The 269,737-nt window shown below is 35.7% G+C and overlaps 13 protein-coding genes across 41 annotated transcripts in view; 3 read left to right on the plus strand and 10 right to left on the minus strand.

Annotated features, from left to right (window-relative positions):
* LOC125663680 (MAM and LDL-receptor class A domain-containing protein 1-like) overlaps window positions 1-451 on the minus strand; it is a 7,587-nt gene extending 7,136 nt beyond the window's left edge. Inside the window, exons 1-2 of the mRNA XM_048896005.2 lie at window positions 301-451; window positions 57-179 (exon numbers count right to left, since the gene is read on the minus strand). Of these exons, the coding sequence (XP_048751962.2) occupies window positions 57-179; window positions 301-373 (196 nt within the window). The 5' untranslated portion in view covers window positions 374-451. The remainder of the gene's footprint in view (window positions 1-56; window positions 180-300) is intronic.
* A 1,759-nt stretch (window positions 452-2,210) lies between these two features.
* LOC125663672 (A disintegrin and metalloproteinase with thrombospondin motifs 7-like) lies at window positions 2,211-19,119 on the minus strand. Of its 3 annotated transcripts, XM_056153039.1 has the most exons (30): window positions 18,845-19,119; window positions 18,401-18,510; window positions 16,129-16,378; window positions 15,877-16,000; window positions 15,131-15,300; window positions 14,879-14,965; window positions 13,777-13,880; window positions 11,683-11,811; window positions 11,434-11,550; window positions 11,013-11,107; window positions 10,833-10,912; window positions 10,415-10,522; window positions 10,159-10,316; window positions 8,944-9,004; window positions 8,363-8,498; window positions 7,665-7,843; window positions 7,340-7,457; window positions 7,147-7,236; window positions 6,883-7,052; window positions 6,719-6,782; window positions 6,507-6,623; window positions 6,187-6,419; window positions 5,962-6,061; window positions 5,796-5,876; window positions 5,391-5,493; window positions 5,038-5,351; window positions 4,386-4,484; window positions 4,195-4,290; window positions 3,757-3,865; window positions 2,211-2,539 (listed from the first exon to the last, which is right to left on the minus strand). In XM_056153039.1, exons 1-30 carry the CDS (start codon window positions 18,899-18,901, stop codon window positions 2,383-2,385), a joined length of 3,816 nt encoding a protein of 1,271 aa, XP_056009014.1. In that variant the 5' UTR covers window positions 18,902-19,119; the 3' UTR covers window positions 2,211-2,382. The 3 variants fall into 3 exon arrangements, with proteins under 3 accessions (XP_056009014.1, XP_048751942.2, XP_048751941.2); XM_048895985.2 differs by having other exon boundaries at window positions 5,038-5,493; window positions 15,131-15,288; window positions 18,845-19,117; XM_048895984.2 differs by having other exon boundaries at window positions 5,038-5,493; window positions 18,845-19,115.
* Window positions 19,120-28,052: 8,933 nt separating this feature from the next.
* Window positions 28,053-75,886, minus strand: LOC125663673 (A disintegrin and metalloproteinase with thrombospondin motifs 5-like). 16 transcript variants are annotated; one of them, XM_056153042.1, is made up of 29 exons: window positions 75,411-75,886; window positions 51,147-51,262; window positions 50,631-50,740; window positions 50,258-50,504; window positions 50,027-50,153; window positions 49,741-49,904; window positions 49,444-49,530; window positions 49,042-49,145; window positions 48,228-48,356; window positions 44,207-44,323; window positions 43,900-43,994; window positions 43,738-43,817; window positions 43,526-43,633; window positions 43,251-43,408; window positions 43,061-43,121; window positions 38,735-38,870; window positions 38,427-38,605; window positions 38,143-38,260; window positions 37,970-38,059; window positions 37,660-37,829; window positions 37,472-37,535; window positions 36,937-37,056; window positions 36,594-36,835; window positions 36,190-36,289; window positions 35,998-36,096; window positions 34,904-35,044; window positions 33,630-33,770; window positions 29,331-29,424; window positions 28,053-28,884 (listed from the first exon to the last, which is right to left on the minus strand). In XM_056153042.1, exons 2-29 carry the CDS (start codon window positions 51,207-51,209, stop codon window positions 28,719-28,721), a joined length of 3,510 nt encoding a protein of 1,169 aa, XP_056009017.1. In that variant the 5' UTR covers window positions 51,210-51,262; window positions 75,411-75,886; the 3' UTR covers window positions 28,053-28,718. The 16 variants fall into 16 exon arrangements, with proteins under 16 accessions (XP_056009017.1, XP_056009016.1, XP_056009021.1 ...); XM_056153041.1 differs by having other exon boundaries at window positions 75,406-75,881; XM_056153046.1 differs by having other exon boundaries at window positions 50,258-50,501; window positions 75,406-75,880.
* A 146-nt stretch (window positions 75,887-76,032) lies between these two features.
* On the plus strand, window positions 76,033-84,964 carry LOC125663676 (uncharacterized). 2 transcript variants are annotated; one of them, XM_048895998.2, is made up of 12 exons: window positions 76,033-76,150; window positions 76,374-76,506; window positions 76,636-76,766; window positions 76,855-76,942; window positions 77,128-77,261; window positions 77,434-77,518; window positions 77,986-78,278; window positions 81,626-81,701; window positions 82,541-82,659; window positions 83,278-83,766; window positions 83,875-83,943; window positions 84,026-84,964. In XM_048895998.2, the coding sequence occupies exons 1-12, from the start codon at window positions 76,123-76,125 to the stop codon at window positions 84,100-84,102; spliced, it is 1,722 nt and encodes a 573-aa protein (XP_048751955.2). In that variant the 5' UTR covers window positions 76,033-76,122; the 3' UTR covers window positions 84,103-84,964. The 2 variants fall into 2 exon arrangements, with proteins under 2 accessions (XP_048751955.2, XP_048751956.1); XM_048895999.2 differs by lacking the exon at window positions 83,278-83,766.
* On the minus strand, window positions 78,425-81,213 carry LOC125663675 (tripartite motif-containing protein 5-like). Its single transcript, XM_048895997.2, has one exon. It carries the CDS (start codon window positions 80,755-80,757, stop codon window positions 78,607-78,609), a length of 2,151 nt encoding a protein of 716 aa, XP_048751954.1. The 5' UTR covers window positions 80,758-81,213; the 3' UTR covers window positions 78,425-78,606.
* A 1,964-nt stretch (window positions 84,965-86,928) lies between the features above and the next one.
* LOC125663678 (paternally-expressed gene 3 protein-like) lies at window positions 86,929-99,496 on the minus strand. Of its 3 annotated transcripts, XM_056153054.1 has the most exons (11): window positions 96,125-99,496; window positions 93,607-93,760; window positions 92,918-93,045; window positions 91,426-91,513; window positions 91,201-91,325; window positions 91,007-91,100; window positions 89,989-90,300; window positions 89,864-89,946; window positions 89,562-89,646; window positions 87,866-88,134; window positions 86,929-87,752 (listed from the first exon to the last, which is right to left on the minus strand). In XM_056153054.1, exons 1-11 carry the CDS (start codon window positions 96,150-96,152, stop codon window positions 87,658-87,660), a joined length of 1,461 nt encoding a protein of 486 aa, XP_056009029.1. In that variant the 5' UTR covers window positions 96,153-99,496; the 3' UTR covers window positions 86,929-87,657. The 3 variants fall into 3 exon arrangements, with proteins under 3 accessions (XP_056009029.1, XP_048751959.2, XP_048751958.2); XM_048896002.2 differs by having other exon boundaries at window positions 87,866-87,941; window positions 89,864-90,300; XM_048896001.2 differs by having other exon boundaries at window positions 89,864-90,300.
* A 3,179-nt stretch (window positions 99,497-102,675) lies between these two features.
* On the minus strand, window positions 102,676-119,902 carry LOC125663682 (macrophage migration inhibitory factor homolog). Its single transcript, XM_048896008.2, has 3 exons — window positions 119,744-119,902; window positions 104,475-104,641; window positions 102,676-103,220 (listed from the first exon to the last, which is right to left on the minus strand). Exons 1-3 carry the CDS (start codon window positions 119,849-119,851, stop codon window positions 103,154-103,156), a joined length of 342 nt encoding a protein of 113 aa, XP_048751965.1. The 5' UTR covers window positions 119,852-119,902; the 3' UTR covers window positions 102,676-103,153.
* A 59-nt stretch (window positions 119,903-119,961) lies between these two features.
* On the plus strand, window positions 119,962-139,068 carry LOC125663681 (transmembrane protein 134-like). Of its 2 annotated transcripts, XM_048896006.2 has the most exons (7): window positions 119,962-120,251; window positions 123,793-123,848; window positions 126,144-126,233; window positions 132,738-132,814; window positions 133,143-133,187; window positions 135,137-135,190; window positions 135,392-139,068. In XM_048896006.2, the coding sequence occupies exons 1-7, from the start codon at window positions 120,093-120,095 to the stop codon at window positions 135,472-135,474; spliced, it is 564 nt and encodes a 187-aa protein (XP_048751963.1). In that variant the 5' UTR covers window positions 119,962-120,092; the 3' UTR covers window positions 135,475-139,068. The 2 variants fall into 2 exon arrangements, with proteins under 2 accessions (XP_048751963.1, XP_048751964.1); XM_048896007.2 differs by lacking the exon at window positions 126,144-126,233.
* A 4,144-nt stretch (window positions 139,069-143,212) lies between these two features.
* LOC125663684 (neural-cadherin-like) lies at window positions 143,213-168,108 on the minus strand. The gene is made up of 21 exons (XM_048896011.2): window positions 166,670-168,108; window positions 162,113-162,292; window positions 161,590-161,830; window positions 161,062-161,308; window positions 160,765-160,867; window positions 160,573-160,678; window positions 159,000-159,247; window positions 158,624-158,904; window positions 158,427-158,538; window positions 157,934-158,307; window positions 157,446-157,802; window positions 156,256-156,453; window positions 155,460-155,637; window positions 152,144-152,284; window positions 148,464-148,579; window positions 148,175-148,336; window positions 147,822-148,069; window positions 147,005-147,267; window positions 146,065-146,205; window positions 144,399-144,506; window positions 143,213-144,300 (listed from the first exon to the last, which is right to left on the minus strand). Exons 1-21 carry the CDS (start codon window positions 167,619-167,621, stop codon window positions 144,044-144,046), a joined length of 5,013 nt encoding a protein of 1,670 aa, XP_048751968.2. The 5' UTR covers window positions 167,622-168,108; the 3' UTR covers window positions 143,213-144,043.
* LOC125663699 (potassium voltage-gated channel protein Shaw-like) lies at window positions 162,766-209,944 on the plus strand. Of its 5 annotated transcripts, XM_056153057.1 has the most exons (4): window positions 162,766-162,880; window positions 164,861-165,905; window positions 192,296-192,576; window positions 197,740-199,485. In XM_056153057.1, exons 3-4 carry the CDS (start codon window positions 192,436-192,438, stop codon window positions 198,562-198,564), a joined length of 966 nt encoding a protein of 321 aa, XP_056009032.1. In that variant the 5' UTR covers window positions 162,766-162,880; window positions 164,861-165,905; window positions 192,296-192,435; the 3' UTR covers window positions 198,565-199,485. The 5 variants fall into 5 exon arrangements, with proteins under 5 accessions (XP_056009032.1, XP_056009031.1, XP_056009030.1 ...); XM_056153056.1 differs by lacking the exons at window positions 162,766-162,880; window positions 164,861-165,905 and adding an exon at window positions 167,213-167,309; XM_056153058.1 differs by lacking the exons at window positions 162,766-162,880; window positions 164,861-165,905 and adding an exon at window positions 200,096-200,402 and having other exon boundaries at window positions 191,997-192,576; window positions 197,740-197,933.
* Window positions 209,945-228,109: 18,165 nt separating this feature from the next.
* LOC125663685 (protein moonraker-like) lies at window positions 228,110-243,534 on the minus strand. Of its 2 annotated transcripts, none has more exons than XM_056153060.1 (19): window positions 243,055-243,534; window positions 241,228-241,554; window positions 240,889-241,050; window positions 240,200-240,405; window positions 239,817-240,041; window positions 239,323-239,491; window positions 238,935-238,970; window positions 238,446-238,645; window positions 237,863-238,014; window positions 237,578-237,724; window positions 235,132-235,168; window positions 234,839-234,885; window positions 234,636-234,726; window positions 234,363-234,446; window positions 233,846-234,016; window positions 232,589-232,673; window positions 232,251-232,338; window positions 231,584-231,841; window positions 228,110-229,356 (listed from the first exon to the last, which is right to left on the minus strand). In XM_056153060.1, exons 1-19 carry the CDS (start codon window positions 243,218-243,220, stop codon window positions 228,918-228,920), a joined length of 3,090 nt encoding a protein of 1,029 aa, XP_056009035.1. In that variant the 5' UTR covers window positions 243,221-243,534; the 3' UTR covers window positions 228,110-228,917. The 2 variants fall into 2 exon arrangements, with proteins under 2 accessions (XP_056009035.1, XP_048751969.2); XM_048896012.2 differs by having other exon boundaries at window positions 238,920-238,970.
* A 10,905-nt stretch (window positions 243,535-254,439) lies between these two features.
* Window positions 254,440-259,019, minus strand: LOC125663692 (TWiK family of potassium channels protein 18-like). The gene is made up of 3 exons (XM_048896022.2): window positions 258,416-259,019; window positions 257,534-257,657; window positions 254,440-256,076 (listed from the first exon to the last, which is right to left on the minus strand). Exons 1-3 carry the CDS (start codon window positions 258,734-258,736, stop codon window positions 255,460-255,462), a joined length of 1,062 nt encoding a protein of 353 aa, XP_048751979.1. The 5' UTR covers window positions 258,737-259,019; the 3' UTR covers window positions 254,440-255,459.
* A 6,918-nt stretch (window positions 259,020-265,937) lies between these two features.
* LOC125663687 (tripartite motif-containing protein 45-like) overlaps window positions 265,938-269,737 on the minus strand; it is a 13,263-nt gene continuing 9,463 nt past the window's right edge. For all 3 annotated transcript variants that reach the window (XM_048896013.2, XM_048896014.2, XM_048896015.2), the window contains exon 2: window positions 265,938-268,571. In XM_048896013.2, coding sequence (XP_048751970.1) covers window positions 266,843-268,571 — 1,729 coding nt within the window. In that variant the 3' untranslated portion in view covers window positions 265,938-266,842. The remainder of the gene's footprint in view (window positions 268,572-269,737) is intronic.

A 269,737-nucleotide genomic window follows, 5' to 3' on the forward strand; every position in this document is an offset into this window, starting at 1 on the left:
GGACATTTTCTTGAGCCTTATTCAGAAAAATGCGCATATGGTAAGTTAGCACTTACGTCCAGAAATAGCTTTTTCAGGTCCGGTATTCTCCAGTGGTGACTTGAACCCCACTCTAGTCCATCCCTGATATGTCCAGTCACAAAACCCGAACTCAAAGTCGCAACTCTTGTAGATACTTCCTAAGAAAAGAGTCACATATAATTTAAGAACGCAATCCAGTCAGATTTGCAATCCATTGTCAAAGTAGAAAATATAATTCAACTTTCCAGTGACTTTAAGAGGAAATAAATGAACCGTTACCCTTTGTCAGCAGAATCAAGGAGAAGATACTTAACGATCCAATGCAACCGTCATACACCATGTTTAAGTACATTGTTTTATTTTCCAACAAGGAAGTGAATTATCCAGTGTCATGGTTCTGTGGTTTGTAGACTGTACGCGAAGTTTGTATACACACTTTAAAACCCATTGAACCTATCAATACAAAACGTCTTTATGGGTAAAATGGTCTTTGAATAGGCATACATAGATCTAAATACATAGTCGATGTAGATTAGTGATAGGGTAATACTACCAAGACTTAGTGTCGACAAAAAAGAAGTCGAAAGGCGTGTATTTCTATTTCATGTACTATCATAAATCCATACTTTTGCAGACAAAAGATTTTAAAGAAGGAGAGTTCAGGCGATATTCTATTTGTTTTCATTAATTTCCCTGGGCATAAAAATCGTGGTTTAGCCGATTTCATTGGTATGTAACATTGTAGACAGCTATTCTTCATTCTTTCCTCTTTGATTTAAACGTTTCTTACAGATGTAGTTAAGTTTGGCTTCATGATCATGTTCAACCATGAAAAAACCGAAATTTTGTATTCAACGAAAAATAATTAAACCATGGTGTCCCACATACAGATTCATAATATGTTTATTGTTTATTCAGCAATAATATGATGATGATAGACTTTCACGAGTAAAAAGTATGAGCCCTTTTCCTCCAGTGTTATATCCTTTACAGAAATCGAAGGCCTCAAGGGCCTCAGAGTCGAGTCGTCCACGATTTCCACCAAGGGGTGGGGGTATATACAGCATCGTCTTATAAGCTTTAATTCTGAATCTTTAAAGTATGGTAAAACAAAATGTACATGCATGAGTATTACGCTTAACTAGATATCTATGGAATTTCAACGTCAAATACTGGGAACGTGACACATTGGCTTGAGAAATGTACCCATAAAATATTAAAAATTGTGTAAACATAAAAGTTCAAAGATCAAAGGTCACTATCCATGGTACCCAGCACACCTTCATGAGATGATCACTTATCGGTACTTGTCAAATATCAAAAGCCTACCGCAAAATATAAGAAAACAAGCCCGGAAACAATTTGTAGCGGGTATTGATGCAAATTATTCTCTTGAAGTTTTCAAATATCTTGATCGCCTCTTCCTTCGTTCTATTTACATGAAGTATTCCCACAAAAATGTACCACGTGCGTATGTAAATACTAAATGATGTTAACTCGATTGTTGTTTATTTATTTAAATAAAGCAGAATTCGTTGATTCAATTCAGATATATTTTCGTCAGAATTCTGTTGGAATCGCCAAAGCATTTATTTTCACGAAAATTTTAATTCAATATATCGAAGTCCTTATTCATATATCCCGAATTCTAACCCTCGATCTCCGTCCTTATATTCGTGCGCGATTAAAAATATCATTTCGATAGACTTTAAAATAAGTCTTTCACCATTATTGTTTGTCTAAAATTTGAATATATCATACATAACTTTATTAACCATGTTTACAAATTTTAAACTCGATGAAAGGCATGCAGTGTCTGCTTTCATATCCACAGTCTCATCTTCTCCAAACTGCTTTCATTTGCAGACCTGCTAGGTCGATGCCAGATTCTAAAATACTTTCACCAACAATGTCTGCGTTCCATTGGCATTATTAAGAATTTTGTGTACACGGCAATGATTTCATTTAACAGAATATACACTGCCAGTCAAACTATCTTTAGTTGCGCATGAGCTAAGTTGGATCCGCAGGACAGGTCTGATGACAAGGAGTACAAATGTAGCTCGCTACGCGAGTCGACTCAAAAGCAAAACATTACACGATGTCAAGGATGATACATAAAGAATAAACAGAAATGAGAAGGAATGAAAAAATCTACATGTTTCCATGATTAAACACAAAAACCAAGAATGTTTTTTGGATATTTTATTGCAGAACTTGTATATTCTATAGTATAAAAATAAATAAATATTATATAAAACAACATGGGAAACAGGTATAACTTATAATACTCATTATGAATATTGTGCATGAAAAAGAAACACATTTGACAGATATCCTAAAATGTGCATTGTGCTTGGGTCACGCTTTTGTTTCAATTCTTGAATTATTGTCAGTGTGGAAATATATCTTGATATCGCTGGTGTCTATATTTGATCCAGTACTGAGAGGTTTGGAAGCACCATCAAAAAGCCCGGAGACTCTGTAAATGTCCCTGTGCTTAGCCTTTGCTTTACACCTAAGGAAAACAATAAACAACATTTATAGAGACCATTCACATACCCAAACTCTTCTGACCCTTTTATTGGTTTTGTACATGCACACAAAGCTAAAAATAACTTATCCATCTGTAAAATCAATACTTTCAACGGAATTTAATTGATTTTCGTGGTCTGATTAGGTAACTTTATACCCCCCCCCCCCCAAAAAAAAAACCCCCAACACACTGACTCCAAAGAACCTATGCAATTTTCTCCCAACCACAACAAAAACCCGTGCAATTTTCTTCCAAACCACGACGATCTAACAATAGTGATGGGCAATCGGGAAAATAAATTTAATCGATGATCGGATTAATCGGATGTACCTTTTCGATTGATTAATCGAAAAATAATCGAATTTTAGTGATTTCAAATTTATGGCATAAATATATTAAATTTACTTTATGTTTTACCCTAGATATTAAGTTAATTAGAATAAAATCATTAGATTGATTGTATCTTGTTTCACCCATATGGAGGCGTCCAAAATCATAATTAGAAATTTGAAGTTAATCCCATACTTTCGATTTTATTTTAACGGGATAGAGATTGATCTCTTGACTTTTGTTGTTCTTATGGGATCCGGGTTAGAATAGAGCCTCATTACCCCTTGCTTGTTGTTAAAGGCAAAATCCGAGGCCCCGTGTCACAACAGGTGTGGCACGATAAAGATCCCCCCTGTTGAAAGACTGTAAGCACCGTGCATAGGCCTAAATTTTGAAGGCCTTTACCGGCAATGGTGTCGTCTCCATATGAGTGAGAGATTCTCAAGAGAAACGTTAAACAATATTCAATCATTCAATCTTATCGGATGATGCAGCTTCGTCAGCCATTTTTGATTTTAGATAAGTCGCGGTAGGAATATTCGTATTATAAAAAAAAAAAAATACCGACGTCGGCGATTTTCAATTTTCAAAATGACAATCGATTATTCACATCATTTCAGTTATAGCGACCGACAATCGAAAGTCGGCGACAATCGGTACATCACTATCTAGCACCACGCAAAATGTGTAATTTTACAGTACATATATTTTGAACTCTTCATACTAAATTGTAATAAAGTCTCTTTTATCTTCATTTTAATTAAGTATTGGATTTACAAGTATTAATTTCGGGAAAAAATACTTGATAGAGATAAACATAAATCCTTGTAAATAATAACTTAATTATCTTTGTACACATCATAACGTACCACGAGCAATTGCAATAGCAGGCAACTATCACAACAACCAATATGATAACACATAGTCCGACAGCAATTCCAGTGACTGCTCCAACGAATTTCCATTCAAAGGCTGCATCTGTAATAGTTATCAAAACAGCTGCATATGCCTCCACTTTAAAAGATGTAACAATATGATACATCAGGATGTATTGAAACTTAAATGAAAATAACTTTAAAAAACCCAATCGAGAAGAAATGGAAAAGTTTCGAGGAGACTGGTTTAAGAAGCAGACCAGGAGTATTTTGAAAACGTTTCTAGATATGGATGACTCTCGGGAAAATTTTATTTTTGAACGCCCTCGTTTGTTAATTCCGTGAAAATTATTCTCACACAGATCCTCTTGACATTTACTCTCTGTGTAGAAATTCCATTACTATTGTATATTTTTTTTTATTAAAACAAACCCGTTGTGATGACCGTCGTCATGTCTGTAATTGTGGATGACCACACTGGCGTGATATCTACTGTAGACATTGGTGTAGTTGTTTCACTGCTTACGTCTATAAAGAGGTAAAAAGTATATACTGAAATTATCCAAAAACAAACTCTACGTCGACAATTATTCTCAATCAGATGAGATGGATTGATACAAGACCTGTTTTGTCCTGAGTTTTGTCAGTGGATGGAGCTCCCGAGGTAGACAGCTCTGCTAATGGGGTTGTCTTTGCTGTAGATACTAGCGGACTACTGGAATCTATTTATAGAACGTTAATGAAAGATAGTAAATGTCATGTACTTTGTTATAATGTTTGTTGTTGATGAATGCGATATCATAAATTATGCATCTGGGTCACAGGGCGTGATTTGACATAACCCTGCAGTTATGTCTGTGATTCGGCCTCCCGTGGTTGACGTTGTCTGTTGATAGAATGGATACAATTGTTGATGTTATAATTGTAGATGTTGTATTATTTGAATCTGAATACGGAAAGTTATCATGAATGAAAATACCATTTCAGCATTTATGACGCCATATGGAATACATTTAAAAAAAAATATCCGTATTGCCAAAGCGATAAACGCCAAATACGAGTCCTTTATTTGAATAAATCGACAAATTTACAACCACCGAAATTGAGAAGCCCTTGATCCCCGTGATTTTACTAAATTTTACAAGTATATGTCAAAACAATAGAGTATTTAAAGTCAATATTTTACAGTTTGTGAGATCAAATTAAAATGAATTATGTATTTGTGAAATAGGGTCAGAGGGCATGTTACTAAACCCGTACTGTCCTCCATTATACCTTTAGTTGGGGCTCCGTGAGTCGACGTATCTAACGACTGGATGGGTGATGATGTTGACAGGATGGGTGATGATGTTGACTGGATGGATGATGTTGTTGACTGGATGGTTGATGATGTTGACTGAGAGGATGATGTTGTTGAGGGGATGGATGGTGTTGTTGACTGGATGGATGATGTTGTTGAGGGGATGGATGATGTTGACTGGATGGATGATGTTGTTGACGGGATGAATGTTGTTGACTGGCTGGGTGTTGTTAATGGCATAGGAGTTGCTGTTGTCTTGATTGGAGTGATTGACTGGATGGGTGTTGTAGACGGGATGGGAGTTTTAGTTGACTGGATGGGTGTTGTTGACGGGATGGGAGTTTTAGTTGACTGGATGGGTGTTGTAGACGGGATGGGAGTTTTAGTTGACTGGATGGGTGTTGTTGAAGATGTTCCTGTGCTACTTGAATCTAATAAAGAAACATGGGTGTCATTATAATGGTATTTTACACAATCATTATCATAACTACAGGGTTCTTGTATCAAACACTTTCTTTCTTTCCAGTAAAGTTCATTTTGACATTTGGAATCTATCTGTAGTAGGGAATGTGACTGATGTTGTTTTTTTACGACATCTTTTTAATGATACAATGTCCTGTAGTACTTATGTATGTGGGAAACAGGGTGACACTTTGAAATACATTTGATATTGAGATTTCATTATGCATCTAATAAAATATTATGAATGTTATATAAAAAAGAGAGGACATACCCTCTATTTCCCCTCTGGTTGCATCAGTCGCCGATTGTGACGTCACTATTGGCAAATCAGTGGTTTGTCCGTCACATCCATCTTGTGTAAACAAAACACCCAATTATTATCCGATGCAAACTTACTGATTTTTAAATGTTTTCATGAGTAAAATATTTTTACTTACTTTTCTGATCACAGTACGGTTTTGGATCAGAGGACAGTTTGAGGTTGTCCAGTGATATTTCACCGCTATCCTGAACTTTCGTTGTACAGGTAATCTTTATCTTCAATCAATCGTAAAAAAAGAGAAACACCTATATTTGTTAATCAATCTCCATCAATTGTTAAAATTCTAAAATAAAACATGTGCATTCTAGGTATGTTCTTGTCTTGAATTAACAATACTTACCTGATATATTTCAAGAGAAGATATAGTAAGTGTTGCAAATCCCCACAAGTTGAGTTGTGAATTGTTTAATGCCCATATGACATCTTCATTCCACGATACCGTAATATTGGAACCCATTCCAGTGACATAATAATTAAACGTGAGATATTGGTCGTTACTGGATCCTAGAATACCGTGTTTAGTTATTGTCGCAGACACGTCATCAGTTTGACTGGTGGAGTGAATGAAGTACTCTACAAAAGAGTTTAAAGGACGTGAGTAAGGGTCTCTGAAATAAACTTATGCAAAAATTATCATGATGCAAAATAAGAGTTATTTGCCTCCAAAGTATATTTCAGGGACTGGAATGGCGGTCTCATTGGAACCATACTCCATTCTAAAGAACCGTGTGAGCGACCACCCGCAGAAGTCTGACTCAAATCCACATTCCAAAGTCACTGGAAAACAATACAGATTTGTTAGGATCGTGAGTAGCATACACAAGCATCTTCTGAAATAACTTCTCATATTTTACTGTATGCTATAATATTACCTGCATTAGATTCCGAATAAGAATAGTAAACACCGGTATTGCTGTATATATCGTGCTGATACAACTGAAAGGATTAATCAGTAGAAAAAAAGTTAAGCAATATCATGTTTTATATATTATGCGAATATGGTTTCGTTGATATTTCAATAGTCTATACGGAATACCTTTATTTCACAAGGTTCTGTCAGCGGTCCCTTAACATGGAGAAACTGGTAATAGAAGAAATAATACCACTTGGTTCCAGCAAAGATAATAGGGTTGGACCTCGTATCCCACTGCCAGGAACTGGGGATTCGGCTGGCTAAGATGACGTCTCCATGTTTGTCATATACTTCTGAAAGATGGCAACATATAGGTACATTATACTTACATCCATCAATATCAAGAAGATATATATGGAAAACTTTGTAATTAAGATATATACATGCCTATAAAGTTCTGTCTCATATCTCCATATGTAAACCAGAACTGGATATTATAAGATCCAGCGGGTATTCTTGCAAGAGTGCGACGCTCACCTTCACGTGTAACACAAAAGAAAACCGTGATTAACCAAGACCTTCTATTGAAATATTACTTGGCCAATTTTTGATAAATATAATCAAAAAATTAATAATTCACCTTGGTTTTGTTGTTTTGTGTCAGTTCTGGATATCACAACACAGGAAGAGTTATCTCCCCCACAAACTCCACATTCATCCAAATATTTTCCATTCATCCGATTGTCACAACCAAATCTCTAATTAATTTAGAAAATTCCATTTCAACTTACAATGAATATAGCATTTTGATAAAAGTTAAGAAAATTTAAAAATGATTGATTTATTACATATCCATTCTTTCGAGAATGCTTCCCTTTAGATAAAACAAAATTATCTATACATTTTATTCAAAGTATATATACATTTTACCATTTATGACATTGTCAAATGTGACCGATCCTTACTTGACAAAAACCGTCTAGGCACATATAGTACGATCCAGAATTCCGAGGCCAGTTATTCAAGTCCCAAGTGTTGGATCCGCCAATGCAACTAACTCCATCCGGCATAAATCCAAACCTGGTGAATGTTGGGATAGTGTACCCAGAAACGGGCTCACAGGTTACTTCACACTGGCCGTCAGCTATTATATTATGCAGAAATGGAATTTGAAACAATGCCATGATTTACTCAGAATTTTTTGCTTTGTCTAGAAAAGAGCTTTGAATGGAAACCGTTTGATTTCTTTTTTCATGTTTATTATTCTTATATTCATTAATTTTCTAGAAGTGGTTCCTACTTCTTTTACATCAGTCTGTTCTTACCGGTCGTGGTAACCTAGTGGTCTCGGCGTTCGTCTCAAGTCCAGAAGGTCCCGCGTTTTGATCGCGTCACCACGTCAAACCTATGACGTTTAACACAAGTAGTGACTATTCCTTCACTAAGGGCCCGACGTTAGAAGAAAAAGTCACGGGTTATTCGGATATAACCTTAAGAACGTCTTACGGTAGGCGTTGGCACGATACAGAACCTTCACTGTTACAGCCTTGAGCGCCATGCTCAATTCACCTAGCGACGTCTCTACATGAGTGAAAGGTTCTCGAATAGGACTTCAAACAATTACAAACAAAGCAAAAGAGAAATATTGTAGATATCGTCTTACCTGTATCTGAGTACCTGGAGCCCGTCTCGTTGTACAGTTCAGGGCTGATTACATCGTGGTCCCTCAATCGTTTACACGTCTCTCCAGCTCGCTGGTTCCACAGAATCGTCTGATCGGAGCTATCACCAGGACAAGGCTAGTAATATGAAGCAACCAGTTTAAAACACACCATATTGAAATAATAGATGACAGAATTTGAGCATTTAGAGAATACAAACGATGAAGTTAAAAGGAAACCTTCATGAACTGCTAACTTATCAAATTGATTGATTTTATGTTGTTTAATGTCCCTCTCGAGAATTTTTTTTACACCATTGCCGGTGAAGAAATGCAAAATTTAGGCATTTGCTTGGCGCTTACGGTCTTTGAGCAGGAGGAATCTTTATCCTGCCACATCTGCTGTGACACGGGGCTTCGGTTTTAGCGATCTCATCCGTAGGACCACCCCTTTCATTCGCCTCTTATGACAAGTAAGGGTTACTGAAGACCTATTCTAACCTAGATCTCGACGGGAGAGCATCAAATAGAATCCCCATGGGAGAGTTTCAGTTAAAACACTGGGATTAAATTCTGTATATTACCTCTGCATTGCATGTTTCCGCTTCATATCCATCTTCAGGGCAACCCTCAGTGTTAATAGGACTAAAAAAGCAGTATATCATAAATCCAACAAAGCAATAATATTCCAGAAACCGTACGTAATTGATGTATTGCAATCCACAGGCAATTGTATCGCTTGGGTTCGAATTTACTATTAAAGAGTAAAGGTATTGAATTCTAAATATAGGGTACCCAAGGTTGCCGATAAAAACCCCAACAATAAACCAAATAGTGTGAAAGGTGAAGATAACGAACAGTGATCAATCTCATAACTCCCATTAAGCAATACAAAATAGATAGTTGGGCAAACACGGACCCTTAGACACACCAGTGGTGGGATCAGGTGCCTAGGAGGAGTAAGCATCCCCTGTCGACCGGTCACACCCGCTGTGAGCCCTATATCTTGATCAGGTAAACGGAGTTATCCGCAGTCAAAATCAGTGTACCAAGAACGGCCTAACAATCGGTATGAAACATGTCAGACAGCATATGGCCCAATGATATGTTGTATAGACGAATTAAAATTCTACTTTGTATTCTGATTTAATTACCCATAATCTACATTAATACCCAAGTTCATCCCGAAATTCCATATACTTCCCAAGATATACAGGAACGAATTCAGAAAAATGCTCGTTAGTTTTGGTCGACTTTTAGCTTTTACCATTTTGGTTTATTGTTTTTCCACCGGCAAACTTGGGTACCCTATATTTAGAATTCTATGCATGTATCTTTAATAGTAAATTGAAACCCAGGCGATATAATTGCCTGTGTTGCAGTCAAAATGGATTTATCATTTGAATATGGTCAGGCTACTGTCAATTACATGCAAGTTGATATTTCGGGGTTTTCAACAGTCACGTTTAAAGTCAGCATTTTGCAAATCCATGCTCGTTATAATGATATTATTTGCAATCACCGTATGTCGTTAGGTCGAATGCTGTCTGACGTGTTTCATGCCTATGGTTAAGTCATTCTATTCATACTGATTTTGACTACGGATTGCTCCTGAACGGAAGACTGATCAAAGAAGGGGACTCATGGAGGCGGATGCTACTCCTCCACACACCTCTGGAGTTTCCAAGGGTCCTTGTTCGTCTTTTTCTCGATTTCGTATTCTTTATAGGATTCAAATTTTCTACAGAATGCATAGAAAAACAGAATTGCCATGCAATTTTGATGACAGGAATACATACGGTGGGTTGTCACACTTCCGGCTTCTGGAGTTTATCCCACGTCCACACGTTCTGGTACACCCCGTCCAGGGCCCCCACTGGCTCCACCCTCCCTGCCGTTCTACCAGGCTGTCCAGCTTGGCAGTTGCAGCAGCAACACATTCCAATTTAAAGCAAATCTACGATAAATAATTGAATATTTCAGTAGCATGTATTCATTACTAGTATTTGATGTACTTCGCGTGAATATTTAAATTAGTACTGGTTTCCAACATACCTTATTTGTGCCACAGTGCATACCAAATATAGAAGTATATTGTTTGAACATCTGTCCATAATTAACTTGAAGATAGTTGTGATTTGCACAGCTGAACAAAACACAAACCTATGAAGAAAAAATATTAAAAGTGAAGCCGAATCAATACATGTATTTACATTTAATGAAAGGTGAAGATAAAGAACAGTGATCAATCTAATAACTCCTATAAGTAATACAAAATAGAGAGATGGGCAAACACGGATCCCTGGATATACCAGAGGTGGGATCAGGTGCCCAGGAGGAGTAAGCATCCCCTGTCGACCGGTCACACCCGCCGTGAGCCCTATATCTTGATCAGGTAAACGGAGTTATCCGTATCAATCTACATACAAGTATAATTATGCAATAAGATTAAGAAATCGAACTAAGATTGTACCCCAAGTTTCGGATATTTCCGGAAACGGTATCCAGCACCGTACTTCAGCTCACATACTTCGTCAGGTGAATACATCTGCCCTGGTAATTAAACCACAATTGCCAGTCTTTATCATCATTAATAATTTACAAAAGAAAAAGCCCCCGAAGCTTTGACTAAATAAAAGTTTGAATAAGATACCTGGTATCTCTGGAATGAGACGCTGGTTTAGAATGTCCCGCGGAACGTCGTCTAACGGAATGTTTTCTTCCCATAGGCAATGTTTATTTCCTGAACTTAAATAAAGAGATTACATAATGATTTTACTACATACTCGCCACCCCACGCCAAATACATGTACATCTAATTTATCGTATATTTGTTCTTTTTCTTAATTTGCTTACACGAGTATTACAGAAATTAGATATGATTGTAAAACATACACTCTAGGGACAGCTTTCTTGGTATAAACGTTAAGGTAAAAGTCCCAATATTCTCAGAGTGTACATGCCATATATTTTACAATTAAAATATGATAATCAAGTTTAAGATACGACCAGAGAAACAGGGAAGCAATTCTATCGATCCGTGGGTATAAGCGGATTACACGCATATGACGTACTTTAATAAATTTGTCATGTCGGTTTTACTACAAGTGCTCCATCCGGTACCATATCCTCCCATCAAACCTATGTCACTTCCGGTGCACCCACGATCGGCGTCATGATACATACCCATTCTGTAATATATATCAAATATCATAGATGATCAACCAAGCGTACTTGAAATGTTCCTTGCTTTATGAATTCAACAAAAATATTTCTTGCACAAAATGTTAATTCAGCCATTGAAATTCTCTCATCAAAATTACAGGTGTCCAAGCTCGTGCGCCGTAGCCGCAAAACTGGCCGCATCTGTAGAACTATCTACTGCGCAGCTGTACCGCTGGTCACACACGGAGTTCTGATAGGCGCGGCCCCGGACATCCAAGTTTGTCAGTCTGTGAACAGGGTATATTGAAAAATGTATAGTTTCCATCTAACATCAAAGTCACTAGTAGTATATCCACAAAACTGTCAGCAATATACCACGTAACCCAGCAACATACTTTCTTACCCAATAACATACTATCTTATCCAAACAACATACTATCTTACCCAGTAACATATTATCTTACCCAACAACATACTATCTTACCCAGCAACATACTATATTACCGAACAACATAATATCTTACACAACAACATACTATCTTACCGAACAACATGCTATCTTACCCAGCGACATTCTATCTTACCCAACAACATACTACCTTACCACGCAACATACTATCTTACTCAACAACATACTATATTACCCAACAACATACTATCTTACCCAACAACATACTATCTTACCCAACAACATAATATCTTACACAACATACTATCTTACCCAGCAACATACTATCTTGCCCAGCAACATATTATCTTACCCAACAACATACTATCTTACCCAACAACATACAATATTACCCAACAACATACTATCTTACCCAACAACATAATATCTTACACAACATACTATCTTACCCAGCAACATACTATCTTACCCAGCAACATATTATCTTACCCAACAACATATTATCTTACCCAGCAATAAACTTTCTTACACAACAACATACTTTCTTACCCAACAACATACAATCTTAGCCATTAACATACTACCTTACCCAACAACATACTATCGTACCCAACAACATATTATCTTACCCAACAACATACTATCTTACCCAACAATATACTATCTTACCCAACAATATACTATCTTACACAACAACATACTATCTTACCCAACAACATACTATCTTACCCAGCAACATACTATCTTACCCAACAACATACTATCTTACCCAACATGTTATCTTATCCAACAACATAATATCTTGCCCAACAACATACTATCTTACCGAGCAACATACTATCTTACACAACAACATACTACCTTACCCAACAACATACTATCTTACCCAGAAACATAATATCTTACCCAGCAACATACTATCTTACCCAGCAACATACTATATTACCCAACAACAAACTATCTTACCCAACAACATAATATCTTACCCAGCAACATACTATCTTACCCAACAACATACTATCTTACCCAACAACATACTATCTTACCTAAGAACATACCATCTTACCCAACAACATACTATCTTACCCAGCAACATACTATCTTACCCAACAACATACTATCTTACCCAACATGTTATCTTATCCAACAACATAACATCTTGCCCAACAACATACTATCTTACCGAGCAACATACTATCTTACACAACAACATACTATCTTACCCAGCAACATACTATCTTACCCAGAAACATAATATCTTACCTAGCAACATACTATCTTACCCAGCAACATACTATATTACCCAACAACATACTAGCTTACCCAACAACATAATATCTTACCCAGCAACATACTATCTTACCCAACAACATACTATCTTACCCAACAACATACTATCTTACCTAAGAACATACTATCTTACCCAACAACATACTACCTTACCCAGCAACATACTATCTTACCCAAGAACATAATATCTTACCCAGCAACATACTATCTTACCCAAGAACATACTATCTTACCCAACAACACACTATCTTACCCAACAACATACTATCTTACCCAACAACATACTATCTTACCCAACAACATACTATCTTACCCAGCAACATACTATCTTACCCAACAACATACTATCTTACCCAGCAACATACTATCTTACCCAACAACATGCTATCTTACCCAACAACATACTATCTTACCCAACAACATACTATCTTACACAACAACATACTATCTTACACAACATACTATCTTACACAACATACTATCTTACCCAGCAACATACTATCTTACCTAGCAACATAATACATGTATTTTACCCAGAAACATACTATCTTACCCAACATGCAAATAACGGGCATCGTATGGTCCATCGTTTACTGTTCCCAAGCAGAACTCGCTCAGAGCATTACCTAGCAGATTTGTGGACGAATTATACCATATCTGTTCATAAAAGATATGGTGTTATATAACTAATGTCATTGTGTGTTTATCTAAAGGAATTCACCGGCAATGGTGAAGTCCCCTTATGTGTGAAAAATTCTCGAGCGGTGCGTTAAACAATATACAATCAATCTAAGAGAAATATAATTGTTATCGCCCACAGGCTCTTCAAACGTCTAGATGCATTTTAAAAAGGTTACACGTTATTTATTTTACAACGATTTACAAACAAGTTCAACAACTTCTCATCGGCTCGGATATTTGTCTTGGTATAATAGATAGCTGCTTGTAACTCATATTACAGGGTACCCTATTTCGGCAATTAGAAAAATGATTAAATAAAGGCATTTTATACTGCATTCTATCTTTCGAATTCCCTATAACTCGTTTAGATTGTCACCAAATTTCGTTTAAAATACCAAGTGCTTCTGTGTGATCCATTGATACCGCTCTTATACGAATGTTTACAACAGACCGCCGATGGCGAAATACAACTGAGATTTTTCTACATTGGAAGTATTTGACACATGTATTTTCGAACTGCTCAAAGTGAGCTCTTCAACTTCAAAATGTTATTAGATGAAAGTTCTAGGATTCATTTAACTATTGTATTGCAAATATGGTCTGTTTACATGTGAAATAACGGAGTGCTAAGCGAATCCAAACTAACTTTAAAATGAATAGATAGTTTTCGAATATCTCATGAAATACTTAAATATTTTTGACGGAATTTGGTGAATATATTAAAGTCGAAAGCTATAGAATATGCAGTAGAAAATACCTTTATATACTTTTTTTTCTTTAATCGCCTTGGGAACTCAGTAATAGGACTCTATAATACATATCCAAGGGCAGTCAGACGCTCAGAGGGCCAGTATTTCCTCCCGAATATACAATTTCTTTCAGATTATATCTTTGATTTTAATATTAGAAAATTGTAGACATATCAAATCAATCTAAGCACAATAAAACTGTCATTGACAAGAGTTAGAACATACCGGGTTTGTTTCAAAGAACTGGACTCTTTTCAAGACTATTCGAACGTTGAAACCCAGCATTTCTGCTCTCGACCACTCCATCTGAACCTATCAATTAAATATTTATAAACTTTATTGAACTTTACCTTAATTTGCATCTGTTTAATAGGAAAAATAACTGTATCATCAATATATGAATTTAATGTTTCTCCCTTTCAAGGTGAAAGTTAATAATACGAAATAAATGGAATATGTTGAGTAAAAACTTCATACAGCGTGGTACTTGAGAAGGATATGCTGTAGTCTTTGAGAGAAGTCTGTAACCAGCATGGATCGCGTGTACGCCGCGTCAGTGTAAACCGCCAACTCGATCGTGATGTTATGTGACGTCACCGATCGTCTAGATCTCCCATAGTTATGATCGTTTTGTTCTGGTGAATAATCTGTTGAAATGAGTATGTCTACAGTGATATTACTATATTGAAATGACAGGTTAACCAATACGCCGGTTTCGAGATACGTCCGAGTTATTTCCTTTTGCAGAACTCTCGTACATAGTAAGGCGCGAAAGAATTTGTTTACACGCGGGAGTGGGACAGATATGCATCACTGTGTAAGTGAATGTACTCAGTAAGTTTCTCATACGCTGTTTGATAACCCGAATTCGACTGATACACAAACTAATTAAGTAATAAGTATTTAGGGAGTAATTAAATACATAGAATTCTTATCCTATCACGTTATTTCGCTGGTCATAAGTACCATATCCAAGATATTTCTTGCAAATATGACATTGTTTGTACGTTTCCACTTCGGTAAAACATTTCTTTCGATAGTATTTAGTATTTCCCACATTTACATATTTAAAGAAAAGCCGCTTTTAATACATTTCATCGTCTTCCTCGTTGGCTGTATATCCACTCTGTCCCACTTAGCCATTCAAAGTTCCACTAAATGCACCTCCTATACAAAAGACTTCGTATCTCGAAACTGGCGTATTAACTGCACTAGACGTTTACCTGTGAGAGATGTAGGAATAATATCTTCTCTATGACGCCCCACAACAACTGGAATATGGTTGGTACTACTTTCACGAACTGACTCCATATATAAGGTAAACTTTCCAGTTCTCACAATGCCCATCTGAAACATATTATTGAAGATCCCAGACTAGGAAACATTATGATATTGTTCTATTCCAAAATGTATCTTTCATATCAGATAAATAATCGGCAGTGTCGTAATCAAATTAATTAAATAACTATACCCACCACATTATCACAGATAGACAGCGTGGCCATGCCATTGTGTGATGTCACACTTCCGGTAAGAAAGCAATCTGGATGAGCACCTGTCCACTGAAGAGACGAACCATTAGTAAATGTCAGTATCTCAGCAGACGGATGTAAAATCTCTTCTGGGGAAGTCAGCTCCAGTCTATAACTTTCTTTGGCATATTCAAACTCCAACTGAATAGCATTCACTAGATGTGCAGAGGAGGCTTCTCGTTTGGACCGGTCCCTATTTTAAAATGATTTATTTTTGTTCTTTCTTTACGAAAAATTGTAATTATTGAACTCCTACAGTAAGCAAACAGAGACTCTGTTTATATGAGTGTCCGTAAGGTTCATGGACAAATCTGATTTTTTAAAAGAAGAAATGGTTATATACCGAAATTTCTAAGTCATACATGTATACACCTTCCTTCAACATTTTGTAAACCAATTTTCAAATATGACTGCTTCAATATAAAGGTAATGTTATTGATCCAATATCTAATATTTCAAGTTCAAAACTCAATGACAACACTGAAAATTACATTAATTCTTTTTATCTCGACAGTTCATTCTCGTAAAAATATATATATAAAATCGCGCGAAACATAAAATCATATCGCGAGGTTTACATTAATTAAAATCTGTTATATCAGCAATTTTGACATGCTAATATTCAGCTGCAACATTAATTAAGCCTCTCCCTTTTTTTGGACATATTAACATAGAAAGTGTCAGTAAATGTAGCAATATTAAGGCTACATTATTGCAGCTAGTCCCCGAAGATGTAGATTTACATATAAATTGACTTCATTTCTTATTGATTGATTAATTTGTTGTTTTCCGCCACACTCAGCAATTTTTCAGTTATCTGGTGGCGCCCAGTTTTTATTGGTGGAAGAGAGAACCCATATACAATGTACCTGGGAAACTTTCTCACTTATCGGCGCGAGCGGGATTCGAACCCGCGCCGAGCAGAGGTGAAAGGTCAAGGAGGCCCCTCTTAATGAAGAGTGTGACGGATGGAATCAGCGGAGTCGATCGCCTTAACTAGCATTAGACGTATCTAAATTTACATTTACAACGTTTTACCCTTGATACCTCTACAAATTTTAATGATAACCATTTCCTAATGAATGTGTTGCAGTTGTAACCATTACGCGTATGAATACAGATATAGTACGTCTGTTTTAACCATTACGCGTATGAATACAGATATAGTACGTCTGTTTTAACCATTGCGCGTATGAATACAGATATAGTACGTCTGTTTTAACCATTACGCGTATGAATACAGATATAGTACGTCTGTTTTAACCATTGCGCGTATGAATACAGATATAGTACGTCTGTTTTAACCATTACGCGTATGAATACAGATATAGTACGTCTGTTTTAACGGCGGTGAATTCCGACAGAAATGAAATAGAATGTAAATATGAAATAACTTTATTTTTGAAAAAAACAACAACATGTACATGGTGTTATGAACTACAACGCTCCACACCAACAGACTAGTACCTCATAAAGTAGGTCGGCGTGAAGCGTTGCATTGTATACTCTCATGTATTTTCAAAACTGAAATTCATTTCTTGAATATAGTACGTCTATTGTAACGCCTGGGAAGTCCGACTGAAAGGAAAGTAAGAAATAAACCCATTTACGGAAATACATGAGGGTATGAACTGCATCGCTTAACGCGGGAATAGTTTTCATGAATCGTTATAATCATACTGTTTCATGAAGTATGCCGGCGTAAAGGCTCATAGTTCACACCCTAATGAATTTTCAAAAATAAAATTCATTTCACAAATGACGTCGACTGTCAATGACTTTATATACAGCGAATGTAATTTTCTTTCGCTCTTGATATTTTCTCAAAATTTAATCTGTTGATGAAGGAATGCACGCAGTAAAATATCATAACCTTATTTTACCGAGGTTAGTTGATATATCAACGCTGAGAAAATGACGTTATCCACGAAATTTAAGGACAATTCCATAGGCACCTAATGCTATAATATCCTGAGTAGAGGTGAATGGATTATTAAGAAAATATTATTGTAATTTTTTTATTTAAATGCCTATGGACAATCCTTGTATATGGTAAAAGGCATTCGTACGTTTATCATTATAATATTACATCTTTAACAAAATATTGATCCATTCATACGTAAAATGTTTACCTGTAAATTATATTAAGGACATTTTCATCTGTATATATATGACTTCATACTAAAACTGATCGGGGTTTTGTCTAGGGTGTTACCTGAGTAAATCAGAATCATGCTGCAAATGTGTGTACTCCAGGTCAAGGAGTCCGCGATCTTTCAGATTGGCATATAAAGTACCATCATCATGAGCTTTGGATGTCAAAACCTACAACGAATGGATTGATATTTTGGTAGTAAATGAAATACACATGTAGTAAGAACCGGTTTGGCTGCTTGGTACATTCTGAAGTGCCTGCTTTTGTTATAAACAGATATCGTCGTGACAAACTTGTCTATTTAGACTCGGTGCTAAACCGTTCGCCTCATTTGTATTTAAACTGATTGATGACAAATGGCAAATATAATTTGCACGAAAAACTTCAATACAAACAGAGGACCTACGTAGAGGAGAGCTATTATTAGATAATGTTGCAACATACTTCTGACAATTATATAGTTTATAAAACAATATGAATAAGAGAAAGTGTGTGTATACTTACATGTATTCCTGTGATAAGGAATATAAAGAAAATCCTGACTTCAATAGAAAAGTACATTTCATCATTAATGTAATATCTCCAATCTGGGAATTGCAAACATTTCGTCTATACAGAATTCACACATCATGGGAATCTGACGCCTTAGTAGCCGACAAACGATTCGATAACTCACGCTTTCTACGTTGATTTTTAAATATGAATTTGCATACGGGTATTTACTACTTAAAGCATACCTTTTCATGGTTTCAAGTTTCATCGACCGTTTAAACCCATTTCCTTGTAAACACCTCAAAGTGGTATGAGGTAATGTGCAAACTTGGACTATTGTTAAAAACTCGGGCAATCTCATTACAGTCATGAATACATGCACCGTCCTCCTCCAGATATTAAATCTAAACAGGTATAAAAGATCTTGGATACATGGATTGATAACTAGATTTATAAAGCTGTCATCTATGTTCGTTATTTGGCAATCAAATTTAAAAATAAAATTAAATCCCTATAAAGTTTAGGTACGTATGGAAGTAATTTCTTTCATCTATATTAAAACCACTACATAACCTTGTCAAAAAGGAAAAATTAATTGAGATATGTCAGCATAAATACATTTTTTGGGATATTTGTGTTAAAATCGTATAACTACGAAGTATCTAGTGTTACAAGACATTTCATTTATAGGGGAGCCGAGTATCAGGACGGATTTTAATCACCCACAAGAGATTGAATAGTTGTATCTGATTGAGAGGTTGAATGGTTATACCTGATAACTGAATCTCTGGGAATAAGAGACATTTCAATGCAAACGCCTGGAAAAAAATCAATACGGGAAATTCATGAAATTAAACACATTGAACACCTATGGATTCACCGACGTTATACTACAGGGGATTTAAATTTATTTAAAAAAGATAAGTTTGAAATAACTGAGAGAGAAAAAAGAAACATCGGTGTTAACGAAGGAGGGTCTCTTTGACGTATGCATGGCTCTCCATTAGCATAAGGGCGGCGACTTTTTGTTGAGGTGTACATATATAAGATTCATTTGTAAGACACTCTAATTTTGGCAATATCATCAGCTATCATAACTTAACTACGTGCATTGTCTATTTATCAGTTATTTATTAGCACTTGTATTTTAAGGTCTTGTAATGTTGGGGTGGGGGGATACAAAGCGCTGTCTTGGGTGTATTGTTTGGTCTTTTAAAAAAATTATAAATGCATGAGGACCCTAAATCACTCAAACATCCGAAATTGTTCCCTTTATGTACCTCGTGAGTTGCTGCCATTTTTACATGGGATCAGAACAATTAAATATTGTACGTCAAACCCTGCAACAACTTCATGGGCTACTTAGGCAGTTGTTGGTTCGAATATTGGCTTCCAGTGGCACCCATGTTTTTCATCGATTGAAGTCATGAGCAACAAACCTATATCGATTTTCTTCCTTCTGTTTTCGACCGGTCGCAGTAGCTCAGTAGCTACGTCAAACCTAAGACGTAAACATAGGCAGTGATTGCTCCTTCACCAAACGCTCGGTATTTAGAAGGGAGTCACGGGTCTTTCGGATCGAAAATCACGTGTCGCGGCAGGCGTTTTGGCACGTTAAAACCCCTCACTGTTACGGACTTGAGCGCTGACCATAGGTCTAAATCTGTGGTACTTCACCTACAGCTGGTGACGTCTCAATATGAGTGACAGTTTTGACGGGACGTAAAACAATCGATGAATCTTTTGCTTTCTATTTGGGAACGTAATCATGAGTTTCTAACACTTAGTTATTGTTTATTTATCAAAATGCATACCAATAATTAGAAAATAGATATCCTTTAATTAATCATATCTACTGACTGATTTCAATATTGGTGATGCTTGGGGTCCTCTGTCAAAATTCTGTGCTGCATCGATCTTTCAAGCTCTAAGTGGATACAACATTCCGTCAGTACACGTGCACGTGCTAGATACCCCTCCATCTTTTATCAATATGCTCTACTTGTATAGGGAAAAGAGTACCAATCCCCATAGACCTCAATGCTAACCTTTGGTCCTCTCACTAATTAACTATATCAATTTTAAACAAATGATCGCAAACATTTCAAAGTTCATTCCAAGTGTTGATAAAAAAGGACAAAAAATATATAGGGTCCCGTGCCTTTTATAGGCCATATTTGTACTTTTTTTTTTTTTTTTTTTTTACAACACATAGCAATTTGCAGTAAATTACACAGTTCATTTTAAGCACACCCCTACCATGGTAACTTCCTCAGTCATTTCTCGATTTTGTGCGATAATTTTTCATCCTGACAATTAATTTGAACCTCTATAATATTTCTTTCAATTCCAAATAATTTCACTCTTGATATTAGCCAATCATGCAACACCTAGACATTTATACCCCCTCTCAATCTTGGGTAAACTGCGTCTGGTTACGCATGCGGGGTTTGGTACTCTCATTCCTGTATGATATAGTCATCATATCGGTTGTTATTCTCAAAGTTTATAACAACACGTCACGTTTGGCTCGTAGTATCAGGAATAGTTCTGTAATTCTTTATTTTGGTGTAATAGTTGTAGCCGTGTACGTTTCATATCACTTTGGGCCAAAATGTGTCGAGGAAATTATACAACAATAAATATGCAATTTATCCCTTCTGATACTAGTACTGAATAGAGTCCACGTCATGTATGTTTCACACGGATTCACATTAACACATTTATGCCAATGTACTTATAGTTTGTGGACAAAACTACAAATTCTAATGCACAGGAGTACTGTTGTAAATTCTAATGCACAGGAGTACTGTTGTAAATTCTAATGCACAGGAGTACTGTTGTAAATTCTAATGCACAGGAGTACTGTTGTAAATTCTAATGCACAGGAGTACTGTTGTAAATTCTAATGCACAGGAGTATTGTTGTAAATTCTAATGCACAGGAGTACTGTTGTAAATTCTAATGCACAGGAGTACTGTTGTAAATTCTAATGCACAGGAGTACTGTTGTAAAAGTAAAGTTTTATTTCTTTGTATTAAAAAAATCATGCATGATATAAATATTTTCAATGATGTTCTTCAAATTATTTCAAGAAATAGGTGTTTGTTTAGCTTTTATTTACAGGTGCACAACATAATTCAGATATGATTAACGCTAACTAGGTATAGGCATCACTGGAGGATGACTGTGGTAATATTTGGAGTATCACAAGCACCATAAAATATCAAAAGCGCATTATTAAAAAAATAAAAATTCGATTCAAAATCAAGAGCGCGAAGAAATAAATCATTTAATTAACAAGGCGTAACGGTATCTTTTCATGTGAAAATATGATAACCACTGATTACCTGCGTAGGTAGAAAAATAAGATCTTTAGGCAAGATAAGATTGGCATCATTTTTAAACTATAATTTCTTACTTATTTAAAGTTTAAACGAATTTCAAGTTAATAGAATGAGCTTGTTTGTCATCTGCTTCACAAACTATATTACAAGGACAGTCCATGCTATATTACCAGCACTTTTATATAAATCTAGTGTATTTGATCCTCTCTCAAATAATGACGAGCAGGGCCCACGTGAAACAACAGAATATTACGTCACAGAACAACCACTAATTACACAAGGATATTTTTTCCAGAAACTGAACAAAAAAGTTCTGAACAACATCCATCTATCTTCTGTAACACAGCAAACAACTGAACAACCTTTTATACAACCTGTCACATTACCTGTGTCCCTTAGATCCAATGTACACCATGAAACTATCTCTCCATATCATGCGGAAATCAATGGTTCCCACGTGTACATAGGGAGAAAATCCACAATGCAACAACTTTCAACACAACCTTCATTGATGCAAGATTCGTGATCTTCTCTACTCAGAATGAGCAGAATCCCAACATACGAAAACCACGTTCTCAACCACACAGACATCAGTGTACTTAATCTCTCAACGTTCATGTGTACAATTCCCATCAGTGCAACCTAGTGTTAATGCTCATCAAATGTGCAACGCACCGAACTTTCAGCAACAATCATCACATATAGTTGTACCTCATTTATCTCTACAACCCAGCAGACATACACAAGCAAACTATCAACAACAACTGCTTGTGCAGCAACCCAACCGACACACGCAACCAAACTATCAACAGCAATCGCTTGTGCCGAAGCATTCTTATATACATGAATGAGATGACAAAATTCTTAGTAAGGAAAGACATTTTGACACCTCTGGAAGAACTAGACCTTTTACAGCAGTATGTAGAACCCGAATACTTCAGATATGCAGCAAGCAATTGTGCCACAAATTCACAAAATCCTAGCAGAGGGGAATTGGGAAGACATGGGAAAGACTTCATAATAAATATGGACATCCCGAAGTTGTAGTCACCATTATTAAAGGCAAAGCTTTCAGTTTTTCCTTTTCTAAATTAATTGTCAAAGGCTCTAAGAAACTTTTTGATCTAGGTGATCTGGTGAGCGAAATTGAGTCTGTAAAAGAGAACACAGTGTACAGCACATTACTATCTTGCTTTGGCACTTCTCGAAAAAAAAATCCAGCAATCGATAAACTCCCAACTAACCTTAAAGAAAAATGGGTAGCAGCAGTCGTGAAATACAATAAGTCATATAGTGCTGTGTTTCCTTCTTTCAGCCACCTTTTGTCCTAACCTATTCATGAACTAATCAAAAATGACCCGAGTTTTCACAGACCAACACATTCTCACAACGAGAACAAATAAAGGGAAACAACCTGTGCATAACACTGTGATCACAACCAATAAAACTGACATCACCCAGGGTGTTGCTGATGATGTAAAGCCATGTCCTCTTCATGGAGTTAACCATTCCCTAAATGTCTTCCAAATCCTCAGCAGATAGAAAACATTTTTTTGTTTGAAATGCTGTGCTACCGTGAGACACATTGCGAAAGCCTGTAGAATCATCCATGCGATCTGTGGTATATGTCGAAGCAATCATAATACGACAGGACTTCATGAGGAAACAAAACCCAAAACCAAGCAGTATGGTTTCTCAAGGATGGTAGAGGCATGGTGGGTAAAAATAGGTCATCCGAACAGTGTTCACATCAACAACCTGTAGTGGAGTTTCTGGAAAATCATGTGCAAAGATAGTGTAAGTTAATATATACCCCAATAATCAAACAGAAAAAAACCCAGTGAGAACATACTGTACCATCGATGATCAGAGAAATAACATCACTGGCAACATCCGAGATCGACATTTTTGGTTATCAGGGATCAGAAGTACAAACCACCTTGTCATGTTCTAGCACATGCTTAACTTCCGACAGACGAGCATCTAACTACACAGTGGAATCCGTAGATGGCAATACTACACTAAGACTGCCTATTCTGACTGAATGCAACAAAATTCCAGATGTAACAACAGGAGCGAAATACGTATACCAGAAGTTACCAGATTTTATTCACATCTTTTAGATATAGCATCCTTCCTACCCACAATGAATGACAGTGCACAGATACTTCCCTTGTTAGGACGAGATCTCATCAGCGTTCACCATGTGCATGACCAACGCATTGGTCATGATAGCTCTACATGATATGGACAAAACCTGAACCTCGAGTGGTTCATTCCCACCGGGATCCGGATTAGAATAGGTCCTCAGTACCTCTTGCTTGCTGTAAACGGCCATTAAATGGGGGCGGTCCTTCGGATGACATCGCAAAAACCGAGGCTCCGTGTCATACATGTAGCAGGTGTGGCACGATAAAGACACCTCCCTGCTCAAAGGCCCTAAGTGCCGAGCATAGGCCTAAATTTTACAGCCCTTCACCGGCAATGGTGACGTCTCCATATGAGTGAAATATTCTCGAGCGGGACATTAAAATCATCGAGTTTGTTCATGCCAGGGGGCGGTATGACTCCAGTGTATGCATCCAGAATGATTCTTTGCTCTTCCTCTCCGCATCGCCCCAGAGTGGTCAATAACCACTAGTGTAATGTGTTCCTATTTACGTCCACTTTCACCCAAGTATTGTATGTTACAAATCTCATTGCAGCTTAGATGTCGATGTCCGTGCTGCAAGATGTGTCCCCAAAAATTCGGCAAGATCGGGGGGTGAGTCTGAAAGGGCTCTAAAATTGTCTGTACTCGCGCCTTGTTTTCACATCAGGCATCTGCCATCAGAACAAGGTTTAAATTCTTAATAGGCGAATGGTTTTTCAATTTCAAAGAGTCTCCTATGGCTGCCTACAGACGTCCCAGAAATCTTAAGAATGTGGTGGTGCGAATCGAATTGGAAAATCTTTTGCCCATAGGGAGTTTAAAACTTGCTCTGATGGCAGATGCCTGATGTGCAAACAAGGCACGAGCGCAGACTGTTTTAGAGTCCTGTCACCGGCTGATGCTACCGAATTCTTGGAGACATATCTTGTCGCACGGACAACTGCATAGATCTACGGTATATCTTATAAGCTGCAAAGGTATGTGGCAATGTGAAACTGGGGCCCTACGTAGAGGGATCAATAACAACCAGTGTACCATTAAAACCAAATGAGTCAAAGAACCCGTGGCTCAGCATTTTAATATCGCAGGGTGCAAATAGGAAGACATGACGCTAGTGGTCATTGACCATAACACTCACTGGACCGATGTGGAAAGAAAGAGCAAAGGAAAATTCTGGATGCATAGACTGAAGTCATTCCACCCCACTAGTATTAACAAACTCAATGACAACATCAGACTGAATGTGGCTTAAATTACCGTACTGTTCTATCTGTTTTTCACGTTGAATTCACCGTTTAATTACCAGAACAACACCATCATCATCTACCTTTTTTTCCCCATATTTTCTTCCAATCAATTTTTTACTTTAACAATTTTCATAAATTCCATACTTAATCCCCTTATTATTTCTTTGAACTTTAGTACAATACTTCAACACCAGTACTTATTTATTTTTCTCGACAGTTTTACACTACCTGCAATGGCCCGTCATGGGAACGAGTTATTAATCCGCTTATCTATACTGATTAGTTAATCCGTTCTTTGTTTTTTACTTCATTCCGCGTAACAGCTAATTAGTCTAGTTCAGTCTTGACTCTCGTTGAGAATAGACGTTTCTTTTTCTTTTTATATAGCTCTATGGAAAAAAACAAACAAACCAAAAAACAAAAACCTGACGATTTTCATGTTATATATTTATAATGACCCATCACTGGAACGAGTTAACGATCCGTTTTTTTTTAAATACTGATTTGTTAACCCGTTCTTTGTTTCGCGTAACAGTTCAGTCTTGTCTCTCATTGAGAATAGATGTTTTCTAGCTTTGTGTAAAACCTGACAATCGCCTTGTTTTTAGACGGGACGTATTATATCTGTATCCTACCGTTCGGGGTTTTTAATTTTCATTTCTCTGTTACATATCAAGCTGAAACTTGCTAACGTATTTATTGCAAGTTGACAACATCGAACACGTGGTTACTATTTATAGTTTGTGAAAGATTTCAGGCGTGTCATACCAATAAGACCGGTTATGTAGAGCATGATTAACACGTTCTCGTTTTCAGTCAATCGAGCTTAAGACTTTGTGCTGTTCGCACGCTGTTCATCCTCTACATGTACATTGGTATGGCGTGGTAATATATGATTATCATACCCGTGTATGCTGTATATGATACAAATTTGTATTACATGAATAAATGGGAATGTCTTGGAGCAATTACCCAGTGTTGATTTTGAATCGGGTAGTAAATATTTTATGTTCGTTTGAGACTGGGTCGAATAAGAACATAAAGTAGCTTCTCTGTGATTCCCTCTATATATCATGTTGTGATTCTGATAGATTTAGACTTCTCTTGCAGGAGTTTAACCCCTTTATTTGAAAAATTAATGTAATATTGTGGGTACATAATTTGTCTGGCTAACTCCTTCCAGTATTCAAGTGAGGGTCTTCTTACTTCACAGTGTTTGTATGGGTATTGAAGATAAGCATGCAGCATGGATTTTAATTTTTATTCACGTTTTGAGAAAATTGCGTTGCTGAACTTAGTCAATTTTGAGGAAGTATTACACATCGAGTACATACTTTGTCCGACTAACTCCTTGACAGTTTTCAAGTTCGGACCTTATTATTTTACAGATTGTTTGCAGGGGTACTGAAGATGGGCACGTGGCAAGGATTTTGATTTACTTCAAATTTTGAGAAAATTACATGTTGAACAGTCTTGAGGAAATATAGAGTGCATGGTTTCTTTCACAGTTTGTTGTGCACGTGGGGAAGATTTTGATATACTATTCAATACATGTGGGCAAACCCCAAGACGAAAACATAGACTGTAGTGATTGCTCCTTCGCCAAATGCAATTAGGAGCGAGAATCACGGGTCTTTCGGATGTGGCCGTACAAACGGACGTCCCAAAAGGCGGCAGGCGTTGACACGTTAAAAATCCCACACTGCTACAGTGCTGAGCTCAAAGGAAACGTCTAAATCTGTGGTACTGCACCTACAGCTGATGACGTCTCAATGAATGAAAAATTCTCGAAGGAACGTAAAACAAAAATAGGAAACTTTCCGAATCACATGTAAGCAACATATATAAACTCAAAATGTATTTTCACTTTCAATCGGCGCATATTCTTTACGGTAAACACTGATTAAAGGGACAGGATAACGCTAATTCTTCACAATATTATATCTTCAGTATCATCTTACTTTCAATATACTGTGCATGCCAATTTAGAAAATCGATTGTGATCTTCAAGATGTTCGGGAGAGGGTGAATGTAGACCGATAATTTGTTATGCGGGAATGACCTACTGCGTATACAGCAATGAGTTTTGTGTCTTACCACACGCAAGAAAAAATCAATTGGAAACAGATATTGGGTTGTTTATTCTACATCCTATATTCGAGAATTGAGACGTCATCAGTTTGAGGTGAAGTGCCACAAATTTTGATCTATGCTTAGCGCTTATGGCCGAAATAGTGAAGATTTTTTGAAGTGCCAACGCCTGCCGTGACTTTGCAGGTCCCGTGATTCCCTGGCGTTTGGTGAAGGCATCTCGGAATTGCGTATTACATGTATAATACTAAATAATGATTTATTGCGGTTTAACGCCGTTTTGGCAATATTTAGCCATTTTACGGCGTTTAACTAATTGAATGAGTATGGTTGTGTTCAAGTTTCCCTAACGGCCCCCAGTGAAGTGAAAATACTGAAACTGATATTAATCAAAAGTTTATTTCATCACCATACATCAGTTATAATGAATCTGTATACGTAAATACCTAGCGAATCATGTTTGAGATATGGCACAACGTCTAACAGCAGCTGTATATAACTTTTGCCGTTAGCTAAACATTAAAATTGTTTCATCTAATATGGTCTTCATTCATTTTATTAAAATGAGAAATGATTATTGGACTTTCATCATTAAGTTGGTACAGACACCACAGGGTGATGGACATGGTCATATATGTATGAGGAAACATTTCGTAATTTCAAAAATAACAATGATATCAAAATACAATACTGCGCGAAGAAACATACATCAGAGGTACATTATTTTTGGTTTTACCTGATAAAAATCACAAAATGTTACTCACTGCTTATCAGTGATCAGGGATAAGTATCTTTTAAGTTTAGCGTATTAAAAATTTTGCTACATGTATGTGACTTTACTAGCAATTAATAGCTTCATAAAAACACGAAAACAACTTTTACTTCAGCAACAAGGCTGTACATACCAGTACATGGGTAACAAGCAGTGACGTAACACTACAACAAGTGTACAAACACACAAAACAACAATATGTTGATGCTCGCTCTCTATTGCTTCCTCAAACACGCAAGAATAGCTTTCATGAATTAAATGTTATAAATATGGAATATCAATCATAATCCGGATGATTTTCAATGTCATAATCCGGGTGATTCTCAATATAAACCTTGATATCTTCATGTTGAGTAAGATAGTTACAGCTGCTCTGTTTGGGAAAACCATTAAAATTTCGGGACACTCTGAATGATTTATCCCGTGTATCCTCGGGATTACACCTATAAACAAATAACTAAGGTTTACCACATACACATGGCGGACGAATGGTCACAGTACATGCAGCATCAAGAATAACAATTAATATTTCGTATAAATAAGTTTAAGTATATATATTGATAAAAATGAATGATATAGAGCATAGTTATTACACATAGATTGGGAAATTATTAGTTTGAAATACATATGGCTGGTTTCAAAGTTATTTGTTAAGACAATTACAAGATGGCATGCAAATTTGCGTTTAGTGTTAACATGTGTGTTTATTAAACAGGGAAAGATAATTATTGAAAAAGAAAACCAAAGAAATAAAGTTGATATAAAATTAATATTAACACTGAGTTTTCAATAAATCATAAAGATCAATCATAGGAAATTATCCATTACAGTAACATGCAACAATAACAAGAAAAATTAGTTGAGTTAAATGCAACTGAAAGTTACGTACCAATAACGATAACAGCATGCAAAGATAACAACCAACATTACCAATAGTAAACATCCCAAAGCGATCCCAACTAACAGCAGTATATTACGCTTGTCTGTAAATAAACACAAGAAACGTCTACACCTCAGAAGTTTAGATCTCCGGGGAGGGGAGTGGGTAGACTAAATTTTCACCTTTTCATAAATATTATTTCAGTCAGCAACTGTTCCGAAAAGTATTGCGAGAACGTATTCAGCAGAAGCAATTAAAACCTGTTCAGAAATCTGAATTTTATTAAAATTATTAAAAGAGACAGTCCATGCACATATCAGGCAGTAGTCTTGCTTTCCCCAGACTCTCGCTTTCGAGACGAGCGACAGTTGGAACAATTCCTAGTATATTTCTGTGATGTTTAGCAAGAAATCAGTATTGTTTCTGATTGGCTGAAAGAGGTATACCTGTATAAAATTCCTGAACAGAAAAATTCGAAGAAGCTGTACAAGTCTGTTTACAAAGATGAAAATTAAATTTGCAACTGAAAACCTTCAATTTCAGTTATATATTAAAGTCCATAGTTGAATAAAAAGTAAATTTGCTCATGTTCCATAGACTTCTGGTTACAGAAGTAGAAAATAGGAATCGTAACAAACTCTCGCGCAAAGTCTCGAGAGCGAGAATCTACGGAAAGCAACACTAATCAGACAGTGAATGGCACCATTCACAACTACTCTGGCATTTCCGTTGCATTTTTTTTTTTGGTTTTTTAAATTTTTGTTTTGTAAATTAGCGACGGAGTTCCCATTGTGAATGGCACATCCACATTTTGGTTGAATCTAACCTACACGGTTATAAGTCAAAATGAAATTTTATTGATTCCAGGATGCTTTACAAACATAGATACATTGTTGGATCCAGTAAATGTTCTACAAAGCCCCTATCTTTGCTCCTCGCGAAATTATTAACAGCTGTGTAGGAGAAACTTCCAAAAGTATTGCGCCTCAACATATGCCCGAAGTGATGTGAATCGAACGTGGATTCTAAAAAATTCTAAAGAACTTTTAGTATATTTGAAATCACAAAACATTCTCATATCAACATCAAAACGTACGACTTTTCCAACACTTTACACCATTCCTCATAATAAATTTAAGATTAGAACTTACGACAACATAGACAGTTGCTTCTTCAACAAAAATGGAAAAAGGAAATAACTTGTGACCAGTCTTTCAAAAACCACTCTAATTCTACACACAAGTTTTTCTGAATTTCTTTTTAAAAAGATGCTGGAATTCCTTATTGACAATATCTTGGTAGTCTTTGGTGATCAGGTCTTATATAGCAATATTCCATTATCGCCTGCATATGCTGTTTGCCAACTGATTAGATACACAAGAGCTTGTTTAACGTATGGTCAGTATTTAAATCAAGGCAGGCTACTGACAAACAAATTGATGTTTCAGGGGGTTCAACGGTGTTGTTTAAAGTCAACATTTCGCAAATTCTATGGTCGTTAAAACGATCTAGTTTGCAAATACAACCTACCATTGGGTCAAACGCTGTCTAACGTGTTTCATACCAATTGTTAGGCCGTTCTTTACATACTCATTTTGATTGCAGATTACTCCGTTTACCTGATCGATATATAGGGCTAACGGCAGGTGTTACCGAGCGACAGGGGATACTTACTCCTCCTCGGCACCTGATCCCACCTCTGGTATGTCCAGGGATCCGTGTTTGCTCAATCCTAAATTATGTATTCCTTGTGCGGATAACTCCTTTTACCTGATCAGGATATAGGGCTCACGGCGGGTGTGACCGGTCAACAGGGGATGCTTACTCCTCCTAGGCACCTGATCCCACCTCTGGTGTGTCCAGGGGTCCGTGTTTGCCCAACTATCTATTTTGTATTGCTTATAGGAGTTATGAGATTGACCACTGTTCGTTATCTTCACCTTGCAGTTATGAGATTGATCACTGTTCTTTATTTTCACCTTTATAAACTTATTAAGAAAAAGTATATTGCTCCCTGAGACTCGTGTACATGTATACGACCCGACCTGAAGCGAAGGGCAATATATGTTTTGCCTATTGCACTACATGCCAGTTTAAAAATCATCTCGGATCAAAACATTTAAAAGCCGTTTAAAACAAAATGCCATATATGTAATAGAGAATGATAGTTTTTACACGAGCGTCAACTTTATACATGGCAAATGAATAAAAATGAAAATGGATTAAAACACAGCTGAAAGCTACTACTTTTCACATTTATCTCATACGTGGGATGTATATTAACCACTAGATATATTTCCTGTCCGCAAAGCATGGCGTATACATCATTATCACTCGTTAGATAAGGTAGGGAATACTCTCTATATACAGCATTTCACTAAATCGGACAAGCTTGAATGAATTTGTTTCTTGTACATTACTTGAAATGTACAAATAATACCAATGAACATCAAAATTACATTCTTTAAAATTTACCCTTCGTATGCAAGTAAAACTTATTTGACATGGTCATTTCATCCGTGTGATAGGACTTGTTTACAAGTACAAACCATGATATTAGACTTGATAATCATACTAGCCGTGTTATTAAACTTTTTGTACGAGCTGTGTGTTTTAGACTAGTTTGTACATACCGCGGTAATAGACTGGATTGTACATGCCGTATCTTTAGACTTTTTGGCGGAGATTGCACAAGCCGTGCTATAAGACTTGTTTGTACAAGCCATGTTATCAGACTTTATTGGCTAGCATGTCATATCAGCCGTGTTATTATATGTATAGAGTCTCAGGCCTGTTTCTCACTGAGGTAAATTAAGCGAATAAAATTAATGTTTTGGCAGAGTATTGTATTATCAGTGTATTGTAGACTTGTTGTAATAGTGGATTGTATTGTCATTATATTACATTATCAGTGATCCCGTGGGGATCCGGGTTAGAATAGGTTCTTAACCCTTGCTTGTCGTAATAGGCGACTAAATGGAGTGGTTCTTCGCATCATGAGTGAAAAATTCTCGAGAGCAACGTTAAACAATATACGATCAATCATTATTGGTGTATTGTATTACCATGCATTGTAGTAATAGTGTATTGTTTTAACAGTGTATCGTAGTAATAGCATACTGTATTAACAGTGTATTGTATTAACAATGTGTCATATTAACAGTGTATTATATTACTTGTAATGTAATGCATCTCGGCGTAATCTAATTGATGTGTGTTTTAACAATGAAGTTTTCATGCCAAAAGTTTCCAGAGTTATGTCTGGGTCGTATTTTTCTTGTCATTGAATGAAGAAATGGGTCAAAAATTTTGAAACGGGGCATCTTATGTTCTTCATTATTTTTTTTCAAGATTGAAGTCTTAATTATTGTACAGTTATATAGCACTTTATCCGATTAAGACAATTACCCTAAAGCGCTTTACATGCAAAACAATGAAAACAAACTAACACAAAGAACAATGCATTGAAAAGGGCATAAAATAATGCCAAAACTGAGATGGTTTTCTTAACCTCAATAGGTTCTTAAGTTATGGTCCTGTCCAGATTCTGATGTAAAAGATTGACCTTGACTTTATAAATGGGTCATTGCTAAAAATGTCATCTGCTGTACACCTCTCCCTCCTAAACACCACCTTTTCATACGTCAAAGGGTTCTCAAGTTATGGCTTCTTTTGGTATTTTTATAATTTAACCTTGAAGAAATGTGTCAAGGTAAAAAATTGCAATGTAGTTCATGTCAGCTTATCTCATTGATGGGTGTTCAAACTTTTAAGTCATCATGTGAAAAGATTATAAAGTTATTGCTGGGTTGTATTTTTCCTACATGTAATTCAACCTTTAATGAAGAAATGGATCAAGATTAAACATTTTGGTACAGTATATCTGCACTTTATTTCCTCTTTTTAATTTTTTTAAGATTGAAATCCTAGTGTCAAAAGGTTCTCAAGTTATGACCTCTACTAAATTCTGATGTAAAAGATTGACTTTATAAATAGGTCAAGGTAGAAAATTTTGGTACAGTGCATCTTGTTTTAATGTCCTATTGCAATATCTAAATATTGAATTCCTTATGTCTAGAGGTTCTCAAGTTATGGTTTGGACCAGATCCTGATGTAAAAGATTGACCTCGACATTATAAATCGGTCAAGGTAAAAAAAATCTTGCTGTCAAACACCCCTACCCATATACCACCTCTTCATGTTCCAAGTTTGAAGTCTTAATCATAATGTCAAAGTTATGGCCCAAACAAAATTTGCTTTGAAGAAGAAAATTCACAAAAACAATCCTGAAATATCTAAAATCATAACCTGTTATTCCCTTGGTTATCTCTGTGATGGAGCCGGACCCCGAGGCCAAGACCCCAAAGCTTGGGGTAGTTGTAACAAACCCTGAGGTCGTGACCTCTAACTTTGGGGTAGTTGAAACAAATACATCTTTTGAATACGATTCTGTAATATACAATTGATGAGGAATTTACATGTACAGATATTTTTAGACTTTTTGGCTGAGATTGCACACGCCGTGCTAGAAGACTTGTTTGTACAAGCTATGTTATTAGACTTTATTGGTTAGCATGTCATATTATATTATTTTTTTCTGATGAAAAATATCATGAATAAATAATAATAAATTAACTATTGGGTATTGTTTTGTGGTTTGTCTTTCTTTCTTTCTTATCTACGAAAAAAATATGCCTCCCCTTCAAATTTGTTTTTATCCTCTCTGTCATTTTGTTATACTGTCATTCTGTCTGAAATTTTAACCTTGCTAATAACTTTTGAACAGTAAGTGCTAGAGCTTTAATATTCCATATGAGTATTCCTTGTGACAAGATCATTCCGTGGGTACCAACATTGCACAAGATCTTTCTAGTGGTACCAAGATATTTGTCCTTGTGACATTGGCCATCTTTGGAATTGGCCATTATCGGGGATATTTGTGTTTCACAAACACATCTTGTTAATCATTTGACTGCCTCATGGTATTTTTATGATTTGACCTTGAAGAAATGTGTCAACGTTTAAACTTGTAATGCAGTTCATCTGGCTTAATTTCATTGATGGATGTTCTAACTTTCAAATCTTCATGTCAAAAGATTCTATAGTTATGTCTTGGTCATATTTTTCTTAACTTGACCTTAAATGAAGAAATGGATCAAGGTAAACAACTTTGATACAGTGCATCTTGTCTTAATGTCTTTTAAGAATGGAGTCCTAGTGTCAAAATGTTCTTATGTTATGGCCTGGACCAAATTCTGATGTAAAAGATTGACTTCGACTAAATATGAATAGGTCATGGTAAAAAAAAAAAAAAATGGATAAATCTTGTTTTAATGTCCTTTTTCAATATTTCAAGATTTAATCCTAATGTCTAAAGGTTCTCAAAGACATGGGCTGGACCAGATTCTGATGTAAAAGATTGACTTTATAATGGGTCGAGGTCAAATATTTTGGTGTCAAGCAAGTCCTCATATACCATCTCTTTTTCATGTTCAAAGTTTACAGCCCAGACAAAATTTGGTTTGAAGAAAACTGTTTGTCAATGTTTGAAGGGGAGACATGATAAGATCTAAAATCATAACCTGTTATTCCCTTCGTTATCTCTGTGATGGAGCTGGACCCCGAGGTCATGACCTCTAACCTTGGGGTAGTTGTAACAAACCCTGAGGTCGTGACCTCTAACCTTGGGGTAGTTGTAACATACATGTCTTTTGAATACGATTCTGTAATATACAATTGATGAGAAATTTACATGTACATATATTTTAAAACTTTTTGGCCGAGATTGCACACGCCGTGTTAGAAGACTTGTTATTAGACTTTGTTGGCTAGCATGTCATATCAGCCGTGTTATGATATGTATTGAATCATTAGACGCAATTTCAGGCCCCTTTCTCACTGGCGTGAGTTAACCCAATCAAATTAATGTTTTAACAGTGTATTGATCGATTGATTGTATATTGTTTGATGCCCCTCTTGAGAATTTTTCAAGTTTGAAGTCTTACTGCCAAAGGGTTATTAAGTTATGGCTTTTTAAAAATAATTTTTGTAATTCAACCTTGAAGAAATGTGTCAAGGTCAGAAATTGCAATGCAGTGCATGTCAGCTTAATCTCATTGACGGATGTTCCAACTTTTAAGTCATTGCTGGGTTGTATTTTTCTTAATTCAGCCTTTAATGAAAAAATGGACAAGGTCAAACATTTTGGTACAGTGAATCTTCTCTTTATTTTTTCTTTCAATTTTTCAAGATTGAAGTCCTAGTGTCAAAAGGTTCTCAAGTTATGGCCTGGACCAAATTCTGATGTAAAAGATTGACTCTGACTTTATGAATAGGTCAAGGTAAAAAAAAATTCAGTACAATGCATTTTGTTTTAATGTCCTCTTTCAATATTTCAAGATTGATTTCCTAATGTCTAGACTACCTCAAATTATGGTCTTGACTGGATTCTGATGTAGAGGACTGACTATATAAACAAATCAAGGTAAAACAAATTTGGTGTCATTCACCCCTCCTCATATACCACCTCTTCATGTTCCAAGTTTGAAGTAATCAAGGATTCTCAAGTTACAGCCCAGATAAAAAGAAAACTGGCAAAAACAATGTATCTCCCCTTTGAAGGGGAGATATAATATCATAAATTCTATTTAACTATTGAAAGATGTAAAATTATAACCTGTTATTCCCTTGGTTATCTCTGTGGTGGAGCGGGACCCTGAGGTCGTGACCTCTAACTTTGGGGTAGTTGTAACGATCACGTCTTTTGAACATGATTCTGTAATATACAAATGATGGGGAATTTAGAGGTACAGATATTGTGCAACTATTTTGGCATTCAAGAAAACGTTGAAATTTTATTTCCACGTACCTTGTGAGTTGCAAAATGCTCCAGAGTTAGGGAAAAGCTTTATGTTATCAAGAAGAATGGAACCTTTATCGCTAGCTTTTGTCACTCCCTTGATTAAAATCTACAATAAACTGTATACATGTAGTTCTAATTCTCAGGGTTTTAATAACATGAATTCAAGCACACATTGTATCCCTATGAAGTGAACATCTTCCTTCATATCCTCTGTGGTTCCTAATTTATCAATAACCCTTACACAATTTTCATTGCTTGGTCTAACCCTTTCAATTTAAAAGCAGGTGATGCTAGAACTTTAAATTTGTATAACTATCTTAATTTATAAATATATATCTAATATAATTAACTATTCTTAACATTTTTGGTTAAAAAAAAAAAAACCCAGGTCTTATTTTTCCTGTCATTACTTTGTCTTCTTCTAAGGTTGATATGTTCAGGGATACACAGACGAAGGAGTTGAATTCGGGATTCGTTATCTCCCAAAAAGCGTCACTGGAGGAGCTATTCCATGACAACGTAATATTAGAGTTTGTTCCCGAAATGTAATAGTGAAATGCTAAGCACTGTGTTTGACTGGTTCCTGCAACAGTGCTTGTTAGAATTGTTCCTTCCTCGTCCACAGATTTACTGGCAATGTAAACGAAGGAATCTAAAGAAAATTTATTTTTAAAAGTCCATGAAATTATTTTATAGAGAAATTGATAAAAATGAATTCGTAATAAATATGAACTTGAAAAATAAAAGACTTGCTTCCAAATCCTTTTGTTGGCGGTGAAGAATCTATTATGTTAGTTGAACTGTAGGTATCCTGAGTAAAATTGGTCAATGTCAACCCACAAGTGCCTCCCTCAAAATCGCAATCAAAATGCACTGAAAAAATTGATTGAAAGGTTTATATTGTTGCATCTTGTTTGGTTTATTTCAGTTGTGACGTCAAAAAATAATTTTAAAAAACAAGGAAAAGAAAAGAATGGTGCACGAACACATGTTTAATGTTGACATTTTCCCAATGTATTCTATAAAATGAATCTAACAATAATTAGGAACGTCTATCCAGATACTAACAGTTACATAAGAATGAGAATAACTATGTCTCTGTCTTCAGATTTAATTTAATGGACGCAAATATCCCTAAAAGTCAGCATTATTGACTCCAAATCTGTAGACAAAGAAAAACTATTCCCTATTAACTTAAGTATAGTCAAGCACACTTCCTAACTCAAAATGCATTAAATTAAATATGAAAATGAAATGCTTATAAGTCTCATTCAATAACAAGATTTACCAGGTTTTGGTTCCGAAAACGCAAAGTTTACACCGACGTTGTTATTGACATCATTCTGAAATAACTGAATATTCATTTCAATTAGCAATTTCTCCAGTTATTATAAAAAGAAGTGAATCATATTGTCATTCTTTTAAGTAAATTTATCAGAAAGTTCATCAACAATATATCGTCTCTTCGCCCATTACCTTGATCTCGCACGATTCGTTCAGTGGTCCTTTAAAGTGAAGAAACTGGTCATGGAAGAAATAATACAACTGAGTACCCCCAAACAAAACTGGTTCTGTTCTTGTGTCCCATTTCCATGAACTGCCTATCATACTAGCAAGAATCACCTTTCCCTTCATGTCGTAAACCTCTAAAGAAAAAGATATCTAGTAATACTAAGAGTAACACGGGTATGAGGGACAATCATACATAAATGAACAATAGAACCCATTCCATGAACCTCCGTGTGATAAGATACCAAAATATCACCACTTTTTTCTGATAACACACCTAAAAAGTTCTTCTTCATCGCTGCATATGAAAACCAAAACTGAATATTGAAAGCTCCCTTGGGTAGCAAGGCAATAGTGCGACGTTCACCTGCCAAAAAATAAATGCAATGTTGTAATAAAGAAAAGAATGGCAAAGTGTTCAATCATAATATTCCTTTTTCAGCTCTTTACCATTATTTTGTAGCTGACTGTCGGTCTTTTCTATAACAGTGCAGGTAGAGTTATCGCCCCCACATACTCCGCATTCATCGAAAACTTTTCCATTATATTGGTTATCACAGCCAAATCTCTAATTTAAAAAAAATCAATACAGTAATTAATCGACATCTTAAATAAAACCCGCATTTCACCTATATAGCTGTATACCCTTTTAAAAACAAAAACTATCCTAAATAAATTATCACATGAATATAATTTTATTCAAATATGGTGCATGGCAATTCCAAATGATGTACCTGACAGAGACCGTCTAGGCACATGTAATACGACCCAGATTTCCGAGGCCAGTTATTCAAGTCCCAAGTGTTGGATCCGCCCACACAACTGACTCCATCCGGCATGAATCCAAACCTGGTGAATGTTGGGATAGTGTACCCAGAAACGGGATCACAGGTTACTTCACACTGACCATGAGCTGTGATTAGTAAAAAAAAAAAACCCGGATGTTCAATTAGTCTGCGTATGGTGTCTGGCATCTAGTGTACATGATTCGACCTGCTATTTGCTTTTAAATGAAGATAATAGCTATAGTAGTTCGCTTTACCTGTAGACGAGTATCTTGACCCTGTCTCTTTTAAGTTATCAGGGTTGATCACATTCGCATCCCTGAGCTTTTTGCATGTCTCTCCAGCACGCTGGTTTTGCAGGGTCGTTTGATCTGAACTGTCACTTGCACATGGCTGATATAGATAATAACAATCAGGGACCCGTTTAACAAAGTTTTCCTTAGATATGTCATAAAAGAACTTAAGATATGCTTAAATTCTAACATAGGAAGTATCATAAAAACATTCTCATCATCGTAAATCTATCCTTAGACATTTCGTTGTGTTGTGAACTATTGAAATAAATTCTGCACTCTACCTACAAAGCCTTCGTTAGAAGGATAAAATATAGTTTGAGTAAGGTTAAACTAATTAACAAAACATGAGCTTGAAAATCGGAGGGGCGGGGGTAGGGTTTACATGCCACTTATGATTTTCAAAGGCATTGGACAGAAGTATTCTTTAACTGCCCCTCTCAATCTTCTTTTTTTCATAATTGAAAAGTTTCCTGCTTGAACTAAGCACCCCTACACAAGTACTCCGAATCACGTTGAAAATAGTATTATAATTATTTCTATGAGCATGGTATATATATGTCAGTTCTGCTGATGGTTTACTATGACATACCCCATATAGCTTTTAAAAAAAAAAAAGTATTCCGAATGTCATTATGCCTTTGCTCCCTTCTATGCGCGATATACGGTATCTGAAGTTGTGTATTTCAACTTTAAAAGTTTGTACGCCCCTCTTAATTTTGTTTGTGTTCCCTCCCCTAACTTAAAACTCTGTAACCTTTACTTTTCTCTGCTACGTTTATACTAGTACATTTTCAATTAGTAATGGAATCAATTGGAAAAGATCGCTTCAAAGGGCTAACCAAATCGAACACAGCAGTCCTTAGTAGTTTTCCCCATTTCATTTCGTGTAACCTTTACTTTTCTCTGCTACGTTTATACTAGTACATTTTCAATTAGTAATGGAATCAATTGGAAAAGATCGCTTCAAAGGGCTAACCAAATCGAACACAGCAGTCCTTAGTAGTTTTCCCCATTTCATTTCGTGTAACCTTTACTTTTCTCTGCTACGTTTATACTAGTACATTTTCAATTAGTAATGGAATCAATTGGAAAAGATCGCTTCAAAGGGCTAACCAAATCGAACACAGCAGTCCTTAGTATTTTCCCCCATTTCATTTCGTATTGAATGGATGGTTTTCTTTGTTTGCTTAACGTCATTAGTCCGTGCTTAGGTGTATAAGTCTTTCTTAAAGTTTCTTTTTAATATAAAGCCGAACATACACACAACAATGACCTAGCTTTTTATCAATTTGCACGAATGTTTGATGTTAGGGAAGGAAACCGGAGTACCCGGAGGAAACCCACGCGTCCGAGCGGGTGATCACCATCCCCTCTCACACACAACCACAATCACAAGGATGAAGCCTGGGTCGTAGTGGTGAGAATCGAGTGCATTGACGACTATGCTATCCGGATACCCATAAATAAGAAATAAGAATGTCTAGACAGAAGAGGAATCCAAATTTCACAACTACAGAATTAACAATTCTAGTTGAAGTTGAAAAAAGTGGGACCTAATTTGTTCCAAGGAGAATTCCATTAAAACCACATAAACATTCGTTCAGCGGAGGAGTTAAAGAGGAAATGAAAACCATGCCATTTGCAGTGAAAGTATAAGGAAATTTGCAAAAAACTAAACGGGAGCAGAGGAAAACCGGTGGTGGTCTTTTGCCGACATGCAACATCCCAATCCCCCTAATAAGAGAAGATGCAATCAATCTAGGGGAAAACGGCAATATATCCGGAGTTGAAGGTGACATCGACACACCTAGAGCTAGTGAACAAGTTGCTGTCCTTTCAAAAGGACTGCAATACGTGTCCCGTATACACGTGTTTCTAACAGAAACCATTAATATGAATCCAGCAACAAAATACCTTAATCTATTGATATAAATCTGGCAACAAAACAGTGATGCTTACAACCTTGACTGTTATTTTTCATTTCAAAGTTCCGAGCTTCACAAATTATGTCCATTTTAAGATATGAAGAACAATATCACTTCCTTTGTTGAACGTTGCTGAGTTGAGTGAATTCGACTCCATACCATTAATCGTTTTTATCAAGAATATTCACAAACCTTACAGAACAAGTTTATCTTTTTTTATTCTCCTAATAATTGTTTATGAAACAATGTTGAATCCGATATGCATATGTACCCCCTCCACTTAACAGTGTGGACGGTGACGTGGTACCCCAAGAAAGGTTCCGGTGTAATCGGAATATCGACACCCCCCCCCCCCCCCCCCAAGTTGAGAAGAAACAGAAAAGGCCGAGCAATGTTCCTAATGGCTCCGGTGAAAACATACACTTGTGCATGCGCAAGATGACTTTTGCCCACCGTATCTTGTTTAGTCTCGCTTATATATTTTCTAATAAAGTTGGTGTCCACTAATGTCATCTAGTACATGTATAAACAATCGAATCATCTTTCAAATTTTAAGAATTGACTCAATAATATATTATATACTATAGATGAAACATATAAAGTATTTGTATTCTTATATTAATATTTGGTTCATTTTAGATGAATCGAAATATATGCAAGGAAAATGGGAATTCATCATCACCGAAGTTCCATCAACGACCCAGTCATTGGAATTGTCTACATGTACTGGTACTAGCAGAGAGATACATACATACACACACATATATGTGTGTATATATATATATATATATATATATATATATATATATATATGTAAGACTCCAAAGTGCGATGGTTTGCGCCAAAATGCGATGATTTGTTAACGTTACGAACGCCAAAGTGCGATGGTCACACCAAAGTCTGATGGTGCGGGGTTCAGCAACGTTTGTGACGTCACGTCACTAACGTCATTCTTAACGTCTTTCAAAATAAAACCGAAGAAATGCATCATTGACGACATTAACAGCAAGGTTTACACTTTTGAGGAACGGCAAAGTACATTTGTTGTCGAACTCTCTTACTTCGCCCAAACATTCTTTAATTCATGATCATTTATTACTTTGACGTACACGTATTTTCCTGGGGCTATGTTATGATACAAAACATTCTATACGATTTCGCGTCGGAAAATTTTGTGTTTAATAACACGACAGCTAAATTGTAATGAAATAAGTTCTTATTCTTATTTTTTTGTGCATGGACTTTGCACTGATATTTTGGTGAAACAACACACGGTTGGTTCAGTCTGTACCAAAACACTGTGTCGTTTACAAACCAATGGATTTCGACGTGTCAGACCATCGCACTTTGGCGCATGAGTGTGAACCATCGCATTTTGGCGTGTCACACCATCGGTGTTTGGCGCAGACCATCGCACTTTGGAGTCATATATATATATACACTTTGTAGAAATATTTCAACCCTGTTACTGGTCTTCAGTCGTGTTTATCTATCTATCTATCTATCTATCTATATATATATATATATATATATATATATATATAAATATGATAAATTCCTCTCTACATACGCTGCCATCTCTATATATGAATCATCAGCCTCTTTAAAACTGATCGATCATTGTGTTGCTGATATTAATGTATTATATAGGTTAAAAACATGATGTATCACCATTTACATGCAATGCAATCATATATTAGAAACGTTTCTTCGTTGATGACTTGAATACATGTGTAACGAATACTTTTACTTGTAAGAAATACATTTTCACAAATGCATAGTTTTTCCTTTGTAGCACCAAGGGAGTCTTTGTGATGGAGGAGAGGAATAATTAACACATTCCGACTTGATGTCAATAGCACATCCAAGAAACCCATTTCACAATAGAACAAAGACCAGTCTTCTGTCCTCTAAGGAACTCCTCTAGTAGGCTTGTCGCTTTTGGCATATTTCATTAGCAATATCTTTATGTAAATGGCAACAACATTTATGAAAAGGAATGAATTTATCAACTGCTCTGTTAAATGGGACCCAGGTACAATTTCATAGTGTATGCTTTGATTAATATTCTGTGTGTACAACATCACTGTCATTTATCAGTATTTCATAGATTTCGAATTTCTACAGTTATCTTTAAATAAGCATTTGTCATCAACGGCATAGGATATATTGTGCATTTAGTTTATTTTTTCTCTCTCTATTTTTTTCTTTATGGTACGCTGAGTAAACATGCTCAGTTATTTTTAGTTGTTTACTAATAGTAAACATAACCTTCTTTATAATGAAAACATGCACAGCTAATAGCAACAGGGCGCACATGAACACAGATAATATATCATAGACTGTAGTAAAACAAAATTACCTCTTTGTTACATGGCTCAGCTTCATATTCATCTCCTGGACACCCCTCTAAACTTATGGGCCTACATTGAAAATTCAGAAAAAGTGTATAATTTCTTTACCAATTATGTTCAGTATTCTATAATAATGTGAGTAATCACTGGTAGAATTAATCTGACTCCGGCCAATTGCTAATATCAGCCGACACATACGTTGGGTTGTCACACTTCCGGCTTCTGGAGTTTATCCCACGTCCACACGTTCTGGTACATCCCGTCCAGGCCCCCCACTGGCTCCACCCTCCCTGCCGTTCTACCAGGCTGTCCAGCTTGGCAGTTGCAGGAGCAACACAGTCCAATTTAAAACAAACCTTCAAAAATAAATATATAAAAATACAACCACTTTCATACCAGTAATTAAGCATTATAAAGCAAAAAATGTATCATGGCCAATTTAAGCAATTTCATTATGTAAAAAATTTGCTTACTTTCTGTGTATCACAGTACATGCCATATATAGATAAACTTTCTCTGAACATTTGTCCATAGTTGCTTTGATCTCGGTTATGATTGGCACAGGTATAATAAACGCATACCTACAAGAAATGTAATTGATTTCAAAACGTTGAAAGATATTCTGGAAGAATAAGGTAACAAATCATTTTACATAGATTTTGAAATAAAGGAAAAATAATCATACACCAAGTTTTGGATACTTTCGGAAGCGGTATCCAGCACCATATCTAAGCCCACATATCTCATCTGGTGAATACGCCTGTCCTGAAAAAAGACAAAATTTTACTTGGCTGTTCAACTTTCATAATAATCATACTCTACAGATATTAAATTGCATCAGCAGTACCAGGGATCTCGGGTTTAAGAGTAATGTCTATTAGGTTCTGTGGTACATCTTTAGAAGGAATATTTTCTTCCCACAGGCAGGCTTGGTTTCCAGACCTTTATGATAGAAATAATTCATACGTTATTCTATTGTATTCCTTAATAATGGAAACAATTTACATAATTATGTATAAATGCAGACTTATCTTCTGCGATTCTAATGCAATATATATGAATTGTTTATGATTATAAATATTTCAATACGACAACGTTAAGTGTATACGGTATCCATTCTAGTACAGTGTATATACACCACCAATACCACTTACTCCAGAAGCGTGTTCAAGGCGGTCTTACTACAGCTGCTCCACCCTGCACCGTACCCGCCCATCACACCCACGTCACTTCCGGTACAACCAAGATCTGCGTCATGTGGCATTCCCATACTATATGTCAATAAATCCAAATGCTTTTAAACTAACGAAAAATACTTGAGTACAATATAGTTTAGTATAGAGAAGAAATTCAATATTTTGTTAAAGTAAACTATTAATAGTAAATCTGATTCAAAAGAATTTTACACTCATACAGAAACGTCACCAGCTGTAGGTGAAGTACCACAAATTTTGATCTTTGCATTACGCTCAAAGCCGTAACAGTGAAGGTTCTTTATCGTGCCAACGCCCCCCATGATACGTGGCCTCCGGTTTTAAGGTCATATCTAAAGGACCTACTGCCGGACGCTTGACGAAGGAACAGTCACTTCTTGATATGTTAATTAGGTCTTACAAGGCGCCGGGTTGCAAAATCGACTCTCAGTTGCGAAACGAGTGCCCAAGCTAATCACTAGGCTGTAAAATTAATAGACTTTTATCTTCATCATCTCCAGAAGGATTTCAGGATGGGTCACCAATTAGTTCAAGTTCAATTATTTCGCTCACTCCATCAATCAGTGGCACGAGAGGTACAATAAATGGTAAAGAAAGTCGTCTAAATGAATCGTGAATAGAAAAAAAAAAAAAATTAAAAAAAACTACAAAAGACGCACATACTACAGTTACAAACAAAGGAAAATAAAAACAAGAGATATAAGTTATGGAGGGTAGACTGCATCATGCAAAGTGAAGATAACGAACAGTGATCAATCTCATAACTCCTATAAGCAATACAAAATAGATAGTTGGGCAAACACGGACCCCTGGACACACTAGAGGTGGGATCAGGTGCCTAGGAGGAGTAAGTATCCCCTGTTGACCGGTCACACCCGCCGTGAGCCCTTTTATTTAAGAAACAGAGATTTTAAAAACTCATTATCAATGATAAGTTACTAGCTTGGTTCCCACGTTAAAAATTTAAAATACTTTTTCCATAACAAAATGGCTTATTCTAATTATAAGATTTATTATGTTCTAATTTTGATTTGAATAAATCAACAAAGGAGCAATTGACCATTTCAGAGTTTTATTGTTCATGGTAGAAAACTATTCATGTATGAATTTGCAAGCAGATTGGGAACTGATATATTTGTGGTTTCCTAGATTGTAATTGTGATTAGACAATGTGTAACACTCCGTTATTTCATTCAAATAATCAGGAGTGCAACCATTAACTATCTTTTAATACGACATTGCGGCTTCTTACTGATTTCTTCTGACTCTATGCTTAATCCGGGTGTCAGCTTGACCAAGTGTGAAGTGTATATCGTCCCTAAAAATATTTTCTTTCTTCATCTCAAAATCTTTGTTTTAAACCATTTCTGATCCCGTTGATATCAAACTGAATGTTTTTTTTTGTTGTTTTTTTTTTTTGTTTTTTTATTTCTAGCAATAGTTCTATTTAAAGAAATTCCTGGCACTTGTAATTCAAATTTATGATGACCTCTACTATTAGGCCAAAAATATTTATTATTGTCTTTCCGCTAACAACCAAGAAAACATAAGGGTAGGTCGGTAGGAAATTAATTATAATCTTTTTCTTAAACTTTATTTTAAGAGTATTCTGATCACAATCTCCATTTAAAAAAAACATACTGAACAAGATGATGAAAGCCTCAGTTTTCACTATACCCTTAATACAACTTTAAAATATGCTTTCATATAAATTACCAACAAAGCAATTACACGTGTAAACTACCAAAACGCTTCTTCGATGATCTCTTGGACAATATATATATTTTTAAAATTCTAGGGTAGGGGTATAATTTAGGGTCGGTCGGGTTTACGGAAACACAGCAATTTTTATTCCAGGCCTTACACACATGGAATATGCATTACAAAAAACCTAGTCCTTGCCCTACAGGGTTTGAAAGTCTACTTATCTAATTATATGTTTATTGATCTAGATTACACCCACCAGTTCTAATGATTATACGTGCACTACTCGATGCGCAACATGTGGGAATAGAATATGTCGCACGATAAAGGTAGATATTCTCATAAAAATGTAATAAATCTTTAACATCAAGACTAGATGGTCAGATACGCCAATCTTGACTTTTCCCCTGAACAATTAGGGGGTTCAATCGTTCAGCTTTGCTGTGATATACAAACGGCATACCCTAAAACCTGGTCTCGCCTCATTGAAATGTTCAACCGGTATTAAGGTCTCAAATCTGGTATGACACCTATACTATAATATGTGTTTTGCCTATTACACATGTATAATATTTGTTTAGGGTTTTTGTGTGCAAACGATTAATTGGATTGAGTGTTTTAAGATCTATATTGCATAGCAACTTGAAGTGTTTGATGCTTAGCAAAACACATATTTGGCTCCGTAAGTACAGAATGTTGCGTAAAAATTGCATTCGCACAGCCTCCACTCCCTTTGAAAAATAAAAGCAACAAAAATATTTTTAAAAAATCAACAATAATAAAAAAAAACAACAAACAACCCAGTGCTTGACAAAGAATGCAACTTTTAAACACCGTACTGTTAAGGAAACCTTGCAACAACATGCCCGTTACTCTGACAACCGCGTGTCAACAGGTGTTATGGTTTCGTATCAAAATACCTGGGTGTATTAACGGGTTCACTTACACTGTAATTAGGTTTAGTGTCCATTTCAAACGTAAACTATGTTGCTAAATTTTGTTCAACGTTAATCAAAATGTTTTTGACCTATGCTTGGAAATGTTTCAGTCGAAACCTGCTGTTCAAAGTCGAAATCTGTTAAATGGCACGTCGAATATGTTTTGTAATATGGGATCAATCAATATATCAATAAATAAATAAAATTCAACCAAAATATTTTTTTCCAAAAAACTTCCCGGTAAAGGCATTGTTTCGACAGGGCAAACTACTGAAGCAGGAAAAACCGTATGTGGTCCTATGGTAAAAAGGACGAGACAACCGTATCCATGTTTATGTAATAGTAATATAGTCTTATATAAACCCGTAACCAACTAAGTTTATGTCTTTCCAACATGCATATATACATGTTTAATGAATACTGTCTCCTCATTGTCTGTGTAAATAGGGCACAGTACATACATTTTCCATACATCAAACAGACATGCCGTTGCTTTAAGAAACTAATATCAAACAAAACTTTAACTATGGCATTAATAGTTAAATGTGTAGCATTCGAGTTTTCAATTCTTAAGAGTACTTTATGTATTACGACAATAAAATTGCATATGCTCTTTGACAGGCTTTGTAAAACTAATCACTATCATCAATCTAAATTCTAAAGGAAAAAAAAATCAATTTAAGTTGATGAAAATTTAGGGCCAAAAACTTTAATTATAAACCATAAGTCAGTAGAGGTCATTCTAAAGTTTGAAACCATACCAAAATCTGGGATAATACTAAAATTCTGATCAGTAATTTGGCATGGAGAAATTTGGCGTCAGACCAAACTGAGACACCTTGGCGGTGCATATCAGATTTTAGAATACGCCCACAAATGTATTACCTGAAAGCTAAGCGATTGTGCAGAGAATATCCAATATCGACCAGAAATACATTAGCATAGGATAGTATTGTACATGTACCAATGTCAAAACAATAATATGGGAATTCTAATAATACTATATAAATCAAAATACCATATGAGTAATACTAATATTCCCCTACGGACATGCTCTATACACCCCTAAAAAACAAAGTCCAGCACCGAATTTTTGTGTTTATCTTACATACCTTTCCGCTCCTGGTAGAACAATTAGTTTGGTGTTTAAACTATCACTTTAGTAATCAAAATCTTTCGAAACAATTTTGTTTCTTTCTCCCTGTCATGGCTGTGAAAATGAATACTTTCAGACCAAATTTACATTTAAATTGATTGATCTACCAATAGTGCATACTGATAAATCCTTTAACATTAAAACAAAAAGTGTTCATATTTACAGATGTCCAATCTCGTGTGCCGTGGCGACAAAACTGGCGGCATATGTAGACGTGTCTACTGCGCAGTTGTACCGCTGGTTACACACGGAGCTCTGATAGGCGCGGCCCAGGACATCAAGGTTTGGCAATCTTGGAAGAGAGTAAAAATGATGCAATGTACTAGGGGGTGAAACGATGCATCGCGATGCGGCCGAATCGCGATGTAGTGGTCTCGATTCGATGTTCGATTTATTCGCGGTCTGTTTCGGTTCGATGCGGTTCTAAAAGCATAGCACACATTGCTCTTGATAACACGGTTTCTGATTAACCAATGTAATTGAAAATTGCCCAATTAACATACGAGTAAACTTTGCTGCATCAAAATGGACGCAGTTGAGTTGAAAAATGCACCCCCAATGTATAAATCCTGGGTATGGCGACATTTCGGCTATAGGACAAGTAATAAGAGTGTTGCTCTATGTTAAACGTTTTTACATTATGTAGAATTTATTTGCAGAGAACAATAAATACAACGAAACATAAGAAAATCTTAGCACTATAAAGAATTTGGTATATGCTATTGTATCGAATCGAGACTAAAGTATCGAAAATCGAATCGAATCGAGAAGGTACTGTATCGTTTCACCCCTACAATGTACCACACGATGTTTTTATTCTTTTTTTAAATATCTTTTTTTTTTTTTTTTTTTGGAATAACTAATAGATAAATGAAAGTCCATTTTGAATTTATTAATGTCGTTACAAGTTCCTTGATGAAAAGTTTACAATGAAAAAGATCTTAAAATCGATAATTTACAGTTACGTCTTTTCTTACCCCACATGCATATATCTTATGTCATACGTCCCTTCATTTGTTGTAGATTTACAGAAATCCGACATGACATCTCCAAGAAGTGTTCTGCTCGAAATATACCAAGACTGGAAACGTCAAAGTTGAAAAAAAAAAAAATTAAAAAAATGACGTAACAAGAGCAGAACTTAAACAAAATATGAAAGAGTGAAATGTATGTAGATTACTTTTTTCATAAAGCCCTATCTTTCTATCAAGTTTTTTCACAATATATATATATATATATATATATATATATATATATATATATATATACTTATATATATATATATATATACTTATTTCATAATGAAAGAATATACCATAGTAATCACATTTTTTATCATATATATTTAATCATCAGAAAATATCGTTTAAATGTCTTACAGGCTCCGTTTCGTAAAAATGAACTTTCTTCAAAACTAGTTTAACGTTGTATCCAAGCATATCGGATCTCGACCACTCCATCTGAACCTGTCATGAAATATTCAATACTGTTCCATGATACTGATGCAAATAAAAGTATCAGCATAAAAGGTGTGTTTTTTAATTACCCAGCAGGATCGTTTGAATATCATTAAACATTGCCGTAGGTAATAATTTCCAGGGAAACCTGATTCTATTTGAAAGAGTGTATTTCAAGTTTTTAACAATTTTAAAATGATTGATCAGGAGCATACGTACCGCGTGGTATTTCATCAGTATGTGTTGCAATCGTTTGGAGTAGTCTGTCACCAGCATGGACCGGGTGTAAGCAGCGTCCGTGAATACAGCTAACTCTATGGTTATGTTGCGTGACGGCACAGATCGTTTGTTTCTTACATTTAAATTATTTCCAGTTAAGTTTTCTGAAATTTTTTAAATGAAAATTATTTAATTTTGTAAAATAGTGAATTGAAAAAAAAAAAATTCTGTGAGCGAATACAATGACATTAATAACTTGATCAATATTAAAGTATCACATATATACCGGTGGGATTCGAGCATGTGCTTTTGTCTTTCTGTCGAGCTACCAAGACGGGGATGGGATGTGTATTAGATGTTCCAGGTAAGGATTGTAAATGTAAGGTTTGCTCCGCAGTTCTGATGATTCCGAACTATTTCAGAGAAATGAAAGAAATATACTTCAAAATATACCCTGGCTTGTAAATCATACAATACAACATTGTTGAATTTCAATAAAAAATTTAAATGTACGTACAACACCATCACACAAAGATAAACAGGCTTTGCCTTGATGCGACGTCACACTTCCGGTAAGAAAGCAGTCTGGGTGCGCACCTGTCCACGGAAGGGGCGAACCACTGGTAAATGTTAGGATCTCGGCAGAAGAGTGCAGAATTGGTTCGGGTGGACTGAGTTCCAAGCTAAACTTCTCCCCGGAATACTCAAACGTCATCTTTATTGGATTCATAAGATGATCTGATATTTCTTCACTCTTTGGTCTGCTTAAAATAGAAGACGACTCAATAAATGCGAGTGTATATTAGAGTGTATACATGTATATATATATATATATTATGTATATATATTATATATATATATATATATATATATATATATCGAACAGTTACCCGAGTACACTATTGTCGTCCCAAAGGGTTGTGTATTCGATACCCGTCATCCCGTTGTTCACCATTTCCTTTCGCAAGGACTCTCCATCTTCTGCAGAGCATCCCAAAATCTACAACACGACAAAATAAAATTTGGTCCTTCTTATGCATTTCCAACTAAACTTTATGTAACGATAACGTCACATTTCGTGAAATGTTCTGCCATATCATATCATATTTAAAATAAAACCAAAAAAAAATAAAAAAAATAAAAAACACATTCTAAAAAACTTTGCCTTAAATTATATCCTAATTTTGAAAGTTCAGAACAATTAAGAAATTAACTCATACTTCATGCATACATATTTTACAAACAAAATCTCAATTAAGCTTCACGTGACTTTGATCATACAACATGCTTAGCTTTGAAATCAGAAATAAAAAGGACAAGTGTTATTCATCCACTGCCGTAATCCTTGTGATCAAATAACTTTACAAAGTCAGAAAAGTAGTTAGAAGTGTTGTCAGATTACTTACAAGAATTGCTGTCCATAAGAATAACTTATTAAGTTCCGTATCCATTGAAATAAGTATAAACATTTCGCATCGCAGTCCCACAAATCAAAAACCTCTAAACGTCATGATCTCAGCACCTAAATTTGAATGTACAGATCATAAATATCGATGAATAAGCTATCGATCAAACGCAGTGATTATGCACCTCTACCGCATGCAGTAAATTTGTGCATGAATGTAGATGGTTTAAACTCACCTTTTCAGTATACATAATTAGAATCAACGGTTTCTCAATCCCAGATATAATAGATTCAGCAGACGAAAATCATGCCTAGCTCCCTTGGCCAAAGTTTTTGGTTTGACGATCAGTTTGTACAAATGTACATTACACACAATGGAGCAAGGTTTTGTATAGACTATTATGATCGGACAAAATAGTTTCCTGTTGCACATGTGTGTATTAAAGTGTCAACACCCTATCTAATGAATGTAGACGACATTTAATTAAACTTCAGGTTTGACAGCCACGTAAGTTTCCATCACTGCATCGCTTATAATTGTCACACCTGCCTAGTCTGTACGTCCCACCTACCTTCCGTGACAATCCTCCATAGAGCCTAATTAAGAATGTAAAAAACGTCCACTGTTACATATTGTACTTTAGCCACCTATATCATATTGGATCGCTCAAGTTTCAGGCATTCCAAATCTGTTTACAAATGTGAATGCTGACTCTTGATTGACCTTTACCCTATTGTACAACACCTAGTTAAGTGCATATTTTAGTTCTCAGGGACTTGTTATAGTGAAGTAATTGTACAGAAAAGTAGGATGTAAGTATCAGATAATATTCAAGGGGGAAGTCACTTCGCGGCCCATCCATCAGATACGACTACCGACGATTAGCGAAATCGCATTGTTTACGGTCTGATAGATATAAACATTGTTGATGAAAATCTAGCATTACATAGTGTTCAATAACCTTTCATTCTGCATAAATGATTTATGTTGTAAGAATGAATAGTATGTTGTGTGTTTTTTTTTTGGTTTTTTTTAAAAGTCATATAAGGCGCAATATATACCTTTGTAGGTATTGCACAAGAATAAAGTCAGTGATTCGGCCCCGGTATTATTTTCAAGAGGCTCGAGATACGAAGAACCCCGGTAGGATATTGTGAAGGAAAATGGCGTGTTATTGGTGTAGCAGCTCAGGCAGTTTCGTGATTAACACACGTAAAGCACACTAACAGGCGCTGTGTATAGATTATTTATGACTTTTTATATCGCAAGGCACCCTGTCTCAGTTCAAGGTTTTTTCTCTCTTTTAAATCGGTCTGATGGCATTGGTATTAAGTGACCTAACGCTGATACAAAGAGTGAGTCGGACAGATCACGGTATAGTTGAGAGAATATAGAATCATATGGTAATACCAGTAGTTTATTAAATTCCCGGGTATCAATAAGTGTGTGATTAATCACACACTTATTGGTACCCGGGAATTTAATAAACTACCAGTTTATACTTTACAAATCAAATAATTTAAAATATTTTTTGTTGTTGCCTTTATCGCATCCCTTTCGGCTTTCTGAAGGTTGTCGGCAGTTTCCGACTTCATATCACTTAATATCGTCCTTACATATTACGTCCCAATCGCCGATATTGCAGATTTGTAGCTCTATGGGGAAACATTGGGACAGACCAGATTGTGAAAGTTTCCTGTCCCAAAATTTCCTAGGGCGGCTTTAGTTTAAACAATATTTATTCTTAAATAATTAGATAATGTTTACAAACAATGTCTTATACATGAAATAGATTGAGAAACAAGCCAAAAGGCTTATATTAATCTCGCTTTAGGGCGGCTTTGGTTCATATCCGAGTTAGTAGGGTAAATATTCTTACTCCCATGTATAATATTTCAAATCTTTTAAAACTGACACATGCGCAGACTTTAGCGCAGTATCCTTGCAAGACAGACATGTTGTTACCACACTAATCCTCGTGAAAGCCTGAAAGGCAGAGTTCAAATGTCACAATACGTCATATAACAGTTAAAACTCTCTCCGTTTATCACGTGGGGATGCGGGTTAGAATAGGTCCTCAGTACCCCTTGCTTGTCGTAAGAAGCGAATAAATTGGGCGGTCCTTCGGATGAGACCGCAAAAACCGAGGCCCCATGTCACAGCAGGTGTGGCATGTAAAAGCTCCCTCCCTGCTCAATGGTAAGCGCCATTGCAGCCCTCGGCTTCTGCGGTCTCATCCGAAGGACCGTCCCATTAAGTCGCCTCTTATTACAAGCAAGGGGTACTGAGGACCTATTCTAATTCGGATCCCCACGGGATGGTATTCCTAAGAACAATTTGTTTTGGGCTGCATATTCCCTATTCCAGCCCGTTCGATGTTCAGCGGTGACACACTTTTATTCTACGTGTATGTTATCATGTAGATTACGTGTTTTGTTTTTATACTTCGAAAACGAAACAACTGATTGATTAAATATTGTTTAACGTCCCTCTCGAGAATATTTCACTCATTCACCGCCCCATTTAGTCGCCTCTTACGACAAGCAAGGGCTACTGAGGATCTATTCTAACCCGGATCCCCACGGGAATTTAACGTACATGCACACGGTGAAGGCGGTTAAATTAACAATACAGAATGGAATGTAAAACAAGTTACAAAACGAAAATAGAACCCAGCAGGGACAAGGAATTTTTCAGGAAAGTAGCGATGATAAAGATAGGGCTGAATTTCTTAGACGCGTGACAAATATGAACAAGATGTATTTGTGAAACACAAATGCCCCCAATAATGGCCAATTCCAAAGATGGCAAAGGTTACAAGGACAAATATCTTGGTACCAGTAGAAAGATCTTGTAACAAGAAATACTCATCTGCAATATGAAAGCTCTAATATTTACCATTAAGAAGTTATGGCCAATGTCAAATTCTTTAAAAGTAGGTCAAATGCCAAGGTCAAAAGATTAAGTACCCATGGAAAGGTCTTGTCACAAGGAATACTCATGTGAAATATCAAAGCTCTAGCACTCGCTGTTCAAAAGTTATTAGCAAGGTTAAAGTTTTTAAAAAGTATGCCAAACTCAAAGGTCAAGGTCACAGGGTAAAATTGTTTAGTACCCACGGAAAGGTCTTGTCAAAAGGAATGTACTCAAGTGAAATATCAAAGCTCTAGCACTAGCTGTTCAAATGTTTTGGCCAAGGTTAAAGTTTCAGACAGAATGACAGACAGGACAAAAACAATACACCCCCTCCCCCCGATCTTCGGTCTCGGGGGCATAAAAATAATCTTTAATTTAACAAGATATTAATATAATCTGCCGTTTATATAGTCTCCCAAACGAAGTACTGGCTGTATAAAATAGTACTAGTATTTTCCCCCACATTAGTAACTCCTTTGCACAAAACAAGATCTAGATCAATAATACATGTACCTTGATTTTGAATTTTTTTTCCAAAAAATCCCAGTTTCCTTCAGTGAAACCTGGTGTCATTTGACCTTGATCTTAGTTTGTAGGTCCCAACATCCTCTCATCATTTCTGAAGATCCAATGTCTCTTTCAGTCCCGGTTCAAAAGTTATACAAGTTTTTATGATCAAGGTCAAAGGTCAAGTTCACTGGAGTAACATGACCCATGATCCTCGCATCAATCTGAAGATTTCAGGTCCCTATCAGACCTGATTCTGAGGTTATATCAGTAAGTTTTATGTTCAAGGTAAAAGGAGAGGTCACAGGAGTCACTTGACCTTGATACTAGTCTGTAGGTCAAAATTCTGAAAATTTCATGTTTCCATCGGTTCCGGTTCTAAAGTAATACAAGCTATAATGATTAAGGTTAAATGTGAAGGTCACAGGAGTCATTTGACTTTGATACCAGTTTGTATCCTCTTATCATTTCTGAAGATCCTGTGTCTCTGTTAATTCCGGAGATAGTTATACCAGTTTTATGTTCAAGGTCAGAGGTCAAGGTCAATGGTATCACTTGACCTTAATGCTAATTAATTTTTAGACCCCATCATTCTTCCATAATTTCTAAAAGATCCTATGTCTCTATTGGACCTGGTTCTGAGGTAACACCAATTTTATGTTCCAAGGTCAGAGATCAAAGTTACTGAAGTAACTTGACATCGATTCTAGTGTGTAGGTCATATCATCCTCCTATCATTTCTGAAGGTCAGATGTCGCTGTTAGTCTATACCAGTTTTATCGTCGGAGGTCAATGTCACTGGCGTACCTTGACTTTAGGGCTGTCACGGTTCCAAAACTCTTTGGGGACGGTTCGGGATTTTTTAATTCGGGTTCGGGTATTTCGGTTCAGCTCTATATAATTATTTTAAAAATCCAATATACAGTTAAAATCAAAAACCTTCATTGCATTTTGTTACAATAATTATTCGCGGATGAGGACTGTGGTTTAGACTCGACACCCATGGTACAATGTACTAGAAACAGCATTGTCACTTCTACTCGTTTCCATTCCATGCTTTCAATGTTTTGTCATTGACGATGTTGATCCTGTGGCGTATTTTAAATGTGACATATCTTTCATACTGTCATTGTTTTGTCCACAATGCCACCATTTAACAATTGATCAAAATGCAGCCACATATAAGGATTTGACGCCATTTTGTTTCAAAGACTTCTAATATTGATCCTATCGTAACAAGAGATGTTTGTAAAACACATATGCCCCCATGGTGCAAAATTGAAAAGGGTTATACACACACATCATTTAATTGATAGTAGTATCATCAATTCAAAATAAAATTCAAAATAATGAGCAGACAATATCTTCCTATGTCAAGAGTGGATTGACCATGTGACCTAAAAATCAATAGGGGTCATCTACTCCTTATGCTGTACCAGTGTACCAAGTTTGGTGTCAATCAAGCAAATAATTCTCAAAATATAGGAGACAATATATTACTATGTCCAGTTCAACTATTGACCTTTGACCTCAAAATAGGAGTCATCTTCTCCTGAAGATGTACCAGTGTACTAAGTTTGTCAAGCAAAAGGGTGATCAAGATATTGAGTGGACAGTATATTACTATGTCCAGTTTGACCCTTGACCTCAAAATCGATAGGAGTCATTTTCTCCTGAAGATATACCAGTGTACTAAGTTTGATGTCTGTCAAGCAAATGGTTCTCAAGATATTGAGCGGACAGTATATTACTATGCCCAGTTTGACCCTTGACCACAAAAACAATAGGAGTCATTTTCTTCTGAAGACATACCAGTGTACCAAGCTTGATGTCAAGCAAAGGGTTCTCAAGATATTGAGCGGACAGTATATTCAAATGTCCAGTTTGACCCTTGACTTTTAAACATGTGCCCTCAAAATCAATAGGGGTCATCTTCTCCTGAATATGAACTAGATTTAGTGTACCAAGTTTGATGTATGTCAAGCAAAGTGTTCTCAAGATATTGAGCGGACAGTATATTCAAATGTCTAGTTTGACCGTTGACTTTTAAACATGTGACCTCAAAATCAATAGGGGTCATCTTCTCCTGAAGATGAACTAGATTTAGTGTACCAAGTTTGATGTATGTCAAGCAAAGGGTTCTCAAGATATTGAACGGACAGTATATGCCTATGTCCAGTTTGACCCTTGACCTTTGACCATGTGACCTCAAAATCGATAGGGGTCATCTTCTTCTGAAGATGTACTGGTGTACCAAGTTTGATGTCTGTCAAGCAAAGGGTTCTCTAGACATTGAATGGTCAGTATATTCATATGCCCAGTTTGACCCTTGACCATATGACCTCAAAATCAATAGGGGTCATCTACTCCTTAGGATGTACCAGTGTGCCAAGTTTGATGTCTGTCAAGCAAAGGGTTCTCAAGATATTGAGCGGACATTATATTCTTATGTCCAGAGTAGATTGACCTATGACCTTTTGACCTGAAAAACAATAGGGGTCCTCTTTTACTCATAATCAACCCACATATGAAATATCATTATCATCAAGTGAATGGTTCTCAAGATATTGAGCGGACATGTGATCTACCGACCGACAGGTGCAAACCAATATGCCCCTCTTCTTTGAGGGGGGGGGGGGGGGGGGGGGGGGGGGGGGGCATAAAAACGGGACCGGAACCGAAATACGAAAAAAATGGAACCGAACCCGACCTGAATAACACAACCCGCGGTTTTCGGGCCCATGATACTACTTTGCAGACCCTGTCATTCTCTTCTTATTTCCGAAGACCCCAGGACTCTATCATAATTGTCAAGTTATATTTGCTGAATTCTAGAGTTAATTCCCCCGTAGTTTCTACGGGCCATTGAACAGTGAGGGTTCTTTAGCGCGCCACACCTACTGTGATACCAGTGAAAGCGAAATGTCGTCGGACCGACGGACATGTCCGGTAAATTGACTCTCCTCGGTCCGGTAAACTTCGTTATATTTTCGGTCCGAATGTCCGGTGACTTTCCAGCAACGGTTTCGAAAACTACGCAGCATCCCCCCCCCCCCCTTATATAACTGGTACCGATAAACGGTACCATTCCCAATGCCAAAAAACCGTTGATTTTTCCCAATTTTGAGACTAAAACTTCCCAATTCACTTGCCGAAAAATAGACCGCTGAAATCGTAAATTTCTTAATCTGAAACGTTGTACGAGTTAACTAAAATGTTCACTTCCGGTATTTAATCGAAAGTACAGATCATGGCAGTGTGTTTTGTAGAGCTACGATGATTCCTTATGTTTCGCAACAACAAATATTACCGTAAATACGTTTGTAAAGAGATGAATACTTCTTGTTTTGTTGTATTTTTTTCTTTTCTTTTAGCTGAAATCATTTACCTATACATTGGTAGAAAATTCCCAATTTGTTCGATTTTGACGCTATTTTTCCCAATTGAATGGGTACCGGTACCAGTGGGTAGAAAAAAATCGCTGCTACGTTTCGCTTCCAGTTCCGTTTATATATATATATATATATATATATATATAAACCCATACAAAAACGACAACATGTTCCAATTAAAATGGAACAGTAATGCAGTCCACGGTAAACCTTTAAAACGAAAATTCAATGACCAGGAGGCTCAAAGTCTTTCATGTTATAATATAAAAATAATACTACTTTTTTTCGGTCTGGTAAAATGTGATTCGGTCTGGTGATGTTCCTGTGTTTACCAGACCGAATGTCCTGTAAAACATTTCAACATTTCGCGATCACTGTGATACGGGACATCCGTTTTTAAGGTCATCTCCGACGACCCGTGACATTCACACCTGATGCCGAGCATTGTTACTGCCTGTTTTAATGACTTGGGTCTGCCGCGGCCGAGATTCAAACCCGACTTTCCGCATGCGGGGCGAACGCTCTACCTCTAGACAACCATGGCGAAAAAGAAGTGGAAGAATAAGAACAAGCTATGACTGTGTTGGGATGCCAACAAAATATAAATGTCCCCGAACACCTCGGAGTCCTCCCCATGTCGGAAATGGGCTCAGTTCAAAATTTTGATACCAGAATATGAGATATGGACTCGGGATCCTCAATGAACCCTAAAAAATTAATATGGGCTGAAATCCGACAATCTTGATTTTTGCAGTCATTTTGAAACATTTGAAAATTTAATGGATAGAAAAGCTGATCCATGCTAGAAATGAACTGTGAACCCTCCAATGACCCCAGAACCCAAATTAACACTTTGAAATATCTGTTTATGGCGGCCATTTTAAAAGTGGCGGCACAATTTATTATTTTTTTTTATATGTTGGAAATGACTCGGGTCATCAAATCACCCTAGAATATTTTTTTTTATTTTGAAATCCGACAACCTTGATTTTTTGGCTGCCATATCGATTTGGCGGCTAATTTGAAAAGTTATTGCACTCCTCCTCACATCGTAGCTAGTACCTAAGTGTAAACGGAGACAATAGGCGTGGCTTGCGACAATGCCCTTCTTATGTCAATATGAACCCTGTCAGCCCACAAAATTTAAAATCAGATCTGTCGAAGCACTTTCATAAAATCGCGCGGGCAAATTTCTCACTAAAGATGAGGAATAATAAGAAAATGATAGTAACAACAATAAGAAACGGAGCAAAAACAATATGCCACCGTCAATATGTGTTCGGGAAAATAACAATGAGAACCGAGCAAAAGCAATAAGTCTCCAAACTTCGTCGTTTAGGGAGACTTAAAACAAATGTGTTCGTTTGTATGTCAAAATTTACAACAAATCGTGTGTACCGATTCGAATGGGATTAAATACATGCGATATTAGCTTTTCCAAGGGATATTAAAATTCAGTCGATTACATAAAAATTATGTAACGGTAATGAAATACTTAAAGGGAACGGCAACTCTAACCACATTGTTGCTTTTATGAATAGAGTATTACTTACTGATATTGTAAATGACAGTCTTTAACAACAGAAATCCTTGCTTAACGATTAAAAGTCTAATGACTCCTGTGACCTTCACATTTAACCTTAATCATTAATTAACAAGCGTATAGATTTGAGCCCGTTCTTTTGTAAGAGGGAATTGAGAAAAGACGTTCATTTGAGTCGCAGACCAGGCAGACGGTACACGTTTCTTCATACAAATGTCCCGAAACTCAACTTGTTATTACTCAGATGATGGATCCACAGTTTACATCTAGTCTTTTCTTTTCAAATTCAGATGACTTGGTTGGATCAAGAATTTCGGAAGAAAGAAAAAACAACAAAAAACCATTCTACACATCTCCCCTTCGCATTAATGCAATTAACAGCTTGACAGGAAGCATCAACCAATTTATTTGTAAAATCTACCATAGCACATGCACATCTTAGAATCTCATTAATACCTGAACAGACAGTGTGACGTCAAAATTATTGATTTTTGTGGTCTTGAAGACTTGAATACAAAAGAGTTCCACATCATGGCAGCCTCTAGAGATAGCGGGAGTTTCAATTTCTAACGTTTTCAAATTAGTACTGAAGCTTATTTAGGCCGTATATCAACAGAATAGTATGACAATTTTTTTATGAATATATAATTAATCCTATCATTTATCATAATTTTTTTTGGGGGGTGGGGGGGGGTGGAGGTGTTGCCTTCCCCTTTAAAAGTACCAACAATTTGCTTAGAAATTCTTTATACGTACAAAATTCAGTCGGAACGAGCACTTTGAAAAATGGCGCTCCGATATCAGATGTAAAAGTCCGAGGTACATAAAGCGTGTTGGGACGTTAACCAAGGCTCATACTTGTATGAGTACACAATCCCCAATCGGATCGCTCTCATCTTTTTCCAAAACAAATAAGATTATTTTATTATAATTATTTTGGCCTGTCATTTTCACATCCGCTGGTCCAAAGGATGAGTAAGTTTTCAATTGACCATGAAAGCTTTAAAGTCGGTACCCCAAGTGAGCAGTGAATAAAAATGATTATTTCTAGCCATGGGTTGGACTAACCCTTGTGTATGGTGACGTATTTCTGCCATTACTTGACAGATATTATGTTGATTTTCACGCGATTTTTTTCACTTGTCAAATAATAAAAAGTTGAAAAAGTAACCGTAAAAATGCTTTCATGCTGATGTACAAATTCGACAAATGATCTGACAAACCGGCAAAAAGGTCTGGCAAGTCGACATAATGCTCTGACTTAGAGTTAAGATTTAGGTAAAGGTTTTATGTTGGCTAGACAAATCTTTTGTCGACTTGTCAGACAATCTATTATGTCGACTTGTCATATATTTATTATCAAGTCGGAAACGAGATGTCAGCAAATGGCATTAGTATATCAGAATTAAAAGATGATGAAAAATAACAAGTCGACATAATCATCTGACAGTCGACATGATTAACTGACAATTCTACATAATCATCTGAGATGTTGACAAAATCTGACAAGTGATGGCAGAAATATGCCACCATACTAGAAGATCTCCGATCTTTTAATTATGGGGGGGGGGGGGGGGGGTCAACTTCCTGTCCGGAAAGGTTTAAGAGTGCTGTGAAAAAAGAGGTAAAAATACAAGGCAGGGAAGTGTAGATGAAATTAATTAACATTCGCCGATTCGGGTTATAAAATTCCTATGAAAAGCGTTGTAACACAAATCACCAGGACAGTAAATTTCAGGGTTCTCCTTAAGAGTCGGCACCCGGCCATTTCTCGCCCCCTACTCAAACTCCCTGTCGAGGTCTCGTCTACGTAAGTGAGCAAACGAACTCTGGCGGGAGTTTGGCCCCCTACTTTGAGTAAAATGACTGCCTACTTTCTATTCTAAAGACAATGAAAAGGTCGCGCTATATCATGATTAAATTTTATGAAACACTGAAGTCGCGGTTCGGTTGCGGTTTTCACAAAGACTATTTCCTGTTTTGTTTTCGGTAATTGCGATCACGATTTTCTTTTAGGTAAAACAAAAGTAGAGTGAAGCATGTTTTTAAAAAAAATTCACGGGTTATTTTGCAGAGAGACCAAGGCTAGGTAGCATTCATTGGGAGTTGACTCTTGATCTGACTTAAGATTCAACCTTACTACATGTCCAGTTTACGCTTTGATCAGATTTGATTCCCAGGGTTTCATGTTAAATCACAAACAGTTTGAGGCCTTTATTAAGTTCTTGCTAGATTGATATCACGCTAGAATACCCAGCATGCACATAAACATTTATAATTACAAACATGCAAATGAAACTAAGGATTTGAACATGGTTGCTCTACTACATAACACTCCACAGAAAGACGCATTCACGGGTCTAAAAACATGAACACATCGACCACAACCATGTCATGGCTTACTATAAAATATCCCTATTATTATATAAAAACAATAAATAAATTGTTACCAGTCACTTGCATGTAAATTACACATTTTGCTGATATTTTACAAATGATTTTAAATTAAGATTTGAGTGCTTATAGACTCAGGGAAATGCCTCCTACGGCCGTCTAACCTTCAAAATTTTCCCGGGGGAGCATGCCCCCGGACCTCCCTAGCACCTCTGATATTTCTCCTACTTTTCCAAATTTCACCTGTTACTTCTAAGTTTATTGAAAACCCTGCCAGGTACATGTACAATTTAAAATATTAAAACTACATGATATAAAATCATCCCATTCAAACAATATGAAAATCATAAAAGTTTAATTATTTGATCACCTAACTCGTACTTCGATCAATGTCCTTTAATAGTATCATAAAAAAAACAAAAAACACCTTACAAAAACATTTACCCACATTCTTCAATCCTGCTTCGAGCTATCTATGATAGCATCTTAACCTCGGCACAAAGTACGGTAAATAATGTAACAAGAGTAATATGTCGAACCCTATAACTCCCCCACGTTAAGTATCAATAATAACTGTATAATTATACTTTTTACGTACGTCTAGTGACTATTTCTTAAACATATCAAAGCCAGTGAACATAAGTTCAAACATTTAAAATGTTTAATATGTACCTGCAAGCTCAGATACCCTTTTTTATTTTCAAATGATAAACTTGATTAACTATTGTACATTTTAAAATATTTCAACTTAAAACTAAATAAAGTATACGTCAAAATGTCAAAACCATCTAAAGTATAAAACATTACCTGTGAAAATCTAAGGATAAAAGGGTCTCCGTTGAAAGTGACGCGGGTGTAGTGGACGCAAACTTATACCATGTACACGGAGACCCGCACTTTCCCGTCGTTGATTTTAACCAATCAAATTCTGAATCTTTTCCGAGATTTAAAAAACGTAATTTTATCTAATATAATCTGATTAACTAATTGATTACGTGACGTATCTACTCGTGGTAGATCTCTACTTTGGACCTGAGACTATATATGTACATGGGATGATCCCCTAACAAAGATCCGAACAAGTCTTTAGCGGAGCTAATGAATACTATCAACATACATGTAATATTGAGTCTCACTAATACGAATTAATTCTGTTACTCGAATCACATATAACTAACATAAAGTTGCCACGTTGCAAATTTTATTTGTAAAAATGAAATATGCCAGAAAGTATTATCATTGAAAGGCCAGTTGTATCTTGTCTAGTCAAAGTGAACCACCTTGTCATCTTACTACCATGTTTTATTTAAAGTCTTTCTATTGTTTTATCATTTTCTTTATAGCTCTTGCAGGTCTTTTATTAGTAATACTATATTGTCAATGATTATTAGCACAAACATTGCACAGCGCATAGAGACTATATGTAATTTTGCGCTTTATAAATGAATAAAATAATAATGATAATAAAGGTCTTATTATCATGAAATTTACAGGATTTGCAAACTCAAGTATCGAATTTCAACATTCCAATGTACATTGTAGATCTATATAGGCCTACAAGTAACGTTACGTAACCCTTTGAATACTTGGCAGGGTGGTGTTTTTACTGTTTTTACAGTTCTAACTATATTTTTGAAATCTTTATAATGACATTTCAGAAAAAATACAAAATATTAGAAACACACAAGGCAAATACATGCAGTACTATGTGGTTTTAAAAGTTTTTTTTATGTATTTAAAAATATTCCTTCTGTTGAGAAGATTATTTAGACGTTACAGGCACAGATAAATAACAAACATGTAATCGGTTCTTTTAATATTGGAATGATAGCTGTGCAATATATCTACTACATTTTGAATGTAACGTGATTTATGCAAGTTAGTTAGAACGAATGTATGTTTACTAAGTAGTTGTAACAAGACTAGTATGGTTGGATTTCTAGCTGGATAAAATATACAATCACTACTGAATACTGAATTAATATACATGTATACTATGGTGAAAGGGGGGAAAAAAGCTAACTCATTGCTAGCGCAAGTGTTTGTGTTTTTGCAACTAATAAATAGGCATGCTCATAGTGCGGCATTCCGTTGTATGTATATAGAACAATAGTCTCGATTTCTTTCTCTTTTTTTTTTAATTCCCTGATGGCTGATGCCTGATTAAAACTTTTTAAACGAGTAATAAAAATGTGTTAAAAACCAGAATTTACAGACCTGTAGCCATCTGATTGATTGTTTTACGTTCCGTCGAGAATTGAGAGGTCATTAGCTGTATGTGAAGTTCCACTTTAATCCTATGCTTTGTGCTCATGGCCGTAGCAGTGAGGGTTCTTCATCGTGCCAACGCCTGTTGCGACACGGGACCTCCGTTTTTAATGAAAATATCCGAAAGGCCCGTGATTCTCGCTACTAAATGCCGAGCGTTTGGCGAAGGAACAATCATTACCTATTTTATAGTCTTAGGTTTGACGCGGCCATGGCTCGAGCAGGGCTCGAACTCACAACCTCCCGGTTACGAAGCGTAAGCTCTACCACTGAGCTATCGCGACCAGTGTTTGTCATAAGTAGCCTAAAAATAACTATATTTGTTTTTAATATTGTAAGCCTTCGACCATCCTAACAGCCGTCAGTCTGATATAAATTAAGAAAATGATAGACTAGAGGGCTGATATACAATGCAACATGAGAGATCTAGGGATGATTAATATAATCATATTCTGTATGTATGATTTTGGAATGTCATAAGCCTGGTTAAAAATCTATGGTAAGCAAGGTGTGCAGAAGCGTAACTTTGATGCACAATCTGTATCTTGCCCTTCTCCATGAAATATAGACCTCCATTAACTTTTAAGTTATAATTCTATCCCAGGCCTCAAAATCATGTAACAAACTCAGACTTTGTCAAAATTTCTATCTTTACTTTTGAACTGAAGCTTTTAATTTTCATACACTAGAATTTTGATGAAGCAATATTAAATAACAATTTTATTTTGGAATGATTGAATGGTTTGAATCATTTCATCACAATATTCAGTTTCTGACTTGAAGCTTAAGATGTTTCATGATCCTGGGCCAGTATTTGGAATAAAAGGAAATTTATATGACCCAATATTGGCGCAAGATTATCTGATCTTGATTTTATCCCAAACAAATTCCTTTCTAACAATGGTTAATGAATTTTAAGGAATAAAAGAAACCTTACGCTTTATTGTTGTTTCGTGGATTATCAAAAAACCTTTGTCTTCATTGATAGACTTAACTTATGGCTTTAAAAAAAAATGAGTTCACCTTGTATTCAAGGGAGATTATTTTGCAATAAAAAGTCTTTGTATGATAATACAAAACCACTAAAAGTAAAATAAAAGGGGTTAGGAGTATTTCAAAATGGGTATGTTACAAGGAGAAATATTATTACTACTGTTATATTCTATGTGACTTTATAACAAATGACCGCCGCGGTGGTCTGGAGGTGGAGCGTTCGCCCCGCATGCGGAAGGCCGGGGTTCGAATCCCGGCCGCGACAGACCTAAGTCGTTAAAACAGGTAGTGCCAGTTCCATCGCCAAACGCTCGGTATCAGGTGTGAATGTCACGGGACCTCAGATATGACCTTAAAAACGGATGTCCCGTGTCACAGTAGGTGTCACTGTGGCACGCTAAAGAACCCTCACTACTCAATGGCCGTAAGCACCGAGCATAGGCCTAAATTTCAAGCCTTTCACCGGTCTTGGTGACGTCTCCCTATGAGATTGATTGATTTCATGTTGTTTAACGTCCCTCTCGAGAATATTTCACTCACATGGACGTCACCACTGCCGGTGAAGGGCTGCAAAATTTAGTCCTATGCTCGGCGCTTACGGCCTTTGAGCAGGGAGGGATCTTTATTGTGCCACACCTGCTGTGACACGGGACCTGTTTTTGTGGTCTCATCCGAAGGACAGCCCCATTTAGTCGCCTCTTACGACAAGCAAAGGGTACTGAGGATCTATTCTAACCCAGATCCCCACGGGATCTCCATATGAGTGAAAAATTCTCGATAGTGACGTTAAGCAAGATGAAATCATATATAACAGATGATTATCGGATGTCCAATGGAACGATGACAGATATATCTTTACTGATGTACGCATTGATACTGTTTTGATATAAGATTTTTCGTAATATAGTTTTATAAGTTTAAAGAAAGCACCAATATGAGTACATGTAACAATCCTGTATGAAAGGTGAAGATAACGAACAGTTATCAATCTCAAAATTTAATATATCCAAAAGACAAGACTGGACAACCTTGTGCTGATGAAGAAATTTAGAAAAAAAATTAATATAATATTAATCTGCAAAAACTTTCGTTTTCTTTCTACCTCATTTACCTTAACCTATATTGACCTCGGATAGTAATTATGTAGTTTTCAGGCTAAGGGTGACGGGTTCGATCGCCGGTGGCCAGATAGCTACAACGTTTTGCTCAAATACGTCAAAGTCACAATGAAGTTTGTAAACCATTACATGTAATTTAGCGAACTAACATGTAGGCCTAGAACTAGAGTGGCCTCCAAGTTTGTATAATTATAACAATGACATATTTAAAATCTAGGTGATTATGCACGATTTGTGAAATTTTTATAGTGATAGCTGTAGTAGAAATAGTTTTATCAGTGCTTTAAAAATTGTATCACCGGTATTCAATGAATTACATGCAAGGTGAAGATAACGAACAGTGATCAATCTCATAACTCCTACAAGCAATACAAAATAGATAGTTGGGCAAACACGGACCCCTGGACACACCAGAGGTGGGATCAGGTGCCTAGGAGGAGTAAGCATCCCCTGTTGACCGGTCACACCCGCCGTGAGCCCCATATCCTGATCAGGTAAACGGAGTTATCCGCAGTCAAATCAGTGTGCCAAGATGGGCTTAACAATCGGTATGAAACACGTCACACAGCATTTGACCCAATGCGAGGTTGTATTGACGAACTAGATCGTTATAACGACCATAGAATTTGCGAAATGCTGACTTCAATCGAGACTGTTGAAATCTCTGTACCATCAACTTGTTTGTCAGTAGCTTACCTCGCGAAAAATAGCAGTAAAAATATAACAACTACAATAACAAATTATTACAAACATATAGAATTAACAAACTTCATGTGAAAGTTGTAATGAATATATCTAGTGAAAATTATAATTAGGAGTGCGGAAATACTTGCGTGTACATGTACAAGACTGTGGACAAAAGTATTCGCACGATCGCATCATTTTTCAAACGAGTATCATACATTGCGGGTTATCTCTCTTTGCACAGACATGAGTTATCCTTTCACCGATGATGTATTTAAAAAGTTGAAGGTCAATTATTTGACGTAATGATGTTTGTGTTCGTCTGCAACTCTGTTTATACATGCAAGGTAGTGATTAGAAAACATGGGTTGTAAACAGCGGAACTCGGTATAGGCTGCTAAGAAAACATTGTAGCATTAGTTCAGGGCTGTAAAAGTTCCGGGGAAGTTGGAAAATTATTAAGAATTCCTATATCAACTGCTTGGGATAAGTATCGAGTGCGAGGTACAACAGAAAATTAACAAAGAAGTGGACGAAAGAAATTAATGAGTGCACGTGCACAGCGGAGACTTGTTAGATAGACACAGTTGGATAGAAAAAGACCACTGTCGGACGTTACAAAAATGTAATGAAAATAACAATGCAAATATTTCAAAGAAAACTATTTAGCGATGTTTAAGACAGAAATAGATACTAAATATGTGTTTGTATCAAGAAAATACTGTCCGAGTTGTCAATCGTGTAAAACGTGTGCAATGGTGTGCGGGTAAAATAAACTGGACCGTGGAAAATGGTAATTTCTCCTGACAATTGCCAGATTGTGTTTGGAAAATACTGTCGAGTATAAATATGGAGAAGAAGTGATTTAAATCTTGACTGTCGGACTGTATTTTCCCCCGAAACTGGTAAAATATTTGGGGATGCATTACGTGTCATGGCGTTATTACTCTTTGCAGAGTCAATACATATAGCAACATGAATGACTCTGAACAATACGTAGATAACTTGTGGCCTGTATAGCAAAACTCTTTCAAGATGACAATTATCTGTTTATGGATGGCCATGCACCTGTTCATTGATCTTGTCTTTCAACCAATTACAAAACTGACAAACAAATTCCTGCACTGAAGTTGCCCACACAATCACCTGATTTATGCCCCGTAGAAAACATATGGCTGGTAATTAAAAGAAAACTTCATATCACATTCGTACATTAAATTCTGGTGATGAACTGTATCACAAAATTCTGGAAATCTGGACTTCATTTAGAGTAAATTATACAAAATCTCCATGCACCCTTCCACAACGAGTGCGCCAAGTTCAAAGGGCCCGAGGGTATATCACGAAAGTATTAAGGTACTTGACATTCTTTTATTTATTTTTATTGATTATTGATAGAAACAAATTGTTTATTTACAATATTTTTGCATTTACAAGTTATTTGTCCTGTTCGGACACTCCAAAAATATGGTTGTTTACCGTCAAGCGTTTTCGATAAACAAAATGGCCGCCATCGCCCGTGCGAATACTTTTGTCCACAGTCTGTAGTTTGTTAGACCCCCCCCCCCCCTCCTCCCTTCCTATCCTTCTTACAACAATGTAAGTTGGTAAACTAAAGCACCTGACTAGAGATTCATGGGTCCGGGTCCCGGTCTGGTGCGTTGCATTTTCTCTTCCCTGTTAAACATCATCATCTGCCACTACCAGTACAGTGAAAGAGAAGTCAGTAATGTTCAATAACTTTTATAAAATTTCGTACTACACTACAGTCACTTATACTCTAGGAATACAGTTTTATTTAAACCTGAAAAATGTACACCCAGGGGTAAAAAATATGTCCGCACGGCACTGCTAATTTTCGCTGTATAATTCATTGAATAACACAATTTTTAAATCACTGATAAAACTATTTCTACTAGATCTACAGTTATCACTATAAAAATGTTTACAAATCATGCATAATCACCTAGATTTAAATATATGTTACACATTTCACATTGATTAATTAGAATTTTGCAAAAATCTACCTCGTATTCATAAATCGACTCACAAAAATATAGATCTACATATAGATCTATATGATATCACTAAAAGTAACATTTGTCATGAATCTTGAGTGAATTTAACAATCATGTATGCTGTATGCCCGAGAGGGCCCTAATTTGGAAATAAATCATATTCTGTTCTATTCTATTCAGACATCTAAAAATATATATTTTCCCTATGTGTATTTCTGACTGTTTTGCATTAGGATACACGGTGGTACTTACATATAGAATCTAATACAAATAAGTATTATCATGTTCAAATGTCTCATGTATGAACATTGCTCATACTAATAGTGCATATTTTACTCTTGTTTTTTCTTCTTCTTTTTATCGTCATTGCACATTGAAATGTTAACAATCATGTATGCTGTATGCCCGAGAGGGCCCTAATTTGGAAATAAATCATATTCTATTCTATTCTATTCGTAGGCATGATTTATTCTGAAAATTTCACAATGGTAAAATTAATTATCAAATTTTGGTAAAGTTCTTAAAATGTGAAAGTTGTATTTGAATATTAGCAGAGCGGATATACTTTTGACCGAGTGTAGTTTGTTAGATACCCCCCCCCCCCCTACCCTTCTTGCAACAAATTTCTCGGACACATTTTTAAACAGGTATTCAGACATGAATAATATAATAACATAGACATTGACGCGTTAAATCAATTCAAATATATATAGAGTCTAGATCTATCGTCAACTTATTCATAAAAAAGTTCTGTAACATCACTTACCTCTAAACTACTGTAGGTCTATATTTAATCGTTTCGTGAAGATATGACGTATTTGAGCAAAATATGACGTTGCAAAATATGTCTCTGGACGCGTTTGAGTGCAATGACCTACTAGGGGTAGCTAAAGGGATCGTGAGTCGGACACGATCTAAAACCGAACAACTTTGATGCTGATTTTAACAAATTTCATACAATAAATTCATCTTCCAAAATGATTGACTTCATATAAATCAATGATTAAACTTTAAAAAGAGTTGTTTCCCTGTATTCGATTACGGTATCATAGTTAAAGGGACTGGTTCACGATTTTTGATAAAAATATTTTTCATTTTTGATGTTAAACATTAGAAATATAACTCATTTAATGTTGACAGCCAACATTTTGACCTTCTGAATGCATGAATGAAAGCAATATTTTAGCCTTAAATATGTGTTATGTAAACAAAGACTCGAGTAATACAGTGCATCTTAATTTTGCATAGTCACAAATTTTAACTTTTAGATGACACATTTCACCCCAAAAATGCTTGAAAAATGAAAGATATAATAATACTTAGATCGATATCCATTTCTTTTGAAAATTCCGTAAACAATAACATATCGCAATCTTTGTTTACAAAACAATTAATAAACTCTCTAAAATTAGCTTCTGTGATGATGTATAACCTTAATTTTCATGTGAAATCTTTCAAACACATTAGACAGTAGATTTTGATCATTAAAAGTGAAAAACAAAATTTTGGGTAAAATCGTGAATCAGTCCCTTTAATTTTTACACCTGACCATAAAAAAAAGCAGCCCCCCCCCCCCCTAAATTTTCAAATTTGAGGTAAATCGTGGTATCTTGGTTAGAAAAGTGTTCTAAACGATAAAAGAAGCAATAATTTTTTACACTCCCGGAGAATTAAATGACAAATGTTTTGAATTCTTGAATTACTTTATTGGGAGAACTCAATTTTTTCCAAAAACCCTTAAAATTTGCGTCATTTTATTAATTTCACCTAATTAAAAAGCCCTGTAAAGTCCAGGTGCTTCCGGGGGCTTTTCCCCCTGGGCCCCGACCAGGGCGAAGCCCTGGACCCACCACATGGGCCTCAAGGCGACCCCCAGACACCCCCCCCGTAACCGCAATTCCTGGATCTGCCCCTGAAAAATATTGAAAACCAGACCAAGTAATATTTTGATCGATCAAAAGTGTAAAAGAAATTGATTTGAATGTGTTCACAAAAATTATGTATCCTATTTATAAAGGTTTTTAAATCATTGTCAGTAGCATACCTGCAATAATAGGGCCTAAATAGAAGTGTCCGACTTATGTCGATGTTGGGAGTTTATGCATGCATTAGGCCTACATATGATGAAGGCCTAAACTACCGGGGTGATCCGAGCCAAAATGGTAAATAATTTCGAGCTCTTTTGGATAACACCAAATACCAGAAGAGCAATCGGAATAAATCTGCATACGAAATGGAAAGAGAATGGTGTCCGACTCGCAATCACTTCAGTTACCCTAATGGTGTACGGCCTATAATACACCGGCGTACATACTTCTGCACCCAGGCATGTCGGAAACATGCAGCATGGCGGAAAAACTAAATGTTTGTTGTTGTTGTTTTTTTTTTTTTTAATCATTCGAGCGTTTGGCAAAGGAGAGCTCCAAAGGAGCAACCACCACCTTATATTCCGGTATGTTGAGCCCGAGCGGGATTACCAGTTACGAAGTGAAGCTCTGTCACTGAGCTACCGCAACCGGTCAAGTAAAGATAAGACAGTGATTAATCTCATAAAGCCTTTAAAAGATACAAAATTAAGAGAAAGGGGAACATGAATCTCTGGACTAGGCCCATGTGTTGTCTTAGCTCTTTGATATTAAATGATCAGTTTTATTCTTTATACAATGTAAAAGAGTCATGTCATATTAGTGACCGTGCATGGTACGAGTATACTTCATGATCAGGGAACCACCGCGGTGGTCTAGAGGTAGATCGTTTGTAGTCAGGTTCCCGAGACCCCTCTGCATTTACTATTGATATAATAAATGCAGAGGGGTCTCGGGAACCTGACTAGATCGTTTGCCCCGCATGCTGAAGGTCGGATACGCTCGGCATCGAGTGTGAATGTCGCGGGTCCTCGGAGATGACCTTAAGGTAATTCCCCATACCACATCTTGATATTGAAAAACCTACAGATTTCTATCAAAGTTTGCATGTATTTTGTCGAGGATGTATATTGACCAAATTCCCGAAGAAAAATATGTTTAGCGGCCTTTCCCAGAGTACAGCCACTTCTAAAAATAGAATACATCACTTTAAAACAAGCAGTGTTAATACATGTATACATACTTTTTAAGGCACTGTCTCTATTTAAACGATAGAAATATGTTTCTTTCATACAGTAGGTGTACGATGTGGCACGCTAAAGAACCCTCACTGCTCAATGGCCGTAAGCGCCGACCATAGGCCTTAATTTGAAGCCCTTCATCGGTATTGGAGACATCTCCATATGAGTGAAATATGCATGAGAGGGACGTTAAACAAGATGCAATGATCTGAGAGAATCTACGGTAAAGTTAAACAACCCTAGAGTAGCTGTTGATAATTTTATACTGCACCAACCTTCATCGCCTATGTATGTGAAGCATGTTTTCTAAAGTGGTTTTTTTTTTCCTGATTTGTTTATATATATGTCATATAAAAAGTCTGTACAGGACTTATCAGCGTCCTAATAGATTTGTCATGAAGGAGCTTTTACACCAACAGAACAAAGAGATTTATTTACCTTCTACAATGCCAAGATTTTAGTTGACAATGGCAATTTTAAAGTCTCAATGCCGAGAATAAATGCATGTATCCCAAACAAATACGCTTCTTCATGTTCAATGATTTATCTATTTTTTTTTTTTTTATTTTTTTTTTTTTTTTTTAGAAATGATGCTTCTGGGTTTGTTTTTCTTTCTTACTATCATTATTATTTGTACAGGAACGAAATAGCAGACATTGTATGTACAGTGTAAAATGTTGAGGGATATATATCTTACTTGTACATGTGTGTTGCTCAATCAAGCAGTTTTAATTAGAGAGAGAGAGAGAGAGAGAGAGAGAGAGAGAGAGAGAGAGAGAGCTTTGTCGTTAAGGATGTATGCTACAACAGAGAAATTTGATGTAGATGAAAAGTGGAAGATATGTACAACAATATTTTGAAGTTGAAAAATTTCAAATTTATTTTGTCAAAAAATGCAGTATAGTAGAAGGTAATCTGGGGGGGGGGGATTAAAACCCCTGCTGGACTCGAACCTGCGACCTACAGTTCAACAGTCTGTATTCTAACCTACTGAGCTACTCAGCTAGGTATTTAAATTGAAAAGGAAAAGTCAAATATTGCTGATATCGATTTTTTCATCCATGTTTTTAAAGGAAGTCAGCCATTATGACGATGTAGAGTAATACCTTAATACACCTATGTCTAAAATAACTGCAATATATAGTGCCGGTTTATGATTAAATTAGCAACTTGATGTCCATTCAATGATTTTTAAAGTCCTTTTTGAATTTCAAATCATTAACATCATTTCGAATATACATGTATCACTTTAATGTACATCATATTCAGTATGTGCATGTAGTAGACGGATTAGGATATTCTTTGTTAGCAGTAACATTTACCATATAATTATATACCAGTCGAAAACAACTAAATAAATGTAAAATCAATCCTAGTACACACGGTTGGCAAAATTAAAACACTTTAGAATATAATTTTGTGAATTCCTTTTATTTTGGAAATTGACAAGAAACCTTGTTTCTATGCACATAGGCTAAATAGTTGATTTCATTGGAAAAACCCATTAGCTTCTTGGGGCTTCGCCCCCTGTGTCCCCACCTGGGTTTTGCTCTAGACCCACTGGCGGGCCTCAAGGCGGCCCCTAGACAACTTGCCACACTTTGCGTATACTTCATTTTCTTTCTGGCTACACGCCTGACATTCATGCAAAAAGTCTTTTAGCAATCGTATGTAAACCTACGATAGGTATGGTGATCAAAACCAAACAAGTTCGACTGTACTCATTCAGGTAAATAGCAGATGATTGTGTGACTGAGGACTATCATAAAAACATGCAGTGTATACAGGACGACAAAGAAGAAAAAAGAAAAGATGAACTGAATACAGTGCTCATCGGGAAACTGACCAGACCAATTAGTAGACTGGATTTATGTGTGTACCTCTTCATTTCTTAAATGTATAATGGAACTTCGAGGCAGAGGTGCATTGCTTTTTAAGGAATGGAGAAATACGACGATATTGACCTACTTAAAATCCACCCAAGTTTTAAATATTCAACCATAATTTTCTCACATTACATAGATATTTTTTTATGAATTACAAAAATACAATTAAATATCATATATGTAATGCTATGTTATGGGTCAGAATAAACCCATCCCATGGGCATCCGGGTGAGAATAGGTCTTTGAACAGTACCCCTTGCTTGTCGTAAGAGGCGACTAAATGGGGCGATCCTTCGGATGAGATCGCAAAAACAGGTTCTGTGTCACAGCAGATGTGGTACGATAACGATCCTTCCCTGCTCAATGACCGTAAGCGCCGAGTATATAGGCGTAAATTTTGCAGCCCTTCGCGGCAATGGCAAAGTCTCCATATGAGTGAAAATTATCGAAAGGGACGTTAAACAATACACAACCAACCAACCAGAATAAACCCTGTGATCATCAGAAATCAATTACAAAGAATTCAAAAGATTTAACAATTTATTTGTGCCTTCATTTCTAGAACGCACATTGTTGTGGCAAAACACTTACCCGGTAGTGTAATGAACTAACAAACATCGTTCTAAAAATAGAAGGTCTAGAATCTTGTCTATGTATGGTGTCGATCAAATACAATACACAACAACTAGTACAGAGTTTTCTCTTATAAAACATCTACTGTTCAATTTTTCCTACAGTTGTCATCGTCCTCAAGATGGGTCAGTGGATAGAGCTACTGACTTCCATGCGAAAGGTTTGAAGTTCAAGTCAAGTTTATGCCTTTGGGTTTTAATATGAATTTATTAAAACATTTTGTTAAAAATCAAAAGCTCAATAGTGTCAGAGGGGTATTAAGGGAGAATCTGGACATTAAAAAATGATAAAATTGAAACCAGCAAAACACTAACTACGTGCTTGTCTGACTCATTCCAGCGCTTTTAACAATAGTGTGACATCACATGTGGAGTTTTAATACAAGTCCAATACAAGCAACACAAGACTTTGGATTCATCATAAAGTGCAATACAGACATCAGCTTTATATGAGAGTTTGGGTTAATATACAAGAGCAATTATACAAAACTTTGGATATATCTGAGAGTTCAATAGGAGAGTTTGGGTTTATATACAAATCCAATACAGGACTTGATTTATCTGAGAGTTCAATACAAGACGGTAGATAGATGAAATACAAAGATAAAAGAAAATACAGTCGGAGTTTATAATTGTCTATTTTAACACGAGTGGGTCATCAGACTACAATTCATGATCACGTGTCTTTCGTGACAAGTTGAGAAGAGGGCCAATAGAAAATACTTATCCTGTACAAATCTTTCTCTGCTGATTTTATTTAAAAGTACTTAAATAAATGTTATCATGTAAGACAATAACTTACCTTACCCTCAGACAACACCAAAGTTGTTTTTATACGAAACTGTGGTGCCGGCGAATAACATAGGCAGTAGGATTACGTCGGTCTGCAGACACAGCACGAGAGGGTTTTCCCTTATTGTTCCCCACTATGTAATTAATTTTCTCTCTAAGTGCGCTATATCAGCAACTATACTATAATTAACTGTCTCATGATTTGATTGGTACATTTTATAAAAATGTATCGAAAATCGACTTTAAAAGCCGGTACACCAGCAATGTCGCCTACCTCGCAGGTTTTCTGCGCAGACCTGACAAATTAATTATATACTGTGCCCCCCTGGGGACAGCAAAAGGAAGCCATTCAATGAAATCACCGATATAATCACTACATGACATGTATCAACACAAAGTGGTAAATTACATCTGAAGTCATGACATATTCGAACAATACATGTGTAATTATGATAAAACCATACATAACTTTTTAGACATGACAGAGAGTGCGCACAAACTGCATATATCTATTGAACACATACGTTAAGGCGCTGATTATTTTATCCTTTTTGAAATAAACCTTATTAAACACACTTGACAGTATGATTTTTATAACGTAGATGTACCGAGTGCTCACTTCCGCTTGATGCTCCAACTACAATTCATTCCGGAAATTAATTAATCATCGCTCTCCGTCACTTGGTTTTGTTTTTATGGTCCTAGACTCGGGAGTGTGACTTACAGGATGACACCATTACAACTGATTGCTTTCGGTGAGGCGTTTTTCTTTAATGCATATTTGTTAATTACCACGATATGTAGGTGTTGATGTTGGTCGTTTAGAATTCGCATTTTTTCCTTCTAAATCTTAATCTATGATGAGGAAGTTTTTCTGACAAAATCCATATTATTTTTAGTGTTTATATATGAATTTTCTTTTCAAACTCTCAACAAGAAATGACCTTTCTGACATGTTTTTCTGTTTGTTATTTAAAGGTGTGTTGTTTCTTCGGTCAGATGCCCAGCCGTGGAATTGTGCTGCGGCCGAACGATGTGCTTTATCATTAGAACGAGATTTTGAAGAAACAATCGCAAATAAAAACGATTCTTTTACAATAAACTTCTGTTTGTAAGTGATTTATATACTGTACATCTAACTAGCATCTATGTATTCTTTTAATTTTAGAATGATCCTAAAATAATTTAAGTTAAATTCTATTTGAAAGAATACATCATTTACTCAGTTTTATATGAACAGGAAGAAAACAAAGGAATTCCGAACTGTGTGTTTAACAAATGCCACCATTTCGTGTAAATGGGGCGGGAATGAAGATGAATATTATAGGTTGCAAGACTTGCAGAGAAAGTTCCAACAGAAGTGTTCCGAACGTGAGAGTTTTCTTTTTTTTAAAAATTAAAATAGGATAAAGTTAGCAAAACCATGGTTATGAACTGTACCCTGTATTCTTCTTTGCAGTATGTCCAGTGACAAAGGAAATTCAAGCGTGCTCCGGACTCGTGGACTACCCTGCATACATTAACAGGAAATTTCAAGATTTCTGCGAGTTCGTTCAGCATTCTTAATTAACACAATTTTGAAATTGCAAAAGTTGTAACTTAACTTTATCAAATAACCTGTATAACATTTGAAAACACCGCCACCGTATTTATCTTATCTATCATGCGTCAAACAGAACTATATCCAAATAATTCTCATCATTTCTCAAGCTTCACTTTTGTTTTTCCACAGCTCTTACAAGCGAAGTGTCAACTGTAAAGACCAGGCGTTGGCAGGGGACACAAATTGTTCATTTGGAGAAAAATTGTACTTGCTGGATTTTGACCAGAATACGCTCCACGTGTTCAACTATATATGTAACTCTGGTGAGAGAAGTCATTGTCAACGCTGAATTACTATTACAAAAATTTGTTTCTTTAAAAAAACAACCACGATTTCTCTTCTAACATATACCCTTATGAGGTAAGGTAAATGAGTTTTTTAAAAAAAAAATTATTACTCGGACGTGTTCTATATAATGGTACTTAATTGTTCCAGGATGTGAGGACATCGACACAGCTTGGGCCGTGTTGGAGCGGTGCACATCCACCCATAACCTGGACAATGCCGCTCCCGGGTGCAAGTACTGTGTCTGGATATTCACTCAATCTATTGTCCAGTTACTCTTTTCTGTAAAATTCTTACGACTATTTTTTTGTTTTGTTTTTTTTTGTTTGTCTCGGTGTTTCACTTAGATATAAGCGTCTAAATTCTGCAAGTAAATACAAAAGTTTAATCAACCATTTTAAAATACACCTTTGTACTCATTCTCTTACATTTACAATCGATGCATTGTAAAGAAATTTCACTGTTTAACAAAGTTTCATTTTGGGCGTAAGCTTTTATGAAAAGGGTCACTGCGTGATGATGCATCTTTTGTTTATTTACATGCATATGATATGATAAATCCTGTAAGCTAAAACGATCCACTCGTGCTGGATACTGTAATCCATGTATCATGTACTAATCTACAAGGCATATAAAGATTTTCGATGGTATTTCAATTTTATAAGTCTTGGTTACAAGAATTTTTTTTTCTTCTTTGCACAGAACATATCAAGACTTGGAGCTGTGTTTGTCAACCAGTAAATCCTGTCCTCAGATTCATATGATGGCACCTTATTTCGCGAGGAAGTATACGGAATATATGAGCATATGCCCCCTACCCATGCCTGTCAGAACATCTACTACGACTCCCACACCTGTCCAGACATCTACCGCTTCATTGGAGCAGGAAACAACATTGGATTCAGAGCCAGACGAATATTTAACCGTAAAAGACCTGATAACAACAGTCGTTTCGACAATACATTCCGCAATAATAATGTCATCCAGCACTAAGGGTAAGATTTATGAAGATCGAGTTCGGTCAAAGGATTATAACAGATTCACTTACAGTTCGTCTTTTTAAAGAAAAAGGGACAGAAAACGAGTGTATAGAATGTCAGGTGTGATTTAGCTGATAAACTGAACAAGCATGAAAACAACAGAGTAGATACTATTTATTGATAACCCCGCTAGTTTCCCGGTTAATTTGATTTCATTCATTCTTCTTTTGTCCTAAATCAATAGAAAGATCAATAGCCCTGAGTAGGTGATTGTGCTGATCAATTATCAGTTCATTGAAACGCATAAGTGCACATTTTTCCATTGCCGTTGTGGGTGTGAATTTCAAGGTGTAGTTTCGTTTTTTGGCATATCATATATATAGATGAAGTTCCCATACATTTGCTCCCAGACTTGTAAAAATTCTTCCCGATTTTGATTGATGGCAAGCAGCTGAGGCCCTGACATGACGTCACCACGTGTGACAATAATGGTCAACAGATGGCCATCAGGTGTAATTTGATGAACATTTTGAGATTTATACCCGGCAACGTAAACGAGGCGATCGCCGCGACCCAGTGCCACACCATAAGGGCAAACCAGATCTCCGTGACTATATTTAAAGAGTTCGTGACCAGTTGTTGATAGGCAGTGAAGAGAACTGTCACTCTGCACTGTGTAGTATAATCTGTCTTTGGCTGATAAACAAATACAAAGTATTTCAACACCTGAGATAGGAATTGTGCGGACGGACGTTCCATTAAACAATTTTACTTCTGTTTCACAAACGATGACCATCTTGTTGTTTGTATTGCATATTTGACGGCAATGCCCCCGAATTTTCATATCTTTGGCCATAGAAAAGTCTTTGTTGTCTATGAATTGAATAATTTGCTCCGCCGGGAAAGTAACTGCTGATTCCAGCTCGGAGAGCACGGCTATTCCGCCTGGCTGGCATCTTAAGCGTATCTCCTTTTCCAGTGAACCTTTACTTGTGTAAACATACAAGCGCCAATTCTGGTCGTTACTGGCAATCAACATAATTCTTCCATCTGGTAAAAACGTTGCATCGATGATCTTTAGCTTGTTGACATATATTGTTTTCGATAGATCCGCCTCTTTGACCCCGATGAGATCACTTGCTGAGAGAGACAACTGCAGAAGTTCTGATTCTAGACTTGATCTTCTGGATTCGTTTCGGTCCGAGTAACTTTCGTTAAGTTCGATTCTTCTGCTGCTTGATGATATGTCAAGGTCAATAGACTGGAATGACGTCATGGGAGATGAACGACGTGACGCACGTGGGGTGGACGTAACATACGTCGTATAGGGCGTTTCGATGTTAGGATAAGGCGATGTTTTGACCGTGATGTCAGCAATTGTCGTCAAATAATGCCTGAAATTGGTTGCGGGGGAGCTCAGACTAAAGCTGAACTCAATACGTTTTGTAGAATTTTTCTGTCTTTGTAAATGATCTTCATGTTCCCGAATCTGGCGTTTCAATTTGTTCATTTCCAAAAACAGTTTATAGTCCGTCCCATGTTTCACGCACGTTTGTAATACCTTCTGGCAATTGGTAATTGCTTTTTCGCGATTTTGTAACTGTTCCACCTGTGCGTTCATATCAGCGAGATTTTCATTATAAATAACGTTCATGTTCTTTTTGCAACGCTGCTCCAACTCATCAAGATGCCGATTGATATCTTGTCTTAATTTTGAAATATCGTTCTCCATACGTTGATGCTGTTGAGTAAAATCGCTGATATTTTCCTTCCGATCACGGATAATTTCTTGAATTTCACAGTTGGCATGTTTCAGTTGGTTGCCAAGGTGTGCTATTTCGCCGCTCTCGCGGATTCCATGGGCCATTTCCTCAATGGAAAGTACGGAATCACATTGTTTGTGACTCGATGTGACACATATGATACAACATAAAGCCTCGTGATACTTACACAACATCTCTACACGTTTATCTTGGTGATGGGCACAAAATTCCTCATCTGTGAAACGAAATAGTATTGGTTCTTCTTCGAGGTCCTTAACGTTGAACATGCGATGATGTTTCAAAGATTTGTTTGTCTTGTGGTAATTTGAACAAGTGTTACATAATGCTTCCTGGCATTCGCTACACCACGATTCGGCCTTGATGACATCTCCCCGAGATTTACATCCGTCGCAAGTCTCAGATTTCTTCTTTATCTTATGCTTTTCTATTAAATTATTGATCATTGTGTTATCTGGTAAATTTCTTGCCCATACTTTTGGGTCTTTGTCGGAACATGGCACAAACATTTTACAAACTGGACAGTTGAAACCACTTTCTGACCCCGAGTGTTGAGGATTGCGGCGGAACGCCTTTTGCATTGAATTCACGTAGATATCTATACATTGTTCACACACTGTATGCAAACAAGGGAGGTACTTCGGATGAGTAAAACTTTCCAAGCACACTGGGCAGTGGGTGACGCTCTTACTTTCGCTATCACTGCTGTCCATGTTAAGGTGTCTATCTCTCGAAATCGTAAGAGTAAATGAACAATGTTAAACGCGTCAACAAGTCAAAATTCGTTTTCTGTCCCTTTGTACTTTTTTTTTTCTTTGTGGTCATTGGTTTTCAATAACCATCAAATGTTTTTTAAAGAATTGAAATGACACAGTGAAATGATTAGCTAAACGAAACCTAAACAGGTCATATATATAGAGAGATACATAAAAGAATTGTTTATTTGATCGTATATGTGTATGTTATTTTAACTATGTGTTTTAAATGCCTCTTCTTGCAGCTTTCTTAACCTCTTCAAAGCTTTCAAAGTATATCTCCTTTCCTTTTAAATGAATTGTCTAACTGCATTGTGTGCACCTATTAACATTAATTGTATTTCTGTACGGTGGTTTTACTGGCTCTTTCCTGTTTCCGTCTTTCACGATTATAATCAATTACTACGTATAATTCTCCCATCATATGTTTGTGAGCTTTTTGTGGCACTTTCTTACAGTTATTATCAATTTTATTTCACACCAATAACCAATCTGCAAAATGAGTAGTCCGACACTAAATCAATCGCGTTTTTCTTCATGAACCTCGAATACCAAAGGTAAGTTGTTCCAATCTATCTATACACCATAGAAATAGTGGTTAAAGTGTTTTTCAAATAACATTTTAAATTCGAAAAAGAGTCTCTCAGAAGTGCATTTTGTCTGATCATCACAACATTCTACCTAAATCATTAAAACTTTAATTCATTACTTTTCTTGACGAGCTAAAGATTGTTCTTTACTTCTTCATAGTTTTTTCTTCATAACATTCAATCACCAAATGTACCTTGATTGCATTTCAAAAATAAGATGTCGTCTGCTGTTTCAGATATCAGTACCGGACTTGAATTTGGAGAATGTCTGACCTCTGTAGCGCCGTTAGGGCTGCTGTATGGTACAGTCAGGTAACGATGTTTGATATATACAACCCGTCATTAGGACGAATGCTGTTTCATGTCAATTGTTAGGTCATCCGTTGCATATCAATTTTGAGGACGGATTACTTCACTTATCTGATCAAGATATCGGGCTCACGGCGGATGTGACCCGTCAACAGGGGATGCTTATTCCTCTTAGGCACCTGATCATCAGGTATGCACAGGAATCCGTGTTTCCCGTACTCTTGAATTTGTATTCTTTGTAGGAATTATGAGATTGATCACCGTTCGTAATCTTCACATTTTCATTAGATATTTGGTACATTCCAAAAACCGCTAAAGATATACTAGATGAAACCCCGCGCAAGCGCAGGAAAACAATTAAATACATGCAATATTCATTTATCGCAGAGAGGAAGGACTTCCTTAATGCGTGTTTGAATTGTTGCGCACATGAATTGAATGAACGATATCTTTAATTCAAATGAATTTAAGAACAATCTTTTAACCATTGCGTGCATTAGTTATGTTATATTTATTGTTATCATTGGGGAAAAACTGACTTAGATCCGCCACTTCACTTTTGTTTTTGCTATTTCAGGGTAGTTTATCGAAAACGAAAGTAGGTTTTTCATTAACATTACGATATTTACTAATCAAGTAAGATTCAATTATAAAGCTAACGGACTTCACCTCACATATGAAACAATATTAAAGGTGCAAGCAGTAACTCTGGAGCAAGCGTTTCGAGGTTTATTGGCAAAAGTTGTTAATTCTTACTTATAGATTTTCCATCTGTGTATATGACTATTTTCCTATAAATAAAGATGTGTAACTAAACATTATACTTTTGCATGCAATTGCAGTGATTTGTGTGATAGTGTACGGTGTCTGAAAAGAAAAGGCATGGTTCCGGATGAGATATCTTCAGTGAATTTACAAAAAGATCTGAAAGAAAACTTGATAGCTGCTTGGGACTCCTGTGGTATAACAATTACAACTTCATTAATTTATTCGAGTATTAATTACCAGTTGCGGTAGCTCAGTGGTAGAGCGTTCACTTTGTAACTGGGAAGTCGTGAGTTTGAGCCCCGCTCGTGCCATGGCCGCGTCAAACCTACATGTGTAAGACGTAAATCTAGGTATAGTGATTGCTCCTTCACCAAACGCTCGGCATTTAGAAGTGAGAATCACGGGTCTTTCGGATATGACCTTAAAACTGAGGTCCCGTGTAGCGACAGGCGTTGGCATGTTAAAGATCCCTCACTGCTACGGCCCTGAGCGCTAAGCGTAGGTCTAAATGTGTGCTACTTCAGCTACAGTCTCAATATGAGTGAAAAATTCACGACGGGACGTAAAAAAAAACCCCAATCAATTAAATACTATATTTTAGTATTGTCCATACTTTTATAGCATTTATTGGCATGAAACCTCTCTGTTATTTCAGTATCTCAGGATTGTTTTATTTATTAATGAATGGTGAATTTGTAATGATTTCAACATCTGTGTTTGTTGAATAATGTATGTTCTCTAAAAACATTTAACAATCTTCCCTTGAAGTAATGTTCTTTTCATTAAATGTAACATTCTATAATCATACAAGTGGAAGACGGTTATAGAAGAAAAGAAACACCAACAGAAAACCCGATCCTCATTTCAAAAATAGTAGAAAGTGGAAATGCAACATCCGATATGACGTCATCTATTCTTGTCAACAAAAATATCGACGATGTGAAAGGTGTAAGCACTGCAAATGGCGTATATTTGTCATCAACTGTGACGTCTGCATCCACAGCAACTGTACCATCAGATGAAATCAGTAATGCGATGGGTAACACGATTGTGTTTCCCACTAAATCCCCAGCGACAGGTAACCCAGCATTGGTCGGACGAAAAAGCACAGACGAGATTATTCTGGAAATATCTGATGAAGAAAGTGAACTTCCCGTTGTCAGTTTCGACACACAACCCGAATCTTCCACATCTAATGGTAAAACCGGTAGACTAACAACTAACCCTTTCCTACACGTAAAGACTTCTCTGAGGCCTATCAATCCTACTCTTGGATATGAATCTACGACTCCTTCATTAGGTATGCGCATGAAATCCTAACTAGACATTTTTGTCGGAGCTGGCTTATAAGAATATATCTTATGATCAGATTAAATTTAAATCATAATAATGATGATGTATTTTCAAGAGATACAAAGTCGGTCAAAGACCACGATCACGACATCTGGACCTGAACTTAGCCAGGGACTACACAACGGTACGTTCATATTTGAAATAAGAGTTTTGATGATCTGTTATGTAATCTTCAATCAGTGTTGATGCGTTATTTTATTTTACAGGTTCTCCCAGTGTCAGTTCCTTGGACATTGTTTTGTACGTGACAGCATTGATCAGCGTCTGGTATGCTGTGTTATAGGATTTCAAAACAAGAAGACGATGATAAACTGTGATAATTGATAATTTACATTTGGTGCCAAATGAATTCTTCCTTCGTGAAATTTCACTTTGTTTATTTATTTTACATCCAGAAAGCGGTACTTTATACGATGTACATGATACATATGTTGATACGATGTTTATACAAGATGGTACACGTAATACCATGTTCATACAATGATAAAACGATGTTCATACTACATATGGTAATACGATATTATGTTCACATTGTTGTCTGTTCAACAAAACCATATTGTGTCATGACTAGAAAACTGACACGGTCAGCAAGGGCCCCGCTGAGGGTTATTAGAGGAAAGTGACATCTGTATTTGATATAGCAATGTTTGGGGCTGGTATATATGTTCGAATTAATAATATATAAAGATACATTGGAATGCCAATTTGTGAAAAAGAAATCATGAAGCATATTTTTGAGAGACTTATGCAATTTAAATTACTTTTGTTTGACACACACTCATCCACTCAAATACAACAGAGTGCAACAAAATCCCATTGTAATAGGGGATTCAAAATGGATAACTGGTACAAAATATGGTACATACTATTCGAAAAGGATTATGAATTTGAAATATTGATGTCTTGGAAAAGGAAATTCTGACATCGGGACTCTAAGCGTTTTCAAACACATTGCCATTTGATAAAAGTGTTCTACATTTTTAAAAATAGAGATTAATATGTCTTTACATGAACTTGTAAATTTTATTTTTCATCTATCTTTTGGATAATCACTCTTTTATGATTTATGTATATGAACTTTGTATTTTTTTATGCCCTCTGGGCCCAAAATTGGAAATAAATTACTTACTTACATAGGTGAGAAAGTTTCCATTATTCCTAGCCGAGAGATACCATGTATGCGCAAAAAATTTATAAGCAAATATCAAAATACTCACGTAGAAAATGTGGACCTCAGCGTGAACAAATGCAGTGAAACACGCCATTTCGAGATTTTCGCCGACGAAAGCTCGGTAACAGTAGTGAATAAGGTACACTCATTTTGTATCTATTTTGTGACTTTCTTTATTAAAAGGAACAGTTCTCTAATGTGTAACATGCAATTACTACATAATTCAATAACTTGAAGCATGAAGCAGTTTCACTTTGCAACCGGATATAAGAAATTTTATTTCGAATTCCGATCCCGATCGAAAGTTGTTGACTGGGAACGACGTGTTTTAATTCAATATACATGTAACATCAAGCATTTTTTATATCACATTAAAAAAAAACCACATACACAATGTTGTAGAGTTATTTCTTGTAAATTTTCTATATATCAATACAATGCATATCATAATTCAAATTGAATTATCTCCCTTAGACAGTGGTAAATAAATACGGTCATAATAAGAAAGATTATGACATTCAAACAGACAGACAAAGTGACATGACTCCAAAATCTATAGGTATCTTCCTCTTATTGTAAAGTATTTCGGTACAAAATTTGAAAACTGTACAATGAAAACTGTTTGAGTTATTGTGTCACAAAGAAAGTGTTCATAATAACAAAGATCATGCCATACAGACAGACAGACAAAGTGAAATGACCCCAAAATATATAGGCTTCTTCCTCTTATTGTACATTATTTCTGTACAAAATTTGAAAACTGTACGATAAAAACTGTTTGAGTTATCGTTTTACAAAGAAAGTGTTGACGGACGAACGGACAATGTGATTACTAGAGGGCTTCCCGCATTTCATGCAGGGTCATAATAATCTTAAATTTATTCTTCCTCAAGTTAGGACCTCATCATATATGAATAGCTTTGTACCTTCAACAGTTAAACTATGGAATGACCTACCTGCCCATATTAGAAACCTTCCTACTCTAACATAATTTAAAACTGCTATAAAAAATATGTACTACATTAAACCAAATAAACTGTTTAATCATGGTAAACGCAATGCAAACATCTGACATTGCCAATTGAGAAATAATGCTAGTAATCTAAATTTTGACTTACATAGTCAATTTCTACGAGATGATGCTACTTGTGATTTGTGTGGTCACCCTGCTGAAAATGCTTATCATTTTTTCTTTGAATGTGTTCAGTACTCAGTACAAAGAATTGCTCTTTTAGAGTCAATAAATGCAATGCAACTACAAGTTTCAATATCATTAAAGTTATTGCTGAATGGTGATGAGATTCTTGGGTTAAAAGATAACATAAAGATTTTTGAATATGTTCAGAAATATATTAAAGAAAGCCAAAGATTTTAAAAATGCATTTAATACATGTGTATTTGTTATGTCTGTTCTTATCCTGTTGAGTCGGTACTCTCTTCTCCCCCCCCCCCCCCCTCCCCCCCCCCCCTCTCCTGTTGTGCTTATTCGTTTTTCTTTCACTATTTTTATTTGATTTCATTTTCTCTCTTTTGTATATCATTTAGATTCCATTAACCACCCCACATTTCTATTTTGTTAGCCTATTATTCATATCGAGAAATCATAATACTTATATAATCATTATATTTGGAATGACTTATTATCCTTTTACTTCATATCTATATTGTAATTTCTTGTGTGTATAATTATGTGGACTTTACCTTATACCTTTAAAGGAGAAGTCTTATATAGGCATTGCCTGCTGCCCAATCCTTATTATGTTATTCATAATAAAATACTGTTTAAATAAATAACCAATAAAATTAATGGCATCGTATTCAAAACCGTTAACTAGAATACACTCCTCCCATTGGTCCAAGTAATTGACGCTATAGTTGTCTGTCCTTCTCGTATATCATGTTATATCACAGATTATAAACATAACATTGTACACATTATTATAGAACACTCGTCATTTATTCATTAACTGTACATATTTAAAAATCCAAAATGACAGACACTAGAATCAGTATGTTGAAAAAGCAAGAAATGAAATGAAGTAATTGTCAAGCACAAGTACATGATATGTGATTTTAAGACGTCCTTTTCCGTTTTTCTCTCGTTAGGTATGGGATAACTATGAAGTGTAGGTGATGAATTCACTCCATCAAGGTGGAAACCCTCAGAGTAGTGTCTATGTAAGCTAAAACTGTCTCGTTGTCTAAATACGTGAGATAAAGCAGACTCGTTGTCGAAATACGTGAGATAAAGCAGACTTGTTGTCTAAATACGTGAGATAAAGCAGACTCGTTGTCAAAATACGTGAGATAAAGCAGACTCGTTGTCTCAATACGTGAGCTAAAGCAGACTCGGTGCACAGTTCTTGGTAGATGTTGGTGTTAAGATGGATGAAACAAACTTTTGGCACTTGAAAACGCTATGAATTTCATAACAATTCGTTAGTTGGGTGTAATTGTATTTACAAAATGTGTGCTTATTCAACATGTGCTGACTTACGTTACTGTAAATCAATCTGACATGGCCGTAACATAGCTCTACATATTCCGCATAAATGTTGTCGTTCTCTTCACTTTCGAAACTTAATTATAAAGATTTCTATATCGCTATGAACTTATTTTCGGAAGACATCTTGAATTAAAATTCCATCTCTTATTGTCTCCTTTTTTTCAAATCGTTGAGCCGCCAAACAACAATACAACAACCACAGAAAATGACGTGAATAAATATTCTGGAATTTTGGAACGTAATGAAGAGGCGCCACCTACAATAGGAACAAAATTATATACAGTTATTACCGGTTTGGATAATAGATTAAGTGCGATTTTCAAAGATTTTTATTTTTTCAACATAACCATCTCTTGTATATATAATTACCTTTACTACACTTGATAAGTCCGTATCCGTGCCCTGTACAAAGCGGGTCCTTTTCTTCTTCAGTTTGTGTCTGAAGCTGTTGACAAGTGGAATTAAGAAGTTCTTGAATTAAAGCTCTTTCTCTTTGAACGTGGAAAGTACAGTTCCTTAAAACGCCACTTTTAAAGATCTTATTAACCATTTTTCCAACGATGGAATGCATTTTTTTAAAGTCCTCATAATTAGTTGTTTCCTTGTCGTATAAACAGGCTGTCATTGAAAGCAACCTCCTGCAAGGAAATACTACTTAAATGTAGACTTGTATAAAATTTGTTAGGTGTGCAGTGGTGTTAGATGCTTGCTAAAACACAATTGTTTATGGAATGGTGATTGCTTTAATTTATCTGATAAGATATGACCGTGATTTCTTCCGTTTCGTGAATCGATTAAGATAACATCATATCTATACGTATCATAATTCTTAATTGGTTGTACAGGGGAATTTTATCTATATTACTTAAGGAGGTACTCTACATCGTCGTAATGGTTGACTTCCTTTTAATACATGGATAAAAATATTTATATATCAGCAATATATGGCTATTCATTTCAAAACTCATCGCCTTGATGAGTAGCTCAGTAAATGTAGGTTAGCATTTCAACTGCTGAACTGTACATCGCGGGTTCGAATCCAGTGGGGGTTTTAAAATATATTTTCAGATTGGTTTCTACTAAAACTGCATTTTTTTTTTACTAAATAAAGTAAATATGAAACTTTTCAATTTCAAAATATTGCTGTACATATCCTCCACTTTTTGTCCATATGAAATTTCTCCGGTGTAGCATACCTACAATACTACATCGTCATAATGGCTGACTTCCTTTTAAATATAAATATCAGCAATAGTATGTCATTTATATTCCACCTAAATCTAATCGCTTAGTTAAGTAGAATAGTATGTTAAAGTGTCGACTGTAGATCGTGGGTTCAAGTCAGAAGGGGTTTTCCCCCCAGATAACCTTCTACTAAAACTGCATTTTTAACCTTTTTAACGAAGGTAATTTTGAAAGTCAATCTAATTAAAATCAGACTTCTTAGATCCGACCGCCGCGGTTGTCTAGAGGTAGAGGGTTCGCCCCTCATGCGCAAGGCCGGGGTTCGAATCCCGGCTGCGACAACCCAAGTCGTTAAAACAGGTAGTGACAGTTCCATCGCCAAACGCTCGGCATGAGGTCCTCGGATATCATCTTTAAAACGGATGTCCCGTGTCACAGTAGGTGTGACACGCTAAAGAACCCTCACTGCTCATTGGCCATAAGCGCCGAGCATAGGCCTAAAAAAAAAAATTGAAGCCCTTCACCGGTATTGGTGACGTCTCCATATGAGTGAAAATTTCTCGAGAGGGACGTTAAATAAGATACAATCAATCAATCTTAGATCCGTGCCGTATACTCTGTAGATCTAAGAAGTCTGCTTTTAATTAGATTGTTTTGAAAGTTTTCAATTTCAAAATATTATTGTACACAACCTTCACTTTCAATTCATATCAGCTTTCTCTGGTGTGCTGATCCTCCTTAACTGTGACACAATGTAAGTGGCTATATATGGAATTATAATACACTTTTATTGTACGTTGTAGCCGCCCAGTATATCTTTATCTACTACAGTATCTATTGTCAATGATAATGCTATGAGTCAACTTGATGAATTACTTACAAGCAAACTTCCGCGGATGGTTGACCGTAAGTTGACAGTGACAGGACTTCCGCTTCTATACATTCTAGGGCGGAGGATATTGAGGCTGTAAATAAAACAAACGGACGTCTCTTTCGGTGATATCAAACTAAAATTTTCATCTTCCTGTTGATGATTCATACATTCTTATTTCTTATAGAATACTTCGGTATGCACTGTAGCAACCACATACATGTCTATATCTCTTGCAGGACACACTTTTAGCACAATATGCAATGTAGCAACTATTAATTCCACAAAAAAATTCTATTATGTTGATTTACATGGTTTTGTTGTTTGTGTTGTCATCATTTGTTGAGTTGTTGTCGCCGGTTGAGTTGTTGTCGTTGGTTGAGTTGTTGTCGCCGGTTGAGTTGTTGTCGCCGTTGGTTGAGTTGTTGTCGCCGTTGGTTGAGTTGTTGTCGTTGGTTGAGTTGTTGTCGTTGGTTGAGTTGTTGTCGCCGGTTGAGTTGTTGTCGCCGGTTGAGTTGTTGTCGTTGGTTGAGTTGTTGTCGTTGGTTGAGTTGTTTTCGCCGTTTGAGTTGTTGTCGTTGGTTGAGTTGTTGTCGTTGGTTGAGTTGTTGTCGTAGTTGTTGTAGATGTTGTTGTCGAACATATATTCTCTAGCGTATTATAACTATATATACCTGCTAAGAGTTGGGTCACCTCGCGACAAACTTTATCTGGTGAAAATAGGCAGTTTTTAAAGTTGTTATGGGATCTGAAATATGATTGTGAAAGGTGTTTAGCTGACCTATGGTTAAAGCTTAAGTGAGCTTTTCTGCTCGCCCATTGTCCATCCGTCCGTCTATTTTTAAAACTTTGCACATTTTCGACTTCTCTAGAACCATTCAGCCAATTTTAACCAGACTTGATACAAAGCATTCTTGGGAATTCAAATTGTTCAACTGAAGGACAATGGCAGACAATCAGAAAAATGTAACAATAGGGTGGGTCATTTCAGAATCTTCTTAAGAACCTCTGGGCTAGAAAAGGTGAAATTCTTAACATAGTGTAGATTCTAAATTGTTGAAATCATAATCCCAGGGGATAGGATAGGGTCACAATAGGGATTACAAATTTTACATATGAATATATAGGAAAAGGGGCTAGGGTGAGGTCATAAATCTTCATCTCAAGAACAGCAAGGCTATGATAGTAATATTGAGGTTGTGAGAATTCAAGTTTGGTTTAAATATGACCCAGTGGGGCTAGGGTGAGTTCATAACATGGGGTCAACATTATTTTGGCAATAAAAGGGGTTGGATAATCTTTTAAAATCTTCTGATAGCAAGGCCAAGGTGACTCAGGTGAACGATGTGTTACTTAAGAGAGCAAAAGGCCCAAAGCCTTTTGCTCTCTTAAGGATGAATTAAATTACATACCTCTATATAAAATTATACATATAATATAACGCGAAACCTTACGTGCATTGGGTCATGGGGTCTTCATTCATAATTTTACTGATGAACGCATAGCAATTATCAATAATCTTCATTGTCTCATCAAGATTAACACAACCTGCAAGTCAGACAATACAACTAGACATATGATGGTGCGGCACAACAGCAATACATGTAGTTTATTCTAACCGATTTCATACAATGAGTTCAAGATTTACCTGTCTGACAAATTCGTTTGTAGAATATAGGGATCGGGTGTGCTATGATACTGGTGTAGAATGGCACGTCGAACTTGCAATTTTTCAAAATACCAGTGGCGCAAGAAAGACCCTCTTCATATGACCTACAAAAAAGTTTATATAAGATCGATGCTTAATCGAGAGTTCAGATGTTTCACCCTCATTACAATCAGAATGTTCTTTGATATAGATCTACATACTCACGTGCAGAAGAGTTGATATTTGGATTCCTGGTAGGCTGTATACTGCACCTTACTCGCACATGTCTGAAATTCCAGGTAGTTACTGCACGCTGCAGAAAAATGAAGGGATCACCAAGTTTCAAGAATGTTATCTCAAGACATTTTTATCTACAGTTTTTCAGCATTTGAGAGGTTTTTTGCATAAAGGCATGGCAACTCACTTCCCATACCGGTTGCAATTAAATAAATTAGACATGACCACAGAAAGTGTGGGTTGTGAAGTAAAAAGTGTTAGGGTTACCAGAAGGTCGAGGACACACCCCTCGAAGTGAGTTTAGAACACCCCCCCCCCCCCCGGTATGAAGGATTATACGTGTGTTTAAAGAGAAAGTATGAAGAAATATCTTAAGGGTACTTAATAAAACAAACAAGAGGCCCTCAGGCCTTATCGGTCACCTGAGTACTAGTGAAAAATTATCACTACTCCCAAGAGCTATGAAATCTAGAAAAAAAACATCCTGTTCTGAATATCTAAGCTAAATTCTAATGTTCAGCAACAGTATAAAACAAGATGTGTTCTTAAAACTTCAGTGCCCTAAAAAAATAATAGATATTAAAATTAAAAGATATAACTAATTTGGACCCATCCAAGAGTCAAAACCCTGGGTTAATTCACCATTTTTGCACATCCTTTTCTGCTATTCCTAAGTATGCATTTAGATTTTATACAGTATCAACAAACTTACACATAAACACTGTATAGTAAGTTTGGCCCTGCCCTGGAGTCAGAACCCCTACCCGGGGATCATGAAATTTACAATTTTGGTACAAACGTCCTTGCTCATCATTACTATATACTCACTTTCTCTGCTAGTAAAGAAAAATATTTTTAAAGAAATACATCAATTTTACAGTTTTATCCCAAAATTAAGGCCCCTTAGGGCGGGGGGGGGGGGATCATGAAATTTACAATTTCCGGTCTCCTTCACCTACAGATGGTACATACCAAATTTGGTCCAGTAGTTTCTGGGAAGTTGTTAATGGACGACGACGGACGCAGACCAATAGCAATAGGTCACCTGAGTGACTCAGGTGACCTAAAAATGGATATGCATGGCTTGATAAATATGTTTTGGCTTAGATTAGTTGTAATAAGTAAAAGTATAAAATTCCTACCAAAAAATACAGGACTTGTAAATTTTTTATGCCGTTCAAAAGTTGAAATACATCACCTTCCCTATATGATTCTGTGTAAATTTCCCCTACCGTTTTGAACTTAATTAAGGAATTATGGAAATAAATTGCATTCCATAAGGCAATTGTATTCATATTACTTTAAAGAAAAATAGATATAGTTTTCATTTTCATCATTTTTAAAACAACGTTTGATTGCAGAAAGCGTCGTAAGTTCCCCCCCCCCTCTCTCTCTCTCTCTCTCTCTCTCTCTCTCTCTCTCTCTCTCTCTCTCCTGACTTTGTTGCAGTAGTATGAACCCGTCATTGATGACAACTCACTTTCATTACATAAGGTGATGACATCGTCCATAGTTTCGTTCCATTGTAGTGCCAGATGGTCCTGATTTGTACAGGATTTAGAATTACCCATGTAGCATTTGGTAATATCATTACCAGTGATTGTAGATCTGAAATATAGATTGGGAATCTTTAATATATATAATTCATGGGGATGAAATGTAATTAAAATCCATAAGAAATTAAGGGAATATTGCTCATATCCATAACCTTTAGTAAAACCAGTTACACTTTCGACGGAACAATAAACTACAATAGTACATGATATTTTAAATGAATTCTCTCAGTTGAAGGAGGGCAATATGGGGGCTTATCAGCCTTGTTCCATAGAATTTAAACAATTTCTTCCTGCATACATGATTACTCCAGACAGTCTTAAAACTTCAGGACGCAATTGATAATTTTCAGATAATACAATATAAAGTTACGAAATTGTCTTTGAAAAGAGTCAATTTAACACCCTTTGCCACTGGAAAATAATTCTTGTTGCAGATAATATGGTTACAAATCAAACGGTTTGACGGAATCTAAAACAGAAAATTTCTTCAAGAACAATTATGATCGTGTATACAAAATACAGTCAAGATTATCTAAATGAATATCAAATAAATGGGGAAATATGTATTAAGATAACAAACATATGTTAGAATAAACATTTAGATGATACTTACAAGCAGAGAAGTTCTTTGGACTTGGTGACATTTTGATTGGATGATGTGATTTCCGCCAAAAGTTCTGAGTCATAAAGATCTTGGAACTGTGCTGCACATATTTCAGCTCTCGATATGTTGCACGACGTCCAGACCAATCCAAAGTTCACAAATACTACATATAGATATATACATTCATTGACTTAAAAAATCGGTAATCGAACTCATTCTAAAATTTCTTCTTTATTACTCGGAGCCCTATCATAATTGGCAGGTTACGAACATGGATCATTTTGGTGTGTTTTTATTTTATTTTTTCTTCATTATTCAGGTCACTCCATGGCACCCTCTCCAAATTCCACTGAAATTTGTTGACAACATTGAAATATTTTGCGGGCGAATGAATGAATAGAGGAACAATATAAACCCGTGTAATAGGATAAAATCACGTCCTCCCGGCAACACTGTCATGGCAGTTATACTTAAAAGCATCTCATAAAATAAAAATAAAAACAAACACTTCATATTTTCCGCAAACAACTTTTCAAAAGAGATTTTTGGAATAAAGGAAATACAGACTCGTGACCTTTTCGTGTGTACATGTGTATAGTTCATACATAAACTATGATGTAATATTATTCATTCTCATCTCGGTAAGAAACGGAGACTTTAAAGTTGATACACACACAAACTTAGTACATGTTTCACAACTCGTACCCTTGGGTACTAATTATCAAAACCAGCCAGTACAAAATTGCACCAATCAAGATAAATTCTCATGATTTTGATTAAAGGATAATTAATTCAGAAGGGTTATGATAAGTTAAACAGAAACCACAAAGAGTTTAAATACTCTTATAAAACATGTACTAAGTATGTTGTTGAATTTTCTCTTGCCACTTGATTTGGCCCCTTGCTCCCGGTACTCGAGAAAAGTTTACCAACATTATACTAATCACATGAAAAGATATGAATAATGGGAACAAATTATATGTTAATTGTACAGTACATTTGTAATGATTATACGCATATTGTGTACTACATCTAACATTTCATACCCCAGATGTATCCAATTTTGATTGCAAGAAAAACTAAATCATATATAATTGGGGGGGGGGGGGGGGGGGGTTACGACAAGTGTTAGAATATTCAGTTATCTTTTTATCTTAATCTTTAAATATCCATGTTGTCGTGTTTTAATTCTTTTTTTTTTTTACTTTAATTTTTTTTTTACGTGTGCTAATTGTATTAATTGACAATCTCACACCAGGACACAAGTTGTTATTTCGTAATTTATTCATTGCCACCCAGTATCAAACTTCACAGTAAGAATGGATTCAACCTGTGAATGATTTATTAGTTTCGTTGAAGTCTTTATCACCAGAGTTTACAATATCAAGATTTGGAACTACAAGAAATTGGCCAGAAGCGTCTCTCAAGAGTTACGCGTGTTGTAAGTGTTATTCTGAGCACTTTTGTGCTGTCACTGGTGTGTTCTGATAAGTCTATCGTGCCATGGCATTCACAGAACTATTGGTGAAAAGGTGAAAAGGTTGCACCATGTAGAATACAGGCCAGGGGAACTCTATGAAATGGTCTCTAAAGTACTTATAGTCAAAGAGTTTATGTAACAAATCAAAATTAGCATCAACTGCAGCGGAGTTTCTCGAGTGGACTCGTATGGCACCACTTGAAAATTGAAGACTTTATCTTTTCGATGCATCATATTGATAAGACTGACGATGTAGTGATTAATACGAGAAGAGGGACGGTTGCCGATATCTAGGTTTTTTGATGATGTAAGCTGTTCTGTTATAAAAAATCCTCGCGGTGAACCTTGTCTTCCAACCTTTGTTTTCTGTCACTGGTTACAAGATATTGTCAACTGAACGATTTATAGTCTGAAAACGGTTTCTTGTGCTATACAATACGCAGGTATTTTGAAAAGTACTTTGCTATTGAAAATATTGTAGATAAAATAAATCGTAACAAAATTCCATAGAAAATGATGCAGTAAATGGATTAGATCAAAACGAGAATATTTATTAATGTACACAAATTGGCACGTTCGTTTTCGTAACTTTACTAATAAAGACGACCGTATTCTGCTTTACTTGAAAGGGTAAAATAAAATCCGATTTGTGGTAAACGTTAAACATACAGGCAATAAACATGTGACAATTTCATGTAGCAAAACAAAAGTTTCTTATGACACAGAAGTAATCTTAACGTCACACAGTACATTTAATGTACTGTTTGCATGTCAAGATACTTATGTACCGTAAGAAACAGTTGCTGACTCACAAATGTAAACAATAGTTTTATTCAAGTACAAGCTAAAATCTTTCAAAATAATGATCACAGAAATTTTCATTTTAAAATAATCATCATAGGAAAAAAAAAAATCATCTCATGCGGTTTGTTACTAGAGTTATTACTCGAGTTTGTAAATAAGAAAATCAACACGTATCAAATCTTTCAAAAATTCATATTAAAAACCGCTCAGAAAACTTGTTTACTAACGAACATGAAAACCTACCCAATAGTAAGACAGCGCTGCCCCTCATTGTGTGTCTGTATGCTGCGATGGTCCACGAGTCCACAAAAAGACGTTTATTTTTCTCAATACGTTCAGGAAGAAGTTTGTCGCAATAAACAGGAAGACGCGTTTTCTCTAATGCAATCGCTTGAATCACGAATGCACTCACTTGTTACTATCCGTTCTAGAGCTGCAGATTTTTTGCTGGTGTTTCATTTTTTCGGAAATAATGCATTTCAGTTGTAAGTGATAAAAATTAATCATACTTAGTCAGATAAGGAATTATTGCCCCCAAATAATGCAAGTGGTAGAAAGTTTCCGATAACTTCGAATGAAAAATCTTTGGTTCTTTTCTCGCATCGCTTATGAGTAATGAGCACCGCAGATAGGATGGCCGCTATAAGAAATGTTTAAGATTGACGGCAAATTCCGAGTCCCCCCCCCCCCCCCCCCCCGACATCTATATACTGTACCGGTTATTTTCAGAGTCACATCGTTACTGATTTGCGCAATTTCACCGTTATTAAAAGACATACATTAACAAATGTTCAACCTCTCTGAGAGATATTTTTTTTCCATGGGATGTTTTTAATGTGGAAGAAATTATAAATCACAAGAAGTTGATTAGTTAGAATTGAGTACTGGGAACACTGCACTGTTTTAAAGAATTTTGAAGAGGATCGACCATTGTGTCCTTCGAGATAACTTTCAATTTCAAACAGTTTTCTCTACAGGTAGATCTATGACCAACCGCATTTAAACAACGTGCTTAGAATTAGGGGAAGGGGGCCAAATTTGCGATGAAATTTTAGTTAAGTTTCAAGCGTTGGAGATAAATTTGAGGAGGGGGGGGGTCCTATAAACCTGCATCTTGCGACAACCGATATACATGCAGCATATGGCATGGAATAACAACGTAGATTTGCCTATCTCACGGTAACTTATATTTTATTGGTGTTTTGCGATCTGGCATCGATACACCATTATTTCTTATCATACAGCTGTGCAAAGCGATAATTTTCACTTAAGATTATACGGTGGCGGTTTTCTTGTGTTAAAGTGACTAAACTGTATTTCATTACTTTCTAATGTTTCAATATAGATAAATTGTAACCACCCAAATTTCTTCCTGATAATTCAGATAAACGGTCCTTCAATTACAACATAACACAAGCCATCAGGTTCATACTTATTGGATGTGTTAGTAGATTGTTGGGTAGATAAATGGACAGCCGCATGGATTGGTATATAAATTAATTAGATGAAAGGATAGACAGTTTGATGGATGGAAAGATGATGGACAGTTTGTATATTATTTAAAGTCCCACTCGAGAATTTTTCACTCGATCATATGAAGATGTCACCATTGCCAGTGAAGGGCTGCAAAATTTAGTCCAATGCTCGGCGCTGCATTTGAGCAGGGAGGGATCTTAAAATATCGTGCCACACCTGCTGTAACACGGGACCTTGGTATTTGCGGTCTCATCCGAAGGACTGCCCCATTTAGTCGCCTCTTACAACAAGCAAGGGGTACTGAGATAGTTTGATGGTTGGCTGGATAAATACATGTCGATACATTTGTAGATACGAGGGCGAATCAATAAGTAAACAGCCAAACTTATTTCCGGTTGAGATCCACCTCTTCTTTTTCGATGTAATTGCCCTCTAGTGTGATGCACTTGGACCAACGGTGTTAAAGTGCCATCAGCCCATAATTGAAAAAGCCAGGGTCCTTTCCATTGATCCACTCCTCAACTGCCGTCACGACTTCTTTGTCAGACCCAAAATGTCCACAGATATCCTTTTTCAAGTTTGGGAATAGAAAGAATGCATAGTACACTTCAGTTACTATACTTCTCTTGAGTAAAAAGTCAAACATAATATAATAACGCCTTTTGCTACCCAAAATACTGTGGCCATCACCTTGCCAGCAGATGGTTGCATCTTGAACTTCTTTGGCCTCAGGGACCCAGGCCCTACCCACTGACGATTATGAGCTTTATTCTCTGGCTCACAATAACCAACCCAAGTTTCATCTACAGTCACCAGACGTAAAAGAAAATAATCTTTTGTCCTAAAACGCTTCAACAAGGCGCTGCATACTGATGCTCTGGTTGCCATTTGCTCATCGCTAAGGGATTTCGGGATCCAACGCAAGATTGTTGAAACGCTACCATGTGCAATGTCTAATGCCTGCGCTATATTTTTGGCCTGAATTCGCCTATCAGACATGCCTTAGCATCACTAGCCATGCTTGACATTCAATATCTTATCAAAGAATGACTCGATACGCGTGCAATTTTGTACCCTGGTATAATACATGTATTAAAACAAGGTATGAAAATCGTGACCGTCTTGGTCAATTGGAAATGGGATAGGCTAGTTACTTATTGACTCGCCCTCATATATTCACCATGTAACAGGAAATGAGAAAATACAACGGACCAGACTGGGGTTCGAACCTGGGGGCCCTGAATCTCCAGTCAGGTGCTCTACCAACTGAGCTGGCCACCAGCGATATAACCCGTCTGACCACTTCATTCCTCTCTCCTTAAATTGTCTTCGCCCTCGAGCACAAAACTATAGTATAGTAGATGAAGACAGATAGATACACTGTAGTTAGTTAGATAAATGGTTGGAGTTTTAGATGAAGCTCTACAAAGAACCAGCTGCACAGATGTTATTAAGGAGGTGAGAAATTCAAAAATAATTATAATTTTAGTAATGAATCGTGAATGAATTGACTAATGTCACAAATTGAACGTGTTTCTCTGATATTATCTTTTCAAATGGTGAAAATAGACATTCCTTTCCCCAAACTGTTTCAGTGTTTGGCTTTAGAAAGCATACCATAGGCGTAGCTTGGGTTCGAATACTACCGAGGCAGGGGGTCTGGGGGGGCGCAGCCCCCCCAGAAGCTATCGACATTTTAACAACGTAAAAAGTTTTGTTTGTTTTTTGTTTTTTTACCGAGGCAGCTGCCTCGGTTGCCTCAATGGAAGCTACGCCACTGATACGAGTTACAATTGTATCTACTACAATCCAAGAACAAGGGGATATGCGTGCCTATCGAGATTGATTAAGTATTGTTTAACGTCCCTCTCAAGAATCTTTCACTCATATATAGACGTCACCATTGTCGGTGAAGGGCTGCAAAATTTAGGCCTATGCTCGGCTCTTACGGCCATTGAGCAGGGAGGGATCTTTAAATATCGTGCCACACCTGCTGTGACACGGAGCCTCGGTTTTTGGGGTCTCATCCGAAGGACCGCCCCATTTAGTCGCCTCTTACGACAAGCAAGGGGTACTGAGGACCTATTCTAACCCGGACCCCAGGTGGGTTGGTGTAGAAATTTAAAGTCAATATACAATGAAAAGGTGAAGATAAAGCGCAGTGATCAATCTTAATATTCCTATAAGGAATACAAAATAGGGAGTTGGGCAAACACGGACCCTTGGACATACCAGAGGTGAGAAGAGTAAGCATCCCCTGTCGACAGGTTACATCCGCCGTGTATACTCCTAATGTTTTTGTTATTTCATGGACGTGAAACGCAAGTACATGTAAATGTTTCAATTTACTAAATAATCAATGTCTGTGTTTATACAAAATTCAGCAATTTGGATATTTTTATGCACTTTGATGCAGCATGCTATATGAGTGGACATTCCCCGTGTAGTTTTGTCTTTGTAAATTTTTGCAATCAAATTGTACATATTTCAATTAATAAAAATCTGGAGCCAACAACCACGATACATGTATATTAAAACACAACTTTAATTATTACACATTTTGTGAAAATAATAGAACTTCGAAAAGACGGTTATTTGAAAGTAGTACGTTAAAACGGGTACCTGTAAAGTGCGAAACGAAATCGAAACGAAACGAAATCTACCGAAACGAAACACCGAAACGAAACGAAACCTACCGAAACGAAACGAAACAGATTGTATAACCGAACTCTTTTAATTATAATAATTAAAATGGTATCTTAGGCCCCTGTGAAAGTTACCACATAAAAATAAAATTCGCCTCCCCTTTGATGTAGGCTTTCAGCTTGACTGTTACAAAGTTTTAAAAGTTGGAAAGGGGGGAGTAAGCACAAAGTACATATCCGTAGTTGATTAAATGCCATGTACAATTAGTTTCGGATCCATACATTTCAGAACCGAGGGTTACAGTCTCAGAGATCTGGGGAAACACACTATACGAGGGGTGGGGTCGCCGACGTTGGATCCGCCTTTGGGCATAGAAACATTGTTTGAAGAAGCTGGTGTTTGAGAAAATTGAAAGCAGGAAGAGCTCTTAACCTCTTATTTTATCTCTAACTGCTGAGGTGCGAGTACTTTCAATAATGGAAAAAATCTATACATTTGGGATGTTGCTAAGACGGGGAATTGAAAACGGGACGGAAAACGGAATTTTTTAAATGCAATAATATTAGGAGGAGGTCGGCATTTTGTAAACTGAAAAGGCTTATGAACAAGGGGATTTTAAGCAGAAATCACAAAGAGAACGGGAGGACATATTCAGAATCCACCGTTTGATATACTACATACAAATACACAATATCCACATGTATACATATATTTGTCTTTAGAGCAAAAATACTGAAACATGTATTTATGCCCAAAATCGGATTCAACGACGACGACCCCATCCCTCGTTTAGTGTGTTTCCCCAGACCTCTGACCTGTGAGACTGTAACCTTCCGTTCTGAAATTTATGGATCCGAAGCCAATTGGACATGGTATTTATGTACTTTGTGCTTACCCCCCCCCCCCCCCCCCCCCCCAACTCTTAAAACTTTGTATCAGTCAAGCCGAAAGCCTACATCAAAGGGGAGGCGAATTTTATTTATATGTGTAAACTTTAACAGGGGCCTAAGATACCATTTTCAATTATTATAATTAAAAGAGTTCGATCATACAATCTGTTTCGTTTCGTTTCGGTAGGTTTCGTTTCGTTTCGGTGTGTTTCGTTTCGGTAGATTTCGTTTCGTTTCGGTAGATTTCGTTTCGTTTCGCACTTTACAGGTACCCCGTTAAAACTATTGAATGACAGAGATTCTTGTGAATTACATGTGGGTGATCGAGTGATTAGAGAGGGCTGGAAACGATGGGTAAACAAAGAATATGGTTTTGAAGGTTGGTCACACCTCTGATATCATCAACCTTATTTCTTTTTTTTTAATTTTAAAATAAATAGGGTTTTTGAAGAAAAATACGAGTTTTAAAAAAAAAATCAAAGAAGCCCGTGGGCAGTAAGGGTCACCTGAATATGATGCAATAACTCAACAAACAACCTGATCAAACATTGTTTATTTTTTTATTATAGAAATGAAAATAAATTATCCGTAGCTTTCCAAACTCATGGGCCACATTGCTTACTTGAGTCACCTTGGTCCATATTTTAAGATTTTCACTATATATAATCGCATGTAAAACTTTGATCCCTTATTGTGGCCTTACCATATACCCCCGGGGGTCATGGTTTTAACAAACTTGAACCTGCACTATGTCAGGAAGTTTTCAGCTCTTCTGGCCCAGTGGTTCTTAAGAAGAATTTTAAATGACCCACTTCATTTTTGTGATTATTTCCCCTTTGAAGGGGGCATGGCCCTTCATTTGAACAAATTTGAAAGCCCTTCACCCAAGGATGCTTTTTGCCAAGTTTGGTTGAAATTGGCCCAGTGGTTCTGGAGAAGAAGTCGAAAATGTGGAAAGTTTACAGAGAAACCGACAGGCAGACAACAGGTGATCAGAAAATCTAACATGGCTTTCAGCTCAGGTGAGCTAAAAAGACCATTTTAAAAATCCATGTATAGCACTTGGTCTATACAATTGGTGCTCCCTATACCCTCAGTTACTAGTCATGGAGTAATGAATTCCACAATTTGGTAGAAGTCTTCATGCATATAATAATTGGTTACATTGTACCAAAGTAAAGAGGGTAATTCTACTACGCATACATAAAATGTAACAACCTTTTACCCATTTGTGCCCCGCCTCAGAGTATGAACCATTGACCTACATGTATGAGCATGGAATTTTACAATTTTCATAGAAAGACCAAATACATTTTATTTTGCATACAGTATTTCTACACAAAACATAGACGATATCAAATAATGTATTAGACTACTGCATAGTACATATCAATTTGGACCACATCCTGGAGCCTTCACCTCTGACCCACGGGTAATGGATTCCTCATTTTGGTAGAGGGTTCCATGTTCTTCATAACCATGCATACCATTTTTCTTCAAGATGTGTAGGGGTAAATAAGACTATTAAAGAATGCATTTTCACTATATACCCTGGGGCCATGAATTTCATGCAAGACGATTTTTAATGATTGCATAAAATTCTAAACTATTGATTTTGTATCATTTTCATGAAAAGAATCAGTTTGGAGGATATATTCTAACATGGAAGTTACATGTAAAGAATTCTAGAGAAATTGAAGAATGTTTAAAGTTGAAGTCACAGAATGGTCGTTGTCGAAGCTAGTCCTTTAGACTTATGCTTATCCTTTCGTAATAATTGTCATCAATGTGAAATTCTTTAATATTTGTGACCATTATTACAATAACAGCAAGTGCACCACACAATGGGCATTATTATACATACTACAACAGCCACTGTTACTACAGCTGAAGAGGCAAGATAGGCAGTTACACATACATGTATTACGTAAAACACCCTAAGACTAAAGTTTATAGAGTTCACTTGTTGTCCTCAACAATTCATTTCGTAATTAAATACATACAATCAAATCTCTACCCCACAGGAATATTAACACTTAAAACGTTTCCTGTATAATATTACTCAACACTATGTATTACATATAAGCTTTAAAGCACATTTATTGTCCGTCAACTTTGTTATTACAAGCTCAATCAGATTATCTCTCCAGTGTAATTATGCTGTAATTCAATGGCTAGTACAGATTGGAAGGCATGCATACACATGTAACAGTGAAAGGGACTGTCTGTGTTTGTGGTTGGGAAATACGATAAAATTCTGTCATGCAAATGTCTTTCCATCCAGTGCCACATCTCCTCTTTTCAAGTTGGTGAATGTTACATAAAATCTGCCATCAAACAAAATAAATGTAACATATTAAAATCATTACTATACAATAATGCTGACTGCAGCTGTGAAAAATTAAAAATTTCTTCATAATTCTATTCAGGTATAAATAATGTTTAGTACTAAAGGGACTGGTTCTTTTTGAAAAAAATATTTTGCATTTTTGATGTTAAACATTAAAAATATTTAACTCATTTAATGTTGACAACCAAAATTTTGACCTTCTGAAGGCAAGAATGAAAGCAATATTTTAGGCTTAAATCTGTGTTATGTAAACAAAGACTTGAGTCTTTTTATGTATACAAACAAAGCAGTGAAATATTAATTTTGTAATATAAGCATCTTAATTTTGCATAGTCGCAAATTTTAAATTTTAGATGACAGTCTACCCAAAGAATGCTTGAAATGTGAAAGATATAATAAAATATATCCATTCTTTTTTAAAAACTTTTGTAAACAATAATATACTGCAATCTTTGTTTACAAAACAAATAACAAACTCAGATTACTCTCTAAAATGAGCTTCTGTGATAATGTATAACCTTAATTTTTATGTGAAATCTTTTAAACACATTAAACAGCAGGTTTTGATCATTAAAAGTGAAAAACAAAATTTTGGGGAAAATCGTGAATCAGTCCCTTTAAAGACTTAGCAAACTCTATCCGCTAGTCAAAACAAATTCAGTCCAGGTAAAATCTCTGCCACAATAGCATGAAAGCACCTACTCATTTTCAAACAGACATACTGCAACAGATTGGTTAAATATTCGCCAGCCAATACACAAAATTTATAGTCAGAAGAGTTATTTGCCCTTATGTAATGCATTTGAACATACTATCCAACTGATGGACCATATGGAAGAGCACCAACTATTAGTAAGTTTTATTTCTAGGCATATGTCCGAATCAATTTCTAGTGGATGTAAAATTTAATTTTCTTTCAACCTCTTGATTTTACAAGCCATTAATCTAAAATCAAAGTACAGTAAAGCACTGCAGTAACAAACCTCCAGGGCCAATGGAAAGCATTCCTTATAACCTAACTTCGCTATTAATATCCGATAAAAAAAATTTCCTCAAGCAAGTAGTCTATGATCTAGCAAGCATTTCTGTGAAAAATTTAAGTATTTTCAGCAACATTTGATTATTCTGCCATGAAGTGCGAGTACAAAGTGTAGCAAAAGAGGATTAACACGCAGTCCTCTAGTACTCAAAATAGCATGTATTTAAATTGTGTGTGTGGCTCATCATATACCTGTTCTTTGGTATGGATAATTTGCTTTCCAAAAATTCTGCAATGGCTAAAGCATGTTCTTTATTTTTCGCCCCATCTGAAATGTTGTACAATTCCACAAAACCACAGAGATCCGACGACCCCCCGTGCATCATCATCTGGTCTGGGTGCAGCCGCACTGTTACATACTGAAAATAGACATACACACAGTAGATTTAAAGAGCTGTAACAATTTCAAACATCATCTTAACTGTTTTTGACAGCTTTTAGCATTTGCCTCTGAGAGTTTCACCTTTGATGAATAAAATTGTGATTTTGGATCTTCTATCTAGTCTGCTATTCTATTTCGAATTATCTATATAATCAAGAGTATAACTAAATTAAAATTAACATCAAAGCCCAAAAGTATGCATCTATGGCCAATATGCACTTCTTCCTGTCTGTCAGTGTGTTTATCTTATATCATGGAAAGAAGCCAAACAAATTATATATATAGAGAAATATACATTAAAATCAATTTATAAGGAAGTATATGTGCTACATATCTACTGTTCATACCAAAAAACTGGCAGCCATTACATCAAACTGATTGGATTCGCGAGTCTGACCAATACATACACATGCCACCTCCATGTTAATGGCATTTCAAAGTCCAAGCTATCACCTTATTTATCAGACCTCAGTTATCACCTAGACTACATTTATATGAATTGAAAACTTTCATACAAAGTGTAATGTGTGTTGAAAGTGGTTAGTTGAGCTGATACTAAAACATATAAATTTGTGTGATTATAGAATTACGGTTAGTTTGTGACAAGAAAATCATTTCTATAAAGTTTATGCTGATTGATTGATTTTTAACGTCATGTCGAGAATTTTTCACTCATATTGAGACGTCACCAGCTGTAGGTGAACTACCACAAATTTAGACCTGTGATTAGGCTCTCTGGGCCATAACAGAGAGGGTTCTTTAACATGTCAACGCCTGCCTTAACACAGGACCTTTGTTTTTGCTGTACTTCAAGTTTAACCCATATTATGACTCCACCTTAGCCAAACGGGGGTTATGACTAAACCCAACTTGAATCAACACAACATAAGGATGCCCTATATATACTCTGCTACATTCATATATCATGTAAAAATTTAATCTTGATTCTAGTCCCATCCAATGGTCCATATTAAAAAAAAAAAAAAAGATTTTCAAATTTTCCCCCATGCATACATTCTTATGTAAAACTTCAAATAGGTATTGTGGCCCAAACCCTCGAGGCATATTGATGTGAAAAAAAATCTGCACTGCCAGAGGGTGTTTGGAATTTGATATATTGTGACTAATTCTGGCTCTGCTGTTAAGAATGAGATTTTATATAAAGATTTATTCTTATGCAAAACTTTGATCACCTATTGAGTCCATCCTACCCCCGGGCCAGGATTTGGATAAACTTAAATCTGAACTGCCTAAGGATGCTTTCTTATTGATGACTAATCAAGTCTCTGACACTATTGACGAGAAGATTTTTAAGTTTTAAAGTAGACCTATACTCGGCCTATGCACAATCAAATGTAAATGCGGAACCACGCTTCCGTTTTCCGAAATGTGATATTTTAACGATATCCATTTGATGTTTACATGGCGATACGAGATATGAATATCCGATATCAATTCCTTCCTGGGTGTTCTTATTTTCCTATCAGTCAAATCTTAAGTTGAGACTTTGTGGTGTGTTTTTTTTTAAAAGGGGGAGATAGAGATTATAGCTTTAGAAAAAAATCGGTTGGAGAACAAACAACATGTTGGTGGATGAGGGTGTGTCAATTACATTGTACATGTCCGTGAGGCATTCAGTGTACATTGACTATTTATGTATGGAAAAGTTTTACTATGATCCATTAAATGTTCACTCAGCTGCCACATTGCTACATTCTTCTCCTCTAAAAAATTACATCCTCGTCATTCTCTGAGAAGAATATATATATGTATAAGTTATTTACAAAAGCATGTGGACAGTTTTCTGTCACACAATTCATGAAAATGGAAGCATCAAGTCTTCTTAACAATTTCAAGAAGAGTCTTCAAAATCTCATTTCTTTCAAAGCCTTGGCACTGTTTGTCTTGCAGAATGCTTTGAAGAAATCTCGCTTTCTCGGACCAATGCGGGTCAATAGTTCCCTGCTGAAGCCTTACAAAGTTTCCACTTCGTAACCATGCTGACTCCTTTCTGGGTCTGGTCGATCTGCGTGGAGCAGTAACAGGTGAACTTGTATCCGTATCATCTGTTTCTGGTTCAGCATCAGCTACTGGTTCAGTTTCAGATTCTGGATCTTCTGCTTGTGGCGCAGGTTCCATAGCAGTCTCCTCTTCTGCATGATCTTCAAAATGCTCTCCAACCTGATGTGCATCCTCATCTGTTGGGAAATCTGCATTCTCTAGTCCAGGTTCTCTCCTTTCAGTAACACAATACTAGGGGCATCAATGTGATGACGTTGTGTTCCTCTAGGAATTTCCCATAAGACTGCTTCCTCCTCATCTGTATCAAATTGAGTTTTTGCAGTTGACCGAGTGTCACTGTCTTCCCTTTTCCATTGTCTGGTTATAGGTTTTGGTTTTGGCTTCAGCGTTGGTGGAACTGAATACTCTGGTGTTGCATCCATCTTCGGTTGGAATTCTAAAAGATGTCCAATTGATAGCAGTAAGTTTCTGTGCAGAATCCTCACTCTTCAACACCATCCTCCCTCTGTACTTTGTAAACAGGGATGTCTTGATTGGGCTGACTAATCACTATGTATGGGTCTTCTTCCCACTTGTCCGACAATTTGTGGCGTCTGTCAAATGCTACCACTTTGACTAGCACTCTGTCTCCTGCTTCTACCACAACTCCTCTAGACTTGAGATCATAATTGTCTTTTTGTTGTTCCTGTGATTTGCGTGTAGCCTCTGATGCTAACTGGTAGGATTTCCTCAGTCGCTCCTTTAGGTTGTCTATATACTTGGTAAGAGATTTTGATCTTTCATTCCGTCTATCTAATCTGAATTCTATGTCTATTGGTAAGTTAGGTTCCCGTCCGAACATAAGGTGATAAGGTGAAAATTTGGTAGTTTCTTGTTTCATGCAGTTGTATGCATGTACAATGGGAGCTATGTAAGATTTCCAATCTGCTTTTCTTAATTGTTCTAAAGATCCTAACATGTTGTGTAGCATGATGGTGGTTTGTAATGTAGTAACAACCAACTCCTGTTGCAGTCATTTATTGCATGATAAAACGAATAAGGATGATGCTAACGATGATTATGGAATTGCGGGGCATCAGAAAGTGGGGGAGACAGATGGGAAAGGAGGTCAGACCAATTCAGATTTCCACGAACATCATGATAATATTTCTTTTGTGAGGATCCGGTGTTAGAATAGGTTTCAAATTATCATCAACAAATACATGGTACGCTTGTGTAAAAAAGAAAAGTTCACATTTCGCTGCTTCAGTGACCACAGATATCGTAGTTGTGTTCGCTGTTACAATGTTACTGATATAGAGACAAGCTTCAAAGATCAGCTGCAAATAATCTGTTTTATTTCACCGACCGTCATGAATTTGTCATTTTTTCCTCATCCTCTCTCCTTTTTCAAAATTATTGGGGCGGCATCTATTAGTTCCTTATTGAGATTGCATCTACTTAGAACGGCGTAAGTGGTGTACATGTGCAAATATCCAATTTATGTACATGTAATTGTAAATGATTTCATGACCTGTAGAGATTCAAATAAAACTTTGTCTCAGGACATAAGATATATCACACATTATACATATTCATTAATCATATAAGCAAAATCATCAAAATTCAGTTTGTTACTTTCGGTTTACATTTACATTGTGCAAATTAAACCTCTCTAGAATACTGTAGAATCATTTAAATTCATGAGGACATAATTTCGTGGATTTATATATTTGTAAGAAAGATGACTTGGAATGTCTTTATTCGTTGAGGATGTAAATTCGTGGGTGAGGGTTACCCACGTATTCCACGAAAATTGAGCCAACACGAATTCTAATGATTCCACAGTATTTTTTTTCAGATAAAATGTAAAATTTAATTGTAAACCACATGTATCTTATAATAGTTATAGTTTAGCATAGTTCAAATTATTATTCAAGGTTGTAAATATGCTCAAACTTCACATGTCTTACGAAAATATGATAATGTATAATTTTTCAAGATTTTAAGGGGGGTGTACTTGTTGTAGAGCTGATAGCTAGCTTCTAAATTAATACATCAACATATGATTTTCTTACTCAAATCCTTATTCTAAGATAATAATCTGTAAATCAAAAACAATTAATTCAAGGTTTAGTCCATAAAAATTAGGGAAAAGACTAATATTGACGTCAAATGGCATTTCCTACAGTATTTCCTTTAACATGTTTGGGCTCACAAAGTATACATTGTGAAAATATTTATTCCAATTCATTAGAACAAATGATTACATATACCATTAAATAAAGGGTATATAGTCTATGTTGCTTATTATACAGCCCATTTGTTTGGGAAAATAATAATTAATAAGAAAAATAAAGAAGGAGGAGTGCATTTTCCTTAATGTTGACAGGGTTCTTACTTTTGAGAAGCAATAACAATGAAAATAGCATGTCAACATACATGTATATATTTTTCAATGTTTATCTATTACTGGAATGTATATTTATCTTGTAAAGGCAATTTTTTCATGATTTGAGTGCATTTAAGGCCGAGTATAGATCTACCTTAATCTCTTACATGTTTTTATGTAAGACTTGGTGTACAATGTAACCCCTAATGTGCCCTCCTCCCCCATCCTTGGAGGGGCCAATGGTTTCAACCAATTTGAATCTGCACAACCTGAGGATGCCTGCCTAATAGCATCTATCAACATGACTAAACATGGCTTAGCTGTTCATAAGACGACAAGCTCACTAAAGCTTATATAGCTCAGGTTCATAAGACGACAAGCTCACTAAAGCTTATATAGCTCAGGTGAACTAAACACTGAGATGATATGTCAAAGCTGTTACTTCAAATATTCCCTACATCCCCCTCTGTCCAAATATCTAATTCCTCATTTCCAATTACCACACTAGCAGGCCTTCCATTCACCTACACTTCCTAAGTCCTTCTGAGTGCTTTGCTACCCTGACATGTTAACTTTTGATAGTGCTTCTCCACAAAATTTCTGTGATATATATTTTAGTTTACCACAAGATCCTTAAAACTAGATTACACGTCTGACACAAAATATTTCTTTATAATATCTAGCTTCAACCTGTCTTGAGCATTTTTTCAGACTAGTGTTGAAACTAATCATTAAAGATATCAAGTGACAGGCCCCTATACTGGGTTCAAACTGTGATGTCAAAGAGTCGTATTTGCAGTGTATCATTTTTAATGCGGGTTGATGCAACAATGTTATCTTAATTTATAAACGCTTTCAATCAAACTAATGTTTAGCATGTGTAGGTCAATGCCATGCGATATCTTTCCAGAGATCATATGTGTCTGATATTTGCCATTTTTATCAAGTTTTAAATATGAAAATTGCAATGTTCCTTAAGTCTAATCATTTAACAACAGACATGAAAGGGCACTAATTTTTTTCTGACTTTGATAAAGGAGCCTTTAACATTTTCTCATTAATCCAACCAGTCTCTTGTTGAAAAATTAGTGAAAAATCATATACACCGATTGGCTGGTTACATATGTACACATCTTGAACTTTAATTCACACATCTGTCATGGTGCCCTGGAGCAGTACAAATTTCATGGTGATTTGAATTAAGACTGCGGAACATTAAGTGGCAAGAAATGAAATATACAGCATTCATGATGTTCATCTCTTACATGTACAGTCAAAACAATTAATGCCACAATGCAATGGGTGGATGCTAACTCAACGCGGATTGAAAAGATCTAAGTTTATCGCCGCACATGGGTGGGAACATTTTTCAGCACAGACTCCCTTGAAAACGTTGCGATTGCATGAAATTCCAATTTCTAAATTGATTGTCAATCCACTTAGTTTTACTTTTATTGTATTAATGAATTATAATGTTAAACATTTGGTAAAACGTATTCAAAACAAAAGGATGAGGTCTAGAAGATTACCAAGGGTTAATAATCCATCTGGCTGATCATAAAATAATGATCGGGTAATAGGCCCGCGAAATCTGCAGTCAACATTTAATAGCTTCCACCTCAGGTGCAAAATATCTATGCGAGATCAACTTTTTACAATATAATTCAACCACGCATGACCTGTATACTCATTAAAGCATCTTTGTACAGTTAACATTTCAAGGAAATGGTATACATGTATATGTATATGGAACTCGATTTTTCTCATTTCTCATGCATATTTATACATACTTCATAGCTATAATGCAAAAAATCAAAAGAAACAAGAGGCCCAAGGGCCACATCACTCACCTGAGTTACTTTGGCCCATATCTGAAGACTTTCCATATATATTTGCATGTAAAACCTTAGTCCGTATTGTGACACCAACCTACCCCTGGAGGCCATGACTTGAACAAAATTGAATCTGCACTATGTCAGGAAGCTTTCATGTAAATCTCAGCTCTTCTGGCTCATTGGCTATTGAGAAGATGATTTTTAAAGATTTTCCCAATATATTTCTATGTAAAACTTTGATCCCCTATTGTGGCCCCAATCTACCCCTGGGGGCTATGATTTGAACAAACTTGAATCTGCACGATGTCTGGAAGCTTTAATGTAAACCTCAGCTCTTCTGGCTCATTGGTTCTTGAGAAGACGATTTTTAAAGATTTTTCCTATATATTTCTATGTAAAACTTTGATCCCCTATTGTGGCCACAATCTACCCCTGGGGGCCATGATTTGAACAAACTTGAATCTGCACTATGTCAGGAAGCTTTCATGAAAAATTTAAGCTCCTCTTGTCCAGTGGTTCTTGAGAAGAAGATTTTTAAACGCCCCCAACCTATTTTTGCATTTTTGTGATTATCTCCCCTTTGAAGGCTCTGAAAGTTAATATAACTCACCAAAACGTGATGGGTTACTGTCCAGAGCTATCTACTCGCGGCCTGCCAATATCAGAATCTCCTTCGCACCAAAGAGTTCCAATTCCGCTTCCTGTGGATACAACTAATAACCAAAACGAACTTATATACAGTGATGAACCACAACGGCCAATAATGTCAAATAGAAGGAACTTAACAAATTCCCCTTCTTTCTTTTTAAAGTAAAATAGTGTCATTCAAAATATACTGTACATATCTACACGATTCCTTTTTCTCTGTTTACATTTTCAAGCACTGATCCCGCCAAGCACCTGTCTCTAGTGCTTTAAATTATACTGTTGCTGAACATTAGAATTTAGCTTAGATATTTAGAACAGGAAATTTTTTTCTAGATTTCATAGCCCATGGAAGTAGTGATACTTTTTCACTAGTGGGCCTCTTGTTGAGCTACCCATGCTGTGGCGGGGGGGGGGGGGGGGGGGATTACATACGGAGGTGTAAAGTGCAGAAGGTCAATAGTGTGGGGGATGCAGTGTCTTAAATTCCCTCCAACATCAGGGTCCGCAAATATGAGGCTCTCTTTCTGCCTTTTAGTTGGTCAGTTAGATCACAGGCTTTAATGACAAATTCCCTCTAGACACAATCTTGGTAATTAACTCTGAGAATATAATCATGTCTTATGTAACAAAGGTGCAGGCATGTTTTCTCTCCCGATCTCATGGTTTTGAAACTATCTCCTGACTACAGCTACCCTGGCCTGGAGTAGGTACCTATCGGATATCTCACTGATGTGCTAGTTGTTGGTTTTTCCCCCCACACCTTTACCATAAGACCTGCGAATATTAAGTGGCAAAAAATGAAATATACAGCATTTGTTATGTTCATCTGTTACAGTCAAAACATTTGACGTCACAATGGGCGATTTAACAGGCGGGAACATTTTTCAGCATGGACTGAGGATTTTTAAATGAAAACGCTTGTGTTGAAATTTAATTTCATGTTGTATTTTTAACTCACCTGAGCCAAAGGCTCAATTGAGATTTTCTGATTAAAATTTGTCCGTTGTGTGTCGTCTTCGTCGGCGGCGTTGTAAACTTTTCACATTTTCATCTTCTTCTCAAGAACCACTGGGCCAATTATAACCAAACTTGGCCAAAAGCATCCTTGGGTAAAGAGCTTTCAAGTTTGTTCAAATGAAGGGCCATACCACTGCCTGATGCTGTGTTAGCGTTTAAATTGTTAGACAATGCTGGACTATCAACTAAGGACAAACAGTTGGCTCTTACGGCATCAAGTGATCTTAAATATGCCGCCATGAAATCTGCCCTGCAATGCATATTTGGAGAAAGTCCCAGTGCTTGTGCCACTGACACACCGAGCATTACCATCAAACAAGAACCAGTGTTTTATACACAGCAAAGGCGCTTCAACCGTAAACCCGACACTAAACTAACAGGCACCAACCCCATAAACAAATTTGGTAAAAGAACCAAGTGTGCTGTTTGTCAAAGTGTTTTCCACTGGGTGAAAGACTGTCCTGATAAAACCAGTTCAGCAAAAATCACTGAAAGTGAGTCAGATATCATTGAAAACTGCAATGTAACACTTTTTACGAAAGAGCGACCTTCATGAGCTAATGAAATCTTCGTACTAGAATCTGCAGGATCTGTGATTATAGACACAGCATGTACAAGAACTGTGTGTGGAGAGAAATGGTTTGAACACTTTGTAAAGGTAGCAAATGATAATGATATTCAAACTTTCCCTAGTAACCGGGCCTTCAAGTTTGGAGATGGAAAAGTTGTCAACTCATTTTGTAGAGCGATCATTCCTGCTGAATTTGGAAAAACACTGCAAAATAGTGATAGAAGTGGTAAAAGCTGACATTCCCCTTTTGCTGAGTAAATCTTCGCTTAAGAAAGCAGGTACTGTCTAGGACTTAAAAAACGATAAAGTTACAATGTTTGGCAGCCCAGTATGCTTAGAATGCATGTCAAGCGGTCATTATTGTGTAAATATTCTCAAAGCCAATGACAAAACTTGTGAAAATGAACTTGAGGAAATACTTGAGTTTACTGAAATGACACAAAAGGAGAAGATGAAAGCTCTTGACAAGCTACACAAGCAATTCGGACATGCGTCTGTTGATCGTCTGAGCAAACTTTTGATAAATGCAGGAACAATTAAGTGATCAAGAAACTATTGAGCTATTGCGTTCAGTGTGCGAAAAATGTGAAATCTGTATTGTCAATAAGAAACCAGTACCGAGACCAGCTGTAGGACTGCCATTAGCTACTCAATTTAATGAAACTGTAGCCGTTGATTTACATGAACTTGAACATGGCATTTATTACCTCCACATTATCGATGAGTTTACTAGATTCAGTGCAGGAAGCATTATGAGGTCAAAGCGTTCTTCTGAGTTTGTAAAAAAGTTCTTAGAATCATGGATTGCAGTTCATGGAGCCCCCAAGAGACTGTATAGCGATAATGGTGGGGAATTTAACAATGATGAAGTGCGTGATATGGCTGAAAATTTTGATATAGAAGTAAAAACGACAGCAGGATATAGCCCATGGAGCAATGGTTTACTTGAACGGCATAACCAAACACTCACTGAAATTTTGATGAAGATTTAAGCAGATAACCGATGTGACTGGGAAACTGCATTAAACTGGGCTTTAATGGCCAAGAATGCTTTGGACAATGTTCATGGATACAGTTCATATCAGTTGGTTTATGGCAGAAACCCTAATCTTCCGAGTGTACTAACAAGCAAACCTCCTGCGTTAGAGGGGACAACAATGAGTGCTGTTGTTGGACGACATATTGAGGCATTACACTCTGCTCGTTCTGCTTTCACTAAGAGTGAGTGCTCAGAAAGGATCAAGAGAGCTTTCAGAAAACAAACACGCCCAAGTGGTATACGATATCATACAGGAGACAAGGTATACTACAAGAGGAATGAAAGTAATGAATGGAAAGGCCCTGGGGTGGTTATTGGTCAAGATGGAGCTGTTATTTTTATTAGACATGGAGGAATATTAGTTAGAGTTCATCAATGTAGACTGAAAAAGACGTCGCAAATGGAAGATAAAATTGTCACAGTTACCAATAATAACAAGTTAGCGGCGAATACAACTACAAGTACATGTAGTGAAAAAGACCCTACTTACATATATAATAGTGATTCAGAGACTGAACCGATAGACAATAGGGACAATGATAATGAAAATATCAACGAAGAGGCAACTGGAAATGATGAGCCTGAAAGGTTTAAACTTAAGGACGTTAAAGTAGGTCAGACATTAGGATATCATAATGTGGAAAATGGAGAACATTGTGTTGCTAAGGTCACTGGTCGTGCAGGAAAATTGACAGGTAATAACAAGCACTGGTTTAACCTGGAATATATGGAACCAGAAAGTCTAAAAGGAGCAGAAATTTCAGTTGATTTGAGCAAAGTTGAACAGCTTCAAAACATAAGTGACAATTCAAAATCAGATCATGATAATGATACTGCCTTAGTATTGGAGAATATTTCCTTCAAGGATGCAAAAATGAAAGAGCTTGAGTCATGGAAGAGAAATGGTGTATATGTTGAACATAAAAACATTGAGCAGAAATGTATTTCGACAAGATGGATATGTAATCTTAAGGACACACCTGATGGTACAATACACAAGGCAAGATTGGTGGCTCGAGGATTTGAGGAAATTGACAAAGAAAATCTGCTGAAAGATTCACCAACATGTGGTTCAGACTCTCTCAGACTTGTGCTAGCAGTCTTGGCTCAGAGACAATGGCAAACACATACAATGGACATAAAAACTGCATTTTTACAAGGGGCTGAGATAGAAAGAGAAATTTTTGTAAAGCCACCTCCTGAGGCTAATTGTAAAGACGTTGTTTGGAAGCTTCGTAAATGTGTGTATGGTTTGTCAGATGCCTCCCTTAGCTGGTACAATAGAGTAAAAGAAGTACTTGAACAATGTAATGTACATGTATCAAAGGTTGACCCAGCTGTATTCTTTTGGAGAAATAAAACTGGATTAGTAGATGGGGTGCTTGCTTGTCACGTGGACGACTTTTTATGGGGTGGAACTCTAGAATTTGAGAGGGAAGTAATAAACAAAATTCATTCAACTTTTTATGTTGGAAGAGAGGACCAAGAAGAAAATGGTTCATTTCCGTTTGTTGGAATCGAAATTTCAAAGTGTGGAAAGAACATCATCTTACAACAAAAGTCGTATCAAAACAATATGCAGTCAATTCCTATTGAGAAATGTAGACAAGCTGATAAGTCAGCACCAATTAATACTATTGAGAAGGAACAACTTCAGTCAAAAATAGGACAAATATTGTGGATGGCAAGACAATCTCGTCCAGATGTAATATTTGAAGCATAATATCTAGCTTCTAGTTTAAAAACTGCAACTGTACAAACACTGATTGATGCTAACGAAGTAATCAACAACTTAAAGTCAGAAAATGTGTCACTTAAATTTCAATATTTAGGACCAAATGACAATGTAAAACTTTTGATGTTCAGTGACTCGTCTCTGGGAAATTTGCCTGATGGTGGCCGGGACCCAAGGAGGTCACTTTATAGCACTTGTCGGCGAAAATGGTATTATTTCACCACTCACATGGACATCAAAAAGAACAAGAAGAATAGTGTGTAGTACTTTAGCGGCAGAAACACTTGCAATGGTAGATGGAATTGATAATGCAATTTATCTGGCATCTTTATACACTGAACTTATGACCGAAAAAGCAAATCCGATCAGCCTACAAATTATTTGCATCACTGACTGTCATTCTTTATTAGATGCTATTATGTCCACCAAACAAACAAATGAAAAACGATTGAGGCTTGAAATAAGTGGCATCAAGGAACTGATAAACAACTGCCAAATTGTGGCCGTCAAATGGATTGAAACAAAAAGCCAACTTGCAGATTGCTTAACTAAAAAGGGAGCCTCACCCTTGAACCTGCTTAAAGATGTGTTCTTAAAACTTCACTGCCCTCAAAAGTGCATACACTGATGAAAGGCTTTAAATAATAGGTGTATTAACATAAAACATCTGCAATTATGCATTTAAATTTATACAGTATCAGCAAACTTACACATAAATACTATATACTAAGTTTGGCCCTACCATGGGGTCAGAACCCTTACTCTGGGGATCATCAAATTAACAATTTTGGTAAAAGACTACCTGCTCTATCCATTTAGTTTCAATTTAGTATAAATAGCACTAAAGAAGATGTTATTCAAGTGTTTTACACATAAACACTATATAACAAGTTTGGCCCCGCCCTGGGGTCAGAACCCCTACCCTGGGGATCATGAAATTTACAATTTTGGTAGAGGCTTCCTGCTCTACATCACTATGCATTTAGTTTTTCTTACACGTGTGCAGTTCTAGAGAAGAAGATTTTTGAAAATTGGTCAATTTTGGGCAGTTTTTACCCCGCCCCTAAGGCCCCAGGGGTGCAGGAGTCCTGAAATTTACAATTTATGTTCCCCTTGTTCCAAATATGTTTCATACCAGATTTGAAAAGAATTGGAATGATAGTTATCAAGAAGAAGTTAAAAATGTTCAATTGTTAACGCACGACGACGGACGAAAACCAATTGCAATAGGTCACCTGAGTTTAAAATGGGTAAGTATAACCACTGACATAAGGACATCATAAATCAACAGTATAATCATGTATCTCAGTAAAATACAGGCAGGGCAGTGAAGTACAGGTACATGCTACTTCTTAAATATTTCAGTAAAACTTGATAAAATAAAGATTACTTGCTAGAATAAAATTAATAGTTCACGATATACAACTGAAGGAGTTCAACTAAATAAAGTGCAAAAATATGATTTCTAAAGATGAACTGACTGTACATTATGTGAGTGGGCAGAGGACATCTTGTGTAAGATGCACCTTGAAATTATCCACTGTACGTGGTGATCGATACCATATGTTCTGCATCAATAGCATTAGCTGTGGGGAAAATTGAACGTTTGGATTTGGATTAGTCTGTATATCCAAGGGTAGAGTACGTCTCTGGTTCTGCTGTCAGCAGGAACAAGACAATCAGAAGGTATACTGCTCTTATACAATAGAGTAGGCTACTGTGCAGTATTGATCAGATCTGCAACATTAGCTAGATATGTTTTTAACAATTATATACATAACGAGTGCCTTGCCTTTGAGCCATTTTCAATTAAATTTTTATTGATTATCTGAATGATGGGGGCCCCACATACTGCAACAAAATTCCATTTTCATCATATGCTTTAACTTTTATGGTAAATTTTGCCAATTCTAAATTTCTCTTTAAAAATCCAAAATTGTTTTATTTGCATTTGCAACTATATAATTGTGTCTCTTGAATTTTAAATTTGACCAAAGGGTCGTTTTAATATACTTTGCTTATGATAAAGAATCCAATTTATGATTATGAAGAATGTAATGATGATTTAATTTTTCATAATACATCTAGACTAAGTAATGATCATTAACTAGTATTTATGCAATTTAATTAAAATTAGATGTTAGATCCACTCACATACTCTTTGTGTAGCGAGTATGTGAGCAGATCTAACATCCAATTTTAATAAGATTGGTATTTATGTGATATTTTTTCTTCCCAAGTACCCGTGTAATGTGCCGGCTCCTTATCGAGCATTATCGCACACATCTAATGTACATATGATGTAAATTATTTATCTTATATTTATAAATGTTATATTCGTATTGTAAATGTAAGATAATAAACAGCTGATAAGCTGTGCAGCTTGAGTCTGACTGTACCCTTAAGAAGTCGTCTTGAATTTGTACCAGGGCTTAGACTGAATTCCTCAAAAATCAGAGGAAAACAGGTCAAAAAGGGAGGAAAACACCTCACCTTACCAGGAAAAATATCAAATTTGGTCGAGCCCAGGTCTAGAGGTTATAAAACTTTTACCGTACTCATGAGATATACTCAAACATGTTTGTTTTGAGTACAGCTCTGGACTCGCTCCGAAACATGCTCGAAAATTCTTCAACATGTAGATGCTTCACTTGAGTGCGAGGATGATTTTATAAAAGTTTTATGACCTTCACGTTTGAGTATGATTTAGAGCACAGAGTTTGAGAATGTAAAAGTGCTCAAAAAAGTTTTATATCCTCCAGGTCAGAGTGTTTAAATTTTTTCCCCCCGACAATTGGGCAATCAGATGATTTTCTCTGAAAAGAGGAGAAATCACACCCCTGATATACCCAGTCTCACTCCCAAACACATTACATAGGCACAAGTGCTTGAATCTTAGCATATGAATACACATCCTACCTCTATAGCAGGGCTTGAAGCTAACTTTTTATGTCACCAGTCCAGCCGGACTGATGGGTTATAATTTTAACCAGTCTGCAGAAAAATTTACCAGTCCAACAGAGTTAAACATATTTCGTTTAATAATGTTATTAAAATGAAATTTAACTCAATATGCCTCAGACAATATTGTAACACTTAAATGTGGGATTTATATCATCTGATATCTACAGATTGAAGCATGCCAAATGTGTGTATAAAATTTCAAAAGTATATTTTCCAAAATGATGCTTTAGAAAATTAACCAGTCCCATCGAACGGACTAAAACAAATGTCAGTCAGTCCGCCAGACTTTTAACCAGTCACAGACTGACGGGCATATGTTAATTTCGAGCCCTGTATAGTACAGGTTGGGAACACTTCCCCTATAGCGAGATATTCTCGCTAAAACGCGATTATCCCTCTTTAGCGAGAAATAAACATTACCATAAACAGGTGTTTTGGCGTCTTTATTGAAAATAATGGCAAATCCCGTGCAACGCTGAATAAGTGCGACACGCACTCAACATGATGCGAATTGTTTGTATGAAATTGACAACATAGTCATGAAATTGCATATCAAAGTTGCTGCGTAAGAGGGGAGCAGTCTGAAATCCAATACACATCGTGAATGTTTTTGTTTTTGATTCATATATTTGCAGAAGTATCAGACATTTTAGTACTTTTTCTTCTTTTCACATGAATGACAAAAAGATGTACTCCGCGGGTGTTTTTCTCTGTTGTACGGGATATATTTATTCTCGCTAGAGAGGGATAATCGAGTTTTAGCGAGAATATCTCGCTATAGGGGAAGTGTTCCAAACCTGTAGTAGTGCAATATGTACTTGTAGGAAGTGATGTACAATGAATGATGTAAAAACAAATTAAACAAGTGACAACATACATGTTCTGGTTTGGCTAATTGGTTTCCCAAAAATACAGATGCCTGTTGGAGAAAATCCCCCGGAACTTTGTCTTTGGGTAAATTGGTGTAAACTGCAAGGCAAGGCATGGTAGTTGTTGTGAAAGTACTTTAAAGCGGCCGCTTATATCAATGTTTGCATTTTTTTAAAATACAAATGTATAGTGGAAAAAATAAAATAAAACAGTATTCATGCATAATTTATATATTTATAACTTTTATACGATGATAATATGACAATGATTCTTTTTTACTTGCTTGTTTACACTGTTTTTTCAATGATTTAAGAGGCAAGTATGGTTGGAGATGTCAATAATCTATTCACGTCACGATGAACAAAGATAATTTCAACATCGAGGACGCATTTGAATCAGATGAAGATGAAAAGATTCGAGTTTATGGTTCCACAAAACAGACACCGATTAAAGGTCCCAAACACAGAGAAAAAATTAGCTCTACTTCCGATGAGATACCCTTGACGGAATGCCAGGTAGGCCTAATGTTTGAGCTCTCCATTGAATAAATGCCCATTTGAATGTATGCAAAGTAAAAATTTTCATGAAGAATACAGGGACATGAAAAAAAGAAGATGTTTTTTATAAAAAGAAATCCACACCCAAGAGTTTACACATAGGGTATTATACAAACAATTGAAGCATGGAATGTCCTAAATATTTGTATCAAAGCAGAATACGTGTTCTAGTCTATCAAGGTAATTCTAGATTTTGTGGGTTGATTCACGTGATTGGCAGTGGTTAAATGCGAGGGTATGGTTGTTGCCCTCCTAAGCCTGGGGGGCTTTTCCAGGTACTTCATCTTCCTCCCTCACACCAACATATTTTAAGATAAAAGTGCTACATACATGTGCAAATTAAACCACACTTAAGAACTCCATTGGAATAAGATCTCAAGCTTTTATCGTTTAACCGCAGGGTGATTTTTACTACCTATAAGGTTAAAAAATTATTTTTGATATGAAAGACACTAGAAAACTGACTCCATCAGAAAGGGCCTAATTGTGAAAACTTTTATCCACGTATTACATGTACATTACTCCAGCATATTACTTGGGGCTGCTTAATATGGGTATATAAGGGATGTTGACCAAGGCTTTAAGTTGTTGGAGTAGTATTACATGTACTAGTGCTAATGACAAGAATTCTACCACTGTTATTGCAAAGATCAAATGATTGCCGCAGTCATTATTCTGCGACATACCCTGATTATGAGAAAATTCATACTATCTTGCTTACAATTCATGTTTTTGCTAAAACAACAATAAAGTGGATAACTGATAATTCAATTTCAAAATCATAAAAATTAGTATGTTAGAAAACAAATTTATAAATGACTGAAGAACATTTGTAATTCAATGTAAACGTATCATCCACGTTCAGAGATTGATACACATGTAAACATGTCAGTGCACAGAGAAGTGAATCCTCTTCCATGTATAATGTGTAGTTTACATGGACAGTGTATAATTCAAAACATCAAACTAAATACTTGAAATATTTTTAGAAATAAATCTAGTATACCCCTGTACCATCTCACCTTTTTTCATCAGCAAGAAACACGTAGGACTTAAGTCCATTTTGGAAAATTTATGTGTCTCGGGTGGTCAGGTGCCCTCTTATTTCAAACACTGAGTAAAGGCGATGCATGGATTTTTTTTAATGAAAGATCTTGTCCCCTTCCAAGTGGTGAGAAATTAAGGAAAAGTAAAAATATGGTAGGGTGTATAAAAATAATTTTCTCGATAAACCAAAGTAAAAAATTATATGACATGATAAAAACTTAAGTCATTCAAACTTTGAGTCTTGGCACCACTACAGGGTCACAGTTATATAGAACAAAGTTTTAATTATTCTCATATATTACAAAAGAAATTTTTTGTATATCTACTGAAGAACTACTAAGAGTATACATGTACAATACTTATTCAGTGTACTTTCAAAGGACAACATTTGGTACATTTCTAAATATTAATCCATGAAAGCATATTACAAATTTAAATTGGTTCAGATGCTTTGATTAATAAACTTATGGTACAATGTAATTTTTATATGTAAATTGATGCCTGTAGAAAAATTTAATACACATCTGGCAGTAAAATTGTTTTTGATAATTGTGTCTATATATCAGAAGGAGAGCAACTTCCTGTGATTTCTTATAGGCCTCCTGATTAAGCCAAACATTCAAGGTCGTCAGAAACAATAGAATGCAGAAGACTAATCAGACACCATTTTCAATATGTATTTCATAACTATTATCATTTCAGATATTATACCTGCACATTAATGTCTGATAACGTCTGCTGTCTATGTTTCCCAGTCAAAAATTTGCTTGAAATTACAAAAAAAAACCCCAGTATTTGCTGAAAATTGTAAAAATGATACAACATTACATATAATTGTCTAGCTTCTAATTCAGTATCAAATTGATGTCATTAAAAATTTACCAATTATACATAGCTAGACTTTCTCTCTTAAAATAAAACAGTCACTACTGCACATGGTCATTTGTTCACACTATGGTGGGTCCAGGATAATTAAGGGTTTCATGCAGCTAAGTTTTCATTCAGGAATAATATTGATAAAATTCTTAGAATATGTACCTCAAATCTTAGAACAGCAAAGGTACAGTGCTCTCATGTGCAATGAAGTTCTCAAAAAGCATTCTGAAAACAAACATGCACACAATGGGGAAGGGCCTTAAAGGGAATAGAAAATGCAAATATAAGTCCACGTTTCAAATTAATCTGTAACCTTTTTCAGTGAACATCAGGCCTCGTAAACTATATATATATAGCTGCTAACACACGTACATCATGTAGTATGCCAGCAGAGCATTTGCAATATGTCATGTTGATTGAAAAATGTTATTTGTTTCTTAAATATAGCAAAAATAATCATATACAGACATATATGCAATTTAGCACTTGGTTGTATCAAGGAAGGCATGAGTGAGGGACCAGCAATTGTGAATTCTTGTGAAATCCGGATATGTCAGGGAGCAATTGCAAGAATGACAGCAATAATTAATTAATGTAATTAATGTAGAGTATCGAATCAGCTGTATCTCCTCTATATTCTGCATGTATATGTGATGTAAGTGTTGTAAGATTAGCTTTATATACTACTTAATATATGTTTATATGATCTGATTCATGAGAATGCCATTTGGCATTTAATTTGTAAACATGTGAATTTTATCATATACCTGTAAACTTGCAGAAGGATGCATGCCTTTGATTATTATAGCTCGAATCTCAGTTTGATTTAAATTCCATATAATGCCAATTACTATAGTCACAGTACATTGATAATGTTGATAACATTAACTGTGACACAATTGGTATAATGAGTATAAATGTATATGATTGAGGACTATTATTGTAGTATTAGAATATCACTCCTGTTCCACTTTATCAGGCAATTCATCTGTATCCCATTCATAGGCGTTAATTCACAGTAATGTAGTGGTACAGGATTATACATTCTTTTTGAAGAATTTATCTATGTGTAATCTCTGAACATTTTACTCACAAACTGAATTAAAGTGCAAAGCATGTTTGATTCTTATAATTCCAATTAATTTCCTGTATTATCAATTTTTAAAAAAAAAATGCACATGTAATAGTTTTCCCGCACTATGTTATTTAATGTTTTCAGGTGCGTATGTATACATAGCATTTTGGGATTTATTGATGTGTAAATTGTCATTTAGTTTTATTTTTGTCCAATCAATGAACAATTGTAATAAATAACATTGGAATTATACAGTGGTAATTAACTTACAATAAGTACATTCATGTTAAACACCTATACACTAGCTGTAAGTGTGGTATTATGATTACCTTGGCTGATAACTACAGAGAGAGAGAGAGAGAGAGAGAGAGAGAGAGACTGGGTGCAAAACATGTTTAGATGTATCCCCTGCAGTACCTGGTAGCAGCCAAAATGTATTGATGGTGTACAAGGTGTGAAGGCAGTGGTGTTATATATGACTTAATTGATTTCTGTTTGTAGTATGATGGTCAGGGATACAGTGAACAGCAGCTGATGGGGAGCAGCCAGACGCAAGGGTAAGTCCAAATTTACTCCTTTATTTAATGGACTCTGCTGGTCAAGTTAGGAGGGATGGATTCAAAAGCAGATAATGGAAATGTCCGTGGTTGACAACCTTTGGTTAAGTGATCTAGCAATGTTTGCATCATGCATGATGTGTTGTGGTGTTATGTAATGGAAAATTAGAAAGAAATCGTTACTGACTTCTGCAGGTTCTATTTTAAGCAAAATCTAAGATCCTATATTTGCTTGTTATTTAGATATTTAAATAATTTAGGCCAGTATTGTAAAGTACAAATGTAAAGTATATAAATCCATGTATCTGATTATTCCAAGTAACAGTATTGATGTACTTAAGCAAGATCAGCAATATTGGATGTAGAAATGGCTCTTTTATGTTTCCCAAAACATTCATCAATATAGAGCAATGTAAACATATGGAGACAAATTACTAAAAAAAAAAAAAAAAAAGAGATGTAATTCTCTGTTATAACTAGCTTCTGGTTATGACAGTGAGGAAAGTGAATCTGTACAATGATTGGATGTAATGAGCTTTTGTTTTTATTATCACCCAATAATGAAGGAACGTGGAATATGAGCTAAAGGTTGTTAGATGTGGAGGTGTATGTTGCATTATGGGTATACTGCATACAAAACTGTTAATCACATGTATGTCATGTTATTACGATGGATAGACATGCAAGTGATTTTTCAGTAATATTTGAATCATTGTTATAAGCATGAAGGACTGTTTTCACCGAATCTTAAGACATAAGATGCTAAATTTAGAATTTTGAATACCAGAGTATGGGAACAGAGGACAACAGAATGTAAGTAATGTGAATGAGTGTGTTTTCAGGGTGAATTTAGTCTTGTTTTTTCAGTTCATCAGAAACTGCAGAGATACCATACAGTGTCTGACATTGCAAAGAAATATGAAGGCCTATAAGAATTGAACATGTTCAACATTTACAGTCTTAGATTCACAGAAAAAAAAAGTTTTTTGAGCACTGGTCATTTGAGCCTTGTTTGGCAGAATATTTTTTGAGACAGCAGAAATGTTTACTAGTTCAGAGCAAATGCAAAGAATTTGATGGAACTTGTGTTCCAGCTTTAAGTCAAATTTCTTTTATGATTAAGTAATACAAATTTTCTCTCTGTTATTTACTCCAGTCATAATCATCGTTACATTTCAACCCTAGGATTAATCATTTTCACTTGAAGTTAATTATACTGAGAAGTGATGGCCTCACGGATTTAGAGCCAGATTCCAAATCAACGGGACTGTTCTTAATATAGAAAATTGCAGTTACAGAAATAATTATGTGAAAAAGTTTGATTTAGTGCTCCTTCTGAACCTACATTTGTAAGAAGAAAGATTTGCAGAACTTATTGGCACATTGATATAGTGAATGGCATTTATAAGTCTACAGCAGGATCAAAATATGATTGATTGATTGAATATTGTTTAACGTCCCTCTCAAGAATATTTCACTCAGGGCTGCAAAATTTAGGCCTATGCTCGGTGCTTATGGACCCACAGGATCAGAATAAAATAAACTCATTGGAACATAGAATTTTGTAGTGTATTCCTATATAAATAGATCGTAGCTCTTAAAACTAAAATATTCATTGCAATTGCATATTTATTATTGATTAATGGGAAAGAATTTTAACCAGCAAGAATAGCAGGGGTATGAGAAATTGCTTGTTACAACTTAGATAGGTTCATAAGATCTAATTTGATGTAATTTTTAGCTCATTAACAACTGTATTCTTAATTCTGCTTGAATTTCATATATGCCTGTATGAAGACATTATAAAATGTTAAATTGTAAACCAACTTTTACTCGCAACAACTTTATTTTGTGATTTACTAGTGATGAACTGGTTTGCAGCTAGTGACAAATTTTAACGACCAATATAATCTTAAAATGACAAGAAACGTTAAATATCTAGTTCGCAGCAAGAAATATTCGTGATTAAGAGGTTCTCACGAACCTTGCGAAAATTTCTTGTACGCGAATAAAAATTGGTTTACAGTATACGATTGTAGGAATGAAAAATTTCAAGAATGTGCATATAATATCTTTATATGTACCATGGTAATATTAGATTTTTTCTGTGAGAATAATTGATTATATCTTGTATGATACCGTAGAGATGTTAATGGCAGGCTTTGATGATTAGTTTCAAAATCTGTGACAATTTCACGCATTGTTTCTTGCTGTCAACTGATCTAATTGTTCAGGAATATTTTTGCATGCTTGGTGATGGTTCGTTCACTTTTACTAACACATTTTTATTTCCAGCCATCCACTGGTGGGGGCATCTGCAATCTCTGATCAGAGTGGATGGTCAGGAGAGACTGTCGTATCCTCCAAATCTGCCAAGGATCCACGGTATAAACACCAATCCTCAAAATTTGAATCCATAAAAATATTAGAGATGCAAACAACAATATCATAAATGTAAACAAAAATATTATGGATTTGAAAACATCATGAATATAAATAACAATATTGTAAATGTAAACAACAATAGTGTAAGTGTAAACAACAAGATTTTAAATGTAAACAACAATATTATAAATATATGAATAACAATATTGTAAATGTAAACAACACCATCCTAAATATAAACAACAATATTATAAATGTAAACAACAATATTGTAAATGTAAACAACAAGATTTTAAATGTAAGCAACAATATTGTATATTTAAACAATGTTATTAATGTAAACAAGATTATAAATGTAAACAGCAATATTGTAAATGTAAACAACAATATTATAGATGTAAGCAATAATATCATAAATGTAAACAACAATATGGTGGATGTATACAGCATTATAAAAGATGTAAACAACAAGATTGAAAATGTAAACAGCAATATTATAAATGTAAACAGCAATATCATAAATGTAAACAACAATATTATAGAGGTAAACAATATTATAGGTGTAAACACTTAATATGACTGTCATAAATAATCCAAGGTATCTCAATTAGTGGCATAAATGTAAATATATATAAGATCCATGTAATTATTTTTATTATAGGACTAGGTCACTGGCACTTATACTCTTATATATAGTAATTAGGCCCCAAGCAATATAAGTGCCTGTGGACTAGATATACTGCAATTTCTTTGGCTTTGATTTATTTGGATACATTCTTTTACTAGCATGAGAGCAGTCTAAATGCATTGTTTGTATGTTTGGATAATAGATTACCTATATGTGCTTGCATTGAATTTCTGACTTGCATCATGACGTCAACCTTATTATTCATTGTCATGTCAACATCATTATCATTAATATTTAGAACTGTGATGCTACGCAAATGGAAAATTTTTAGATTTTTAGTGTTTTTTAAAAAAAAAATTGACGAAAAATATATAGGAAATTAAGAAATGTAAATATTGCCATATGATAAATCAATCATTGCTTTTTTGTTTTATTGATTATTAATTAATAGTTTAAAATTTTCAATCTGAAAACATAATATTAACTAAGGAGAACATGCATACACCAGCTCCATGGAATAAACATATGACAACCAGTGGCAATAATTGTAAACAAAAATAAAATATTTAGTCATTATCTAGTGTAATGAGCTAGGCTACACCACTGAAAGATCCCTAGAACCACCACAGAGTGGTATACATTACCTGGCTCAGTAGCAATTTATCCCTAGAACCATCACAGAGTGGTATACACTACCTGCCTCAGTAGCAATTTATCCCTAGAACCATCACAGAGTGGTATACATTACCTGGCTCAGTAGCAGAGGGCTTTCTCGACATCTGGAAGAGCCAGCTCGCGCAGCTAGTCAATCTTGACTAGTAGCATCGTCTCATTCGCTAATTACTCCAAAGGAGGTCTGCGAATTATTCAATAGAACTAGAGCTACCTTAAAAAGATTCAAGTTTGCTGATACCGTATATAGTCTAAATGCATAATTAGGAATAGCAGAAAATGATGTACAAAAATGATGAATTTCGGGGTTTGACTCTAGGATGGGTTCAAATTACCTAGTCATATCATTTATAGTTGATACATACAGAATGTATATCATCTGATGTAAAGCCTTTCATCAGTGTATGCACTTTTGAGGGCATTGAAGTTTTAAAAACATATATTGCTTTATACTGTCACTGGATATTAGAATTTAGCTTAGATATTCAGAACATGTAGGAATTTTTTTTCTAGATTTCATAGCCCTTGAGACTAGTGATACTTTTTAAAAGTAGTACTCAGGAGACCGTTAAGGCTTGTGGGCCTCTTGTTTAGAATTAAAATTGAATTTGGTAAAATACATCGGCTTGACCTGTACTTATTATTTTACATGCACGAGGTACAAATGGCGTCCGATAATAGTTAGACAGTTGTTAACCTCGAGTCTGACAATAACAATAATGAACTTAATCTGTTTAAACTACAGAGCCAACAGGCATCTTACCGTTCGGCAGTCATCTTACCGTTCAGCAGTTTGGAAACAGTTTGCTTTTAAGATTGTGACTATGAATCTTCTTGATTAAATTTTTCTTCGATGTTATTATTTTTTCTTCTTCTGTAAAATGTATCGTATTGGAAATATTAAATTGTGGCATAAGTATTGCAATACGTATTGTATCGTGAAGGGGGAGTATTGTTTCAGCTTTATAACAACTGCTTATCATATCACTCCATTACTGGATTACTGGTATATTCTAATATGTTGACGGTGCTACCATTAGGACAAACTAAGCTACCGATAAATGAGCATATCCAGAATTTTTTTTTTTTTTTTTTTTGGTCTTTGCAAATTCACTTGTGTTTCCGTAACCTTGCATTGATTTGGTATAATAAATAATTTATTGCATAAATGATTGGAAAATATGAAGATCTATTCACCCAAGAAAAATCATATTGCCCTCCCTCAGGGAATATATGATTTTTCTTGGGTGAATATATCTTTATATTTCCTTCATTATCATATGGAATAATTATATAATATATGATAAACAATCGGTGACATCAATGGAACCATACTTAATAGTCCCGGTCAGTATCATTACTAATCCACATATTGATATATATATATTTTTTAAACACACACTTATAATCTACTCTGTAACTCTCAGTTTCATAATGACTAACCTAGTATAGTTATACTGTGTAATCGTTGCTGATAATACGTGTAACATTAAAGCCTACTGTGACATTATAGTTAATTCTACCACGGTTATTGCAAAGATCAAAGGAATGTCGTGGTCATTATTCTGCCATATACCTTCCTGCGTAATAACGGATTATGAAAAAATTGATACACATCTCACTTGGTTTCGTGCTTTGTTAATAACACAATAAAGTCAATAACTGATAATTCCATTTTATACTCATACAAAATAATCAATACCATACAAGTGGAATTTTTAGCGAGACACTTTAGCGATTTTTCAATAAAAATAATCATGCATATTTAGCGAGATCTAATTTTAGTGACTATAATTCCAGGAAAGATAACTATTACCGCCAATATGGAATAAATTGTTAGCGATATTCAATTTTAGCGACCTCATCACTTTCGCTAATAATGTCAAAATTAAATCTTCGCTTAAAATTCTGCATGTAAGGTACATTATGTATCTGTTGTAAAACAGATGTATAAACGACGAAGAATATTTGTCATTCAATGTAAATTAATTGTCTACATTCAGAGATCGATACATCATCAGGCGATGCGAAGACAAGTTAACCTTTTTCCATTTATGTGTATATAGTTTTCTTGGACTGTGCATTCAAAGCAGTTGAACCGGCCATGGTAGGTCAGTGGTATAGAGCCGGGAGGTCGTGAGTTCGAGCCCCGCTCGTGTCATGGCCGCGTCAAACCTAAGACGTTAAAATGGATAGTGATTGCTCCTTTACCAAACACTCGGCATTTACATGTAGAAAAGAGAATCACGGGTCTTTGGATATGACCTTAAAAACGGAGGTCCCATGTCGCGGCAGGCATTGGCAGGATAAAAAAAACCCTCACTGCTACGGCCCTGAACACTAAGCATAGGTCTAAATTTGTGGCGCTTCACCTACAGCTGGTGATGTCTCAATTTCTCAGCAGAACGCAAAAAAAAAATCAATCAAAGCAGTTGATATGATCTCTCAACATCAAACTAATTACTTGAAATGCTTTTCAAAATATATCTCACCTTTTTCGTCAACAAAAAACATGAAGCCTATTTCTGAGTCGTAGTAGAATAGAAATAAAGTTTTTATCTTCGTGTATGTTGCAGGATAATCTCCTCGGTCTCAAAATGGTGTTTTGAAATATAAAAGCGTCGGCTTTTATATTTCAAATCAACATTTCTCTACCTCAGAGGTTATTCTGCAATAATACACGAAAACAATAACTTTATTTCTTAATCAAGTTTTATAAACCACCATTAGTCGCAGACTCTTGGTGGTTAAAGGTGCATGCATGTATATGATATACCGTTTTTTATGATTTAAGTAAAATAGAAGTTTATATGTCTAGATGACTTGACTTCACTGGTTCCTGCATCAGTTTTATTTCTCCATCCTAGAGAGGCTACATATAGCTGCAGAGACTGTTGATGGTGTGACCCATTAATGTCAGGGTCTGAATGCACTTTTTAAAATAGTTCTCTATACCAATGATATGTGATGCAAACAATGGTCTATATCATATGTTTATGTAACTATTCTTTGCTTAAACCAGGAACCAAAAATATTGATTCCTGTGTCAATAGTGACCAAAAAATGCAACTACGTACCAATTCTAATGTATTATTTACATAGTTTTGAATGTTATATGTAAAGCCTATGATGCGCAGCAAAGAAAATGTTTGTAGAAGAGGTCAATTATGTAACTTACTTCTTTGTTCTGTTCATATTCATAGTATGGCCATTACTGGACGTAAACTTCCATGCTAACTGATGTAAACTTCCATGCTAACTGATGTAAACTTCCATGCTAACTGATGTAAACGTCCATGCTTGCTTAGAATGTCGAGTGTAGGCTATATTTACCAAGTACTTTGACCAGATTTCAGTTTTTAGAGATGGTCACAGTTTCTGGACCTTGTCGTATTTTGTTCTGCATGCTTCATTAGTCTTCATGTTGTGAAAGTGAAAGTCACGTGATGTTAGTGCACTGTACTGAACATGGTTTTCTTATGTCAAAAATTAAACTGTTCAAAGGTGTTTTTGTTTTACCAGTACTGTTATAGTCAATTGTTTTGAAAGCTCCGGTGAGCTTTTTTGATCGACGTTTCTCTGTCTGTCCGTACATCACCTGTTCAAATTTCACATTTTAACTTCTTTTCAAGAACCATTTTGGCCAATTTCATCCAGCCTTGGCCCAAATTATTCTTGGGTAAAGAGGATTCAGGTTTGTTCAAATGATGCATTGACACCTTATAAGGAGAGACAATGAAGAAATACTAAAATGAGGTTGGGTTTTGAAAAATCTTCTCAAGAACCTCTGGATCTGAAATTAAGTCGTAACATTTATAGAATCTTCCTTATATAGTGAAGATTTAAGGTCGTCAAGCAATGTCTTTATCCTTGGATGGATCGATTGATTATTTTACGTTCCATCGAGAATTTTTCACTCGTATTGAGACGTCACTAGCTGTATGTGAAGTACCACAAATTGAGACCTCTGCTTAGCGCTCAGGGCCGTAGCAGTGAGGGTTCTTTATCGTGCCATGCCTGCCGCGTCATGGGACCTCCGTTTTTAAGGTAATATCAGAAAAACTCGTGATTCTCACTTCTAAATGCCGAGCGTTTGGCGAAGAAGCAATCACTATCTATTTTAACATCTTAGGTTTGACGCAGTCATGGCACGAGCGGAGCTCAAACTTATGACCTCCCTGTTACGGAGCGAACGCTCTACTACTGAGCTACCACGACGGGTGTTTATCCTTGGAGCCAGGACTGGGCTACGATGGGGTGTAAAACTTTACATAGGAAGATGTTTAAGGGAGAAATTTTCTCAAGAATTACAATAAGGATGTGCAAATATCTTCCTGTAGAGTAAATTCAATTCTTAAAGAGGATGAACACATTGTCACAATTGTTCAAACTGAGTTATATACATGTATGCCATTGTGGCAAAAGATAGATCAGAAATATATTCTTTGTCCTTTGAAAATTCATATTCTGCTTCAGCTTAGCTCAATGGATTAGGATGATAGCTATAGCTCAGCATCTCTAGATCATGTGTTTGGGTCGCACAGGGGTTTTCATCTTAATTACACTAAAATTATAATTGTATGCTACATCAGACAAAATTTTAAAGTCCCAAAACAACTCATTATTATACAGATCCTATAGCTTTCAGTCATGACAGTTTTTATCGGTGTCATGTACCCCCTATAAAAGAAACATCTTCTCAACCACAGGATTATTGATTGATTAATTGTATATTGTTTGACATCCCTCTCAAGAATTTTTCACTCATATGGAGATGTCACCATTGCCAGTGAAGAGCTGCAAAATTTAGGTCTATGCTTAGCGCTTATGGCCTTTGAGCAAGGGGGGATCTTTATCGTGCCACACCTGCTGTGACACGGGACCTCGGTTTTTTGTGGTCTCATTCGAAGGGTCATCCCATTTAGTCACCTCTTATGACAAGCAAGGGGTACTAAGGAACTATTCTAACCTGGATCACCACGAGAAACCACAGGAAAATGATGTTCAAATCATCCAATTTATGTATTTATATTTTTTATCCATGAGTCGGTGATACCTTTGGTTATATAGATCTTGTTACTATTTTTGTACAGTCCATTTATTGAACAAACTCTGATTGCTATAGATTAAAATTAGCACATATGAATGGTTTATTGATGACATGAAAATCACTAGTATGATATTTTTGTTTGTTTCTTTTTTAGATGGTGGAGACATCCAAAAATCAAAGAGAACTACAGGACAGTGTGTGGAGCTGTTTCATTGACCGTTGTGGGAACAGGTGGGTTCTATTCATTCATTAGATAGTGGGGCCCATTTTACAAAACAACTTATGACTAAAGTTGCAAGTCTTAAATTTTATTACACTTTTATTACTTTGAGTGAATGAAGTAAAACTTTTTGAGGCTTAATTTTCAACAATTTTAAAAAAAAAAGCATTTGGAGTGAATGATCTTACAATAAACAGGAAAATTCCAGTATGTAAAGTTGGTCGTTAAGTCGTAAGTTCTTTTGTAAAGCGTGCCCCAGGTTACTAGATGTAACAGATAAAGTAAATGTTTCTTATGAATTCATAAGTACAATGCCTTTTTTATTTTTTCTATGTTCAGCATTGTTCTTGGTTGGCATTGGGATAGTGGCTTCACCAGATCGAGGTAAGCTGTTCACACTCAGCCTGTCTTAACTTGTACATATACAGTAAAACTCTCTTATGATGAACATATCTATAAAAAAGAACTTGTGCTTATAACGAGCACACTTATAAGGAATCCATGCTTATTGCAAAGTGATATTTAGTCCTCTACAAGAGGAACATTTTTTTTTAAAAATGTTTTTGGATGTAACGAAGTTTGGTTATAATGAACTGTTTTTCGCTGGCCCGGGAGGTTTGCTATAACTGTATTTTACTGTTAGTATTATTAAGAATAATAATAAGAGCAGTTGGATTTTAAAGTCCCAAACTGAACAAAGAGAAAGGAGACCTACTGCTTGATTGCACATTATTGCAGACTGGAGCATCGGTCTACATTAACTCTTCACTGAGCATCAGACTCGGTGGTCGGAAAATATCGAGACTTTTGTATGTTAGACGGCTAATTATACCATTAGTGAAATTAATTTTGATACAATTCTTTAATTTATTTTAGCATTTTAAGAATCCTTACAAGTACTAGTCTCACAATCTGTGCCTTTTGTCCTTATTGTAGGATATTTGCATTATTTTATCAACAAATTCAATTTTAGTTTGCTTTATTTTACTAAAGCATCAATGGAATTTCTGTAATTACACATGCATAATAATAAAATCCCTTATTCGACATTGTGTAAATTTTATATATACTGACTATCAGGCTGTCCTTGACATTGTGTAAATTATATATACTAACAATATTGGACTGTCCTTGACATTGTGTGAATTTGATATGTATTGACATTGAGACTGTCCTTGACATTTTATGAATTTTATATGTACTGAAAATGAGACTGTCCTTGACATTGTGTGAATTTTATATGTATTGACATTTAGACTCTCCTTGACATTGTGTGAATTTTATATATACTAACAATATTGGACAGTCCTTGACATTGTGTGAATTTTTTATATACTGACAACAAGACTGTCCTTAACATTGTGTGAATTTTATATGTATTGACATTGAGACTGTCCTTGACATTGTGTGAATTTTATATATACTGACAATGAGATTGTCCTAGACATTGTGTGAATTTTTTATATACTGACAATGAGACTGTCCTTGACATTGTGTGAATTTTATATGTATTGACATTGATACTGTCCTTGACATTGTGTGAATTTTATATATACTGACATTGAGACTGTCCTTGACATTGTGTGAATTATATATGTATTGACATTGAGACTGTCCTTGTCATTGTGTGAATTTTATATATACTGACATTGAGACTGTCCTTGACATTGTGTGAATTTTCTATATACTGACAATGAGACTGTCCTTGACATTGTGTGAATTTTATATGTATTGACATTGAGACTGTCCTTGACATTGTGTGAATTTTATATATACTGACATTGAGACTGTCCTTGACATTGTGTGAATTTTTTATATACTGACAATGAGACTGTCCTTGACATTGTGTGAATTTTATATGTATTGACATTGATACTGTCCTTGACATTGTGTGAATTTTATATATACTGACATTGAGACTGTCCTTGACATTGTGTGAATAATATATGTATTGACATTGAGACTGTCCTTGTCATTGTGTGAATTTTATATATACTGACATTGAGACTGTCCTTGACATTGTGTGAATTTTCTATATACTGACAATGAGACTGTCCTTGACATTGTGTGAATTTTATATGTATTGACATTGAGACTGTCCTTGACATTGTGTGAATTTTTTATGTATTGACATTGAGACTGTCCTTGACATTAAGTGAATTTTATATGTATTGACATTGAGACTGTCCTTGACATTGTGTGAATTTTTTATGTATTGACATTGAGACTGTACTTGACATTGTGTGAATTTTATATGTATTGACATTGAGACTGTCCTTGACATTGAGTTAATTTTATATATACTGAAAATGATACTCTTTTTCCTCTGTCAGGTCTGCACTGCTTGGTGTTCTTTATTGGGGGAGCACTGTGTCTTATTCCAGGAGGTAGGCCACCAGTTTCTGCATTTTATATTTCTATTGTATTTTAGACAGAAATATGTATTAAAAAACATCATGAGTATTTGTCTCATAACAGGCTTGACTGAAAATTTCTCCTTGTTTGATTGAATACGAATTTAAGGATGCATTTTATTGTGATTCGTTAGGATGAAAAATGGTCACATGTTTTGTAATTTTCCTTTTCAGTGTACCACGTGGTGTATATTGTTCTAGCAATAAATGGGGTCGGTGGATATAATTTATATAACCTTCCAGTGTTCAACACATAACAAATACTTGACAGACCTGTATACATTGTCATATATATGTGGAGAAGTTGCAGTACCAAGAAAATTTCTGTAGTAATAGATATGGTATGGAAGATGAAGAATTGTATGTTATTTAAAAGCCCATTCTTTTCACCATGACCTGGATATCTGTGTTCAGTTTACTTTGCATTGTTATTTATTTTTGCTCAGTATGAAAAAGGTTGTTATCATTTCCCTGATATTTAGTTATTTTTACTCTATCATTGTAATATTTATTGTTTATTGTTTATTTTTTTTTTTGATTTTTTTTTTTGGTCATAGTTATTGATATTTTATACATTATATATATAAATTAGTGAGAAATCGTGTGTGCTGGAGTATGGTGTTCAGTTAATATGCAATTTTGGTATATCTGTTTCTATAACTCTATCAAATCACCAATGATATGATTGTGTTTAACATACAGACACCCAGTTTTATTTTTCATGCCATTTTGCAGCTATTGCGCACATTGATATTAATTTCAGTACATTTTTTGTGACAATTTTATTCATATTTTGCCATATGCATTACAAATGTTTGAAACACATTAATGTTAGGTGTGATGTATGAATTATTCGTTTTCCTCTAATGACAAATAAACTACTGTTTTAGAAAAATATCCATTGAAGGGTAATTTTTCTTGTACATTCAGATCTAGATATACATTGTGGTATGCTAAAAACGGTAAATTTGATGCTGCAAAACATCTCCGAAAGTTAAGCTAAGAGAGAGAGAGAGAGAGTCAAATGTAAATGTATACACTATCCAAGAGAGAGAGAAAGAGAGAGAGAGAGAGAGTCAAATGTAAATGTATACTATCCAAGAGAGAGAGAGAGTCAAATGTAAATGTATACTGTCCAAAATATCTTTGGTTCATTGCTTAATTATGAAATCATATCTTTTATTAGAATTAAATACACATGCTCTTGATTGTCATAATGGGCATAATAGTTAATTTGCATCTTCATTCAGTTTTACAAAGGTTGTGCAATTTATTCAAATTCCTGAGTTGTTTGACGAACTTGTTAAGATTATATATATATATATATATTATAGCACATAAATAGCAATGAACTCTTAAATGAACATAACTGCCCTAAGTGAAGAAGTATTTAATATAAAGCACAGAAAATTTCACTTTATATCCATTCTCAATGACCGTGTAGCGTGTGACAGCGTGGCGAGAATGCCATCGTCATCGAAAGCAAGTTTCTTGATTTACCTAGATGGTCGAGTGGTCTAGCGCGCTGGTTAAATGCAGCTAGGAGATTTGGTTCCGCAGGTAGTGAGTTCAACCCCGGGTAAGGGTCGGAAGTGGGTATCCAAATAAAGTGAAATTTTCTGTGCTTTATATATATATACACACACTGGGAGGTAAGATTTTACAGTTATAGTAAACTATAGATTGACCGGTATAATTACTGAACTTTTTGATAAAATGGAAAGAATATATAACGATATTAGTTTAATAACAAACAAATTTTATTGCTAAAGAAGAATGGTACAGGCAAATGGAATAGTTCCTGTCAGCATGGGGGATAAATATACCACGTAAAGGTAAACTGTTCATTAAACCTCAAAAGATAGTTAAGGTATCTCTACGTGAAATTAGAGGTATATTAGGATAGATACTCCCGTGCGTTGAATTGTAATTAGGTTGTAAATATTTCGAGTATAACAAAATAGGTAGAAAATTCCTCAGAAATGTGTACTTTTTTCAATTTAGCACAGGGACAGAATTGGTGCAAATGAGAATTGTACCTTTAAAAATTTACATTTTGTTAATTAGATTTTATTTGCAATATTCGTGCGCGTGTATAGGTACGCAATCTTCTTAACAATACGGTCAGAAAATTGAATGTGGTTTTAAAATATTGTGAGCTTGTATATTCTAGTACATCACATACAAATTGCAACACATCCTTTACTGAAGGAATAATGTATATACCTACGTACGTACCTTTGAAAGATGGTAATACATTCATATACCAACGTACGTACCTTTGTAAGATGGTAATACATTCATATACCTACGTACGTACCTTTGTAAGATGGAAATACAGGTAAGTACTTCGTTACTAGCTTGAAAATACGAATGTATATTTAATTGCTGTTAAAATTTTTAGAAATTCATTTCCAAATTAAGGATTATCTCCCTCACGCATAGCTCTTATCCTTAGGCGAATTTGACTCCACTTTTTTGGCACACATTTTTTCCCTAAAATAGCTCTAAAACTTCATTGTTATTTCGGATTTCAAACATTTCGGTTGAGCATCACTGAAGAGATATTATTTGTCGAAATGCACATCTGGTGCATCAAAATTGGTACCGTATAAGTTTTACATTCATATAACAATGTACGTACCTTTGTAAGATGATAATAGGCGGGAACAGATTTCTGTTGAATCATTTCTATGATTGCCAATTTCTGTAGTATAGGTTGATACCCACTCTTTGGTTATCATTAAAAATAGTGCTATGTAAGTGATATATTATGTATTGAACTTGTGTTTATCGTTTTGACTTCATGCACTTGTTAAATGCGTTTAGAAAAAATATGTACATTGACATTGATGTACATTCTCAATAAAATAATTTATATGACGAGTACTTTCATTCTTCGTTTCTGTTGGATGATTATAGTTTCGTTAACAAATGTACAAGAATGTAATACTATGCAAAGTGATGTAATTAAAGTACTTTTTGGGGGGAGGGGGACCCACAGTGGTTACATATACTAATATTTGAGAAGAATATGAAATCATCATTGTTTATAGGGTATCGATATTCGTGGATTTCATGGTTCAGTTTTGCCCACGAATTTACATCCCCACAAACATTGATGCACAATTTTAAGTTACTTTTTCAAAGCTAGAAATTTTTATTTTCCGAGGTGATTAGGTTAATTGACATGATTAATGTTATACACCATTGTTTTATTATGACAATAATTGTGTTTTCTATTTCAGAAAAAAAAAACTAGGTACTTTTTTAAGTTAATCATTATCATAACATATACATGTACCCTTTGAATACAGGTGATGCCATCTTATGATAGCGCTGTCACAATTATAATCAAATCACCGCCCCGACAGGGAGCACCATTAATTTTGTCAGTTTTACGGACAAGTCCCGCGATTGTCAATTAACCAGTAAGCGTGGATTGGTTTTGGGGTTGGTGTTGCCCACGAAATGACGTCTTCACGAGCCAGTTAAATTTTGGTTACCCACGAACATTGAATAATGATGTTTCCACTGTATCGGGCAATACTTTTCTCTCTAGTCTGCAGGAAAGAAAGATTCCTTTTCTATTGTAATGTTCTGTTATTAGTGCTTTTGACAACAATTTTCATTGGAATTGATATGCAATATCGTTGATTGTTGATATCTTGTTTGAAGTCGAACCATTTGTCAATTTTTTCTGTCAAATTCTTTAAAGTTTTTAATGGATGTCAAATATATCTGATTATTTTCAAACTTCATTCATTAAACAATGTGCTGTAGAAATGCCATTGAAATACGTTCTGTCAGAAAAATGCCTGTTTAGAAATATTAAACGAATTTGTGCACTTTTTTCTTGTTTTATTTTGCCTGTGATTGACAACAGCCTATTACACTACCTAGTGTCTCTGACCTACACGATTTTAAAGCTTATTACTGTAGAATGATTTATTTCGTGGGACCTATTGATAAGACTTTTGTTGTAGTTTTTCATTGGCATAATTTTTTTCGGTCTCTTTTTTTGTGAGGAATAAAGTATTGGGGGGGGGGGTTGGTTATCGATATGTTTTTCTTCAGAATAGTATATTTTTATGGGACCTATATTCATTAAGAAAGGTGAAGACAAAGAATAGAGATCAATCTCATAATTTCTGTAAAGAATACAAAATTAAGACTAGGACAAACACAGAATCCTGGACATACCAGAAATATGATCAGCTGCCAAAGAGTAGTAGGCATCCTCCGCCACTCCCGCGGTGAGCCCTATACATGTATCTTGATCAGGTAAATGGAGTAATCCGCAATCAAAATCAGTGAAAAGAACGTCCTATCAATTGATGTGAGACACGTTAGACAGCATTTGACCCAATGACAGATTGTTGTGGCACAGAAGGTTTGAAGTTTCTCCTGCACGGCTAGTAGTATTTTCGTGGGGAGCAAAAGTAGGGGCTTTGTAGAACATTTACTGGATCCAGCAATATGTTATATGTGTTTGTAAGGGTTTTGTGAAGTTCAGGAATCCAATAAAGGTATGGTAACTCAAATTCATTCTTCCCATTGACTGGGCTGTAAAATGTGTTTAGATTGAAGAATTTCATTTTTTGAAAGGGAACTTGGAATACAAGTAAGATTAACAAATGTGAAATTAATGTCAAGTTGGCTTATAATACAGTTGTAATTATGAACCTTACAAACAAGGACAATGTTGTTACAAGCTTTGTCAACTGAAACCAAAACATTCCTCATGTAACTTATCTAATTCTTTTATCACTTCTGGTTTACTAAACACAGAAGGATAGATGGTACGTACTTTTGTTTTCATGTGTCTAATACGTGGTTTTAATATTCCCGGCCATCTTCTTTTTATCCATTCTGAGAAGCTGTCAAGTTATTCTTCATATCTTGCTCATCGTCAGGATTCTCTGAATTTTGGACCTTTTAAAAAGTGATTTCAGGTCTTAATTGTAACTATATCGATATCACCAGTCAATGGGTCGGATGAGTACGAGTTACCGTACCTATACTGGATTCCTAAACTTCATAAAAGCCCTTACAAACAAAAATACATTGCTGAACCCAGTAAGTGTTCTATAAAGCCTCTATCTTTGCTCCTCACGAAAATATTAACAACTGCGAAGGAGAAACTCCAAACGTACTGTGCCACTACATATGCCAGAAGTGGTGTAAATCAAATTCTGAAGAACTTTTAGTAAACTTGAAATCGCAAAGCTTTTCTCAAATCATCATCAAAACGTATGACGTTTCAACACTTTCACGACCATTCCCCACGATAAATTAAAGACTAGACTTTTTGACATCATAGACAGTTGCTTCTTCATCAAAAATGGAAACGGAAATATTCATATGTAGTGATCAGTAAAAAAAAATTATTTTGTTAAACACAACTTTGATTCTACGCACAAGAACTCTGAACTTGAGATTAAAAATGTGCTGGAGTTCATCATTGACAATAATATCTCAGTAGTCTTCCAACAGTCTGCTGAAATTCTCATGGGCACGAATTGTGCTCCTTTGTGAGCTGACCTGCTTTTATATTCTTATGAAGCAGAATTTATTCAAAAACTTCCAAATGAGAAGAAAAAAGCTCTTGCTGTAGCCTTCAATGCGACATTTAGATATATCAACGATGTTTTATCTATTAACAATGATAATTTTCATTTCGATTTATCCCTGTGAACTCAAAATAAAAGACACCACACAGTCGTCCATTTCTGTTTCATACTTAGGTATCTTATTGAAAATAAATATTAACGGCAAACTAACAACTCAACTTTATGATAAACGGGATGATTTCAGCTTCTCCATCGTCAGCTTCCCATATCTATGTAGCAATATTCCATTATCACCTGCATATGGTGTTCATATCTCTTAACTGATTCGATACGCAAGAGCTTGTTCTCCGTATGATCAGCTTTTAAATCGAGGCAGGCTACTGGCAAACAAGTTGATGGTACAAGGTTTCAACAGTCTCGTTTAAAGTCAGCATTTCGAAAATACATATATGTACCATATGGTCGTTATAACAATCTACTTTGCCAATACAACCTATCATTGGGTCAAATGCTGTCTGACTTGTTTCATAACGATTGTTAGGCCGTTCTTGGCACACTGATTTTGACTAAGGACATCTCATTTTACCTTATCGAGATATAGGTCTCACGGCAGGTTGTGACCGGTCGACAGGGGATGCTTACTCTTCATAGGCACCTGATCCCACCCCTGGTATATCCAGGGGTCCGTGTTTGCCCAACTCTCTATTTTGTAATGATTATAGGAATTATGAGATTGATCACTGTTCGTCATCTTCACCTTTCAGTAATGATATCTCCAGTTGAACTATACATGTACATGTATTTGAAAGAACAAGAAAACGTAGATAGATTATGTATAAGATGGTCTAGGTACTGTAAAGTTTGTAATTAAAAGCTTAGATGCAGTAGTATAAGTATAGTTGTATGGTACACGGGGCGTAGACTTCAAATTTGCTGGCATACCAGACTTTTATCATGACTGATTGATTGTATATTGTTTAACGTACCTCTTGAGAATCTTTCATATGGAGACTCATCATTGCCGGTGAAGGGCTTCAAAATTTAGGCTTATGCTTGGCGCTCACGACTTTTAAGCAGGGAGGGATCTTTATAGTACCATGCCTGCTGTGACACAGGACCTCGGTTTTTGTGGTCTCATCCGAAGGACCATCCCACTTAGTCGCCTCTTACGACAAGCAAGGGGTATTGAGGACCTATTCTAACCCGAATCCCCACTGGATTTCTTATGATGTAGAATGTTGCTTGTGTTGATGGCACCTATTTCTTTGTTAGTAACCTCAAGTTTAAGGAGCTGACGGCATGAATCGGAAAGGTTATCATCCATGACCCGCGGTGATTTAAAGGACCTGTGATGGTAAACATCTATAATCATAGAATTCAATATGTGATTGGGTGTTGAAAAATCCAAGTATGGACTAGCTTTGGATTCCTCAAATGATGTATTCAAAACTTTCAATGCAACAGAGTACAGATTTGTGCGAATATGATGTGAACCTAATTGTCTGTTGACGTTAGGTAAAAGTTAATAAAGTGTGACAGTGTGTATATTTAGTCTTTCGTATGAACGATGTTCATGACTGCGGTAAGGTAAGATTCCTTAAACGTTGCCCATTTCACTCCGGTGTGTGCATATATGTATGTGTGGATAATATTACATAAACCCTACATTTTCATTTCAAAGGTAGTGATTGCAAGGCATCACGTGGTTTATTCAAGTAGTATTTAAAGAGAGAATATTTTCGTATCTGATTCCGGAATACATGTAAACAAATGCTTGTCGGACATAATCAGACACAGGGTAAAGTGAAAATATGTTTAAAAATGCACAAGTAAAAATAAAATACAAATGAAAAATCCCTTACATTTTCATCATCTTTTAAATAATAGTCATGGTTTAAGTATCCATGTAACACCTCTCTGTTACAATTCGTAAATCTAATTCTCAAACCACTATAGGCCTATCAAAATCATAATATATAGCGTTATAAATTTCATAACATACATACAGTGTCGGTGCACATAATCTAAAATGCTGGATATATAGGCCTAATATCCAAGGGAAGCCGTAGGCCGAGGAAACCCGGGTTACGTAAACGCGTCATTTTCAGCAAAAAATATTCAATAAGTCTTAGCACTTGCTGTTAATATCTCTTTCTCAATTAGTTCAGTAAATTCTTATAATATCAAAAATAACAAAGTTTTGTTGTTGAAAATCGCTTGGTTTGAAAGGGGGGAAAACCATCACAAGTAATAGAAGTCACAATACACAGTTTACATCAGCTGCGTTATATTTCCCGCGTTTCTAACATACATTTACAGAGCATGAACATACAAGCAATTTCAAACAGAATGTAATGAATTCATCTTCAGAGCAACGATACGATCATTCTATGTGGAATGAATTCAATAATAAACATCAAAACATTGTTATAGTTTTAATACGAGTTAAAACAAATACATGTAAGGTGCATACTTATCTATATTATCACCTGCAGTAATTACATAAGGAAATAATTATAGTGCTCATAGTAAACCTGAACATATATTATCACTTACTCTTTTTGTATAAATTTTAAACACCATCTGAAACACCTGTACCATTTATTACGGAAAGTCTACAAGAGAGGTTACTATGACAACCGTAGCATCACAATTCCCAGGAAAACAATATATGATACTTTTATAATGAGTTACAAATACTGTCAGCTACAAAATATATAAAAATCAAAACAATTCAGATTCATTAATTTTCAGTGACCCATGTCTTTTGGGGAGCGATTTGTGGATGAGCAACAATGTAATGAAGCAGAAGATAATTGTGTTCTGAAAATGTTCCTCAGACTTAAAAACCTTGGAGGAGATTTGCAGTCTTTAACCTCTCTTGTTGCTAAACATAGAAAAGTGTTCTCAGCAATCTCAATGATATGCAACATTTCTGTCACATACCAATATCAGCCCGTAAAATGGCCATTTTTTTATTTTTAAAAAATCTATAAATTACTTTCATCAGCACCATATTTACAATTCATTGTCATCATCCAGATTCTATGACCAACACACAAGGAATATATTCTATTATGGCACAAAATTCAACACTGCAATTAACCCAAAAGCAACTGTCATGAAATATATTTGTATGGCTATATAAAGAAACGAAAATATGCATATGATGTTAAAATATAGGTGATGTCAGTGGACTAGAAAAGTCACGATTGATCATGGTGATTTGAGGCAGCTGTTTTCTTGCTCACGATTAGTCGGAATCTTCGTATGTGTTATACATATCAGCAAGTTTGGCAAACTTTGGACCCCATTCATTGAGATATTCGTAATCTTGTTCTCCTCCACTTGATGATGTGTTGATGGAGCTGAGGGATCCTGCGAGACTTCCTTCGCCTTCGTACAAAAACTCGTGTAAAGTATCATAAGGTGGGGCGCCACTGTCGTCCTCTGCGTCATCCAGACGATCATTAATGAATTCTTGTAAATGACCAGAGCTTGGTCCTGCCGCTACAACAGATCATCAAAAATATTCGTTATTTAAACAAATATGGTGTATAAGATTAAAAATGAAAATATGTTACTCCGAATTTCAAAAGATTTCTTACAAGTGTTTGGTCTGTCTGCTGTTGTCCTTGACTTTGGTATGATTTCCTCTCTTGCGGTCACCGGTTTTCTTATAACTGAAATGTCGTATCCTGCGTAGTCATCCTCTCCTACAATACAGAAATGGCATAGCTAAATGAATTTCTGAGGTACATGTGTTTAAATGAAGAATCTGAACACTTCCTTATGAAAATGTACCCTAACCATTCAATATTTGGTTGATGTAGCATTTAATTAGAAACATGGTCATTTACGGGAGGCTGGGAGGGGCTTACCCTCGTCGGTATGAAATCTACGGATATATGTATAACCCTACTTGTCGCGTTGGCTCAGTGCCGTGGTTAGAGAGTTTGTTTTCTAATTAGAAAGTGAACTCTCTAACTATAACCGAGAAGTCATGAGTTCAAGCGCCAATTATACTTGTTTCGCCAAACGTAAGATGTAACAAGATATGTTTCAGAAACATATACGCCCGCCCCATGTGGCAATATTGAAAAGGATCAACTTTTCAATAAGAATAGCTGTAGTGATGGTGAAAATATGACATTTCTATATGTAATAGTCAGGGACAACCATCATATGAGTTTTATCTCTCAAGATACTGAGCAAACATTTCAAAATAAACAGTCATGAGATTGATCACTGTTCGCTATCTTCACCTTTCATTCGAATCATGACTTTTAATCTTGTGATCTGAAAATCAATCAGGAACCACCTACTCTTTAGGAGGTTCCAGTGTACCAAGTTGGATGTCTATCAAGGAAATGGTTCTCAAGATATTGAGTGGACACTACATAAATACGTCCAGCTTGACTTTTGACCTTGTGATCTCAAAATCGAAATTGGCATCTACTCCTTTGTTAGAAGCAGTGTACCAAGTTTGATATTTGTCAAGCAAAGCGTTCTCATGATATTGAGAGGACAATATCTTGACCTCGTGATCTAAAATTCAACAGGGGCCATCTACTTTCCAGGGGAAGCCACTGTACCAAGATTGTTTGTTGTTGTTTGTTTGTTTTACACGCCATCGAGAATTTTTCGATCCTATTGAAATGTCACCTGCTGTAGGTGAAGTACCACACATTTAGACCTATGTTTAGCGCTCAGGGCCGTAGCAGTGAGGGTTCTTTAACATGTCGAGACACAGAACCTCTGTTGTTAGGTCATATCCGAAAGACCCATGATTCTTACTTTTAAATGTCGAACTTTTGTTGAAGGAGCAATCATTTCCTAGGTTTATGTGTTAGGTTTGACGAAGCTTGAACTCATGACGTCCCGGTTATAAAGCGAACGCTCTATCATTGAGCTACGGCGACCGATGTTTGTTAACTGTCGATCACATGGTTCTTTAGATATGGAGCGGGCAAGACATGGTCAACAGACTGACCATTCGCATTTGACCTGAAAATCAATACAGGTCATCTGATCTCTAGGAGCAACCACTGTACCACGTTTGATAACAGTTTATATGGATCATTAGGTAATTTCCCTTTCTTAATTTTGTTCATATCGACGCAAATGGCCATGGAACATGCGCAAAAAAAGAAAACTCATACGTACGATGGTTAACTCGTGACCGGCGTAAACGAATCACATGATTCCATTACAAATTAGTAAAGCTGGGGTAAAACTTTCCATATTATAACACCTCATATTCTTGCACTGTACCTGCACCATCTTCATCATAATCCATGACGTCTTCCCTGATGTCATAATCATCGTTGTCATAGGCAAACATACTCTTGTCTTTGTCCTTGTTCCGTCGCCTCATGATCAGGAGAGACACCACAAGAATAATCACCACACACACTGAAATTAGACATAGATATTGTGCTTTAATGTATTATACCTCATCACTTAACTATAGAAGAAAACATCTTTATGGCATTAACTACTTACACTGAAAGAAACTATGTGACCAAGTAGAGTTAGTGGTCCAGTGCAACATTGGTTTCATTACGAAAGTGTGACCTGGCGTCATATATATGATTGATATGATCCTTCATTAGTATGAGTGTGGGATTGGGAAACTCACCGAGAGGAGAAGATTCGCAGACATTTAATTTTGTCCCCTCGGTGGAATTTCACTATTCCACACGAGTAAATAATGAAGGAATATTTTATCTACAATTTTGTATATTCATTCAGGAGCTTTCAAAAATTTCATTAAAATCCTCATTGGAACTTCAATGCAAAAACTAACTTGGAGAGTTAGAAAGAGAATCGGTGGGATTGGTATGAGTATCAATCAATCTCTCTGGGTACCATTCATCGCTATGGCACGGTCCCCAAACACGTCTACACACCATATTCGTCAATTTTCAATAAAATGGCACTGCATCACATCATGATGCTTGTTTTGTTTGTGATGCAAGCATTGCGCCTTAAAATTATCTAATTGGCTTTAAATCATTATCTCATTAGCATACCAGATCCATGAATTCTTGGTAATCCTCTGGTATGACGTCATATATTTTTAACGTTTCCCACACGTTTGAAATTTTACTGATAAGTATACAGTTGACTCGTACAATTGTTGGGGGTTGTTTTTTCTTCTTCAAAAATATGCCATTGTTAAAGTATTTTAAATCCTGTTAAAAACACTTACCAACTGCTATACAAACAAGCAGTACAATCAACCATGTGTTGTTTCCTTCTTCGTCAACAATAGTGGATGAAGTGACGCTCACGGTCTCGCTACAGTCCCAGTCACTGAACCCCTGAGGACACTCACAGTAATAGCCACGCTCTGACCCAGACGTACAATTCAGGCGGCACGTGCCGCCATTTTGACAGATGGCGGCGCTATTCTTACAATAGTCTATACAAACACATATACCATTTTCATTTGCATCTTGGTGTGTATTACATCTGCAATTAATATGTTAAAATGAAAATTCAAGTCTTTTACTGTATTGGAAGACCAACAATATGCTTTTACAAATATTTCGATAGTATGAGTAGTTCTAAACAGATCGGCCACTGAATTAGAATGTAAAATTTATACGGTACCAATTTTGATGCACCAGATGCGCATTTCGACAAATAATGTCTCTTTAGTGATGCTCAACCGAAATGTTTGAAATCCGAAATAACAATGAAGTTTTAGAGCTATTATAGCCAAAAACAGCGTGCCAAAAAAGTGGAGTCAAATTCGTCTAAGGATAAGAGCTATGCATGAGGGAGATAATCCTTAATTTTGAAATGAATTTCTAAATTTTATAACAGCAATTAAATATACATCCGTATTTTCAAGCTAGTAACGAAGTACTTAGCTACTGGGCTGTAGAGACCCTCGGGGACTAACAGTCCACCAGCAGAGGCCTCGACCCAGGGGTCATAATGTAAAACTTATACGGTACCAATTTTGATGCACCAGATGCGCATTCTGAGATATCAGAATTGAAAGGATAAGAAATACTTACACAGCTGGATTGATTGAAACCGTTGTGTAGGCATTTTTAGCAGCAAGTGATCGCTTCCTTCTCCTGCTCGATGAACTATCTGTCACTTTCACACTGAAAACGTATGACCTAGTGTCTAGTGGTTCCAGGAGGAATACGTTTCCAGTCACATGGTCAATTCTCAAAACACGTGATATTACGTTTTCAGAGGAAATGATGTCATATCTCAAGTTACATTCTACTTCACAGTCTGGATCATTTGCTTTCACCTTAAAGGAAACGTTAATAGCATTAATATATCCATCAAATAAGAAAGCATTAAAAGTTGTGTTCTATATTTTACTTAAAGTCAATAAAATGTAGATATAAGGTACTTGAAATAACGACTCGTTGTAGTTTCTGTGAGCCACTATGTTTTTGATATCGTAATTCCCCTGGAATTCTGGGCGTCTGTTGTAGTTCTTCTGTACACCAATATATACAGGAACGGAAGCTGCGTATCTTCCATCGTCAGCAGTGAAGTTTATGGAAATATTCTAGAAAAAAGTAGCCTAACATATTTCAAGAGAATAACTATTATACAATGTTTCATCATTTTAGGTTGTTTAAATATCTAACATGCATGGTAAAATTCATGTCTTTTAGGTGCAGTAGTGATAATACCTTATTTGCTTGGCCAAATAAAATTCCTGCCACGAAGATATTTCCATTATTCTCATCTACCCCAAAATACCTAGATTCTCCAATTGAATACTTGGTATAAATGGATGTTTTCGGGGCTAAAAGAGAACAAACAAAATTTATATACATATGTATATAGAGAAAAACATCTTAATATACATAACAGGTCTACTTCAAGATGCAGTGGATCAACTTATTATCCACGTAGGTTACAACACGGCTTTGACAATTTTCATGAAATCAACACGTTTGTTACCTGCGTCGCCAGTGGCGACCACAGGTATAGTAGACGTACTTCCTCACTTATGGTAACTATTTTACGTAATCTTTACCAGCAATAATTTTATTCAATGTAATTCAAACTTTGCACTCATGATGATGGCGTACTTTCCTATTTTGGACTTGTTTGAAATATACACGTATTTACCAATATTTTCTGTGTGGAGATTTGAACATCAATATGTCTTGACATGCTATATATGATATCTATGTATATGCAGATAGTGTAAGCCATATCTACAATCGTTTTCATATAAATTGCAGTTATTGCACACGTTTTAAAAATGTGCACATTCTTTTGGGGGTATTCCACAACGAAATAAGACAAAAAGTCCATTTGGCATTCAAGATTGGAAGTTGTCTTTATCATATACCCATTGTTTTATGCACATCAATAATGTTGATTTCATAGAGTGTGATCCGACTGTGTGTGTGGGGTTTTTTCCATTTCATATCCCCACTCTGAAATTGATGACGTTGCAATGTATCAACGCACAACTTTGTGGAAAGTGATTGACCGCGTCAGAGGCAAAACTGTCACACAAATATAAGTTCATTGTCTGTTTCTCTATTTGTTAAATATGAATTAACTTATGTATTTAATTTAAACAATATTTTATTATGTATGAAACATAAATGGATTAGGCAGCAGTATTTGAAACGTTAGACACACCAAAATCGTCTTAGTCAGCGCTATGCTTTTCTGAAAAAAAGAGAAGTTCACAAGAACAAGTATATATAAACTAAAGAGTAAAGTCGAGAGAAGACGTCACTTTTGGCGTTGTCTACTCCAAATGTCACCATGTAATTGTCATATAAGATTTTGCGGTCTCATCCGAAGGACCGCCCCATTTAGTCGCCTCTTACGACAAGCAAGGGGTACTGAGGACCTATTCTAACCCAGATAAAAGAATTAGATAGGTTGCATGAGGAATATGTATCTATTTCAGATCAAAAAGTTTGTAACAACATTTTCCTTTGTTTGTAAGGCTCATTATAATAAGTGTACATTGTATTTTAAAAGAAGTCGGCATTAATTCCTCATTTGGTAACCAACTGCTTTTTCAACAGACGAAATTCTTCAATACCATGCTTCAGTTTTCAACACATTTAATATCCCAGTCAATGGAACGAATGAATATTCCTAAACTTCACAAAAACCCGTACTTATATACATTGCTGGATCCAGCAAATGTTCTACCAAGCCCCTATATTTGCTCATCACGAAAATATTAGCAGCAGTCAAAGAGAAACTTCAACCATATTGTGCAATAACATATGACAGAAGTGGAGTAAATCATATGTGGATCCTAATTAATTCCAAAGAACGTTTAGTAAATTTGAAACCACAAAACTTTTCTAAATCAACATCAAACGTACGCCATTTCAACACATAACCATTCCTCACGATGAATTAAAGACTAGACTTTTTGACGTCACAGACATTTGCCTCTTCAACAAGAATGGAAAAACAAAATATCAGTAATTAAAAACAATACTTCGTTAAACACCATTCTGATTCTACGCACAAGTACTATGAAGTTTATTCTTAAAATATGATGGAGTTCCTCATTGACCATGTTTTCGTAGTCTTTAGTGATCAGGTCTTCCATCAGTCTGTTGGAATTCACAAGGGCACGAATTGTGCTCCTTTATTTGCTGACCTGTTTTTATATTCTTATGATACAGAATTTATTGAAAAGCTTCTAAATGAGAAGAACAAATAGTTTTTTGTGGCCCTCAATGCGACATTTAGATATATCGACGACGTTTTTTCTATTAACAATATACATTTATATGTCGATTCGATATATCCCAGTGAACTCGAAATAACTTCCACAACATTTTAGTAAACGCAAGGAAATTTCATCTTTAAAGTGGAAAATTAGGACTTACGGTACATAACATTCGCCTATATGTATATGAGCTTCAAACCAGGAACAGTGTTGTGAACATATGATAGTAAATTAAACTTGCCCACATACCAAATAACAAAGGCCTATGTCAAAAGACAAAACACTTATGGTCTGGACAACAAATATGCCCAAAAAGTTCTATTTGACCTTTACATAGAAGGTTGACGTCAGAGGTCATCAAACACGCGACACTCTGTCTTATCATGGTATACCAACATACCAAATATGAAAGACCTAGCCCAAAAATTATATTAATTGACCTTTACATAAAAGCCCAAGGTCAAAGGTAATCAAAAATGATACGTGACACACTGTCATGGTATACTCACATACCAAATACCAAAGGCCTATGTCAAAAGACAAAAAAGTTATGCCCCGGACAAACTTTATATGAGAGGTGGTAGAAGAAGAAGAATACACACTAAAACAATATGCTTTCCTTCTGGGGAGAGTAAACAAAATAATGCAAGTGGCATGCATGCTGAACTTTTTGATTACGCTCTAATTGAAAACCCATGCTGTCAAGTATTTATTTTCATGAAAGTATATACCGGGTGTGGTACTGAACAAAGTGATATTCTTTTTTCTTTTTTTTTAAAATCTATTTCTAAATTGCAACTTAATGTTCCAGCCTCATTGAATTCAGTTTTATTTCGGACCTCTTCAAAAAGTTATAATGTTAATATTGAGCAATTTCAATATGTGTATACTTACATAAAAAGGTCTAGAGGATTCAGTTAAATTCATCATGAATGTACAATATGTAAGAAACATCTGCAAACCGTATCCTATCTATATCTCTCATTCCGTTTTGTTTTTGTTTCCCTTCTATTTTCTTTATCATTATCAATTATCATTACACGTACATGTCACTTACTACTGATATGTTTATATATGCATACATGTATATGCAATCATATATCTTCTTTTAAAATATTTGTTATTATTTTGATAATTGCAACTAAGAGTACATGTATTTATAATTCTTGTACATGTAGTGACTTTTCACCTCAGAAAAAGGCTTATATATCTCCGCCTGCTGCCCAATCCTATTATGCTATACATGATAAAATATGTTTAAATTAGATATTAACCATCAATATGCGAGAAGAAGGATATAACACTGAAGGTTTGTCTTTCTCATGGAAAAATGAAGCTATTCTCGTGTTATAGTTCTGATAAGATTTTTAGAGTGTTGGACTTCATAGTCATTTTTGTCGTGGCAAATTGTCAATGAAACCTATTTTCTTCAATATCCACAGTGACTGCGCACGCATCAAAATATGTAGGTTTCATACTTTAAGCCAATTTGATTAACGATTAAAAAGTGCTCAGTGTGGCGTGACGATGTTTTGCGGCGACTTAGGTGTAATCGTACCCGAAGTTGGTGATGTCTCGAAATGAATGAAATATCCTTGAATAGACGTAAAACAACAAAGGTAGCGATTGGTTCCAGTGAGGACTCACCATCTTTATCTAGGGCACTGATTATCCCTATACTGGCAGATATTGGTGCGTTCTCCGCCACAGGAAAGTAGTAGGCACTTTTAGCAAAGAAAGGTGGGTTGTCGTTGATATCTTCAATAGTGATGTGCACAATTGCCGATCCTGAAATGTTTAATGGAATGCATCACGATGGCTTGTCTTATTTTTGCTTCCATTACTTACAAGTATACATTACGTTTACAAAAAGAAATGGTGAAAATAACGAACGGTGGTCAATCCCATAATTCCTATAAAGAATACAAAATTACGAGTAGGGCAAACATGGACCCCTGGACATACCAGAGGTGGGATCAGGTGTCTTGGAGGAGTAAACATCCCCTATTGATCGATCACACCAGCCTTGAGTCCTATATATATATATATATCTCGATCGGAATTCTTATTTATCTTAAACGACTGTCATGGGTTTTGATAATATTTATAATAGGCTACCAACATTAAAGCCATTGACCCGAGAATAACCTATGAAAGCCTTTGTTGGTTTATTTCCGTGTTAAGGACCAATTCTGAAGTTTTGGTAAAACTTTCAAAATTGAAAAAGTAGAACTGTATATGTATAAAAACATGATAAACAAGTATTAGAATAAAATTCATTATCAGCTACAGATTTGATTTTTGCCAACATTGAAACTTGATAATGATGGATTAAATTTAATCTGTAAGTGAAAGTGAAAGCCAATCCTTAATACCGTTGTAATGAAAGGTGTTATAGGGAAATAGTTTACTAGATCATCTAGTTGTTCTATAGTGGAATTTGATATATCCAAAAACTATCTTGAAGACATTCGTTGTGAAAAATGTTAAAACATAAGACAAAGGAAACAGAAACTTGACAAAACTTCGCATTTTTTTTTTTCAAACCCTTCAAAGTTAATTCATTTCCTTGGATGATTATTGAGAACAAACCTAATCACTTAGTTATGGACAACTTATAGTCTATTTTTCACGGTTTTCGTCAAGCCTTTGAACCAACAAGTGCCTAGTCAAAATAGCATTGGATTAAAGCAGTATATGTTTTCTCGACAAAGAAAATAACCAATCTGTATTTGAAAAGAAATTTGAGTCGATGGTTTGACTTCTTTAGAATAATATCATCACTAAGTCTTATTTCCCCAGAAAGTAAATTGTCTAAAATAAACATAACATCTAACATATAATGCCATAATATTGAATTCGTTTTGACTCCTTTACAATTAATTGAAAAGAATTCTGGTTCGGGAATAACTCTTGGGGTTTCTTCTAGAAACAAATATGTTTTTACTTTTACTGGATGTAAAGACATCTTATTATCTAACAAGTAGTTCTGACAATGTCCTAAAACCCCTAAAACTTTATTTTCAGATACTATCTTCTTTGTGAGGAGAACGAATAGCAGTATATCCACAATTTAGGGCTGGGACGATTCAGGGTTAGCTCGATTCGGTTCGGTTTCGATTCAGAACAACACGATTCGGGTTTTTTTCCCCGGTTCATGTTAGGTCCAATTTATCTAATGAAGGTACAAAAATTTACAATTTTAATGAGTAGCATACTTTATTTAGTTTTATTCAAGTTTTGTATAATTATATGTCGTAATTTGTAAACATCATATGAGCCGTTCCTAGGAAAAAAGACCTTTATCTTATCCAACAATGTTTTTCAAAACACGTCATAATGAAAAAATGTGGGGTCATATTTTACATACCTGTAAAGAAAAAGGTCATGATTACCAATCAGAGTTGGTTGTCATCTTTGGTTGACTATAATATTTTAATGACAATCAACATTGCTCTAATATATTGAGGAATTGTGCTCTATAGTTCACATTATAGCACTAAAATACATAAGGACACTTTTTGCTAGGAACGGCTCATATATATTCATAACTGCACATTATAACGTTGATAGAAAAAAGAAAACATTAACAGTCTTAGGGCTGGGGCGATTCAGGGTTAGTTCGATTCAGTTCAGTTTCGATTCAGAACAGCACGGTTCGGTTATTTTCGATTCGGTTCATGTTTGGTCCAATTCATCTAATGACAGCACAAAAATTTACAATTTTAATGAGTAGCATATTTGATTTGATTTTATTCAAGTTATATAACTATATGTCATCATCGTAAACATCATATCAATTTATAATGGCATTTTATAACTTTGATAGAAAAAAGAAAACATTGACAGTCTATTAAAATTTGTTACATTAATGTGGTGCATAAGTTTTGGATTATTAAACAAATCTATAGTGAATCTTAAATGTATATGATATTGTTTTTATTGATATGTAAAAATTGAACAATTTTATCAATTGAGAATCTTTGAAAATCTCTCCTTTATTGATTTACTTCTTTTATATTAACTGTCAAATCTGTGTCATTACCTACGATGTTGATTTCACTCCCCCACTGACAGAAATGCTATATGTCATGTAAAGATAAACTGCAATAATCTTACGGACCATATTCTGTTGGTATTTGAGTGGTGAAAATGCTAACTCTCAACACAGTAGTGATTTAAATCTCTGTTGCATAAAAAAACCCACATGATCTGCACATCACTCGGACGCCATATTTTGTAAAATCTAAACCGAAATCCGGAATTTGTAATAGGTGCTTGTAAGTCATTGACATATATTAAGAATAAAAGCGGCCCAAGTAAACTTCCTTGGAGTACTCCACATACCTTTGCATTTCGTTATTAACATTAACAATTTGTTTACTGTTGAACATATGGGATATTAAGCAGTAACATTGCGTTTTTCGCATAGAATATGATGGTCAGCAGTGCTAAACACCCTTTGTAGATCAATCAAATTGGTGATTGAAGTTATTGTTAATATTAACGTTTGGGTTGTATTGATTTCTAAATATAAATCAGGCGTATTAACGTAAAAATGTAATAAACATTATAGTTGTCATTCGTGTCTATAATGGGATTAGTTCATTTCTGTTTTGGGGTCTGTTTACACCTGTGTACAAATAAGTTCACAACTGTGTTGGAACCAGTTCATACCGGTGTTGGGACCTGTTCATACCGGTGTTGAGACCTGTCCATACCTATGTTGGGACCAATTCATACCTATGTTGGGACCAATTCATACCTGTGTTGGGACCAATTCATACCTGTGTTGGGACAAGTTCATACCTATGTTGGGACCAATTCATACCTATGTTGGGACCAATTCATACCTGTGTTGGGACCAATTCATACCAGTGTTGGGACCTGTCCATACCGATGTTGGGACCAATTCATACTGATGTTGGGACCAATTCATACCGATGTTGGGACCAATTCATACCTGTGTTGGGACCAATTCGACTAGGTAATGAGGAAGGGTATCCATCCATGGCTACCACATTTAAATCCAGACCACCTCCTGTCAAATTTTCGCGGTCAAATTTGATCAGGGTACTTATCACACCACTGCTGTCATCCACCGTGAAACTGCTGTCGTTCAACCTAGTCTTGTATGTCACCTGAAATAATCACATTTTTACAAACTTATTGTGTGTTTGCATATCCCTACATGAACGTATATAATTTTCCATTTGAATTGTATGTCAATTTTCTAACTGAATTTTATAAATATCCCATATGCATTGTATATGTTTCTATTTGAATTGAATAAATTCGTTTTTTATTGTATAGATTTTCATTTGTATTTAATTATTTTCTTTTTGCATACGTTTGTATTACAAATATTGCAATACATGTATTTAACATGGTACATTAACCTTCTACTTAAGCCTTATATAAACTGCTATTCTAACATCTACTTAAGTCTATTTTAACTTACTTTCTTAACCTACTACTTCCAGAAGAAATGTTTAGAAAGATGACTAATATGTAGATGTCTCGTACATGTTAATAATTTCAGCCAGTTACCATTAAACTATTTTTGTTAAAACCTCGCTATTAATCCGATGGAATATTGCAGTTCTCTGTTTAAACTATCTATATTAATGTAGCTATTTCTGTAGGTATGCTTCATGCATGTTTAATAAAAAGAACAGAAACGATTATTTCACATAAATAATATGATCCCTCAGCCAATCTTCAAACAGTAAGATAGATGTATCAAAATTATTAGAAACCTCATTAAAGGGCGGCGTCCTATCCTCGTCATGGGCTAACAACATGCCTACTTCCTCTCCTATTGCTTGTTCTTCCTGAACGCTGAACTCTATCTTACCAATATCAGGATTCTCCCTATTAACAAATATCGGTCTTTTGTTGTTCGTGTCATTGATGGAAAACAGGAAATATGAATCTTCGAAGGTTTGTTCAGAATTCTGTTTTTTTGGAAACAAAAGATGGAAGTTCAAATTGAAGTTCACACATATTTCACCAAATCACATTTATATTATACCATTCACATAAGTGTAGTGTTCTGTGATAAGAATACATGCCGACGGAATTTCTTTCTTCCATTAAATAACTAGACATCTCATAACTCATATGGCGTTACATGCTTTCTTCAATTCTATAAGTGCGCGCTTTAGATGAAATAGAGTTAAATGAATATCTGGCTGAATCAGCGTGTGTGTTAAATCCAATTGAAGAGAGCAATAATTCAATTAGAGAGAGCAATAATTCAATTAGAGAGAGCAATAATTCAATTGAAGAGAGCAATAATTCAATTAGAGAGAGCAATAATTCAATTGAAGAGAGCAATAATTCAATTAGAGAGAGCAATAATTCAATTAGAGAGAGCTTTTAATCAGCATATCACAACTAAAGATATCTACAACTGATTTAGTATTACAGAGGAGTATAATTCAGATGACATTATCTTCAAATTCATTAGATGTTCATTAGGCAAAGACGCCAACCAGATCCGGACATGTCGACTCGGATTCAATTACTGCATGCAATGACGGAATTAATGTGTATTCAAATAATCAAACAACACTACAATTATTACAAAATATTGTTTGGTGTTCCATAATTTATAATTTATATATATATATATATATATATATATATATATATATATATATATATATATATATATACCTCTTTTAAGTCCAAATATATTTAAGCAAAATCCAAAACCATTTGATAAGAATACAGTCTACTCCAGATATATTGGGGGGATCGACTTAATTTGTTCATTATATCAAAAGTTCAATATAACCGATGTTGAACCATATAAGTAATGTTACTGGGAAAGGGAAATTATTTTATTTCAATATAACAGATAGTTCAGTGTAAGCGACCTCAATATAAGTGGAGTAGACTGTACTAGTACCATTGTACATGTGTTAGTATCGTGTAAACCAACCGTGTACACTCTGACTTCCACCACTTTAGTATCTTTTTCGTTATCAAAGTCTCCTGCAGCAAATAAATTGAACCCTTTGTCATCTGTCGTTAATTCTATTCTGAATAAGTCGGTCTGGCTGGAAGATTGGCATTTCACAATTAATTTTGCCGTCGTCAAGACGGTTCCAAAGGACACGTGAGAAATCAGAGCGTCTGTTCTGGTGTTGTCTTTGATAACTAGATTTGGGTTGTTTTTGTCCCGTGGCCAGATCTTTGGGGTGGTTGAGTTGCTTATCTTTACATCTACATAAGTCGTTGTGTTTTTTGGTGGATCACCCTCGTCCGAAGCCAAAACATGTAATGTTACTCGTTCAGGCTGGAAAATATTGACAAGAATATCATTTGGACTCGGGCGATAATTATTTATTTCTAGTTCAATCCATGGTGAAAATTAAAACATAATTTACTCAGATCACAGTGTAATCACTTTCATTTTGTTATACTTACCGCATCTGAAAGATTCCCATTGACAAAAATCATCCCAGTATCAGACGTAATTTCAAAATAATTTCCAGGATTATCCTGCAAAGAGTAGACTACCCTAGCATTATCACCGGTGTCTATATCAAACGCCCTGATGTTCAACGCTATGTCGCCCGCTGAAGAGTCACGTGATACAACTCCTTCGTCACGTTTGTTACAGCCCTCAACGTTTTCTCCCGACAGAAATACAGGAGCGTTGTCGTTGATATCAATGACGTCCACGATAAAAGAACACTCGCTGCTCAAAGGAGGTTGACCATGGTCTGTGGCAATGACCGTTACCTTCAAGATGTCCTTGAGTGTTTCACGGTCAAACTTTACGTGACTTCTGATGATGCCTTAAAAAATCAACAAATTCGTCAATTCTCATTTTTTTTCTATCTTTTTCTTTGATAACAGATTATAATCGCAGTACATGTTATATATACATGTATATTCAATCTTTGAAAGTACATACCTGAGTCATTTACTTTCTCAATAGTAAAATCCTGAGTCAGATCATCTCTAAAACTAAAGATTTTATAGTCCACGACACCGTTTTCTCCTTTGTTTCTGTCGGTTGCAGATACCTTCATAGATATTACAAAAAATATCATTTAACTGCCACTTTGCATATACATGTAAAGTACATGTAACTATTTTTGCGTAACGTACCGTTAAGACGTATGTTCCTATAAGTTCTTCCTCTAAAATGGATGCATTATAATATGAACTACATTCTGTAAACTGGGGTTTGAAGTTTTTGCTGTCCACAATGTTAATTTTTATGTACTGTGTTGCTGAGTGTCTGTCTCCGCCACCTACACAACAACTTCCATCATCCTCTGCAATAACAGTCAGCTGATAGGAATCCATGTATTCTGGGAGCTGATTACCATCTCGCAGTATTGTGATCTGTCCAGAATTACCGTCTATGCGAAATATTCCACTGGACTCTAAGAAGTATAAAATTCAATTATAAATGAAACCACTGTTAAGAACGACATTCTTTTACATTTTATATAAAGTGTGGGTTTTTTTTTTTATCAACCTTGAAATCGATAGGTCACTTTGTCTCCGTCCTTGTCGATAGCCTTGACATTCATCACAATACGCCCAGCACTGATCGTGTCCTGTATGGTGCTTTCGTTGCTACTCGTGAAAACTGGCGTTTCGTCATTTACGTTCAGTAGGTACACAACAACTAATGACGTCATGTTATATCCATTCACTGTCACGTGAAACGTATACGAATGATCCTGGTAGTATGTGTCACTTTTCGCCTCATAATCTAGATGACTGTAAATAATTATGTAAAGAATTAGTGATTGTCTAGTCTCTGTCTTAAGATTTCTGATGCCTACATGTATTCAATCATGTTGCTTCAACAATTGTCATTTGAGTCTTATTTTTCATGCTTTAACGGAGCCTTAATTACCTAAACTATTAACACAAAAACTAGTAGTTATTTTCATTCCAATACAAAGACTGATATTTTGCTTGACATCTATGTATTATGTTGTATTAGAAATTTTAAAAGAATGAATTAGAAAGATGGCGTTCGTATATTTCATTTTTGGGTTGAAAGTGGTGTGAACACGGGTGTGCGTGTACTTTTTCATTTTTCACACCATGCCTTGTACAGAGAGAGTATCTTCCAGCACGCTGTTTATCGCATTTTGTTGCTACAATCAATGAAACGGTAGATAATAAAAGAGATGCTTTACAATTATGAATGAACAATGAACTTTATTTTCGTTTTCAATAGAAACTTCACTGGACACTTTTATATACGTTAGTGTAACCCTTGATGGGTTAAATAAAAAGATTAAAAGTTCTCGGATGGAAATTAATGGGGAGCGTGTCAAAATTTGATAAAAATATGTCCAAGTTTACAACAGAATACGACTTAAAATGCCCATATTCAATTGGTTTTTTTTTCAACAGAGATTTCAGTCATATTTCTGTATATCATAAACAAACCAATATTCTCATAAAACTTAAAAGGGGAAAATGATTTTTCAAAGCCAGTGCAACCGTTTCATTTTTACACTAATGTACATGTGCATTAAGAAATGCTTTGATGGAAGTTTATTTTTTTAATGATTTGTTTTTTACTAGATACTTTTCACTTGTGTTTGTCAGGGGTTGATTTTTTTTTTGGGGGGGGGGGTAATTTTATTTATTTTTATCTCTGTTTTTTTTTTTGTACAGCAAGTAACCACAGATGTAATAATTCTATTAAAGAATGAATGAATCAGTGTGAGAGGGTAGTATATGTATGTGACAAAAATCCAATAAATTATAAAAAAAAAAAAATAAAAAAAATGCTTTGAGAATCGATATGTCGAGGCGCTTTTTAAATTGACTAATCATACAACATTTATGAAAAAAATGCCTGTTTATAGTAATCAATGTCTCACTATTCAAACAAAATTCATTTATTCAAATATGTTAATCATTGACTACACGAACTACATGCGCATCTTTCTGCGCAGAACTAAGATAAAATTCTAATTGAGTTCGTCGTCCTTAGCATGAATAAGAATAAAACAGCAATACGATTTCTAAATTTCTGTCGTGTATTATCAAAATTTGGTAAGCAGGCCTCTAGATGTGCTAACCTTTTCACTTTAATCATGCCCTTGCCGTTGGAGTTTTCTACCCAAAAATAGGGAGAGTCGACACTGTAGTTGAATTGTTGTGAGCTGTTGTTAGGAATAGTGCCCACTAAAAGAAGAGAAAAGAACTTTTTTGTGTATCGTCAACGCGTATAAAGAGGATAAAAGGCAAGGCTCGTTAGCAGCATGCTGTACCTGTAAGAACTGTTTGGTTGATTGTGTAATCCTCTCGAACTGTTGCAGTGTATACTGGTAAAGTTAAAACTGGTTTGTAGTTCATCAGTAAATGTACGGTCAGCTGAAAAAGAAATGTCATGTGATCTTACTCGAGTGTACATCTGATATAAGATGTCCATTTACCTGTAGTATATGTTACTCATTGGTCAATGTATTCATATCTAGTTAAACATGTATAACAAATTTCAATAAGTGAAATAAAGTAGTAAACAGCATTAAATTAGCAATTTTTCAACAAAGTTTGATGTTTCTTACTTTGACTTTTGTCCATAAACCGGAAGAGGAGTCCTGTGCTTGAATGAGGAGATCGTATGTCTGCGGGTCTGCACCCAGTAGCAGCTTTTTCAGGACTCTGAGATTGCCGTCAGCGGAGATGGCGAATGCATCCGAAATGGTCTGCACAGAGCTGTACACAGAATAGGTTGTACTGCCATTCAAATCTGCCTGGAAGTTAACAGCCCTGACGGGAGAGGGGCCTCCATTGGTGTCCAAAACTGGGAAGCTTTAAAGGAAAAACACATATTAGTTTTTGCAGCTTTGATGTCACGAGTCGTACCAACAACTATTACTTCAAGATGATATTGCGTACAACCTTCATCTTAACTTGTTTTCACTAAAGGTTATAATTGGATTTTCTTTTATCTATATCATTACATAATTAACGTAAAAATCAACGTAACGGGTACCTGAATATAGTGAAGGCAGGTTTTTCAAAGAAAATATTTAGAAGAGAATTGTAATCTGTGCATAGTGTTTTGATGTAGTTTCTCTTTTTCTACTTACGTTTGGTTGACTTCATTATCGTCTCGTATGTTAGCCGTATATGATGGAGAGAAAAACTGAGGTCCCATCAAGCCAACTGTGACTTTAACCGTGGTATTCGTTGTCTGTATGACTGGGGCAGCAATGTCAGACACGTAGGCATTGATGACGTATTCAGTACCGTTTGCGTCATCAACACCATTAAAGAGCCTCGTTGTGGATATACTTCCGGTGCTTTCGTCCACAGTGAAACCAAAAGAATCTGAATCAATTGTGCGAGATAATCAAGGTAATTCTTGGCATATACTAGTATCTTAAGGTAGCATTGTGTTACTTTAAGATTTATAAGGATTAAACTACAGACATGGATAGTTTGACATTACGTTGTTTATAAAAGTTAAGTGAGATAGCAATCACTATACTGTAAATATGAACTATACGAAATGATTCGATTTCATTGTGATTTTTGTTTATAAATAGCATGCATTTTGATGAAAAAACCAACCAATTCATTTTGAAATCAATGATGTTACTTCTTCTATACCGTTTATGTAGAAGCGTAGGCTGCTCCCTGTGTCTGGATCTGAGGCGTTCAGTTTGTACAAGATAGTCCCCGGGGTCATATCACTCCGGACAGTGGTCAGAAAGGGGCGGGGCTCATTTAGGAAGATGGGATTCTCGTCATTGCTATCCAACACCGCTAGATTCACCAAGTACGTATTAACTGTGCTCAAAGAAAAAAATGTCCACGAAATTATAGAATTTGGAGAGCAATCCTCATTTTATTTAGTGGTATTTGAAGAAATTTGGACCATTATTTCTTTTCACGATCGAGCGTAATGGACATGTTTTTATTTATGTGGATGAGATAAAAAAAAAAAATTATGGAAGTGAACCAAAGTAATGATAATTCTATATTTCATTACATTATGTATTATGATGCATTGTTGTACAATCTCGGGTCACAAGTCGTCGTAAAGCATGATGTCATTCAGATCGAAATTCGGCAACGCGTTAGTTTTGGTCGTTCGGTAGGCCTAACAAAGGTAGAGTTATATCTCTTACTGTATACATGTGTCTAAGTTCACTAGAGTAAACATTTATCAAATGATTGGATGTTGACGTATACTTACTTTCAGATTTTCTCGTTTTGAGAAATTAGCCTCAATATATGATGCAATATCCGAGCGGAAGTACATGTACTACATGTGACTATAAGTCATTCTTTGGATATTCATGCGAGTAGAAGGACTCGCTTTGCTCCAGTGGGTCTTTTTTACTGTCTTTCGGCCGTTATCCGTACTCAGGAAAGGTAAAAAAATTATTACTTTATTTTGCCTAGGTTGCTGAACCTTGGTGGTTCCTTTAAGGTCTAGGTGACCAAATATTTTTATACTGGCCCTAGCTTACCCGGAAAAGAAACAGTCACAGTATTGGGTTTATCTTTCGTTTACTGGCTGGCTTTACTGATTAATATTCGTATACTACGAGTAGTAATGATTTGATTTTTTAATAGTGATTGAAACATCGTTTTAATTAATTACGTGGGTTTTAGGGTTGTATTATTCATACCAGAAATGTGATGGAATTATTCCGCTTTCTCTTTGTGACGTCACATGCTCGTGCGCATATTTCTACTTTTAGAACGTGGGATGAGTTCTTTTGTCTTGTGGTCCGAGAGAGTGATTTGTCACGTGAACTGCGGGCAAAAGGATTGGGTGTGATTGGTTCCGGTTGTATTGAAGTATTTATTAGATTGCGATTAATTAGCATAATTTTGTAGATCGGTGGATTTAATCCAAATGGGACTAAAATTGTGATTTAAACCCTAGGAATTAAAAGATTACGAAACGGCTGGCTTGTATACACTTGAAGGGGGAGTCCCTTTGCCTGCTAACATACATATTGAAATACAATAATTGTATTACTGTTTTGAGTATTGGGAGTAGTTGTGGTATTTTTCGATTTATTGAGTAAATGTAAAGAGGTGATTGGATGACGGTCTGTGAAGTCTTTTATGCCCAAAACTTAACATGAATGCTTAGGAGATAAGGTAATAGCCTCATTGGTTAATATTCAAACAGAATTACATATGACATATTAGTAATTCTTTAGACATTTATGCTTGAAGGAGATGATGGTGATCAGTGGTTTCCTTTATAGATGTGATATGTTAGGTTATTAAGAACCAGTCCAGTCATTAATACACTGTACATGAAAGGTGAAGATAACGAACAGTGGTCAATCTCATAACTCCTATAAGCAATACAAAATAGAGAGTTTGGCAAACACGGACCCCTGAATATACCATGGGTGGGATCAGATGCCTAAGAGGAGTAAGCATCTCCTGTCCACCTGTCACACCCGCCGTGGGCCCTATGTATTGATCAGGTAAACGGAGTAATCCGTAGTCAAAATCAGTGTACCAAGAATGTCCAACTGAATGCTGGAGGATATTAATCACTGAGAATAGGGTAAACTCATGAGAAACGTTCAATTTTATCTCTGAGAAAGGCAAGATCGACATTACAAGAAATATAAGATATTATCAGAGGACGATTAACAACCATCCATAATTTTTTTTAACCGTTAGTGAACAATGGACGACCTAGAAAATTCAGTGAACAAGGAAAACGGCAAATGAAAATGAACCGCAGGCAAAGTTTAACGGAAATAACAAATGTCAGGAGTTAAGTTGGTCCAGGAACAGTTTCAGAAAGTGCTGTAAAGAGCATTTAACTTGAGATGTGAACCGGTTGAGACTTTTTAACGCAAAGTGGAAAAAAGCGTTTGAAATGGTGCAAAAACGTTAGGAAGAGAACAGTGGATGGCAATAGGAAGAAAGTAATTTTCACAAATGAATGCAAGGTCATGATTGACAGAGAACAATGGGTTTATGGATAGATATGGGACCTTGTATTCCGCCAGCGAGCGGGTGACGTTTGGGTCTAATGATCTAGAGATACATGCATGGTATAGGCACACTGCGTTTTAAGTGAAAGGTGAAGATAACGATCAGTGATCAATCTCATAACTCCTATAATGTAAAACTTATACGGTACCAATTTTGATGCACTAGATGCGCATTTCGACAAATAATGTCTTTTCAGTGATGCTCAACCGAAATGTTTGAAATCCGAAATAACTATGAAGTTTTAGAGCTAAATATAGCCAAAAAAGTGGAGCCAAATTCGTCCAAGGATAAGAGCTATGCAGGAGGGAGATAATCCTTAATTTTGAAATGATTTCTAAATTTTATAACAGCAATTAAATACACATCCGTATTTTCAAGCTAGTAACGAAGTACTTATCTACTGGGCTGTAGAGACCCTCGGGGACTAACAGTCCACCAGCAATACAAAATAGATAGTTGGACATACCAGAGGTGGGATCAGGTGCCTTGGAGGAGTAAGTATCAAGTGACAATATAGTCGACCAGAAATATAGGGAAATGATTAAACATAATTAAATTTAATGATTTTGTTATAAACGTATATATTTGAAGATAATGATTCTAATATTTTTTGATAACATGTATTTACATTTTTTAAACTCGTAATGAATATTCAAATGTTTTGGTGAACAGCTTGTGATCAATATCAAAACAATTGTATATTCATGTTCCAATTAAATTGTGTGATTTATATTTTCAGATTTTAATCGAACATTTGGGGACATATAGTCTTTGGTCTGTCCATTTGTCTGTTTGTTTCGCTGTTTGACCGCAAAAACGTTAACCTTGGTTATAAAATGGTTAATGATACGGGGATAAATTGATGCAATTTTGTCATATAAAAGGGTTGTTCATTAAAACTATTAAAGAATAGTGATGCAATAAACTATTATCAATATTTGGGGACGGGAGTTTAAACGTCGTTGTGACTGCTAAAAGGGAGCATATTTCATAATGGAAGTTTTTTTGAAATTTGGGCAAAAACATTTGGGAGAAAGGAAAGTACCTGCAAAATGAACCCGCATATTTTGAATCATTTAAATACCACATACGTGTTAAAAAGATCTTTTTGACCGAAATTGTAACCGTGATTAGGTAGCTTTTCTGCGAACTCAGACAAATATGGCAAACAAAATATCGTTCTGCCAACCAACGTCGACGCCTTCAATGTGTGGTCTGGGTAAATTGGTGTATTACTTTGTTCTTGTTGTCTTTTTGTTGACAAATATCCAAAAATATGCCTATGGGAACCTCGTATAACAACAAGAGTATGGTTGGCCAAAACATATGCTTCCATCCTAAGACTTTTAGTGTATACAGTTGTCAGTATAATCATCATTTGTACACCAGTGATTCTCTCCTACTTACGAACAAGGCGGTTCAGGTGAGTACTGTGGTCCGTGAACCTCATGTTGCATATGCTTAACAAATTTTGAAGATAAACCAAACTATTCTATAATACAAAAAAGTTTAGAAATTGAAATATCATAAGGCTATTAAGTTTTCCATACGTTTACAAATTGTAATTGCTTGGATTTCTTACAACTGAGAGTGCTTTTTTTCCTGAATATCATAAATTAATTGTTTTCAAGCTGAACTGTTCACCAAAATCTCTTTTTCATTTTCTTTTTTGTTGAATTAAACTTAATTACTAAGAATATTCCAATAAAAGCTGAAATATCATCTAAGTTTTAAAGATCATGTTCGATAATATTCCCAATACATAGTAAACATTTTCAAATTGTGATTTATTCGCTTCCATGATCAAGTTATCATAGTGCTCGATATTCTATTTTTATCACAAAGACCTAAACATCGAGTGAAGCTGTGATCGAATTGATTAGCGATGTGACGACGAGTTGGTGTGTTGACAAAATCGCACCGTGTTATCGTAACATGTAGCCAGTAAATACAAGTCTTATCATGAGTTTTTTAAACGTTATGGTTCAAACAAATACTGGATTCAAATATACAAAGTTATTCACGATATTGTCATAAAAAGTTTGCACTTTGGCAAATTCTAAAAAAAAAAATTCTCAATGTAAAATTTTGTTGTAAAAAATATTTTTTTCGGACAAAATTTTGAATTGTCTTGAAAACATTTGTTAAATTTTATGAATACGACTGACTTCATTGAGTTTCTTATACCTTGGGCTCCTAGAGATCCTCTGACTATGATGTTGATTCTATATGTCTTGTGTCCCCTATCATAGTCCAATGTAGACCCATCCGTCAGTGTTACGTTGCCCTCTGCATCAATCTGGAAGATATTCTCTGGCTGGGCCCCAGCAATCTCGAAGGGCATCCCAGTGGTGGTTGGTTGATTACTTTTAACATTGAACAAAACACCCGTCGTGTTTTCATACACCGACACATCCTTCGATATCGAGGTTTGTCGTTTGACGACAACATGAGATTCTTGTTGCTGAGGTTGGCTTAGGAGAATGTCTTCTGAGTCCTCTAATTCGTTACCAATATACACTTCTACGTTATAATATTGAATGTGGTATTCATCTTTCACTTCTAAAATAAAAAGGAATAGTTGGAAAGGTTCCTTTGTGAGGAAATTTTGTTCCTTGATAATATAGACATCATTAGCACTGTCAACTTCTACTTTGAAATGTTCAGACAGACTTCCTAAGAGTCTAAATGAGACAATTTGATCTTTATTTCTCAAATAAGGGTGTAAACCGGAAACGCTTCCTAACAAAGCTGGGAATCCGAGCATCATTGAGCTGTGGAGTACAGAAGTAGACATGGCAACCGAATAAGGCGAATTAACAACACGGTAAACATAGTTTTGTTCCTTGGCCATATTGTCGTAACAATTGTTTTTTGTGAGAATTGAAACCGGGTGCGTTTCCCCAGTGGAAAACATGGCGTCTTTGCCCAAAATGATGTTTCCTGTATTTGAAATTTCAAAAACGTCAGGTGAATTGGAAGAACTAGAAATTAAACAATCGTGTTCACTACAGCCACATTTTCCGACAATATATCCTGTTTTCACATTAGTTGAAACTCTTAGTTCGATGATCTTTGTCAGCATAATATCCGGTATACACAAGAATACAGCCAAGACAAGCCCTGAAACGGCCGCCATATTGTTTATCCTCTGCTTGTGTCCTCGATTCCTTTTTTTTCTTAACTATATTCCACACAGTATAAGTTGTAAAAGAATAAAACGTTACGACGTTCTTTGGACTTTTGAAATTAAAATTTTCAAACTTGATAAAAGTATTTCCGATGACATAATTCACCTCTTTTCCTGTTTGGTTCACGACTGTGGTTTGTGGAATGCGTTGTGTGTTATCAGTTACCTGTTTAAACAAGGTAGCAGCGTTATCTTAGTGGAGGTGAGGGACAGAAATACACTTTAGACCAAGATTTTACTCATTTATGGTGGGCGATAGAATACCCACTTTAGTCATCTAACAAGTATTTTCACTTTTGTATTTTTCTCTCACCTCGCATGTTCCCTGACCTGTGAGGTTACCTCGATATCATTTTCCTCGTGCATGCAGGTATGCAAAAATAAAATTCAAACAGACAAATCAGGAAACGATTACATCATGCTGTTGAAAATGCAAAATGCACTTACATTGAAATAGACAAGAGCTTTATAGTTTTAACACTATTAGCTTAAGCTTAAGTCAATAATGACGCTTGGTCTGCTCAAATCTCGTCTCTTTAACACTGAGAAGAAAAGTAAACAGAAAGTCTATTGACTGCAGAACTCAAGTTACGATGATTACATGTAAATATATATCACAAATATATTTTTGTTCGTTATGCAATTGAATAACCGAGTATTTTTTTCTATTCAGAAAGGGAAAGTAACTCTAAAATCCAAATAATTGACATGAATTAAATAATACTTACCAAGAATTCGTATAAAAGCCAACTATTCTTTTTCACTCCAGCTTAATTAAAGTATATTAATTCTAGATGAAACGGAAATCACAATGGTATTGCCTAAAGGAAGCACTTTTTAAATGCGTGTTTGAATTAATTGAATGAACGATATCTATAACAATTTTTGAATAATTGCGTGCATTGATTTTGTAACATAAATGATCACTCTCCGTATTGAAAATTAGATAATGCTTTTACGTATGTAATTGTAATTCGTCATAACAAATAGTTGACCAAAGACAAAACGAACGGTCTTCATAATTTAAAACTCAGTATTGCAAATATGTTTATAATGGTAGTTTTTGTCCAGTGCAACAATTTAAGGGCAAAATTATCAATATACGTTGTTTCTTCTCATCAAACACAATAATCGAAAATGTAATGTAAGTACACATGTATTTGAACAGTAGCCTGATTTCTTGGACATTGTCAGGTAGTGTACAGTGTACAACCTAATTTCGGTAAAATGTTTTAACTTTAAAGTTATAAGGCGCAAACTTCCCAGAACAGCCCCGGACCATTCGATATCTGACATATTGGACAGCGTTTGACTTATTACTTACTTTCAAGATCTGTGTCCTCACAAAACATGTTCAACTAAAATAAAAACTTTTTGTTTATTCATGTGTTTGTACATATCAGTAACTGTTGCTAAATTATAAGGAAAAAGTCGTAACAGTGACTTCTATAATCACGGGAAAAATTAAGAACATTGAGAATATCAGATGAATATCGTATTTAGAAATTTATCGATGCGTCAGATCGTTGGTCTTGAGATGTACATGTATGCAAGTAATAGAATCATAAATCTTCATAAAATGATAAATATGGGCCTAGTCAAAACTATCATAAGTATTACTAACACTGAACAACTACACAATTTTATTCTGATCATGTTGTAAACAATCATAACTTAATGGCTCTCCGGAAAGGCCCGAGAATGGTTGAAGACCCGTTTTGGGCGCTTCGTTCTGGAAATTTCTATACGGATGATTCATGATTCATTGAAGAAACGAAAAGGCATATCTTATTTATTCAACAATTACACTGAAAAAAATAACTAGTAAAATACACTAAGCAAACTAGTAAAACTACTGTCCATACAATCATTACTTTAAAAGTAGTTTTTACTAGGTGTTAAGTAAGTTTAGTTTACTATTTGTTAACTAGTAATTTAACTAATCAGACAGTAAAATATTACTTCAGTCAATAGTAAATATTAGTATGCATTCAGTAGATTTACTAATTTTCCATTAATGTATTGCATTGCCAAAATTACTAGCATTCTAGTAATTTAACTGATAGGACAAGTAAAATCGCCGTTAATCCTTCAAAAAAATGAATACAGAAGATAACATCAAGAAATTTAATCTGAAGTTAAAAGTCGACATGATCTTCTGGTCAATCTTGATTACGATGGGGGATGTATCTTCTGTGGAATTTCTTGAACCTGTAATCAGGATTTCTCAAACTTTTCTTTACACAGGATTGCCAAACAGTCATCAGCATCTAAATAAACAAAAACAGAACAGTGTGTTTAAATGTATTAAGTTGCATATTAAAAAATATCAAGCTGTGTTTAGGATTTCTAATAAATAAACATCAAGAATAATAAAAAAAAAACAGTCATAAGTTCAATGACAAACCTTTTAAGTCAATGTTCTCTATCCAGCATCCCAATAAAAATGGCGTCTCGCAGAGTAGACCTTGCTGCAGTTTTCGCGGGCAACACGGGTCACGATGCTTACGACGTCATATTTCTAGTTACATCACTATCTTGCTTAGTAAATACATTACTTACTAGTCATGAGCAAGTCTTTACGAGGCATCCTAGTTAAATTAACTAGGTATTTTTTTCAGTGTACCAAAACTTATTTCTCCTGTAAGATCAAAATCAAGCAGCGATAAACTACGGATTCACTTCATATCGTATTATAGTCATTAAAAAGAAAAAAAAGCTTAGATCCACCAATGTACTCTCTCTCTTTTTGTTGTTGGTTTTTTTTTTTTTTTTTTGTTTTTTTTTTTGCTATTTCAGGGTAGTGTATCGAAAACGAAAGTAGGTTTTAAATTAATTTTACAATATATACTAATCAAGCAAGATTCTATTATAGCTTACGGACTTCATCTTCACATATGAAACGATATTAAAGGTGCAAACAGTAACTCTGGAGCAAGCGTTTCGGAATTTATTGGCAAAAAGTGTTAATTTAAAGATATAGATAGTTATATTCTATCTGGAAAAGATCACTACATGTATCTTGCATACGTTTTTAAAACCATCGAAAAGCATTATATTATAGACCTTATAAATAGACGCAAAATTTACATATGCACATTTCAAAGTACAAAGTTAACATTCACATCGAACAAGTGTAGAATATTACTATACAAGCACGTCCTGATTTCGCAGTAAACGTTCTTAAACCATTTACCATTTTCAAATTAGGAAAGAAAATTTCGAACCCTTAGACTTTTTGTGAGTTCTGTCTGAGACACGATGTAGATCACGATATCAAGGATATCGGCAAACTTTGAAAGGATATCAGTAAAATATCGACTATATTTCAACTATACTGTTTCTACTGAGGCTTTGGTCTTAAGCGTTCGATATCGTATCGATATTAAACCATGATGGTGAGGTTTTTCTTCTTGTCGATATTGTATCGATATTAAATCATGATGGTGAGGTTTTTCTTCTTGTCGATATTGTATCGATATTAAATCATGATGGTGAGGTTTTTCTTCTTGTCGATATTGTATCGATATTAAACCATGATGGTGAGGTTTTTCTTCTTGTCGATATTGTATCGATATTAAATCATGATGGTGAGGTTTTTCTTCTTGTCGATATTGTATCGATATTAAATCATGATGGTGAGGTTTTTCTTCTTGTCGATATTGTATCGATATCGAATCATGATGGTGTTGAATCTCGCCATCATGCGTGTCACTTTTTATCTGACATATTCTTTCCTGTTGATTCATCGACATCGACAATATCGGTTGATATAATCCATATCGACAATTTTTTTTGTCACCCCATTCATCTGAAAATTCTTTCAAATGAATGTTTGAAATTAGACATGCTCGTGAATGGTTTTCTCCATACCATGAAAAGTGGTTTATATTCGGTGTAAGCAGAAACTTTTATCTGTGGAGTCATCTCGAACATCCAGTCGGAATTTTTGTAAATGATTTTGCAAACTAAGGAAGTTTTATCACTGGTGGTGGACCTTATGAAGGTGACCTGCAAGAAAACGAAACGACAAAAGTGAAAATCCCTCCATGTTCATTTGAAGTGAAACTGAACTTTGTATAATTCGTTTAAGAGAAGATATCAGACAGAGACATATGACGGCATCAAATTTATCAATAGATCTACGCAGATGAACATTTGAACATGTAAAATATCACATATTTCACTAGACGTCAACGTAGTTAGAAACAGTTCTTCGGAGGGAAAGTCTTGATTCGTTCATCTTTATATTCATGGGGCTGTCTCAAACTATCGGCAATATCCGCCTCCTGAAGACTCCAGTGTTTTCGCAGTGTATAGGATGGATCTGTGCTACAAACGTAAAAAGATGGGTACTCATCGATTCTTGAAGGTAGAATTTCCTTTGAACATTATCCCTTCCCCCACTCATAAGCGCGAAATGGTGCCAAACTCCGAAGTAGTTTCAGATGTAGATCCACATCTTTGATAAAGTACTTGTCGGTGTGAAATTGACTTCATACATAAAGTACAGGAGCCTTCCAGATGATATATTCTACTATTCGGGGTGCATAACGAATCGCCAATGTCCCGTCCAAACCTCCTAAGGCGTCTGGATTGCCTAGATCGTCAACCTGGAGGTAGTGTAACTCAGACTGCATGCATAGCCTCGTCTTCATTCGAGAGAATAAGTTTCCAACAACTTTCTCATTTTTATATATATCTACGACGTTCTGAATCGGTAACTGAAGATTTAGAAAAATCTATACAGGGAAAGTTAAAATTTCCAGGTCATAATCGATGAAATGAATAACATTAGTTTCTCAATTAATTCAATGTACTTTTTTAATTCTTATATATTAGTAATAGATATACTATCTACACATCATAAGATATACAAGTACACTTTTTACCATCTTGACTTCTTCCCGAGAAAAACAGGTCTTTGTCTAAAAAGGGCGCGAAACTTACGTTGCGAAGACTGGTAAAACTTAGAGGAGTTTCGAACAAATCCAGAGATGAACGAACTAAGAAAAGATTTTATTTCTTTGGAATCATTATTATTATTATCTGAATGATATTAATATCCATCGTTTATTTGAAATTTTATAAGAATTGTTATTAATTATATGAATCATACCAAGTACCTATTCATACTTTTTTTTGTTACATTCTATACACGGAAATCGCAGATCTTGCATTATGACGCCACCGCTTTTTATAGATTTAGCGCCTATCGTATCCATCTAATTAACACAATATACCATGAATTGATATTTTTCATGAACATAAACATAAATAATACAAAAACCTTTATAAATAAAAAAAAAATAATAAAATCAAAAACTGTCATTCTTCTTTATCAGAATACGTCCGCGGTAACAGATACCAGCCCCACAGAAACGCATGCAACTTGTCAAAATGGGACGGCTCGTGCCGGCCCATAATAAAGTGAAAATGTGAGCTACTGCGAATACTAAAAGATAGAGCACGGAGATTGTATACACGAAACATTTACAGTATCAAAATCTATGTCTGGGCAGGCCCCTAATAGATATAGCCAGCACGGTGTATAAGGAAGAAAGCTACCTTTTCATCATTTCCACTCCTTCAACGGAAAAATCAGGGAAAAGATCACCCCAATTGCAAGTCAAAATATTCTTTGGTCATCTTATTCCTATGTAATTTTCTATGAAAAGTATTTTTACCTTTGTCACTAGGCTTTTATCTACAAATGTTATATAATTATTGTCAACAAATATGGATGTTATGAAATATACAACAAATAATTTCAAACCATTAACCGAGATTGTATTCAGGCTGATGTGCAATTTCTGTTGTTTTTATTCTAAAGAAAAAAATGTAAATAAATATCTCATAACCTTATGTTACGTATTCTGTTATTGCAAGTTACCCTGTGGTAAACGTGTAAACTGAAATTGGAATATTTTAATATTATTGTCAAGTTTTCGTATTACCAATTTTTGTTAGATGATCTCGGTTGAAATTTTACTTGCACTTCTTTCTGTAAGCACTCTTTCTTTAAAAAGTGTGAGATTATAAACAAACTTTCAAGACACACATGTATATCACTCTACACATATTAACTACAATATATTCTGTGAATATTGCGATCGTTTTTCAAAAAGCATTTAAAGAAATGTAACCACCACCCACCCGCTGCGTCACAATCATATCAATTTTAATCTTGTCTATTAAATTGTCAGAGTGATATCGCTAACCATGTATTCATTTTGATTTCTTATAATTTACAAATCATATATACATGTATATATCAAACCAATATTTATTGAACCCGTACATCAATACCCGGGAGTCGTGTATCCCGTGAGTGTGTACGCTACAAGAGGATAATAATAATAATAATGGACAGAAGAAATATCTTTCATTTGTGTTGTCCCATCTACTGTGTTGCAAATGTTTTATATTACAAATTTAAGTAGAATTGGTCGCAGGCGTTCTAAAACCTTTGTCTAGATACTGAATTGGAAAGAGAATACATAAACTGAATTAAGCTAACGAAAACTGAAACATCCTTTTTAAATCTCCATCTCATTTACCAGCTCCATATTACGCAGTGCACCGATTTCGGTTGTTGGGGGAGGGGGAGTATAAGTACCAAAACGAGATACACCAGATTTTACGATATATACATAATTTCCCGCTTCAAAAGTACAATGTAGCTTATAGAAAAATCCAATGCTATTCCTTAGTTATAAATCTACAAGTCAACATTGGAATTAAAACTACTGCAATTTCATCCAAAACATTTAATATTTGGTATATTGACTGCATCAATAAGGATTTGAGTAGATGCTACAATGAACAATGCTAGTTCTGTTGGAGGGCCGATGTCCGTGAATGTTGTTGAAATGTCTTGCTTACGCTTGTCAAAACTTGAATGGCCCCTCTCAAATCGCCATGGTGCATTTCCTTTGTGACTATCCAAATACGGAAGTTCCGAGTTCCCCAACAGTTATTTCCCTTTATCGAACTCTTCCGTAAATTATGACGTAAAATATGATGACAGTGGGTACATTTGCTAATTACTATCGTTGTATTATTTCTTAAAAGATGATATCCAGAGTTTCTAAGACCATCCTATCTCAGGGGAAAGACGACTTTAGTGAGTTTATGAATATTGGATAACAAAATGGCTCATACAAATATTGTTAATTGCCATCTTTCTTTGATAAAAGGGTCACTCATGTAGAAGAGGAAACGAATAATGATTTAATAGCCAATTTGATGACCTTATTCAAACAAATTATGCTTGATATGGCCAGAATATGCATATACCAGTGATTGATATAAACAAAAGTTACGCTTTCATTACATTAATCGTACCTAATCGTTATGTACAGTGCCAGTCTACGATATAATGTATACATTGTGTACCCACCATACGTCATAAAATGCGAAAGAGTTCGACAAAGGGACTTGCGTATTGCTTCCTTTGTAAAACCACGTTAAAATTGGCAATCTGTTGTTGTTTGTAGGCTCCTATAGGTGTCTCTTTGCACGTGTGCAATATCTTATTTAATTTTCTCTTTCAATTCCAACCCGATTCTTTCTTCCACAGCAGTCATACAAACAAGTGAAAATAACGAACTCGTAAAAACCTACAAAGGATACAAAACTAGGAGAAGGGCAAATTCAAACCTCCGAACAAACTGGAAGTAGACGCAGGTGTCTAAGAAAAGTAAGTATCCCCTGTTGACAGGTAAAAACCGCCATGAGCCCTATATCTTGATCAGGTAAACGGAGTAATCCGTAGTCAAAATCAGTATGTAAAGATCGACAGCCTTACAATTAGTGTGAAACACGTCAGACAGCATTCGACCCAGTGATATATTTTGCAAATTGTGTCATGTATTTTTCAATGACTCTATCTTTCGAAGTTTGGACGAGATCAAATTTGATTGGCAGGACACGTGTACGATTTCTTGGAAAACATCGTCCCTGTGCTCCTCCTGTGTATAGTCCTCTTATTTTCCGTTTTGAAATTTATTGTCCAACATATTCCTATATTTGTTTTTAGTTCATGGCATATAATTAAGTAGATTGCGCCATTATACTTCGAGTAAGACTCGCTGTACCTTTTAGAAATGAAGCTGTTTTATTTTTGAGTTCCATACATGCGTCTTGCACGTCGAAAGGAGTCCACACACAAGCATCACAAGAGCGATAACTCTTTCTCTTCCATAATGACGTCTAGAGATAGATTACTTCATACGAACAACTCTTGCTTCATGTTATCGGGGAAAAGAGAAAATTTTGACAGTGAAACAATCCAGTGCCCAGACTGGTATAACGGTTTAAGTTGACGAACTGGAAGGTGGTAGTTCTGACTTTTTGAGACTCGTCTTCATATGCACGTGTATCATCTTTTCATGTGTTCCTTTATTTATGCGTGTTCCTCCTGTAAATCCGATTTCTTGATCCATGAATTAATTTTGCAGGCCATTGATACCAAGAAACTAGGATTTCTTCTACGCCTCATTCTTAAAAATATCTATTTAGCATTTCGTAAATTCTATGGTCGTTATAACGATCTAGTTCGTCAATACAACCTCGCATTGGGTCAAATGCTGTCTGACGTGTTTCATACCGATTGTTAAGCCGTTCTTGGCACACTGATTTGACTGCGGATAACTCTGTTTACCTGATCAGGATATGGGGCTCACGGCGGGTGTGACCGGTCAACAGGGGATGCTTACTCCTCCTAGGCACCTGATCCCACCTCTGGTGTGTCCAGGGGTCCGTGTTTGCCCAACTATCTATTTTGTATTGCTTGTAGGAGTTATGAGATTGATCATTGTTCGTTATCTTCACTTTGCATGGTAGAGAATTTAAAATTTCATTTTGGATTTCAGCGATTTTATAATGTTTTCGCCTGAAAATTACGCATCAACCCCTGCATAATCAACAGTCATAATATCGACGAATCTGAGACACCAGTGTTTCGTACAAGATTTTAACAAACCTACAGCAGAATTTTGCACACAACACCGGTGTCTGAAAAACTTACAATCTCTAAATTCTTAGGATTCGCTAACGAAAATGGCGAGAATTTTGTTTTGGAGTTTGATTCATTTTACGTGTTGCAAAATTTGAGAGAGGACAGCCGTCGTTTCACTGTTTTTCATTTACACTTAAAAGGCCTAGCTTTGAGTTGGTTTAACTCGTTGTCAGATGACATAATAGACAAATGGACGTCATTGAAGTCTGCTTTCAAATTCCAATATGTAAAAACTCGAGCATGGTAACTGAGATTGGCATGTTCGATAATCTCAACCTTAGACCTTCTCAACCCATCGAAGATTACCACAGTAGGATTGTGGACAAAGGACTCCGATTACAAAAGTCTGAAAGGGAAATGATTGCAAATTTGTTAACGGTCTACCACGACAAATGGCTTTTTTTGTGCGGACATCTGCGGTAAAGTCATTCACAGACGCATTGCATAGAGCCAAATTAGGAGAAGCGTATGGTTACCGGGAAATCACTCCAACTGTCGCTGCTGCACATCCGGTGTCCACGTCGCAGAGGAATGATAGGATGATGAAAATGATGTCTTCTTTAATGGACAGGATGTCAAAACTGGAGTCATCCATGGGAGAGCAGTCCTCCAGCAGATACCAAAAACAACCACATTCCGGTCCAAGACCAATCCGTGCGTACTACATTTGTTCAGGGGATGGTCATATTCAGTGAGAATGTAACTTAAAGAACAAAACCAAAAATCCGAAAGCAAAATGTCAACTGTGTTTACAAAACGGACACATCGCGGGAGAGTGCAAACTATATCAGCCCCGGAGTACTCCCGAAGTTCAATAAAAAACGGATAAAGCACGGGATTACCGCATCGGTCTTGGGCTCAGGCAATGGTGCCAAGAAAAACTGTGTTCAAGATCAAAACCACGGAAAACTTATGTATATCGTTGCCAAAACTGGTTCCATCTCAGTAGCTGCACTTTTAGACTCCGGTAGTACAATGAACTTAGTGTCCTCTTCCTTTTATGGCATTTTAGGTACCAAATCAAATCAGTTGTTGATTCTTCTATCAGTCCAAAAATGCAGTTAGCAAATGGTAAACAAGTTGGTAGTTTTTAAACTTAAAAGTTATTGCCAGAATCAAAGTGCAAATCCTAGAGATGGAACCATCTGTGTATATTCCTGTATACGTGCTTAGGGAATGTTAAAACCTGATGACCTTAAAACCCTTCAAAATGGTTTGTGGAGTAACAAAGATGTATTTGTTACTAACGACAATCCTGATATTGATGTAACCAAGGTAGTGCAACACACCATTCACCTGAAACCAAATGTAATATCAAAACACAATAAATCGTAACGTCTCCCACCTCAAAAACGTGAAGTATTGCGTCATCAATTGGATGAATTATTACGACAAGGCATTATTGTACCGGTAGATGAAAATGAGGACCTACCTATTACAAGCCCGATAGTTTTGATTTCAAAGCGGAATAAATCCAAAGAAATGCCAGAAAATGTGAACAAAGAGTACCGTTATCGTTTTTATTGTGATTTCCGATATTTAAACTCTCAGAGTCAGGACTTCAGATTTAACATCCCTACCTTGCAAGAATTAACTGAATCATTTTCACAGCAAACGCCAAACTTTATTAGTAGCATAGACTTAAGTTCTGGATTTTTCCAAATGTGTATTTCTCCCGATTCAACGAAATACACGGCATTTAACATTTGCTTTGGAACATACATACTAGTATTTAATCGGTTACCCATGGGTTAAAAACCAGCCCTAATTCATTTCAAATGCTTATGGATAAAGTTAGACTTGCTCATAAAGTGTTTAGTAGCATGACTTTCCGATCTGTTTTGTGTTATATAGATGATACAAGCATTGCTTCGTCAAGTTTTCATCAACACTTTAAAGACTTTTTAACAGAGGTATTTGCGCGATTACGGAATACCGGACTCAAGATAAATCCGAAAAGGTGTTCATTTGAGAAATCATCATGTGAATTCCTAGGACGATGGAATAAGTCCCCCTTCTGAAAAACTGCAGGCGACAGTTTGCCGACACCAATTTCGTTGAACTTTTGGACATTTTAAATGGTTCAGGATTTGTCCCGGATTTTTCAGCGATCACAAACTGTTAAAATTAAAAGCTAAATATTTATGGAACGATAAACAAGAAAATGCATTCAGAGAATGGAAACGTCTTCTATTGGAAAGTCCTGTTTTGGCGTTTCCTCATTATGATATTGAGTTTCGTCTTGCCGTAGGTACTTCCAGCAAAGGAATTGGGTACATGTTGTACCAAAGACACCCTGATGGTACATCTCGTGTCGTACGGTTTGGATCCAAGGGATTGACAAAATGGCAGAACTCTTATGGTCCGACAAAATTAGAACTTCTTGGCATGGTCACTGCCATTCTCGATTGTTCTTCCTATTCAGATGGAAAGCATTTTACCGTTGAATGTGATCATCAAGCACTAAAACCGTTATTCCAAAAGCAATTGCGAAGTGCTATGTTATAAACGATGGCTTGCACTTTTACAACGATACGACGTTTCGATTGAATACAAGTCAGCCGCTCAAATGGTTGTTGCAATTGCCTTGTCGCGGAACCCAGAATTTCCGAAAATGTTATCGGATAGTCCAGATGAAGAGGACCTATTCTTTCCGTATGTCGATGAACCTCCAAGTTCTTTTACATTACCTAATGGGCAACAACTTTCGTCTCTTTTAAATGCCAAAGAACTTTGCGCAAATTTCATAGATGTTCATGATGTATATGATACGGATACAGAGGATAACATTGACTACCCTGTCGTTGCTATTAAAACACCTCGTACACAATGTACCGTGTACAACGAGCATATCCGAGTTCCATATAGCACACCGCCGATTAAAACAAACACTAATCAACGGCCGTCTGGACCAATTACAGTCAGTGATGAAATAACTGTGCAAACAGCTGCTACTGATAATGAGCATTTAAACTCTTCATTGTTGATTGCTCAGGGTCATAAATACGAAACTCTATCTACTAATACATGAGATACAGACATCGTTTCTCCACAGCCGCATGTTGAACAAGACATCAACAGAAAATTAGGTGTGACCTATAAAACAATTCAGTCTCAGCAAAACGATCCTTCATTATTACCAATTATCTCATACTTGGAAACTGAGAAATTACCAGAAAATCAAAAATTAGCTCGTGAAATCTTACTACAACACACTGACTATGTGATATTAGATGGAATTTTATACTGATAAAAAATAATCAAATCAAAACGATCGAAGACTACCATTCATTATCAGAAGGTTCTATCGCATGATCTTCTTTTGAAAGTCTTACAAGTGTACCATGATTCCCCAATGGGTGGTCATGGAGGAAAGATAAGATCCGAGAACACTTTTATTATCCAAAGCTAGCAAGTAGTGTATATGATTATGTAAAATCGTGTAACCATTGTCAGAAAAGGAAACGTACACAGAACGTAACAAAAACACAGATCACTGCACTTTCAATTGCACCTGCACCCTTTGAAGTGTGGGAAATGGATTTGCATGGTAAACGTCCGACCACCCCGGGTGGATTATCATATGTGTTTACTGCTGTAGATATGTTTTCAAAATATCTATACGCACATCCGATTAGAAGTAAGGAAGCTTTGACTGTGGCCAATGCATTTTTTCAATTGTTTACAACATTTGATGTTTGTAGCACATTGATCAGTGATCACGGAAGTGAATTTATTGCAAATGTTACATAAGAACTTTGCAAAACTTTACATGTGACTCAAGAATTCGTTCATCATTGTTTAGGGGAGTGCGAGCGGACACATTCAACTTTAGCACAGAAATTAACGCCGAATGTATCAGATAACCGAAACTTATGGAAAGAATTTCTTCCAGCCATTGTGTTCGCAATGAATTCAGCTGTCAATACAAGTTTGGGATTCTCGCCATACAAAATTTCATTTGGACAACCACCGAAATTTCCGTTGACTGGTTTAATTGCCGAATTTTGAAAATTATCACAAATGAAAAAACTCGACATTATTAGGCAAATGACAAGAGAAAATTCTTTAGATAAAAAGGGGAAAATGGAGCATTTGGCAAGCAAAACTTTATATGATATCGATATCAAGGAAGGAGACTATGTATATCTACAAGTAGAACCAACAGGGGAAGGGCAAAAGTTTCAAAATAGATTTGCAGGTCCCTATATTACTGACAAATTATCAAGTCCACACACAGTCATATTACGCGGGTCGATGAACAGCGCAAGACGGCATACTGTACATCGCGATCGAGTGAAACTTGCGTATGTCCCGGAACCAACGCCGTCGAATTAATTTTCGGTCACAACATTTGTCAAGCGAAAATGTTTTGAATTGAGTTCTACTCAGACGAATAAACTTACACAAGAACAACCCAGAAAATCACAAAGAAAGGTGACGATAACAAATAGCAACCAATCTCATAACTTCTATAAGCAATACAAAATAAATAGTTGGGCAAACACGGACCCCTGGACACACCAGAGGTGGGTTCGGGTGCCTAGGAGGAGTAAGAATTCCCTATCGACCGGTCACACCCGCCGTAAGCCCTATATCCTGATCAGGTAAACAGAATTATCCGTAGTCAAAATCAGTGTGCCAAGAACGGTCTAACAATTGGTATGAAACACGTCAGAGAGTATTTCACCCAATGAAATGTTGTATTGGTAAACTAGATCGTTATAACGACCATAGAATTTGTGAAATGCTGACTTAAATCGAGACTTTTGAAACCCCTGTACCATCAACTTTTTTGTCAGTAGCTTGTATCGATTTTTAAAAAATGATCATACGCAGAACAAGCTCTTGCGTATCAAATCATTTGAGAGATATAAACACCATATACAGATGATAATGGAATATTGCTAATAACTATGGGAAGTTGACGATGGAGAAAACGAAAGTCTATCAGTACCGAAACAGCAACCATGTAGACCCCGATGATTTGTCAACATTTTCGGTCTCTAGTGAACCGGATGTTAAACGTGTGCTTGGTCGAAGGAACTCGCAGTATTTAAGCAGACGAAAATGCATTCTGGGTTCCAACGTCCGCACTAAAAACTAAATCTGAAGGAGCAATAGCAATGAATCTATCGCCTGTGTTGTAAAGATGTAAAATATTATTTCATAGTTTTGTTAAAAAACATTGTTTTTAAAGAAATGAATAAATAAAACTTATAAAAAATTATAATCATATGCCAATTTGAATTATCAAATGAGTCAAGTGTTATGTGTTTAGATATGCCTGTCGAGGTTTCTTGTTCTCTCGAATATGGTATACTGCCCAACTCTGTTTTGTATTGCTTATAGGAGTTATGAGATTGATCACTGTTCGTTATTTTCACCTTTCACTATAGCAAAATGAATGATTGGAACATTTTGTCGAGCATGTTTGATAATGCAAAGCTAACTAAGGATGTCGTCATTCTGAAAGAGTTATAAAATTAAGCATTAACATTTATGTTTTAACATTGCTTGATTCGGACAAGCAAATGGTTGTCTGTTTGGTACAGGTGTATGTGGTTGTCTGTTTGGTACAGGTGTATGTGGTTGTCTGTTTGGTACACGTGTATGTGGTTGTCTGTTTGGTACAGGTGTATGTGGTTGTCTGTTTGGTACACGTGTATGTGGTTGTCTGTTTGGTACACGTGTATGTGGTTGTCTCTTTGGTACAGGTGTATGTGGTTGTCTGTTTGGTACAGGTGTATGTGGTTGTCTGTTTGGTACAGGTGTATGTGGTTGTCTGTTTGGTACAGGTGTATGTGGTTGTCTGTTTGGTACACGTGTATGTGGTTGTCTGTTTGGTACACGTGTATGTGGTTGAAATAGCTAATCCTGACCACGGATGTTATACCTTAGGTATTCCATAGCATATGTCGCATCGTGTTTAGAGTGTCTATATGATGATAGTCTGTTTGTTACAGATGTAAATGGTTGAAATTGCTTAATTCTAACCAAGGATGTTTTATTCCAAAGGGATTACACCTTTAGCATTTCATAGCATATGTCGCATCGTGTTTAGAGTGCCGATATGATTGTAATTCTAACCAAGGATGTTATATTCCATCAGGGTTATAGATCAACCTACATCATAAATAATTGTACTTCTTTGCTACATGTTTGAATTAGTGAATAACGTATTATTAGGATACATTTTTTTCCCGATTACTTTGCAACAGATATTGTATATATTTTTTTCTTTTGAGAATTAAGTTAATAATCATACCATTACTGCGTGAGGTGGTTTGAATCAGTACTGATACATGAAATGGCTAATTGTGTAATGGTACAGAGTGTTTCAGAGTGTGAATGATACGAGTGATAGGATTCTTTCTTTTTCCTGTATATGTTTGCCCAACTATCTAATTTGTATTACTTATAGGAGTTATGAGATTGATCACTGTTCGTTATCTTCACCTTTCATTATGATACATGTATTCATCATGTTCATTTCTTTTCATTTTACTGTGTAAATTAAATTGGGTTGTCATTTGTGGATGACTTACTGAACCTAAACTATGTTTTATTTGAATTGATTTGTTTGATTTTCTCATCCCATTGCCTAAATTGGTTATCAATTTTTTAGGGAGCGGATGTTGTATTTATGTATATGAAGGGATTCTAACAATCCTCTTTATTTTATTCCTTTTAAATTTGGTATAAGTATTTCCAAATTTATGATTGAAATTTAATTGTTTTATTTGGTGTTTGATCTTTAGGGAAAGCATTTTCACACTTGATAGCAATTATCAACTTTGACACCCCTTTCCTGTTTCACGGTCGCAGTGGAAATTGGCCTTTACCAGTTATCAAATTGATGGTCAGATCTTGGGATTGCGTTTCTTTGATTTGGTTATGTTTGTATCTCCCTCATGTTACCATTGTTTAATGTCAAATGGCTTTCCCCTGCATTTGCAACTTTGTTTAGTTTATTTCAATGCTTAATTTAAAATCCATGTAGGTGAATCTGTCAAAGTTGAAACATTTGTGAATTTGCAAGAATAGTTTTTTTTATTCAAACTGTTAAGAAGCTTTTAGTTTTCGGTCTGTACATTAGAAATTTATACAACGTTTGGATTATAATAAACTTTGAAATTTGAAACATTGTGTTTTACTTCGGAACTTTATCAATTCCCCAAATTGAGCTCTCTCATAACCCATAATTATTACAAGAGATGTGGTTTCTTTGAGCTCTTGTATGTTTCTGTACATTTAGAATGCGCTGTGTCATAAATCTTCTTATTTATTTACCCCAGAGGATAATTGTCCCTCAAAAGAAAGGGAGTGTATTGTTGATTAATATCCTTCAAAATTGGGTTATTGTGACTCGTCTAGATACTAATCTCTGCTGACTGTTTCAGAATTTGGAATGCTTGTCAAAGTGAAGTAAAGCTTCCCCTTCTCAGATAGACAGATAAGTATTTGTTATTGACCTAATTGTCCTGATCAGAGCATACAGATGTACGAGGCACACTTATACTCGAATGCACGTATCGTATTCGTCGCAGGGTTTTTTATCATTATTTTTATTATTATCATTTTATTTTGATTATTATTATTATTTCTTTTTTTTTTTTTTTTTTTTTTTTTTTTTTAAGTTCTAAAGGTGCAGTAAACAAAAATGTTGAAAATGCAGTGTCAAAACGTATTGCACTCCTCTGATGTGTTTGGACAGATTCCGTCTTGTAAATTTCTGTGTTAGATGTGATCTAGTCCGTCAGAATGTGACGCCTAGAGAATAGCTGTTGTATTGCTATCAAAGAGAATACGACTTTTTCTTTTACCAATACCGGTAAGAAACGAGGTATATATGATGTCAGGATAGTGTACAAAAGCATAATAGCACGTTTCTTAAAACGCGCTATCACGCTAACACACAACCCGCCGTCACACTATCACACAACACGCCGTCGCGCTGTTACGCTAACACACCGTCATCACTCTACTAACAACACGTCGCGCTAACACGCCGTCGCGCTAATGCACAACACGTCGTCGCGCTCTCAACCTAACACACTGTCGTGCTATTGCGCTAATACGCTTCTCGCCGTCGCACTGTCACGCTAATACACAACAGACAGTCAATCGCGTTTGATTGTGTATTAGAGCAATAGCGAGACAGAGTGTTGTCTAAACTGGTACCCTGTTGATCTCGCTTCTCTCGTGTACAACAGGTAAGCGCCAATTTTTAAGAGACAGGATTTGGGCAATCTCTCACCAGAGGGCGTATTACGCTGCGCTACAACACCTCTGTCAACGTCTAAATGACAAGATTATTGGCAAAACTTACCTATACCTATAACATCATGGATAATAATTTTATAAATTTAAGTTTTATGCTTTAAATCTTAAAGTAGGTTCACAGAAACAACGAATTCCATGATTATACTAGTATTATTGAATGAATGAATATTTTTATAAACCTTCTAATTCGCTCAGGTGTCTCATATTTACCATCTTCTGATTTTAAAAAAATCAGAGAAGTGTTTGATTTGCTCAGATATTATCATTACAGTTCGATATGCTAAGTTAGTTTTTGTACATTTTGATATAACATTTTGACGTTGACAGAGGTATTAGTTGAGCGTAGCGGGAACGATAACTCTGGGTAGAGATTGGGATTTGGGCTGTATCGTTATCTCGCGCGTATAACGAGAGTTCCTTTCAAGACAACAACGACGCTAACTTTGACGTCACAGTCGACTACACTACGTTACGAATATACATATGTGAAATATAGTAGGCTATGAAGCGCGAAACTTCGTAACGTATAGCGCAGTAGACTCAATCGTAACTACTCGGCTATTTCTGTAACCGCAAATGAACCTCGTATGTGGATCGACGCCATCAGAGTTGGTTGTTACGTATACATAAACGTAACTTTGACGTCACAGTCGTACGTTACACTATGAAACGTGAACTTTCAAATGGATCTAAGATATTATACACATCTAAGGTATTGTACCACTATCAATTTCCACTTACATGTTATGTATTAGAGTGAATAAGACGTTAATGATACCAAAACTGAATCTGTGGTGAAAATATAAATAACATATTATTCAGGGATTCGGTTCTGGCCTTTTAACTCTCATCCACGGGCGCGCTTCCGGCGAAGAAATGCATCGATTTGATGCAATTCTTGCGCCGATCCACGTCCGAGTCTTCTTACCGGTTACGGAAAATGACGAGCGCGTGATCCGATTGCAGTAGACTTTGAGGCCATAACTAGACTACCATTCGGAATCTCTCTAGTGAGACATAAAAATCAACTGACCAATGTAATCGGCTCATTTGGACTAACCAAGGTGCCGCTTACCCGTTTGTGTGTAGCACCAATCATCGGGGAACCAGTTTACGTGTTAGCTTGACAGCGCGATGGCGTGTTGTGTATAGCGTGATAGCGCGACGGCGTGTTGTTTGCCAGTTTGATAGCGCGACGGTGTGTTAGCGTGACAGCGCGACGGCGTGTTGTATGTTAGCGTTACGCTTTTGCACATGGCCCTATCCGGACACCATAGTTTTATTAAAAGTCAGTATTTTATCACTTTGAATTCGGAGGATATTGCATCACTGATATAGCAAATGACATGAACCCCAAATGACATTTTAGTGAACTTGTTACTGTGATTAACGATCCAAAACAAGCTATTTCTAGTCACTGAAAACCATCATACTATGACTTTGATAGAAAGGAACATTTGTCAATAATTAAAATAAAAACACCTTTTCTTGAATACGCACAAGTACTCTGAAGTTGAAATAAAAAATATGCTAGAGTTCCTCATTGACAATATCTTCGTGGTCTTTGGTGATCAGGTCTTCCAACAGTCTGTTGGAATTCCCATGGGCACGAATTGTGCTCCTTTGTTAGCTGACCTGTTTTTATATTCATATGAAGCAGAATTTATTCAAAAACTTCTACGTGAGAAGAAAAAATCTCTCGCTGTGACCTTCAATTCGACTTTTAGATATATCGATGATGTTTTGTCTATTAACAATGATAGCTTTCATTCATATGTCGATTTGATATATCCCTGTGAGCTCGAAATAAAGGACACCACAGAGTCGTCCACTTCTGCTTCATACTTAGATATTTTATTGAAAGTAGACATTAACGGCAAACTGACAACTCAACTATATGACAAACGGGATGATTTCAGCTTCTCCATCGTCAACTTCCCACATTTGTGTAGCAATATTCCATTATCACCTGCATATGGTGTTTATATATCTCAACTGATTCGATATGCAAGAGCTTGTTCTGGGTATAGTCAGTTTTTAAATCGAGGTAAGCTACTGACAAACAAGTTGATGGTACAGGGATTTCAACAGTCTCGATTGAAGTCAGCATTTCGCAAATTCTATGGTCGTTATAACGATCTAGTTCGTCAATACAACCTCGCATTGGGTCAAATGCTGTCTGACGTGTTTCATACCGATTGTTAAGCCGTTCTTGGCACACTGATTTGACTGCGGATAACTCCGTTTACCTGATCAGGATATGGGGCTCACGGCGGGTGTGACCGGTCAACAGGGGATGCTTACTCCTCCTAGGCACCTGATCCCACCTCTGGTGTGTCCAGGGGTCCGTGTTTGCCCAACTATCTATTTTGTATTGCTTGTAGGAGTTATGAGATTGATCACTGTTCGTTATCTTCACCTTGCATTCAAACTGTTAAACGTAACAACCCCATTTATAAATATATTATATATATTCGTTATAAGTTATGTATTTGTTCTTCATTTATCATGGACACTAATAATTAATAGAAATTAAAAAGATGTAGTTTATCTAAAGGTAAAATAGGCTCTTGATTATTGAAAATGCTACAAGAGGCAAGTCTGGTCCTTTGCGCTCGTACGGCAGGGATGGAGACCGCGCCAGACTAACAAAAGCCGCGTAGCCGTGAGTTTACCTGTTTGAGAATAATTATTATCTAACCAAACTGGAATAATTATCTAAAACATTAACTAAAAATATTTGTGGGAATATTAGTTCACATCTAGGCGATATGTGTAAGTAGGGAAATGAATCGGGATTCGAATTGACTGGTTACGTCAACAAATGAAATCATTAACATCTGTGAGTTTTTGGGTGGTGTGGGACTGTAACGGATATTTGAAGCTCTGTTTAGACACACGTATAATATACGCGATACGTATTCGTGTATATGTAATATACGATAATTTAAGGTAAATCGTGGTCTTTTGTTTAGAAAAGTGTAAACGATAGAAGAAGCAATAATTTTTTCCACTCTCGGAGAAACAAATGACAAAATCTTCTGATTTATTGAATTACTTTTAATGGGAGAACTTACATATTTTTCAAAACCCCTTATAATTTGCGTTATTTTATTAATTTCACTTAATTAAAAATGTCAGAAAATAGTAAAATTGACTGTAAAGGAAACATATTTCAAGCCCTGTAAAATCTGTAAAATCCACGAGCTTCCAAGGGCTTCGACTTGGACCCAATGGGGGGGGGGACTCAGGGCGGCCCCCAGACCTCCTGCCTCATAAAATTGCGCCCACCAACCACAATTCCTGGATCCGCCCCTGGAAATCTTTCACGTCTACAAATCAACACGAACACATCACTGCCGTTATTGAATTCCCGTGATGGTGCGGGATAGAATAGGTCCCCAGTACCCCTTGCTTGTAGTAAGACTAAGAGGCGACTAAATGGGGCGGTCCTTAGGGTGAGACTGCAAAACCGAGGTCCTGTGTCACAGCAGGTGTGGCACGATAAAGATCCCTCCCTGCTCAAAGGCCATAAGAGCCGAGCATAGGCCTAAACATAGACTCTCTGTGGCAGGAAAATACACTGTATATGCTTAGTTTAGCAGCACCCTCACCGGGATGCATAAAAGGCGAGTTGGAAAACTTTTTGTACAGCGATTATTGACGTGACGATCTACATATGAAAAAAACTTTCAAAAACAATTAGATATGGCGTTTATACTATTTTTGATTAACTGAGGAAGTTGCCAGATGGAGAACATACCGATTGAAAGTTCATGGATTGTAATAAAAGGCCTTTTGATAGATCTATTTTATATACGGTACATTAGATACATGTAAGCCTATTATACGATGCATGCAAACATAGCTCTTAATGAGTATTGTACATCAGTAAAAAAAATTCCAATGCTATTTATTGTATTTCTGAATATAATGAATGTCTTAAAGTTTAACTACAGATCAACAATTAGAATATTATACAAGGCAAGAAATGTGAAAAGTATCGGCGTATATTCAATTAACATCAAGAAATTCTTAATATGGTTAAAGAAACTAGGCATGAAACAGTCTGACAACTATGTTTGTGCACATACGCGATACGTACGATACGTATTTATGTATGTGTAATATATACATATACATATATTTACACATATATAAGTACATACATACATAACGACACTGTAGTTAACTTGAATTATTAGGCATAGTATACAATACACGGAATTGAGATAAGTTACACTGAGAACACCCCCTCCTTACTAATACCACAAGGTACCTAACTAGATTTCAGACACCTCTCAATTCAAGTCTCATTTTACGATTATTTTAAACGAGACTGTTGAAACTTCTGTAATATCACTTGTTTGTCAATAGCCTGTCTCGATTTAAAAACTGATCATACGTAGAGCAAGCCCTTGTGTATCGAATAAGCTGAGAGAGATATACACCATACTCAGATGATAATGGGATATTGCTACATAAATACGGGAAGTTAACGATGGAGAAGCTGAATCCATCCCCTTTGTCATGAAGTTGAGTTGTTAGTTTGCCGTTAACGTATACATGTATTTCAACAGAATATTTAAGTATGAAGCAGATATGGAGGTCTCTGTATTGTCTTATATTTCGAGTTCACAGGTATATATCAAATCGACATATGAATAAAAATGATTATTGTTTAATAGTAGATAAAACAACGACATCGATAGATCTAAATGTCAAGTTGAAGGCCACAGCAAGAGATTTTTTTCTTCTCGCGTAGAGGTTTTTGAATAAACTCTGCTTCATAAGAAATACAAACACAGGTCAGCTTACAAAGAAGCACAATTCGTGCCCATGGGATTTCCAAAAGACTGTTGGAATACCTGATCACCAAAGACTAAGAAAATAATATCAATGATGAACACCAGCATATTTTTAATTTCAACTTCAGAGTACTTGTGTGTGGAATCAGAGTGGCGTTTAACAAAGTAAATTTTGAATGACTGATCACTAGATATGAATATTTCCTTTTTTTTAAAGTAACTGTCTGTGATGTCAAAAAGTTTAATCTTTAATTTATCATGAGGAATGGTCGTGTATTTAAGCGTTGAAAAGTCAGACAATTTGATGCTATGTTGTCGATATCTACTCAAGGTATTCGATATGTATTCGGTCTTCATTTATTATAACCGCAAATTATTAATATATATATATATATATATATTTCAAAAGATAAAAATAGCTTGTGAGTGTTGAAAATGCTACGAACGCTTAGACTAGTTCCTTACACTTCATTTTATTAGTGAAGTGTAAAATCGAGAGTGGCGGGATGGAGACCAAACTAACGAAAGCCATAAGTTTAGTTCAATATACAAACCTATTTGAATAATCATCATTTAACCGAACTGGGATGATTTCATTCAAAATATTTCACTAAAAATATTTATGGGAATATTAGTTCACACAGACATTATTGTTTGAAAAAGAGTATGGGTATGGAAATGAACTCGGGTTCAAATTGACTGGCTACCTACATATACCATGGCTACGTCAACAAACGAAATCATTTGAAGCTCAGAGTTTTCGGGTCGCATGGGGCTTTATTGAATATTTGAAGGTATGTTTGGACACAAGTAGAGTAGGAAAATATGCTAGCATTCTTTTAATATTAAATTTATGAGACGTTGAGCAACAATATAAGACCTCAACAGTGCAGATGCAGTTTTTTTTTTACTGGATAAACTCTCGAGAGCATAATAACCAACCAAACACACAGATTAATCCAAATGCGGGAGCTTTCAACAATTCTTCATTCAGTAATTGTACTTTCAATTTCTCAAAGTGATACCGGTAACATGGCCGACTGGCACCGGTTCACTACCTTATAGCGATTGTACCTAATCCGTTTGCAATTAGATGTGGTAAATATCAAGGTCAATAAATCTGGTATCGTTGGTAAGGACTTTTCGCTAATAAATGCACATGCTAAATATAAAAGTAGTACCTCTTACGATTTGAAAGATATGGCTTATATTCAAATTTCTAAAAAGTAGGTCGAAGGTCAATATTAAGGTCATCAGGTCAAAGATTTTGATGTCAGTGGAAAGGTTTTGCCACAAGAAATACACATCCCAAATATTAAAGGTCTACCTCTTCTGGTGTACATGTTAAAGTTTTTGTCACAGACAGACAGGCCAAAATGAAGATTCGAGGGCATAAAAATGCACACATTAAAATAGTTTTAAAAGTGTAAATATAAGCAATAAATTATTATTTTTTGAAAGATGTAAAGATCGCGTACGCTCGTTATTTAACTTGTGTGCACACAGCACTAGCGTTGCAGTTATAAGACTAAATAATCCATTGCTTATTCAACTTCATGTATGAATTCATTGTTGTCAAACATTGAAAACTTTGTGCAATTTCCATCAAGTTTTAACTTTACATTACGTCACGCGGCGTAGGAATACACAGTGTGGGATACGAACACAATTTCGTATGAGTGATATCGGCTGGATAAAGAGGTAAATTCACCAAGGCAAGAGGATAGAAAACACACAACTTGTTGAATATAAATAATATTAAACCACAATCCATGGGATATCCTATTATAGAAGGCTTATTGACCAGTGTACAGAAATAGAAGGCTTAAAGTTTTCTTAAATCTTTCTACTGATGTTAATGTATTGTACGTGTACGTATTTCTAGATAGAACGTTAGAAACTATTTAATAGTAGACTATCATTTTTCATTACTAAAACTCTTTTAAATAAAAATGTCTTCCTATCAAACTTTTTTATTTGTAACAGAAGTTGTCTACGAAAAAAAAAAAGAAAGATAAATTTTGCTACGCACGAATATCTATTTTTTTTTTATCCTAATTTTTATATCATTTATCAAACACATGTTCTTAATTGATAAAAAAAAAAAAACAATTCAAAACGAATGAACGAGACGATGCTTTTTCGACATTTCTGGCACTTAACTCTGCTCTGTAAAACATGGATGCGCAGTACTGCAAAAAAACTAATCAACCAATGATTGGGTTCTATCAGCTAACATTACGTAAACGAAGCGTGGAACTAAAAACAGTATGCTCTGCGTTACTCTGTGACACTTGCTTGCGTGATGGGAGGCGATCCGGATCTTCAACGTTTCAATATCCGCGGAACACTTATTATCACGTCCAGTGCAAAATTTCAAACTTTTCCCGATACTAAACTCGGCAAATTAACAAATACCTCTCCGGAGTACAACCCACAACATGATGAATATTTCATAGACCGAAATCCGATGATATTTCATTTAATATTAGACTTTTACAATACAGGGGACTTGCATCTTCCCAAAACTTTGTGTGCAGGGAGTATTAGGAAGGAATTGGAATTCTGGGAAATCCACGAAAATTTGCTGCGGCCCTGTTGCTGGAAAACTCTGTATAGCGATGATGACGATTGTGAAGCATATACCATGATCAGGAAAGTTGATTGTACAGTGAACCCTAAACCAGATCTAGATACAGAGCAAATGAATATCTGGAATCGAGAGAGAAAAATCAGACACGGAATATGGGACATTTTGAATAAGCCTGCATCAAGTATCATTGGAAAGGTGAGACAGACTTACAAATAAATAAGATTCTATTGGGTATGACTGGCTGATATTTTAAGTATCATGTGACAGGTTTTGTTTGGTTACTTTTTTTTTTCTTTTTTTTTTTTTGCTGCATAACCATTTTCGCAAATTTCTTAGATCATTTCAAATTTTGAGTAGTTTAAATTAGAGTTCGGTGAATCCTCGCCTTTACTCGTTGGATTTTTTTTTAGAAGAATTACAAATCCGTGACTTTTTTCATAACAGGCTATCAGATAAATCTCCAAAGTCTATGGTTTCCATCAACATAAATATATTCCATCAAAATGTCTTCCGACGGAATGCTACATGTATTTCCAGGAAAATTACTTGTGACCGCAGTTTTTATTTTATAAACAAAGATTGACCAATATCTCTATCATTTAGAGAAACCAGGACATGCGTACGGGGGTTGTCCCTAAAAGTCGTAGACAATGTTGATTACTCATTCATTCATTAGAAAAAAATATCAATTTTGTTTTGTTATTTAAAACCATTATTTTGTGGGGGGTTTTAAACAACGTTTCATAATATCTTTTCTCATAATGATGTAGAATGCAAATAAAAGACATATGTTCATAACTGTCGGCGCACAAACTTCATCTTCATCCTTTACATGACGTTATTTACCTTCAGGATTTCGCGGTCGTTATTTACTTTTTTATGGCCTTCCCATCTTCGGGTCTGATGTCATTCCCTCAACAAATTTCTTATGCCACTTAGACACTTAATGCCCCGCGAACATTCTGGTGATCTGATGTGCTTTCCATCTTGTGCTTTGTTTGAGTGAGGTTCAGATCACGGCCTACATGATATTTCATGATTTCTCGTGCGCCTAGAATGCCGTCGACGTCGTCATATCGCGCAAATTTCATTACATGTATGTTAAATGACATCACATCTCTGCCGGTTATCTCGTCCTGCGGTTGTAAAGCCAGTATATTACATGAAAAACGTAACTGATTCCATTGATATAAATTTGAATGCGATATATTTAATATGAAACTGTTTGCTTTCATCTAATTGAGTGATACAAAGAAAATATCTACTTATTTTTGTACGTGTGCAAATAATGCAGATGGATACTTTTTTATTCAGTAACATCTAATTTATCTCTTTTTTGATACTTATTTCTTTTATATTTTTGTTTAGAATAAGTAAAAGTTTTCTCATGTAAACAACTCTTTTGGATCTGATACGTATTTTGAAAATTATTAACATTGTCCACGACTTTATGGGACAACCCTCGTGTTGAGGAATAACGGTATTATTGACTAATGGGATTGCTTTATTTGCGTATAGTTATTACATGATCTTTGCTTTTCCGCGTTGTTGTTTTTAGATCATATCAACATATTCGTGTTAATTGATGTTCTGCTGCACAAAGCATTGAAAATATATAGGTCATACTTGATACGTTCAATCAATGTATTGTCGTAGAAAACATTAAACATATATGGAATGAGAGTACCAAACCCCCGTATGCGTAACCCGGACGGAGTTTACCCAAGATTGAGCGGAGGTATAAATGTCTAGGTGTTGCATGATTGGCTAATATCAAGAGTGAAATTATTTGGAATTGAAAGAAATATTATAGAGGTTCAAATTAATTGTCAGGATGAAAAATTATCGCACAAAATCGAGAAATGACTGAGGAAATTACCATGGTAGGGGTGTGCTTAAAATGAAGTGTGTAATTTACTGCAGATTGCTATGTGTTGTAAAAAAGTACAAATATGGCCTATAAAAGGCACGGGACCCTATATATTTTTTGTCATTTTTTATCAACACTTGGAATGAACTTTGAAATGTTTGCGGTCATTTGTTTAAAATCTATATAGTGAATTAGTGAGAGGGCCAAAGGTTAACATTGAGGTCTATGGGAAATGAATTGGTACTCTTTTCCCATATAGGCCATACTTAATACGTTCAATGTATTGTCGTACAAAACATTAAACATATATAGGCCATACTTAATACGTTCAATCAATGTATAAGATTACTTAACAAGAAATTAAATAGATTTACATGTCCTAAAACGGAAGTGCGGTACGACATATTTGTTATAATAAAACTTTGTTTTCTCTTTTGTACTGATGGTACTGTTTTAATGTCCGAAACTGCGTCTGGTTTACAGCGCACACTAGATATACTTGCCGAATATTGTAGTTTATGGAAACTCACTATGAACATACACACATGTATAGCCAAAACAAAGGTATTAATATTTTCAAAAGCTCCTATAACAAAAAGTAGGTTTTTCTACAGTGGTATTGCTGTTGAAATTGTGAAAGAGCTTTGTTATTTGGGTACATTTCTATCAAGAAGTGGAAAGTTTAATAATGCAAAGAAACATTTAACAGAACAAGCATCAAAAGCTCTTGATGGTGTTTTACGTAAGAATCGTTATTTCCATTTACCAATTAATTGTCAGTTAGACTTGTTTGATAAAGTAATCAACCCAATTTTACTTTATTCTTGTGAAATTTGGGGATATGAATACATGTATATGAAAATATGGATATTATTGGAAAAGTACACCTTAATTTTTTTTTAATTTATCCTGAATCTTTAGTCAAGTACCCCAAATTGTATTGTATGGAGAAAGTGGTAAGTTTCCATTTTCACTTAATGTTAGAATAAGAATGGTTATGTACTGGGCAAAAATTGTAACAGCCTATGAAAATGAACTAGCAAAATTAATGTAATATATTGCTATAAACTGGCTAAAGTCTTGTGTTAAAGAAGCGCTAAAAAACCAATTTGTACAAGAATGGAATAGTGTCATTAACGACTCGCCTAAATTTATTAACTATAGAATTTGTAAAACAAATTTTGGTATTGAATATTATCTGTTGAACTTGCCTAGATATTTAAGGATCACATTAACTAAATGGTGAACTTGTAATCATCATCTTCCTATAGAAACTGGTAGATGGAATAATATTGAAAGAAATTTACGGACATGTACAATGAGTAATACGCAAGATCGCGACTACTTTTTCCGTCTTGGTTTTAAATTTTACTTTCCCCTTTCAAAGTCTCGCGAGACCCAGAGTATGCGAGAATTTGGGCATGTTGGTAAATAATACCAGTTCTGCAACTTTTGTCGTGATCGATTCACCAGATTTTAACAATGGTGTACTATCATTGCATTGCAGTAGACTGTAGTAATGATTTAAGAAAGAAACATAATACGTAGAAATACCCACAACTGATAGATTTTAATGGAAATGTGGTGGATTTTTTCTCACTGCAGTCAGCCAGGAAATTCCCAAAGCTGAGAAGAGCTTGCGTCAAAATATATAGCTTCGCGAGCTAAATTCAGAAGTTCATTTTTCCTGTATCCAGACATTTCTACACACCTTTCATTTAAAAATGATTTTAATTGTGGAAAGCACATGGAGGTTAAATCGTCTTCCGATGCCATGTTTTGAACACAGGTGCTTTGGTTCAGGACACCCCCCTCCGAATAAGCTACATGAGTTGATTTAATTATTATTTTGTTGAAAATATTTCTAATACATGTCAACAACGTCGTACATACCCCTAAAGTCCAAAATAAGCCACTTTAGAAAAATACCCTCACTGTTATAATAACCAGTGAGGGTATTTTTCTAAAATGGCTTAATTTGAATTATTTTGGACTTTAGGGGTATGCACGACGTTGTTGACATGTATTAGAAATATTTTCAACAAAAAAATAATTAAATCAACTCATGTAGCTTATTCGGAGGGGGGGGGGGGTCCTGAACCAAAGCACCTGTGGTTTTGAATAAACAAAAAATGCCCAAGATCGACACGCTTTTCCGGACTTCTTTACAAGAGAGTTCCGCTAACTCGGTATTTACGATCTTGCGTATTGCAACAGTATTGGTGATGAATTTCATTATGTCCTGGAATATACATGTTTTTCAAACGACAGAAAAATATACCTTAACAAAAGATTTTGTCAAAAGCCCAACAATATTAAGTTTAACGAGTTAATGAATACAAACAATGTGACATCTTTCAAATCACTGGCAAAATTTGCTAAAAGAATTTTAGTGCTGCCTGCTCTTCCTGAACAAATTTACTTACACCTGACTATATGTTTATCTATTTTTCAATATCTACTTTTATTTCTTGTGATCCTTACCTATAATCATAGTTTATATATGTATATATTTGTTGTACCTCATGTACCAGTGCTGTTGTACAAAACATTAAACATATATAGGCCATACTTAATACGTTCAATCTATGCACTGTCCTACAAAGCCTTAGGCATGGATAGATCAAACAAAATCTAAGACGTGCATACATCATACTTTTAGAATAATTTTAATCAAAATATTGCGAGAAATAACCCCAGACGTGAATATATCATACAAAACGTTATAGACTTGTTTAGATCAAACGATACCTTAGGTATGAATAGACCGTACAAAGTCTTTTAGACTTAGTTACAAAATACAAAACCTTACACATGAATAGACCACACATGGATAGACAATACAAACCTCATACATGGATAGACTATACAAACCTCACATATGGATAGACCTTACAAACCTCACACATGGATAGACTATACAAACCTCACACATGGATAGACTATACAAACCTCACACATGGATAGACCTTACAAACCTCACAAATGGATAGACCTTACAAACCTCACACATGGATAGACCATACAAACCTCACACATGGATAGACCATACAAACTTCACACATGGATAGACTATACAAACCTCACACATGGATAGGCAATACAAATCCTCACACATGGATAGACCATACAAACCTCACACATGGATAGACTATACAAACCTCACACATGGATAGACTATACAAACCTCACACATGGATAGACAACACAAACCTCACACATGGATAGACCATACAAACCTCACACATGGATAGACCATACAAACCTCACACATGGATAGACCATACAAACCTCACACATGGATATACAATACAAACCTCACATATGGATAGACCATACAAATCCCCAGACATGGATAGGCAATATAAAATCTTAGATCTGGATAAAACATACAGAATCTCAGCGATGAAACCTTGTACATGGATAGACTATACAAAACCCCAGATGTGAATAAACCATACTTTTAATCTACTTATTTTACCTTGTAGATCTGGTTCACTCTGGTCTTTCTCTCCGTCACGGTCTCCATAGTAGTCTTCGGATTATCGACAACAACCATCTTGCGATCGTCAATACTACATTCCCAAAATACGACTAACATGGACGGGGAAACTAAACTGTATACAACGACCACCCTGCATAATGGCATGATTTGGACGGATTTCGCCACCAACTTGATTCTGTTCGTAGACTTTTTTCTTCGATTTTACTCCTGTTTGAAAAAGAAGAAATTTGTGTGTAACATTTTGAACTATATTGATTTATTGGTTTGCATTTTAATCTTTCACATAACATACAGAGAAATGAATCCATTGAACGATCATAAAAAGATTGTCAGCGGGCAAATTGTCTTCAGATATGTCTACGCACTGAGAGTTCTACGGTTATTCCGACTCTTAATGCATACTAGAGGAATGAAAATTATCAAACTTTGTATAAAGGCGAACTTTGTTGAATTCCTATTTTTCATCGCTCTCTTTCATTCGTTTGCGTGTATTTTTGCGGCAGTGATGTATTTTGCCGAGCTGGACTACGCCAACGGATTTACAGACTTCTTTGAGTCGGTATGGTGGGCAGTGATAACTATCTCGTCGGTCGGATACGGTGATAAAGTTCCGGAATCAATTATTGGTCACGCGATCGGAATACTGGCGGCTTTTTCCGGAATCTTGATTGTGTCGATACCTATTGTTGTAATTTCGACAAACTACGGGAGTTATTACAATTGCTATAAAATGATAGACAAGCATAGGAAAACCAATTTGTTATCAAAGAAAACACCAGCAACAAATAGTATTATGTTCAATCAATGAATTTATACCGACGCCTCTCTAGCACATATATTGTCTTGCTTCTTGACAATTGAAATTATCGATTTTTATATACGAAATACTGTCAAGCATTTATTTGTTGTTTTCCTGTCTGTGTACAAATATGATTGTGAACTTTTAAAAAAGAAAAATAAATGTATCATGCAGCTGTAACATTAGCGAGAAACTTATGATACCGAGACACAAGTATGCGTATGTCGGATGATAGATTTTCTGGATAGTAGGACGCCACATCGTACGGCGGCGTAGAAAGGCCAAGTAAAAAAAAAATATTATTCGTTCGGACGAATTAGTAATTCGTTCGGACGAATTAGCTATTCGCCGTAACATCGCTATAACACAAACGTCAATGAATGTTTATAGGTCAAACACAATGGAAATAATCTACACTATATGTATATGTACATTTCGTCGCCTTTGTAACCAGATGACCTTAAGAATTGATTGTATTATCGATTATATTGGTCTTGCATTATCTTTATCGATTATATTAACCTTAATTACCGATTATATTATCAACCTTACAATGTATGTGAGTGATGCAGGCCTGTGGAATCGCACTGATCATATTTAGTCATTTTAGCTGATGTAATTATCTGTGCCTACATTGCAAACAAATACATAAAGGTCATCATGTTTTGTACGACCTTTATGAGTAAAACTCGCGATACTGTTATTCCAGTACCTGCATCACCCATAGATGATTGGCAGTTGGGACAGTTTTGTTACCAAAAATGTACACTACTGCAGCTGCGTCTATCACAGCGCAGTGGTATCAATAATTCTGAAAACGTACCCATTTAATATATATATATACGTTTGTATTTGTCAAAAGCAGAAGAGAACCTGGTATTGTATTTGAATGTTGCTGAGTTCGTGTTAGAAATAAACTCTGAAAACAACGCGAGTTAGTATAATTAAGACTTTGTTAGTACAAGTCTTCAGGTTTAGACTTTGTTGGTAGAAGTCTTAAACAAATAATCCGGTTTACACCTTTCATTCCTATACAATAAATGACACTGTAGAAATAGCAGCTAAGGGTTTATTGCATCATGTAATTTATTATATCTAATTTGTGAATATAAAATTACATATAGCAATTAAGGTTTGTTGTAGTTTTGGACATATACAATTTTGTTGTATGTGAAATGAAATTCACGTTTCAAAATGACGGTCGTATATTGTAAATATGGTCACAGATCAAAGTATTTTTGTAGTGTGTACTTGTGACATTTCGTACAAAAACTTAAGATTTATTGAATTCCAGTCAAGATATAAGGATATGTCTTTTACCTTCCCCTACAGTCGATTTTCCTGAAATAGAGGGGTGTATATTCAGAGTACATGAGAAGTGAATGGATGTGTCTGTCGTGAGCGAAAATTCTGCAAAAACAAAATGATACGTGCTTGAAGTTTCAAATTGATTTAGAAGAAGTTTTCAACGAGATATTTAGAAATTGTTTAGATTCCTGTACTTGTTTACGTAGAACGTTATTCGTTAATTTGCTTTCAGTGAACAGGAGGTGCGAATCGTCAAAGACGTTCTCTTTCGACAAGTCGGAATTCTTCTACGATTCTACAGCAAGATACAGAATCCCAGACTGCGCGTGCGCCGACAGAATCCCAGACTGCGCTTGCACCGACGGGTGTTACTAAAACGCGGAACGGAAAACGGAATGAAAGACGGAACGGAAAACGGAAAATATTTTATGCAATAATGTTATGAGTATTGACCCCATCAAATTCCGTAAATGACCTCATCTGTCCGCACGTCCCCGCAGTGCGTCACGTAGACGAGACAACTTTATACAGACAGTTCATCTTCGGGGACGTGCGGACAGATGAGGTCATTTACGGAATTTGATGAAAAGAGCCCTAAGAAATAATCTGTGGCATTTTGAAAATCTGTGTTTGCACATTTAATAATATGATGATCGGGTTCTATCTATCATGGAAATATAATGATTTTTAAAAAAAATTGTAAGCAAAAACAATGCTGATGTGTTCATATGTGCATAACTTTTTCCAAAAATGATGAAAACTAAATTTATGATTTTATAAGAAAAATGGATATTTATCGAATGGAATTGCAATTTATTCCCATTAGTTTTCAATTGAGTCCAAAACAACGGGGAAGCTTTATGTAGAGTTATATAGAGGGGGATAATATACATGTATGTATTCCATTTTTTTTTTAACATCATGCATAGAATGATAGTAACAAGTCTCCTAGGTTTTAGGAATTTTATGTTTGTACTTACAATCAAACTAACCCAAAAAATTACATCAACCATTTCATCCACTTCCTCTGGTATTGAGTGTCCTTGGATACGGAATAAATGGTCATCCATACATCACTAGTGTTACTCTCCAGAAGAGGAGAGTCCTGTAGAACAAATGACAAAGCAATGGTTCTAACAACCTTCTTTTTTATAATTTAATCATTCCAATATGATTAATATTTTAGCTGCAAAGTATCGCTTCTTTCTGGGTATTATCAACATATTATAGTTTCATGAATTAAATATTTACCTGATTCGGAATTATTTTTTATACAACCTATGATCCGTTAATGGAAAGAGAATTCACCTCAACGCTAACCTTTAAAGTTCTTACAGAAAAGCATATAACTAATTTGCTACCCTTCACTTAAATCATGAATTTATAACAGATGAGATGTTATGGGACTTTCTTTTCTTTCATACACATCGAAAAGAAATTCTTCCTAAGGAGTTTAGTTTGTATCGATTCGCCGGGCCGTAGGTTACCCGCAGAGGCCACCACTTCTCACCTTCATAACTACACACCCACTCCGATGCGATTTAACGATCTGTTGGGTATGAATTATTCAGATTCCTTTGGTTTGTTGAGGGAAAGAAGCAAGGATCAAACATGACGTTCGTTTACTAAGACAGTAGTAAGTTTTTAGCTTAAACAGTTTTATATCTTAGATTTATTGAAAAAAAAAATCTATGTAGCATTTTATCATATCGTTATGTTTATGGATGACAGCAATTCACATCGAACATAATAATGATAGTAGGTGCTGATATTTCAATTTAAATTCATTTGAAATGAAAATTTGTTTTCTTTTATCCCATATAAGTGATATTTACTCATTTAAAACATGATCGTCATAGGAAACCCGTTTAAATGAGAGGGAACATATTCCTCTAAATCAGAAAATTCTACAGTTCTGTCTTAAAACCGTCGAATTATCATTTTTTTGACATTGCAACATATAATTTCAATTTTCTATCTCTAAATGATGACTAGTACGTGTAATTGACACGGTAGGTACAGTATTTATTTAGATGAAGTTTTTAAGTGTGTCTTCGATATGATCATTCCAAAGCAAACATTATCTAAGAGCATTGTGTCGTACATTACTGTTCATTCAGATGAGTTAAATCAACACGAGCATGCATATCTTAAACGTTTTCTATTGGAAACACGACCTTATGAAGAACAAACATGTCAATCAAATTGGGAAACTCTCCTTATAGGAACTGAGGGAAAAGTTGATCAATTTACTGGCGGGTATACATGATTTCACCATTTAGTCATACGGTAACGTATAAGATTTGATATATTTTAAAATGATTTTTATTGAAGATAACCAGTCTGATTTAAACCACCCCCTCCTCCTTACACTCGTCCTGACGGGGGGGGGGGGGGGGGGGGGGGTAATCAGACTGGAAGATAACGTGACTTGATAATTCAAATCTTCAAAGTGCACTGCCATTCTCCATAAGGTAATTCTTCCGTGAGTTTATTCAATGCTTTTCAAAGTTCTGAATTCTAACATTTGATGAATCAGAAAGATATAGATCTAATGAAATCAGATTATTTACACAGGGCATCAGGTCTAAAGAAATAGACATACCCCTCACCGAAACTTTAATTTGTAACTAAGACAGTTTGATAATATGTCTAGGACCTTTTCAGTCGTTCATTTCCGTGATCGTTGACAATCTGAGAATTAAGATAAACCTGTGTACAAGTGTACTCCTTATTCGAACATTCTATGCAGGGCTGTAACAGTTTCATGTGAGTAATAAAATCTTGACAAGGTGCAAAAAGAATTCCTGAATTTGCCTTAATGGTGATGTCGTGTACATCCCACAGGCAATTATATATATCGCTTCGGTTCGAATTTATTATTAAAGGGTACCCAAGTTCACCGATATAAAAACAATAAACTAAATGGTATAAAATTCTACTCTGTATTCTAATATATCCATATACATAATCAATCTACATTACTACCAAAGTTCATTCCGAAATTCCGTGATAAGCGAGAGTGCAGACGGTTTTACAATTTTCAGTCACTTGAAGCTATTTCGGACTTTGATCCGTTCATGAATTGGGGTAAGAAATTCAACTTGGAAATGGTATCTAATGCTGCACTATATGTAATAGCTTGTTGCAATGCTCAAACATTCTGTTTAGTCGTATAGTGCCAGGACCCAGCTAAAATTCAACCAAAAAACAATCTAATTAAAATTAGATGTTAGATCCGCTCACATACTCGCTACACTTAGTGTAGCGAGTATGTTAGCGGATCTAACATCTAATTTTAATTAGATTGACGAAAAAATAATAGGCTTTTTTTCCGAATTTTGCATATACATTGTATTGGGAAGTATATGGAATTTCGGGATTTTTATTTCTGATTTATCAAATGTTACAATTCAGTACTTTGAAAAGCAATGAGTAAACTCACGCTTATCGCCTCGGCTTTTATATTTCAAAACAACATATCTCGACTTCGGGGGTTATCCTGCAACAAACACGAAAACGCGATCATTATTTCTCAAATATACATTTGTGTCATACGGTGTACAGTGATATTGTAACACCGTATGCAGTGATATTGTAACACCGTGATATTGTAACACCGTGATATTGTAACACCGTATACAGTGATATTGTAACACCGTGATATTGTAACACCATTTACAGTGATATTGTAACACCGTTATATTGTAACACCGTGTACAGTGATATTGTAACACTGTGTACCGTGATATTGTAACACCGTGATATTGTAACACCGTGTACAGTGATATTGTAACACCGTGATATTGTAACACTGTGATATTGTAACACCATGATACTGTAACACCGTGATATTCTAACACCGTGTACAATGATATTGTAACACCGTGTACAATGATATTGTAACACCGTGTATAGTGGTAGCATTGTAACACCGTGATATTGTAACACTGTGTATAGTGATATTGTGACACCGTGTACAGTGATATTGTAACATCGTGATATTGTAACACCATGTACAGTGATATTGTGACACCGTGTACAGTGATATTGTAACACCGTGATATTGTAACATCATGTACAGTGATATTGTAACATCATTTATAGTGATATTGTGACACCGTGTACAGTGATAATGTAACACCGTGATATTGTAACACCGTGTACAGTGATATTGTGACACTGTATACAGTGATATTGTAATATGGTGTACAGTGATATTGTAACACCGTGTACAGTTATATTGTAACACCGTGTACAGTGATATTGTAACACCGTGATATTGTAACACCGTGCTATTGTAACACCGTAATATTGTAACACCGTGTATAGTGATATTGTAACATGGTGTACAGTGATATTGTACCACCGTGTACAATGATACTATAACACCGTGATATGGTAACACCGCGTACAGTGGCATTGTAACACCGTGATACTGTAACACCGTGATATTGTAACACCGTGTACAGTGATATTGTAACACTGTGTATAGTAATATTGTAACAACGTGATATTGTAACACTGTGATATTGTAAGACCGTGTACAGTGATATTGTAACACCGTGTATAGTAATATTGTAACACCGTGATATTGTAACACTGTGATATTGTAACACCGTGTACAGTGATATTGTAACACCGTGATATTGTAACACCGTGATATTGTAACACCGTGATATTGTAACACCGTGTACAGTGATATTGTAACACCGTGTACAATGATATTGTAACACCATGTACAGTGATATTCTAACACCGTGTACAGTGATATTGTAACACCGTGTACAATGATATTGTAAGACCGTGTATAGTGGTAGTATTGTAACACCGTGATATTGTAACACTGTGTATAGTGATATTGTGACACCGTGTACAGTGATATTGTAACATCGTGATATTGTAACACCATGTACAGTGATATTGTGACACCGTGTACAGTGATATTGTAATATGGTGTACAGTGATATTGTAACACCGTGTACAGTGATATTGTAACACCGTGATATTGTAACACCGTGCTATTGTAACACCGTAATATTGTAACACCGTGTACAGTGATATTGTAACACCGTGTATAGTAATATTGTAACACCGTGATATTGTAACACTGTGATATTGTAAGACCGTGTACAGTGATATTGTAACACCGTAATATTGTAACACCGTACAGTGATATTGTAACACCGTGTACAGTGATATTGTAACACCGTCTACAGTGATATTGTAACACCGTGTACAGTGATATTGTAACACCGTGTACAGTGATATTGTAACACCGTGTAGTGATATTGTAACGCCGTGATATTGTAACACCGTGATATTGTAACACCGTGATATTGTAACACCATGTATAGTGATATTGTAACATGGTGTATAGTGATATTGTAACATGGTGTACAGTGATATTGTAACACCGTGTACAATGATACTATAACACCGTAATATGGTAACACCGCGTACAGTGGCATTGTAACACCATGATACTGTAACACCGTGATATTGTAACACCGTGTAGAGTGATATTGTAACACCGTGTGCAGTGATATTGTAACACTGTGATATTGTAAGACCGTGTAGTGATATTGTAACGCCGTGATATTGTAACACCATGATATTGTAACACCGTGATATTGTAACGCCGTGATATTGTAAAACCGTGATATTGTAACACCGTGTACAGTGATATTGTAACACCGTGTAGTGATATTGTAACACTGTGATATTGTAACACCGTGATATTGTAACACCGTGTACAGTGATATTGTAACACCGTGTAGTGATATTGTAACACCGTGATATTGTAACACCATGTACAGTGATATTGTAACACCGTGTAGTGATATTGTAACACCATGATATTGTAACACCGTGATATTGTAACACCGTGATATTGTAACGCCGTGTACAGTGATATTGTAACACCGTGTACAGTGATATTGTAACACCGTGTAGTGATATTGTAACATCGTGTACAGTGATATTGTAACACCGTGTACAGTGATATTGTAACACCGTGTAGTGATATTGTAACGCCGTGATATTGTAACACCATGATATTGTAACACCGTGATATTGTAACACCATGATATTGTAACACCGTGTACAGTGATATTGTAACATGGTGTACAGTGATATTGTAACACCGTGTACAGTGATATTGTAACACCATGATATTGTAACACCATTTTCCGTGATATTGTAACACCGTGTACCGTGATATTGTAACACCGTGATATTGTAGCACCATGATATTATAACACTGTGTAAGTGGTATTGTAACACCATGTACAGTGATATTGTAACACCGTGTACCGTGATATTGTAACACCGTGATATTGTAACACCATGATATTGTAACACCGTGTACAGTGGTATTGTAACACCATGTACATTGACCTTTGGTATTATTAATTACATATATTTTTCCTGCTGTTACATTGTGCACACTTATCTATGATACAGTAATATATGTACATATTAAATGTAATACTTTGTACACTTTTCTGTAAATGTGTACACTACATGAACAGTACTGTATGTACACATTCTAAGATATGAAAATGTTACGGGTTTTGTTTTGTCAGACTATACATTAAATCATAGTCATCTTCCTGTATGTATTCATGGCTGGACCAACATGCATATAAATAAAAATTGAAGTTACTAGTAATAGCAAAATTTTGTGTTTTGCTAAACACTTTCTAAAACGTTTTATCATTAAAATGATCAATACCAGTTTTCTCTTCTGATATTCTTTGTAGGGGTATAAGTAGAATTTAAACCTTTACCTGCTACATGTAGGGGTATAAGTAGAATTTAAACCTTTACCCGCTACATGTAGGGGTATAAGTAGAATTTAAACCTTTACCCGCTACATGTAGAGGTATAAGTAGAATTTAAACCTTTACCCGCTACATGTAGGGGTATAAGTAGAATTTAAACCTTTACCCGCTACATGTAGGGGTATAAGTAGAATTTAAACCTTTACCCGCTACATGTAGGGGTATAAGTAGAATTTAAACCTTTACCCGCTACATGTAGAGGTATAAGTAGAATTTAAACCTTTACCCGCTACATGTAGGGGTATAAGTAGAATTTAAACCTTTACCCGCTACATGTAGAGGTATAAGTAGAATTTAAACCTTTACCCGCTACATGTAGAGGTATAAGTAGAATTTAAACCTTTACCCGCTACATGTAGAGGTATAAGTAGAATTTAAACCTTTACCTGCTACATGTAGGGGTATAAGTAGAATTTAAACCTTTACCCGCTACATGTAGGGGTATAAGTAGAATTTAAACCTTTACCCGCTACATGTAGGGGTATAAGTAGAATTTAAACCTTTACCTGCTACATGTAGGGGTATAAGTAGAATTTAAACCTTTACCCGCTACATAATGCTGTATCGCTGATAATGTGTAAACCCTTTTGAGTCCTTCCCTGGCCCCGGGGACCGTCGTTCGAACAAATTTGATTCTTCACTACATAAGGATGCTTGCATGTTAATTTGACAAATTTCACCATTGTAGTTCTTACGAAAACAAATTAAAAGAAAAGAATTAAAAAAAATTGATTGTCTTTGTAGAGCATTACATAATGGGCCAATCTTGGCACCAGTAGTTATGGTTTCATAAACTTGAGTCTACGCGAGGATTCTTTAATCTAATTTAATTTTGATTTAAACATATTTTATTGAGAAACTCAACAGGATTGGGCAACAGGCATAGCCTATGTAGGCCTTCTCCCAAATACAAAGGTCAAGTACAAAGGTATGATTGATAAAAGGGATTCAATACTAGCATAGATCAATCCAGCCCGTTAGATGAATAAAGAAAATAAATAATTTGTAAAAATTAAAAAAAAATTAACTTGTCAAAAGCGCTTAGAAGATTTAATGTAGTTATGAACATAAGAAATAATTGTGCAATTCAAGTTATATGAATACTCAGAACTACCATATAGAATATAGTTCAATTGAAAAGGAACACCAATGTCATGAAATTGCTGCAGAAGAATATCTCTTTGATGATTATATTTTGAACATTCAATGAAATAATGCACATTTCCTTCACATTCATAGCCACACTGCATACAATGTGGATCATCAGTCATGCATGTTTTGGCAATTGGGGGACAGTGGTTCTATTTTAACACCCCCGCCCTATTTTAACGATTTACCAATTACCTCCTTTGGAAAGGGGGAGGGGGTGAACTTCGTTTTTTAAAAAAAATGCAACTGTTTTTACCTTATAGCGTTATTTTGCTGAAAATTGGCCTCGTAGATCTTCGATGAAGTAAGAGATATGAAAAGCTTACAAACAAACGGCGGATGATTTTTTTTTATCAGAAAGCTCACTTTAAATGTGTGCAATATTGGCTCTCATGAATCCATTTAATTAATATGTCTAATAAATTATCAATTGATGACATTCATGCTAACATCTGTTTACTGGATCATATCAACGTTGTGTAATAATTCGCCTGAGCAATCGATACTGCTGGTACAACATTTTACACATTTAATCATCGTATTAGATGAACAAGTGAAATCGTTGTAAATTCCATAACCGGGTCATTCCCTCTAAACATGTAAAGATTGAAAGATTAAAGGACATGTTTTAGAATAGACGTTTTTCTTACAGTTATTTTGGAAGTTATACATTATTCCCGAGCGCTGTATGCATTCTAATTTTAACGTCTTTCTGAAACTTTCCGTGATCTCTAAATTCTTTCCCCAGATCGTCTAACGGCTAATCAATAAACACGGGGTTTATGTTATAAATTCATTTGCTTTCAATTCACCTCCAGTCCTCGCAAATAATGACCATGCTCACGCATTTCCATAAACCTCATTTAATGTGGGTACTACGCTTCCGGTCTAACTTTATTCCGTGTCCGGTTATAATTCTTCTAAATGACAACTGATCTTTCTCCATTTGCATTGCAGGAGAAAAGTCCATTTCAGCAGCGGACTTTTCAAACATGGGATGCAACTCATCGAACGTGACTTTGCCATCAGAACCATTTAAAAGCAAAGATGGAGGAAGCGACCTTAAATCAACAGAAATCATAGACAGTTGGGGCTATTTCGAGAACAAAAAGTCTGATCTGAATAAACTTGGAAGTCATTCTGCTCTTCAAGGAGCGCCAGTAAATGCAGACATTGGTATCTCTGGTAAAAAGGAGATTGGTTTCGAAGTCTTAAAACAAAGAGAACCGCCTTTCAACATTTCTAAATCAAGCCCCAAGGTTAGCAGCACACAGTTAACTCTGCAGGATGTTGGTGATATTGAGTGATACCTGTGCGTGATAGTATAGCATATCTAATTGTCATAAAGTGTGATGGAGAAGAATGATGGCCTCGTCTGTGCTGGCATTCATCCAGAAAATTATCCCGTCATTGTGAGAACTGATTCAAAAGTGCATTTTGTTTTTCTGTTATAGCGGGGTCAGATTTTACTAATATTAGATGTAGATGTCCTTTTGGTGTCAGATATGTTTGTTGTGGAATTGTAATTTACTGTTTCAGTGACAGAAGAAATTAGGTTTATATACTTTTGTTATTTGAAATATTTGTATTAGAAAACCTATTCAGAGGCTCTGAATGTAGCAAAATTACATTATCGTCTTCCCGTATAAAAATGTATTTCTATACAATGCTTTATATTCAATAGAATCGAAATCTTTATTTTATAATATCTTGAACTTGGTTTCAATTTTATTAATGATTATGGTTAGAATTGCATACAAAACTGTCATAGTAGGACATTTTTACAGTACAATAAAAATGTTCATATTTAGAGCTAATATTGCTTTAACAGATATGCCATGAATATAAATGTGAACTGTATAATACCAGTTTATTCACTGTAATCTAATGTTTTGCTCTTAATTGCTAATGTTAACATATGCGTGGGGGAAGGTGTGGCTTAAAAGTTGACGGTAGGGGATTATTAGAATGCGTTGTCAAGAAAGCGTTTACTCAGGGGAATATAAGTACATTAACAAGGTAGAAAGCAAATAAAGCACCCAGCTTCTGATTTCATAGCAATGTCTTATAGTAAAAATTTAGCGACCGTCTTGTTTTTGTTTCTTTTTTCACGTGCATTTTCTTTATCTTTCATCTTTAAAAAATTAACTTCATGTTTGAATGTCTCTTTGTTCTGTAAGAGAAAATTACGAAGAGGTCTTTTAAGAAAATATATTTTTTTACATGTAGCATACTATTGAAAGAAATGCACAAAGTCATAGGTTTACAAAATGTTACACGTAAAATAAAAATCGTGAATTAAAAACATGGGGGGGGGGGGGGGCTTAAAATAAAAATATATAAAGTTGATTCACAAGCTGCATAAACATTACATTATAACTACCTGTCTAGTATAATTTAATCACAATATTAGGTTTCCTCTATATAAAAAAGCAAATATATTGCATTGCATTTGCTGACCGACTGAGACTCGCAGATTGTCTCTGTGGTATGACAATGGCATTTGATCCGTCACAATACTTCTAGTTGTTGACATGAAAGTCTCTATGCGGCTGTCACATTACGACCTATAGCATCGACGTATGATTAGCATCCACAAGTCAAATTACGTAATGCAATGCGACTCTATACAAAACGGTGTTTTTTAAAACACGGAAATAGATTATTTTTACTCTGTCAATAACTATAACGTAACAGAGTTTAAAATAGAATTTTCTATGAAAAATATAACGCATACACTGGCGTTCGTTGAATACAAATATTCTAACAAGTTAAAGCACGTTGAAATACGGCGGTATGAATTTCTATACGCTGAACCAAAATTCTGGGCATCCATAAAATTTCCAACGTATGCCAATGTATTACTAATGAAAGGTGCAGATAACGAACAGTGATCAATCTCACAAGTCATAACTCCTATAAGTAATACAAAATAGATAATTGGGCAAACACGGACTCTGGACACACCAGAGGTGGGATCAGACGCTCAGGAGGAGTAAAGCATCCCCTGTCGACCGGTCACACCCGCCGTGAGCCCCATATCCTGATCAGGTAAACGGAGTTATCCGTGGTCAAAATCAGTGTGCCAAGAACGGCCTAACAATCGGTATGAAACACGTCAGACAGCATTTGACCCAATGATAGGTTATATTGACGAACTAGATCGTTATAACGACCATAGAACTTTATAATAAGTCATTTAAACTGGATGCACGCAACATATAAGTAATGCCACGTACGTAGACGTCCCTCATATGTTGACACACATCGCGGCGCTGGGATTTTGTGTAGCGTATGTATAACTTATGTCTAACCAATTAGTAATGTACAGTCCTTCTAACTACCTTATCAGTAACGTAGCTGTATGGTGCGATTTCCGACAAAGGTGGTGCACGTCTCATGTTCATTTACCTAAAGGTGTTGCATGAAAGATCGATAGAATTATTAAGTTATTCAAATCAGTGGCGGATTTAAGGGTGGTGCAGCCGCCGCCCCCCCCCCCCTAAAATGTTCAACATTAAGGTAAAATTTGCGTCATTTTATTAATTTCACCTTATTGAAAATGATAGAAAATAGTACAAATAACTAAATAGGAGACATATTTCAAGCCCTGTAAAATCCAGGAGCTTCCGGGGGCTTCGCCACAAGGCGGCCCCAAGACCCCCTGCCTCATAAACTGGCGCCCCACGTAACCGCAATTCCTGGATCCGCCCCTGCAAATATATAATAAAACAAATATTGGAAGTTATGTATTGATTCATACGTGTATTGATAAAAATTAGCCAAAATAATTCGAGTTTAAATCAAGCAAATACGATTTATGTGATTTTTAGCGTTAAAATGCAGAGATATCCCCGAATTTCAGAAAAAATGCCTCCATGAAACAAAATGAATTTAGCATGAACATGTTTTTCGAGTTTTCCACTAAAAAAAAAGTGCACTGTCGCTTTGAAATTTCGTTTCACGGGGGCATTTTTTTGTAAATTTGAAAATTCAACTTCACCTGTACGTTAATTTTTCTTAGTAATAATGGTCTACTGCGTAGTTCACTGGTTAGACTTTTATATGTAGAGATGTAAATTGTTTGTTTTATTTAAACGACAGTGTTCGAATCCCTCACGAACACATTTTTTTTTCTCATATTACGTTTTCCATCTAGATTTTTTTTTTCTTAATTGAAACACACCTCTAGTTTTATAAATGTTTCATGTCAAATCTCTGTTTACAACAATATGCCGAGTTTGAAATAAACTTCTAACCTGAAAACTGTTTAGTTTGTGAATAGGACTCGCAACAAACACACAGAATACAGCATGTAAAACTTATACGGTACCAATTTTGATGCACCAGATGCGCATTTCGACAAATAATGTCTCTTCAGTGATGCTCAACCGAAATGTTTGAAATCCGAAATAACAATGAAGTTTTAGAGCTATTACAGCCAAAAACAACGTGCCCAAAAAAGTGGAGTCAAATTCGTCTAAGGATAAGAGCTATGCATGAGGGGGATAATTCTTAATTTTGAAATGAATTTCTAAATTTTATAACAGCATGTACTGTATGTCACTGGCCTCAGTCAGGTCAGACCACTTGACAGTTTTCTTAAGCTGGAATCCGACCTGTGTCGTGACAGAAATCCTTTCGCAGTAGAATTTGTAATTTAAATATTTACATATATGTATCAATAGTGACGCATTGGATATAGACTTCATTAGCTAACTGGGGTTGTGCAAGCAATAGTGGAAGAGTATCAAATACAAAGCTAGCGCGTTTTCTACTACTTTTTCCTCGTAATTTCCCGTGAGAGACGGTCCCGCTGCTATAGTACTACTCAGACGTCAGGCCACGTGGATAAGTTATATTTTTTATTTGATTTGTTACATTTTCCGTTTTGCTGATATGTTTTATACTTCGCTTAATTAAATCGCAGGGATAATTACAATCAACTACGTCCAATTCATGATGTCAGATAATAAATGGATTTCCCTAATGTTCTTTAAATTGGGTTGGTGGGTGTTGTTTGTTTTTTTTTGACACACATAGAAATTACAAATATAGGTCTTCGGTTAATAAGAGTCATATTCTGTTTTTATTAAATTACGGGTGTATATAAACGATGAACGAGTTGGGGTATCTTCTTATTATCGGTGATGCGTGTAAGTAATGAAACTAGCATTATTGTCCCTACCTTACTTACTAATAAGGAAAATTCTTCACAGAATACTTGAATACTAGTACATAAATAGCTTTCCCATAAATTAAACCAATCGTGATTTTTCTAGCAAAGCGAACACATTTTTTTACTGTGCGTGTGTGTACGTATTGCGTTGTATTGTTTATTGACTAAGAACCATACAGTCCATAGGTATAAAGTATATACAACAACTTATACAATGAAATAGTAACAGAACATAATATATCATACTGATGTACATGGACAGGGTAGATACTGAGGATAATCTTATAATAACTGAGATCTAATAGATGAACATTTATATAGGTATTTACCAAGTTTACATAATTCCGTAATATTTCCAGTTGATAATAGCTGGACTAGCGTGAAAGTGGAGAGGTGTTTATAATAAAATTTCTTTACATACTGTTTTCTACAATCATTATAAAAAGGACATACTAATATAAAATAATATTCATCTTCAATATTCTCTGAACATGATTTACATTTTCTTTCGTCTCTTGGAATATTGCTAAATCTACCTTGTTCAATTCACGTAAAGACATCCTCAGCTATAGGTGGAGTGTGGCAATTAATTGACCTATGGATGGCCATCAAAGTGACCTTCACCTCTACTGCCGGGCGCGTGGCGAGGGAACAGCGACTATCCATGTAAAACGTCTATACCTGGAATATTGAAGAGTTATATGATAAAGCTATCAAAGCGATGTATGGTGTAATTGGTAAATGTAGACTGCATAATATGTCTATTGATTGTAATCTTGACATGTTTAACAAAATTGTAAAACCTATACTCTTATATGGTTGTGAAATATGGGGCTTTACTCAGTCACCTTTATTAGAAAAACTTCATTTGAAATATTCTAAACACATGGACTGGTTTACGATTATTGAAAAAAATATTTTTCATTTTTTATGTTAAACATTTAAAATAATAAATCATTTAATGTTGACAGCCAAAATTTTGACCTTCTGAATGCAAGAATAAACGCAATATTTTAGTGTAATGTGTAAACAAAGACTCGAGAAAATGTTTTCAAAACGTTTTTAAAACGTTACGGTAAAACGTTTTTAACAATGTTATGATAATGTTTTAAAAAAAAACCATACAAATTACGTTGTAATAACGTTTTAGAAAATGTTTTCATAACATTTTCATAATGTTTTAAACACGTTTTGATAACTTTGTCGTGCTGCCTGGGAAGCTGTTGTCGCCACGGTGAAACCCTTTTGAACAAATTACAGATGATAAAAATGAGATGATTTCCGTATCATGAAAGCCAATTAACACTGCTTGGCTGGACCCTGGATGAACTTAGATTACAGCAACTATAGCAGATCCTGAGATGTGCATTTTACTTTCAAACTTAGAAGGAGGAAATGGCCGTCCAGCGTGGGAAGATGTGTCATCAGGCAACTCTCATCTAAAGACTCTGTGGACTCAGTGGGATAGGCTTAGAATTTTTGGGAAGTGTTATACAGAATTTGGGAAAAAGAAGATGTTGATGAACAGTGCATCCAGCTGATTGTACCAGTGACAAAAAGGCCAGATTTACTGCATTTTGTGCATGATATGCCATCTTCTGGGCACCTTGGTGTAGACAAGACATTTGAAAGATTAAAGAATGGATTTTACTGGCCTGGGATGAAGGAATATGTCAAAATATATTGTAAAATCTGTCATAAATGTTCAGCAAGGAAATCAAGGAAAAATAACTCAGCTCCACTTGGAAGTTACCTGGTTAGAGAGCCAGCGAATAGAAATAGATATATTTGGACCATTGCCCCTCACAAACTCTGGAAATAATACATATTGACCATGTGTGACTGCTTTACTAAATGGACCGAGGATATTTCTTTGGCAGACCAAACAGCGAGTACCATAGCCAAAGCCTTTGTCAACAATTTCATAAGCCGCTTTGGATGTCCTCTTCAGGTTCACTCAGATAGAGGGAGCAACTTTGAATCTGAAATATTTCAAAACATTTGTACACTTTTGAATATTGACAAATCTAGGACCACTGCACTACGTCCGCAGTCAAATGGAAATATTGAAAGGTTTCATCGACCTCTTGCACCCATGTTAACTATGTACTGTGAAAAAGATCAAAGAAGGTGGGATGAATATCTACAACAAGTCATGATGGCTTATAGATCCTCAGTTCATGCCAGCACAAATCAAACACCAAATAAGATGACATTGGGCAAGGAGACAATTATGCTTTTACAAGCAGTCATTGGACAACCAGATAATGGGGAATGTTGGGAAGATGAAGAAAATTATGTACATAGCCTCAAGGCTAAACTTAAGTTAGTACACGAAGCTGCAAGGAAATGTTTAAAACAGATATAGCAGTACCAGAAAAGAGCATATGATCTAAGAGCCAAGAAGAGGAAACTACAAATTGGTCAACCTGTATGGATTTACGAGCCAGTCAGAACCAAGGGAGTATGCAGTAAACTGACTTCACCTTGGAAGGATCCTTTTGTGGTGACCAAGTGTATCGATGATGTTACATACAAGGTCAAAAGGAGTCGGTCTCAGACTCCTAAGGTGTACCATATTGATCGTCTGGCGAGGTATCATGGCAGGAATGTACCTGGATGGATTCGGCAGTTTGGTAGACAGCAGGCCTTTGAGACAACAGATGAATGTAATTAGTATTAATAGTGGTAATACAAGTGGTAGAAGTTGAGGTCGAACAGAAGACAAATGTGTTAAGAAGATAAAGTCCAAGCTTGGTGATGTTGATGCTACGTGGTTGAGAAGACTGGACTGATCACCCAGGGGTTCTCAATGATAGGTTTTTATTTCCCTTCTTTTATGTTCCATCGAATCATCGATGCCTTTTACAGATTCGTAGCAATATGTACTCAGCAGGGGTTCCATAGTCGTCATTTGTCTAGGGACAAGATGATGTGAGATTGGTCGTGTTTATGATTTTGTTGGGAGGAGTTATCTGTTGAACTGCTGTACCAATACCACCTGCCATATCCATATGTTGTCCATATTGTTTGAATAAAAAAAAACCCCAAAGACACAAGAACTTCCCATACTTTACACCCTGTCCCCAGATGTATACCCAAGGCTGTTTGACGATGACGCGACAGACAAGGATTTCTGGTTGTCGAGTTCAATATATAAAGATACCATCTATTTCATGTCTTATGATGCCTATCCCTACATTTCTTTAGGATGTCATCCATAGCAAAGATTCCTTGCTGGAAATGTAACGAGGTGTTCACTTCGTTACGGAGCCGGAAAAACCACATGACAAGCCGGGACCACAACTGTTTACGAGTGATTTGTCCCTTCTGTCCTGATGAGAAGTTATTTAAAAGATCCACTCCAGAACTTAAGGAGCATGCCACTTCCAAACATCATGATAATGTCCAGAGATTGGGGGGAACTTTCTTCTCAGAAAACAATGGTTATTGGCTATCTTTTTCCAAAGGATTACAGGAGACTAGTCACACCTACCACCTGGACCACTCTGCAAGCCACCAAGGCCAGGGATTATGCGAGAGAATGGTTTGAGAGGGCCAAGATCAGTAAGAAAACACTAGAAAAGTGGGAAAGCAGCTGGAAGGAGAAAAAAGAAAGAGAGCCTGGTCATGATGAAAATGAGTGCAGCAGAGAGCCACGACTCAAAAAGAGAAAACATTACCATCCAGAGGAACCTGAAGTGGATGACAGCATGATCCTCTGTAATGTCAACCATGTAATGAGAGCCATCATTCACTCAGAGGATCATACCCTGTGGCATCAGGTTACGCTAAGGCCCCTGTACTCTGACCCAAAGACAATGGCTGCAGTTTTTAGGAGAGTTCGTGGGTGTGAAGTAACACCATCATTTTTTATCAGTGTCAAATTCCCCGGTTCTAGATTCTCCAGAGTAATAGCTCATGCTATTGGAGTGCATGAGAGGGACATCAGGAGTGTTCAGAGGGGAATTCAACCTCTGTTTGATAGAACAATCAATCAGAATGAGAATCGCAGAGAAGTACTTGAAAAAGAAAAGAAAGATAATGAGAAAGACCAATTGGTGAAGCGGCACAGTGAGAAAGAACACGTGAAGAGCAAGAAGGAGGAATCCAACAAGAAGAAGGAAGGAACAGTAATTGGTGCAAGAAGCAAGGAACAGAAGGAAGAAGCAGTACAGAAAGACATCAGGACCAGTAGTGACAATGCGAGTATGAACCCCTTGAATCAAGAACCGATATTAAAGGAGAACGAACAAAACTCAGAGCAGCCTGTGGAGAGAATAGTTATAAAAGAGAACCAGAATGCATAGCACCACAGGATCAGCCTGAAGAGCAGAGTAATTCAGCAGCATCAGAATCCTTAGACCAGCTTCCCTCGGAGATCTCCCTTTTTGTTCCGGCAGCTGAGTCCACTATTATGGAGACATCAGGATCAGGTGAGAGCAGTGAGAAGAGCATAGCCCTCAAGTTCCTGCGACATGGAGTAATGCCCCTTCTACCACCAGTCAAGAGGGAGTGGACAGGGTTTTAACCTATCAACATTCTGGATGGACCAATACCTTTCACTTGGCCTCCGGAGAAGTGGAAAGCATTCACGCCAGAGCAGAAGTTATACGCATGGGAGATGGCTGTCACTATCATTCACACAAAGACCAACCTGGATTACTCTACAGACAAGAATTGCCTCCTTTCCGGCTACAATTTCTTAGCCCTTCCTGGTACTGCCCATACTTCCAAAAGAGAACACTTGTGAAGTAAATATGAGACTCTATAATTATAAGACCCTTCAGGAAATAGTTATTCATGGACTCAAGCGACCAAGCCAAGAGAAGTTTTTGAGTGTATTAGAAAGTGCTTTCAATTCCAGGGATAAAACTGGTGAGGACATCATGCGAATGATCGATGATTATAATGTGCGACTGAGTCATGAGAGACATTATCATACTGATGTGGACTTTTCTTTAATTCCGGAGAATTATGTATAAATTAAGTTGGGGGGGGGGTGTAATAGACATGTCTTTCTTAACCAATTTTCTTGTGTATTTGGGAAGGGGGTGGCCTTTAGATACATATTTTGTGCATTAGATATATAGTTGCACAACAGAATGTGAAATTCCCATTTAAAGGGGACACTGTACATTTACTGTATATAGTGGAAAGCCATAATGCCATTGTTGAATTGTCATGGTTTATTATTGTTCTTTGACTGCGTTGGTTCAGAGATTGGGTTTTTTATTGTTGTATATAAACATGAGGTCCAGCTGTATTTTATTTTCCACATGTTTTCTATGAATGAAATGCATCCTACAGTTCACAATCAATGACTATTAATTAGTACACTTACCTGTGTGAAATATTCCATAGATTGCTTGGTCTATCCTCAGTTTAATTCATATATCCAACACATGCTTATCTTAGGTGCACACAGAGTTAAGTACACAGAGGCTGCCATTGTATGACATCATCAACAGTGAAGTTGGCGCATTAATTCAAAGTTATACAAACTTACCTTATGACTACCATGTGTTGTTGTTTCATTTAAAATTCACATAGATGATAAGATTTAGTCAATATGATTCAGTCTTTAATTGTTGTTATCATTACAGTCCCATTTTATTGTTACTTAATTTGGAACTATTTTGTGCATGCCCAAGGATACATTTTCTTCCTTGTTGGTAGTAAAGTCACGAAATATAGTGCAGTGAATTCAGCATCTATTTCAATCAATTGATTAGGCAAGTTATTCAATTATTTTTATTGAATCAATTAATATTACTTGCATATCATTTTTGTATAAAGATGACAGTGTTTATTGCATGATTTAAGATAAGTTTTTCTGTCAGGAATTGTCAGAAAAATCGAATAATTTGATTGGCTAATTCCTAGCTGCTGAAACTATATAAGAGAGGATGAAGTTCATTTTAGTTAGATAGCTGTCTCAAGCACATCAGTGTCAGGACAAATTTTGAGAGAAACTTAGGTACAAAAATGAATTTGACAAAAGATCATAATCATTATAAAGAAACTTTTCAATATTTCTTTCCTATTTAATGTTTGGATAAATTATAATTACTTGACAACTGAAGAATCCTGACAAATAAATTCCTGAAAACTGTAGAATCCTGACAATTGAAATCCTGACAACTCCAGAATCCTGACATCTTATTTTCTTACAATTTAATTCCTGACAATCCAAAGTTATTGAACATTATTATCATAGTAATAATTAATTCCTGACAGCAAGTATCCTATGTGTAGATTCTCTTTGCCAGAGTTATTCCCCTTTTATTCCCCTCTACTACACAATGCTATTCTCATACTTCTGAAACCTTGAGCTATCTCCCACCACTCATAAGACCCTGTGAAAGGTTATGAATATATACGGGTTGTGATTCCCATGTGACATTGTTTAATGATGGACCAACGCAGTTTTGTTTATCTTTATGCATTGTTGATGTGAAGAAAATAAACATTTGATCTGTAAAGAAGTTGTGATTATACGTGATGACGATTACTAGAGGCCAGCCTGTTACAATATAACAATTTTATAGAATTGTAGGATAGAATTATTCAAGTGTTAAAACTGCAGTCCTGCACATACACTCGGGTGCGTTTCTCTCTGATTTGTGAATTTTATTTAATTTTGTTAATATTCTTTTACAAATAAAATGAAAAAGCAACTATTCTTGAATATTTCAAACTCATTTCTAGAATGCAACTGGAAATCCTATAAATATTCATCTAAAGCTGAATATAAGAGATTCACTAATTTCCTCCCTATTTTATCTCCTTGTGAAATGCTAATACCTTGATACTTGAGGAGTCGTTTTTGGAACATAAATTACGCACCTGTTCTCCGATACAGTTTAAAGTCTTCAATGAACTCAGTATAACATCTTATAAATACCATTTATAATAAACATTTTTGGGTCACTCTGGTGACCTATTGCTATGGTCTTCGTCAGTCGTCGTCCCTTCAGAAAATGTAAATTTAATGACCCACCATCCCAATGGGCCTTAATGTTGGGGTAAAAACTGTAAAATTTATGCAGTTCTTTAAAAATCTTCTCTACTCCTAGACATATAGCAGACTAACTGAATATATAGTAACTATGAGCCAGAAAGTCTCTACCAAAATTGTAAATTTCATGACCCACGGGGAAGGGGTTCCTGTGTTAGGGCGTGACCATATTAGTTATATAGTGACAATTCCATCAAAAATATTTTCTACTACTAGGCAAATAACAGACAAACTGAGCATATAGTAATGATGGGCAAGGAAACCTCCAACAAAATTGTAAATTTCATGATCTAACAAAATTGTTTATTTTGTAAACCAGGTTGCAGGGTTTCAAGATGGGGGGTGGGGGTGGGGGCTGGGGGTAAAATGGTCAAAGAGAGTTAATGTTTATAATGCTCAAAACCTTATGTCTAGTTCTTTTGATGTTATATGAAAACTAAATAAATAAAAAAAATGAAAGATGTGGTGATCAAGATGCTGCCTACCCGAGTAATACTTTTGGGGAAAGACTTTGCTGGAGGTGGGTGATGGTGTCTGAAATTCCGTCAATTAATCTGCTAAAATATATTGAGGTATTGAACACTGAATGCTTTTGTAAAGAGGTTACATAATGCAGTCTACCAAATGTTTCAATTGTAAAGGCTTTGGGGGATTGTGCATATAAGAGCCTTTCAGACAGGTCCATGCCACAGGTGTTTGTTGACAGGACTTCCGGTACCCCCCCCCCCTTCTTGTATTTTTAAATGTTCAATTCCTTGGGTATTCCGGACGTATTTTTGATAAAATATGTAACTTCAGAGTTTATATATTTCAATGGAATACACAAATCTCGCATAGAAACCGTTTTTAAAAATGTCATGTCACCGATCATAATATATTATGTCTTATGATCGCAATTGAATTATTGCGCACAAATGAATCAATGATATCTTCAAATACCGTTTATGGCAGTTTGGTAATCTCGGTTGAGATTCGGCTCGGCTGAATATTTGGACTGACGCCTGCGGTGAAGGCATCAGTCCAAATATTCAGCCGAGCCGAATCTCAACCGAGATTAGGTAATTTGGCACTCTATAACTTTCACATACTGCACATGATTGTGGGTCGTCCACTTGTTCATTTATATCAAATAAGTGTCAGGATGGATGGAAATTTACATATTGTTTCAGTTTAAAAAAAATCTTTTCATTGATATTACGTGCACAGGCAATTGCATCGCTTGGGGGTCGAATTTACTATATAAAGAGTACTCTTTATACAGTAAATTCGACACCAAGCGATGCAATTGCCTGTGATTACGTGTAGATTATAATATTTAGATATTATTTAGATTTATTAACTGGGCACATAGGGTATTCAAGTCTGTTTAAAAATACACATTCTCCATGTAGCCTATAGACGGGAACATTGCGATACTTGGTTTTAATGTTGGTCCAGATGACTTACAAGAGTTGTCAGACGACATGGCTAGCGGGGAAGCGCGACTCTCATTAACCTATTCCCATTGGTTTACGTTTTTGATTGATTGAATATTGTTTAACGTCCCTCTCGAGAATATTTCACTAATATGGAGACATCACCATTGCTGGTGAAGGGCTGTAAAATTTAAACTTATGCTCGGCGCTTATGGCCTTTGAGTTGGGATCTTTATTGTGCCACACATGCTGTGACACGGGACCCCGGTTTTTGCGGTTTCATCCAAAGGACCGCCCCATTTCGTCGCCTCTTACGACAAGAAAGGAATACTGAGGACCTATTTGTTAGACCATGCTTTATTCAATATCTCTAAAAACACTGTATCAGACTTCCAATATGAAGAGCTCCCTCAGGGGGAGATAAACAATATGAAGAGCTCCCTTAGGGGGAGATAAAGTATCCATTACAAGAGTTACTTCTCTTTCCATAATATGTTGTACGGTGTGACCGTTGAGACGAGCGAAGCCCATTAACATCTTGCAACACGACTTTTATCCACCTCTTCATTTAACGCGGGAAATATAACGCGCTTGGTATAAACAGTTACAAATTGTGACGTCACATTAGCTGCAATGTTTTTTCTTCTTCTCTCAAACCAAGCAAAAACAAAATGTTTGAAGCTATGAGAAAGCTTGTCTGGAATTTAAAAACGTTTATGGTACTTTCTAAACAATCTAATTATTTTAATTACGGGTTCGTCAATGAAGTATACCGCAGTGACGGCAACATTTTTGCAGAAGCATTATGGGTAATACTCATCTTTTTTTAGCTGAAGAAGAGCAAATCACGTGACTCATATGTGTAATCATTGGAGCGAGCTCGTCGCGTCGCTACGCGACGCGAGCTTCGCTCGCTATAACATACATGTAAACTAACATTAATTATACTTTCCTTTTCTTAAGGCTTATTTGAACCTAACCATAATGAAATAAAAGTTCAGAATTAAAGTTTGTCTAGTTTTAGAATTAACAGTAACATTGTCACTTTAAAGTACAAAGTCTGGCAACATTTGTCCTCTTTGTAGAATCTCCAAGACACACAAACCATCTGCCCCTGCCTTTGTTAAGCAGTATGCCAACTGTTTCTGTCCGACTTGCGCGACTGATTCTGCCAAAGCTGCAATATCAATTTGAAGTCTCTTGTCTTCCACAAGTTTAGTAGAATGCACAGAATCTATGACACTTTTATTGTCCACAAATGCATAAATATCGATGGATTTTCTGTGGAGTCCTAAAATTTCCTCCAACATGTGTCGATAGTAAAAACATGCCTCCAGTCCTTCCTGTAGGCTAAGCGCCTCTGCAGCTAGAGTGGAGCGGACGACTCTTCGTATCTTTTTAGCCTGCCAAAAAGGGGGCAGCATTTTCCTTGTTTGTCCATAATCCAGATTATGACTCCTTGGGTACTTCCTACTCCTTCATTAAGATTTCCTAGAGATGCATCAGTAAACGTCATAATCTTCAACGAGGTGAGGTCTAATGTTGGGAATTTCAAAACACTTTTAAAGTATTTAAGCCTGTTAATGGTTTTTGCTGCTCTGGTTAAATCTGCTACAGTTGCAGTTCTCAGCTTAGTACTCATGTCTATCATTTCGAATGCAAGGTCTGGTCTTGATCCCTGCACTGCCCAGTTGATCTGTCCTATAATATGTCTGTATGCTGTCTGTTCTTCACCACTCAGCTGACATTTCCTCTGAATTGCTCTCCGAGGGTCAATCTCTAAACTTTGTAATTTTTCCATGTAAATGGTGTGATCCAATACTATTCCCTCTTGATCTTGCTTTACATAGAAGCCAATGTACTGAAATTTGCATTCAGCTACTTTTCCTGCAGAAGATCTCTCTCGAATCTTGCAAATCTGTCTCTCAAAAACTTCATCCCCAGCATGGAGAAAATCATCAACATGAGAGCAGATAATCCCATGAAGCTTCCTGTCTTTTCTATAACAGAATAGAGATGGGTCCACACTGCATCGCTCAAAACCAAGTTTATCAAGTTCTTCTTTGACGCTCAAATAAAACTGTCTTGCACCATCTTTTAGTCCATATAAGCAGTGTTTCAGCTTCCATATTGTTCCAGCAGGTGTGATGCTTTCCTTTGGAGGTTGAAGATAAACATCTCTGTCAAGTGTTTTTCCTTGCAAGAAGGCTGATTTTATGTCTGTGGTTTTGACATCCCATAATTTACTTGCTGTTATTGTCAAAAATATCTTGAGACCACCTTTTCCGACTGTAGGACTGTCTCTAGGGATACAAAATTCTTCCTCAAATCCACGTGCATCAAGTTTTGCTCTTACTTGTCCTTCCTTTGAAGTGATGACCCATCTTGTTGATAATCTATTCTGTCCTTCATCTTCAACTTCAGTGTACTGTCAAAGGTTTTGAGTTTTTCTAGTTCATTTTGTTTTGCTAGGGCTATATTGTCACAACTTGTATTTTCATATGTTGTAGAATGCACACTTTCATCATTTTGGTTGATTCTTTCCCAAGAGAATCTGCCCAGGTCTATGCCTTTTTCTTCTTTGCTCTCAAAATCTTGCACATTATACCAATTTCTGTTATTTCCTTTTGCTTTACCTGCTCTGCCAAGGATTGTAGCTTTTATCCAGTTATCATCTTCTGAACCCATCTTGTATTGAATGCTGTCATGTGCTTTCAGTGCAATATTGCTTTGAATTAGTGAAACTGGACTGTGATTTATTTTGCTTTCCATCAGGTATTCAGAGACTGCACTCTTTGCTTTTCTTGGTTGTTGTGTCTTCTCTATATTTTCAGAATCTACAACTTTCTCTTCTGTTTGTATACAATTTTCTGATAGTTTTTGTAGTCTGTTGGGCGACACTCGGAGAAAAACTCCACCATGACGTATAAAAACAACCTTGCCATCTTGAAACACAACTTTACCTGGTCCAAGCCATCTATCTCTGCCCTCACGTTTGTAGTATACCATATCTCCATTTTCATAAAATTGTTCAGCTGCTCTCACTTTGTTCAACAATGCTCGCCTAATTCTTTCATCAGCTTCTGCCTCTATATAAGCTCGTCTGGTGCTGTGCAACAAATTAAGGTGTTTAGCAAATGTCTCGCTCAATGTACAACCCTCAAGTGCTGGTAATTTGTCTGTCATGATGTTGGGGAGGTTGGGATTCCACCCAAACACAAGCTGGTGACTACTAAAACCATTCCACATCTGCATTACATTCCTTGCCATGTTTGCCCAGCATAACAGACTCTGCTCACTCACATCCCTGTAGTCATGCTCTAGTTTTGTTAACATCATGTCAGTTACAGAGTGCACTCTTTCACACAATCCATTTTCACCTGCAGATGTATGCACCTTTACATTCAAAATGGATGCCACTTCTCGAGTTTCTTCCGAGTTGAACTCCCCTCCATTATCTGTCATAATTGCCCCCATGACACCAAATATTACTATCCAATGAGACATGATTTTATCGATGACATCAGTTGCCTTTTTCCTCTGGATAAAAACAGACACTGTATATCTGGACCACATGTCAATCATGTGCAAAATTCACTTTCCTCTCCAGTACTTCAGGTCCATAGCCACCTTTTCATTAAAGTGGGATGCCATTGGAAATGAAACAACAGGCTGTGGTGGTGTTCTAGCATAGGTCTTGCATACATCACACTTCTGCTCAATATTTTCAATATCCTGGCCAAAGTTGTCTCGCCAAGCTCCTGCATCCTTCAAAAGTGATACCAGTCGTTTCTTTGGTGGGTGGGCAAATTGTCGGTGCAATTTTAGAAGAGTTAAATACCTTTTCTTAGGGTCTATCTCATCGATCCTGACTGAGCAAACTTCCTCAACTGGTATCATTTCTGCCTTATCTATGGGAACACAATAATGTCCAGAAGAGGTCAAATTAAGGTTTATTGTTTTTCCTAGGATCTCTGCTGTGTCATCTTCTAAGTTCAGCTTCACGCCAGCAGTTTTCATAGCTGTTCTTGACAACAGTAATGGAATGTCTGAATTAACAACATCAGTTGTTATCGTAACATCTTTCCCGGCTATACGAGCTGGAATTGCATATTCTCCCTCAGACTTAAGACGAGTTCCCCCTCCAAACTTGAAGAATCTTCTGCCCTCCATTTTCTTAATCCTATTCTTGTCTAGTTCATCAAGAGAATCGATGTACGTGTTGATCCATGTACTTCCACACACTGTACTGCTGCAGGCACTGTCTAGAACTGCACAGTTCCTGGCATCCATCCCCAAGTGCCTTATCTCTTTTGGTTGGTTTCCTGTAAACAGAACAAATTCTTCTTCAGCTGAACATGTGTTTACTTTCGCCATGTTTTCCCAACTGTGAGGACAAGCTGCCATCATGTCTAAATGACCCACAAGATTTGCATGTCAATACATTTCCATCTGGTCCTGATGGATTCATGCTCTTTTTAATGCCTGAACTGCCTATACGCGATAGCCCACCTTGCTGACGGTATGAACCTCTACTCTGAAATCCTCTCCCCCCGCGTCTGCTCATTTCTTCCACCTCCTCTGTTAAATTTGTAACCCTTCATTGGCATTCTCGCATATCCAGCTGCCATCAGTGCTTCCTCATTCTCTGCCAGGAATGCCGGTTCAAGTTTAATGGATACTGATGTAGTGGGTGCATTTCCACAAGTTTCACCTTTGAATTTTTTCAGGAATTTCTTAGTTCTTCATAAAGAGTTTCTTTATTCTCAAAATTCATTCCACTTAATACAACCATTCTTTCCTCTTTGCTTATCAGTGATCTTCTGAGTAACTTGAAGGCTAAAATCTCAGAGGGTAACTTCATGTTTTTCTGTATTTGGCATCAAAAATGGATATGTATTCATTAATAGGCTGTCCATCAGACATTTTAAAATCTTCAAATTTCTCTAAGCTATCTGCTAAGTCATCTTTCGCTAAATGTTTGTCCAAAAATTCAATCAAGGTATTCAAACCTGTTTCTTCCTTGAGATCCTCCAAGTTCAGCTGATCAAACACTTTTTCTCGTATCCTGGACTCATCATTTTCAGGAAGGGACAAGGCTATAGCAACTCCCTGTTTCTTCTTATCTAACTCTGTGACCTCTTTCCATGCTAACAATTCTTGCTTGTACAATTCATAAGTTTTCACTTTGGGGTCATAAGAGGGGAGGTTGATTTTTGTTGACATTCTTATTTTCTTAGTCCACAAAGTTTTGCACTTTTTCACATTCACTGAATTCTTACTGAATAGTTTTTAAATGTCACACTTCCTTACACTGTTTTTGACACTATGATACACTAATTTCCTTTGAACCATGCTCTGCTACCATTGTTAGACCATGCTTTATTCAATATCTCTAAAAACACTGTATCAGACTTCCGATATGAAAAGCTCCCTTAGGGGGAGATAAACAATATGAAGAGCTCCCTTAGGGGGAGATAAAGTATCCATTACAAGAGTTACTTCTCTTTCCATATAACATACATGTAAACTAACACTATTCCAACCCGGATCCCCACGGTATTTGACGTTTTTGAAAAGTAGGTGAAAGTCCAAGGTCACTCGGTCAAATGTTTTGGTACCATATGAAAGGCCTGGTCATAAGGCATATATATGTGAAATATCAAAGACATATCCCCCTTGGTTTGAAAGATTTTGCCGAGGTTAAAGTTTTAGAAAAGTAGATCAAAGTCCAAGGTCACACGGATATTGGTATTTTGCGGAATGGAACAGAAAGAGATAATGCTTGCAATTATTTCAACTTATTAGTAACCTCGAAAATTTCCAGTCCTGTTTTCGTGAGGATTTTACTCGCCACTATCAATTATGCAGAAAACTTTACATTAACCCCAGGTTTTTTTTTTTCATTGACAACTCCACATACTTTCAGAGTGATCAACTAATAAACCGACGAAAAAGAAAGCTCCAACAGAAACGGAAAAACAATGTGACATTAATTTACAAGTAACCATAACAATATCAAAGAAACACAAGTATTCAAAATCTTGTCTAACACGTGGATTTTTTTTAAAAATTTGCGAGCAAATTTCATAGATATAGTGAGGCAGGGAATGAAATAATTACCAAACATAAGAAAAATTCTATGATAAAATGTGACGTAAACAAGAGACTACTTGCACGTGTAGAATAACACTTCAATTTCGATGTGTTTCGTTCTGTTCCGCTAAATACTAATATCCCCACGGAACGGAACCAGCGCAGAACATGTGTATATTATATCAGTAATAAATGCATATCAAAAATTAAACATAGTTTATACAGTAATTACAGATATCAACACAGAAAAAAACCTCATATGATTGGATACAATTGTATATAAAAACTATAATTTTAAAGCCCAGTATTTTATTTTACAACCCTCTACATTTCATAGGCCCACATGAGTATACACAATTATGTATATAACTAGAACTTTAAAGCCCGGTATTTCATTTTACAACCCTCTACTTTTTACAGTCGATTCCCCCTTAAGGTACCCCACAACCAGTTTCGTTCCGTTCCGCAAAATACCAATAGCCGTATAAATGTAGATACTCACACTTGCCATGATGAGCTAAAAACAACAAATAAAACTGAAAATGTTCACAGACTTTATGTAACTATAATTCAAAATACACTGAAAGTCTCCTCAACAATGAAATTCTCCAAACTTTTTTATTTTACGACAAATTAGTATCATAAAGCTATACAATATCTATCTTGTTTAAATTGTTTAAATCATAAAACAAAAATATATATCACAGATTAAAAAAAAAATACAATTATCCTCAAAATCTACTTTATGACAACTGAATTTAAAAAAAACATTCAAAACACTGCAAAACATGCACTGAACAATTTTCCAGTCCTTGTCTATCAAGGGAAATCTTTTCAGGTATAAGCAGTTAACCTGTCTAAATGTACCTAGCCTAGTACATTTGAACTCTACATATGCATGATTTTTTATATTCATACATATAAAACTGAATATCACAGGTGATTCAGTTGAATATGAATACAGGAGACCACGGTCAAAATCCCTCACACAAGCAGTTGCCATTAAACTGTAGCCAAAATCCGATCCTGTGGGTCATGGTATAGAAACTTGAATAAACATGTACTTAACATGATGATCATTGCATATTCATTAATAGAAAGAGTCCTATATACAATTTGTATGTTGTTGTTTGTAAAACTTTAAACCCCTCTTGTGGGTCCCATCATATATATATATTGTAATAAGTTTAGTTAATTAGTTAAAATTGGCACAGTGGCAAAGAAATATAATTTGTGGAAGTTAACATGGGTGAGGTAATAACCATGAATGTGGAGAGTAACTTTACATCTAATTTAAATAAGAGTACATTATGTAGTTTATCTGCATACACTTCTGTGTTTGACATTAATCAATCATCTTCTTCATAATCTTCTTCATAATCATCTTCGTAATCATCTTCATCGTCGTCTTCAGTCATTTCCTCTGATATTGTCAGTTCTTCCTGTGACTCTGAGACTACATCATCCTTTTCACTGAAAACCACCATTTTGACTGCCCCATCCGGAGAAGTCACTGATGTGTACCCTCCTGGTGAGCGGGCGGGGCTCTGGTGAAGGGACCCCCCTGGTAAGTGAGCAGGGCTCTGGTGAAGGGACCCCCCTGGTAAGTGGGCAGGGCTCTGGTGAGGGGACGCCCCTGGTGTGAAGCCCGGTGACGTTGGTGTACTGTTCAGGGTGCTATTGATCATGAACTCAGATTTGCAGACTTGATTGACAACAGCTTCATTTATGTCCTCCAACTCATCTGAAACTTCCCTCAAACAGTCTTCTAAAACTTGATCTGAAACCCTGAAAATCAAATAATTACAATCAAAATCATACCATTTGTAAAGAGCCAGTTCTAAAAAAAACCCAAAAAAAACATGTAATTTGCACAGGAACCTGAAGTATGAGTACGGATAATACTTACACCCCACCCCCCTTAAATAATTTTTTGTGGCGACATTTTCCCAGAAATGTGTGGACTTCCTGTCTATCACATCTCTCTTTCGATTTATGTTATCGTTTCACGCTTTTTGTAAGCTTTAGAGATTGGTCTTCTACCGGTATGATAAAATACACTATTTCATATGGAAAGTAAGCACTCTCGAAGGTACATTTGTACATACTTTCCCTCAATGTTAAGGAAGGTACATGTAAATGTTGGAACTTCCCACTGATGTTGAAGAAGGTAGGTGCCCCCCCACCCCCACCCCCTCATCTAATGTAAAAGAGGGTGTAAGTACATGTAGGTATTTCGACTCTATGTAAGAAAGGTGGGTATTTCCACTCTATGTTAACGAAGGTAGGTACTTCCCCTCTGTGTTAAAGGACACATCTCATGTTTTCAAAGTATACAATATTACATGCATTTTGTCTTCTTTATGCTTATAGTAATTAATTCTAATAGTTCGTTCGCCGAAATTTTGCGATAATTAACCACAATACAGACTTAAATCTAAGCCCCGATTTCAAAAAGTCAAGTTGATTAGGTAGGTAGTCACGTGGTACAGTGACGTCACATGCGCCCTACGGATTGCGAAAGTACTGCGAGATATTATTAAAAACTCTACTTTTAGGGGCCTAATTTATTTACCATGGGCAACATTTAAATCGATGTTGACAAATTGTCCGAGTTTTATATGTGTTCGCCACCAGTGCACACATATAACGATGTAAATACCCAAATATAGCGAGTAAAGCGTGTATGAAATCGGCAATATTGTGAGTAAATAATGTTTATATGGGTCGCTGTCTACAAACTGTTTGGGGATGTTATTCCTTTATACATCTGTAATTGGCGCTGTTTTTCTAAAATAAACAGTGCAATCATTATTTATTTTTGGATTAGACAAATTATAATACGTGAAATTGTTGACAACTAGGCCCTATGCCAAGCTATTGTCACGCATGTATTTCGGAAAGAAAGAAAAAGACAACACACACACAAATCAATAAAAATATTCAAATTTAAATTGGTAATCACATTATTGTTATTTTGATAAAGAAATCTTATTACTATTTTTGAATTGTGATCTGCACGTCTTTAGGAAGTATGAAGTGGGAGCATGGCGTTATAGCCTACTGACGCACTCAAGATGCTACGAGTTCAATAAGGAAATGATTTTATAATTCAATTTAAAGTTAGGAAATACAATATTCTATTATTTGTATAATTAAAAGTTCAATTATTTTGTATCTTTATTTTTTGTTGTTGTAAATCTACCAGTTGGTAGAAGTGACATTGTATCGTCGATATATGTTGTTACAAGGTGAAGGTCAGTTGATCCGAGTGTGTATTGAATTTGAAGAGCAAAACAGAATGTATGCTATAGGCCTACCAGTGCTTATAGCTTCGATATATCCATTTTCTCGCAGTTTATCAGGGTCTCTGTCCAAACTATGTTTGAAAAGGTGACTGGGCGTGTTTTTTAAGGTAAAGTTCTTGCTCCAACAAAAAAATTATCCACGTCTTTTTTCTCGTACCTTCCTTCGAAAAATTGAAAAATACTCAGTCTAAATCCTTTCTACCGACAACTAGTAAACCCGAGCACGGCACAAAACGTCTTAATGCATTATTATTTACAAGCCGTTAACGTGATAATTGTTTTTTTGTCGATTAAATCTAATCTGTTTATGAAATGGCTAATAGATGTTTTCAAACCCGAGGGCGCATATGACGTCACACATAATGGCGTGTAAACTAGCGAAAGAAAATATGCATATCGCAAGATTTGAATTTCATCGCTTTCAATCTCAAAAACTACGCAAAATATTTCATTTAAAACACATTTAAAGTAGTTTTAGGCATAAAAAGAGTTAATTTTGCTGAAAAAATGAAAAAGTTTAGAAACATGCGCTGTGTCCTTTAAGGAAGGTAGGTACTTCCCCTCAATGTTAAGGAAGGTGAGTACTTCCACTCTATGTTTAGGAAGGTGGATACTTCCCCTCTATGTTTAGGAAGGTAGATACTTCCCCTCTATGTTTAGGAAGGTGGATACTTCCCCTCTGATTTTAAAAAAAAACATGTACTTACTCCTCTACCAATTTCCAAGGATCAAACTTTCCCTGAATCTGATGTGATGTTTTCTTTAAATGTCTCTCATATTTCTCCACATAATTTTGGATATTCTCCACCACATTTTTCGGCAGAGTCAGTTCCACAGGCCGACCACCTGCTCTATCAAGATCTGTCTGTTCGTCTTCCTGTACGACTCGATTCTGTACAAACTTAGGCTCAGGCCTGAACTTTGTGAAAATAATGGGCTGATCCTCTGTGAACTCTTGCTGATACCTGTGATTATGCAAATGTTTCGTCACTTTGAATGATGATTAATTTTACGTCAATATCAAAGAAAATACTAGAATACACTTATTCAGATCCACATCATTCCTTTTCCACTTAGAAAATGTTGCTATGGCTACTGTTGTATATTCCTCAGAACCCCAACCCACCCACCCCCTCCATTTTTTCAATAAATATCATAGAAATTAATCAATACGAAAATTCAAAAGATTACATCAAAAAATGATATAATTATACATAAAAAATGTTGATAGATTGTTTCCGAAAATCTACAATAGCCATCATTTAAACAAAGATATTGCTTCATTTACAGGGAAATTTCTACTGCCTGTTGGAATGCTACATGTTCATGTAATAAGAAATCTATATTCAAAACTAAATGTATTGCCAAACATACAAGTTCTTTTGCCCCATTATGCTAGGTCCACTTTTCCTTGTAATTTCCATAGCAACTGGTGCATTGGGCTTAGAATATTGAGATGAAACTGAAAATAAAAATGAATTACATGTACGTGCATGAAAATCATTATGGGAGAGGGCCTACATAGGCCATGCCTGTTGCCCAATCCTATTGAGTTTCTCAATAAAATATGTTTATATTTTCAAGGAAGTAAATTATTCAAAGACAAATAAGCAAGGTTCAAATTTCTGTCACAGCCTGTATTAACAGAAGGGGATTCCTAGACATCGCCATCTATACTGTCCAGCATTCTGTATAGGGACTCCATTACTAACCAGTTTGTCTCTTTGATCTGAGATTAGACCCTGCTTCTTCAAACTCCAGTGTTGCCCAGCGCCTTCTGATTTCAAACTGCTCTTGCTGTCAAAATGAAAACACCTTTTAAAGCATATCTTTTCTTTTTGTTGTGAATTCTTAGTGTACACAAATAGTTTGTGCACCTTATAAATCTTTTCTTTCTTGCTTGCTATAGATACCTCACATGTATTTGTATTCATTTCTGTACGATTTCCCTCACTGTATCACATTTTACAATTTCTGTGTAGAACTGCGGTTACATTCAAACATTAAGATTACATTGGCAATATTACTGAACTTGCGATGGAGAGTTCTTATTTCCGTGAAAGTGAAAAGCATAACGGCAGTTTGGATTTCAATCTGCTTGAAATCAAAGAATTTTCCATGATCATTATTAAGCAATCTTAAACATATCAATGTAGCATTCACACATTGAATATCTAATACAGGAACCCCATTATTACATTTCTCATTTTCCCACAAAATAACGTAATTTACTGTGGGCAACGTAATAAACGTTACCGGTGAAATCCGTTAAAAAACATGAAATTGTATATCTTCCATTGACACTTGATTTATTTACATCTTATCTTAAATGTCTGTAATTCTTCATGTTCTCATCCCTTTTCTTTATTTCTTGTGTAGGATGCATATGTTTTGATAACCGTTGCTTATCTGCATTAGTTTCCGTCATTTTGTTCAACTTCCACTTTCATGTTTACATAATGTGTTCATATAAATTTCTCTCAATAACTCATTCGGGTTCGTATGCAACATTTAAACTTCCACTTTCTTGTTTACATAATGTGTTCATATAAATTTCTCTCAATAACTCATTCGGGTTCGTATGCAACATTTAAACTTCCACTTTCTTGTTTACATAATGTGTTCATATAAATTTCTCTCAATAACTCATTCGGGTTCGTATGCAACATTTAAACTTCCACTTTCTTGTTTACATAATGTGTTCATATAAATTTCTCTCAATAACTCATTCGGGTTCGTATGCAACATTTAAACATGTGGAATTGAAGATGTTTAGAGTAGTTTCCAATGAAATTCATTTCTTATATAATTTAATTTTATATACTGATTATTATAATAAGTGGAGTTTCTCAGAGAATGTGCTGTTTCAAAAACAGTCTTGAAACTACATGTATATTAAAGTACAACTCTTCAGAAAGCATGAGCATGATGAACATGTACATAAGTAATTGTTGTACATGACCACACACCTCCATTTGTTCCAGTCTCTGAAACACGTTTTCCAGAGTTGGGTTATCCTGCAATCTGATGGCCTCCTGCTCTGCTCGTTGTGATCTCTCCAAATTCTCCAGTTCCCCAGCAGTGTCCCTAATGATGTCATCCAAAATAATCTCAGCCAGAACGTCTCCACGAGTCCCTGCCTGAAATTCAAAGAAAATGTCTACTTTCCAGCACTTTTTTTTTCAAATATCGTCCATCTCAATGAGAAGTACAGTATTTATCTCAATGAGAAGTGCAGTATTCATCTCAATGATAGGTACAGTATTCATCTCAAAGATAGGTAAAGTATTCATGAATTTACCATAAAAGTATGAGTGCAGACTCAAGTTATTGAAAAACATGGAAACTTGCAGAAGTTTTGAAAGTATACTTTTACAAAACAAATTTTTTTTTTCTGTGTATAAATTTCTATGTTTCAGTTATCTCACTTGTTTTCATATATCAGAGATAGAACAGTGAGTTTGCATATCAATGTTTTCCACTTACATTGTTAGATGCTTCATTAGCCATCCTCCGTCTCGCGGAGACATCATTCATTGCAGAAAAATGTTCCTGCCTTGTTGCTATTTTCTAGAAAAAACATTTTTTGTCAGGTTACTTTTTTGTACACTTTTAAATTGCATTCCTTAAGATTAACAAATGCTTCTTTGAATTACAAGATGTTATAAATAGTAGATATTCATCGTACTGTCCTATCATATTGCATGGAAACAAAGTACCAACACAGTATGTATAAAACTTTGTTTTATTTATTCTAACCTCTGCCTTTTCGAGCAGTGGTTTCAGCCTTGTTCTGATTGCCAGTTCCGCTTCATTAACCATACTCTCAGGAGACCTGCTGAACTGGCGTCTGCAAACAAAAGAACATAAAACTGAAGTAATTAAAACAAAAATCAGTTCATTTAAAAGACTTCAAAGATGACAATTTTCTTGGGATATCACATGACTTTCATCGTGCTGACCTTTGTCTTGTGGGAGACCTCCCTCTGTTCTGTAACTCATTGATAGACTGGAACGAATCGTACATACATTGTAAACACGTTCTTCAACACAGTCATCCAATTATATGTTTGAAACACATACAGCATCATACAAAATAAACATACTGTTTCTTGTAGCACAAATTGATTTAGAAAATTAGTCATAATAAAAGTATATGCCTATATAATCTCTCTAACATACGAGTACATCGTACCTCTATGCATTGTCATACATATTTACAAGTTGCATGTATTTTCAAATTGACTCTTAATACCTGGTTTGGGCTTAAGAAGGCATCATGGTACAAATTTCTGCAAAAAGAAAAAAGGGGGTAAAAATAAATTGTTTTAGTATATTTGTTACTGATAAGTAAATAATCATGAGGCAAATGACCAAACCTACTCTCACATATTGCCTTGCTCATATAGAATAATGAATGTCAGAGACTAAGATTCCTCTGACACTGCAACTATGCACCTAGTCAAGGGGAGTGCTTGGAGGAATTGGATTCTTATCATCACAAACTGAAGCCTTGTTGTTCATAAACTTCTAATTCTAAAAACATGAGGATCTGTACTACATGTACAGTACCCGCAATGTTATTCTTGACATGATAAACAATAGAACATGATATACACACGATACGAAAGGATACACGCACGATAGGATAGGATACACGCACGATATGATAGGATACACGATAAACCTGATAAACGCAAAACCTGATAAACGCTCTTCACGATAGACATGATAAACGCAAAACACGATAAACGGAAAACCTGATAGAAATGTTGTAAATTTAGAATCAATTTAGACAGAACGAAATTTTTTATACCGACAACATAATTACATTATGTTGATAATAATACTGAAGGATTTCAATATTCATTATACACCTAAAACGTATAATTTTTTTAATACACGGTCGTACATTAAAAAAATTATTTAAATTTTTACGACATCACAGCTAAAATCAGAAAACTAAACTGTATACGGTATTTAATTCATTATTTGATATCTACATGTATTAAAATTTTCCCAGCCAATGATTCTAAAATTATAATTGTCACCTAATGTTTGATATATAAATTATACAGTGAATTAATTAAATGTAATATAATGTAGTGATATCATGCTTTAGTAGCTCTCTAATTCTAATGTCTATTATCTTGAATGTGAAATAAACCAAGGAATATTTTGCGTGTAGCGAGGAGGGGTTATTTTGCATCAAGCTCTAAGTTCACCGGTCATTTAACAATTACAATTATTTTCATTATGACCGCTTTAAAAAAATCCACTGCATTACACCAAATCTGCATACGTTAGATATTTCTACACGATGAGTGATGGTTGATATTCATAAGTAATTGGAACATACATATATGTATTTGAATTGATATCTTAATAACAAAAATAAATAAACTATGAAAAAAATAAAAATAAAACACGGCTTTTTTAAATTCACAATTTTGAAACGCTTAAAAAAATTGTGTTTAGTATGTAAAAAAAATACAAATAATCATCAACCCGGTATTAATTTCCAGTATCTACCCGTACGATTATACATGTACATGTACAAGTAAAAAAACAACAACGATGACAGTCGAGTCGTGCCCAGTTGGGCAGACTTTCGGGAGATGCAACACCCTTGCACCCTTTTAAAACTTAATCTTCTAAATGTGTCAACTACAATGTCCCTGAGAATGTTTGCAGTCAAAACACGGGTGATACACAGAAGCGCATAAGTTCAATGGTGGGTATATAAATAGAACACAGGTGGAAAAAAATCGGAAGAAAACGAGCCTTTATTCAAATATATGTAATAAACAACATAATTTACTGATTTTTCCTTTCAAATCGGAACTTCCTATTTCTCTGTTAGTGTTAATTACAAATAATTGTTTCTAGACAAGCAAATGTTTATGAATTGTACATGAAGGAGCTTTCAGATTTACGGTCCCCGGTTTGCTCGGCAAACCAATGCCTACTTTTCATATTACTTAGAATGAAATTGTGTTAAATTTTCACTCTCTCTGGACAGACAAACAGCTCTTCTTCTGCCTTAAAATAGACAGCTTTATGTTCTCCTTCAAATATACCGTCTTTTCTCGATTCCTAAAAATAGCTTCTTTAACAAAACGAATAAAGCTTCGAAAGGTATCATACTTTTTCATTAGATTTGATGTACAATCCCGATAGTTTCCGAAGCTACACGTTAAACGATTTTCACGATAAACGGAAAACCTGATACACGCAAAACACGATACACTTGATAAACGCAAAACACGATAGAAAACGGAAAACCTGATAAACGCAAAACACGATACGATAGGATACACGCATGATACGATAGGATACATGCACGATACGATAGGATATACGCACGATAGAACACGATAGGAATGTCAAGAATAACGTTGCGAATATTGTATGTTATAAACTATGACAATATTTTGTAATTTTTGAGCCAATGGTTCTAAAGAAGAACATTTTTGGTGGTGTTATAATTATCATTTCTTTAATTATCTCCCCTTGCAAATGAGCATGGTTTTTCATTTAAACAAAGTGAATCAACCTAAAGAACCTTAAAGAATGGGTTTATTTTGGTTTTAAAATAAAATTCTACAGACAGACAAATTTTAATCAGTAATCCTCACTTCAGATGAACAAAAAACCAAGCAGTGTATAATGGCAGACATTCACAAAACATCGAAGCTTACTGTACGACGCTGTCCTCCACATACTGTGACATGAAGTTCTGACGACCTGACTGTGGACTTTGAGACCGCGCTCTCCTTGTAGTGGGAGTTCTACCTGCTGGTTTCCAGGCACCATACAGAGGACAATCAGGACTGACTTTGTAACCTCTAAATATTCACAAATCAAAAACACAAGTTAATTAAACACCACAATGCTTTCTATTACAATACATAAATGTATGTAATACACAAAATGAACAATATTTAGCATACAGTATCTTACTCAGACAAAATTCCAATACCTACCTTGGTGAGGGAGGTGCAGAAAAGGATCTCTCTAAGACTGTGCCTTGGTAGTAGGGCATGGTTACTTTGAGTTTTGAGGCCACGGTGGGGTCAGCATAGTGCGTCTCTGGTACAGATTTAATCACAGGCTTCTGGGCCTTATCTCGCTTTGCCTGAGCAAACACAAACAAGATGTAACGTGACACTGCTGATAACTAGGTACTCACATTACGCATCCCTCCCTTTCAGTTTTGACTAACAGTAAGTAAATTTACATGGCAATCAGAAAGAATATTAATTGATCCTCGTTTACATCACAGAGTAATACATATAGGTTACATAGATGAAGCTGAACATTAAAAATCAAAAGTTCAAGACCTGCTGTTGAAAATATATGTCATCAAATTTTCATGAATACACTGTATGCTCCTACTAGTATATGCATTATACATGAAAACTCATGTATAGCATTATGTCTTAAGGAATAAAATACATTTGCTTGGAGTCACAAAATAATCAGAAATACCCCATAGTGAAAATATAACTGAAATCTTCAAATCCATTTGAAACACCCATGATGCACAAACGTTGATGATCAGCTTACTTGTAATTTTCCTGGGATTATCAGACTCTTTTTCTGTGCTGCCTGTGGTTTGCTGATGGGAATTTCCCAGGCCATTCCATCACTGCTAATCTGTTTACTTCCTTGCGCCAGATCAAGCCTGTTTCTTTGTTTATCACCTTGCATCAGAGCGGCAATACCAGCTTGTAGAGTGGCTCTCCTCTCAGGCGTCAGGGTCCTTCCTACAAAATGATGGGACTACCTTCCTTGACAAACATCCAACATAACGTTATAAACAACATGACGAGAACTATTGTGGAGATCAAAAAAAAAAAATGCCTACCACAACACAACAGTTTGGTGCATCAATATTTGTAATGGCATAACCTCAGTGCTTAATATTCACAAACAGATTTTTTGTTGTTGATTTAACAATAAAAGTAATCACAATCATATGTTGATTTCTAGCATGCATTACACGCATCCTACTTAAAATTTTCAGCACTGCAATCGCACCTGAATGTGCTTTACCTGTGACTTTGGACGGCTTCCTTGCAATCAGCACACCTAAGAAACAGAAAGGCAAGAATTGAAGTACTTTATGTTAAGATATAAAGAGGTATGAAAAAAATTTAAATATTGTGCATTTTTTGGCATGTTTTCATGGAATAAAATCTTTTTTTACAATACACAATATGCCAGTTAATACATGTACCTCTAGCCCTGTTCTCTTTGCCTTTATAATACACAATATGCCAGTTAATACCTCTAGCCCTGTTCTCTTTGCCTTTACAATACACAATATGCCAGTTAATACCTCTAGCCCTGTTCTCTTTGCCTTTACAATACACAATATGCCAGTTAATACCTCTAGCCCTGTTCTCTTTGCCTTTACAATACACAATATGCCAGTTAATACCTCTAGCCCTGTTCTCTTTGCCTTTATAGGACACAAATGTTGGCTTCGTCTGTTTGACTGGTTTTGGAACTTGAAATGGAGGCCTAGAAGCGGGTTTCTGTTGAGAAACATTTTCCGGTTTGGTTGAGGAGAGTGCCTGAATTTCTGAACACCATGCCTTGTTCAAGTCCTGCAAAAGGAAATTGAATGCACTGCAGTTTTCTGCAATACGTATATACAACTTTCTAAATTTTGTGTGCAGTAAATCACAGTTACAGTGAATGCACTTATAATGAATTTACTGGATATAACAAATGACATTTATAACAAATCAAAATTGTTCATCACTATAAGTGTGTTTTACTGTATGAACAGTTGTCTGATAATTCTTGTCCTATTTGTTCTCTCTATTTTGGTGAAATTACATATGTTGGACATATTACTATTTTTCACTATACAAAACATCTCAATACTGATTATTTCTAATCACACTTTGAAAATAACATAAAATTTACATCCACTCTGTCCAGCATGTTGAGAAGGTCTTGGTGGACACTGGACTTCTCATCAGTGGCGAGTTGCGTACTCAGCATGGACATCTGTCTGACAAGGAGGGCCAGCTCCTGGTAACTGGCTGGGAGACCTCTCTGTAAGTCTGTAAAGGGCAGACTGTTCACAAACGACTGGATAGCTCTCACGGCTCCTCGATGGGCTGCAGCCAGACGAGCCATGATTTGACTCTGTAAAATAAAACAAACAAAAAATGCTCATTTTATCTATCAGATCTAGACTTCAGTAATCTTTCAATACATGTCAAATTTTTACAACTTGTAAATTCTGGTTTTCGCATAATTTTGTCCGTTCAAATTCATATTTGTAAAACAAAATGACATCTAACCTTTTTAGTGTGTTTCATTTTGTCAACGTCGCCTCTGATAAGCTGGTTCTGGACCTCTCGAACCTGTTGTCTGAGAACATACAGCTGCCGGGCAGCCCGGGTCTGCATCTCCTCACTACGAACCTGCTTCCTCTCCCTGTCCTCCTCATCTGGAAGATAGCCCTTCTTCTTCCTCGACTTGTGTTGAAGGAAATCCATGGACTGTTCTGAAATTGTCAAAAATATAATCCCAAAATCAGCCTCCTCTTTCTTATAATGCGTAACACCAAAAGTATATCTATCAAATTTCATTCATAATTATAAGATATACAAACCACAAGCACTCAACGTTTTAAATATCAATAATATCAAGAATCCCTCAGCAGTTTGTCGCATTTGAAAAGCAGTAGACAATGTTTGATGGTTGATTATAGCCGATAAATGGACTTTATTTCCAGTTCATCTAGACGATGCGAGAGGTAAGACCTTGACAAGAGTTGCTTTTAAACAATAGGGGTCTAATTATCATATTATATCGAACTTTTCACTGAAAATTGCAAGCGATGCAGCAGGTAAAAAAAAAAAAACGAAGATGGCAGCGTGATATACCTTGTGAATATTTTGTTTATAGGCATACATTTTTTTCTTATAGATATTTTAAACATCGAGTGCCTGTGATACAAACATGTAGATGTAATAACACAACAGACCTTTTAATGCCCTTTGCTCAATGACTTGTATCTGCTGTAAATAGGACTCCATTTCCCGCTGAAGCCTCTCTATCTCTTTGGCAGGTTGATCACTGGGAGCAAACTTCTGTATTGGATAAATTTTCAGGTCTGTGTCTTTCGATGGTGGAGAATCAGAAGAAACTGCCCAAAAACAATTAATGTCACAAAAACTTTCTATTGAAGTATAAATGAAAAAAAAAATTCTTTTGTGAAAATTCAACTTGCAGACCAGAAATGTTTTCATGGAAGTAAAATATAACAACATATTAAAGCATGGACAGATTCATCTTCAAATGATAAACAAAAGAAATTATTCACCAGGAAAGTTTGGATCAGGCACTCTGCCCCCAAACTTTGGTGCTCTTGGTGGGGTCTGTGTTCGAGAATCCCTTGGTTGACGATTTTTGTCATGTTCTCTCACTGTTACAATTCGTCTTTCCTTCTTTGGATCGCGACTTCTTTGATTTTTGCTCCAAAACTTTTGCCCTGGAATTGCTCTTGTTCTGAGTGATTTTGGTGATGGAGATCTGCTTCTCGGTTTTAAAGCTCGCAGTCTTTCCTGATCTCTTTGTTTCCTGATATCTCGCTGGGCCAATTTCATAGCCATTTCCATTTTTTCACTTGACAGGGAACTCGAATTAACTTCTAAAAAAATAATGTTAAATTTGAAGTCAAATCACATTCACAAACTTTTAAAAATGCTCTTGTCTTTTAAGATCTCAAATACTGCTCATTTCTACTGAATACATCAGATAGAAGCATGTACCTTTTTCAGTGAAGACTAAGGTTGTATAGACCACTAGTTCAATCCATTATATAGATTCTATATGTATGATGCAAACCTCTCTTATAACACAATGTAAAAAGACTGCATGAACATTAATGACAGTCACACCGTAAAACATGACTGCAGTACACTTCAGTGGAATTTCTAAAGGTGTGAATGGACATTTTAGTGGAACTTAAGTGAACATTTTAACGAAAGAACAATTGGTTATCGGAAAAAATTAGGACATTTGAGTGGATTTTTTTCACAGGTAACTTTAATTCTTTTTAAACAATCAATGTAAAGTCAGTAAATTTGACCAATGGTCAGCAGATTAATGAATTAGTTTTCAACTCTAAAGGTTTTGATAGTAAAGGTATGCAATATTCAGTTATTCACTCAAAAATAAAACTCACTAACACATAATTATATCTTCATACAGGTAAGTACATGTACACATATTCATTTGAAATTACAACACCAGTTTGGAAATGGTAGATCTATGTAGAAACAAATCGAGGTTGTTATTGATTACTAAAACCTGAAGTTGTTTCTTGGAGATGCTATGTGAAAAACTTTAAAGATGGTATCTGAACTGATAATTCTACCCAAGACCTTTCTATGGAAAAGAATATTTGAATTAACTAAAACGTCTAATTATATAAATCGTTCGCAATGTCCACAAATTTCCTGCTAAAAAGTCAATTTTTTTAGTTATGTCCAAGACACAATGTAGATATGATATCGACAAACCAAACATGATATATCATACCGATATTGATAAGTACCACTCTAATGATCAAATACCTTTACTGACGATATTGTGAAAATATCGAATCATGATCGTTTTTGTAATGGTTGTATGAGGACTAATTCTCTTCCTGTCAATATCGGTGATATCGTGTCAATATCGGATCATGATCATTTTTGTAATGGTTGTATGAGGCCTAAAATAGGTTTGATTTCTCTTCCTGTCGATCATCAATATATGGTGTTGATATCGAGTCACATTTGTTTTGCTTAACATAGAGTTTACATTATGCTGTGTAAACTAAGACTATTTATTAGTATTAATTCAAACACATTTAAAAAAGAAAATGTCAATATTGATACGATATCTTTGGGAAAATGTTGAAATCAATGATAACGACATTGTGCTGCATATACTAACACTATTAATTTTCAAACACGTTTAGAATAGAAATTGTCGGTATTGATACGATATTGTTGTGTGAATGTCAATATCAACGATGACATGGACTCAATATCAATTCGATATTGTTGATATCGAAATCAGGTTTGATCTTGGACATATATGAATTTTTTCGCAAAAATATTTTGTAAATCAGTTAAAATGTCTAGCGCTGAAAGATATCTACCTCGAGTGACATGAGACACATTCTGTCGCGTGACAAACGCAGAGGCAGCTTGTTGGACATGGGGCTTTTCTATAATAAGCGCCCTTGGGTGGTGGTGACGAAACGCCAAATTTTCCGTGTATGTCGGTACACTCGTGTTGAACTGCAGCTGATTCTGAAATGCCATTTCTATATTGCCTTTTTACGAAAATATTAATAATATATCTATCAAACTCTCGTTTTCCCCTTCTATTTTTCAATCCTGCAATCTGTTTCTGCAAGTATGAACACGCTTCACGAGTAGGCTACAATTCTTTCAATGACTTGGTTACTTTCTGTTGATATCATTTCTGGCAAACGCAGCACATAGAAAAAAATAATTTCGTGCATCCAAAAGTTTAAAAAGGGGGATATGCTCTGCAACTCTACGGTAATTGACAATTATAAACAACACTCTATTTAAATTCCAGTGAGAATGGCGGCCTTGTTTACAAAATGAAATTCAGTACTTCGAACCCGATCGATAATAAGAGACTCCTTCATCATGTAGGCTTACATTTAGTTAATAGGAATTAATCATAGTTTACAAGCGAGAATTAACATGCAATCACAGAAAAAATGTTTAACATTAAACGGTAGTTTACGTCGTTACATATAATTTCACTGATAACGACTATAGTTTAATACGAAAGCCTGTAGAGCTCATTTTCGTTCTCTCGAGAAAAAATAATTTCGCGCAATTTCGCGATACTCTTATGTAATAACGTGAGGCTTTCACAAAATAACGCTATACTTTCCCGTGATAATGCAATGATTTCATGAATTAATGCGAAACTTTAGACAAAGTGTTGTGTTCTATTTAAAAAGTTCATATAATAACTTGTACTCAATCCTTTTGCTATAACATCTAGACAATAAAATGTGTTCAAATCAACTGGTAGAATGGAATATTTACTCAACCAATTTGAACTAGTGTTCCGAGAATATGAAAGGATGTACCAAAATGTCCGTTGGTGAGTTAATAAAGGGTTAGACTTTTCAAATGCTGAACTCTTTTGGGCTAGGCCCATTCTTAGTGGTGTGAATTCTAAAGAGGTGGAAATGAAGATTAAAGGGAAATAATTCAAATTGGATAGGAATGCGAATTAGTTAGTCTAACATCTTGATGCACATAGAAAATGACAAGAACACATAACGGATTCCGTTGAATATCGAAAATGGATAACAAAAACATTCCTTGGAATTTGACCTACTTTTTAAAAAATTGACATTGGTCAGAGCTTCTAAATGGTAAATATTAGAGCTTTCATCTTGAACATGAGCATTTCTTGTGACAAGATCTTTCTACTGGTACCAAGATATTTGTCCTTGTGACATTGGCCATTTTTGGAATTGACCATTATCAGGGGCATTTGTGTTTCACAGACACATCTTGTTTTGTTTTTTTAGCATATGAGTTTAATGACGAGACTCGTCAAATTATATTTTGTACCTTTTCCTACATGGAAATCTTGTTCCTACATGGGGCAATATCAATTTCTAGAGTTACTTTCTATTATGTATCATTGCAAACGTGCAAGTACATTTGAATTTTCTGGGCAGAGGTGTTTTTGTTATCTTCTTCATGGTGGTTATAAGTTTTCTGTGGGGACAAGATACAATGAACGGACATATTGTCGGTGTGTTGACAATGTCGCGCCACTGCGACAACATCTGAAAAATATCTTTGTGACTTTTGGATAACCCCCACAATCAACAAGGACTTATATAGGGCAATGCCTGTTGTCTAATCCATTTATGTTTTATACATAATGAAATATTGTTTATTGTTTAGATTAAATTAACTTTGGTCAGGGAAAGGTTTCTACTCTGTGATGACACTGATCCTCAAGGAAACCGCAGTTAGTGTTCGCTATCGATGCCAACTTGATAAAACTATGCGCTTCAGAGACACTGTTTAGTGGTGGGACATTTTATTCCTCTTCACCATTGTTCACCCAACTGTACACTCTCCCTGCCAAAGTAAATGAAACTGTATTTCCTCTTGTGGTTTTGGTTGCTGCCAAATAAGGTTGAGGCCACATACGAGCGCTTCTTTGCTCTCCTGAAGAATGCATGCAGTCCATAAAAGACCGTATGTGCCGACACCAGAACATTGGATCCTGAACTTTGAAGTTGCCGCTCATAACGCAGTCCGAGGCAGTTTCCTGCTAACATCCACCAAGAGATGCTTCTTGCACTATACACAGTGCATAAGGAGGACAGTTCAATCCAGCGGACTAGTGGATACATTTAAAGAGGATTTTCACCGACTTGCAAGGAGAGTGGCTGTTTTTCCCCTGGTACCCAAAAATAGCGTGGAGGATGTGTGTTTTCAGGCCTTGGAAGACAACGAGGATGACAGTCCTATTGTAACCGAGACCTGGATTGGAGGCCATCTCCGTTACTGGAATCACTTCAGATTACAACCACACTTTCCACAATCTAGACAAAATTCTGCATCAAATCATATAGGTTGTATTTTGTTCTACCCTAGGTTGAGGTTACTCCCCTTTTAAAGCCTCTTTTGAGAATTGATCACAGCGCTATCGGTAATGATGGGCCAAGACCAACCAACCTGGTGGAAGTATGTCATCATAATTTGAATGTTATGTGTCGATGACCCTCCTCTTTATCCAGATAATTCAAAAAGAGCTAGCTGCCAATGAGGCCAAAATGATTCAACTTCATGCTGAAGGTAGACCCAAGAAAAGGAAATGCCAGCAGCTGGACCAGCACATTCAGCAGCTGAAGAACAGACTTCGTCAGGACGACATTGAAGTGATGGGGTATGCAGATGCTGCCTCCCACCTACTCCATCTACAGTGATATTATCGAGGCATACTGTGAATGTGTGAAATGTAAAAATTGATCAAAATTGGTATATACATGTGTAAAATGTTTATCAATTAAACGTTAGATTAATTGACGTGATTTTAATGTTATTCAATTGTATAAACCACACATGTGTTGTATTATTGATAATGGTATCAGGTTTCTGAAACTATGCAATTTATGAAGTGATTAAAACATGATGAAATATATTCCCAGTTCTCTAGTCCAACAAAAGACCAATTTTTCATGCTACGTGTATGTGCAGAAAATGGAAAACATTCAAGTGTGTGACGCAGCTTGATTTCAGTCATTATGATTTCATGGAATCGGTTTATTAACATAATTCAGATAAGAAAAAAGTTCAAGAAAAAAAAAATCAATTTGATATCATTTTGATTACCTTAAAACAGTTGGCAAACGTACCTTTAAAATATGTAAAAACAGATTATTGATTTCCTTTGTTCTTCATCTGTACACCATCCCCACCTAGCCAAAACAGTTTACCTGTAGAAATTACAGAATTTTGGCTAAGTGGGAAGAAGCTGTGGTAATTTTAGGAACAAAAGGTTCTTCATCCTACCGGATATAGATTTGAACGACGGAGAACTCTATATTACTTCGCCCCTACATATGTAACATTCGCTTCATAAATCCATGTGTGTACACATCTTTAAGGAATACTAAATTGACATGTATATGATTTCATGTATGATATATTTCATATTATGATAACATGTATATAATTGTCTCTAACTAATAGGAAAATTCAAATTGGGAAATGTGCATATGTTTATAAAAAGTACAAATTCGCTCTTGTATTTGTTTCTGCAGAACTTGGTACAATAGAAAATTTCGATTGCGGGTTCTCATGATGATAAAATAGTCCTTTGAGATTAAAGCTAATGATACTTAAGTACTAGTCTCTGTAAGAATCATGCAGAAGGTGGCATACTGATAATCTTGGATTATAACGAAAATTTCCATAACTCTTCATCACAATGATATTTAATGACATACAAAATAAAAATTCTGTGCGACAACGGTTGCTATGGAAAATTAAATATTTGGGTTTCCATAGCAACCAGTGCATAGTGAATTGCAAAGTGAACAAAAACATATTTTTTAAGAGTTGTATATAAAAGAAAATAAAACGTTTCAAAATATAGTGACAATTTATTTGGGAGAGACAAAGATTACCTCAAAATAAAATTATACAATAAATAATCAAATACTGTTATATGGTACATGTAGAGGATTTTAAAATGAGCACTGTTTTAATATTTATAAATTTTCTGTAAATTTTACAATTTTAAGGTATTTTACATGTATACATATTACTAAAATTATCGGAATAGTGCCAAATTCTGGTGCATAATTTCTAAACAATGAATATTAAGTGTACTCAAAACAAAAATCAAAAGAGTCAGAAACGCATACAGTAATGGTTGCTAGGCAACTCTTTTGGGCCCATTTATAACACACCAAAACATGAATATTGACAATGTATGAATTGAAATGATTATATTCACTGAAAATGAATACAATTCAAAAAGTTCCACAATATTTCAGTGACATTTTGGACCCATTGAAGACTTCCGGTTTAATCATATCACCATAGAAACCAATTTTCCTCAGCAACAAACATAAAATTTCAAGTTTTAGGATTCAATTGCACTAAAGTGAGAATATGATACAAATATACCACCAAATAATTTTCTACTGATATTGAAGACATTAAATTTAATCATATCTCCATAGTAACCAATTTTCCTTAGCAACCAACATAAAATTATAAATTGTACTACATGTGTATTTATCTACACTGAAGTGCGAATTTAATGTAAATAAATCACAATAAAATTCTCTACTAACATGTTGGACCCACTGAAAACATCAGATTTAGCAATATTTCTATAACAAATTTTCTTTAGCAACACACATTCAATTCATATAATACAATTGCACAGAAATGAGAGTATGATACAACAATATCACCATATAATCCTCTATTGACATGCATTCTATGTCCAAGTCTTTGGAATTATTTTACAGTCATGTTAAACTTTGTAGTTTACAATACGTACCCACAATTTCACTTTGTAAAATGATCAGATCTACATGTAAATAAACATACATCCAAGCTGTTTCCAAAACTACATGTATTATAACTAAATGTTTACAGCTTTATTCTCTTTTAGAGTATCTATGGAAACCAATTTTACCTAAGCAACATGCATTAAAACGAATGTATTAAATTTTTATAATAAATTCCTGTCAAAAATCATCATACACATAATATGTATCAATAAAAAACACATTGATCAAAATTCTGATGTGCTAATATCAATTGTAAGTACACTCTGTACATATATGGAAGTACTAAAAGCAAACACATGAAAAGAAATTGCTTCTTGGAATTTCTGTCAGTGGATTCCTTGTAGAACTGAACTACCAATGCATCATTTTGTGGTGATAGCAATGGTCTGGACACTTGCAGAGGTGACAATAATTCATTATATGTGTGCTTAAAATCATGGTCATGTGTTATATAAAAATATACATATATATTTACTTCAAAACATACCAGTAATATACACAGAAGTAAAAAGATCCCAGCTGCTACATTGTATTTTCTTCAAAAGATATGAATTCAACCACTATGATCCAACAGTGAGCATTATTTCATAAGAAAATATATATATGGTAGATACCATCTTTAGTATGTGTTTCATATATAATAAAAAGTACATATTCTCTCCCTAGAATTACCATGTTCTCATTTACAAGTTGCCAAATTTTCTTTGACTGAGAGGATGCGAGGCAGTCGAGAACTTCTTGTACAGCTGTTGAGACCTTCCTTTTCAAAGAATGTAAATTTAGAGGATTTAGATCACCCACATTTTTCCTGATCTGGAGTTGGATGGGACCAATAATGTCAAGCGCTTCATTGATATAGGGTAACTGTCAAGGTCAATATCAATGATATCTGATAAGGGTCACTGTCAAGGTCAATGTCAATGATATCTGATAAGGGTTACTGTCAAGGTCAATGTCATTTTCAACACTCCATGATGATACTTGAGATGATGGCAAGCAATGAAAAAAAAATACAGAGCTCTTTCATAATTCATGAACTTCAAAAGTACATAAAATTTGATGTTTTAATGATCACGGGGTCTAAATTATGATATTTCAACATGGGGCAATGCTGTTACACATTTTGCATTTCATATAAATGACATTCATTTAGCTTAATTTTAAGATCATATTTATAAACTGTATATGTAAGTTTACTTAAGAAGATGAGGTACATATACCTTAAAGTACACTGTATATGTCACAGAACAATAATGTTAAATTTCTATTTCACAAACTATTAGTCTGGGTCGGCGCGGGTTCGAATTCCGCTCGAGCCGGTAAGTGAGAAAGTTTTCCAGTTTACTTTCGGAAGATCGGTGATCTCTTCTCAGGTACATCGTATCTGGGTTCTCTCTTCCACTAACAAAAACTGGGCGCCACCAGATAACTGAAAAATTGTTGAGTCTGGCGGAAAACATCAAAACAATCAATCAAACTAGCAGAAACAAGAGGTCCGTGGACCACATCGCTCACCCGAGGCGCCTTGGCCCATATTTAAAGAGTTTCCCTATATAATAGCATGTAAATTATTATTATAATTATTATCATAAAACTTTTGATCCGTATTGTGGCCCCAACCTGCCGCCAGGAGCTATAATGTTTACAAACTTGAATCTGCACAATGTCAGAAACTTTGAGCTTTCGTGTAAATGTAATCTTCTTTTGCTCAATGGTTCTTGAGGAGATTTTTAAAAGATTTTCTCTACATACACTATTCATACATTGTATTTGTTTGTATAACTTTGATCCCCTGTTGTGGGGCCCCATCCTATCCCCGGGGGTCATGATTTTAACAAACTTGAATCTGCACTATGTCAGAAAGCTTTCATATAAATTTCAGCTCTTCTGGCTTAGTGGTTCTTGAGAAGATTTTTAAATGACCCCGCCGTAATTTTGCATTTTTGTGATTATCTCCCATTTGAAGGGAGCATGGCCCTTCATTTGCACAAGCTTGAAAGCCCTTTACCCAAGGATGCTTTTGGCCAAGTCTGGTTGAAATTGGCTCAGTAGTGGCTTTGAAAAAGTAGGAAAGACAACGGTACCTAACCTGTTTGAAATTTATTCTAAAATTCTAGAACTTTGACAATACATGTTCACCATGCATTTAATTGGTGTATTGACGAAGCACTAGTCTGACATATTCCCAAGTAGAAAAATTGATTTTAAGTCATTTGATGTGTGTTTCTATACTAAATTATTAATTACAGTGATCTGCACGAACAAGGGGTGGCTATATCGCTATGTCCTACACTTAACGGAATACATTTAATGTGTAAATTACAATCTACAGGGCGCCACCAGATAACTGAAAAATTGTTGAGTTTGGTGGAAAAAAGCAACAACAAAAAACAAACAAAAAAAATCCTAATTTTCAAGGGGAAGTGACAAAACTAAATCTTTATGCTAAGAGACGATGGGGGGTCGGGGGGGGTCCGTATATTTTTCAATGCACATCAAACTGTTCTGCATGTTTTCAACAGTTTATAAATTCAGCATGGTTTTTTTTAGGACATGAGCAATATGCTCATATTTCAATACAGGGATATTCTGTTGTGTTGATCACGTGATATACATCAAAGTGCAAGATGACTGCAGATTTGAAAATTAACCATTATTTTATATTGTCGAAAGCATATACACTGAATGCATGCAACTTTGACTGAATGATCTAATAAATGATGAATTACAGATAATTTTTTGGAGGAAAGTATTTTCCTTTCCATGGTATCGATTTTACTGAGCACGGACAAAAGACAAAAATGCACATCGAGGAAACACATTTTTCATTCCATGTTCATGAAAAATACAACGTTTTTGATAACGTTGGTAGATAAAAGAAAAAATGAAGAAAAAATTGAAAAGTAATGATTCTTCAAACATTTTTACATGTAAATGAAACAAGTTTGAATGAATGGTAGACTAGTATGATATATATATGATAAATATGCCATTACACATTATAAGTTGTATTTTCAGTATGGAAATATTATGATTTATGCATATTTAGATTATTTTACCCGTCCTTTGCCCCGGGTAAATATATTCCAAGACTTTTAACATGGGAAGCACATTTCATAGTGTACAGTTATGGATGTTGTTATGATGCCGGTGTTGTTGCGCAAACAGTCGGTATATTCCTTACACGTGATACTATATTTGCTAAACACTTTTGTCCGTTTCGGTGCATGACTAGCATTTTTTAGTGCAGTGGAACAATATTTGTGAATTTCAGGGTTACCGCAACCCACTACTGCGTGCATAATAATTGTGACATCTCTTACATGAGTTCTCCTGATACCATAATCATTACCGGAATATTTCATCTATAAGCAACAGGCTCATACTTTGAAGTTCGTATCTCTGTGGCATGTTTTGGTAAATTAGAGTCTTTGGTAGAAGTCTTTGAAAATAAACTTATGTTGAATTTATATATATCAAAAATGATTTGATTATCAAAGACTTATTTTGCAATGAACGCCCCCAGCGCCCATTATAATGACTCTCTATGGTAGATTTTACATACTGTATAAATTAAAATCCATATATGTTCAGGTAAAACTGGAATATGTATGAATTATACAAGCTCAGGTAGCTATCATTAGTAGGGTACCTGTAAAGTGTACAATCTGTTTCGTTTCGTTTCGGTAGGTTTCGTTTCGGTAGATTTCGTTTCGTTTCGTTTCGCACTTTACAGGTTCCCATCATTAGTATAACATTTGTACACAGTGCAATACATGTACCTATACATATGAGGAGCACAACACTGCATGAAAAAACCCGCCGTTAACTAGCGTTATACAACCCGCCGTTAACTAGCGTTATAAAACCCGCCGTTAACTAGCGTTATACAACCCGCCGTTAACTAGCGTTATACAACCCGCCGTTAACTAGCGTTATGCAAACCTTTTTTCTGCAATGTTTTCGAGCTGCATAGCCCGTTTAACAAACCAAAGAAAGATATTTTGTTATTCATATTCTTGTATATTTAATCTTCTAGATATAAAACTTCTAAGTAAAGTACAGTTATCTAAACATAACAGCTGAAAATCGTCTGACCTTGACTTGTCTCAATATTTGATATCCATATTGGCATGATGGGGAATATATATTCCAAAAAGGACAACCTCTAAACCCATGTAATAAATCATTATATAAGTAAGCTTTATTTATTATATTTATTCAAATAAAAGGTTTTTAAAAAACACCAGAAAACATTTTTTCAATAATTTCAACAATACCGTGAAATATAGGTCGCTGACTATGTAGAACTAAAAAACCGAATCTTACTAGTTTGAATGTAGTTGCAAATGACAAGCAGATACACACAATGATGTAAATACATTTGTGAAAAGTTTATTTTCTCTTTTACACAGATCGTTTCATACTTCATACGTGCACTATACGCAAGGTAACCTAAAGAGACAAATACCCCCGCGAGCTCATCCATATTGGGGCATATTTGAAATAATGTATAGCTGAATACCATAGAGACCTTTATAAGTTTCAATATGATTTATGTTTGACCTAATTACAAGTTGTAGGCTGCATTGAATTCCCTTGACCTCGATTTTTATCCATGTTCATGGTGAAAAGGAGAAAATGCAAATCCGAGATATACAGTATACATTGTACAGTAAATATTTGGTCACCAAATCGAGTCTACACTTAAATCAGGTAATCTCAATAACAGATGGATGGATGAAATGTCAGGCAGATATGGTGAAACCAATACAAACCCAAAAGTTGTATGGGGCGGGGGGGGGGATGTTGGCTGAATGTACAGGATTTTTTTTTAAAATCTATAAATAGCCATAACTTTATCTCAAAATTAAACAAAAATCAACCTGAAAATACCAGATGAACTGGTTTACATAGTATACAACATTTCCACAAAATTTGGTATAAAGTAAATGAGAAATTTGAAAACTGAATCGTCTCCTTTAAAAAAGACAGCAGCATGTATTTACATTGCATATTACTAAAGTTCTGTTTCAGTACCCTCTAAATACAGATACACATTGAAAACATGCAATGTTTTATGCTAAAGAGCAATAACGATTTTAATCTCGATATCAAAACAAAGCAACACAAAATTCGAAGTGCAATTTGATTACTTTTCTTGAAATATGGACACTTTGCATTGATTTTGAAGCGCCTATTATTCACTATTGCATTTCAAAGAGTGATGTTAGATTACAGAAATGACAAGCGAATATTTCTCTATCTAAATGTTTATCACCCCCAGCCACACATACAACTTCAGTTTGCTTAAACCAAACTTCGCTTTCAGTTTGTTAGCTTGCTATGACCGAATATTATCATTATAATTCTACGACGCCCATTTCCATACCAGCTCACCGGTCAAACATATCTTAACCAATAACTCCAACAACCCCGTTATTGGTCATGAAGAACATCTGAACCAGTAACCATGACAACATAGTCACCGGTTAAACAGAAAAACAGAATTAGCAACGACGGCAACATAATAACCGGTAACACAAATCATCTTAACCAATAACCATGACAAAATAGTCACCGGTCACGCAGAACACACGAATCAGTAACCACGACAACATAGTCACCGGTTACACAGCGAACTAGCAACGACTAACACAGAACATCTGAACTAGAAATGACGTCAACATAGTAACCGGTTACACAGAAAATCAGAACTGGTAATGACGTCAACATAGTAACCGGTTACACAGAACATCAGACCTAGTAATGACGTCAACATAGTAACCGGTTACACAGAACATCAGAACTAGTAATGACGTCAACATAGTAACCGCTAACACAGAACACCAGAACCGGTAATGACGTCAACCGAATCGATAATCTGAGCCAGTAACCCCGACGGCATCCAAGGAAGATTATCTACTTGCAAAACAACAACAACGGCGTCCTGATGAAAATATTTTGCTTTGTAGCATTATATGACAATTAATTAGTCAAGATTCGCTATCGTAATTTTTAAGCTTTATATCATAAAAATGACTTTGACAGGCTTCATGAAATCCCATAACTTAAGAGTAAATGTAACATCGGTTTTGTTAAAGTTTTGTTTTTAAATTTTGTTGTTTTGGTGTTGTGTGTGGGATTTTTTAATTTGTTTTGTTTTTGGTTGTTGCTTTTTTCCCACTTTTGTAGAGACATCAACATTTGTAGATAAAGTGACACAGTGCTCAGGGCCGTATCGGTGGACGTTCTCCATCATGCCAATGCTTGTCGTTACATGTGACTTCCGTTTTGAAAGCAATATGCGAAAGACTTTCACTTCCATTGTCGGACACTTGGAGAAGGAACAGCCACTACCTATGTTTAAACGCCTAAGGGTTTACCCGGCACTGACATCGCGACATATTGGACAGAGAGTGAACCACAACCATAGACATGACGAAATCTGTATTTCAAATCATTGCCTATCTTATCTATACATAGAAACATAGTTTATACCAATAGGTAGTAGAAAATATATGTACTTCAAACATAATAGGTCCTCATAAAATGGAGTAAGGAAATAACCCGTCTTCACCTCGTTACAGCATGAGATGGGTGTTAAACTCACAATATCATTAGAAATATAATTAAAAGTATATACATCAATGTGTTTTACCGAGGAGAAATATCTCTACAAGGAAAGATACAACAAACATACAACATGGGTCTATAAATACATGGGTGCATGATCGTGAATCAGGTGACTTTAGTTTTAGACGCAACAGACCAGACCAAGATACGAATCTGGCCTCCTGATTCTTTAATAAGCTGCTCTACAAACGTGCCTATCTAATCACCAGCGATCAAACCCTACACCATCTCCTAAGAGGACTTCACCCCCGAAGATCGAGATAGATGCTTTCACCTGGCAGTTTCGGAAGATGGCCATGGACCAAATGTAACAGAAAGGAAGAAAATGCAAAGCACAAGACCAAGATCCCAGGCCCCCTGAATTTTAGTGTTAACAGTAAAAAAAATTAAAAATGTGGAAAGCAGTAACTCTGGAGTATTTCAGAACATTCCCATAAAGTTTCACGACACATTCTAGTATACATAGGACGCAAGAAGTTTAAAATCAAATTTGGTCCTAAAGTTAAAAACAAAATTCGCCTTGAAACTCACTCGTTAAATGTCAAGATTTTTTTTATCATTCTTATTAAATTTAAAAGATTTTAAGTGAAAAAGATCCAAACGTTTGTTTAATTTGTCACCTATGCAGTATATCTCATCTAGCTTAACAATAAAATTAAGTCGCACAGGATTCACGATCATGGTAAAACACAAAAAAAGCGTTCGTGTAATCTTGGAATGGGTGTTACAGACACCATAATAATGAAATGTTACTTTCTTACATTCTTGATTGTTCAAATTACATCATTCTACTCTTAAGTAAATCAACATCTTTTCATCTTAGTTTGCTTCACTTTGCAATAGTCCCATCCATCGACCAAATCTCTTTGCAATCTCTCGAACTTCGTCGACCATCAAGCTGAAGCACATTGAAATGAGAGTGAGTCCAAACAGAAGATACAATGTACATGTTACTCTTTTGGCCTGGCTGGCCCACGACTCTAGACTGTGTCCAGGCACAACGTCCCCAAAGCCTATTGTACTGAGTGTGATGAAGCAGAAGTACCCGGCTGTAATGGGGTCCCAGGACTCCCACACACTGAATAATACAGTGCCTATCAGAATGTAGGCAATAACAATAAGAAAACACACATACACAGGAACTCGTGTGTCTGAAACCTTTTCAGAGTCCGCCATTACAACCACAGCCTCGTTTTCATCATCTTCTATTTTTATATTTTGGGGGTTAGCTACGAGATATTTCGAAGAGGTATCAGACGTTTTGTTAACTTTTTTTTTCTTGTTGCATACTAATCGACGATAAAGTGCCTTGAATGAAATACCAAACATATGTCCCAGGTTGGCTAAACATATCATTGTTAAAGGGATTCCGACGAAGGCGTAGACAATCGTAGCCAAGCGTCCCGCTGTGGTTTTCGGTGTAATGTTTCCATACCCTGAAATAGTAAAACTATGTAATTTAAAGACATTCAGTAATATTTAATTTGATAAAAGTCAAAAGGTGTATCTGCATAATAAACCAAACAACCCTGCTTCATTTATTATGCTTTCAGTGATATGTGGTAATGTCCCTCTAGAGCCGAAATAATCTACACTAAGTATTTTTTTTACTTCCATTAAGGCATGATGGTTCTGTTTCTTATGAATGTTTCATGATTCCCTGTATCACACGAGACTCTGATGTGGCAAAAGGTCACATCAAACTTGATGCAATGAATTCATCAATAATGTTGAATTTTTCGGTACATTTGCTCTCTTCTAAAACTACGTCACGTTTTGAAACCTGTTTATCTTGAGTAGAGAGTATGCAAGTGTTAGCTAATTTAAACGGGGGAATTTAAAGTATGAAAAGCATTTTTATATCCCTAATAGAATTTTTCATGCTAATTATAGAGAAAATGAATGAACCTTTCAAAGTCATTGTTTACCCAAGATGCAATGGAAAATGACCTCTGCTTATAAATCTGTATCTGAAATACGCATTCAATTCGAACACCCCAAATCAACATAATAAAACTGTCTCACGTCCTGTTAAAGTCAATAACGCCCCCGTGATATTGTTAAAATAAATCATTCATATTTAATCATTTATTTAAACTGTTGCATTTGATGACTTGTGACAGAGATACTTTCTGATATTTTACCTCAACTAATTTTACTCCCACGGTAAAATGACTGTTCGCCTTGTAGCATAGAAAACCTAAAGTGGACGGTTCTTTTTTTTGTTGGTTTTTTTTAAACGTTTTATATTTGCATGCCTGCTTAAACCGTTTTTATAAAGTTGTTTGATTATCATTTGCCAATTAAGAATGGCGGAGACAAGGATTGTTTTCGGTATGATGAAATAGTTATCAAATATAAACTCGGGCTATAGTCGTTTTGTAAACTCCTAGGTAAAAACTGTTGACCTCGGACTAAAGCCCTTGGCCAACTACCTCGGGACTGACAAAATGACGATCATCCCTTATACCCATTTAATACTGTTTACTATATAATACATTAATCGCTAGTATGAAAATAGACTGCTTTCATCACCGTTCAAAAGCTACATAGTTTGTTCTAATTTATTTTACATAGATATTGCTATATAAATCTAATATGGCTAACGAATTACACGGACCGGTAGCCCAGGAAATGATTTTCAAATATATATTTGGTATACCTAACACTCATCAAGCACAACAATGATAATTCAACCCTGTGACAGTAAATAAAAACTTCAAAGACAGGTATTATAAATGTTAAATGAGTTCTTGATAAGCATGACTGCATCCAAACTAATGTTATGACTATATGTTAGTCCAAGCAGTGGGTTCAAAATGTTCCATTTGATAGTACATACGTCAACAACAACGATAAACATTTCATCATCAAGCCAATCAAAATCACGTACCTATTGTTGTTATAACGGTAACAGAATACAACAAAGCACCGGTGAATGACCAATCAGAGACTCCGGCGTAATCCTCCTGCCTTCCATCCCATCCGTCCCTAGTTATCGCCAAATAGATATCTTTCTATTAAAAAGACACAGTTGATTGCCATTATTTCTTATGAAATATGTATACATGTCTAATATGCATCTGTACAACATCGGTCTTGTATAATACCGCTCGATGAGCTTACAGCGAGCGCAGTGACGGCCACGAGTAGGACAGAGGAGTTTCGAGCTATATACGTATATAGTTTCATCCAAGTTGTATGCAGATTGAAAATGAGTAGGTCTACAAATATTTACATTTCCAATGTTTTTACCTTTGGTATCTTTAGCAATATTGAAATGATAGTCATTTCCTCATGAATGTGATATGCGTATGAATATGAAGTATCCAATAATAATATAGTGCAACTATTTTAATTGCAGAGGATTTTTCTTCCTTTATTTCAATTAAACATCTTAATTACATTGGTACAAGTTATGTTACCCCACCCCTCACCCTCACCCCACCCCTCACCCGAGCTTATTAGAAATTGAATATATTTGTCCATTTTTGATGCACATCCACTTGTAAAAATGTTATTTCCTATAAGAAAAAGACCTTTATCTTATCCAACACTGTTTAAATCAAAGGAAAAAAACCCGCGACATCATTTATTTATTAATTGCGTACTTGTCCCCTTTTGCTCGGAACGGCTCATGATAAATTTTTGTAATTATTTAAATGTATTGGGTTTATCATAAAAGCATGTACACATATATGTACATGTACATGTGTAATTATTTAATTGTATTGGATTTGTGCTACAGAAAAATAACAAGTGAAAAACAACACACCTGGAAGTCTAGCAGTACATTGTCAACAGCATGTGACCAGTTCTTTTCTTCATAGAGCAACAGTTTCTTATTGAGAGTATAAATCTGCTTTATAGTGGTATTCCTAAGCTCTTCGACTATTACACGGTTCAGTTCCTCTGTTGTTTCTTCCAGGGCACCGAATATTACAGCCCCCAGGATCGCGTATGCGATCACGAGACACACGATACCAATCTGAGAAAAACAAAACACCACCAGCTTCTTAAGGAACCAGCAACATTTTTTACGACACTTAAAGCAAGAATCAGGCAGGTGTCTCCTTTGACGTTCGCTTTTGGTCATGTTGAACGCTTCATTGGTTGACTCGCAAGCAGACAGAGATATCCACTTCTATATTTTATGTCAAATAAATCCCTTCACGTTTTGGATTAATAAGTAAAGTTGCTCTTTTCAGGAATAAAACAAAACTCAGTTCATATCCTTTATCTCGTTGCCCTACACTTTGATCTGTGTCACGAATTCAAACGCCCTGTTCACCAGCACCATTTAGAGGCTTTGAGATATTATCTAGCATTTTGACGCCTGCATTCCCCGGCCTGATGTATCGGCTGTGAGATTTGGGACTGTACTACATGCTCGGAAGTGAACTGCTCGGCGCATTGAAATGATGGATTGAGTTGACTTTGCGACAGCCCCGGATATTAAAGTAATTCAGATTCCATGCACAAGGTGCATGGTAATCAATTTTAAAGCAATTTATTTTTGTCAATTTTTTTTCTTTCTTCAATTGATTGTTTTAAAACTATCATATCTTAAAGTGCATCTGAACGCATCGCAAAATTTACACCATTAGTAAAATTTGCGTAAATGCATTGCACGAATTCGTTTTCTTCTGAAGCATTGATACAAAACGATATGAAACAATATCAATTACTACAATATTTTTTCAGAAAACAAGAAGTGTATCTATTATTTACAAGAGTCAGACCAACGCGTCAGAAATGCAATTTCTTTGTCATTAGAAAAAAATAGTCATCAATAGTGTCAGCCAGATCACTTCACGCTGGTCATTAGTAGTCCGCGGGGAACCGTGATAAATTAGACATATTGTTGTATTACGTCTGGGCAATAAAATGTACTGGATGACGACAAAAGGGGTGAAACACTGGGGAATATTAAAACAAGTTTTCCGTAAAACGGTCTTAAAGTAATTGCGCAATTTTTCAATATACTATTGAGTTGTGTTTTGTTTCAGCAATTGTAATCATACAATGTAATTGCGAACGTTTTTGTTAAATAATGTACACTGCACAAGTATTTTGTTCCCTGAACAAATTTTCATCACAGATAAAATTGCTTAATGAAGTCAAACTATTCACACCGTCCCATATAAAGCAAATATATGCATTGCATGAGAAACCATTGTGATTCCCTTACCGATATCGACTGATTTTTCCTAATTTTTCATTTCAAGGTAAACACACAGGGAATATATATATGTATATAAGGCCAATTCAACTTAATTGATAGATTATCATCCCCGCCCGCCCCTCAAAAATTGGTCCGCCCCAATATTTTGCAAAACTTGCTTTTTCCGGAATATTTTCATGTTCGATTCCGGTATTTACACTTCTTGTTTACATTTCCGGTATAGGAACGTGAAAAGCCACGTGAAGAAAATAAATCTATATGGTTTTCTTAATTTCTCGCGTTCTTACAGATTTAAATCTTGAAGAAGTTAGGTATATTTCTGCTATATCCTTAATTTAAAGCTTAACCTGGAATTAGTGTATGAAAATAGCATAGATTGATATCCATCTGCCATTAAATGATGCGGATCTGTTGAAAAAACACTCGTTTGTCTTTAATATTTTTCTCAGAAAATAAAAATTAAAAAATAAAATCCTCCCACCCGACCCATACTTTTTGCTGACGCTGGATGATAATCTACTAATCAAGTTGAATTGGCCTTAAATATGATATATATAAAGCACAGAAATAGCAATGAACTCTTAAATGAACATAACTGCCCTAAGTGAAGAAATATTTAATATAAAGCACAGAAAATTTCATTTTATCTGGATACCCACTTCCGCCCCTACCCGAGGTTGAACTCACGACCTGCGGAACCAAATCTCCTGTGCGCTAGACCGCTCGACCATCTAGCAAGTATATATATATATATATATATATATATATATATATATATATATATATATATATATATAAAAGGAAGAGTATATATATATAAGGAAGAGTTAGAAAGATTTCGCATTCGAATAAACAATATTCAATCAATCGATTTACTAGAGTATAAATCATCACTTTTCAAAATATACTTGGTAGACGTATCAACTCCAGGCAGCTGCAATAATGTAGCCCTCTCCGATTTTTTTATATTCTGACGTTTTCGGAAAAGGGCTACAATTCCATAGGATCTTCGTAATATAGTGCAAAATACTTTATATGAAAAGTTGTACAAAGATCCGTGTATTTGTCTCCAATGTTGTTTATTCTAAAAAGAGTATCAACTTTGCACTTGGGCATGTCTAATAAAAGTGGTTTTTCGTTAAATATCATGTACAACATGCAAAATTCTTTGTCTGTTCCGCCATGCTTGTTAGCTCGAGTTCTCGTTGGTGGATCTAATAAACATCCTAAACATTGACAATCAGTGCGGAAATGTAATTACTCGAGCAAAGAAAGCAAAATCATACGGTGGCAAAAAAATTACACTCTTGTGCTCCAGCAATGCTTGATAATGCCTTACATAATGAATGGTAATGCTATGCAATACTGCAAGAACAAGACAGACGGGCTCAAAATTCTAAATTCAATAGTGGCATAACTCCCTCAAAAATTATTGAATCAGAATTTTCTGGGAATATGCACACCTACACAATGTGTCCTTATTAACTACGAAGTTTCATGAAATTCTATTGAGCGGTCCCAGAGGAGTTGCGCTGACAAGAACAGGACTACGGGCTCGAAATTCTAAGTTCAAAGGGGACATAACTCCCAGAAAAATTATTAAATCAGAATTTCCTGGAAATATGCACATTTACACAGTGTGTCCTTATAAAATACAAAGTTTCACGAAATTCTGTTGAGCGGTCTCAGGGGAGTTGCGCTGACAAGAACAGGACAGACGGGCTCGAAATTCTAAGCTCAAAAGGGGCATAACTCCCACAAAAATGATTGAATCAAAATTTTCTAGGAAAATGCACATCTATACAGTGTGTCCTTATCAACTACAAAGTTTCAAGAAATTGAGCGGTCTCAGAGGAGTTGCGCTGACAAAAAAGGGACTGACGGACGGGTCAAAATCATTATACCTTTCTCAACTTCGTTGCGTGGGGTATAATAAACTTTTCCAATACCGACGAATACATTGATGTAAACACTACCTTATATGGGCATATGCAAATAAATAGACAACCGGAAGTTCAACTCAAGTCAAGAGACAAATGGAATCTTTATTGGACAGAATTTGACTGTAATCAAACTCCTTGAAACACCATGACTTAGATCATCATTCCCATGAGAAAATTTATTATGTGATGTTAAGTCTTTGCAAATTTTGTAGTACAATACTGTATATATTTATATCATTAATGTTGAAAACAAAATGAATTATATCTACTAATTGTTAGATAGCTACAATTTATAAAAAAAAAAAATGAGCATTTCTTGACGTAATAGGTATTGAATAGGGTTACTGCATTACTCTTTCATATGTAGGGATTACCTCCCTTAAAACACAGATTTTTTTTAATTTTTACTTTTTAATGATCTGATTCTAAGCTGCAATTCACATTCCTCTATAGATGCACAAATTGACAAAGTTTGGTGATTCTAGGGCTCAAATTTAAATAAGTACAAAAAAATGGTTGTTCCATATTATCTAATTCATAGGTCACAGTGACCTTGATTTAGAATGCGAGACACCTTGTACTAAAGATGCCCTAACCGACCAAGTTTGATGATTCTTGATCAAATGCTTGTCCAGTAACGAGTCGGACAGGATTTTGCCATATTGTCTTAATCAAAGGCCACAGTGACCTATCTTTAAAATGCAATCCACCCCCTACCTACGATTATCAGCTGCCAAATTTGAGGATTCTATGTCACAAAATATTCAAGTTATGCGGCTGACACGAAGCGGGACGAACGAATAGATGGACTGACACTATCTCCATGTCATAATACGTCCCGTCCTAGACGAGTGTATAAACACTACAGAGAATGAAACTCACTTCGCTGTAATCGTGAATTTGTCATACGCTTCTTCGCTGTAACCGTGATTTACTGTAGGTCTTTTACGAAAGAAATGTGGCGCATAAAATATGGTTTCTGCTGGAATCTGAGCGCCTAAAGAACGTTAAAAAAGTAAATAATCATTGAGTAATCAAGTGAAATTCTCACGTGGCATTTGTAACGAAAGTTCATCTATTCTAAAAGTAGTTTAACATTTTATTTTTGTCTCTACAATTAAAACATTTTTTTTACGCAATCCTTTTTCTTTTTAGGCTTTTATATAGAAGAAAGTCCATTTGTAGTGAAAAGGTTACCTGTAGGTGTCCAATAAGTTGACAATTGCTGTTCATTATTTTTAAGAATGGACAGATACTGTCCATTCTTTAAAATAATGGACAGTAATTGTCAACTTATTGGACAGTGCCAGGTAAACCCAATAACTTATTAGATAGGCTGAGAATAAGAGAAAGACAATACATTTGTCGAAGAGATACTTTAATTTTCAATTCCCTACAAGTAAGAATCAACACAGATATCGGAAAAATCACTGAAACGCTTAAAACGATATTCCCCCTTAGTAGAATTCTCTGCTCCAACTTTAAGATTAACATTTTTAAAAATTCCATTGGTCAATATTATATCAAAACTTAAATTTGAAAAACATGTTTCCATGCTGTATTTGAATTTCGCTGGATCCAGAGGCACATTCCGAAACTTCTTCACAATGCTTTTTATTTTAATGTTTTCTTTTAGCATATCCTTAATTCTGAATTATTATTTTCGCTTTCATGAATAATTTCTTTTCACGATATGGGTGTATTGGGTTCTTTTGGCTGCCGTTAATTATGTCCTCATCCAAATATTTGAAAACACAATGCTTTTCATATCAAACATTTGGCTCCATAACTTTTTCACCCTCCATATCCAGAATATAACACTCATTAAGATGATATTCGCAGTACTTTCATTAAAATCCTTAAATTTTGATTGTGCAGTGAAAATGTTCTCCCCATCAGAGGACGACATGTTGATATGGTCCAGTACTATATAGTAAGTGAATATAAAACCTGCAGTACAAGACTACTTACCTGACACTGTCCGATAAGTGAACAAAAGAAACAGACTTCTACACAAGACTGGTTATATTGTCAGACTATTTAAAAAAGAAGCTTTATTCATAATTATCATTGTCAATGGGTTACCTGAGCCTATCCATTCTTAGAACAAAAGATGTAATGTTTTAAGTAGGATATAAACCTCAAACTGTCCATTCTGTGAGAGAAAGAACTAATCTCCATCCTACGGGCCTCGATCAGTTCTTTCTCTCACAGAATGGACAGTTTTTGGCTTATATCCTTTACATAAACCACGTTTAAAAGTACTAGTATTTCCTAAAGGATTTTCTTAGACTAAATCATAAAAATGGCGAGAAGACACCTATACCACAAAGTCTGAAGTGTCTCTATAAATTGCAATCCTGGTTGAAATTCATTTGGTCATGTGTCTTGAATAGGTATACCTGTTAGGTCGTTGGTTCCTTATACTATGATGTACTTGGTAAATGTACGCTATTTGAGGTTTGATGATTGGTGTCTCTTGTAAGCTTATTGGGTCCTTGGTCAATGAATACACAAAAAGCTGGAGAGAAAACGTTTTAGACCATAAAGCTTTTTAATTAATCATCATTATTTGATTTCCTGTTAATTTTCATGCAACCTAGGTTATTACTATAAAACGAATAGGACTGTGTATATTAGTGTTCATCAGTAAATAGATTCTGTCAAGGTAGGGACTTCACAAGAATAAACAATATTTTTAAAAGGTAATCAATATTAATGGACCTTATCATCGCTCATGCTGCAAAATACACACGTCCAACATTCTCAGAAATGCAGCAGTAATCAAAGACATAATCCATTCCTTGGACAAAATGGCTTCGACAGTGTTCTTTGACTAACATAGCCTTATTAGTATTGTTTCTGTCTAGTTCTCCAGACTTTGACCTTCAAATTTCCAGACGTTAGAAGTAAACCTACCCAGTTTGATGATCCTAGTCTTATATATAAGTACTGTTTTTATTTTACTCATAAGGTGATGACAGATACATACCTATGATGTTTGTGTATAAGACTGGATTATCCTAGCCTGTCGACACTGGTTTTGTGTGAGGTTGGATTATCCTGGCCTATCGACACTGTTTGTGTGTGAGGTTGGATTATCCTGGCCTATCGACATTGTTTGTGTGTGAGGTTGGATTATCCTGGCCTATCGACATTGCTTGTGTGTGAGGCTGGATTATCCTGGCCTATCGACACTGGTTTTTGTGTGAGGTTGGATTATCCTGGCCTATCGACATTGTTTGTGTGTGAGGTTGGGATTATCCTGGCCTATCGACATTGTTTGTGTGTGAGGTTGGATTATCCTAGCCTATTGACACTGTTTGTGTGTGAGGTTGGATTATCCTGGCCTATCGACATTGTTTGTGTGTGAGGTTGGATTATCCTGGCCTATCGACACTGGTTTTTGTGTGAGGTTGGATTATCTTGGCCTATCGACACTGTTTGTGTGTGAGGCTGGATTATCCTGGCCTATCGACACTGGTTTTTGTGTGAATATTGGAGTATCCTATCGACACTGTTTGTGTGCGAGGTTGGATTATCCTGGCCTATCGGCATTGTTTCTATCTTCTTTTGTGCCATTAAATCACCGGACACCTATCCTGTAAGTTTGAATTTTGACCTATGACCTCGAAAACCAAAAGTTTTTTTTTCTAATCATAAACAATATATGTATCAGATTTAATTATCCTAGCCTTAAAAAGATTGATTATCCTAGCCTTACAAAGTCCTGACAGACGTAATATCATAACAAGACCCGTCTGAAAAGATAATTTTACAATTAAAGTGCCAGAAAAGGGCTTACTCTGCAGGATAAACTTGTGTTTAAAGATTGCCAACATCTGTATAAATATGAAATTATATATTAAATCCCTTTGAGTATATTCATGATAAAATTTAATAAAGAAATTAAAGTACTTTACTTGCTTTGTAAAACTGGCGTGCCAGAGGTATGCAACATTTACTCATCTTGCAATATGGTGAAATCAGTCTTGATAATTTACTTCGCTAGCGAATGCTTCATTGGGCATAATGTCTGAAGTTCAATATTGATGTACGAATAAAGATAAGGAAATCTTCTTCATGCTTTAGGCTTTTGTCAAATAATTCTGTCATCTCAACAAACCAATTCGAAGTCAAAATGTCACCCGGATATAAAAAGTAAGACATTTTCTATCACAGATAAATTTAATGTGAACAGTTTCTAACAGTGTAACATCTAAAAGTGGTATAAGCTACATGTATGTTGCTAAATACACACTAAGCCTATTTAATTCAAGAATTTGCTCAACAGAGCATTCCTTCCAAAACCCCTAGATCCACTCCCCTTAGATCCACTTTTCCGGATCATATGATGATAAAACTTTTCTCATTCCACAGAAAGAGTTTTACTTCAACATGTCAGAAAAGTCTGGAAGGAACTCTCTTCAACTCTTTTCGAATTCCATCTGTATGATGAGTCGCAGATAATATTGATCACGTGACTATCCGTACATTGGTCACGATTAAGGCTTATGAATATAAAATATATTATTAATATATAATTATGTGGAATACATCGTTAAGTACAATATCACATCTAATAAAATAACGTTTTCCAATCTTTCCTTCAAAATTGTGGATGAAATATAGTAAAATTATATAACAAATGTAGACAGTGGAAAAAAAATCTTCAATTGTCGTAAGATAAACACACTGGATAAAAACTGATGGTCTCTTCATCCCGTTACTAAATCAAATATATGGAAAGGAATCGGTGTATGGTTTGGCACAAGTTTTTCACGGAAAGAAAGTTTGGTTGCACCCAAACAACGGACTACTAACGTAATGATATGCTTAGGGTACACGGTGTCACAGAATATTTAAATGAGTATTCGTCAACACTGAACTATAGTTACGCTTATATAAACACGATTGCACATTCAGCCGCTACTTTTTTGTTAGTTCTAAAAACAACATGATGTACGAAACCTGGAAGGGATTTCAGTTTGCTCCCTTTCTAAATCAGTGGCGCTCAGAACCAGCTGATCTATACATTCAAATTTGATAAAATCTATTCTAGAATAAGCCTTCATCATGGAGAAGCAATACTTCCCTCTGGACTGAAATAATTTTCATCGATGCTACTGCTGTAGGTAAGGACAGGACACGGCCCTCCAGCGTTAGCGATCACCACGCCTTGTGACTGCGGTCGATTGGTGGTTGGTCTAGAAGAGACTTCTACTTTTGGGCGTTCTCGGCGCCTGCGGTGTCGTCTGGCAGTTGTAGGCGACATCGGCTCTCCCTGTGCATTCACTTCTCCATTGGTGTTATTCTCATCACGTGACGAAGATCTTGGAATCGGTTGGATACCTGATACACTCTGCAAGCTGCGTGAACGTGTATTGACCCCCTTTTCTAATACATCGACTTTGTCAGTCTCTACTGCCTTATCCGTAGTCCCGCCATGTGTTCCAGATCCAAAAACGTCCGTTTGTACGTACGATTCCGTAAACGTAGGCTTCTCTGGTTCCTCCACATCTTCCGTTTGCGTCGAATAAGTACGATAGAATTTAGGGGGATCTGCTGGAACATTTCTTTGCGATCCTATACCTGCAAACGTTCTCTGGTTACGAATTTTTGGCGCTTTTGAGTCGTCAATGTCTTCTAGGGTACCCATGTCTAATCCACCAGGAATAAATGTTATACTCTTTTCCACTGTTTTTGGCAATTCTCGTAATTCAATCTCTGATAATCCTGACAATTTCTCCTGAACTTGCTTTTTGAGAAGCAAAAGTTCTATGTCTTTTCCTCTAAGAACCAGTTCAGTAAGACTACACGTGCTCTTCAAGCTATCAACATTTGCCTGCATATCATTTCTTTTTGCCACATAATCCATAACGTCGGAACCATATATTTCATGTAAATCGTCGATCAACTTCTTTTCCTTTGTTCGGATATCGGCGATGAATTGGATAGCTGTATCTCTAACCTTTTGCTCTGTACTTCGAATGACGGTTTCACACTTAGACAAAACTTCAAGTTGAGTGTCGTATGTGGCAATTTTTTCCTTGCAGTCATCAAGAAGATGTTGGATGGTTTCTTTGTACTTAATCACTGCCTCCGAAAACTGAGTAATTTCGTGATCCTTGTGTTCATTGAATGTGCAGAGAACACAGATGCAAGCTTCGCAAGGCTCGCAGTAGAAGCGAACAACTTCTTCCGAGTGTTCTTTACACTCAATATCTTTTTCAATCTCTACATCGAAAATGCTGTGGTTCTTTGTGACTTTCGTTTCTTTGTGCATCTCAACACATTGCTTGCACAGCAGCTTGTTGCAATCTAAACATTTTGAGGTCGCTTCGCGGTGTTTTCTGTTAACGAGCTTACAGATGTCACAGAAAGGGAATTTGGACGGTCTCTGTCTCTGAACAAGTTCCGACAGACTCGAAACAAGAAAGTTGTCCGGAAGTTTCTTGACGCCACCTAGCGGTAATTGTGTTCTTTTGCGACACAGTGGACATGTGAACTCTCGATAGTCGCTGTACTTCTTGTAGGTGCATTCATTCATGATATGGTTATCGATGCACTGCTCGCAGAACGTGTGCAGGCAGTCAAGGCATTTGGGGCTTTTGTAGCACTCCAGACAGATTTTACATGTCAGAAACTCGTCGTTAATCTCCTGTGCGAGTTTGTTACCTCCGGGGGTGGAAGTTGATGTTGTGGAGGCGGTGAGAGTGGAGGCGGACATCGCGGCGGCGTTTATTTGGTTGATGTCGATAGCGGTGGTGTGATAACGTTCTCTTTCTTGTCTGCGGCGATACCTGTAGGAAACGGATAAGTCATTACTATAGATAAACAATTCAAATAGGAATAAATGACCTAGTATGATTAAACCAGTTGACTGAAAATTCGATAATATGATACGATCATATATATTTTCACTTATTATTGTCAAGGTACTTGTGAACAAGAAATATCTACTTTGTATCCTTAAATCTATGTACATGTATATCGGTCCGTGTTCATGTGCAGATTTACATGTATGTCTTAATCTTCCATTGTAAACATCAATTTTAAAGTTGAAGCTTGTTACAACCCAGAACGCCATGTATAGGTCTAAATCTGTGGTACTTTATCAACAGCTGGTGACGTTAAATATGAATTAAGAATTCTAAAAGGGACATAAAACAAACAAAAAATTGCTTGCTTCATCAATGAAAGGTGAAGATAACGAACAGTGATCAATCTCATAACTCTTATAAAGGTGAAGATAACGAACAGTGGTCAGTCTCATAACTCCTATAAAGGTGAAGATAACGAACAGTGATAAATCTCATAACTCCTATAAGCAATATAAAATAGATAGTTGGGCAAACACGGACCCCTGGACACACCAGAGGTGGGATCAGGTGCCTAGGAGGAGTAAGCATCCCCCTGTCGACCTGTCACACCCGCCGTGAGTCCTATATCCTGATCAAATAAACGGAGTCATCCGTAGTCAAAATCAATGTGCCAAGAACGGTATCAATATGTGGAACTCTCTCCTGATACCCTCCGCCGTTGTCAGAATTTGAACACTTTTAAAAAACATTTAAAAACACATCTTTTTAGACCTGCATATTATTAGTATTATAGGTGGTTAAATCTTTATGGTTTCTTTACCATCATTTTAACATGACTTTTTCAAGTGTATAATTGTATATTTATTTCAACTATTGTATTTTATATCATTTGATTGTACGGCGTGGAACTTTTTTCATACACATCATGTTTTAGATTTTAGTAATTTTACTTCACATTATTGATGTTTTTCTAGCATTGTTTTGATATTATCTGTCTTAATGCTATTATAAATTCCTTTTACTACTTTTATAACATGCTGTATTATTTTTACTGTGTGCAGCGCTTTAGAGTGGTTATTTATAGTCGCATAGGGCGCTATATAAATAAATATTATTATTATTATTATTTGCATTTTCAATGTTTT

This window comes from Ostrea edulis, chromosome 1 (genome assembly GCF_947568905.1).
Source record: "Ostrea edulis chromosome 1, xbOstEdul1.1, whole genome shotgun sequence".
Lineage (NCBI taxonomy): Eukaryota > Metazoa > Mollusca > Bivalvia > Ostreida > Ostreidae > Ostrea > Ostrea edulis.

What these genes read in the sequence shown, in the direction of transcription:
- LOC125663672 (XM_048895984.2), bottom strand. Translation starts at nt 18,901, where the DNA reads ATGTACTTTTCTATTGAAGTCAGGATTTTCTTTATATTCCTTATCACA. An exon ending in GACATGACAAATTTATTAAA is followed by an intron (nt 11,108 to 11,433) that starts GTACGTCATATG and finishes TCTTTATTTAAG; the next exon opens with TTCAGGAAATAAACATTGCC. An exon ending in AACCAGAGGGGAAATAGAGG is followed by an intron (nt 5,494 to 5,795) that starts GTATGTCCTCTC and finishes TTTCTTTATTAG; the next exon opens with ATTCAAGTAGCACAGGAACA.
- LOC125663673 (XM_056153042.1), bottom strand. Translation starts at nt 51,209, where the DNA reads ATGTTTATACTTATTTCAATGGATACGGAACTTAATAAGTTATTCTTA. An exon ending in CACATGCTCGAATCCCACCG is followed by an intron (nt 49,905 to 50,026) that starts GTATATATGTGA and finishes AAAAAATTTCAG; the next exon opens with AAAACTTAACTGGAAATAAT. An exon ending in CAACCTTAGAAGAAGACAAA is followed by an intron (nt 36,290 to 36,593) that starts GTAATGACAGGA and finishes AGTTTATTGTAG; the next exon opens with ATTTTAATCAAGGGAGTGAC.
- LOC125663676 (XM_048895998.2), top strand. Translation starts at nt 76,123, where the DNA reads ATGACACCATTACAACTGATTGCTTTCG. An exon ending in AATGCCGCTCCCGGGTGCAA is followed by an intron (nt 77,519 to 77,985) that starts GTACTGTGTCTG and finishes TTCTTTGCACAG; the next exon opens with AACATATCAAGACTTGGAGC. An exon ending in TAGCCAGGGACTACACAACG is followed by an intron (nt 83,944 to 84,025) that starts GTACGTTCATAT and finishes TTTATTTTACAG; the next exon opens with GTTCTCCCAGTGTCAGTTCC.
- LOC125663675 (XM_048895997.2), bottom strand. Translation starts at nt 80,757, where the DNA reads ATGGACAGCAGTGATAGCGAAAGTAAGAGCGTCACCCACTGCCCAGTG.
- LOC125663678 (XM_048896001.2), bottom strand. Translation starts at nt 96,152, where the DNA reads ATGAGGGGCAGCGCTGTCTTACTATTGG. An exon ending in CAGCGCTGTCTTACTATTGG is followed by an intron (nt 93,761 to 96,124) that starts GTAGGTTTTCAT and finishes ATCTATATGTAG; the next exon opens with TATTTGTGAACTTTGGATTG. An exon ending in TCCAAAGAACTTCTCTGCTT is followed by an intron (nt 93,046 to 93,606) that starts GTAAGTATCATC and finishes TCTATATTTCAG; the next exon opens with ATCTACAATCACTGGTAATG.
- LOC125663682 (XM_048896008.2), bottom strand. Translation starts at nt 119,851, where the DNA reads ATGCCTTGCCTTGCAGTTTACACCAATTTACCCAAAGACAAAGTTCCG. An exon ending in AATTAGCCAAACCAGAACAT is followed by an intron (nt 104,642 to 119,743) that starts GTATGTTGTCAC and finishes GTCTATTTTCAG; the next exon opens with TATGTAACAGTGCGGCTGCA. An exon ending in TTATCCATACCAAAGAACAG is followed by an intron (nt 103,221 to 104,474) that starts GTATATGATGAG and finishes GTTTGATGGCAG; the next exon opens with ATTTTATGTAACATTCACCA.
- LOC125663681 (XM_048896006.2), top strand. Translation starts at nt 120,093, where the DNA reads ATGAACAAAGATAATTTCAACATCGAGGACGCATTTGAATCAGATGAA. An exon ending in AAATCTGCCAAGGATCCACG is followed by an intron (nt 126,234 to 132,737) that starts GTATAAACACCA and finishes TTTCTTTTTTAG; the next exon opens with ATGGTGGAGACATCCAAAAA. An exon ending in ATTGACCGTTGTGGGAACAG is followed by an intron (nt 132,815 to 133,142) that starts GTGGGTTCTATT and finishes TTCTATGTTCAG; the next exon opens with CATTGTTCTTGGTTGGCATT.
- LOC125663684 (XM_048896011.2), bottom strand. Translation starts at nt 167,621, where the DNA reads ATGGCGGCCGTTTCAGGGCTTGTCTTGGCTGTATTCTTGTGTATACCG. An exon ending in CCTACGCTTCTACATAAACG is followed by an intron (nt 161,831 to 162,112) that starts GTATAGAAGAAG and finishes CAATTGATTCAG; the next exon opens with ATTCTTTTGGTTTCACTGTG. An exon ending in ACAACGAGTCGTTATTTCAA is followed by an intron (nt 148,070 to 148,174) that starts GTACCTTATATC and finishes GTTTCCTTTAAG; the next exon opens with GTGAAAGCAAATGATCCAGA.
- LOC125663699 (XM_056153055.1), top strand. Translation starts at nt 192,094, where the DNA reads ATGGGAGGCGATCCGGATCTTCAACGTTTCAATATCCGCGGAACACTT. An exon ending in CATCAAGTATCATTGGAAAG is followed by an intron (nt 192,577 to 197,739) that starts GTGAGACAGACT and finishes TTTACCTTGTAG; the next exon opens with ATCTGGTTCACTCTGGTCTT.
- LOC125663685 (XM_048896012.2), bottom strand. Translation starts at nt 243,220, where the DNA reads ATGGCATTTCAGAATCAGCTGCAGTTCAACACGAGTGTACCGACATAC. An exon ending in GCCTGATCCAAACTTTCCTG is followed by an intron (nt 241,051 to 241,227) that starts GTGAATAATTTC and finishes GTTTTTGGGCAG; the next exon opens with TTTCTTCTGATTCTCCACCA. An exon ending in CCTTGGAAATTGGTAGAGGA is followed by an intron (nt 229,357 to 231,583) that starts GTAAGTACATGT and finishes TTTGATTTTCAG; the next exon opens with GGTTTCAGATCAAGTTTTAG.
- LOC125663692 (XM_048896022.2), bottom strand. Translation starts at nt 258,736, where the DNA reads ATGACCAAAAGCGAACGTCAAAGGAGACACCTGCCTGATTCTTGCTTT. An exon ending in ATGTACTGCTAGACTTCCAG is followed by an intron (nt 257,658 to 258,415) that starts GTGTGTTGTTTT and finishes TCTTTTTAATAG; the next exon opens with AAAGATATCTATTTGGCGAT. An exon ending in TACCGTTATAACAACAATAG is followed by an intron (nt 256,077 to 257,533) that starts GTACGTGATTTT and finishes TTACTATTTCAG; the next exon opens with GGTATGGAAACATTACACCG.